The 278,831-nt window shown below is 43.2% G+C and overlaps 14 protein-coding genes and 1 long non-coding RNA gene across 45 annotated transcripts; 9 read left to right on the top strand and 6 right to left on the bottom strand.

Moving 5' to 3' along the window:
* Nucleotides 1–379: 379 nt before the first annotated feature.
* Nucleotides 380–57,773, bottom strand: SLC20A2 (solute carrier family 20 member 2). 7 transcript variants are annotated; one of them, XM_032109853.1, is made up of 12 exons: nt 54,917–55,307; nt 38,962–39,105; nt 32,624–33,174; nt 27,725–27,865; nt 26,429–26,514; nt 24,316–24,412; nt 22,199–22,315; nt 21,285–21,488; nt 19,266–19,854; nt 8,500–8,685; nt 7,692–7,776; nt 380–2,058 (listed from the first exon to the last, which is right to left on the bottom strand). In XM_032109853.1, the coding sequence occupies exons 3-12, from the start codon at nt 32,910–32,912 to the stop codon at nt 1,894–1,896; spliced, it is 1,959 nt and encodes a 652-aa protein (XP_031965744.1). In that variant the 5' UTR covers nt 32,913–33,174; nt 38,962–39,105; nt 54,917–55,307; the 3' UTR covers nt 380–1,893. The 7 variants fall into 7 exon arrangements, 6 of the variants coding, with proteins under 6 accessions (XP_031965744.1, XP_031965748.1, XP_031965749.1 ...); XM_032109854.1 differs by lacking the exon at nt 54,917–55,307 and adding an exon at nt 57,682–57,749 and having other exon boundaries at nt 383–2,058; XR_004240319.1 differs by lacking the exon at nt 54,917–55,307 and adding an exon at nt 7,107–7,191 and having other exon boundaries at nt 1,975–2,058.
* Nucleotides 46,105–60,929, bottom strand: SMIM19 (small integral membrane protein 19). Of its 2 annotated transcripts, none has more exons than XM_032109862.1 (3): nt 60,742–60,920; nt 60,518–60,642; nt 46,105–47,684 (listed from the first exon to the last, which is right to left on the bottom strand). In XM_032109862.1, the coding sequence occupies exons 1-3, from the start codon at nt 60,903–60,905 to the stop codon at nt 47,632–47,634; spliced, it is 342 nt and encodes a 113-aa protein (XP_031965753.1). In that variant the 5' UTR covers nt 60,906–60,920; the 3' UTR covers nt 46,105–47,631. The 2 variants fall into 2 exon arrangements, with proteins under 2 accessions (XP_031965753.1, XP_031965752.1); XM_032109861.1 differs by lacking the exon at nt 46,105–47,684 and adding an exon at nt 58,444–59,354 and having other exon boundaries at nt 60,742–60,929.
* On the top strand, nt 57,715–64,066 carry LOC116444447. Of its 3 annotated transcripts, none has more exons than XR_004240322.1 (4): nt 57,715–57,811; nt 60,032–60,166; nt 62,975–63,049; nt 63,186–64,066. It is a non-coding gene; the product is annotated as an uncharacterized LOC116444447 (long non-coding RNA). The 3 variants fall into 3 exon arrangements; XR_004240321.1 differs by lacking the exon at nt 57,715–57,811 and adding an exon at nt 62,557–62,639 and having other exon boundaries at nt 59,758–60,166; XR_004240320.1 differs by lacking the exon at nt 57,715–57,811 and having other exon boundaries at nt 59,758–60,166.
* A 3,032-nt stretch (nt 64,067–67,098) lies between these two features.
* On the bottom strand, nt 67,099–71,372 carry POMK (protein O-mannose kinase). The gene is made up of 2 exons (XM_032109860.1): nt 70,757–71,372; nt 67,099–70,245 (listed from the first exon to the last, which is right to left on the bottom strand). The coding sequence occupies exons 1-2, from the start codon at nt 71,042–71,044 to the stop codon at nt 69,472–69,474; spliced, it is 1,062 nt and encodes a 353-aa protein (XP_031965751.1). The 5' UTR covers nt 71,045–71,372; the 3' UTR covers nt 67,099–69,471.
* Nucleotides 71,373–71,521: 149 nt separating this feature from the next.
* Nucleotides 71,522–83,615, top strand: HGSNAT (heparan-alpha-glucosaminide N-acetyltransferase). The gene is made up of 17 exons (XM_032108591.1): nt 71,522–71,644; nt 71,924–72,063; nt 72,584–72,704; nt 73,654–73,723; nt 74,339–74,408; nt 75,447–75,553; nt 76,006–76,082; nt 76,710–76,740; nt 77,619–77,779; nt 78,093–78,202; nt 78,915–79,036; nt 79,452–79,578; nt 79,697–79,783; nt 80,916–80,993; nt 81,106–81,176; nt 81,315–81,427; nt 82,439–83,615. The coding sequence occupies exons 4-17, from the start codon at nt 73,680–73,682 to the stop codon at nt 82,618–82,620; spliced, it is 1,380 nt and encodes a 459-aa protein (XP_031964482.1). The 5' UTR covers nt 71,522–71,644; nt 71,924–72,063; nt 72,584–72,704; nt 73,654–73,679; the 3' UTR covers nt 82,621–83,615.
* Nucleotides 81,135–105,015, bottom strand: INTS10 (integrator complex subunit 10). Of its 6 annotated transcripts, none has more exons than XM_032108590.1 (18): nt 104,841–104,994; nt 103,849–103,916; nt 103,063–103,166; nt 101,954–102,093; nt 101,363–101,444; nt 100,914–101,054; nt 100,323–100,494; nt 99,699–99,868; nt 96,060–96,193; nt 95,146–95,302; nt 94,423–94,505; nt 93,401–93,553; nt 92,175–92,283; nt 91,729–91,808; nt 91,104–91,266; nt 89,968–90,061; nt 82,055–82,145; nt 81,135–81,511 (listed from the first exon to the last, which is right to left on the bottom strand). In XM_032108590.1, the coding sequence occupies exons 1-17, from the start codon at nt 104,967–104,969 to the stop codon at nt 82,058–82,060; spliced, it is 2,067 nt and encodes a 688-aa protein (XP_031964481.1). In that variant the 5' UTR covers nt 104,970–104,994; the 3' UTR covers nt 81,135–81,511; nt 82,055–82,057. The 6 variants fall into 6 exon arrangements, with proteins under 6 accessions (XP_031964481.1, XP_031964480.1, XP_031964478.1 ...); XM_032108586.1 differs by lacking the exons at nt 81,135–81,511; nt 82,055–82,145 and adding exons at nt 83,720–84,091; nt 85,993–86,070 and having other exon boundaries at nt 95,146–95,299; XM_032108584.1 differs by lacking the exons at nt 81,135–81,511; nt 82,055–82,145 and adding exons at nt 83,720–84,091; nt 85,993–86,070.
* A 5,923-nt stretch (nt 105,016–110,938) lies between these two features.
* On the top strand, nt 110,939–154,522 carry CSGALNACT1 (chondroitin sulfate N-acetylgalactosaminyltransferase 1). 4 transcript variants are annotated; one of them, XM_032109607.1, is made up of 11 exons: nt 110,939–111,116; nt 111,601–111,669; nt 136,342–136,598; nt 139,342–139,539; nt 139,676–140,263; nt 146,503–146,719; nt 147,912–148,013; nt 148,821–148,999; nt 149,344–149,438; nt 152,478–152,559; nt 152,911–154,522. In XM_032109607.1, the coding sequence occupies exons 4-11, from the start codon at nt 139,530–139,532 to the stop codon at nt 153,192–153,194; spliced, it is 1,557 nt and encodes a 518-aa protein (XP_031965498.1). In that variant the 5' UTR covers nt 110,939–111,116; nt 111,601–111,669; nt 136,342–136,598; nt 139,342–139,529; the 3' UTR covers nt 153,195–154,522. The 4 variants fall into 4 exon arrangements, with proteins under 4 accessions (XP_031965498.1, XP_031965495.1, XP_031965497.1 ...); XM_032109604.1 differs by having other exon boundaries at nt 110,940–111,116; nt 139,342–140,263; XM_032109606.1 differs by lacking the exon at nt 111,601–111,669 and having other exon boundaries at nt 110,940–111,116; nt 139,342–140,263.
* SH2D4A (SH2 domain containing 4A) lies at nt 152,858–168,700 on the bottom strand. The gene is made up of 10 exons (XM_032109608.1): nt 166,749–168,700; nt 165,804–165,963; nt 165,131–165,293; nt 163,072–163,137; nt 162,524–162,659; nt 161,091–161,307; nt 160,568–160,698; nt 159,939–160,159; nt 155,281–158,410; nt 152,858–153,158 (listed from the first exon to the last, which is right to left on the bottom strand). The coding sequence occupies exons 1-9, from the start codon at nt 166,921–166,923 to the stop codon at nt 158,318–158,320; spliced, it is 1,362 nt and encodes a 453-aa protein (XP_031965499.1). The 5' UTR covers nt 166,924–168,700; the 3' UTR covers nt 152,858–153,158; nt 155,281–158,317.
* An 8,473-nt stretch (nt 168,701–177,173) lies between these two features.
* Nucleotides 177,174–178,382, top strand: AP5S1 (adaptor related protein complex 5 subunit sigma 1). Its single transcript, XM_032109748.1, has 2 exons — nt 177,174–177,370; nt 177,816–178,382. The coding sequence occupies exons 1-2, from the start codon at nt 177,213–177,215 to the stop codon at nt 178,240–178,242; spliced, it is 585 nt and encodes a 194-aa protein (XP_031965639.1). The 5' UTR covers nt 177,174–177,212; the 3' UTR covers nt 178,243–178,382.
* Nucleotides 178,383–178,472: 90 nt separating this feature from the next.
* On the top strand, nt 178,473–182,371 carry LOC116444380 (sulfotransferase 1 family member D1-like). 2 transcript variants are annotated; one of them, XM_032109741.1, is made up of 7 exons: nt 178,473–180,933; nt 181,008–181,133; nt 181,223–181,335; nt 181,433–181,559; nt 181,659–181,750; nt 181,831–182,011; nt 182,134–182,371. In XM_032109741.1, the coding sequence occupies exons 1-7, from the start codon at nt 180,537–180,539 to the stop codon at nt 182,244–182,246; spliced, it is 1,149 nt and encodes a 382-aa protein (XP_031965632.1). In that variant the 5' UTR covers nt 178,473–180,536; the 3' UTR covers nt 182,247–182,371. The 2 variants fall into 2 exon arrangements, with proteins under 2 accessions (XP_031965632.1, XP_031965633.1); XM_032109742.1 differs by having other exon boundaries at nt 181,238–181,335.
* Nucleotides 182,372–183,386: 1,015 nt separating this feature from the next.
* LOC116444382 (sulfotransferase family cytosolic 1B member 1-like) lies at nt 183,387–186,255 on the top strand. Of its 4 annotated transcripts, XM_032109744.1 has the most exons (9): nt 183,391–183,542; nt 183,845–183,924; nt 184,623–184,771; nt 184,954–185,082; nt 185,194–185,291; nt 185,398–185,524; nt 185,602–185,696; nt 185,772–185,952; nt 186,025–186,255. In XM_032109744.1, the coding sequence occupies exons 3-9, from the start codon at nt 184,624–184,626 to the stop codon at nt 186,135–186,137; spliced, it is 891 nt and encodes a 296-aa protein (XP_031965635.1). In that variant the 5' UTR covers nt 183,391–183,542; nt 183,845–183,924; nt 184,623; the 3' UTR covers nt 186,138–186,255. The 4 variants fall into 4 exon arrangements, with proteins under 4 accessions (XP_031965638.1, XP_031965636.1, XP_031965635.1 ...); XM_032109745.1 differs by lacking the exon at nt 183,845–183,924 and having other exon boundaries at nt 183,390–183,542; nt 184,620–184,771; XM_032109743.1 differs by lacking the exon at nt 183,845–183,924.
* Nucleotides 186,256–186,363: 108 nt separating this feature from the next.
* LOC116444379 (sulfotransferase family cytosolic 1B member 1-like) lies at nt 186,364–189,015 on the top strand. Of its 3 annotated transcripts, none has more exons than XM_032109738.1 (8): nt 186,364–186,771; nt 187,279–187,430; nt 187,657–187,785; nt 187,874–187,971; nt 188,153–188,279; nt 188,357–188,451; nt 188,527–188,707; nt 188,780–189,015. In XM_032109738.1, the coding sequence occupies exons 1-8, from the start codon at nt 186,494–186,496 to the stop codon at nt 188,890–188,892; spliced, it is 1,173 nt and encodes a 390-aa protein (XP_031965629.1). In that variant the 5' UTR covers nt 186,364–186,493; the 3' UTR covers nt 188,893–189,015. The 3 variants fall into 3 exon arrangements, with proteins under 3 accessions (XP_031965629.1, XP_031965630.1, XP_031965631.1); XM_032109739.1 differs by having other exon boundaries at nt 187,282–187,430; XM_032109740.1 differs by lacking the exon at nt 187,874–187,971 and having other exon boundaries at nt 187,657–187,793.
* Nucleotides 189,016–196,167: 7,152 nt separating this feature from the next.
* Nucleotides 196,168–206,357, top strand: LOC116444543 (UDP-glucuronosyltransferase 2C1-like). 2 transcript variants are annotated; one of them, XM_032110051.1, is made up of 6 exons: nt 196,168–196,906; nt 200,875–201,023; nt 202,273–202,404; nt 202,818–202,905; nt 203,543–203,762; nt 204,991–206,357. In XM_032110051.1, exons 1-6 carry the CDS (start codon nt 196,192–196,194, stop codon nt 205,265–205,267), a joined length of 1,581 nt encoding a protein of 526 aa, XP_031965942.1. In that variant the 5' UTR covers nt 196,168–196,191; the 3' UTR covers nt 205,268–206,357. The 2 variants fall into 2 exon arrangements, with proteins under 2 accessions (XP_031965942.1, XP_031965941.1); XM_032110050.1 differs by lacking the exon at nt 196,168–196,906 and adding an exon at nt 198,625–199,385.
* A 1,639-nt stretch (nt 206,358–207,996) lies between these two features.
* On the bottom strand, nt 207,997–228,889 carry YTHDC1 (YTH domain containing 1). 7 transcript variants are annotated; one of them, XM_032108910.1, is made up of 19 exons: nt 228,779–228,861; nt 227,165–227,224; nt 224,832–224,933; nt 223,896–224,224; nt 223,409–223,763; nt 222,057–222,146; nt 221,493–221,546; nt 220,790–220,884; nt 218,821–218,929; nt 218,604–218,721; nt 217,645–217,729; nt 215,583–215,749; nt 213,023–213,105; nt 211,553–211,589; nt 211,421–211,460; nt 211,254–211,316; nt 209,671–209,805; nt 208,831–209,038; nt 207,997–208,418 (listed from the first exon to the last, which is right to left on the bottom strand). In XM_032108910.1, the coding sequence occupies exons 1-19, from the start codon at nt 228,804–228,806 to the stop codon at nt 208,369–208,371; spliced, it is 2,208 nt and encodes a 735-aa protein (XP_031964801.1). In that variant the 5' UTR covers nt 228,807–228,861; the 3' UTR covers nt 207,997–208,368. The 7 variants fall into 7 exon arrangements, with proteins under 7 accessions (XP_031964801.1, XP_031964804.1, XP_031964803.1 ...); XM_032108913.1 differs by lacking the exon at nt 227,165–227,224 and having other exon boundaries at nt 228,779–228,889; XM_032108912.1 differs by lacking the exon at nt 221,493–221,546 and having other exon boundaries at nt 228,779–228,860.
* Nucleotides 228,890–255,215: 26,326 nt separating this feature from the next.
* On the top strand, nt 255,216–274,185 carry TMPRSS11E (transmembrane serine protease 11E). Its single transcript, XM_032110179.1, has 10 exons — nt 255,216–255,318; nt 263,260–263,383; nt 264,584–264,699; nt 265,121–265,188; nt 266,707–266,870; nt 267,857–267,895; nt 268,957–269,137; nt 269,364–269,629; nt 270,514–270,656; nt 271,103–274,185. Exons 2-10 carry the CDS (start codon nt 263,272–263,274, stop codon nt 271,262–271,264), a joined length of 1,251 nt encoding a protein of 416 aa, XP_031966070.1. The 5' UTR covers nt 255,216–255,318; nt 263,260–263,271; the 3' UTR covers nt 271,265–274,185.
* Nucleotides 274,186–278,831: the final 4,646 nt, after the last annotated feature.

Below are 278,831 nucleotides of genomic sequence, written 5' to 3' on the forward strand. Positions count from 1 at the left end.
TTCAGAGGGCTTGGAAACTGAGCATCACGGTGCCACAGCAATAGGGATGCTTCCAGAGCCCCAAAGAAGGGCCAGAGTGAGTGAGGCAGTTGGAGGCAGCGAGTGCCCAGGGAATGCATCCGAAGCAGCCCACAAGCTCCCAAAGCTCGACGGAGAGACGCCTGTGAGCCAAGCCCGGGTAGAGCGAGGGCTGGGCACTGGGCTGCCAGGACTGCAGGAAGAAAAGGGAGGTTTTGTCAGTGCCACACAGAGCGTGGTTTGATCCCGTTGACCAGAGCAGACAAAGGACAAAAGGCGGCAGATGCCAGGGAGTAGGCTTTAACTGCCTGGGGAGCCTTCCCATTACAGCTGAGTAACACTCCAAAAACGCAAGAGGCAGTTATAGGGGCTGTTTATCTTTTTATTATAAATGTGGTATGAATGACCAATGGAAGAATCACAATGGAGTACCAAGAACATTTTATCAAAATTTTAGCAGCATTTAAACAGTAATAGATTCCCAACCTCCTTTGGGCACCCCTTGCCCTTTGCCTCCCACCCACAAAACAGTAACCTTCACTCAAATGTGCTTTCCAAAAGCGTGCAGGGGATGTAGCTAGCCATTTTCCCCTGAGCTGCCATGAAAAAAATCTCATCCCAAATGCTGGTTACCATACAACCTCCATCCATCCACACAGGGCCAGGCTCCTGTCCCCTCCTCGCTGTAGGCAGCACAGCAGGAGGCTGGCTGGCCATGGCGTGGGATGGGACTTGCCAGGGGGAGGCAGCACCTGCTCACATCCTCCCCTGCATGGATCAGCACTCCCATGGGCACCCATTACATCCAAGCAGAAATGCAGGGCTGAGCCCTCTCCCGCCCACTGCTGCCCTTCGCTTCTGTACGCGGGGGTGCCGTGCGCTCCACGGCCCCGCTCCTGTACCTGAGAGTGGGTGCTTGTGTCTGGATGGAGAGAAGGAGGGGAGGCTGACGGTCCGTCCTCCCGCAGGAATCGAGAGCAGGGCAACCAGGAGCTGAGACTTGAAGGGGAAAGGTAGAAGGTGAGCAGTGAGATACTCAAGTATCAACCCACAAAATGAAGTCAGTTTACTATCAGCTAATGTGGAGAGCCATGGGCTGCCTACTAAGTCACAAGAACTAATTTTTTGTGTGCGCTTTTTTTTTTTAAGTTACATTAAGACATGAACAGTACTATCCCAGCCTCACAGGCCAGAGCTTGGTGAAAACAACGTTGAGTTAGAGGTGGGGGAACACAACACACATGGAGACAACAACATAATATCGGCAAGCTATTCCCCTGCTTCTTTGGTACTTCCTAAACTTTCTTATCCAAAATATATAAGGGAAATGCACCATTTAAAAGTTACTGTTCATAAGTATTTACACAGCCATAACCATCACGCTATGATACACAAAAATCAATATGATATGAACAAAGTTATTTTATGAAAAGCACTTCTGCACATTTTATTTTGTTCCAGTATCTTAATAGCTTTAAAAAATTCATGTGTTACGCAGTCCTGTACCTCGCTTCTTCTTATATCAAATGGACAAGAAACATTTCCTAATCCATACTCTTCCTCAAAAGATTAAAAAATAGCCACCAAAATGATACACTATGTACAAATTTTACTAAATATTAAGTTCTAGGCAATTATTTTCACCCCACTGATAATATAACTTAGGTATTGTTACCTACTATATGCATATATATTTCTTTAATATATAAGAAATGGCACCACATCACCATGTCACCAATATGACACATTGTTATGTACAGTAGATAAGAAGTTAGGTATGGAAGATGGATCCTCTCTGACTGCTTCTTTCACGGGAACGCTTCTCCCATCGGTAGTAGCTTGGCCATTTCCCCTTTTCCCAGCAGAGGAGGCTCCTCAAATGTAAGGCAGGATCCCATACATCAGCAGTGCCATCACCCCGGCGCTGAACAAGCCGGCCACTGGCACAGTCACAAACCACGCCAGGAAGATGTTGCGGAAGAGGCGCCAGTCGACGGCTTTCTTGGAGCGGATCCAGCCGACGGCCACCACGGAGCCAACCTTGGGAGCGTGGGGAAGAGAGAGGAAGACAAGGTGTGAGGGGTAAGTCTGAGCACCTGTAACATGCCCACGGCCACACCAATGCCAGTCAGCTGATACCAAGCGATGCTCTGAGATAAAGAAGTCCCTGAGGATGACAATGGCTCTGTTCTGGTGCAGTGGCAGGAGGGTGACACTTCCAAGGTACTTAAACCTTTGTTTGTCAATGATCTCCTGTTTTTCATGGATCTTAGGGTCAGCCAAAGGCAAATAAGTATGTTGGTGGGTTTTTCCCTGCCCTGCTAACTTGTACATGAGCCTTCAGTGCAGCTGAGGCAGCCCTCCACCTGACTCAGTCCATAGAGAAGAGAAAGAGAGCAAGTGTCCACTGACTCTGGCCAGATTGCAGTCTAAATCAGGAAAACACCAGGAAAGTTGTTTTTAAGGCTCTGCTGAAGAGCACTGCATAGAGCAGGTCAGGATATGCACTATGGTTCCTGTCCCACCTGCCTATCTCCTTGCTGGTTTGGGATGCCCTGCCTGTTCACCGAGCAGCTGCTGATGCTCTCTGTGCAGCTCACAGCCTGGCATATGGCGCTGACTCAAAACACCATATCCATATTCCAGTACTGCGGGCTACAGACGGGATGGCAGGGGCAAGGTAAAAGCAGCTGAGCCCACCCTGTGGCAGCCATGGTGGCTTGGCAGGGGGCAGACAGACAGTGCAGGCTTAGACCCAGTACATCAAATGCATCAGTCTGAGCCCTGTGGGGGAAACTAGCCCTTCTGGACCAGCTAGCCAAGCAAAGCATCCAGAGCTAAAATCCTCTCTTGCAGACAAATACATCATCCTAATACTATGGGGCACACAAACTGCACAGACACCAAGAGCATGGTGGGGAATGGATAAAACACCAAGATATCCTTCAAAGACAGTGCTACCAGGGCAGCTGGGTAGGTCAGTGGTTTTGTAGATGAAACACACTGTGTCATGGGCAAAGCTGCAATCTTTTCTTCTTTCAAAGGTATTTTTAGTTCATAAGGTATAAACCCAGCACATCAGTTTTTAAGAAAAAAAACTGGACTGAGAGAAACATTTTCAATGAAAAATGATACAAAAACTTCAGAAACACTGCATTTTCTTTCTGCCCTGGAAGTGCTTTCCATGCTGTTAGCAAAAACAGTGTAAGTCTATTCAAAGTGCACGGTAAAGCAGCAAGAAATGTGGAAGGAATATCCTGTTTTGAAGGTAAGGAAACTCCAAGACACAGCTGGGCATGTGCTCCCTGAAGTGCCATCCCTGCCTCCCTGCTTATTTTCTTAATGGGAGTATCAGTCCCTGCCTATAGATCAAAAGATGGGCTGCTCCCCTTGTACAGAGCCAGGAAAATGATAAATGTCAGGAGCACAGGGAATGAGGGAAAGATAACATGGGGATATCAAATCTGCATCTTTTGCTAGCACCTATTTAGCTTCTAACTACTGCTTAATGGTTTTTTTTGGAGAAGAGTTACTTGTGGAAGACCCTGTAACTCTCGGGTGCCTGTGACAGAACAAGGGAAAACTAAACTTGATATTCTATGACCAATAAGGCCTCTGTCGAAAGCTTGATCCAATAAGGAAATCTGTTAGATAATATTTCGTCTGAATACTTCTGGAGTGCACAATATGCTGTTCTGCATTTAGGAGGTGTAAGTGTATTTAGGAGGTGGAGGTGTATTTCAGTGAAGAGGAACCCCACACTTGTGACTACATCAAAGCCTTGACATGAGGAAACAGCATTTGGGCTTTCAGCAGCTCAGCTGTTAGGCTCAGCTTTATATTTTGTGTGTCCTTAGCATCCGTCTGTCATGCTTGCAACAAGAAGCATTACTTATTGAGCAAGCCTGCATTCTACGAATGCTAATCTCCAAGTCCTTCCTGAAGTTTAAATGGTATCAGCAATGATGGCATTGGCAATCTGTTTTAAAGATAATTAAAGTTTAGTTTATTAATAGTGATTTTTGATGGACTAGAGGTTAGGAGAGTAGCTAATCCTTGGGTGTAGGCACACTACACCTTCTGTAGAATTTCAGATGATATCTACTTTGAGATTCGATTGAAACCAGTGCAGTTTGCCTTCAGTATGCTTTAACTTAAAGCATTACAGAAATGCTTTTGGGTCTCTTGTTCCTGTGCAATGGTGTATAATAAGAACACACAGAACATGATAATTCAATCATAGCCACAGAGAATATTTTTCAAAACCGCAAAATCATAATGGCAAAACAGAGCTGACAGAATGACCTCAGCAAAGTCACTTTTGCAGAGGCAAAGCATTTAACTGCTGCACTCTAATTTTATCTGTACGTGAAGACACTCCATTACAACTGAGAAATGTTCATTTCTAAATCTCCAACCTGAGAACAAATAACAGGTACTCTAAGACTCAATATGATCATTCGCCCACCTGGGCAGCAGAAAGGGAAGGTATGCATTCACACCACACTGGCTTTTCAGTGCTAAATCCCAAGGGAGGTTGAACTGGTGCAGCCAGAGCAATGTGGCTACTGCATTCAGACCCACAAATTCCTTTGGAGGCTCAAAAGATTAGATCTTTGTTCCAAGCCCACTTGGCTTGGAGGCTTTCAAGGGACTTTCCTCTCCCCTTGGACCTGTGGCAAAGATGAAAGTGCAGTTCAGGCTCTCAGCAGGCACTGAGCATGAAAAAGCTGCTTGGCCATAGATGTGGGACAGGCACATCGGGCAGTGACTACCTCATGTAGACTAAAGGCTCTGATTTAGGACCAAAGGCACGTCCTGATCTGAGAGGGCTTGACGAACCTTCCCCAGAAGCTAATACTTTTCTTCCTGCTACCGACCTCCAGTTCGCCACCACATCTGCTACAAGATCTGAAAACTGCTGCTCGGAGCTTTCCTTCACACCTGGTCTCCATTTTTCATTACAGTCTACTGTTTCACCTCAAAAAGGTTTCCCTGCACCTCAGCTGTTTGATGCTGCTCTTTATTTGCCATCAGTTTATCCAGCTGCTGCACATTCAGTTGACTGACACCCCTTCAGAAGGGCTCCCACTCAAGCAAATGCTATTTCACAGTGGAGCAAATATTGAGGAAAAGAATAATTCCCAATACCTGATGCTGGTGGCTCACTTCAAACCTTTTTTCTTTTGGGTTTCTAAGGCAAAATAATTTTTCTGCTGATTTTTAAGAAGGCATTTTGACTCAGTGGCTGACATCACTTTCAGCGAGGCATTTTCACATGGAGCAAATGATACTTAACAATTCTTTTATTCCTTCCCCGGGCCCTCAAAGAAAACAAGGAATACAGGAATACATCCATTAGAAGTGTTTGCTTTATCCTGTGTTGCTCACTTAGAATCTTTCAACTCAGGATCTCATTTTGCTGAAACACCGAGTCAGTTATAATAACATGACATCCCTGGAACAGTCTAATCCTATTGCAAAGTGGATCTTCCCATTAAGAATGATCCACCTAATGAGATACAGCAAGCTACATACAGGGAGCAGACACAGGCTAACCACATTAGCTGCTTTTATGGAAGTATTTTTCAAAAAGAACTATTTTGCTCTGCAGTTAGAAAAGACCAAGCTTTTAGCTGCATTGAGTGAATGAATACCCCTCTCATTAACTTATGGCTTCCAAGACATTTTCTTTCTAAATTCAGTCTATTTGTTTGGACCAAAGTGTGTTTTCTCTTTTACAACAGTTGGCTAGAAGTGTTTCAGGCATGCAACTGGGATAATCAAAGCTGTATTATTCTCCCTGGCAAATTCTTCATCATGCATTTGATACTAGTCAGCTTAAAAAGAGGTGATTTCAGGCTAGCATTTTTAGAAGTGGATAACATTGTTATTATTTTTCCCCTCCCTGCTTGATTCAGAGGAACCAGAGTTCTGTCAATGCCAGGAAATCTGAACAGCCTTTCAGAGCTGCTCAGTCTTGGCTGCTTCTCAAAGAGCACCAGGGTAGAAGAAATAAATGATTTTGCAGTAGAGGAAGGCTTTCTGAAGAAATGGTTTTCACTAGAAAAAGGCCAATTGAACCAACTTTGGGCATTTTGCAGGATGTGTGGCTTTCATTGACTCTTTTACTGGAAAGCAGGTCAATGTCACAGGCAAGGCTGCCAGGCTTCTTGCCAGCCCGCCTGCCATGCCATGGAGCAGTTATCCCCAGAAACCTTCCTGCCCCAGCCCCAGCCTGAGGCTCCAAGGTCTCCAGGGTGCAGTAGTGAATCCTACAAGGTCTTTTCTTAGGGCTTGGTCTTGGTGGCATGCAATGAGGCAGAGGGACTGCCATTCTGGGGTCTCTGGTTTTGGAGGGGCTTCTCCACATCCTGCTAGAGGGTGAAAAAAACAAACAGCTCTGCACATCCAGGAGCTTGGGATCCATGGAGAAACAAAAGGAAAGAAAGGGGATATTTGACTTGAGAATTTCCCAGGGAACAAAACTCCAAATTCCCATTATGTTCTTCCAGCAGTGTGTCCACATGCTCCCTGATGTCTACAAGCTATATAAATGTCTTCATGACACAATTAAATTCTGCTCATTACCCAGCCTGTACCTATACTCCAAAGTGGTCTTTTTTTAAAAAAAAACCAAGAAAGCAAACTACCTAGTTGAAAGGACTAATTACAAGGGCCAGATTCTGTATTATAATGCACAAAAGTGAGGACAAGTTGGTTTAAAAGAAGAGAGACATTAAAATATTAGCTTAATGATGTAGCAGTGTTTTTCATACGGGTGGCTTTGAAAGACATGTAACCAGGTTCACACAGACTACGAATCTACGTTATTTTAATATGTCTATATTAGTTCAGTACAACCATGTAGGGGTGAAAGACAGTCCAGACTTTTGTGCAATTAGTTATATAATGCTGACTTTGCTTGGCTGTACTGCCTTTAAAAGTGGGCCCCGTTATTTTGCGGTCACAGTCTGCAGGGCATGGCACAGTGAAGGCAATCTGCAACAGTCGGTATCTCCTGGATTTTGTTATGGTTTGTCCTAGTGGATGTGATTTACTGATAGGATCACTGCAAACTCCAATACCTTGCAATGGGTGGAGCTTATTGGAATACCCACATTTGAGGCTACAAGTACCGTTAGCGCACACATTACTTCAATGCAAAATCCACTGTGAAGAAATAAAAAAAAAAAAGACAGATGGAAAACCTGTAGTAAAAGAGTTATATGCAGGAAATCCCATGCCATGCACTTATCAAGAAAGTCAAGTATAAATGATGAATGGTGCGCAGCCTCTGAACAAGGGAGAAATGTTACCCGACCAGGTTCAAATGGCACCGTCAGAGGAAACCAGGCTGTTCCTTGCAATCATTTGCTTTAAAATTGAGGTCATGTTTTTGTGAGTGCTGTTTTTCTTCACCAACAGCTATGGAGTTTATGCTGTGGCCAGTTCCAGTGACTTGACTGTGACAATTCCAATGCATTTTTTGGAAGCCTGATTACTTTCCCGCGTTGCTGGCATGACCGAGATGCGCTAACACCCCCCTACCTAACCATCCTCTGTCAGCGGCTGTTTTCCCCTCACCGTGCCATTATCCCTGACTCGAGCAGCACAATTTTAAGATGAATAGTCCAGACTGCCTTGACTGCAGTCGCTGGGCAAAGGCATACCTTGCAGTGTGTAGTACTGACAGGAAGTCCAACATTGGAAGCTACCACAACTGTGAACGCCGAAGCCAACTCAATAGTGAATCCACTGCGGGAAGCATAAGAAAACACTTCACAATCACTCTTTGCATCAGCTCGGACTGATACCGTGCAGCGTGCCAAAGTCTTACCCGTTTCTTCTTTCGACTGTTTTATCTCCAACTGATTTTTGTCATGTGAGTAAGTTAAGAGAACAAGAAAGGGTTGAATAATGGGAACGGCACAGGCTAGTCATCTGCTGTACCCCGTCTGCATGGCTCATTGCGTCAGAGACCTTTTCTACTCTACGCTGCGGTGAATCGTGCCTAATTAGTAATTCGGTTAAGCACCAGCAGAGGTCGAGTATGCATTAAAGATGAAAATTACTGTAATAAATACATATGGGTTTAACAGTCTGAAGCACACTGGGAAAGCCACTGTAATCTTGCCATTTCCAAATGCACCTTCTACCATGCTAATTAGGTCAGCAGCAGAAGACTCTGCTGTCTGTTCACGCAGACCTCTATGCCTTAAACACATTCAGTATTACAGGGTTATCTTTTTTCCTTTCTCTCTTTCTTTTTCTTTCTTTTTCTCATGCTTTCTTTTTCTCCTTTTTCTCTTACTTCTTTCATTTTTTTAGAAAGACAGAGAAGTTGAAGCCAGGTTATCATTAAAATCAAAGCACAGCAAATCCAGCAAACTGCATTACAAAAAAAATACTGGAGCAGCAATTTCTCAGATTGCCTCACACACGGAGTTCACACAACCACAATGACACCTGTGGACCTACCTTGATGGTGTGATCGGAGTGAGGTCTTTACCCATAGTCTGGATAACTCTTCTTCCCCAGACCCAGAGACCCACACAGATCCCAACACCTCCATAAAACAGCAGCCAGATGGGAGTCGATGCTTCTTGCATTACGCCACCTTGCTCGTAGATTAGCCAGAGTGCGACGAGGGGACCGATGGCATTGCTGGAGAAACAGAAACGTGTCACCTGAGTTAAAAAAATGCAGATAGCATCCTTGAAAGGAGTCTGTTATTTTCTGTGTGATTTTTCTTCATCATGGGCACAGCACTACTCTGACTTGACCCTACAGGCAACACCCTTTCTCACTTGGAAAGAGCGCAGCACGCGACTCTTACCATACTGCTTTTTCGGTTGTCACTTCACCACTGATAACTAGAGCAAGTCCTGAAAGGAATTTCGCTTTTACAAATCGTTTACTGAAATGTCAGAGTTGGTAGTACCTCATTATGTCTGTTCTGTGACAAAAATCAGTATTTTCAGTACTGCACTGAAACTGTCTCAGAATTTACCTATTCAAGACCTGTGTATCTTTAAAATTCAAGTATCAAATTAGCTCTTTTTGTCAAAGAGGGAAAAATAATGAACAAACTTACCATTGCAGACAAGGAAATAGAAATATAATCTAGTTTGACAGCCTATAATGTTTGGGATAGGATCTGAGTGCAGCTGGGAAGGTGACTTAGTCATCTTCAAACTGTTGTAGAGTGAGCTGGACTGGGTCAGAGAGGACCCCTTGGTGACACAGAGCTGGCGTAAGCCCTTTTTGCTACCCTGCTGCTGCTATCTGAAAAAACATTGGAAGTCAGCAACACTGAAGTCCCCACTCTTAATGCAGGTCATCTGATATTAGTGACTGGAGTCAGACTTCTGACTCTGTTTATTCTAAAAAAGCATCAAGTTTCTTGACAGAAACTTCTAGCTAGAAGAAAAACTTGAAAGCTGGTATCCAGTTGCTTTAGAGGCTTAAATACTAAAAAGCAGATAAGAATGTCAACATCCCTTTTGTTTTCAGCTCTTTTACTAAACCAAGTAAGTGCTTGCCTTGCTGAGCAGCATTTATTCATCACCCAAAAAGCATACCCAGTGAAGCAGTGCCATATTTATGTCTAAATAATCATGAGAAGAGTAGAACAAACCTGACCAATGTCATTCAAAAAATCTGAAAACCATCAGGGAAGCCCCCCTCTTTGTAAACTGATAGGAAAGCAGGTCACAGCGAGCACCACAGGCAGGACTGACAGTCATGCTAGCCCTGGAGCCAAGACCTGCTAAATTTAGTTGCTGGTTCCACTCCAAAGCACACAGATGGAGTAAGGGCCAGTTTTAATGTCAAATGTTGTGCAAACCAGGCCACTGTATCTGCCAGTTATTCACTGAATCCCATCTTTACCAGATTTGAGGTGCCAGGGGCTGAGGGGTGATTGCCAAGAGACAAGGGTCGCCAGCAGTGCAAAGCTTGGCACATCTCAGCACCACAAGACCCTCCTGCTTTCATCTGGCCCTTGAGAAATCGAGCTCTGAACCCTGAGAAGCGATCCTGAAGCAAAGTAATAAAGAAAAACTTTTTTCTTGTAAACACACAGAGCAACATTCAAGCTGCGAGGGAAATGAAAATTTTTTAAAATGCTCTTTGATATAAAAATGAATTAATAATTCTTATGGATTTTGAGAAAGATACAGAACACAAATTAGTGAGCTAACATGAATAATAAAATCCAGTGGGTTTGAAGATGCTGGGTAGTGTCCAATGAAGAACTAAAGACTCTTTAAATAAAGAGTGATTGCCACTAGCTAAAACACTTTAAAATTCTGGTCTGATACTGTGCCCAAGTAAGAACTTGATTTGTTGAATTTTGGAAGGACAGTATGTGAAAAGTCCTTAGGGCCGAAATGCAAGAATCATTTTACTTCCATGGACAAAGAGATTCTTGATGGGAGCATTTCTAATATTCTGAAATTGATCTGAAACTTCTTTTCTGGTGTTTTCAGGTGTGGATTAAATTACTTGCACATTTAAATGTCTTCTTGGGCACAGAAAAAGAAAGGTAATTCAATGTATGAAGGTACACAAATTAACTGATGGATGCTGAAGGATGGATAAAGGCAAATAATACATTGATCACATGAATAAAGGGAAAACTGATCACCTCTTTTTACAGTGTTGTATGACATGGAAAAAACCTCCCTGTTGAAAATAACAGGCACATTTGGAGTGAGCTCAGGCACTGATTCCTGACTGTTCCAAAGAGATTATAGATACATATTTGTCAGTCCCAGCATAAATAAAAAGGCAGAAAAGGCTTCAAAAACTGCAGCAGCAAACTCTGGTCTTCCATATCAAAATCCAGTTTTAATTATTTGCAAATGCTACACCTCTGTGAATCAGCTTAATCCTTGAATAAAAGGTTCTTATTTGTGGCAACGGAAGACAAGGCAAAACTCTGCTGACTGATGCTCAGCCTCAGAGAATCTGAGTGCCTGATTCTGTCCAACAGACCAGAAGAGAGACCGCTGATGCCCACAGAGGCAGCACTTCTGATACCTTCTCTGTAAGAACAGAAAGCAGAAGAGCACTGGATCCATACAGGCTTCGAAAGGCAAAAAGGTAACTACCCTTATTTTCCTTTGTGAATATCTACATACAGGTTATCTATACCAGAGGGACATTTCTCCTCTCCCCGCAAATCATGTTCAATGTGACTTAAATATTCAGCTCGTAGGGACAGTGGCAGCTCCCAGCCTGAGTATCTCCAAGTGGCTACATACAGCAACAACGTCTTGAATCTAGCACCATCACAGCTCTCCAAGGGGCTCCTTCAGCTTCTAGATTTGTTCAGGAGGTGCAGTCCAAGGGGCTTGTGGTGTCAATGCTCCCTATGCCAATGGAAAACAGCTCTAGAAGAAGCCACTAGGCCTGTCCCACCACGAAACTGCCAAAAGCTCACAGCAAATGGGTCTGACACAGGCACTGCAAAGACTACAACCTTGATTCTGCACAGAGGTAGAGGACAACTGCTCCCAACAGAACAGTAAGAGAGGGTAAGAGAGAAACAACACACAAAAAAGCCCCCACCAACAAAAAAGGCATCGTTACATAAGAGAGTTTGCTTAACAGATGTCTCCTACAGCTGAGTGACTAACCAGATGAACCACAAGGATGCTGGCTAGACTGGGTTGTGGCTTTCACAGTATTTCCCACTGGTTCTAGCTCATTTGATTCAAGACATGACTATCAGGAAAGCAGGCCTCCAATCTTCCATGCATTTGGCTAAGACTCATTTCACAAGTCTATTTTCAAGAAGTTATTTTCTCTTACTCTCCCACACAGGTTTCTACTTACCTTAACTAACTCTGCTTTGTGCTGGAGCTCCAAGTCTTATTCGTGGTAGTTCAGAGAAGAAAAAAGCCTGATACGGTCACACAGGCTCTGAACCCCCATCCACATCTATCTATATGTAAAACTGTCCTCAGGTTCCTATGAAACTGAAGTGCTTTAGAGGATTTGTTGCATTATTTAGCTATTGGGTTTAAAAGACAACATAAGATGCTCCTGTCACGGTATTACTTTAATTTTGCACACTTAATACACACTTTTCCACTGAGCATGAGGAGGTGGCCAATACAAGTCAATTTTAGGATGAATTTATGAAATGTTATGGCATAAGAAGCCCATCTCCTGAGTCTGCCTGCTGCAAAGTGTATTCTCCACATCCAGTACTTTCCCCCACCTCTGCCAGCCCAATTACTCACAGGGCAGAGGACTTTGCAGCCGGGGCGCTGCGCAGGGGCTGTTTGCCTTCCCTGGAGGTGCAGTGCAGGATTTAATGCCACCCACAGCAATATTTGCACTGCCAGATGTGCTTCATGGTGGCTCAGTGAAGGGCTGCTCTGTGTTTCTGAAGCGCTGCCTGACCCTCATGATGATGTCGCTCTCGACTAATGTGAATTGGCACGGCTTCTCTTTTTCTGCTCACTTGTGCCAGCTTAGAATCTGTCACACGCCATTTATAAAACTGTTGTGAAAGATAGCATTTGACAGTGAATCTGAACTATAAATAGAGCTGGCTTCTCCTCTCCCCTGTGAGACAGATAGTATTACCAACAAAAATAACCACCCCACATTCAGCTATCATGAGACAGGCTTAGAAATGACAGTTTCCCATGCAGACACACACACACACAAGCAGAAATTTGTAGGTACGTTTGGGTCACAAGTCCAAGACCGTCTCTGGAGGAATGAGGACTAACACTTTTTTTTAGTAAAAAATAAGGGGCTTTTTCCAGTAATTCAGCCATCAGCTGAATGCTCTATCGCCAAACCCTGTCAAACTTGTCGTAACATTTTATGAAGTAGCAACATTGCTATTTCCTCGCTGTTGTTTGAGGGGAGTAGTGACTTGCTCAAAAAGAAAATCTAACTGTATTTGAAAGCTACACATTGAATACGATTTGTGAATAACGTATAGACTCCTTGGTGACCATGCTTAGATTCTCTGCTGCCTGAAAAAGGGGATTGCTTTTTAGCCACTTTTTCTAATTGAGTGAAAGAACCTAGAGGTGTACTTTATCACCAATTAAAGCTGAATGACGAGCAAAAGAGCCATCTGAGAAATCTGTATTAGGCGTCCAATATTACAATTATAAAATGTCCAGCCATTTGACTATCTCCCAAACCAGGATTTCACAAAAAAACCTTCCACTGGGAAAATCAGTGGAATGATATTTCTGAATAGGCTGCAGTTACGCCCTGAGACATCACCCAGCTGAGTAAGAGTGAAAGAAAGACACTCCTGTATGAATCAACAGGAAAAAAACATGTCCTGATCTCCAGGGATGTCAGATTATCAGGAGAGTTTTATCCTAGTTCAAATAACTGGACAGCCTTGAAATAGTGCATCTACCATAGCACAATAAAAGTGTGTCAGAGCTGTGCCCTGTGAAGTGCAAGCTTTGGGTGCATTAGTGAGTCAGGGTGGACATGCTTTTATTCCTGCAGCTCATCTTTGTGTCTTGTGAATACTGGCCCTGAAACCCCACCTCCCTGGATCCTGGAGGGTTGGGTCCATCCTCCCCCATGCCCACCAGCATCAGCTTTTCCCCTGGCAAGCCCAGACATGGGCCCTGATCACAGAGGGATTGGGAGGGATTCCCATGCCCACTGGAGACCCCGTTTCTTGCTGCTCTTCTCTGACTTGTCTGCATGGCACAACAAAAATGCCATGCACCTGCACAATTAAGGACACAAGTGAAGATTCATAGCTACTTGGGACACAGGCTGTACTTACAGGATGGACTATTATTAAAAAGGGAAGAAATCACACATCAGGCTTCCCTCACTAATCGTAACACACAGATTAGTCTCCTAAATATTCTAAGTGATCTTGAGTGCAGCTCTCAGGGAGGAAATAGGAAATACCTGTTCTGTAATCCAGCCTTACTACAGCTCCTTTAGACTCCTTATTTAGCCAAGAGGCTGAATCCCACTAAGCTCTCCATGTGCAGTAAGATACTGGCAATGTTCTGGCCCTTCCCTCCTTTAATCCCATTGCATTTACTTTATTAAGAGGGGAAAAAGGTGAATCTTACTGCTGTTTCTGTGCTCTGATCTAAAACTCCAGTGAAATCTGTATGAAGGTGAGAGGAGAAGGCTCTTCTCCATGTATTTTGGGCAAGCACACATTTCCTAGTTTCTCTAACTGCTTTGCTTAAAAATGAATTCCCTATCTGGTAGCAGTCAGCTTCTCTAAAACCACTGAAAGAATGTGTAGGAATAGATAAAAAATATTAAATGTTTTACTATAGTTCTGAAATTGTTTTAAATCCTGTTGTCAGTAATGTAGCCTATATAGTTTAGATAATGAAAGGCATTCTTTCTCAAACTATAAATCTATATGGCATTACCTGCAGACTCTAACTCCAATGACCCCTTTTTCCTAATATCTAAGCATGAATACGCAAGGGGAGTCCTGAAGTCCTCCACAGGAAATTTAATTAGAGCAGATACATTCAAATAATTTATGCAGCAGGAACTCAGGAAAACTGAGATCCCTGTGAAATGTCTGCAGGCAGGTTTCTCCTCCCTACAGCCTGTACCAGCCAAACCCCAGCACTGCTTGCCCCTTGGCATGCACAGACTGGGGTGGTGGCACGGTCTGTGGTCACCCTGCCCAGCTGGAGCATCACGCCTCCTGCCACTGTCACGGTACTAAATCAACCTTCCTCCGTGGCCTGAATCCATGGGCCCAGGTAGCTGCCTGCTCACACAAGCCAGGGCACGCAGCTCATTCTGACACCCCCAGGGTTTCTCCTGTGACAGCAGGAGTGATGGCCTGATGCAGAGGAGGAGGGTAGTAAGGGACATTTATAGAAGGAATCTGTATGAGAAATGACTAAACACATGCACAGACAGGTGTGTAGGAGTACAAGGCTCAGGCTTTCCTCACAGCAAAAGCAGCGTATCTTAATCAGCAAAACTCACACTGACCTACAGCATCACTCTGTGGGTCATCCTGCTTTGCTTGCAAGAATTCAAGGAATAACAAGCTCCAGAGATTGCTTGAGTAAATAAAAGCATCTTCCCATTTGCTAGGATAGGACTTTGGGGCCAACACACTGTTTGCTCATAGCTTTCTCATTCCCAGCCCAGTAGCAAAGCAGCTGTGGACACTGCTGTGCTGGGCACCAGAGAAAACACGACTCCCTGCTTCTTTTAACACACAGCTCCCCCAGCTAGGATCCTTGCTGATGTCAGCCTGAACATGAGCCCTGATGGCTATAAACATCAGCTCCTACAGCAAAGATGGCTGATTTCATTAGGATGCCAAAAAGCATCATCTCAGAAGAAACTGGGGTCTAACTACCCCATGAGTTAGTTATGAACTAGTTCTGCAGTCAAGGGCAAAATACTGGTTTAACTCTTCCAGGTCCATGGGTAAATCCTGGACAGTGAAACAAGAGAGATCTCCATATGATCTTTTGTCCGTTAAAGTGCTGTCCAAACCATATGGGGCACTTCTGATCCATGAAGTTTTTCTGAGCTGCATCACAGTTCAGTCTGTACTGTATGCCCCATGCTTAAGTATGCTCTCAAACAGATCAATCATTTTCCTTGCAATCACCTGCAGTTTTTAAGTTTCATATTAGCTTTTTGGGGTTAGCAGTCTTTTCTAGCCATGTCCAAAACAGCCTGCCCAACTGCCTTTGTTTTTGAGAACTAGTTAATTCAGACTTTAAAACACAGCATAAACCCTAGAGCTTCAACAACTCTTCTGCTATTTGTTGTTATACAGGTAGGCTGCTGTGGCTGCAGCACTGAGCTCCAGATCACAAGTCCTGCTGAACCAGCCTGTATCTACAGAAAAATAAGCTCAGTCCAACTCAACCATAGGTGCATATAATCCCTGCTGGACAACAAAGCCCAGCCTCCCGGGCTCTCTGGAAAGCTGGCTCTGAACAAGCATTTAGAAGCTGGCAGTTCTCCTTGTGTCACGCTCCTGGCCCAGGTCTTTTTTCCATCCTGCCCTTTTTATTCTCCCGTTGCCCTTGCAATGACCTGACGCACTCCCTTTGTGCTCGGCTGCTGAGCCAGTGGGACCTGCTCACTTGGCGCCGCTAATTAAGTTCAACAACAACATTTTTTTCAGCAGTTCTGTCCCAACACATTCAGTTGGGATTTTAAATACTTTAGATTTCATTCAGTCCATGTGCATGGTGGTGTCACAAGGCTCTCGGCCTGGCTCAGCTGGTCCCAGCCCTGGAAGGGCTCCAGCACCCTTGACTCAGTGCACATAAGCTTGGCAGCAGGGGCAGGAGGGGATGGTCCGAACAAAACAGTCACCCAAATAAGGAGCTACCATCACTCCCTGTTTCTTTCAAAACACAGCTAGGATCCTTGCTGATGTCAGCCTGAACATGAGCCCTGATGGCTGCAAACATCAGCTCCTACAGCAAAGATGGCTGATTTCATTAAGATGCTAAAAAGTTTAATCTCAGAAGAAACTGGGGTCTAACTACCCCATGAGTTAGTTATGAACTAGTTCTGCAGTCAAGGGCAAAATACTGATTTAACTCTTCCGGGTCCATGGGTAAATCCTGGACAGTGAAACAAGAGAGATCTCCATATGATCTTTTGTCCGTTAAAGTGCTGTCCAAACCATATGGGGCACTTCTGATCCATGAAGTTTTTCTGAGCTGCATCACAGTTAAGTCTGTACTGCATGCCCCGTGCTTAAATATGCTCTAAAACAGATCAATCATTACTTTGCAATCACCTGCAGCTTTTAAGTTTCATACTGGCTTTTTATTTTTGTCTCTTTGCTCCTATTATCTGCCCCCTTCCCTTCAAGAAATACCAACAAACAGCCTGATGGAAAATAAATAGAAAGCATGGCACAAAAGTAAGTTCCAGGATAGGGAAAGAAAATGTTGGAGTAAAGTCCAAAGCAAAAGATGTGGACAATGCAGGTGCTATCCTAAATATATGAGTGAGGAGCTTAAAACCAAATGCAGGGGAAAGCAGGATTTTAACGACAAGATTCAAGGCTGAGGAAAAAAATTAGAGAAACAGCTTGACGGCAGCACCTAAAATGAGCAGAAGGAAAGTGTATGAAGGAGGGAGATGAAAAGATAGCAGGCATCAGTGGAAGAGGGACTGCCAGGGCTTACTTTCTTACAGAAATGTGAACAGAAAGCTGTGCTACTCACTAGGTTCTACTGCATAATTTTTTGAACAACGCACTGCCTTTAGAGCTCTGCAGATCTTCATGCAACATGTGGCGGAGCCAAGACATCTTTTGCTCCACTAGATGAAGACTGGCTAAACATCTCTGCTATATGATCCTCAGGATAAATATCTGCATTCCCAGAGAATTTTATCTACCAAATCTTTTAGGCATACGAAGGCGTCTTTAATTTTATTGTTTAGCTGGAACTCAGTACAATTGCAAGGATGGGTTCCTATCCAATCCCTCACACATGACCATCTTCCTGCTTTTGTACCAGCCTTGACAAAATGAAGCTGACGTGTTCTTTAGTTTTGCAATTATATAAATTCAGCTTAAGAAGAGATTTTGGAATAAACAGCATTTAATAAAAACACACTTCCTGGCAAATTTGATAGGATCACCAATGGAAGTAGGGATCTGAAAAACACTGAAAACACATGAATTTTCAGGAAAGAAAATTGTCACTGTAACAAGCCAGTCCAAATGTAAAATTCTAAGGGAATTAGGCTGTAAGATGCAACAGTACATACAGCACAGAGTCTAAACTTTGTATTTCATCCTGGCCAGCTTCTGTTGACACCAAATCTGATTTCTGAACTAAATGCATCCATACAGACCACTTCTAACAAAAGTGACTACCCCTTCCTCCTACATAACATGCAAGTGATGCTTGTATAAACACATGAATCCTTGAGGACTGTGTATAAGCATCACCTGCAGGGAATAAAGGACCTGGGGCACCTACTGAGGTAGGCTGTGAACTTTCTGCAATGGTATTTCCCAGGGTACATTACAAGAAATATCAGCAGTCTTTGTTCTGATCTCTATGTTCCCTTCAGCACTCGCTGCTGGCCAGTTGCAGAGCTTGGACATTGGACCCCCATGGGTCTTTGCTCTTGGCCAGCATGCTCAGAGCAGAGGTCTTTAACAACAGAGACCATCTGAGAGGAAAGAAAGCTGCACCGTTGCCCTCTGATCCAGAGGATGAGGGGACTCTGGACTCCTTCCCAGAGCCAGATCCCTGCGGATACTAAGGAAGTACAAAAGGCTCTTCAGAAAGCCCTGTTCTGAATTCCCAGGATGCTGGATGGATGGGGAATGAAGAACCATGTTTTTAAGTGTTTTCATGATAAGTTATGAGTTAAATTGCGTGGCTGACAAGAGCGAGGAGCAATAAGTGTTCTCCTTGAAGAGTGGGCCAGAGTTTGCCCAGAAGCCTAAGGAGGGCAATGAAAATTATGAATGCTGTAAAGTCCTGCTGAAAACACTGAAACCGACACCCTCGGGGCATGGCTAACACAGCAAGGGTCCAGCAGGAAGGGGACTCAGTACAGCCCCAGCCACAACCCAAATAAGGACAGCTGCTTCAACAAGCCACTTGAGAGAATTTCTCAGGGGACCTTACCATGATACCGGAAAAAGCGTCTATTAAATACCAAATGGATCACTCCAGGTCTAGGGAAGAGGCAGTCCAGTCAAATCCTAAAGAAAAAATACACAGTGTTCCCAGAGACACAGCAAACCCACCCACATTGCTCTTCAGCCACATGCCACCGAGACAGTGAGGTGCTGTGTGACAAGAGATGAAATTCATCTAATGGCAAAAAATAGTCTAAAACCGCTCATCTTTTGAAGGCTTCTGATTTTGCAGTTAAAATAGGCTGCAAATTCTGCAGGGCTGGGACAGTCCTGTTTGCTTTTACAGTGTTTTGAATGTTGGGGGGAGTCTCAATGCCTCCAAGATTGCCTAAATTAAAAATTAAACCTACATTAAACTAATTACTTAACAATTATTTAGCAGTGAATAAAGAAGATTTTACTCCTGAGAAGAAAAGAAACCATAGACTGAGCTGTGCAACTCCTGGAAAGCACCAGGGATATTGATGCCACATGCTTTGTAAAACACTGATGATCATTTACCTGCAGAAATGAACGTGCTTTCCAAACAGCCAAGCTGGCAAACCTGGCTCCATGTACTTAAACTGTAAAACTGCTGGTTTGTGAGATCTCATCTTCTTACCTGACATCATTGCCTCCATGGGCAAAGGATCCAAAGCAGGCTGTTAAGATCTGGAGGAAGTGGAAAAGTAGATGGACCTGAGAGGTGTCTTTCTCTTCCTTATCCTCTTCCACAGGCTCAACGGGGGGCCGGTTGGGATCTGCGAGTTCAGAGGCCAACTTCATTTCCACCCCACCTTCCTCCGCCTCAATCTCTGCCTCAGCCACTGCGTTGCAATAGCTGGAGTAGCTGTCGTAGCGGACTCGCTTCTTGGAGTAGGAAACGGTGTCTCCCACTAACTTCTCACTGTCTTCTGGAGTAGAAGTATCCGCTGCCTTAAAGGAGGAATGCACGGGCATGCCACAAATAGCAGCAGTGTAGCAAGTGTAGCTGTTGTTGCGCCGTAGCAGTTTGTAGTTGTTTTCTGCGGTGGGCCTCTCATCGTTGGCCCTGTCCAGGTGGATTTTGTGGAGCAAGTCTTTGTATAAACCTGAGTCCTTGTGCACAGTGTGATACACGTGGCCATCGCTCCTCACGTGGCCATCGAAGTTGAAGGTGCCATTGGAAACAGGTGATTTCACTGAGGTGTGTGTCACTGAAAATGCCCTTCCTAGAAAGCAGAGATTTAGAGATTTTATTTACATGAAATGCAATACAAAAGGCCCCTTCCTCCAACACAAGACAATAATGTGGCCACCATCTGAGAATACAGGACAAAGAAGATCAATTTGCACTACATGCAGTGAATAAGCGGAGATTCAATTCACTGCAAAATAAAGTCTCTCATCTTCTGTGCAAAAAGAGCTTTGTTCCAGTGTTGAGTCTCCCCAGACATGCTCTATGACCTGCAGCAAGTCACTTGGGATCAGCTATTCAAATGTGATACTTTATGGTTAAATCCTCAGGTTTTTTGAAAAAATAAATTTCCATAAAATTCCTTTCTTGTAAAGCAAGCTCTACTTTTTCTGAGGTTTTTACTACATTGAATAGGAATAATTAGGATTTCTGAAATGTGGTTTACTGCAATTTCATACTGGGACTTATATGTTTAAGAGACATTTCATTCATATTCATTTGTTTAGGAGACATTTACACAGCCTTTAAAAATCATTAAAAAAAAACAAAGCAAAAAAGTTCATGTTCTGCAGAAGTATTTCCTTAGCTATTGCAACATTTTCTATATACTAGTTGTATGAACATGATGATGATTATTCCCACTGTATACATTTAATGTCAGCATACACTGTAGGACACATTTCAAAATGTACCACAAGTAATATTTCTGAACTTTTTCATTTCCTGACTTCCCGGACTTTCACTGTTCAACATTCAGAATTGGGTTTAGCTATTTTTAAACTGGAAGCACACACTCTAAGGGCTCCACGTCATGACTTATTTGATTTTGTAAGAATCAGTTGAATATATTAGGCATTTATTAACCAAATTGCAGGACTTTGTAGATGTTAGCAAAGTGATATCAAAGTCAGCAGGCCGCTAAGTGGAGGGGGTGATCCTACCACGTGGCAGAACAGGAAGAGTTTTATGCACACAAGTCTACTTCTTACAAATATATGTTCAGAAAACAATGTGTGAGATTTTTCTAGTGGACACGCTCCAAATGGTCGTACATTTGTCAATTAAAGTCCAAATCTTTTCATCTCCTGCTGTAGTATGCTAATCGTCTTTATGTTGAATTTAACCTTCATACATCAGCAATCTGTGTGCTCTGTATTTTTCCACTGCTTGAAAGGATGGAAACACCATTAAGAAAAAATACAAAGTAAAGCAACACAAAAAGGCAAGCAATTTTTTTTCAGCTGTTTCTAAAACTGAAATACAGCCAAACAAAATGTAATTGATTTTACGTCCTCTCCAGAAAATGTCACTTGTAAATGAGCATCTTTTCAAACAAGCACTGAAAAAGGATTAGAGATGGAAATTCCAAACCCTAATTTACTATTTACAGCAGAGACCTACTTGCAGTTAAGAAACCTCATTGAAACAGGCAGAAAAACCGTCTAAGTTGTCTTAGTTCCTTACCATATGGTACACGTGGATGGTTTCCATTTGCAATAGTATCTGATGCCCCAGCAGCTTCTGTTACTGAGCCAGTAAGGGGAATCGTGCTTTCATCAGATGCTTTGGCACCAGGAAGCTCTTTAAAGACTGGTGTTTCTTCGTCTTGAATTTTATCAAGACTTTCATCTGATATCCTTGACAGTGCAGCATCTTTCTTTAACCGGCCTAAGGAAATAACAGTACTGTAATGTTAAACCCAACCTATAGCACTTGCTACTTAAGTTTCCACTGTTTGCATCAACAGCATAGTTTAACATGGCTACAATAACCAAGATTCATTTCATACACACACTACTTATTTCTAACACTTATCTTTACTAAGTTAATGTATGAAAATTCCACATCTTTGGTTCTCCCTATAAAATTCACCCAAGTAGGTAACTGAAGTAAAACACTGAGCTGTTCATCTATTAATGAAACCTGAAACTCTTCTCTGCATTTTAAACAATGCATTTGTTGAGAGTAGCAAAGCAAACAAGCAAAAGACTGTAAAGCTAAAAGCTGTGATCAGCCCAACTTTCTGTAAAGTTACAACGGTCACTTAAAACAACGGTCACTTAAAGATGATCATTCTGACAGGCATTTTCTCTTTAACTTTTTCTTAATAAAATATAAACCAGATTATATTCCAGGTTTTATTTTCCTGTTTCTGCTAGACTCCAAAAGTGAGCACTGCAATGGCTTGCCTAACAAGGTCTTGAATTTCTACCACTGCAGATTTTTAGAGAAAATTACACAACTACATGAGGAATAATTTAGGAACATCCTGCCTAGGGGTGGGGACTGGACTAGGTGACCTTTCAAGGCACTTCCACCTCTGAAATGTAATTTTCCATGATTTTATATCACTCACATATGATCAAATAACTACTTACTTTCTATTTTTCTCTTCATCCAGGGACACACAAAAATCCAGACTAAGACAGCAAATACTAAGGACACGCCAACCGATATTAGAGCAATGGCCCACATTGGCAGTATCAGTCCCAGTACTGTAAAGACAAAGAAATAAAACCCAAGCTAGCCATAAATTAACATGACTTAATTATTCCAAGCAGTGGAAGAGCAGTCTGTTGCAGAAAAGCCAGTGTTCACAATATATTCAAAACCAACATGAAGGAGCTGATGACTTTTAACATATTATCAGTTACTGCAGCTTTTAAAGGTATAGTTGACATGGAAACATTTGCAGGTTTAGTCTTCCAGTTTCCTGTTACCTCACTGTGACCTTATTTCCAAAAGAGCCAAGGGTAAAACGCCCACATCAGGGCTGCTAAAACAAGCTTGCAGTGCTTTCATACATGAATGCATGTTGAACCACGCTGCCCATTAGGGTAAGTGTTTACCTGACCTTTGCTCTGGTCCATAAAGCCTGATGCTTAGCTTACTCTAAGCCCTTACATGCTTACGATATTAGCTTAATGCAGCACTCCTAAGCTGAGGCTTCGTCCTGCAACGCACAGCGACGTCAACAACTCGTGTTTCTGTAATGACTCCCCCAGCAGAGATCCTTGCACTTGTTCAATGAAACAGTCCGACTCTTGATGAAGAAAAAGCGTGGACTCCGATCTTTCAAACCCATATATACACTGCCTATCTTGAAACCCACATGATTAATTCATCCTTGTGAGTAAAATGTCGCCAGAACAGAGGCCTTGGAAAGTAAATATGTATTTTCCCAGTACCAAAAATGGAGTCCCACCTTTTTATTCACACACTTTAGAGACTGCTAAGCTGAAACAGAAGGGACATTAAGATTCTTATTTCATTTATTTTGCTTAATGACTCACTGTGTGTGCCTGACCTACTTCTGCAGTACAACTAATGAGGAAATGTGAGTTATACAGATGATTTACTGTGAAATATCTTGGATACACAGCCAATTAGACTTAAGAGGAATAGTTATGTTACCTTCAAATTGGGAATGCCTCAAGTTTTTTATTCATTCCAGTAATGCTATGCTATGGAGTAGGGTCTACCAACTGCATTTATCTAGTACAGCTAGTGTGTCGTATTTTAGAGGAATATTTCCATGCAAAAAAAAAGGTCGCTTTCTAAGCCTGCTTTCTTAATTCATGTTCAGGAGCCTATCTTTGATTGCCTGTTCATTCACCACTCTTGGACAATAGTCTAACCTAAAGATAACATTGAATGACCAGAGTCTTCAACAAAGTAGTTGAGATCACTGAACATCTTTGTTCTGAACCCTTTTGCTACAAGTGTGTGTTTAAATGCACACCACTTCAGTAAACTACAAAAATATAAATGCAAATACATAAACATAAAATGTGAGAATATAAATATACAAATATAAATACAAGAATATATAAATTCAAATAATATAAAAATTAAAATATAAATACACATATGAATAAACACAAACATGTGTAAAAGCACATAAAATATACAAATACACAAAAATATAAATAAAGTCTTTCAACTTCATTTCCTTCTACTGAGTTGCAATCAAAACACTAAGGAAAGAAGATGCATTCAATGAAGAAACAGGCTTGGGGTTTCTTATCACTAAAGTGAAATAAAGAAACAAATTTAAATAACAGTCTTGGAGCCAGCCCTGCCAGAACAGTGACTCTGCTGATGTCAGTGGAGTGACAGCATTACACTGAGTGCAAACAGCACCTGCTCCCCCACCCTGCTCTGAACCTTCACTCCTTGATGCACAAACCTAGAATACCTTCGAGAGCTCAACATGTGCTCAGATTTACAAAGCCAAAGCCTCATCTCAGTAATTTCCATTCCTCTAAAGAGGGATTTCTTTTGTAGCTATGCTCTTCCCCACTAACCAGAGCGATCAGGAGCATGTCACAAAAACACACATACAAATAGAAGCATGTGGGGAGGTGAACGATTTACTCTTGCCCTCGTTAACTCCTAAGGCAGGAGATAACCCTGTGGTGTCTGGATGACGCTGGCAGAGTATCCTTATACATTTTGGGACCCCTCCCTCCCGTGCCTCCCCCAGCTCACTCACCTGGTGCCCCAGTGTACATGATGGAAAACACGTTAATAGCTATGGTAGCAGCATAAAACACTGGGAGTGCGCGGAGACCATTGGGCACAGGGTCTTCCTGCACAGAAACCATGAAAAAAAGGAAATGTTAGCTGCATTTTGCACCAGATTAATGCCAGCATGAACCTCCATGTGGAAAACACATGCACCCAAGTCAGTGCCAGGCAGGTGAAGCTTTTGGATGTCAAGGAAAGGATGGCAACCTGCCTGGTTACACCCAAATCCACAATGCTGGTCCTGGCAAGTACCAGCATTCTGGAGAACCTTGACACTGTTAATGGGAACCAGGGACATGTTTTACTTTCCGGTCAGCTGCAGCCATGCTGAGTGACCTGGGAGCAGGTTTCTTTCTGCAAGTGTGTTCTTATTTATTTTGTGTCCAAGATGAGGAGTCCCTTTCACTTAGCACAACTGAAGGATGCCAAGCAGGAGTGGGCATTGATGTTTTGGACCAGTGCTACAAGCAGCAGTGCAATGCATCCATCTCAAAACCATATTCCTAAGCTCTTCATTTCGACCGAGACAGACTGGCACTTCCTACCAGCTAACAGAAATCCCTGAAATCCCAAGTGTCTGGCTGTATTAAACAGGTAACAGACATAAAGTGAGCAGACAATGTTTAGCATGGCACCGTGTCTGCTGCCCACTGTGCTCCCATGCTCTCGGCACTCACAAGGAAAGACTCAGCTGACGGCGCAGCGGAAACGCACCGTGTGAGCCATGGACAAAGCCTTTGTGAGGCACTGCTTTGGCCTTTTGAGGGGCTCCACGAGTTTGCAAAGAGCCTGGCAAAGCTGAGGGCTGGCTAATTTGGTTTTATTTCTTGCTGCCATGAGCTATAAAAGGGAACTGAGAAAAGGCTGTGGCTGCCCTGTGCTATGCCCTGGTCCCAAAGTGTGATGCAGATGGGCTGTATTTGCAGGGCCAGCTGCTATTCACAGCCACCCCCAACAAGGGCATGGAGCCCTATAACAGGCCACAGACTCACAAGCTAGAAAGCTGCTCTTTTTTATGCATGCACACAAGTCACTACCTGCTTATGCCAGAAGCTCTGCAGATCTTACTACTTAGTGAATGGCACAGACAGCAGTTGAGAGGCAATTTCCTTAACTTGAACTTTTTCTGCCTCTTGAATGCTTAAATATGTGGCTTTAATACCAGAGTTCACATGATTTTGATGACTTATTTCTTGAGTTGCTAGGCTTTGAATACAATAGTGGAACCTTTCCTCATCTTTTATGCAACTTGAATTATTTTTTATGCAAAGCTGAATCTCATCAAATCTATCATCTGTTTTTATCACTGACATTTATTTAGAGCAGAAATAAAGAACGATGAAGCTGAGGTTACAGGTGGTGCTATTTATAGCAGAAGAATTAATCCCTCGTCTATTTAGGTTCCCTGTATAACTGCTAATATAGTGTCCCTTATTTTAGGTCACTGTCATGCACTGCACTTCCCCATTTTAGCAAGCTGAATCGTGTGAGAGAGATGGAAAAGGCAGATAAAAGCGTTGAAGTTTCCAGTTCATGCTGGGTGGCAGGCAAGTCATCTTTTGCACTGGAGATATGTGGACTGATGTTACCTCAGGTCACTAAAACCCACTGATTCAGGTTTCTTGAGAATCTACAAAATAGGCAGATGCCCATCTTCTAATGCCTGATGCGCTAGAAAACCAAGGCTTAAAACTTCACAACTTTAAAATACCGATTAGAGTATCTTCAAGGGAGGACTGTTCTGTTTAAATTACAATCAGAACAGCTATTGTGAGGCTAAGTCAATGCCAGCAAACTTGTACTAACATAGAAGCAGCCTCAATGTACCATCCTCTGACCAAACAGCATATACAATAATAATTATCACATAGCACCTTCTAAGCCTCAAATACTAGATTACTGTGAGCTTTCAAAACTGCTAAGAGCAAGTAGAACTCAAAAGGCTATTAAAAAAATGACAGGTCTCCTGTCCAAAAAGAAGTCACAAATTTTCAGCTCTGGAAATGCCAGCACTCAAATGGGAGGCTAAAACACAACCCTCATACTAAGCACTCATTTTAATAGTGAGATTTCTTTACCTTGTTTAAAATGAAGAATCTGATCAGCACAAAGAGGATTCCAGACATCAAGCCAGATAACAGTGGGGAAATGAACCAAGAGGCAACTGTGTTGAAGAAAGAATGAAACTTGAAATAAACAGTATTCTTGCATAATAGTTAAGTACATTGTTAATGAGCAACAAATTTAAAACAGTTCTTGTACAACTGGAATAAGTGTTCTGCATGTTTACTTCCAACTGGTGCAACTCAGTGTCCACCGACACTCATTAAAGTCAAAGTAGTGCTAGATACCATTAGAAACATCAGCCAAAGCATTTCCTGCTAATTTTGCAAGTTTAGCAGTCAAATTCATCAGAAAAATTTCTCGTAGTTTGAATCAGAATAGACCAAGAAAGCACTGTAATTTCCTAATCACCATGACCACAAATGTTGCAAGCAAGTGGAAAGCAACTGCATCTAGCAGGATGTTACTGCTCCCAGGGTAACAGTCTCAAGTTCCAAAGTGCCAGAGAAGCATCAACTGTAATGTATAATGTGTGTACATTTTTTGCAGGCCAGCACTGCAAGTGTCCAGGACTGATTTAACTGAAGTAGGTGGCAAAGCTCCCACTGATTTCAATAAAACCGGATTAGGGCAGCACTCTGGAAATCTCATCCAGAGTGATTTATTGTTTGCAGCATGGTTAACATTGATTCGGCTGTCACTGAAAACTCTCTTTTACTATTGACAGAATTAAAAAAAATACATGTATTGCTAAAATTCAAATATATTACCATTGCTTCAGCATAAAATCCTTTTAATAGAGACTTTAGGCTGCCCCTCAAGTTCCAAAGGCTTCCAAAACAATAACAAAACACTCCATCACATCCCTGCTTGGATGTACTGATCTTGGCAACGGGAGGCTGTGAGTTAAACGTGCTGTATGCCCTGAAGGTGGTGGGTGGAGAAACATGACTGTGGGCATTCACATGACAGCGTTCACATTGTTGAGAGCAAGAAAAGGGTAGTATGAGCCGCCACAAAAAGAATTAGAAGAGGAGGAATGTCACCTTGAAGCATGTCTCTTGAGGGACAACGTGCCCCCAGCTTACCACTGGGGAAGTAAAACTTTTGCCTTACCCCTTTCTCCACTGGAGACACCCTGCAGCCCTTAATGAACATGGCACCAGTGCATTTTCTGAATGACACGACTGGGGTGGAAAATAAATTAATGAGGGAGTGCTATCAGCACAAAGCAGATTTCTGGGAATGTTTTTTGCAGGCAGCACATGCTATTTCACATACCCTCACACATAAAAGGAGACAGCACTTACCAATCTTGACAAGCTGCATCCACTGGACACCCTGCGTGCCAATTGCCACCAGAGAAAATCCAATCGTAGCACCTACAATGCAATGGGTCCCTGATATTGGGAGTTTCAAGAACGATGCAATTAGCTGCCAAACAGCAGAACCTAGAAACAAATGAACCATATGCTATAAACAACAACAACAATAATGTAATACAGAAAATTCTTTGCCACGTGCCCACATTCTTTTACAAGTGCTGCCTACACTCCACATGCATAAGAGAGATCTTCTAAAGAGAGTTTTGTTCCTGTTCTGTCTCTAAAAGCAGATACTAAGACAGTTTAATAGCAGCCTTGAATGCTACGTCTTACTTATGACTGTTTATGACTAACATCTCCCTACAATTCACAACAGTTCTGCTTTCAGTATTTACAGCCTGTCTGATTAAGTACACAAACTGCTCCCAGTGTACATCAAGCTTAGAAAACCTCATTCTTGATAGCTGACCCTGGAAGCCTCCAAGTGATCAGTATGAGGAGGTATTCACCATTTCACTAGCGAACTACCCATGCTCCTAAACTTGGATACTACCAGAGGAAGGTTCAAATTGTGGGGCAGAGAGATTTTATGCCTCATCTCAGTCATTCACAGCCATTCAGTCCGCTATAGAAAAAATGGACTGAGGAGGGAATAAGGCCTCTCTCACTGCCGTCATTTGCAGCTCATTGTACTGGAGAAATTTAAGACTGCAGAAAAGGGTGATCTTAGTCATGGAGAAGCTAAAGACACCCCTGGCAGAAGGAAATATGTTAGGAAGTTCTCCTAACAAACTAAGAGATGGTGGTTAATGTATGTATGTAATGTAATAAAGTAAATGCAAAAAAATCTGGTGTCCCAACAAGACATCCAGGAAGGATGCTGGCTAAGAGTGCAGGGAAAAAAAAGTACCCCAAGCACCACTTTCAGAAGTTAGATCAGACACAGTTGGCCACCAAGCTCTCAAGCACGTGCCTCCATGCGCCAACTCATTTTCACTTTGCAAAGGCACGCGTTCCCTGCTCCTCTTGCAGTGGCACTAACCTCAGGACACCAAAATACTTTTGAGTGTAACATAAGCTTCCTGTGGACCCCACCTAATATTAGAGAATTCTTACAAAGATCTCTTCTTCATCATAATCCTTCATGGCCTTAAGACTAAATTTTCATGTATTAAGAGTCACCAATGGCAGCAATCAGACCGCCATGAGAGATCCTGAATCTTCTGGCCTGCGCTAACTCTCTTAACAGATCTGCAGCAGATATGGGTGATAAAGCAAGGTCACTGAACATACGCTGGCAGATTACTCAAAGTTTTAACCTCCATCCTCAATTCCAACATGAGAAGATGGCTTGAAGGTCTTGAAACAGAGCCATCTGCAAACGGTGATGTGCTGGTATCATATGTGGCTATATCTGGCAGTCAACCAGTTTGTAAAACCGATCTCTCCTCGTGTACTATCCCAAAACAACTGTTACTTCTCTTGCTAGTGGAAATTCTAGATCAATCAAGGAACACCTGCTCTTTAATTTTCTGGCTTCTTTTCTGCTGGACTAAAATAAAAATAAAAACACTTTGAAACCTTTGACATGAACTTAGAGGCCAGCAAGTGGAAGTGAGGAGAAGGAGAAATCAGATGGTTACATCTGAAAGAAGCCAAATAGAAAGATAGGCCAACCATAGATATGTAATTACAAAATACTCAGTATAAAAACCAGGGAAAATGCAACCAAGCCACAGCTGCACTGCAAATGTCTCGTGAGGACTGGGGTTTTTTGTCGGGGGAAATAGAGGGAGTATGGAACTATTTCTTGTTTATTTAACTTCATAGAATCACAGAATGGTTTGTGTTGGAAGGGACCTTAAAACATCATCTTATTCCAAACTCTGTGCCATGGGCAAGGATACCTTCCACTAGACCAGGCTGCTCAATTGAAAACAAACAGGAGAGAAAGAAAAAGGTGGTGGAGGACCAATGGGTGGTCTGAGAAGGACAATGCATAATGTAAAGAAGTTTAAGGAACAGAAGAAAATACAAAGGACACCAGAGAAAGATGTTTCTCTGGGACTTCCAGTGCTTTAACTACCTACATCAAAGATTTAAATCCTCTTTAACATAAAATCTATGTTTTAAATTTTATAAGTCTATGTTTTCTAAATTTTTACCTTTGCAAAACTACCCAAGGAAGCAGGAGGCTCACTAGGCCGGTCACAGAGTCCCAAATTCAGACTCTTCATGCCTGCTGACACCGTGGCCCACACCTTTTCCTCTCAGCTAATATCCCCTAAAGACAGAGGGCTGGCTGCAGACTGCCCTGACCAGGAGTTGCCTGCACCAGCTTTTGGCCAGGGTGCGTTTCATGCTCCCCTGCTGCTGAGGGCACTGCATCCATTGCCCTGAGGCTCCGGTGCTCTGTGCCAGCCGTGAGCCCCCATCAAACACCATGTCACCTGCAGCACTAGATTAGTACTTGGCTCTGCTAATCCTGCCTGGGATGTCCTCTCTGTTGGTGGCATCTCCTCACTCATGTCAGCTGCTGACTTCAGCTTGCACCAGAACCTCTAGAACAACACACGAGCAAGTCCTGACAATAACCTGACAATTGGTTAATGCTGGGCAAGTATTACAATCTACCCCCAAGGGCAGTAGTCCCTAACTTCTCATCTGCCTAATAGACAACATTTTATTTTGCTACAAATTACTACAAAATGCTACATTTTAAAATTTTAATCCCATTACTTCCTGCTTCCTTTTCTCTTAGGACAGGAGGTCAACCTGAAAATTACATCTGCTGTTTGCTGCAAACATCAAAGGGTCTTCCATCAACATCTGGAAAGAGGATACAGTGACTTTTGGTCTCTCCCAGACTGTTGACTCATTTAAGCCTCATTGAAATTCAGAAGCTAAATCCATTTGCAAAAACATGATCGTGAGGCATGAGAGAACAGGGCGGGGGAAAATGCAGAGCAAGAACAGAAAGAGGAAAAGCAAACACCCAGGAAAACTCAAAGAAAACACAGAAAAAATATCATACATCTTGAGAAAAGCTGGAGATGGATTTGAGGGAAAAAAATTTGAAATCTGCATTTTGTAACTTGTGATTAATTCTGAGACTTAAAATCTGGAAATTCTTCCAAATGCCCCTACTGGAGGAAGGGAATGCAACTGGTCATGAAGTTCACACAGGCTTATGTAAATAAGCATGCAAATAAGTTGTTTTCTTTGAGCTTCTGGCCAGTTGCCTCTGCAGGAGGTATCTGAGACTTAAAACTTTGCCCTGCCAGGATCAGGATAACAGAAATAGATACAGAAAAGAAAACGGACCCTTCCTTCAATGGGAATCATGGTATCAAGAATACACAGGTCACTTAACATTTCAGACGGTGTGAACTGCTCGCAGCTCATGCCCACGGGAAAAGACAGAGCTATCTCAGCAAGCACAAGGATAAAAGATGCAAGTGGAATGGTGCTAAAAAGTCACTGTACACCTTGAGGGAAAGACCAGAAACCTGCAGCTGACATTGCAAGGTATCAGGAAAGACTGATGGGGGGGGAGGGGGCCAAGAGCACTTGAGGTGGTTTAAGGTGGGACCATCTGTGGAAGTGGCTGCGGTCCCAGCAGTGATTTCTTGCTAACCAACCCCTCTTCCCCTTGGGCAAGGAAAGGTGGCCAACCTTCAGGAGGCTCAGGAGCAGCCAAAGAAGCAAGGCAACTACCTCCACACTCTCAGGCACACAAAGCCACCTCTGACAACTCCAGAAACTGTCACTCAATGTCCATTTTGATCCATTAAAAAATTATAAAAAAAATAATTTAAAAAAGAAAGCTAAAATTTCCCCTTTCCCAAAGGAAAACAGGAAAATAACCACATGTAGTAGATCTCTGCACAGACTCGCCTACCTCATGTGCAGGTCTTGCATAAAAAAAAAAAGTGTGAGGAGGTTAGAAGGGATAGGTGGAAATAACATTTAGGTCAGGTTTAAGTAGGTTTAAGGAAGAAAACCTTCACGTGGAACACCCCTTTGAAGCAGAGGATGCTGCAGTGCTTGTATAAACCACGCCAGCCTGTCACGGGATATCACCAACCTGCCAGACTGAGGTGGGAGGGCTGGCCCCTTGCCGGGGCTGCCTCTCCTACAGATAAAGGGTTTCCTCCCTGCTGCCTCCTGCCCTTTAAAAGCAGGTTTGCTCCTTGAGGGAGCTCTCTAAAAGCTCATAAAGCCTCTTGCATATAAACAAAGAGTAAATACCGTGGCTTAATGTTACTTACCTCAGAATATGCTTTTGTTCTGAACAGAGATTTAGTTAACTACAAACACAAGCACAGGGGCAGACTAAGGTACGCTGACCTGCTGTCGTTTTGGTCAGAAAAATTAAAAAGACCTTAAATGCGTGATTATCTTTACTGCTCCCTTAGTTCTGCCGTGGACAAGGGTGAAGTGTAGGCAACCAGTTTACACAAATGTTTTTGGATTTTCTGTAACCCTTTAAAAAAGGATTCCTTCTCATACATATTCATTGCAAACTGCTGATTCTGTACGATCTTCTGTACAGACACAAATGCTATGCTTTTATATTTGCCATTTACCATCACAAAAATCTCCAAAATAATTTCTTTCAGTATCTTATACATATACAGGATCCATTCTGTTAAACATTTCTTTTCATCTATTAGTTAAATGGCTGAACCATTGAAAAATGTAAATTACTAGAAGCATTTTAAAAAACCATAGGAGACTTAAAAAGGAATACAGGCCCCTGCATTCACACAAAAACAAGATGTGCAGGTCCAGAAGATGGGAAGACTTAATTAACAATGTTCACAATGAGCAGGGTGACAGACACACAACGAACGTTACTTGGAATAGGAAATTGTTACTTACCAACCATTGCACTCACTTCTCCTGCCATCAGCAGTGAAACAGTGCTGTTGTACAGGTTAACATCAATAATACCTTTCCGAATTGTTTCTCCCACTTTTGCTCCCAGTAATACTGAGCCAGTGGTTTCAAAAACTGAAGCCAAAATGCAAGCCTGGCGTAAAGTAACAACACCAGAGCCCACAGCCGTTCCGAAAGAATTTGCAACATCATTTGCACCAACGGAAAAAGCTAAAATAAAAGCTATGATAAAACCCACAATGACCATCCACAGGTACTCATCCATTGCCATCTTTCCCCAAACCGTAGATTAGCTTCCCCTTTGCAAATAGTTAATAGTCAAGGCTGGAGGGCACCGCAACGGATTTGGAAAGCAGATTTCTTGTAAACAATGAGTTCTCTCTGGAAAGTGCTGGGTAGTGTTAGAATGTGAAGAAACTGCTAACTGCTGATTTTCAAACTACTATAAATACTGTTCATTTGGCTGCCTTCGGTCAGCAGTGAAACACATTCCATATTTTGCTTCCAAACCGGTATGACTGCGATGTTCTGTCCTGCAACAGAGAAAACAAAACAAAACAAAACAAAACAAAAAAAGAAAAAAGAAAAAGAAAATTAAAAAAATAAAAGGGGGGGAATACTCAGCAGAGCTCATAACAATGCGTGTTTTCAGAAGTAAACAGATGATTTAAACCTACTAATGGGGTCCTACCTCAGCATGTGACTGCTCTAATCATAAAGCAATTCAGAAAAGATTCAAATTAGGTCACCTCCAAAGCAATATGTTTCTTGCAATATCACTGACCAAGAAAATATTTTAGGCAATTTAGAAGAATGTAGAAAGTTTGGGAGTTTTGTTTCTGCTGAATTTACCAAGCAGAGCAATAAGCCCTCCTTCTAGCAGGAGGATTCCTCTTGGCTTTTTGCACCTAGTGAATATAAAACATAGAGAGTACATGGACCATACCATACAGCCTGATGCCCAGCTGATAAATAACACCTAGCTCCACTGATCTCAGCAGAGCTCTCAACATTTTATCAGCTGCAGCCATGGATATGCTCTTTTGAAAAATCATTTTTTATATATGTCCGTCTAGAAAACACCACTGAAAATACTCTGAAGAACATTAATATTCATCTTTTGCTGTTATCACATCCCATGCAGTAAGAATACAATTTCTTTGCAGCTTTTCAGTCACTGAAACAGCACAATAATTAAAATATTTCCATGTATCCCTACTGATTTAGAGAAGCTTATGAAAAAGGTGCAATGAAAACATTGAACTCTCTGTTTTTTCCTATAGTTACCAATTACTAACAGTTATTGTATTCAAACTATTGTCACAGATACCTTTGAGTATTTATTTTGACAGTTTAAGTTTTATGACTGCCTTTTGAATTACATCTTTCTTAGTCCGATAAAAGAGTAAGCTCTTTCAAAGCAAAAAATGGACAGAGAGAAAGGGAGTAGAAAGGGAGTTTAAAAAATAAAACCTTCATCATCCAAAACACTGTTAAACAGAGTGATAAGGCCCACAGTGATATGAAGATGGTCAAAATGCAGAAGCAAATTTTCCCAAACCACATGCCTCCTCCAAGGGCTAATTATCTTCTGTTACCGGCCACCACAAAGGTGTCCTGTGGCAAGGAGTTAAACGAACATTTAGCAGCAAACATGTATGAGCCAACTCCGCCTGTTTTAAGAAGCACTTCTTGAGAGCAGGGGATGTCAGATTAAAGCTCTGAGCCCTCCTGCTCACTCTTTCCCCACAGTCACTTCAATTTCATACAACATTCCCACATGCACAGTTTCAAGATCGTGCTTAATTTCTTTCAATGACTCAAATGCAATACAGGTCCTGTGGTAGCAAGGAGGAAGAGTCTCTAAAACCCCTGAAATAATAGTAAAATTAAAAATTAAAAGAGATTTTGCATATTCCTGAGGTGCTGGATCCTTGAGAACAACCAAGAGGAAAATAACACATCTATCCGTAAGTGTTTCCTAGAAAACTCTTAAATTGATGTCAAAGATTGTTACTTTCTCTACATACACATATTCAGCATAAAAGATGCCCCTCTTTTTTTCTGCAGGCTCCAAACTGGCTGAACAACTGTTGCTCCAGTCTTTTCCAGACATAGAGCAGATATCAATCCTTGAATGCCTTACACTCTAAAATAACATTTCAGAAGGTCTTAACGGCTAAAAACATTTGTGTAAGGATTTTTATACTATGAGATAACATGAGAAAACGAAGCACCAAATCATGTTTTCTGTTTGAAGACTTGTTGCTTTTTTATAATTCATGAGCACTCAGCCCACTGAGTGGAAAAGGACTTGACAGAAACAGAAAAGGCTAATGATATTTGGAAGAAACAATTATGGTTAGCACTTGTTTGCCTGTGAATGAATACAAAACCCCACTAAAAGCATTTGCTAAAAAATTTCTATTATGCATATCAGATTTTTGCTAGGAGATGAAATGTTGGACTAGGGTCCTTCCTTGATTCTGGAGATTAATGATTAAATTCTTCATCCTGCATGGATTTCCACAGCACCTTTGCCAAGTTAGCCTCACTGCCCCAGTTTCTTCTCCTGAAAATGAGCAAAGCTGACTGAGGTCCATGCATGCACCCACAATTCTGTGATTATATGAGACCCATTTCTTTGGACCAGCAAGATGAAAGCGCACCCTTATTCCCAACAAAGATCTGTCTTTTCTCCACTTATCAACCAACCTACCAATTTATTGTGGCGACCCAATTCCTGGGATAAGAAAGAGCAGGGGGATTGTGACATTCCCCCACTGCAACAGAATTCATGGGACAATGTTTGCCAAATCTGGCTCCTCCAGCCACAGCGAGTTCCTGCAGTTTCCAAAATAAACCACTAAGTCACAAGGTTGCCTTTATTAGCTTCCCTGGGAGAGGGTGGGGAGAAGTCCTCCAGATGGTCCCAAAGAAATCAAGACTTCAAGTGTGAGTATGTGTGCTCCTAAACGGCCTCATGAAGGCCAAAGAGTCTCCAAAAGACTGTCAGCAGGGCTTTTGGCAAGCGGCTCAGAGAGGCAGCTACATAAACTCCCTCCCTGTGAAATAGGATATATGGCCTCCGGAGAAAGGATGTCTCAAGCAAGAAGTCACCCCTCCTGTCATTTTATGCAAGGTGATGGTTCAAAATAGAGCTTCCTCCAAAACTCAAGAGGCTCAACTTGATGTCCAGTGTGTTGGCACAAGCAGCAGCACAGCAGTGGCCAAGCTGTGCCTTTAAGAAGATGTAAATCAAAAGGAAAAGAGGAATAAACACGTTTAAAAATTAACATGTAGGCTGCCTTTGAATGGCTAGGTGTTACTACTTTCAACCTTAAAAAAGGGTAAGAGATTTTAAATGCTTAAAAAAAGAAAAGAAAGAAAAAGCACATCTCTGCTGAGAAAGTTTTCAGAAATGCAAAATATCCTGCAAAGCAGGCCAGTGACTAAATACAGACTAAATCTTGTAGCACGCTTCTTTCTAGAGCCCAAAATACATCTGGTATGCTCAGACACGCTGAGCTATGCCCCTCATCACCTAATCTAACCCAAGAGCCTGTGGTATTTCATGTTGCCACTGGGATGAAAAAGAAACTGGAAAAAACACCATGCAGTAGGGAATGGCAGGTGATCTGCTCTGTGTGTGACACCTGGAAGTCACCAGCCTGTGTCTCTCCTGTTCTCGTATTTCATCAACGTGCCTCTATGCAACCCAAATGCAATTCCACCTGACCTGCTGGATGCTGGGAGAGCCTCCCATCCATCTCTGGGACTGAGACCACCTCTGCAGTCAGGTGTGCTATGCTACCACAGCAGACTCTGGGTGGAAAAGTACATTTTCCTATTTAGGCTTTGGATAACTCTTCCTGAACCAGCCCAGCCTGTTCTGCCATGCTGCAAACTCACACTTGGGCATCAGCAGGGCAGAGGAACTGTTTAGGACCAGGGAGCTGCAGGACCTGAAGCTGGAGCGTGCATCTCTGATGGCTATGAGAGTGGAGAGAAATGACATTTCAAGCTGCAAGAAGCTAATTCTGCATTAAGGCAAGTTTTTTAGCTAATAGAGTTTTCTTATGATCCATAACCAGTGTATCATACTTAGGAGGTCCGAGTTGAAGCCTTTTAAGCAGACTTAGAAACTTGCACCTCAGCAAGAAAAATTTGATTTTTGGAAATGCTAAGCATGTCCCTCTGCCTCACTGGCAGATGATCCAGACACCCCCCTCGGACTGTATTTTGTTGTTAGCAAAACAGCCTGTTACAACTCTGTCAACACAGAGTGCTATTTCTTCCCTCAGGGAGAGACAAGAACAAAACCTAGGTAAAAAAGCACCTTGATTCATGCACAATGACAAGTGAATCATCAGGAAAAAGTTAGGATCTCGTGGTAATCATGAGATCATTTTAGGACATTTACTAAGACAGCTCTCCTGGAAATTATTCACAGTACATTACTAAGCCTAGACAAGTTTTAGTGAAAAAAATAATACTAAATTTGAAAATCAAAGATCTCAGGGTTTGAGGATTTTTGGTTTTGCTAAACAAATTTCTGCTAAAGAGAACAGAGAAGTATCTAACAGCAGGAACGAATGGATACATAAAAGCTCAGGACTAAGTTCAAATTGTAGAGAAGCAATCAGAGTGCATTACCCACCAGCAATAAAGGAACAAACAGAGACGCCGTAAATGTTCTTTAATCTTCTCTTCACTGAAAATTAGGGAAGAACCTACAGCACTTGTGAAACACTGAAAGGTATGCATCTCATACCATCTATAAATCATGCTGTATGCAGCTCTGCTACTCTCAGAAGTTGCCCCATGCTGCAGCTGAAAATTTCCTTCTATTCTGGATGGGACCGAGATTCTGCGACGTCTCAGTTTTAACCGATTTGTTGTTGCCCAAGTATGAACAAAAATCAAAGGACAGCAGCTAGTGTAGCATGTCCCAAAATAATTTTTATGACTACTCCGCTTTGCATTATGGCAGGGCAGACAAGAGAGGACAATTTCTTTTCCTCTGCTGTGTTGAAAACAGTAGACGTTTCATGATTGACAGTGGCACTGAATTTGTACTGACAGGCAGGTTCACTTCTAGTTACCAGTGGCTGAAAAGTCTGTCTAAAATGCTTACCAGACAGCAGCTTCTAGGAGGTTAGTCCATACCCTCTCTATTTCTGTATGTTGCTTTTTATATAAAACTGATCTGTCAGGCTTCCCACCTATGTATAAACTCAGGCCAGATCTGGCATTCCAGTCTATGGGTACTAAACACAGCACTGCATAGAAACCAAGCCTGATTTATAACCAGAGCTACTAACATCATTCATATCAATAGTCCTTATCATTTCCAGTTCATGCTCAGGCCACAAGGCTCACAAATTATTTACTTTAAATTACTAACACTACATTCATGATATGAAAGGTGGTATTGAATCAAGTGGTTCAAGACTGAGAACATCCCTATATGGCTCTAAATTACATGCACAGGACTTGTCACAAGGCCAAACATTATGCAAGTTTAATGCTCCAGTACACAAAAAACACTCCCAACTTACTATTAAAAAAATCAATTACCACATCAGCAGAAGCAAGTTTTGTATCAATCAGTTCCTATTTTAACACATTTACAATGTGTTTAAGCATATTTCAATACTACTACTTGATATGGAAACAAGACTGAAGTTGATAGCTTTCCAAGGATTCCCATCCAGTTTAACATTGCAGAGAGGGACTGTCACTGTCAGCTCCCAAAACTTCCAGAGGATGCTTCCTTTTCTTAGTCCCCATCAACCTTTTGTTCCCACCACTGAAAGGTCAAAAATGCATATAAAATATCTAGCATGAGATTTTGTGGCTGAAAACATTCACTAAAAACACAGACAGCAGTCACTTTCAGCAATTCTACAAACAAGTAAGAAAGGTAAAGTATCAACAAGTCCTCATGCATTTGCTGATAAATATCTTTTTCTCTAACTAAAGGACAATTTGATCCTTCAGCTACTGAACAAAGTCTTTCTAACAGGCAAGGAGTTTTTATGACTCAATACTACAGATTTTCAAGATCCATTCAGAGAAAACAAGTGCTCATGGTTACAGAAAACATGTTTTATAAAAAAAAATCCATGCAGAGAAGTCTTTAAAACTCACCCAGTATTTAAAAGTTGTTTCAAGAGAAAAAGGAACTAAGTTCTTCTAGCAACCTTCCCTCCTGATTGTAAATACAGGTTGAAGTCTAAAATAGACATCCTATCATTCAGCACAGTCACATCTGAACATGCAAACTTTCAGAGGGTAGAAAGAGGGCTATAACTTACACCAGGCAGTCCGGAGATAAAATTCACTCTGGCACAGGAGAGCACACAAGACAACACCGAGAAGCATCAATGCGAGTCCAGATTCTTATTCAGAAGGTGAAAATCTGCCTCCTCTTAAGCAAAGAATTCTGCTGGGGGTGGGCACTGATAAAACACAACACTGCGTCACGACTGCACCAGAGAGACAAACCAATCCAATGAAGCTCGCATTAAAAGCAACAAAACGTTCCCTTCCCTCCCCCCCACCCCCAGGCACAGGCATAGACAAGAAAGGAAATCTCATTTTTGACTGTCAGCTGGGCATTTTGGTGAGATCAGGTAATCTCTGAGGAGTCCCAGATCTTCTATTTGCAAGCACACTTAAATGCACTTTTAATTCAAGTGCATGTGATAGTAGGGCATGTACATCCAATCTGGGAATGATGTTGCATGCTTGATACTTTATCCACGTCAGTAGAGGTCCCACAGGCTACACAGACTGCAGAAAGTTAAAGATGTGCACAAGTTTTGACTGGATTGATGCCTAAGCAAACAACTTCACTTTCAACAGTTCAGCCTAAATTACCCAATCCAGATTCCTTCAACCGCTTTCCTTTAAGTGGGAAACATTTTTGCACATAAGTCAAGGGAAAACTAATGTTCGCCTAAAAGTACCTGGCTTACCTTTATATAAAATATGTGCTTTAAGACTATATAATGCAATTAAGCTATCATATTCAGCAAAAAGGAATTAAAATCAAAACTGCATTGTCACAGTTAAAAATATGACAGACAAAAAATTATTTGGACACATTTATGGTTTATAAATAAATGATGCTTTAAATTTATCTGCTAGGTTTTACTCCATTCTGAGTCACTAAAAGGCGTGTAATGATATTCCAACTTAATAAAATTAAATCTGTAAAATTTCTGCATCCTGAACATTTGAGAAAAATCAAATCAATTTAGATTTGTAAACACAGACTAGGAAACATAATCCTTTCCTCATCTATTTTTTCAAGTTTGAATAAAGGATATTTCCTAACAAGAAGTCAAAAGTTTTTTGAATTGGTTAAATTCAACTGCACATCTACTGGGATAATTTGGTAAAACTGAAAAGTGTTTTACATTTCTTAAGAAAACTCACATGGATTAGCAAGCCTACATCACCTTCTAAAACGCATTAGGGCAAAACTCCAGCTAGAAATCTGCAATGAAGAAATTACATTAAAATCCTCCCACAAAAATAAAATAATTATAACTATTGGGCCATGATTATTCTTAAGAAATGTTGATTCTTTATTTAAGGTCGATACTCAACTACTACTAAGTCTGCAATATAGCTGCTTCCTTTATGAAAAGCTACATCTCTTAAGTCTGGTTGTGATGTCTTTCCTTTTGCTTCTGTAATAGCTGGCAAACACGCTTCCAATTTTTAGAAAACTGAGAGGCTAATACTTTCACAATGGTTTTCCCTCATGGACAAAAGCAACGTATTTTAACTAGTACATCAATCTTTTCCTGCAGATTATATATCTTAAAACCTTTTTTTTTTTTTAACAAGTAGCATCAATCAACTCAAGTGAGAGCAATCGTAATTGTAAACATTAAGTCAGCCTGTATTTCTAGATCTGGATTCCAAAGTTTTAAGAAAGTGAATAAACAAGCACAGACCTTCTTGGAACACTTGTTTAACTTTATAAAGTTCAAAAAAAAAAAAAAAAACCAACCAAAAAAAAAATTGCAAAATATTATTTCATGTTCTGTTTATAGCTGATGTCTGCCTCCAACCCGAAGGGTCCAAGTAAGCATTAAATCCATCCTAGTTCTCCTTAAAGGACCAATCCCCAAGCCTAGAGTAACCACCACCAGTGTGCAGATGCAGGTAAAAACACTGTCGAGGGGACATGTCCTTGGAGAGGTATTTACTTCAATTTCAAACCCCAGAAGCTGCCAGCCTGACCTGTGGGAATCATCTCAGGCCCAGGAGAGCTACAAACTGGAACCATTTGAGCCCTGCTTCCCACGAGCCAGCCTGGCCACAACGGTGGTTTCTTGCTGACCTAAGCTTCAGAGCTTGGTCTACACGCAAAGCAAAGGATATAATAAACAGCACAGAGAAAAGGAAATATCTTCAAAGTTTTTGTTCTGCTAAATCAGCATTGTGGACTTCAGGCATGGGAAAATTCAAGCCAAGATAGGTTGACCATTAAAAAGAGTTGTAATTTGGGACCCCACTAAAGAAGCAAGCAAAGGAAAATTTGTAAGACCACAGAATAAATTGCGAGGATCGGTTTTTGGAAATGGCAGCATCAGTTTGGTTCCCATCAAATCAAATATTTGTAGAAATGATAAATTACAATCTCTATCAGATATCATAATTTGGTTTTAATTGTAATTTATTCTGGTAAATCCACAACTGATAGATCCTTGTTTGATTCAACAAACTCATGCTAGGCAGATTCATATCCAGGCTTAAATAATATAATAGGACAAGCCAATTTAAATATTTAATTTTAATCCCCCTTTGTTTTCCATTTCTGCATCAGCTATTTTCTGAAAGATGCCCAGATTCTCATTTCCCAGTGACCACTATAACAAAGTTAATTTTGCAACTTAGTGTAACTTCTATATCGAATGTAACTGGCCTTTTTTGCCATTCAGGTTGGAAGGCTGCGTATGTAAGTGATTATTCATATTTTAAAACACATACATTTTGAGTAGAAAATAATGGGGGATGACTATAATTTTCTAACATAAAAACCTGTAAGAATTGGAACCTGAATACCAGTAAAATGCATTTAGTCAGGAACAGAAATACAATAAAAACATCCAAAAGCTGCAGGATGTTGCTCCAGTTACACTGTGCCAACTTAAATAAGGTTACTGACCAGCCACAGGAGCTTCTGGGCTCTCACATACCTGCTGGTACTCTAAAATTGGGAGCCATAAGCACCTGGAACTGGGGACCCCGACCCTGCCTGGGAACCCTTATTTCCCCTCAATCTATAAACAAATAAAATAAAATTAATGAGGAGGAATGAAAATGGGTGGCAAATGGCTGCCCATAGTATCTCAAAGAAATCTAGCTCCTGTAATAACCTCTTCTTTCTGGTATTGAAGGCACCCATGACCATCTCCACAATGGGGGCCTTGAAGCAGGACACCACATGCCAACCATTACCTGGAAATCAGCCCTGAGGTCCTTGAGACTAACAGATTTAACACTGCTCTACCAAACACAGCATCTCTTCTTGGTGCTCTGGTAATTCTATTACACCCAATGAATACCAACAAAACTCTGAGCATCTGCTCTGCAGAGAGCTGCAAACACAGTTCAAGTTAAAAAAAAAGCCAATAAAAGCACATCTGCTTTTGCATATTGGATAGCAAGCTCCAAAACATTCTGTTGTCTATCAGGATAATCTCCAAAAGAGATACGTCTGTGTTTCACTGCAAGAAAAACCATCTCAGCAACCCTCTGGGAAGTTTAATGTGGTAGACATAAAAATTAAGAAGTCATTTAGCATTCAGGGATGGAGCAACTCCTCTGCTCTAAGGAATCAAACCCCTTGGATGGGCTTTCTTGATGGCTCTGAACTCTGTCACCCTGTCATCCAAACTTTTTTTTTTCCTGCGGGTTCTCAAAGAGGACATCCCACCCCAGTTGGGGGACTTCCACTCCCAGTGGTCGAGGTGAATTAGCTGTGCTTGCACAGGCACGCATGGAGAGCTGCCATGTTACAGCATGTGACTCTGCTTGAGATCACACTTGTCTATGGAGTGAGCGAGCCCTGGGAAATGAAAGGGAGGAACCCACAAGTGGAATTGCTGGAGGCCAAGGCTGGCGCAGAGGATGACACAGGCTCTGGGTGCTGTGTGGCCTGGGAGAGCCATGCTGACTCCAAGCCCTGCCACAGCACAAGCCCATGTCAAGCCAGGAGAAGTTCAAAGGCAGCAACACAATTCTGAAGGAGCAAGGCTTTGGCCAGCGCTGATTCAAGCACTGCCCCAGTTACTGCTGGGAACTGGACTTGGATTGCCTGTGACTGCAGTCGATTGACTGGAGACTGAGCGTGCTTATGCCCATAGTAAGACCAAGGAAAAGGGCGAACTGCTGTTCTGAGCCACTCTGAGCTTAATCTTCCCCTCCCCAGACCCACATCCAAAAAAACCCAATCAGCATGGGCACAGTATTATAAAAGCCTTGGCTACTGCTGACAACTCAAGGAGCTAACCTGACATCCTAACAGACCTGTACTGACTTTACACAGAACATAAAAACTGCCCATGAAACACTCCTGTGGCAATCCAAAAATATGCATTTTGAAAATTCAGAGGCTTATGCAAAGATGCCCTTGGTGAGAAGCCAGAGTGTGGTTGCCAAAAGTCAACAATGCAAATTTTTCAGATAAAGGAAACCTGACACGTCCAGCCCCAGATTGCCTGCCATTTCCATTTCAGTTTGGGTTTCAGAGAACAACCACTGTGGAGCCTTCTGTTTGAGCCAGAAGAGATGGCTGGAGCTCCCTTGAGTCCAGCAACCCCCTGTCCAACAGAGCTGGAGTGAGTGAGTAGCTATCAACATGCCAAACCACACTGGCTGGCTCTCATCGACAACCTCCAAAATCCGTGTGGCCCACAGGACAGACCAAGCACTGCTGAAATGAGCTAGCTGAATGTCAAAAGAAGGGAAGGACCAGGGGTATAACCAGAGGAGGGATGACACCCACAGAGGTGTCAGCCAGAGTTACGGGGGTAAATGGAAGTAGATGACACCAATACACTGTGGCAATGGAAATTTTGCTGCTTTTTTTTCCCTATGAGCATTGCAGCAATAGAGATATAAAGGGGGAAACAGCAATGAAAGCGGTGACCTTGGCTTCATTTCACAGGAATAGGAGCCAAATATTACACCAGGAGGCTGGTGACCATGCAAAGCATGGCTTCTGCCAATTAATAGGCCTGTTTCCCCCTCAAAGTCCAAAAGCTGATCTCTGTTCTTCTGAGTCCACATAATAGTCCACATCTGTGTCCTGTAGCCTTTGCTGATAGAGACATGAGGAGAATGATGGCGAAGCAAATACCTTGAGTTCCACCCACCAGGCAGCATTAACGTCCTGGTTGCTTCACCGTAGGTTGACAGTGCTACTGAAGCAAAGAAGTGGCCAACAGATTTGTCATGGTAGGCTAGGGATTATACCACTGTCAATGCAACATGCCAAAGAGTGTCCCACAGCTGGGTTCCTGGCTTAGCAAACACCTCCAAGAGGACTTACTAAGGATGTGTGGTCATGTGAAGCAGGTAGAGAAAAGTTAGGCTTTATCTCTCATGGAGAGCCAGGGAGCAAACCCAGTGGTCCAGTGCCAATGTCCAGGTGGAGCACAATGAGTCTTCCTACAGGTTCGGGCAAGATAATGGGACACATGGACTGACAAGTGTATTCATCTTCAGAAAGAGCTTGAACAACTAGGATTTCCCTGCTTGACAGAGGCTGTAGGGAAGAGCAAGTTATTAGGCAGCAGAATACATTTGAGTACGTGGCACCAGCAAACAGGCACAGGCTACTGTGCCTCATCCTCAGGAAAAGGTGCTCCCAGCAGAGGCACGACGAGGACAGTGATGCGTTACAGCAGCCCGACAGCTGCCCAGAGGAGAAAAGACAGAATGAATGCTGCTGAGAGGGGCAGGAATAGCAAAAGGGATTCCATAAGGAACCCTCCCCTCTTCCCTGCCTTCTGGTGTGAGAATCAGAACTAGTCATGCCAGGATCCTGCTATGCCCACCATGGCTCAAGGTGAGACTTCTCTAGCCTATGCACTTCCCTCACAGAAAATGACCAACCCAACAAGGGGAATGGCACAGCACTGACACAGACCTCTCCACGCCACACAGGCACTGTGAGAAGAGCCACACCACTCCAAGGAAGGGTCCAAATTCCGGAATTAGCTGAAAAAATCAAGCAGAAAAGGAGAAAATAACCCCCCCCCCAAAAAAAAATTTATGGCAGCCATGCATGACAACCACACCATGTCAAGAGTCCTCTAAAATATGGAAGAACATGCAGAGCACATTTCTTGCAAGACCCAGAAGGGACCACGGTCTACCTCCGTCATACTGATAAGGAAAATTTACTCACTGTTATCGATAAAACAAATGAGCAAGTAGATAATCATATAAATAAAGAACACTGAATACTCAGGCAAAAAGAATATAAAATATTTTTTCCCTTAAGGAAGTAACCAAGGAATCTAAAATTAATTTTAAAATGGTTGTTTCTTGTCACCAAGACTTTCAGAAGTCATACAAATCATTTCCATCTCTTCTACACATAAATTAAAAAGAGGAAAATTAACTATGCCATTTCTTTAACTATCAATCAGTTTCTCCGCTTTGAATTAAGCAGATGTTTAATTAAATCAAATGAATAAAATTATGTGAGGAGAACAGTTGCTCTGAAACAGTGGAATACATTACTCTCAAAATGGGCTTAATATTTCAATCAACACTGTCTCCAACCCTTTAACCAGATGTCTTTCACAATTTGATTTTTTCTTTAAAACTTCAGCAGACATGAAGATATCTTAATCACTTAAATTAATACAAGTAACTGAATAGATCACAATAAATTTGGGCTATATTACAAGTTTGTTTATTTCAAATCCAAAGCACTATGGTTTTAAAAGAAAAATAATCCTTTATAGTTTTAAAAAATTCTCGATCAAGCAAAAAGTATTTTACATTCTCTAAAGTAATCCAGAACCTGGACCATATTGTTAACTGATGTACTTTCAATCTGGGATATGCTGGTGCACAAATCTAATGTGAAATTCAGGGGTGCAGAAGACCATTCTCTATCTACTTTAAAACTGTCATCAATTACTAAAAGATCTATTTAAAATTTGAAAAAAATTACAAACTGATCCACCAGCTATTCTCATCCTGGGATTCTATTTTGACTGAGATTCTCTAAGGTTTATTCAGAAAACAGAGTAATTGCACAAACTCGGATGCACAGCTTTCCATCAAGAAAGTCTTCCACAAGAGCATGCAGAAACCCACACTGTGTCCCTCATGGGCAAACACCACGAGAGGAGTAATGCTGGGAGAAACTCTAGGTGAACACAGAGGTACAGGTAACACGAAGAAAACAAATGTGCAGATTTACTTGTTCCAGTCAACAACAGTAGCTAAAGTTTATTGATTTCAGTTTTCAGCAGCTAAAATCCATTGAAAACATTCTTATATGATACAGACAATACTATCCCATATTCAGATTTCTATCAAAGTAATAAAATAAGCTAGGCTTTTCTCACAGTCATTGCAATTTACTTATCAATTAGTACAATAAAACCTATTTTAAAATGTAAATATTATAAAGTGCAAATAGTTTTTGTATCCCATTTAGCAGTTCGATTATATGGAAATATCTAAGTAAATATCTAAGTAAAGAGACTGAAAAAATATAACTGTTAGCTACAAAAATAGCTAGACACATTCTCAGCCACTGTCTCTCAACTGTTCTCTTTATATCCACTGTAAAACTATTTCCAACACACTAATCACATCTATTCGGAAGAAACTAAAATTATATGATTTCAAACTATTTTCATTAGAAAAACAGTCCTTTAACAACTGCTTTTACTCTCCCATCTAATTATATACTCTTAAAGGCCAAATATTCAGTCAGTATACAAAAATAACCATAGCCTTTTATTAAGGATAAGACACCAGATAGGAGTTCATAAGAAAAATAAAGATGCTCTTTGCCTGCCTCTACCAGCAACACTTTTCAATATAGGAAAATATATTTACTTTTTAAATTTTAAATACATATACGTCAAAGTCTTAAAAAATTTGTATCAGAGACTTACTACAATTAGGTCTGTTCACAGCATCATTAAGTTGTTGGACTGCATGGCTAGTATTTCCTTGGAGATACTTCACGGGACAGCCAAGATGTTAAAAAGCTACCTCTCCAAAAGCTCCTCTCCTAACTCAATAGTAAGTAATCTGCACTTATAACTCCACAGCCCTGACAGAAATCTTATCCCATCTAGAACATTTTTCTGACCAGCAGTCAGATAAAAAAGATAAAATTGATTAATATTTGATTCTGACGTCTGTCTAAGGACACCATAAGAACAATACATTATAAGGTTACTCAAATTAGAGGGCTAGCTCTATTTTTTTTCTTTTACCTATGTACCTGTCATACTTTCTATTCAAAGGCTGTTTATTAAATATAAGCAAAACCCCTAGCTTCCTATTTTGTAATGGTGTGAGCTTCTCCGTATTCAATGTATGTTTCAACAAAAAAAACCCCAAATTGATTTCAAGTACAAAGCAGCAGCTATCTCATCCACAAATAAAAGCTACAGTGATGTTCTGCTCTTCCTAAAACAAGCTTGAAGCCATGATTATATTAAAGACACAGATGTGAGGGGATTTTTCAACTTCCAAACAGACATGCAAACAAAGTATTACAGTTCAGGGGTGCAGGTAAATGAATAAGCAAGAAAACTACGTGACGTTTGTGCAGCGTCCTCTCAAATCCTGCAATCCCTTCTAGAAAGTCTGGGTCTACATCTCCCTCTTCTTTACTCATGTTCTTCTCGCATGGCTTGGTCTCAGAAACTTTCCATGCCTGTAACGGAAACTTGAGCCAACTTCTTAAATGTATGATTTCTTCATCTCCACTCATCATCCACTTCTGTTTCTGAGAAGCTCCTCATCATGACACCTGTATCTCAAGAAGCAAAACAGGAAACATCACAGGGATGAAGCAATGAAAGATGAATAATAATATGCCTCTGTGTCTTTAATAAAATCCCAACTTTCATTCAAGTTCCTTTTAGGAAATCAGAGTTCCTTTCACAAGTGCAAAGCTTACAAACCTAGTTTGGCAAAACATCGCGTGCCAAAAATGGGGTAACCAATGGAATCTCCCAATCTGCACCTCTGATCCTGACACAATGAGCAGGAGAAATCCTGTACCAGCTAGCCTTACATACTGTGGAAAATATTATTGGGTGCCAAGCTTGCAGAACTAGCCTGCGGCAGCCAGCTCAACTAAAAGAAACTGCTGACCCATCTGCTGACTTACCCGCTACTGCAAACAATGCCAGTTATCTTTACCCAGAACTCATTTGTCCAAGCAGAGCTCTAGCCCACAAGTGAGCTGAAAAACAAAGATGTAAGTAAGCCTCTCCTCTACTTTTCCCATTGCTCCCTAATCTACACAACTTCCACAGCACACAGTTTGTGTGTTTAAACACTTCTCAGGTACAAAAGAAGACAAAGCTTTCTCTGCATTACAGCAGCTTAACTACAAGGTGACAAAGGCCTAAGGTATTTTCAACCTGTCATAAAATCTGGCACTGGGGTGGAGGGCACACACCTCTCTGTTTCTGCCATCCAAAACCTGGGACCAAGCTGGCCCAAAGCCAACAGCAGCACGGTTTAGAGTCTAACAACAAAACAGCAAAGGGATGACTCATCTGCAAAATGGAGACACAGCCATCTTGTGTCCAAAGATGCGGCCTAAACCATTTGCCTGCCTTACAATTTTGCCTGAATGCTGAATGAGGGGGTACTGAAGAATTATTTCTGCAGCCTCCCCAGCCATGAAGCCTTCGGGGTAGATAAGCAGGCACCAAAACCATTCTGCCAGCCAGCTCTCAGTGAAACAGAAGCATGAAAGCAATTTTATCTCTCCCTTTTAGGGTTAAGGCCATCTTTAAATAAACATTAGCATCAAAACCACTTTGTACCAGAAGCAGAGCAGACCCTACATCTTATCAGTTACCACCTAAACTTCTCAGAATTCCATATCCCATCTAAAATCATTCCTTCTTCTGCAGAAACACTTGACAGCAGCATGGTCCATACGCATGAATCAGAAAGACAGCGTAGCCCTTCACCAACTCCCTGTGAAACAGGGAGTCATTTTGGCTTTCTTACAGCAGAAATGAGGGACAGCTGTAGGGACAGAGTCCCACCAGAGCAAAGTCTTAGCTTTGGTTCTTGCACATCACAGTCAAGAAAATAACTAAGCCTTAGACAGTCAAAGCAAGAAACCCTCTGAGAGTGCTCTGGGTATTACAGAAACAACAACTTTTAAATAACTGGAGAGAAATGTATTTGTTGTGCTGGGATTACAGGTCAAAGAAAAATACATATTCCCTCAATTCTGAACTCTTGATTAAGTCCTTACCTTCAAAAGTGCTTAGAAGGCAAACAATCCTGAAAGCTTGAGCCTCAGTGATCATGCCTGCTACTGAGACATGCTACTGCCTAGTCAGGAAAGGTAATTATCACAGATTTCAAGAGTTTACAAGCTTTAAAAAGCACTAAAGCTGAGGCAGCCACAAATGTCCACCTGTCAGGACATTCAAAACGTGTCCATATACCATCCAATTATTTTATACCACAGTGAGTCTTAATCTTTTATCATTATGATCACTGTATACAAGAAACAGAAACTATGATTTTACTGTTTTGTAGTCATCATAACTCCATATTCTCTCTGTGCAGCAGAAAGTAACTAAGGACAAGTAATTCAATCTATTATTGACATCCTCACTCATTATTCAGACGTCTACAGTCAGGATATGCACCATAGAGACCATAAGACATCCAGGCCGCTCACTGTTGCATGCAGAAAGAGAACTGCAGGAAAAGATTAATAATTGTCAAAAAGATCTGATGCTGGCTGCCACCTGAAACAACCGAGGAATTTTCAGTTTTCTTTTGAAGAGACAATTTACTGGCAGGCTGGTACTTCTAACTTTGATCTTGCTTCCTTCCAACACCAGCAGAAGCTCAGTAACAGAAGTTCTGAAGCTTTGTAGCTCGGTAACAAAACACAGAAACCTCCCAGAATGTTAACTCAATTACAGTATTTTGGCAAGGAAGCCTTCCCCTTATACCCTGGGGAAAATCTTAAGAGATTAAACAGTGCATGTTTTAAAAGCACACATGCCTCAATTATGTGGTGTAACTCTTCATGCACCTAACTGATTTGAGAGAAAAAATATTCTACAGCAACTTGCTTGCAAGACTGAAATTGTTCCTTGTTTCCCAAGGAAACAATGGTTATATAACCACGCCGATTGTCCCATGCACAGAATGTAAACCACAAGGCCAATTTCAACCTAATCTCATGCAGAAGCATGGAGATTTCACAGGTGCTCAATTCCTACAGCAGACTTGCAAAATAAGTAACCAAGGCAGCCCCCTGAGCAACACATCTGGTTCACAAACATCAGGGCAACAGCATGTTTTGATTAAGTACACCCAAGAACTACAAGGAAGTGAGAAGCTGCTCAGGCACTGTGCTGCTGGGAGAATCAGGGATGCTAACAGTACTGCTGTGTAATGGAAAGAGAGAAAGAAGGAAAGATGTGTAAGGTACCACAGTGCCACCAAAACCAAGAAAGCTGCAGGGAAGTCTTATCTTCACTAGTTCAAATGCTCACAGAGCTACCTTTGAACCTATGGAGCAATACGGCAATGCCTTATGAGCCCATCACATCTTCCATCTGTGTGGGCTGCTGCTGACATGTCAGCAGGCAATTCCCAGGATTCATTAAAGGCACTTGGACAACAGCTCTCCTGTTTCACCAATGAGAATCTGGAAAAGCAGACATACACTGCAGCTCAGGTGGCCTCAGAAAACCCTAAAAAAAATATGTGCTTCTCAAACCCTTTCAACAAGATCCTACCCAGGCAGGGTAAGCTAAGCATTGCCACAACAAGTCAGATTGCTGGTCCATTTGTTTGAAAATCTTGCCTCCTGTGATCAGGACCAGATGCTTCAGAAGGTGGAACAGCTCAGGTAGTGAACAATGATGTAATTCACCCAAAAGGGAAATTCCTTCCTGACCTCATCAATTAGCATGAAGGTTTATGTGCTTAATTTATTTTTAATCCTATTTACTGCAACTCTGGACATTGTTGTTATATATATATAAATGCCCAAGTCTGCTTGGAATCCGACTAAACTTCTGCCCTCGGTAATATCGTGCCGTGTATTTATGCCTAATTTCAAATGTACTGATTTTCAATGTCATTTAAATATCCCTTTGTTCTTGCACTATGGGAACTGGCATAGCCCCTAACCACCTCTGTTCCCCTTCCAAGAGCTCCAGCCTGCCTTGCACTATAAATTTCCATGCCACACTACGCCCTATGACAGAGCAGGAGCATAATCTGAGGATCTTTAAGGCAACAACTGAGCAACTCCTATCAGGTATCTAGCAACATTTCTTTAAGCTACGTTTCTGGGATCTGCAGGAAACTTGGCAGTTCCACCACGATTTCAGCAGGCCCTACCCTTTCTAGATCTTGCAAGCTCACTTTTATGATGTTTTCCACTCCAGGCCTGCCACCCTTATAAGTAAGATGTTTTGCTCTATGTTGTGCCCTTCAAATCCCCCCTTCAAGATTCTGATAAATTTACTTAGAACAGACAACAAGCATAACTATGCTGGGCTTTTTAAGGGCTGCACAGGAACCTGTCTGAGCAAAGAACTGCCCTCTCATCTCCATGCCTGAATAAAGAACAGGGTCCCAACCATGCAACGCCAATCCCATTTTGCTCTTGGCTGATGTTCTTGTGGGGTGCAGGTTCCCCTGTGCAATAACTTTAGGCTGTGTTGCTACTTTTGTTCCTTATGGATGAGCTCATGATATATTCATCATTATTATGCCAAGTACTTATTAAAGCTCCAGTGCTCTCTGCTGTTTCTGCTCATACAAGATGTGCAACATGCATCGAGGTATAAAGCCACACCTTCATTCAATAGAAGTTTGGTGGGGAAAAAAAAAGTTATATACACAAGCAGCAGACAAGAAAGGGAGATTCTTAAAACACACTTGAAGTTCTGGATCCTCTTGTCTCCCCAAAACACAGTACTGCTTTCAGTCATTACGTGGGCTGCATTTTCTTCTCCAAGCCTTTGAAGCTAAAACTTTGTTCTTAGTCTGTAAGTCTTCAGGAGAGAAAGAGAGAAAGGCTGGTATCTCATGGGAAGATGGCCCCCCAAGGAGATGCCAGCGTTGCTACAGCATCTGTGAGAAATACCACACAGTCATCACTGTTTTACCACAAACGTTGTTATTATGGGTTTGGAACTGGTGAGTTATGGCAAGAGAATACTTCTTTGCCTCAACCAGAATGAAAATTACACCATTTCATCCCTCTTTGGAACAACCTTCAGGCAAGCAAGAGGTTGAGAGATAAAGCCTGTTCCAGCTTATGGTCCAGAAACAAATGGTGTTCTTTAATGGTCAAAATAGCACTAACAGAACTGGTAACAGGCACCACTTTGTCAACAGCTACCTCATTAAAATAATCCAAACACATGCAACTTTTTTCTCTATTTGAGTATCAGAGACTGATTAGTCAATAAAGTGACAGGTCTCATATGGCAGTAAAATTGTCCTTCAGCATATTTCTCAAGGACCTCTCCATGCTTTTTAATAGTTATAGCAATTTTAGAAACTCTGTTTCAGAGCAAGGATCTTGACACTTTCTTTCTAGGAGGTCATAAATGCTTTCCTGTTCTTCTGTCTCACATGTGAAAAGACAACATACTGAGCTGGGTACCTTGTACAACGCTCTTAGGCAATGCTCAAAGAGTGGTCCAAGCCACAAGGTTCAGAGCACTGCCATACCAGCATCACCAGGACCTCTGATCAGCCATCGAGTGGTTTTGCCTTTGGCATTTCAGAATGTGCTGAGGTTGAAAGGGAAGACAGTAATGATACAGAACAATTCTCCCATCAGCAGTGGCAAAAGTAATCTCAGAGGCACAGAGTGCAATGCTTTCACCACTTTGGGGTCATTACTGACTGTGAAGTCAAAAAGAAGTGATATTTTCTGTTTGTCACACACAGAAAACAGACTTCGGGTACAGAAACTTTTTTAACAGACTAACTAAGGTATTTTTGGTTGCTAGAATTCTCAATCTGCTGTGATAAATTAGCTTTAAATAAATGTACAATACAAGCAGTACATACTTTGCCTAAGAAAAAAACCCACTGGCCACTTACAGATCATGTGAACTCAGTTATTTAGCTGAGCTAAAAACATCAATTATTCTGAGCCTTATCTGACTGTAGATTTGGCATCTGTTTAACAACAGCACTGCCACATATCAAAACGCATGACAACCCCAATGCTCTTTACCTAAAGCAAGGAAAAATTCCTGCAAACAATGGTTGCTGCCATTTAACAACACAGTCATGAAGAAAAGAGGTAAGAATGAAAAAAACTGCACCTCTGTCTCTATCCTTCCAACCTTTCCCTGCAAAAGAAAAGCAAGTCTTCCTCTTCTGTCAGCCCACCCTTCCTTCCACATTACAGTGTACAAAAGGGTTGCCTTTGACTATCACTCCCTGATGTCCAACAACCAAAGCTATGGAAGACGGTATTTTTACTTTTTTCCCCCCTGCAAGGTTTGCATCAATCAGTAAAAGTTCTGCTCTGTTCTTTCAGCCAGTGTCACAGAACCTGGCTCTGTACTGCTTATCACCATGATCCAAGCAACAGCAAAATAGTTGTTCAAGCATACCTAGTACTCGGTGCTGGGTAAAGTTCACAGCAGCTGTTTGAGTCCCAGAAAGACATCTGAGAGAAGCGCCATAAATAACGACATCACATGGAGTCTCCCATTGCACAACCCACATACATCTTTCCTGCTCAGGAATTTACACCTCACACCCTATGCTGTCAGTCAAGAGCATATTACAAACCATGTTTCCAAGATGATCCAGAGGATATTCTGGAAAGTAATACAGCCCTCCTGTTGGCTGAGTCTTTTCAAAATACCTGTTCTACTCCATTAAGAAAAAGACAAATGTTGCTATTATCCTATCAAAACCATGGTATTTCTCAGGAGCAAGCTGTAGATCCACGTGTGCATTTTATACATCATGGATGTCCAAAATCAGTTCCAGTAAGTCTGACAGCCTGGCAGAAACTGAAGGGGACTAGTCCTTTGCAGACTCAGGATCTAAGTTCTCCTTCAGATATGCAAATGTAAAGTATTTTCTCAGACTACAGTTTTAGTAAACCCCAAATTTTGAACAGCCTTTTTTTCAAGATTAATTCATTTTACTGCTAGATTAACAATTAAACAAAATTCTCTTAAAACACCTCATTCCTAGGCATCTGCAAGGAAAGAAACACTTTTCAAAGCAGTGCCTAGCTATAATTGAGAAAGAAAGAAGATATATAGCTATTTCATAACAAATGAGATTTTTTTCCTGGAGTTTTGCCACAAATTGCCTTCGAGGGCTTGGTTCAGAAATTCCAAAGTGAGTTTATTGTTTTTCTTATTGAGAACTAATTCCTTTTTAGCAATTCTGTTAATCTTGGAGTTTGAAGTTATTTTTATTTAAAGTAACGCCCAGAGTTTTAGATATTCCATAAAAAGATCAGGAATTATTTTTATTAAAGTAACACCCAAAGCTTAGACATTCCTTGCAAAAATAAGGCAAAGCACCTTCATTCTTAAAAGGTTCTTAGTCTTTTCAAATCAAACACAGATTTCACAGAGAAAACTGAGCACTTAGAAGTTTTTATCAGCCATTTTTTATCAGAGAGTTGAGGAAAAAGTAATTAAGGCAGGATTTTTCTGCCTAAAAAATCATGAGCCTTTTGCTCCTAACAGAACACGTGTCTTTTTTTTCCCTCTCTTCTTGCCCTCTGTTATGGAAGAAGTAGTACCGATTCCCACTCCCTGATGTCAGATTCCTCATGAGACATTTGTGCTGGCTTTTGGGCTGTTTCTGCCAGTAGTTAGTATCTCAGGTCATCCTCCAGATCCCTCAGCCAGCAGGGAGTCCCATCGACCAGGCAATGCCAGTTTCCTATGGAGCTTGTTAGACTACAAAAACTTGGATCACAGCCCTTAACTCTTATGCCACAACAGATGCAGGCAGGGCTTGCAAAGCGAAGGCTCTTACCTCCATTCTCGAGGGCCAGAGGCACTGAAACCTTCTGCTCTTCAGTGGCAGCTCTGTCTCAAGGACAAGATCGAGCGCTACCTTTTTGTTTGAGTGACTACGTTAATAAACAAACCCAGGCTCCTCACCATGACTCAAACACAGTTTAAAGTGTTTGGAGGGAAAGGGAACGCCTTTTGATCACTACTTTTGATCTGGAGCATAAGCAACCATGACTGAAGACTCGACTTTGTCAGCAAGCCTCCTCCAAGCTGGTGCTCTTTAGGCATAACAGGCCAAAGACATCATGGAATTTAATAACACGTTTTTCTAACAAGGTGCTGCTTCCCTGTTGAAGAAGGCACGGCAATGTCAATTTTCCATCTCTTTAATGCAGAAATTAGGGCTGGGGCAAAATCTTTTCAATTCCTCCAAAAGAGATGTGAAATTGCAACATCCCCACCTTTCTCCCTGCAGCGTGTATAATTTCAGCTTGCTCAATAGCAGCAGCACTCCTGAGTTCAGGAGGACTTTAAAAGGACGCGATTAAGCTCACGGAAGTAAGCTACAGAATAAACTGCCCAGGCAACAGGGAAACATTCCAGAGCCCTGTGCTGTCACCAGGCTTTTGGCCAATGCTGCTTAATCATATATGCGACATAAATTACAGAAAGATGCATCACTGGTTAGAATATTCTCAATTAATACTTTTGCATTGTGCTGAAGAAGCTTCCCTACAAACTGTCCTCAGACAAAAGCACTGGGATCTTCTCCCCATTTTCTATGCTTCCACCTGGCATCAGCAGTACAAGTGGTACAGCAAAGGCTTCCTCTGTGGGTCCTCTCAGTGGATCAGGCAGTTTTGGAAAGGAAATTTGAAGAGCAAGTTTAGGACCCACTTGAGCATCACTCTGCTGAGATTCCTAACTCCTATGGCTGACTATAAGGCATCATGGCAGCTGCTGCAGGATATGTTCCTCATGGGCTCGGCCGGCACACATACCAGTTCATACTATCCGGGCATGTAACCACGGGACCTGAAACTCAAATGCTTGTGGCATACAGAGGAGGATATTTTCACTACAAGGCCCTCAGAATTTACGACGTCTCCTTTAAACACAGACATACTCATAGCTTAAATATTTAAGGACCCCTCTTGAGCCTTGTCACAGAATTTTATATAAGCTCTATCCAAAAACCTTGATCTTCTGTGCAGCGCTGAGTAAAAAACCTAGCCAGCCACATTTTGGGTTACGAGCAGAGAGATGACTTTTCCACCACTTAACAGAAGATTATAGTTTTCACATAAGATTATAGAGTCATGGTTGTAACGCCATCTGAAGACTGCATTTACAAAGATCTGACATTCAGCAGCTCACATGGAGACAACAGAGTGGTCAGATTCTCAGAAACACCGGAGTTATAATTAAGAGCAACTAGTTAATGATTTTCTGCAGTATCTTACAGATGTAAAGTTTTAACTGCTTAGAAAGCCTTCCCTCACATGCTTCATGTGATCAGGCACCACTAAATCTACACATCATAATAGCTTTTAAAACAGTATTGGGTAAGCTAGATAGAGTTCCCCCTGTACAGCATTCTCAAAAATAAACGCAACTGAAGATAACTTTGGCCCAATTTTTGTTAGGTCATAAACTTTCCCAATCTGAGACATCTGAAATTCTGCATGAACAAAGTTCCATGAGAGTTTGAGAATCTGCTCCCATGCATGCCTGTAAGCCTGACTACTAAAAACGAATGCAAAAAAAAATACTGTCTCTCTATCCTATCTGTCTTTGCTTTTTAGGCACTGATTTTTTTCCTACATGCAGAATCATGAATTAACAGGTAAAAATCAGCAGAGACATTTGAGGTAAAATTTCAAAAGCTGACTACACTTTCCATCCCAACACATACTTGTACTGTACAGCTGCAGAACAGGGCATAGTTTCACTGGGACAGAACTTCAGTCGCTGCACTTGCCAGGAAAACAAACCACGAGCTGCCCTTTGCTATGGCTCAAGCAGTGTTTCTTCGAACACACCTAGCACACGCAAAAGGTACAGACCCCGGAAAACCTTTTGCTTTTTGGTACTTCTCCTTACAAGCTTTTTGTTCTGGACAAGGTAAGTTTGTGAGATGCTCGTGCCACTGCCTCGGGTCCATGAATACAAACGAAGCCGCACGCTGATCCAGATTTCTAAGCCCTTCACGGTGCTTTCAGCAGAGCTGAGAAGCAAACGGTGAAATTATTATCTGCAGCCCGAAAGACGGCTGTGCTGGCTGAGCGGCACGGCGCGGGGTTCACTCTGCCATGCTGCTCCATGAAGCGAGCGGAGCCGCACCGGGCGGCTGCGGCGGGCACCGGCGCCGGCAGAGATGCGCCATTGGAAAGGCTCCGTTCCTTGCCCGCCCGGGTGGGCAGGGCCGGTGGGAAGGAGGGAGGGCTCAGCTGTGCGGACAGCCACGAGCCCCCGTGCCGGGACATCGCTGCGGAGCCGGCGGCGCGAACCAGGGCTCGGGACAACGCGGGGAGCGCTCCCGCTAAGGATGGAGCGGAGAGCCCGCCCGGCCCGGCGGCGGCACGCAAGCCCGCCCGCGGGGATGGAGCCGGACCCGGACACCCCCTTCCCGCCCCTGACCGTGCCTTCTCCTCGGGCAGGCCCCTTCCCGCCTCGCCCCGGCCCCCGGCGAGGCGCCCCCCTCCCCTCCCCCTCGGCGCGGACGGGGCGCGGGACGGGGCGCAGGGGGGGCGGCGGGGCGAGGGCGGCGTGGGCCCCACTCACCGCCCGGCGGGCGCTCCGGCCTCCGAGCAGCAGCGGCGGCGGCGGCGGCAGCAGAGGCGGCAGCAGAGAGGCGGCTAGCAGAGGCGGGAGCAGGAGCCGGCGCGTCCCGGAGACGGAAGCGCGGGAGGAAGTGAGGTCGCGCGGAGGGGAAGCGCCGCCGTTTCCGGGGGGTGGAGGGGGATGCGGACCGGGGGTTTCCTCCGCGCCCGGGGAGCTCTGCTGGACGTGAATCTCCGCACCTCGTAAACCCCGCCGAGTGACGGGGACGTGTTGCGGAGCCGGGTCATCACACGGGTACAGTACCGTGGGAAGGACATGGCACCGGCAGCCCCGGGGCTCCGCGCCCTCCCCGCTCCCCGTGGCCGCCAGCCCTCGGCCCCGCGGAGTGACCCTGCTGTTCTCCGCGGTCACACGCGAGGAAGCTGTCACAGGGGCCACCCTTCACCCGAAGGAGCCTTTCTATGGGGCAAACCCACCGAGCTTTCTGCCACTGTCAGTTCTGCCCAATTCACGTTTTACAGTCCCTACAGACACTGAAGTACAGATCATTTCAATATAGTAAAATTTGGTGCTTAAAGCAGTTTCTTCATATCCAAATGGAGCCGCAGTGCTGCTCACCACTGCCTCCAAGACTTAATGTATTTCAGCGCAGAGTAAGTGAAAACCTCTGGACACACAGCTCCCCAGTGCTGTGCTGGTGTTCATCACTTGGCCAGCTCAAGTTGTGTAACCTTAGGAACTACAGCATGATACGTCTTCAAGTAGTTTTCATGATTAGATCCTTTTATTAAGAAGTAACTTCTGCAGAATCCTTTAAATTAACTGATTTTGAGATCTACCTAAAAAGAAAAAGTAACTGTAGTGTGAAGCCTCTTCTGGATAAGCTGTGACCTGCTTATACAGATTTTTATAGACAGACCCCATTCTTTACAGCAATTTGACTAAATTAAGCTAACCACCTTTGCTATTAACATTATAGTAGTGGCTTTAAGTGTTTTCTAGACGTGTAGTTCACTGTGTCATTCTCAAAGTTTCTCCAGGAAATGTTCACAGTACTGCATACACAACCCCCAAATAAAACAGAGAGCAGAATTTTTTTGCACTACCACCAGCGACACTGCGGGCTCTCAGAGCTGTTCACCAGGCACTAAGGCCACAGTGCCCTTCATTCACACTTATTGACTGTAATCAGCAAATTCAACCAACTCATGATCCAGGAATGCAAGGGTTTCCAGGCAGATAGGTACTGCCTTGCTTTCTCTAGGGTGCTGTTGCCAGAGAAGGTAGGAGCTGATTTCCAAGGTGCTAGCAGAGAGAGAAATAATTTCAGACATTGGTAAGACTGCATTTCCTATCCTCAGGTTCCTCTGAGCAGGTCTGCCCTGTGTTGGAGACTTTCATGCTGAATGTTCCAGTAGGCACTCACTTTACCTCACAAGGGCTCAGAGAAAAGCTACTAAGAACACAGTTTTAGGGACAGTCCCCTTCCTTTCCCCCTCGCCTTCAGCTATGTATCAATTAAAAAGCATTGAAAATAGCTCCACATTGACTCTTAAAATCAGCACTGGATATACATCCTGAGTTCCTACAGAACTGTGGGCTTCATTCCACTGAGAGCTGTACGCTTTCAGTCTGTTTTGGTGGCTGCTGCTGCTGCTGTTCATACTTCCTTGCTGAAAAAAGAAACACCAATCAACACCAATTACACAATTTATTATATATATTATTATTACTATTATTATTATTATTTATTACATACATGTATATATATGTATACATATATGTTTGTATATACTTGTATAACTATGACAACAATCAAGAAGCAGACTTGATGTCAGAGAACATAATTCCAGCCACAGCCACACAAGGGGAAGTTTCAGTCACCATGTGGAACTTCACCTTTAGCATGTGGCCTTGTAAATGCTGAACAGTAGTCATAGCAAAATGTCAGTAAATCCATGACAGAGAACTATAATTCCGTTCAGGTCCTTTTATTAAAATAAAAATAAATAAAATTAAAGGCTATGGCTTCAGAAGTTCTATTACAGATGACCTGAACGACTCAATAGTCACAAGGCTGATGTCCGCATTTCTCATCTCAATATACAAGCCACAAGCTAACAATGACATTGACTTCAGAATTAATCTGGCTAGCAAGGTAAAGCGAGATCAAAGACTTGTGCAGTGATACCAACACCATGAGCAAATGCCAGCAGGCATTCTACTGTAGGAAGAACATCCAATTTTGTTCTACAGACTGCAATGGCCGGTGTAAGACTCTCTACATCGGGTCTTTGCATTTAAAGGTGGTTTCAGATCACTAAGGTTTTTTTTGCTGTATTTCCTCTAGGCATGCATGTATGGCAGATGTGAAGCAAGGTCATGTGTTTCTCTGAATTGGACTACTGGAGTATGAGGGGCATGGGGCTCTTTCCTGCCTCCATCCTGACCTTCACCATTAAGACGGGAGCAGCAACACTTGTTGGTAAAGTTCTCATTTTATTTTCAATTTATGTGGTTGCATTACTCATGATTCCACAGTCCTCTCAACCTTTTACAAATCCTCCCACGTTTGACAACATCCAGGCCTTTCCAGCTCTTTCAAAGTGTAACATGGGATTCGTTTTGACATTTGCTTTAAGATAATTGCACAGCTGCTCCCTCGCTCCGTACTTCCTCACGCAACAGTCCTGCGGCCCTGGCTGCTGCAGAACCCCTGCTCAACGTGCCACACGACCGGGGGCGTTCCCATTGCACAAGGCCCGAGGCCACCGCTTTAGGAACGGCCCCCAGCAGCCCGCAGGCCCGGGGGAGTCCCCTCCTCCCTCTGACTTACCGATGGAGTACATCTCCAGCTGCTGCCGCAGGCGGATCTTCTTCATGCTGTCGTAGAAGTTGGGCTCGGGCGGCGTCTCGGCGGCCGGGGGCAGGGTGAAGATGCGCATAATCCTCCTCTTGTTCCTGCGGGGAGGGAGCGCGGCGGTGAGAGGTGTCGCCCCTCCACGTGGTGCCCCCGCGGGAGTCCCCGCCCCGCCCCGCCGCGCCAGGGCCTCCTCTCACCGCCGCGCGTAGACGAGGAGGGCGAGGCTGGCCAGCACCACCAGCAGGTACACGTTGGTGGCCTCGTTCCACGCCTCGTGCACCGAATAGTCGATGGCACCGCCGTCGCCCAGCGCCGCCGAGGCGCCGCCGCCGCCGCCCGCTCCGGCCCCCGCCGCCGCCATGGGGAGCGCGGCCGGCAGGGGCGGCCCCACGCGGGCCCGGAAGTGACGCCATGCCGGTGTCGGGCGCCATCGCGGGGGGGCCCCGCGGGGCGCGGAGGGCGGTAATGGAGGTGATAATGAAGTGTGCCGGAGCTTTAGTGCCGCTGCTTGCCAAAATGTGTACAGTAAATAATTGGTTAGTCGGCGGGCCTGATGTGTGGGGCACCGCCGAGCACCTGGGCTTGTGCAACTCTGAAAGAAATCACAGAATCAATGAGGTTGGAAAAGAGCTCTGAGACCATCGAGTCCAACCTGTGGCCGAGCACCACCGTGTCAACCAGACCATGGCACCAAGTGCCGCATCCCGTCTTCCCTTAAGCACCTCCAGGGACGGTGGCTCCACCACCTCCCTGGGCAGCCCATTCCAATGTCTGATTACCCTGTCTGTGAAGAAATTCCTCCTAACGTGCAAGCTAAACCTCCCCTGGTGCATCTAAAGACCACGTCCTCTTGTCCTGTCATGGGTTACCTGGAAGAAGAGACCAACCCCCACCTGCCTACACCCTACTTTCAGGGAGATGTAGGGAGAATAATCAAGGTCTCTTTCAGGTGTATAATTACTGGCTTGTTGCACACTGGGTAACAAATCGAATTTTTCTGGACTGTCTGTGAGGCCTTGGTGCACCTTCCCACACTTTCATTTCCCCTCCAGCTACCAGACCCTTGGGGAGAGGACACGCAGAGGGGAGCACTTCTCTCCCAGGGGAAGGGGCACCAGGGATATAAAAAGTCTTTTGGTTTTGCAGGGCCAGCGTCCAAGGGGAAAGGCACAGATGGGTGTGGGGCCAGGAGAAGTGTGAATTCAGCAGCTCTAGGAGCCTGGCAGGCATGGAGTCATCTGGCTGGGCTGGTGCTCATGCAGCAGCAGTGGAATCATGTGGAATGTAGTTCTATGGTGTGTGGTGTCGAAAGAATAAGAGGTTCAGATTGTCATGAGCTCTCGCTTTTCACACAGGAATTGAATGTGACAGTTAAAATTTGTCAAAATAGAAAGAGTGCTTTCCGAAAGAGTTTGCCTTTTTTTGTTTGTTTGTGCCAAAATGGGAGTTGCTGGATATTCAGATGCTGGAATAACATAGCTTAATCAATGGTCCATATGCTCCTGATACCAAAAAGCACAAAGCAAGTGTTTCAGCTCAGAACCTTGAAAAGTTTCCTGAACTGCTTAATGAGATGCAGGTAAACTCAGTTGCTCTAACACTCACACACCAACTTTTTTTCCCTACTGCCTGATGTGGAATGTTTGAGCTACATGGGAGGTTAGGTGTGCTTTTCGCTAGGACCTTCTGCTTCTTTCTATCCACCTCTGCTCCTGATACTTCCTTTTACCATAGCTTCCTTCAGACACTAGAACTGCTACAATTTCGACATCAGGGATATGGTCCATGTCCCTCTGCTTAGCGTGTATGTGGGGTATGTGCTTGTGTTACAGTTATCTGTCCTCACCCTTTATAAGAAAATAAAGGGGGAAAACCCAAGTATTTTTAGGGCATGATTTACCTAACCTATGTCAAACATTCAGAATCACACCTCCTGTGCCCAGGAAATGCTCTGATCCCTTACTGAGTGGAAGGAGTCCAGACACCTCATTTGGATGGCACTTACTTTGCAGATGTCTAATCAGCCTGGGGAAGTTCTGTCCTTTGGGGAGCTGTGTTCTCACTGCAAGATGTTCCAAGTCTTCCTCTTTCCATGGTATGGAATAGATTCACTTTAAGAGGCCTTAGACCAGGACATAAAAGAATATGAGTGAAAATGACAATATAAAAAATAAAAACCTGAGGCAATGTTGTCATGAGAAAAGTGTCCCACATGGTGTGGGAAAGGAGGATAGAACAGCAATTAGACATAATTCTAGGTCATTAAATTGGGATGGCACCCTTGCACAGAACTGTGGAAACCACTAAGAGAGATAAAAAAAAATTCACTTATGCAACACGACAAAAGACAGTTGATTAAGCATGGTTTCACAGGGATTTTAAGCAGTTTCTTGTGAAGTTGAGGCTTTTTTGTTTGCTTTGCTTTTTTAGTATGTTGAACCTTCCTGCTAACAAGCCTGACAAGAAAGCATTACACATCTTTGAAGAAAAGTGGAAAGAACAAACGTGCGTAACTTCAGTAACTTCTTTATATTGCATTACTATCTCTAGACCTCAGCTGAGATCAGGCTTCCTTGTTTGAGGAGGAGAGAAGCTGTATGTAAGCTGTAACTAAAGGCACTTTTTTGTATTAACCCTGCAGCCTGCTCTGGACAACCCAGGAAAGGACTGGAATGCCCCAGGATGCTGCACACAGCTTCCCATACGGAGGAAACCAAGGCCTGCATCCACAAAGCATGACCTCAGGTCCTGGGATTTTCTCTGCAGCCTCCAGCACACAGAAGCAGACTGCCTCACTCAGCATTGCCCAGTTCATTTGATTTAATGAAATGCTTGATTTAAGACTTTGATAATCCACCCACCCCCAACCTACAAGACAGGCAGAGATAGATTTTCTTCTTCCATATACCCCTCTGGATTTAGTAAATGTGAATCAATGGGTAGGACAGGGTTAGATTGAGGAGCATAACATCTGATGCTGCCCTGAGTGTGACAGCCTTGCAAACCTGAGGAAAAGGGGTGATCTTCCCCTTATTGGCCTGTAGAAATAGGAGTTCTGGGAGTGCAGGCCTTCTGCATGACTTCCTTGAGGAATCTGGCTCAAACAGCAAAGTTGGTTGACTCTTAGCCCTGTAGGTTGGCTTGTCTGGTACACTGTTACTTCCTTTTATAGCTTGGGCTTTTGTTTCAGTCTTAGGTTCCTAAAGCACGTTCAGAAGTGGGAATGCAAGCTGCTCTTGAATTCAGTCAGAGCATAGTCAGGCCTTGCAGTTGCAATTATGTGAATGAGAAATTGTGTTACCTGTCCATATAGATTATGTAGCATATTTATTTGTGGCTTGGATGAGGTGGGATGTGATAACCAATACTTGTGTGTGCTGTTCATGCATGAAGACAGAAGTTGTTTTATATTTTCTTATACTAAAGCTGCATGTAGGGAAAGGACTGTCATTTTGTGCTGTGCCTTTATGGCATCTGACCTACAGGATCCTGGCCTATGACCAAAGCATGTAGGCACCAAACTAGTAACATGTAATAATAATATATGGCACTGGCATAAGCTAAACATAGTTAATGGAGACCCAGGCTTAGTGGCTGGATTTTCAACATTACAGGCAAATAAACTGAGGGGTTTCTGTTTGAGTTAGACACAACACCCCACTCCCGCTCCATCCCAAGAACAAGCTCTTAGGGAGAAAAACACATAAAAATCCCAACTTTTACGGAGACTTCGTTCATTCCACAAAGAAATCTAGGGTGTATTTGATAAAATTACCCCCTTTGGTCTCATAGATTTATCAAGAGAATTGCTGAAAAGTGTCTTCCTCTACAGGGAAAGAATTCACTTTCCAAAAGTCATGCATCCAGCAACTATTAGAAATTTGACTGAGAGCTACTGAATATTATCAGTTTTGAAAATCCAGCTACTGTATATCCAAAATGTGAATGCTGGAACAGTAAGCTTGGTCTTTTGAAAATTATGGCCAAAGAATTTGTGTGTATGTGTCTATATATAAATATATAATTTTTAATGGATTTTTGAGTTACCCAGAGCTAAACAGAAGCAAAAATTGCTGAGACATAAATATCACTGTAATGTAAATATATTCACCATTTAATCCTGATAAATACTGGATTATAGACTTCTGAACAGAGACTGACAATTATTGAAAATCATGTGGTCATCTCAAGTATACAGTGCCTCAATTAAAATAAAACCACAAAATCCTTTTTCTTTTTTAAAAGTACCATCTAGGATATAATTTATTTGGTTGGACTCTACAAATATACACATTATATCATGCTAGAAGAACTTGAGAACCACTTTTTTCTTGTTCCCAGGGTCTCTTGACTGTTGGTAAGACATTACAGTCATAATGATAGAATCGGTTTACAGTTGCATATTCTGCCAAATAGCTCACAAATTATATTTGGCAAACAACACTGCCTCTGTTTCACAAAGATAATGATCTGATGTTTTGTTTATGTGGCACCAAAGGAAAATATTATTTTAGAGCTTGTGACAGAATTTCAAAATGTTTGTGTGGTATGCTAAACTTCTGATACATTTAAAAGTTACCACTTTATTAAATACAGAGTAACGTAGATTTTTCAAACTATCCTTCAAAAAAGAAAAAAAAGATCAAACAAATGTTCAATTAAATACATCGTGTCCATTTCATTTTCTCTGCGATTACCCAGACCTACATAACAGCTGGTGCAGATATTCCTATGCTACTTTTTGCGTTTGATGGTGTCAAACATACAGATGAGTTGCCATATAGGCTGCTCACCCGTACAGGATTTAGTGTTGTAGGAATGCTTTTAGGATGTAATCTGAAATCCATAGCGCTAAGCGGGAAATGCTCCATCAGACTTGACCCCCCCCAGAAGCGTGCAGCAGCAGTTTGTTAAGGAAAACAGCATAACCTTGGCAGTGCTATTCTTTGGATGGCTCCGAGGAGAAAATGAAAGGAGCAGTGGGTTGGAACTGAATCTGGGATTCTGCTCTGAGACAGGCGGTTTCCATTCTCTAACCTGTGGTACAAACCTACCTGGTAAGAGCTAAATGTTAGTGGGAAATTGTTTTGGCAACAGCATTTGGCCAAGGATAGAGGGTACCGTACCAGCACTGGGCCCTGACCCAGCTGACACCCGCCGCCAGACTATCAGCAGGCTCAGCGAGCATGCCCGAGGTCTCCTGGTCTCCTCTGCTGCTAGCACAGCAGTGTCCCAGGAGAGTTCAGTCTGGGAATCAGGTGCTATTTCTTGAGTCTGGGAGACAGTTTCTGCTTTGATTCTTTGTCTAGCTGCTGGATGGGTGGGGGTGGGTGAAATATGCTGTGGGACTGCTGCAGGGATGGCAGAGGAGGCATTGCCCAAAAGGGAAGGGTAAGGTGGTTACACTGACCTCAGCAAAAGGGTTGTCGTGTCCCTTCGGAAGCAGCCAGACCCAGGGCCTTCATCTTGATGATGACAGCAAACAAAATGGAATGACTGGGATCATATCTGCCTCAGCACTGAGTACCTGGGGTGGTTTGGGGAACCTCCTCTGAAGTTTTCTGAAGGAGATAAGCACTAGTAGCTGTCCTTCTCCTTGTGTGACCTGCATCTTTGTGCAGTATCTTTGACTGGACTTTTGGGATGGAAGAACAGTAATACAATAAGAAACATGGCAGTGACCATCCCCAGGGAAGCATCTTTTGTGGGAAAGGACAGGGAATGTGGGACACTTGATCCGACCTTGAGATAAGAACAAGCAGCTGTTGTTGAGGTTAGGCAGAGCTGTGGCAGTGGTCTAGAGCTGGCTGGGGAGTGGGCGAGCAGAGAGGGACTTGCAGGCTCCCAGCTGTGAACAGGCCTCTTCCTGCCCTTCGTCTTTTGATGTTTTCCACTAGACTTACAAGAGCTGCTTGTACTGAGGCAGCAAAGTCCCTGGATGTTTATCAAAGGCAGTGATTGGTGGTAAAGACTGAAATTCCCAGAAAAGAGAATTGGAAGGAGGGGAGAATACTGCATGGAGGACTGTCCTGCCTCTTTTTCCCCTCTCTGTGATGCCTTAGCTCTTCCCTCTAAGGGAAAAGAAGCTGGAAATGTGGGAAGGACTGGATTCATGTGATCATGAGAATGCAGATGGGAGTTAGCAGGGAAGAACAAAAAGATATATAGGGTACAAACATCTGATTTTACTGAAAGATTGGAAGGAGGTGACACACAAACTTGGTTTTGGTGTCACCAGATTGAGATAGAAATGGACAGTAAAGTACACAAACACCATGGGCAAGTTAAAGGGGAAGTGGCATGTGTGGTTAACAAGTCAGCCCCTATATCTACCTGTCTTGTTCCTTCAGACTCACTAATACAAACAACGAGATCCTTAAGGGGTTTACAGAAGTTTGCTAGGAAAACACTCGCTGCAAGGCCAGATTTCGGCTATGTTTGGGCTTAAGAGGCAGGTGCTAATAACTAATGCTAAACTGACCTTCGTGCTGCCATCTAGTGTTTCCTCATAGACAGAAACAACATCCCAAAAAAGAAACTGCAGCTCCATGATGCTGTATTCAGAACAAATCTGATTTATTCCTGTTGAAATACAACGCTGGACAACACACAAGCTGAAGGAGAGAGAATGGGAAAGAGACAAGGAGAACCCACTGCTCAGGGTGAATGTTTAGGAAGACACCTTTTCTTAAAAAAATTTATAACTATTTCATCCAGGAACAGAGAGAGTCATCTCAATGGCAAGATAATTATTCAAAACCAGAATTTTTCATTTTTTCCACTCTGTGAAATTAATATGGCTGTTTGCAAGGTGCAACAGTACACAACAGAGCAAGAATCCCAGCAGACCAGCACAAGATGTTTGTCAGGTTCTTCTTGTCTGTCCTTGCTACACTCATAAAAAATCCCTTATGTGATCGTTATTCACAGCCATCAGATGCTGATTTTCCTTTCATGATGGTTAACAAAAGGTAACAAATTATTGTGGGGGGAACACGCAAAAGATTTGATTCTTGGCCCTTTAAAGCCTTATCCCTGGCTTCAAGGAGCTGTAACAGGAGACTTTCTCAACTGTTGCACATCCTGTACTCATGCTGGAACTGTAGAACTCTAACCCTAATAATAACAAGTCAAGAGTTCATGGGCTGGATGAACATTTACATTTACAAACATTTACAACAGAGCATTCTTTTTCTCCAGGCTTCTTTTAGGTGTTTCAAGTCAAAGTCCAAAACAAAGCTGAAGCATCCAAAATCACTGGTCTCTTTTGGAGACCCTGATTTCTGAGATTGTCTCCTGAAAATCTGGGCAGGAAAGCTGCAAGGAAGGACTGGACAAGTGAAAAATGGCAAAAGTAATCTAATTTAAGAAAACAGACTGCCCAGAGGGAAAGGAAAGCCATAATTAGCAGCTTTTAAAGGGCTCCTGGTGCCATTGTATGATATCAGGTATGAATTTACTAATTTGCAGGAAAGTTTTCCCATTTGTAATAAAATTCTAATACCAGGATTTGAACATTATATATATGAATTGACTGCATGATCTCAGTGCAGTCATAACATGGCTTGTTTAGGTGAAGAGGAATTGCAGCACAGAAAAGAACAGAACCAAACTCTTCAGCAAAAAGGGCGGTGTACTCTGCTTAGAAATCACCTCTAAAGTCAAAACATGGAAGCTGTCTCTTAGGCCTTTCAAAGATTTAGTCCACAGCACAGAAAGTCCTCAGGTGGACAATGGTGGAGTCCATGTTTTTCATTCATATTATTCCCGTTTTTTCACCAAGAGAACAACTACATCCCAGTCCCACCAAACTGAGCCTACTGCTGGATTAAGGCATCATTATTCTTCCTCTCCAGCTGTTGGTACCAGGCTGCTACACCCATGTAGGTACCACAAGCTTTTTCCTAACACACCGAACAAGGCTATTTTTTAGCAGCCTTCCTTTATGCTTACTGGACTTTGAATTCAGACCCAATAGAGTTGTATGCTCTGAATACAGGAGTTTTCTTTTCCAAGGCTTGTGTTTAATGCTCATTGCTGTGGAAGTCACATTCTCTTTCAGTTCCTTGTTCTTTCCGTTGAGTCATGATGGCACCGAGCAAGGATAAGCGAATGAAAAAAAAAGACACACTTCAGCCCTCTTCCAAAGTGTTCAGCATTTCTGTGGATTACAGAAGAGCAAGAGACTCACATTCTACAGCTTCTCTCTAAAGAGCCAATCTAAGAATACCACGGGACAAAGGCTGGAAAACCAAGAACCTGTGTCTGTAAGCTGACTCTTCAGGATCTGCAGCATCTTCTTGCTTCCAAAAGTGGCCACCCACTTGCTGGTATGGGATACAGAGCAACAGCTGCATGGCTCCAAAAACAACCTATGCCCCATCCAGCAGGGAGAAACTGCCACTGGGGCTCAGCAAAATCTGAAGTGAACTGGGGTGCTACTTTCTGAGTGACCACTGCTTTTACTCCATGGGAAAGTAGATGAGGGCTTTGTGGATACAACACAGGCCAAAGCCACAGGAATCAGCACAAAGCTTGTGGGGGGGAGGGGGGGGGGGTCTGTGCTCTCCAGTCCTCTGCCAACAAGTTAAGGTAAACCAATATTTTTTAGCTGTTTTTCTGTCATTTTTAAGATCTTTTTTGCGTAAATGTTGCAAAAGAAAATCTATCATTTCTTAAGGAACAAATTTCCCCTGCACCCACACAACTTCATTTCTCTCCCTCCTCCTCTTCCAATGGTAGATTAAACATGCCAATGGAAAGCTTGCACAGCTCTCAGATTGGGGGAATTTTTTTTTTTTTAATCAAGATGTACAAGTTCAGTTGTTCTTTTCTTCTCAGTTTTGGGGACAGACATTTTACCCTTCAGGCACGCTACACAAATAGGAAGGACATCATCTTCAGAAAGTTGTTTGCCTCATGATTCACTATAACATTTCTCTAGTACCTGGCATGGCTGCCTCCCGAATAAGCAGAGTTAAAACTTTCCTGTAGGTGTCTAAGACCTCTTGGGCAGAGGGCCGTTCTGCCGGGTCCTTCTTCTTACACGCTGCATGGACGTCAAACAAATGCAGGCGTACAATGTCACTTCCTTCAACATGGCCCAAGAAAAAATTTGAGACATCTGGGATTTTCCAGATGTCTGTTTTCTCATCATAGGGAGGCATGAGGTCATCTTCGAATGGCACATTTTCTCCATAGGGCCAACGCTGCTCAGGAGCTACAAACTCACCCCGGAGCTCCCGGTGACCACACTTCACCAGCCTGCCAGCACTCCTGTTCACAAGAGGCAAAGCATCCAAATCATTCACCAGAATGTGAAAGTCACTTGTTAGGAGATACTGGGAGAGAACCTTATCCAGGTCATTTGAGTCACACATCACTAAGGTACCCAGAGGGCTGCTGTGCAGGTACCGAATGATGCTCACGTAGTCTATAGCAAGCATCAGCCTGCGATGCCAGGTGTTCATGCCCTTGTATTTGGGAATGTGGAGAGTTTCATTCAGGCCTCTCAGTGAGCCAAGAGGATGGTACTCGGTGAGGATTGTGAACTGCTGCTCACAGTAGCCAAGCAGCCGGACAACATACTTGCTCTGAAGGGCTTTCAGCATCTTCAGTCCATGGAGAAAGTCCTCCTTCAGCTCTGAGTTGGTGAGCTGTGAAAGGACCACTTTCTTTTCCTTCCACTCAGAAAGGAAGACCTGAGAACACACAAGAGACACGTAAGACACATGGAGAGCCTTCTTCTATGAACTGCTACCAGCTCCTGCTGACCTCTTCCTGTGACTGGTTAGTCACAACTGCAAATTACAGTCACCAGGCACAGTCAGCTTTAGGTAGAGCCATGTACCTGTCACAGCAAGCCCTTTCTGATGTCATAATTACATCATGGTTTCCTAAGTTTTCTTTGGAATGAACAATGCAGATGAATTAAGTTATTTTATATCACCCAAACAGCCAGTCTTACTCTGCCATGACTGTACCAATCTGTGATTTTGCTTGTGTAGCTGGATGTCATTTGGTGTCAGAGAGGTGGCCCGAGTCATGCTCTTGTGCTTGTTGTGTTCATCTTATCAGTAGCCATATGATCCTGGATGCCTACAGTAATTACCTGCTGAGAGGATAATCGTAACAGCAGTGCTGGCATTAATTAGCCAGCAAACTGTTAAAGCTCTTTATCCAGAGGAGAGAAGAAAGGAAATCCAAACTCACCTTTTTCACAGCACCTTCACCAACACACTTGAGTTTCCTGACTTCCCTATTTATGGCCTCGCAGGAAAGCCACGGGGAACAATTCTTCACCGCTCCGAATTTGAAATGCCCAAAAGGGCAGAGGCCGGGGTCCGTTTCGACACGTCCCAGAGAGTTGTAAAACTTGTTGAGGTACAGGTAGAGAAGGGCATTAAGGAGCAGGACGGCCGCAAGCAGTAACGCCAGCGAGATGGATGGCACCTCTCTGGGAAGAAACTCCCTCCTAACGAAATGCGGTTTCTTTTCCATGGCCGTGCCTTCCGCATCCTCCGTGAAAGACGGAGGCTAAGCAGGACCCTCTTCCCAGCCCTAGGATGAACGCCTGTACGGCTTTTTCAGTGCCGGCCGCCCAGCCGTCCCGCAAGCACCGCGGTCCGGAGCCTGCAGCCTACGACGAGAGGCCACGCGCGGCGGCGGGACGTGTTAAAGGCGGCTGCAAGCTCGACGCTCGCCGCGCTGCCCATCCTCCCGGCTTTCCGCGCAGGCGGGCCCGAGCGGCAGGCTGCCCGGGCAGGGACGCTTGACCCCGGAAAAACACCGGGAAGAGCGGCCGCGCGGGGCGGTGGCGGCGGCGGCGGTGGCGGGCCCCGCCCCGGGGCGGAGCGCGGCGCGATGGCGGCGGCCGCGCTGGCGCTGGTGGCCGCGGCGGCGGCCGCGCTGGGCGCGCTGGTGATGGCGCCCGCCTCTCGCAGCCCGACGGGCAGGGCGCTGCCCGGCCCCCCGCGGCGGGCGTCGGTGCCGGCGGAGTGGCGGCGGCCGGGGCGGATGGACCAGGCGCTGCTGCTCGTCCGCAACGAGCTGCCCGCCCCGGGCCTGAACCTCGCCGCCCGCTCCGGCTCCTGCCACCAGGTGAGGGGCTGTGCCGGGCGAAGGGGTCCCTTCCCCGGCCTCCGCTTCTGATAGCCCGGCCCGCGGCGGGGCTGCTCGGCTTCTCCGGCGTCTCCCCGTGCCCTTGGTCAGGTCGCTGCGCTTCGGTTTTACCTTCGAGCAGCACGCAGGGAAACTCCCCGCAGCAGGAGCTGCTCCAGCCTCGTGGCATCTTCCCTTGTCTTTGCCACCACGCAAGGTAGAACCCCCTTTCACTCTCCTTTGGCACTAATGAGCTCCCTTCACCCTCTTCTTCCACAGTGCTTGTATCAGTTCCTGGCGTTTGTCCCACCAAGCAACGAGAGGCTCAGAAACCAGGCACGGCGTCGGTGATGGTTGTATACGCAGCATCCACTCACCTTGCTGCTCAACAGCTCTGTGGGTGACACAGATCTCTGCAAGTACGTGGCCCAGCCCCAGGGAATACATGGATAACTCTATCCTATATTTGTGTTGGCTTGGTTTGTTGGTTTGTTTTTTTCCTTTGGAGCCATGTGCCTCTTTATTGCCTGCTCATCGCCTCCTTTTCCCCAGCTGTTTTTAGACCAAGAGCTCAGTCTTCACCCCACCTACTGTAACAGTGATGTACTTTGGAATTGTGCTGAAAGGATCTAGGTGCAAGCAGGCGCCGAAACGGTGTTCACCAAGGCAGCATGTACAAGCACCTGATTTCTCTTGCAGGGAGTCTCTAGTTCAAGAAGACAAATGACGGCAGTGCATGTGTGGTAAAGAATTGGTGTTGGGCTAGGGGAGGGTAATGCTTGGAAAAGGCCAGTTCTGTGCTAGATCACAGTGTTGGTCCAAGTTTTTGGCTTGCCTTTCCTAAAGCATTTCAGGCTTACAGTCCGCCCTACGTGCTCTCGTGGTACCCACATGTACTGGTGTTGTCTCATCAAGTTTTGTTTCCTTTATCATTTGCAGGGTTCAGTATCATTTTGGAGAGTTGGCAATTATTCCCTGTGGTAAAGACCCTAAGTACAAGCACCCAAACTGTTTCTTGTGACCCTAATCATCAATGAAGGCCCTATCAACAGCTACCTCCGTATGTAGTGCTGTTTTTCCCTTTCGTTCTACAACTTGCATGTCTCCCAGGAGAACCAGTTTCCTAAGAGCCTTGTGCAGCCTTCTCATGCTATGGTGAAGAGATGTCATGGGCTTGCTCCTCTTCTTTCTCAACATCTTGCTTCCATATGTTTTATACACCCGTCTTGAGGCCCTGACTGGGATCAGGCCTCTTCACATGATATGACTGTCTGCCCACAACCTTTTTTGCAGCAGGGATTAGTACAGAAAAATCAGTGGGTATGTGTCTGGAGGGAGAAACTAGTTCCTGTTTCTCTGCATGTTTATGTATATCCACAGAATCCTCCCTCTTCTTCCCTCTATCTTACTTCTCTCACAAAATGGGAAACAATTCACACAGTGTTTGGATTTTTTTGTTGTTGTTGCACTTTTTTAATTTTTAAACCTGAACATTTTTTTTTCTTTTTTTGTTCATCTCTTTTCCAGGACTGTTTCAAACTCTTGTCTCTGTCTCTTCCATTCCTTTTCCTTTACATTACACTATTCTTCAGTCCTTTCCAGTTTCCTAACTGTAAAGACAATTTCTCCATGCTTGCTAACTTGGTGTATTGCCCTTTCGGGCCATCTTCTTCATGTTGAGGCTGTTTTTAAACCTCTAGTTTCTTCTTCAGAACGTATTGCAGCACATCAACTCTTTTCTTACTAGCGTCTTGTGATGCAGTGCAGTCTTATTTTGCTTTTTTTATGCTGAGATGTGGAGTCACTGAGCTGCACTTTGAAACTAGCCTGCCTTTGTGCTGGGTAGTTTGGGGGTTTTGTTTTCCTCTGGGGATGTATACTGCATGGAGAAGGTGATGTGATAGTCAGTTGGGCTTTGTGTCATGTTTGTGTCACGCTTGGCCAAGCCCAGGTCACTCAGTGGTTTTGCTAGACCATTTATAGAGTTGTGTTCTTCTCTTTTCATGTAGCTATTCTCTTTGCTTTCCTGGTTTACATGGGGATCCTTGCTATCCTGATTGCTGGGCGCCTTCTAATGAAGTAAGTGAACAGTACTTACTCCTTGCACGTGCCAGTTTAAAACCACGTATCACAGTGTGGTAATGCTTTGGAGTCCCACTTGTAGCCCTGCTTGCAGATCAGATTCTGCTATCAGGTGCCATGTGCAAGTTGCGGCACATGTGGCAAAAAATGCAGAGTGATGTGATTTCACTTGAGGGATATCTTGCAGCCTTGTTACTTTGTGCACAGAGCAGCTGATGTTCACTGTAAGCTCTCACATGCGCTGCCACACCCTCGTGTCCCTTGTTCCTTGTTTAGCTCTGGATCAGTAATCCAAGGCAGTGGGACCAAAGTGCGTGTAACAAATGCAACTTTCTACCCTGTGTACTGAATGGTGTGGGTCATTCTTGCCTGTAAGCAACTTGAGAATAAAACCCCCAAACATGAGCTTGTGTCAGTGTATTTACACAGCTGGACTTAACTGAGATCCTAGGTACCGACTGAATCTCAGTATTACCTATGTGAGCTGTAAAAATAGAAATAGGAACTGTCCAAACTTCTGATTTATGCTGGTAAATAGTTTTAATTAAGGTGAAATTAATTATAAAGTACTTTTGACTTTGTTTTGTGTTTTTAAACTGTACTCATTTTCAGAATTGATCCAGTCAGAAACTGGGTTTACAAGAAACTGAATCCCAGAGCAACTGATCGTATGATTAATTCCGTGAGTGACCACAGTATCTTCAGTTTGCATTCTGTAGTCTTTTCATCTCTGGGAAACACACACTATCTGGACATCTGGGGACTTGTTTATTACTAATCATCTTCCCCTTGTGTGTCATCTTTCCCTGAGCCAATCTTGTGTTGATGTCAGATAGGCAATTTTATGTCAATGGAGAGTGCTAGACTGGGTTTCCATGCAAGTGTAGTGGATTCCCTGTAGAGCTCTTGCAAGTCTTGAACATACACCTTTGTGTTCTCTTTAGTTCCCTTGAAGCAAATGTGTTGGTGAAAATACTGTCCCCTTCTGACATAGTCAGTGTAAGGGAAATCACAGCCTTCATGTCTGCTTCCAGCACAGCAGGAATTTCTCTGGCACTCCTAGATCTGACATTTCTGTGTGATCCTCATTTTGTACTAGAATGTAGATAGTTCATCACAGTCTGGGCTTCATATCTAGTCTAGAATCAAAAGACTTGGAAGCAGAGCTCTACAGCAACTCTTGCAGTTCATCTCTATCACTGGGATATAGTGATGTCTCCTTCTGTATGCTGTTACTGGGTCTGATCAGAGCGGTTTAGGGAACTCAGTTGCAAAGAAACCACTCCTGTGTTTAAAATGATTCATTTTTCACTGGTTGAGCTCTCGAAACAGTCTCTCTGTGGTGTCAGACAAGTGCTGGTGGGTTGGGGCGGGTCCTATTTGAGAGCTGGCAACTGCATCTGCTCAGCTCTGTTGTAAAGCAGTACTCAGAGTGTTGGCAAGCCTCTGGCTGATTTGGAGGGGACCCAGCTCTGATGAGTCTCAAGCACAAGCTCATTTCACTGCATTGTTGTTTCTACCTGGTCAAAGGTAGAGTCTGGAGCATCTGCAAACATTATTGCAACGTGGTGAAGCAGGAAGAGGTTAGAAGTAGACCAAATGAAGACAGGGAGAATAAAGACAGTGTGTCTGTGAAAGTTTGCAGTTTACTATCCTTTGTTCCCTAGTCAGCTGATGCAGCTGCTGACTTGCTCTTCATGTGTCTGGTTTGTTCCCAAAGGAGCTCGGATCCCCGAACACAACAGACTCCATTAACTGTGATCCTAGCCCACATCCGTGGAGCTCAGCCTCTCGGCGGCGGCTGCATTCCCTTGACACGTTCCGGGGGAGTGTGAGCATAAGAGCTTGCCTCAAAGCAGTTCTTCCAAGGGGAATGAGATTTTTCCAGTGGTGGTTTGACAGTGCATGGCAATATATAGCAGATGGACAGTTCAAGGTGGTCTGTTTTGCTTGGAAGTTAATCAAGATTTTAATTCTCGGATTTTCCAAAACACTTTGTAAGAAATATTGAAGTTGTGGCAGAGGGTGGAACAGAACGACGTGTTCAGTGTGAAAATGCTATGCAAAGGAGCTTGCTTTGGTTCACCACCACCCATGATTTTTGAAACACGGCCTCCTGATTGGTAAAGTTGGAAACCTTGGAAATCTTGCTTTAAAAATAAAATAAATTGGATCTCAGAGTTAGAAATGCATTAGTGGGAGTAGTAATCCTTAACTTTTTGTTCATATATAGGCATTTCATTGACATGCGATACTTTATGGTTTTGTTGTCTTTTTAGGCTCTCTCTTGTAATTATGGTGTTTGTTAACTATGGAGGAGGAAAATACTGGTTCTTCAAACATGAGAGTTGGAATGGTAAAGTACAATTGAGACACTTACTCTGGGTTTTAACTGCAGCAGTGTCTAGAAATGGTTGGTGTTGCAGCTGCTGCAGTGAGCTGTTGCTCAGCCAAAGGCTGGGATGCTGTGCTGGTTTTGCTTCAGCAGGGAATCTGCCGTGTAGGTTAATGGGCCAAAGCAGTGTATGGTCCTCCTCATCACACAGCGACAGGGTGCTTTCACATCACAGTCTGTGTGTAACCTTTTCATTTGTGATACAGGTTCATATCTTTAACTTTTCTGTGTTGTTTAATGACCACAGTCAAGGTGATGTTGCTCAGTGCTGTAAAAACATAGTGCCTTGATTGGTAGCTGATGCAGATGAAGTCAAGCATTGTAATGCCCTAGTGGAGAATAGCAAGGATCCCATCCCTGAAATCTTTCCCAAAGCACAGCATCAGTTCTGACCCTATTCTTGAAGAGTGGTAAATGCAGCGAGGCAAGATGATTAACTCTTTGTAAGTTTTGTTTATAACATGTTTTAGACTTCGGGACATGAATAATTGCTAGCAGCCTGCAATTCCTCTAGAAAATCAACAGTAATATTGTTAAATTTAAGGATGGTTCAAGGTAAATAATGTCCTCCTGTGTATTTCTCTGTAGGATTAACAGTGGCAGATCTGGTGTTTCCATGGTAAGTTTTCCTGAGGAATAGTTTTTGTATCAACCGATTCTTTATATTAAGGGTTGCAAGGGGAACATTTGTGTGCACTTTGCTTCCATGTGGAAATGTATTTGGAGGGATGAATTTGTGATAAACAGTTAATAGGAATCCGCCCCTACAAATAACAACATAATCCTTATGAATCAGTAGAAGAGCTAAGTGGTTTTGGTGCCCGACATCCTACTTCTTCTCACACACAAGGCCCAGGGCTACCCTGCCAGGAAGTGCAGTATCCCTGAGAAGCTCAATGCCATGCTGCTGTATTAAAAGCTGCCAATCTGGCAAGATTTGAAGCTGGGCTGGTGTATATCCATAGGTAAAATAGCCAAGTAAATTTTGGATTAAGCTAATATTCCTATAACCAGAGAACGGCTTTATGGGGAAGCAATTATCCCATCTGTCCCTAACATGCTTCTCTATGCCAGCTGTGGTTTCTCTTGGAGGAGGGAGCTGGACTTAAGACTGTGAACCTAATCTAGATGGGAGCAGTGGGTCAGTTCTGAATTTGAATCATAGATTTGAAGCTCATGTTTTACTTCTCTGAAGATGCTAATTTAATTTTGGCTAATGGAATTTTTTGGTAGCATATGAATTCCTGGAAACGGAGCAGGCTGCAATTCCAACCCTACCTCAACTGACCACTGAAAAAGATAGAAGTGTCCCATAGCACAAGCTCAGTAGCCTGGGAATTCCTAGCAATCAGAGGAAATAAAATCGCCCAGTTTCACCCAGTGCATCCATTTCTGTTGGGCCAACGCAGGCTGCTCTGTCAGCTTTAGTGTTTGCTGTTACACAGACGTGTTACGAGGCATCTGTCAGCTCCATTTCCCATCTGCTCTGTTCTCCAGGTTTGTGTTCATCATGGGGACATCAATAGCATTGGCACTGGGCTCCATGCTGAGGTGGGGAAGTTCCAAGTGGAAGGTGCTTAGAAAAATCCTCTGGAGGACTTTTGTGCTAATCCTGCTGGGGATCATAGTTGTGAATCCCAATTACTGCCTTGGACCTTGTGAGTGGAACTTGCTCTCTCATTTCTGTAACTTGTTCCTGCCTCCTTGGCTGGGATGTTGCAAAAACTGTGTCAACAGTTAGATTGTATCTTGTGGAGTGCAGTTCTGCACTGATGCAATTCTCTCTGTAAGACTCTTGCGCCAACCACTGTTGATTGTCTTAGTGACTTTCCCAGGATTATGATGTACAGAAAATTGGGATAGCAGAGTGGAGGTGCAGTAGATCTCAGCTCTCTCTGGAGAAGGGTCACTTTTGTATTTACAACAGAGCCTGTGGCTGCTCCTCTTTCACATTGCTTGCATGTCTTCCAGTGTCCTGGGATAATCTGCGTATTCCAGGGGTGCTCCAGAGGCTGGGATTCACATACCTGGTGGTTGCTGCTCTTGAACTCCTATTTACAAGGGCTGATAGTGGGACCTGGGTGAGTTACATGGGGAGATGTAACTGATCTGAACTGATACTAGAGCAGGGGTTTGGAGACTTTGCTTTTGTGGGGGCACAAAGAACACATGAGAAATTATGAGAAAAATGTAACATCTTACTTGACGTGTAGTGCAGTGTGACCTGGCAGAAATGTTGGAGTATGTGCACCCTTCAGTGTCCCAGTCTGCATTTTGTCACATGTAGCTTTATCATATTTAAGGATTTCACCAATCCATTCAGATAGTGCTCAGAAAGAGGCATTCCAAGACACGATGACTTTTCCACTGCCAAGGAAGCCCAGGGACAGGCATCTCTATGCTGAATCCTGTAGTCTGCATTTTGTCCAGTTAATTTTGGCAAGGTTTTTTCACAGCAGGGGAAAGTAATACTGCTTTTTAGCCTTTCTAGAGTCTGTTTTCCCAAAAGGCTTTTGTTCTACTCATGAATCAAAATTCCTTTTGACATTTTCCAAGTTAAAAAACATTAAGGGCTTTTGTTTTGGTTTGTTTCTCCCCCCCCTGCCCCAAGTAACTAAGTGTCTGGAACTTGCTTGTGAAAATGAAAGGTCTATTGGTAGAACCCAGTTTGGTAATGACAACATCTCCCTCCTGTATCTGGGGATACAAGACTGCCTGCCAGGAAGTACAGGTTGTCCCCAAGGGCATGGTTTTTACTTGCCAGCTAACACCCCCTCCCTCCATCTCATGCAGGAAGGACGATTTCCTGCTCTGCAGGATATTCTCCCCTACTGGCCACAGTGGCTTTTCATTCTGGTGTTAGAAGCAATTTGGCTCTGCCTGACCTTCTTGTTACCAGTGCCAGATTGTCCCAGGTAAGACCATGCACTCGGACAACTTTCTGTGGGGTATCAGGTTTTTTCTCTTCTAGTGAGCAGAAGGTACATTTTATTAGCCATAGGGAAAGAATGAAGGGAAGAGCTTTTATGCCAGCAGGGTTAAAGGAAGCATCCATCATGTGAAAAAACTTTCTTTATTTTGGTACTAAAGTACCAGATGTTATACAGCTGATGTCATTCTTCCTTTCTACTTAAAGAAGAGGATTAAAATCTCCCTGAGGTGTGTGTACAGCTATATATGATCAATGCCATGATCATATGCAATGCCATCAATGTGTGCCTCTAGCCCAGGAAAACATCAAGCATTTCGTGTACTGAGTCAGTGGGCCAGCTGCTGTGCAGCTGTAGTGTACCAACACTTTGTGCTACAACCTCTTTGCCTCTGTCCTAGGGGCTATATTGGTCCTGGGGGCATTGGGGACTTTGGAAAGTATCCCAACTGCACTGGAGGAGCAGCTGGTTACATTGACCGTTTGCTTCTTGGAGAAAAGCATATGTATCAGCATCCCTCTTCAGGTGTAAGTAGTTTTTGGTTTGCAGTATGTCAGGAGGGGCTTGGGACTGATACGTGCAGGGGGTTTAAGAGAAAGGAGTTTGGTTGCTTGGGTGCCCTGTAACAACTGTTTTCTCTCTAAGGTGACTTACCAAACAACGATGCCATATGATCCAGAAGGGATCCTGGGGACCATAAATAGCATTGTTATGGCATTTTTGGGACTGCAGGTACCTCTTTTTCTTTCTGCCTGCATTCTATAATGGGAAGATTTGAAGGAAACCTGGAAGTGGGGAGGCAACTGGGTGTCTTTACTTAAGCCTGAGACTGGTTCTAACAAAACCTTTTTCAGTGCAATGCTTTCACGATGACTTAGCCTGAGGTGAGTGACAGAGAAGTGGAACCTAACATGGCAGTAGCTTGCATTAGATACACCTAGACTTCTCAGTTTTTGTAAGGGATGGACACAAGAAGCTTGCAAAATAGCCACCTGAAATCTTCGTTTTAAGGCTGGGCTTATGCTGGGAGTAGGCTGGCTCTATATGCTGGAAAATAAGGCTGAGACACAGACTTCACAGCTTCATTGTAAGGGTATTAAAGGTTGCAGCTGTACTTGTTCCCCCTTGCTGACTTTCTGCTTGATGGGAGTGATAGCCATCTTGCATCGATGTGTGCTTACCTTCCCTGACAAAAGAGATGCAGGGGTTCACATTGGTGTTACCAACACCAGAAGCTCACAGCTCACCACTGTTTAAAATATGGCACTTTTTGATGCACTGCTGGCTTTTCTGACTGTGCAGCAGCTGTGAACCAAACTGGAACTTGTGTGCTGGGAAAGGAATGTTACCACATACAGCATTGGGTAAAAATTGATTTGGAATATCTGTGGGGCAGAGCTTGGAACAGAAGTCTGACCCTGAGGAGTGAGTTATCAGGACACATTTCTTAGTGGTGTATGAAAAGGAGCATGTGCTCTGGGCAGGTCAGGGTATGATGAGGTGCTGTGGAGAAGCTTTTGGGGCTGGCTCTGGTGTTGTTCCTTCATGCAATCCTTGCTGAGAGAGATGGAGCTCAAGTTACGTTGTGTTGACCTAATAAAGTTGCTTATCCCCTTCCTCAGTGTTAATACACTAAGAAAGGGAGAAAAGGTGCACCTCTATGGCTGATTGGGTTGCATTTACGTATTTTCCCCTTGTGTGTCCATTCTTTACAAAGAGTCCTCGTTCTGAACCTTTCAGCCACTTGGCTGATAGAAATCCCATTCATGGATTAGCACAGTTCGCTGGTGGCAAACATATCTGGCTCTTGAAATGTACTTACATTAATGGGCATTAATTATTCTTTTTGCATTCTTTTTATAAGGCAGGAAGAATTACCTTGTTCTACAAAGACCAGCACAAACAAATTATGAGTCGGTTCATCATATGGGGCATAGTAATGGTAAGTCTGATGGTTGTGTAGCTCTTTAAAAGGCATGGATTTTAATGCAATGCATAGTAATTCTGAAACATGTTGCAGTTATTATATAAACTTTACCAACTTTCTATTTCAGGGAATTATTTCTGCTATCTTGACAAAATGTTCTAAAGAAGAAGGGTTTATTCCAATAAACAAGAACTTATGGTAAGCAAAGAGATGGAATATTTAGTATGATTTTGTTAAAGTACTATTTTAGTTCAGAGGATGTTCTACCTTTTGTACATTGAGATCTGTATCACGTAGTTCTCTAAATATTACTCTTTCTGCTGAAAATGTTTGTAGGTCAATATCGTATGTGACAACCACAAGTTGCTTTGCCTTCACCCTCTTATTGCTGATATATTACCTTGTGGATGTCAAGAAATGGTGGTCAGGTGCTCCATTTTTATACCCAGGTCAGTAAAATCACATCAGGAGACATATTCCTTCTAATTCTTTCTGCACTGATATTATCCTTTTGTTTTCTGCACTTCTCTTGTCTGTAAAAGAGCAGGGATTTAGTCTGAGGTAACCTGAAAGATTCCAGAATGATTAAGTTGAGGGGAACATTTGCATAGAACTGGGACACTTGAGGCCAGATATTTAGGAGAGAGGAACAATCAATTCCTTAAATGAGGGCTGAAAGCTGCTATTGCCCAATGACTGTTCTCAGTTTGGTCTCAAGTCAAGGTCCCAGTGAACAGCTGCCTAGTACCAAGCAAAATACCACAACTGTTCGAAGTTGGTTTGGAAGGGACTGCTGAGACTTGTGTAACCTAATGGGAAACTCAAAGGGCTGTCAACAGAGTAATACCACTTCTGAAGATGTGGAAAATGAAATCCCCTGGGCAGCTGTGTAGGTTGTGTCTCTGTGATTTTAGATAAGCGTGTTTCCCAAAGTATCCCACTGTGGTTTTAACCACACTGGGCACACAACAAACATGAGTAGAGAATACAAAGCCACAGCAGAGGGGACCTTTCAGCAGCTTTGGTCTCTGGTGTCTGGACAGGAAAATACGCAGGGTGACAGCAGGGTATCATACCTCCTACCAGAAACCCCAGAGCTTTGAAGGACAGTCAGCGTTTGTTTGTAAAGGCAGCAGATCTGACCAGCTTGGTTGGCACTCGTCCACCCTGAAAACAGTAACTGTTACTATTCTCCTCATTAATATAATTGCAGCATACTGATATGGTTGTATTTCCAATTTAGCACAGAGGTTATTTGTATTTCTTTTCAATAAATGTTTTAGGGGAGAGAACCCCTCAGACTGTATTTGTAAACAGTGCATGGCATCTTTGGAGCAAATGACATTAGCTGCTGTTGTCTTGGTGCCTCTCTTTTATAAGCCTGGCACACATCTGTCTGCTTGCTCTGAAGCAAGCCCATACCTCCTTTTTCAGATGGTATGACCTGTGCTTCCTTTCAGGAATGAATTCAATCCTGGTCTACACTGGACACCAAGTGTTTGCAAACTACTTCCCTTTTAAGTGGAAGATGCAAGACAGTCAATCCCACGCAGAGCATCTGACTCAAAACCTCATTGCAACAACTCTTTGGGTCGTAATATCATATATACTTTACAGGAGAAGGATATTCTGGAAAATCTGATAGAGGTGGTCAAGGTGTAGCAGGCTTAGATTCTGATGAGGCAAGTGGATTAGCCTGAAATATGGTGGATTAGCCTGAAATATTGCGACTCAGGCTGTATTACTAAAAAGGGATACTAGTTCAAGTTTACAGTGCCATGGAAGTTGTCATCAAGACTTTTATGTGACTTAAGGGACAGTATTTTACTATTTAGCAAAAACTTACTAGTCTACTACAGTTGCTCTCTGTTTTCTAAGTATTTTACTGATCTCCCTCCTTCATATAGAGAAGCTGAACATACCATAACAGTTGGGCAGTCTAAGACACCCTGTTGGTGTTCATGAAAGGAACTGCAAGGGATGGGGTGGTGACTGCAAGGGGTTGCCAGAATGGGCCAGTAGTAACAGTCCCTGCATGTGACACAGAACCCCCTAACTCAGGTGGTCTGGGGTTTGTATATATCCTTGGCACCTCTTGCATGCCTGTGCCCCTCTGGCACACATTTAACTTGGCCAGTGACTGACTATCTGGGAAAGCTAAGGGGCACTTCTGTGTCACAGCCTGGTGGTGCTCTCAGCTGATCATGCTTCATTATATTCTTACCATTTGGTCTTCGACCAAACCCTTAGGGTTTTGGATCCTGCTGAAGCCCAAAATCTCTTCTATTGGCTTATTAATCAGCAGGCTGCTCCTACAGGTACAGCAGCCCATCTGTGCATGTTCCGGGCCTTTGTGTAACACACCTCTTGCATGGACAAGGTCCAAGTTTCATGTGCTACACTCTAGGAGTGCAGAAAGGCCATTTCCTATTGACTTTATAATCACTTGGGTATCACCAAATTTAAATCAAAACAATCCTCTTTCTACGTGAATTTATTTAAGGGCCCTAATCTGAAAACCAGCAATACAGGTAGAATTCGCTGAAAAGGAAGAGCTAACAGACCAATTCAATAGTTTTTGGAAATTCACTCATGCTGTGATTTCCAAACTAGTGCTAATAAAAAACCTGAAATACCTTGCTATGTTCTCTGTGTATGTATAAAGATGGAAAAAACTACAACACACACTTTAGTATAATGCTATGGGAAAAATCCCAAAATAAGTAGGATATTACAAAGACTTCTTAAACAAAGTTTTATTTATAAAGTTTGATCACATAAGAAAACCAAGCAGTGAACAAACACTGAGTAGTGTTTGTTTATTGCAGAACCTGTAACTTACAGGGAACTTTTTGACCCTCTGAACAAGAGATTTCCCACTGCTCTGCTGCTTATTCATACAAAGAAGAGCTTTCCCCTCTCTCCATAAAAGCCATTGCATCAGGATGCAGTCCATTCAAGCAAGAGTCTGCAGCAGCAGTATTTTCTCATTAATGCAGAACCTATGCAAGACCACCATGAGATTTTCCCCACAGCGCGAGACCTGGCGCTCCATGGCCAGGCGGAAGTCTTCCTTCACTCCTTTAGTTATACCCCGGGTAACTGTGTGGTGCCTTAAGCCATGAAGGAAAAAGAGACAGACAAAATCAAATCATGGTTATCTAGTGAACTCCAGTCATTTAAAAGGTACTGCATGTCACTTACTATATATTTACAGCCCACAGCTGAGTTTATATAATGAGAGTAAAAGCCTGTGCTATGCTATTTTTAAAAAATCATGTGTTCAGTAGCTTACAAGTCTTTCAACAGTTAGAAGCTGCATAAAAGTCTATGTTCTCACTGCTTTGACTATGACTGCTGAAGGGGGAAATAATATCACTCTTTTGGATAACAAGGAAATCTATTCTCTTAACCCAGCAAGTACAGAGTTCTCCTTGCTTGGGGAAAGAATTTTTTTTTTCCTCTCTACCTTTGCTGCCCAGGCCACTTCTTCCCTGTAATCATTTCTATAAATGGCTGGGGTTGAAAGAAGAGTGAAAAGATGAACTTGCATTCTCTGGAGCACAGATGCCACCATAAAGAGCAGAGGGCATCTTCTACCAGTATCAAAGTGCAGGAAGGAGCTTTATAATCCTGTGGGCACTGATAACGCTGTGACTAATGAAAGGCACAGTGAACCCTTCACAAAACCCAGATCAAGCCAGGCTGTGAGTCTGCATCAGTAGAAGCCAACTCTTATGAAGATACTAGACACGAGGTAAGGGGTTACATTTATTCTGAGCACAAGTGCAGGACTTATTTTCAAACAGAACAAAGGTCCAGCTGAGCAAGCTAAAGCTGGGGAAACTTACAGGATATTGCCCTGTTAAAGGCCGTTTTTGTGAACAGTTCTTTGTCCTCATGCTGGCCTCGACACCTACATCTTTTCTTTAAAACAATGTTCTGCAGCACCAAAGCACTTTACTTGCACTGGTCCAGAACTGGCTAAGTAAGATCAAGATTTTGTAACATCTACCTGCAAGCCCTACTTGGGAAGGGGAGAAAAAGATATGCCCTGAAATGAGAGCCTTAACACTACTGAAGGAACCAGCATGAATTCATTTAGAGAGAAAAGCATAATGCTAATGCTGAGACAAGTCCTGAGTCATGGGTAAGAAGGGAAGAGCTGGCCCGAACCCAGCAAGCTCACTGAAAGACAGAAAGAAATTAAAAAATAAAGGGTGAGGGCATCTGTGCCAATCCAGAGATGCTGGAAACAAGAAAGGGAAACATCTCAGAATTACCCTCACCAACAATACCACCCAACTTTCATGTAAATAAAGAAGTCTGGCATTTGAGAAGAGACTTCTCTGCCAAAACAGTAGAGACCTTTGCAACACATGGAAAAGGCAAAGAGGAGACTAGCCCTGGAGCCTCCTGGGCAATTCCTGGGTGAACTAAGTGAAGCAAACCTGCACTGAAAACCCTCCAGCATATTCAGAGGTTATGGGCTAAGTCCTGTTACCAGTCTTTATTGTCTTAAACATTGCTGGCAGCCAAGTGCTATGGTCAGTTACAGCCTAATGGAGAATATGCAACCTACAGCTACTGAGCGAGCCAACAGCACTTTGGAAGATGTGTCTTATATTATGACTGGAAAACACAAAACAGAATTCAGAACAACCTAAATGAAGAAAAGTTGCTACAAATGGATCCAGGAACCAGGATCTTGAAAATAAAGGGTTATGCTCTTGCTAATATATGACTGAACATCAGTAAAACTTTGGAGGATTTCTAAGTTATTGTTTAAATTCAATAGCAATTACTAAATTGAAAGGACACGGATACTGGCAACTTATGGGAAAAAGAAAAATAAATGTTATAATAGAACAACATGGTTTGCCAGGCAATGTAGGCACAAATGAAGAAATTAAAAAAAAGATAAATATTGAGTAACAAATTGCTGAAAACCATGGGCAGTAAAACATGTTGACAAAACACAGCACACTATGAGCGGGGTTTTTCCACTTGGTACCTGTCAGCAGTCTGTATGCTGGGCTGTAGCACAGGTATGAATTCCTGCTGCAGTAACCCCATGGGAGGGCTAGAAGTCCTTTAAGAAACAGCAAATAGCAGCATTCAAACACCCACACACCAACTCCACCTCTGGTGCAAAACAACTCTCCAAAAAAAAGGAGTAACAAAAACCTAGGGTGAGCTCATACAGCAGTATGACCACCGAGCAGCCAAAGGGGTGCAGGACTCTTAACAGCATCAAACATGCACATATCCCCAGATTTCATTGCAAGGCTGTTCTACACTTGTGGTCTAACTATTACACATATTTTTGGACAGTTACACCAAGAGAAAGGACAGCATCAAGTGCAAAACCAATACACAGTTGTAATACGATGAACTGTCACAGCTCTTCCAAGGAAGCACATTAGTCAGAAAAGATTTAATCAGAGGAGCACTGCAGATATCACAGCTTCCCTCCAGAGCTGGCAAGAGCATGTCAGCAAACTGGGAGAGCCCACAGCTTGGAGTTAAGGGGTTTGCTGCTGAGCCCAAGCCGAGTGCATGCACAGCGGGTATCGGCCAGGTTGAGTACATGGCGGTGTTCGTTAAAGGTTGCCCAAGTATCTTTTCATTAGCCCACAGATGGCCTTTTCCACCTTTACAAATCCTAACTGCATACAAAAACAGCTGTTAGAGCATGGCACAATGCCAGAGCACAACTGCCCACTCAGAGCAACCTCCTATTTATGACCAGGGCCACATGAACTAACCACCAAAAGCTGTCTCAGGTGAAAAACACTTTGTCTTCTCCGGGAAGTTAAATTCTTATCTCTGTGTGCTATCTAGAATAAGTTAATAACCTAACAGGTCCAGCCTGGAGCAACACCACACCTAAGAAGAAGAGAAAGGAGAAATTTGATATATAGGAGACAGGTCTAGTTTCTTAATCTAAGTCTCTTATAATGTCACTTAAGTCTTATTAGGCACCCAAGTAGTGAGTGCACCACTGACCCCCAGAAATGCTACGAAGGGAGCAGAGAAGCAAAATTCACACTTAGATTCCTGAAGTACTCAGTTAGGTGCCTACCTTCAGATGTCACAGGTGGGCATTTGGGTTAGTATCTAGAGTTTTTTAATAGATATGGATGGAGAGCTATGCTTATAAGAGTCAAATAAAGATGGGACATTTAACACTCTAATACAGCTACAATAATCTGAAATAAAATAGCCACAAAAATTACTCAATTAAATGAGATAATTTTTCAAGAGTTCTTGGCATGAGTAAGTCCAGTAGTTGCAAAAATGGACACGGGAAACGGAAAATACACAGGACCAGCAGGATGGTTTTGGCCCCAGAGTGGCAGATGTTTGCAAAAGGGATTCTGTGCAATTGTGTCTTCACTACTGTTTGCAAGATCTGCAGTTAGAACTAAGCATACCCATGTGCACAGAGTAAAAATTACACTTTCAAGATACCTTGTTTCACTTCAAACCAACCTTCTCTGTCCCCAGAGAATGTGATAGGAATATGACTAAAAGGAAGGGCACAGCTTTCAGATCAAGTTTACGCAATTTGGTAGGCTACGATTAGATTAACTAGAGTAAGATTTATCAAAAAGAGGAGCAAGATATTAAGTAGCAATTTCCTGCATATTGCTCTTTTCCTCTTTAGCCTCACCAGCTAACACTGCCCCTACTGACATGTATATAAGATAAACTGTGAAACTTGGCTTGTCCAGAAGGGAGTTCAAAGGCACTTAGTGGTGCTGGATTCAAAGCTCATTGAACAAATCTTGTTAACACCACAAACAGAATGAGTTGGCTGTACCACCAGTTAAAACCAAAACCATGGACCTTCTCATTCCCACAGTGGATGCAAGCAAAGGGAAAGGTTACAAACTGTATATATATTTTGCAGAACCCAACTATAAGTCTGCAGACTACCAAGGTCTTACTTCATCTTTTGAAAAATCACACTACAGTTTGCTTTACTGAGTTCAGAAAAATGAGTGTAATTTCCTGTGAAGTATAAGGTACTTAGAAAAAAGTACTGGAAGAAGAATGTGGAATTCACTTGGGGAGAAAATGCCCTGTAAGTCATCAAACAAAAAGCAGTCCTTATAAAAGACATATAATATCTGAAATACATTTCCCATCCATTAAGATGCAGGACTGCTACACTTATGGTAACGAAAGATCAGACAAAGGAACAACTGCTTTATCTTTGGCCTGTTGTGGCAAACTCTGAGTCTTTCTGAGCATGAATGAACAGCATCTGAGCTGCGTCTGCTAATTCATGGGAGGATGGTGCAGCAGCTCATCCAACCAGAACTGGTGATAGCTCTGAAAGATGTAAGCAGTCTGCAGATACTGAGCCTACCAACCATTGTCCCAGGAAACAGGGCTACACTTGCACACGCTATCAAAAACCCCAGCTGGGGGAGACTGTGAGCTAACCAGGTCAACACTGTTGGGGTGACACCATCCCTGGGCCTCACAGCCAGTCCAGCTAAAAAAATATCCGTGGTACCAGGGGAGTAGACATCATCTCTGATCAGTGGCCTACGCCCTGAACTATCCCTTCCATCAGCTCTCTGATGAAGTGCTTCCAGCCCTCCACAGCCACATAAAAGACACTGTACACAGCTTTTCCAGCTGGACAGAATATTTGACTGTTTTGGCTCAATAAGCACAAGGAAATGGACCTGTCTTCTACAAGCCCTTCCATCATTCAGGAAACATCACTGATCAAAAGGAGGTCAAAGAGAGATTCTGTCCTGCTACAAACACTTCTTGCTACCTCCGTGCTGACTGGGGGGGTCAGAACAGAAAGTAACCGCTGCCACACCAATCAAACGGAGCCAAGAGAAACAGCGCTGAACTGTTGCAATGAAATGGAGACAGCAGGTAAGAAGTTACCAGATGGAGTCTTCAGTGCTAAGCCCTCTTGCTGGCAAAGCTTATTACTTAACACCATATGTGGTGCAGCATGCCCTGAAGCTTGTTTTCATACAGCTGGTTACAAGCAGTGAGATATGGCAAGGGTAAGAGTTTGAAAATCTAGAGCTCAAAAGAGAAAATTCTCCATCACATAATTAAGCATTTGAATTTCTACTTTTCCTTTAATTACACCTAGTATCTCATTTTTGTGTTGGTTACCTTGAAATTTGGAAAATCTATTTACTATTTAAAATTTGGATCCCCTTGTCTGATGTTAGGCTCCCATTTCGAAAACTTCAGCCCATTTCTAGTTAGTGAATAGCCAGAATACACTGACCTAAAGTGGAATTTCAACAAGCTTTAAGCAGTCCCCCTCTTAGGAAGGAAAATATTACAGGTTCTCATAAACAAAGAGGATATTTCAAAATATTCTGCCACTAAAACCCTGCAGCAGATAGTTTACTTGTTCAAGACTGAACAAGTAAAAACACCTAGAAAATTAATCCAAATTATTAATTTACTTCAGGATCTCGTAATAAGCTAAGCAGAATAAGATGACCTGCTAGTTCTAACAGAAGGGTTACTGGAGTGTAGCTGGAGTGCAGTTTAACTTATATTTTATACCAAAGTTTTTCATCATTCAGTGGTCTTTCATAATTTTGTTTTTCTGCTCAACATTACTCTTCAGCAAAATTAGTCCAAACACCTTGCACACATGCCTAATTATTTGAAGAATTCCTCCAAAGTGCAAGGGTCTGTTTGAAAGAGCACAACTGTAATCACTTTAATATCAATCACTCTAAAGCGAATGCCACACTCAGAAATAAAGTCCTGTAAAAGCAGGATTTTAAAACTGAAGAACCCCCAAAAAGAACACACAGATCAGCAGGAGAGTCAGAAAAAGAAACTCACGGCCTTGTTTGAACTCCTTAAATTTAAGCTCAAAGACACGACAAACTATCCAGAAGATAACATGAAAGCAAAGACAACCAGAACATACTCCCTTTTTTTTTTTGGCCAAAGAAAACAGTAAATGCTTTTTTATCCTTACTTGATCAACATTGCTTGATTTGGCAGCAGTTCCAGATGAATTTTCCCTCCTTCCTGTGTTCTTAAATAAGCAAATTCCTCCAACATATCAATATCTGAAGAAAACGTTAAAGATTTGAGTAGGGAAACAATGATAGAGAACATTCTTTCTTAGCCTCACATCTGAAGCCACATTGCTGAAAGGAGAGTCAAACTGAAAAGCTATTGAAGTACCTCATTATTAAAAGTGATAGAGAAGATCACAGCATGTATTCCTAATCCTCCACAAACAGATGAGAAATGGCTTTTTAAAGTGAAGAACACATCCGTTAGTTTCTTTTCTTTGTTTCTTCATATGTAGACAGAGGTAAAGAAAATTGACCTCGAAATTCCATGGGTTTCACTTCCTTCTCCTGCACTGCAGGTTATGAAAGCAGTGCAAACTGATGCTGGACCTGAAGCAAGTGCCACCACGGTAGCACACATCACACTTTTTGTTTTCTCTTTTGATCCCTTACTTAGCTGCTTGTTGGGGTTTTTTTCCTTTCCTTTAACACCAGAGCTTATTTAGTTGCCTCGGACAGGAGTTAGACCCCCTTGCTTCCTGAGGCCCATGGCTGCATGTAAATTTAGGTTAAACATTAAACTGTCCATTTGTGTGTATGCTGATCAAAATTGATGTCAGGTATCTGAATAGATAAATCAGACATGCTTTGCATGGACTTTGACATAGCTCATTATCTTACTCAACCCAAACATGTTACCCACAGAAAGCATTTCACAAACAAGAGCCAAAATCATTCAACCCTGAAGCACAGGTAGGTAGTGCTTTGTCTTTTTTGTTACCAGCCTTGTATATAATGCCCTGTACTTCTTAATGAAGAGATTTCTGTCACTTGCATAAGCAGCCTGAGCTGCTGCTGTTGTTCTGAATGGAAGTGCAATGGCAGTGTACTTAAGGGTAGTCTCTAGTGCCAGGGCAGGTGACAGGAGGCATACTTACAGTCCATTGTGTATTGCAGCCTACTACAAGAGGCTTTCATGGTATGAAAATAAATACAGAATATGATTCAGGGAAAGAGCTGCTGTTGAAACTAACAGCTTTTTCAACACTACAGCACAGGATGTGAAAGACATTCTTGTTCAGAGAAAGGATACTTGTGACATAGTTGAAAAAATTCTCATACTGGAAGTTTCCTTGCTGGCAGATTTTGTTGATGGCTTTCAGGAACAAGTTCTCACCCCTTGGCCACTCATGCTGAAGCAGAACAACTACGTGGCCCAGCGCCATATCATCTCTGCTGTCTGTGAAAGCTCTGAGCTTCAGGGAAAAGAATTACATTCAGACAATCAGGAAATACATGTTGCTTTCAAAAACATACAGGATTCATCTCACCTACATCTGTGCAAACACAGACATTCTTTAGAAGTATGTATTAAAGCAGAATGAAATACGCTTCTAAAGTAGGTTGGAAATTTCCAGCTAAAATACCAAATCCTCTCCACTGACCTGTAAGAGAAGTCTGAATAGAGACAAATATTTTGACATCTGTTCTATCTTCTCTGCTCAAAACTAAAACAAAAAGAGGAAAAAAAAGAGAAAACAAACCCTCTTCCATCAAGACTCCACTCTCCTCTCCAAAAAAAGACCCTCCACCAACCATTTAGGTAAGAAGGACTGAGGCACAGCCCTTCAGTCACAGCACTGGGATACAGCCATGCAGCTTCAGGATACACAAACTAGGCCTTAAAGACAAGAAAGTTCCAATTGATCCTATCTTACCTTGAAACAAGCTAACAACAGATGAAGGCAGTAAGGCATGATAGCTCTACTGGTACATGGCCAAAGCTTCAAATCAGACCCTGCAACAGAACAGTTCTTTAAGGGTCTCACGACAGGTAAGTTGAAAGAAATTGAAATGGAGCAAAACAAATCCAAAATTGTCACATCTCAGGTAGGGAGGAAAGCTTTGAATGTAAATTATGAATGACCCAAAACGGGAAGTTAAACATTAAAATTTTTTTCTTCATTTCTCTTTTCCTGTGATAGGACTTTGCCACCAATATACTTTAATAGGTACCAGCAAGAAAACCGCAATACAAAACCAAGAGGGAATAAAAAACTTCCTCCCTTTTTGTAATACAAAATGAGAATAATTACATACTCAACCAGAACACATGAACTAAAATTCAGCTGACACTGAGTTTAGGGTAATAGCAACGCCATACCTTTCCTGAATTTAGACTTGACTTTAGGTTGCTCCTCTTGTACTTTACCTCCTTCTTGTATTGGAAGTAAAATACAGCACATGAGGTCAAGCACTTTTTCGCATGTTTGCTATAAAAAGAAGGGACATGATAATGCTATATTTAAATTAAAGTTCTTAAAAATTCAGGTATGTTAATAATGATTAAAAATTTCAGACATTACAAAAGAAAAAAAACAATCACAAAACTCTCTGCTAGAACTTGAGTTGACTTAATACCCAGTATAGTCTGGCTAAGCAAAAAGTCTTTAGCTGTCACTAAACAATCTCTGAGAGCCTACATACATCATTTTAATTGAGAAAAAATATGTATTGGCATTCTTCATTTCAAGAGGGTAAGATCAATATAACTGCAATCAAAAATTATTTTGTCTGGAAGGATTAAGTTTTCAAACGAATTCTTAGAATAGTTTTGTAAAATTTGTTCTGTTCATGGTAAAAATAGAAAGGAAGATGGCAATCTGACAGCATGAAGGAAAGTCAATGAATTTTTAATGCTGTTTCCTAGTAAGAGGTCTGTGGGGATATATGATCCCATTTCCAGTGAAAAAGTACTGTAGTGGAAGGGACAAAAGCACTTGTCCAGTAGTACTAGCATGACGTTAGATCCTAAGAGACAGAGCCCTTATTGTCAGTGCTGACACTGACTGACCTCAGACCACCACGCACTCCTGCAATATGAGAAACACAAAACATGTATTGCAAAAGTAAAGCAAATTCAGCAGTCAGGCCAAACAGTATTGTTCTGGTGTCTTTTATACTGTCAGTTAATAACTAACTCTCTTCTAAGATGATCACAGAAGTTTACTTTTTCTTTCCCCTGCGACACGAAGCCTGTACCTAAAAGAATTTCCCCTCAATTTAAAGAACTCATTCTGTAAAGTTAAGGAATTCAAATTAAGGTTACATTTACAGACAACCCAAACACTTGTAGCCATGAAAAATCATAATGCCCAAATCTTAACTATCAAGCAGACTATACATATATATATAAAGAGTTGCTAACGACAGTCAGTTAATGTGGCAGGAAGTACAATTCTCCCTTTGAAGCACGGATTTTTCAGTAGACTCTGGCTTATGTTCAATATCCTGCTGAAAGCAGACTAACAGGAAAATTCTAAGGCAAAAGGGAAATGGGAACCACAGGGTCAGCTGATGAAGGCCCAGTGTCCGGAATGCTGTACGTACCCGATATTCTCCGAGGGCAAAGTGGCACGATGCTAACTGGATTAGTGCTCTCTGATTTTCTAAAGATCCTTGTCCTGTAATTTGCTGGGGAGAATGAGAGCCCTGAAGAGCTGCCAAATGATGTAGGCTGCTAATTGCTTTTTTGTACTGCCCCTTTGAAAAAGAATATAAAAAAACACTGTTAGGGTCTTTTCTATACAATAGGTAGAGAGATAGAAAAAAAATTCTCTTACAGGAACCTTTCAAAACAGAGTGTGTCCAAGTAACAAGCCTTCAAAACTTTAATCTAGACTAATACTCTCCAGTGATGGGTTGTGTAAAAGACTGTGGAACAATCACTTGCAAGGCAGTCAGATGACAAACAGATCACAAAATTCTGCTTTAAAAAGTCGGTTTACAAAATCATATTTGTAACTGAATCAAATAATTATATTCTTGAGTTAATCGTTACTTTATCTAGACTAATAAAGTTTGAAATATCTCTTGTTCAGGCACAAGTAGAGGCAAAAATAAAAGACCCCCAAAGGAAAAATAAGGAACAAGCTTTCTTCTGTAGATGGTATTGAAGTGAGCACAGTCAGCCTAATTTTTGTGGAGAAGAACAGGTGTTAATTGAGACATGTTAAAACCTTTTTCTGTTTGAAAATTCTTTTCTCTGATTGTGTTCCAGTATAATGCACTGACAGACTAATAAAATGCACTTATCTTCCATAACACAATGTATATATCCACTGGTCAAAATGCCAACATAGATGTCTTTTCCATATGCCAAAACTAGCTGGACTCAAACAACAGCTATTGGGACAGGTATATCCAAACAGGGTACCTAGCTTGTGGTGCAAATGGTGTAGTTCCATCCCCAAAGGAGTCATACTTAAAGGCATAAAATCAGTAGACACTATAAGCAGTCAAACTGGCTAATCAGAATTACTATTTACTAGAAGGAAGTAAATTGCTGTTTACTAGAAGAAAGAGCAACACAATGGTGGTGTTTTTCCTAGTTTATACTGTATTTTTTTTACCTGGTAGATGATCATGTCTGTAAGAAAGATCCTTAACCAAAGCCAGGTCTCTGTCTTCCATGACAAACAAATTCTGGTGAACTCTGTGTTAAGCGGTTACAGAAGAAAAAGTAAAAGAGAATATGAAACATTTCACAGCTTTGGGTTAAAAATCAGTAATATATACAAAAAAGCTGAATTTAAAAATGGAAAAAATGGCACCAAAACAGTAAGAGTATGAAGTCCTTCACATATAGAATACTCTCTTCCTATACACTCATTTTTTGAGTACACTTCTCTTCACAGTGTCCAACAAACCTAAAAGCAGCTAGGTGGTACTGTTTGCCTGCTTTTTAGAAGAGGAATTTTTTTCAAGATTATCACACCAGATATCAGAAAGGGAGACACAGAAAAACACATGTTCTTAATCATGAACTAAAGCAGCCATTAGCAGTACATCCTCACTGAGCACTTTCAGCCCTACTGCTGGCCAACTGCTCCAAGAGAAGTGGGGGTGAATAAGCAAAGATGCATCAAGAATAAAATGCAATACAGGAACAAAATATTCAGAAACACAACAACTGATAAAGCTTCTTACTGGAACTTATATCAAAAATACTCAGGACCCAAAGCAATTTCGATTTTAAGGATTCATAATGGCACAAATTCCATTTTAACAATAAAGAAATTATTTCTATGCAGAGTAATGAAATCGAAATGTAATTCTAAATGCAGTTACCTTACCTTTGTCAAGTGATTCCAGAGAATACAGCAGCTCCCAGCTCTCTCTTGCCAGTTTGAAACTCTCTAATACTTCAATGGAGTTTGCAAGATCAGCCTTGTTTACTGTAATGTGGCGACTTCTTGCCTTCCCAGAAGGATCCTCATCATCTGAGCTCTGCTTAGAAGTCAGTATAGAACAAAAAGATTAACTTCTTAATTTACACTTATTTCAAAGGACCCTAAAGCCACAGATGTTCCACTGAACACAAGACAATTATGTATGGAAGCGCCAAGGTCCTAGTTTAAGTGCCTGCAAGTGATTTTTCACTTGTTTTAAGATTAGTCCAATCTGGTTTGCTACCAAGAACTCAGTGGCACAGTGTGATGAGTAGTATCCCAACCAAATTTATTCTGTTAAACGTGGAGTACCACCACTGAGCTTCAGCCAGATTACCTGATTACTTCACCTGTTACATGCACACTTTACATTTTAGCACTCAGTTTAAGTCTACAGTGGCACAAGGCAAAAGCAATCCTTGTATGTGTGCTTCTACCAGCAGAGAAGTTCTATAAAACAGTGGTTCTCTACCCTTAAAGCAATAGATATATTGACAGTTCCAAGCATGAAAAGTCAATTACTTTGGAAGTTTACCTGTAGAACATCTGACTGCTGTCGCTACCTTTTTAAGAGCCTCTGCTGAACTCCTTCAAGTTAACGCATTCACAGCAGTACTTATGTGTCTACATCAATTGCTGTAAAAATTGTTTTATTCTTGCTGGCTTTAGAAAAACATTGTTTGAAAACTGTGGTCATAGACAGCTAGTTCAGGGTAGCTCTAAAAATATGTCTTTTACATCTATGTCAAAACCACTGTTGTCTAAATTCCAGTAGCAATGCCATTCTTGTTATGAGTTAAAAAGCCTAGAAAAGTTACCATTGTTTTTTCTCTTCCTTCAGCAAGTTTCCTCTTTTTGTGGATATGCTTGTTACGATCAATATCTGTATCACCATAGATGTTGGGTACATCCTCAAGAAGAACCAGTGGAGTTTGGTTTGGAGCATTTGGACCTGGATTTAAAGATAAATTAATTCACAATTGCTCTAAACTGATATGAAAGGTCTTATGCCTACAGCATGCTGGGTTTTTTTTCATTCACAAGTAATGACTATAATGCTAGAGAAAACAATCTAAAATTAAGTCACTTAAATTGCTTAAACTGTGCTGGTAAAGCTATGATTTCCTCAAAGCAGACATACAATAAAAGTTAGAGTGCATTTATCAGACATCACCAGAGTTTGATTGAGAGCTTCAGAATATTTTTGAATCCTTTCTTCTGGAGCAGTCACAAGACATACTCAGGCAGCAGGTGCTCTGTGATCAAGCATTATGTGCTTTTATATAAGTACAATTATTCAACAGATGAACGGCACAAATGGCTCTGAAGTTCACAGCCACAAATATGGCAAAGCACAGCAATGTTCTCAGAATGTTTCTCACGAGAAACCAAAGCAATATGCTGACAGGCACTGACCCCACAAAGAAGTATGTGTATTTTATTACAGGATTTCCTTAGCAGGATCACTCAGTGTCAGCTTTGCCCCCACTGACTTCAGTAAACAGAATTAAACCCTTTAGTTGACTGCCAGAGCTCATCTTCACTCCCCAAAGATAGAAAAGCCTCATTTTGAAACCCAGAAAATAATTTCTACTTCCACTGGTGTCACAGAACATCCAGTGGGATCTGGTACCTGTCATTTTAGACCCCAGTGCTTAAGTCTCATTAGACATAAAATAGGAACAATACTTCTTCATCTCAAACAACACTGATACGTGATTGCTACTGAAACAGCCTTCCTTCCAAAAATACTTTCTCCTTTTGCACAATCAAGTTGCATATAGATGTGCAAAGCTCAAAGAGAAATACAAAGGAAAGAGGAATTCTTTAATCTGTTTTCTGTTTCCGAAATCTCTGCCAGGTAAGCCAGTAGTGCCAACATGTATTTTCAGTTTGTGCATTTCTTCTATTTGCTGAAAGATATGAAGCTAAGGCCTCATTCGTAACTGCAAAGAACTAATTTGAGAGTTTAGTAGAAGGACAATTCATTTCATCTCTTGACATAAAATAACTTCTATTAAGCTTTTCCCCTCTACTGAAAAGTGATGTGTAAGGAGTCCACTACAATAGAAGCTCCTTTTAGGAGAAACAGCCAACCTGCTCTGCTTAACAAATATAGGTCAATAAATACCACCACTGAAATGTCACCTATGCACAGGCTACAACACATCAGAATCACCTCTCCTGTACCATCATGTATTCCACTGTGCTGGAATCTAACCTGTGTGAACTGAAAATAGAGCCAAGACATAATGCAGAAGATTCGTATCTGTTTCTCATGGATGCGAAGTACCACAACAGGGATGCTGGAAGAGTTTCACCACTAGAATCTCAAGAGCTGCCTAGTTCTAACACCTGAGAAGAAAAAAATGGATTTTTCTTTTACTCATACTGATTTAAATTAATGACAGCTAAGTGCCTTGCTTTCCAAACAAGTGTTCCCTTCCCAGCATCAGAAGTGCACTGTAGTCTTTACTCAAAGCCTCCGGTCCTGAAACAAAAGAAAATCCATTCTCACTCTTGACTGGGGCTGCAGACCTTCTCTTACAGTACTGAAAGTTACACAGCCATACAAAAAGCAGCACTGTGTTTTTCTGTCTGAGCTCTAGAACCTAAGCTTACAGAGTTTTTAACTGTTTTCTAGCACAGAGTGTTATAAATAAACGCCCAAAAGCATCAGCCCAAATAGCAACTCCTGCCAAGCCTGCAGGCAGCCCCAAAGTCATGAGAGGTGTGAACTGCCTCATTCATTTCTCAAGCCTCCAGCAAAGCAGATACAAATTATGTTAAGAAAAATGCATTGAAAAGTTCTCCCTAAAGAGGTTCCTTGCAAATCCACGAACATGAGAAGAGAGTCACAGACCTGATCCTCATAGATTAAGGAGGAGACAGCTCTATGACTATGCTTCTAAAACGTGTAGGATTCTACATTTCTACAGTAAGCGCTCCAAGGAGATGGAGGAAAAATTCTAATGATAGAAAAGATATGAAAGGCACTGAATACCACTAGACTTCAATGCTAAAGCAGAAATGAATAAAAGGTGTCTTGGAAATACTTTCCTGGTATCAGAAAATGACAGAAGGTACCATAAAAGCTGCACCAAAGGAACTGCACTCTGTGACCTCAGTATACATTCTTTTTCTGGTGGTTCACTCAGAAAACGTGAGCTTTGAAATACTCAACTGTACAATTTAGAAAGCAACATTTTCACTAGTTCTTTACTTCCTTTCTTCTTTAACTTGGAATCGAGCAGCTAAAACTACATGCACACCTGAAGTATCCCCTGCCCCACCATAACTCTTCCTTCCTCTGGACAGGACAAAAAACTCGACTCATTAGTTAATTACTTCCTGTATTTGTTAAAGTGACTCTATGTTCTTTGCATACAAGTTGCCATGTCTTTTGTCCTCTGAGCTTAGCTATCTACTGACATTGTTCAGCTGATCACCCAACATTCTGTACAGTTAAAACCCATCATTTATATTGACTACTTCCTTACTCAAATGATCGTTTGCTCCAAGCAGAAAAATGTGCTGAAACTTATGATCACAACACAAAATTATAATTTTAACATGAATCAATAACTGTAGTGTTAATAAGCACTAATTACCAATGGTGACAATTGTCATTGTTGCAAGGAATTTTGTATCGCATTATTAAGCGTTGAAAATTCCTCTTTGTGATGCTGTTTATTTCAGTAAGTTCTAAACAAAATGGAGCTTCAAAAAAACTTTCCTCAGCTTCTGGCCCACTCCTGAAAAGCCCAGTCAAACCCAAAAGAAGCAATCCAAGGTGCTCCAAGCAATCTGGTATGTCCCATATGCAGATGTGAGTGGGTAGGAAAATGCACGGGTAACGCACGTGTGTTAAACATTCAATTTACAAATTAATTACAAATTAGAAGTAATGTGCAAAACACACCTCAAAGATTATGCTTAAATAATATAAAGAAAGCCAAGTTGAAAGCTTCTGAATTTCAGGGTATCTTTTCCTATTCAGTTTTTATGTACTTAATTACAAATTTGTCGTGTTCCCAGTGCAAAAATATCTTCACTTATTTTCCTTTGATTGAAGGAAAACAGGAAAACGTCAGTTTCAAAGAAATATAATCAGAGGAGAAAATGAAACAAACATGATGCTCATGGAAGAGTAGGAATCAACCCTAGGGATGTTTCTCGTAACATCTGGTCTGTTACTTTCCTCTTTGTTAGACAATCACCTGGTGCTGGCCAAGGTTGAAACCACAATGCTAAGTTAGACTGATCTTTGGTCTGATCCACTACACAGTTGTTATGAACCACTGTTGGTAAGATTAATGGCTTGAGAGAATTGTAACAAGTTATAATGTTGACTTGTAAGATGACAGTTTCAAATGACTAATGAGAAAAGATCTTTCAGACATTAACAATGAAATCACAAAGAACTGATTACAGATGTTGAAACATTAGAAACTAACCTTGAAAGAGTGATGGCTGGATGTTGCTGACATACTGAAAAGCATTTTTAAAGAAGACCAACATCGTGGAATACACTACTTGATTCTTATATTTAATGTGGGCTTCACTATCGAAGTTGCTGATGTATCTGCAGAGATCTTTCATTCGATGCAAAATATCACCAAAACTTCTGAGGGGAAGAGAGACAAAAAGAATTCAAGGTGTTGCACGAACTTCACAACTAAAGGAAAGAATGCATAGTGAATATAAAAATCTCAATGTTTCTGCTGAGGATATCCCCCAGCCACAAGTCAATGGAGGCTGGGAACACATGCTAGTGAAATTTCACAAAACATTTACCATGTTTCTCTTTACTGAGGCACTTAGGGAAGCATACCCCACAGCACTATAGTGCTTATGCGTGACTTTCATCACCAAAAATTGATTTTAGAGACTAATTTGAAAGTGCTCTCTAGAGCCACATTTTTGTTTTACATTGTACAGTCTTGAAACAAAAGCTGCTGTGAACTTACACAAAATATTCTTGTGTTAAAATTGTTCTTCAATGAGAATTGTTCTTATTAAGAATTGAAAAGCCAAATTTTCCTTGAGGGGAAATACCCAGAAAAGTACCCCTTTCTTACCTTCTTCCCTTATCCATTTGCCACTCACACCTCATTCCCACCACAGACAGTATTTTAAATAGCCTCTCCCAAGGATCTGTAATCTGGGATGATTTCTCTGTGAGACCATCTATTACATATTTCTGAGAGCTGCGCTTGCTTGGAGACATAATATCAGAGGAATCTTGTGAACCTAGGAAAACCAGCACATTTCTCTCCTCATAAAGAAATCAAACAAACTGATTAATTTTCAAGAAGACGACAAGTAAAAATTACATTGGAGCTTTCAGGGCAACTGTTCTTTACACAGAAGGCTAACAGGGCACAGCAGGCATTTCTGTCTCTTTGTACAAGAGAGCTGATAGGCTGGATAAGGACATCTTGGACATTTTGTCCCACCTCTCAGTACATATACTGAGGCATCACAAGCATCAGGACTAAGTTGTTGAAGCACCACGAGGTATTTTGGAATCAAAGAACTAAGAAACATTAAACACTACTATTAATCCTTGTCTACAGGATACATTACATAAAAATAATGCATTTTTCATTTATGGACATCAGTGATACTAAGATACATTCTAAGTTCTAACTTTGTAAAAATATTCTTACCTTGATACTGACTTTCTGTCTGCGTAGATCTAGTTACGTAGTTAATATAAAATTCTGCTGCTTTATTCAGGTATTTATATAACAAGCTGGCAGGAAGTCGTACATCAGGGTTGTTAATTATCAGAGGAAGAACATCACAAACTAAAATAGAAAACAAACCAAAAAATCCTTTAGGTTTGTGGGGTGTTTTGTTCTGTTTGTCCTAGGTAAGGTTTCTCAATCAGCAGTGGAAGCCTTCATCTCTGGCTGACCATACACCACAAAGAACCTCACATGAATGGCTCTAATACCAATTTGTACCATATGCTCAGCCTGGACTAACATGGCCTGAGCCCCTTCTGACTAAAGCAGTTTTCTAATCATAGTGTCATGAAAGAAGTTCACTGACCTCAGAACCTCGCCACACTAAAAAGTTGCATAGTAAAACAAGAACATTAATATTTTCTTACCAAATAATTTTCTAAAGCAATTCACTGGAGATTCTTGGTCTTCAATACTTTCAGCATCTAATAACGTTTCTCCAAGGCCTACCTGTGTGAGCAGAGGTGAAAATCAAACACTAGACCAGTGGTTTTAGAAACTTTTTGAACTGCAATTCAATGAGGTTGAACAGTAATTCAGGGGATGGATGAGTGGCAATTCACTCTATGGCAACAGCATGTGCAAGTCTCCAAATTTTGAAACTATCCATACTAAATAGCAGGTGAAAAGCAATGCCAGAAGATAGCAAAACAAGACCAAGAAAAAACTGTGCAGGAAACTGTATCAGTAAAGACATGCACAAACAGGTGAAAGTGATATATGACTGATATTCTTTCATTTACAAGACAAAGGATTGTTTTATTTGCTTCCATTTGTTTTCTGCCTAATTCCTTCCTGGTGGTAAGTTCAAGATACAGCAGTCTGAACTATTAGCCACAATTAAACATGAATAAAAAGACCCACCCTCTCACTAGTCAAAGGAAAGCACATTTCAGCAAAATCTCAAAAAACTGGGTGCCAATATCCTGAATAGTTACTATGAGCTTCTCTTCTCTTACCCCATGTTGCACCACAGTCTCTGGGAAACGCCGCAGAAGTAGAAGGAGCATTTCTGCCCTTTCTAATGTGTTAAAGCACTGCTCTGTTGCCTTCAGGAGCATTTCACACTGGACCCGACCAGGAAGGGTCTCAAATAATCCTTAAAAAACAGAAAATATTTGACTTGTTGTGTCTGAATTATAAAGATGACTGACAAAACATAAATGCTGAATGAAAAGGGATTCCCTTATGCTTTTTTCTGCTTTTAATACACATACCTGAAAAAAAAAGTGTGTTTCTTTCAGAGAAGACCAAAAAAATATTTATCTGTGTTTATCTGGGTGCAAGGAACTTGCATGGACAAGTAAGACTGCTAGTAAGTGGAATACTCAAAATCCTAATATTTAAGTATTTGACATTTCAGGATGCCTTTTCAAAATTGTTCATTTATTTTTTTACTTACCTTCTACTTCTACAATTAATATTTTCATTATTAAAATGTAGGGTTTTTTTCAGTTTAAACATCCAGTGAGACAGTAAAAAGAAACTCACATATTCTCCCTGTATGTTTTATGTATTCACTCTGAAAAATAAACACACCCCAATGAAAAATCAAATGCTTTCTTAACTGGAATATCCTTAGAGCTTCTGAAGCACGTGTTGAAACAGCAGATTATAGTCTGTCAGGTGTAAATCCTGCTTGTAAAACTGCCTGTGGTTGCCAGCAGTGAATGACAAGTCCTTCTGGACACCATTCATTTTTATATCCCTCCCTACATAAATAAGAATTCACCTCATTTCAACAATCATTCACTGTTCTCTGCAATATGTGGGACGATGATTTTTAAGCCCCATTCCACCTATTCCCTATTCACTTGCTCTTCTATGTGCTTCCTGTTCTGGCAGAGTAAATCCACCCATATCAGAGACAAAGCAATGGGAATCAGCTTGTCATGTCCCTTTGTTTTTCCTAATTCTAACACACCAGATAAAGTCTCTAAGGCTGAATTGAGGAAAAAAACCAAACCCTGCAGTCCACAGGCAAAGTTAGACAAACTGACATTTACTTGCCAACTAGATAAATAATCAGAGTGCTTATCTTTAGGTTCCTTCAGGATAGAATCCTTACCTCTTAAAAACTGTGTCTGCTTGTCCTGGGAGTCATTCCTTAATGCGGATGTAATAACGCTGATCTCCCTCCATACAGCAGGTTGGTCTGGAAAATTCACAAACCTGTAATAAAGTTTGAGGCAAAGAATGTACAGTGATCTCAAAATCTGTCTCAAAGACAAAACCTTCCCATAAAAGTATGTGTTTGGGAAAAACAGAAAACCTTCCTTTTAATTAATTAGACCTTTTGTGCTTAGTTTATCCACATGGATTTTCAAAAACACTCAGTTTATATTTTTGGAAATCCCAACATTTCTTTGTCCAGAGAAGGGCAGTGCAGCTAGTGAAGGGTCTGGAGCACAAGTCCTATGAGGAGTGGCTGAGGGAGCTGGGGGTGTTCAGCCTGGAGAAAAGGAGGCTCAGGGGTGACCTTATCACTCCCTACAGCTCCCTGAAAGTAGGGTGTAGGCAGGTGGGGGTTGGTCTCTTCTTCCAGGTAACCCATGACAGGACAAGAGGACGTGGTCTTTAGATGCACCAGGGGAGGTTTAGCTTGCACGTTAGGAGGAATTTCTTCACAGACAGGGTAATCAGACATTGGAATGGGCTGCCCAGGGAGGTGGTGGAGTCACCGTCCCTGGAGGTGTTTAAGGAAAGACGGGATGCGGCACTTGGTGCCATGGTCTGGTTGACACGGTGGTGTTTAGTCGTAGGCTGGACTCAATCATCTCAGAGGTCTTTCCCAAACTTATTCTGTGAAAGGAGCACCTGGGATAAAGGTAGAGTTCCAGCTCTGGTTACTTACATGTCGTAGAGCAGCCTGCCTGCAGATGCTGTCCTTTCAGCATTCCTCTCAATAGTGTACATCTCATACTGCAGGATGCAAGAACAGAATATCAGCTTTCCCAAATACATTTATCAATCACATTAGTCCTTCCACTCTTAAAAACTGCCCTCAATTTGCCACAGCAATCTGCGTAACAGAAAATTAAAGGACTGCAACATTTACTGGAGAAATTAGAAGGTGCATTTAGACTATCTAATCATACATTAATTTAGGCATAAAATTCTGCATCATAATATACTTAATATTAACATCGTTAACACAATTCCATATGATAATATACTTAACATTATTAATACTAACAACCTTCCAGTATCTGAAGGAGGCTGACAGAGAAGTCAGAGAGGGACTCTTCACCAGGAAATGACAGGACAAGTAGAAATGGGTACAAACTGAAAGAAGGGAACTTTAGATTGTATATTATTAAGACATTATCTAGTGTGAGAGCGGTGAGACACTGGAACAGGTTGCCCGGAGAAGCTGTGGATGCCCCATCCCTGGACGTGTTCAAGGCCAGGTTGGAGGAGCTTGGAGCAACCTGGTCTAGTGGGAGGTGGCCCTGCCCATGGCACGGGGGTTCGACTGGATGACCTTTAAGGTCCCTTCCAACCCTTAACATTCCATGGTTCTGTGAACACACTGGCTTAACTTTTACGCGAACTGACAGCTTGGAATTCGAAGAGTTCTTTGACCACGGTTTGTTCCCAGTCAAATGCAATGCAAAGCCCCCAAGCTGCTCCAAAAGCCACAAGCAGGAGAGGAACTTTAAAGAGCACTAGCAGGGAGTTCCGGTTTGGTTTATAACCGCTAACTCCCCGCGGCCCCCAGCGGCCCCGCCCCTCCCGCCCCCATTGGCCAAGCCGCCTGTCAATCAAACAGGCCAGCAGCGAGGCCGCGCGGGGGAGGGGCGCGGGGCACCGGTACCGAGCGTGTGCGACAGCGGCGGCGCTCACTTGTATGTTGAAGTCGGCGGGGTAGAGGCTCCGCGCCGTGATGAGCCAGGCCTTGGCCGCCCACAGGTCCCCCGGCACCAGCTCCCGGGCCCGCTTCACCAGGAACTCACAGTCCCCCTGCGCCGACATCTTGGACCTGGCTCCGCCTCGGCCGCCGGGCGGCGCGCATGCGCTGCGGCGCGCCTTGAGCCCAGCTCGGCCGCACTTCCGCTCCACCGTGGCACGGCGTGCCGCCGAGGAGCGCGCGGGGTCGCCGCCATCTTGGAAGCGGGCAGGCAGGCGCCCGGTGCGCTGGGCCGGACCGAGGGAGATGAGTGATGTGAGCGGCAGGAGAGCACTGCCTTGCTAAAGCTGGTGGTGCTGCAAGTCGAAGCCCATTCTAAAAGTCCAAAGCACTGCTGCCTGGGCTAGTACTTCTCAAAAGTTCTTACAGTTCACTAACAAAGTCAATACTGGGAAATGCCGAGGCAAAGCAGGACCTTTCAGATGTGCACCTACCTTTCAGCAGCTTGGAACTGAGTCTTGCTTCTTACCATAAGTTTTTAGTGTTTGGCCTCTTGATTGCAAACGTAACCCTTTATGTTACTTAGTAGAAATTCTCTGTTTCTTTCGTTGTCACTTTCTTGTTTGCTCCTTTCAAGTAGGCTATTCCTTTCTGATGTTGCAACAGGCCTTACATACTTTGCACTTGAGGACTTCCACTGATCAAATCCATAAATCTACACATCTAAGATTTAGTGCAATAATCCCTTCAGCAAATAATTCGAATATACTTGAAGCCTCTGTTACAGATAAAAGACAAGGTCCTTGTTTTCCTGCTGAGGTGACTGTGGTGTATTTTTGCCTTGTTCTTTCTCAGTTAAGGCACAAGACCCACCTATCCACTCATTCTGCTGCAGGTGAAAACCTCTTCTTGCAGTGCTAGCCTGCCACAGATTTTCAGCTGTAAAGTCCCTGTGAGGATTGGGAATTTGGCTTCTCAAATCCTCTTCTCTATACTGTTATCAATTGCCCCTCTTTCCATGCTCTTTTGGTGGGAGTCTGACTTGATTTCGCTCTGTGGCCACAATGTTGGCTGTGCTTGGGGGGGAGTCGCTATGCGAACATCAGCAGATTTCAGCAAGAGATGTGCTTGCAAAGGGGGCTGAGTCCAGGCTAACTTTGAATTGAGTCCTGTTTTGACTTCCTGCGGGTGCACTAACAAATACTAATTAGGGATCCTTGACAAATGATGTCAGTAACACCTATTGCTCAAGTGCCTTAGGGTATGCGGCTGACCCAGTCTGTCAGTAGGCAGAGGTGCACACTGGCTGCTGTGGGGCCCTGTTCATTGCCCTTTTTCTCAGGGCTCTCACCATACACTAGAGTCAGTTGTACTTAGAGGAAGCACAAAGTACATGATTGCTTTGCCATTCAGGGAGGTGACAAAGCCACAGCAGAAAGTCAGCTGTCCCTCATAAAATAGGTGCCTCCTCTTCTTCTCCTGCTCTTGCTATCAAACTACAAACTGCTGTAGGATGGCACAGGTCTTTAAAAATAGCTTCACAGCCCAGCAATCCCCTATAAGTGCAGCAATGTTCATCACTGGCTGGTATGTAGGTCTACCCAGAGCTCTTGCCTATGCACCTGTGCATATGTATACAGCCAAATTGGATTGAAAAATAATAATAATTTAACAGTTTTGCATAGTGGGGCTGAATATGGTAATAAAGTAGAGTTTGGAAACTGCCCAGCAAGAGCTGATGGGCTGGTTGGGGTTCCCCATATGCCAGGATGTTGCAGGAGTGAAATGGATGGCAGGGGATTACCAAAAGTTACTTTTGAAAATTAATGGATGTGTGAGGAGTCCCCTGAAAAAATGCTGGTGCAGAATCACCCCTAAAACATCAGCTAGGCAGAGAGATGGCATTTTTTTAACCTCTTTCACAAGGTGTCCTGAAAACAAGATGTTGCTGTATTTAATCCACTAGGCAAAGGGGAATACTTCCAGTAAATTAGAAACACCCTTTTATCTTTTTTTTTTTCTTGTGTGTGTGCCTTTGTGTTCTCTGGACACTGTTTTTTGGGGTTTGGGGTGTGTTTTTTTAAATTTCTTTTAAAGCTGTAAATAATCTGGGTTTCTTTCAAAAGAAGAACTGCTGCTGAGATTTGTTGAATCCTTGCTTCTGCATTCCTAGTGCTTCATGTGTTTGCCAGTTCACTCAGCCCTTCCAGGCAAGGAGGAGTTGAGAGTCCAGTTTTGCATGATACAAACACCGTAACTTGACAGAAGAGGTCTGAAGGAGACAGAGACAAAAGTAGTTGAGGCTTGGAAGAATTTAGACCTAAGAAGGGACTTATATTAAGGCTGCCCAACCCCTGGACTTAGGAAGTAAAACTGTTTGCTTTGTGATCCTCTCATAGATACAAGACAGGCAGCAGGATCAGACTTGCAGGGGATTGGGGCAAATGATTCCACTGAGCAAGCAGGAAACACAACCAATGTTTCATTTGTAGATGGGAGGAAGAGGAATACTGTGGTTCTTCAGAATATGGGCACTGTGTCTGCAACAGGTGACATAGGACTAGTATTTGAAGGTGCTTGGAACATAAACTACAGTTTTTAGCCAGGCTGACTGTTTAGAGCCATTGCTGTACTAAACATGAACTACTGGTGTCCCAATGGCACTGCATGCTCATCTCCCATTCCAGGAGCCAAGCATGTAGGTGGTGGTGGGGTTGGGCTACGCCTGTCAGGGTCTGAAGCTTCCTCTCCACTTAAAGTGGCATTCCTGAGTTCTTGCCCAGATTGTTCTGTTTTGATTTCCACAGTGCAGGACATGCTGAATCTCAATGTTTTATCTAGACAATTGGAAGTGCACACAGCCTCCTTCCTGCAGGAATACAGGACTCTGCTGAAATGCCTACATGAGCCTTGTTTTTCAGGAAGAGGCTTTGTGACATTCTATAGCAGGAAAGAGGCAGCATTAACTAAAGGCAGTTGAGTCATCCCACCTTGTGAAGGATGATTTTTCCTTGGGAAGATCATCCCATTTCTTGAGGAAGGCCTGTAACAGAGATAATGCTTGCCGTTCATTCAGGCAGTGTAGCTGATGCAGCACAAGGACAGATACATGATGTGTGCAAAGGCCATATTGTAGACCTTGGTGATAGTGCTTCAGATTCCTTCTGCACCACAAAAGCAAGGCTCCATGAGCCAAGAGAGTGCTTGGAAGGCATTAAGTTAGCACTTGGCAGCGGCAAAGGGCTTTGAATGTCATTCTCCACCTTCTACATTTCTGGATCAATATAATCCTAGCAGATAGCATCCGTTCTGTGTTGGCTTTCCTGGCTCGGTGCCATAGGCTGTTGTCTTTTACACAGGAGTGGTGTATTAACAACAAGCCCTAGGCACATAGGTCAGGTTTTAGGTGCTGGATAAAGTGGTCTATGATGTGGAGGTGCAAAGGTTGGGATAACTTCTGTGCTAAATGGTGTGGGCTTGAATTGATAGCCACTCCTTAGGCCTGGGGAGCAGGAGTTGATGTCTGGCATGGGCAACAAGGAAGCTAAAGCTTTGTATAATACTGAAAAGACTAGAAAACCTTCTTAATATCTTCTGAGTGAGGCCTTGGAGAAGACAGTCTGTGTTGAGCTAGCAGTGTAGTGGAGTCTACACAAAAACTAGGGATCATGCAAAAGGCTTTGTTATTTTGTAGATTTTTTTTTGTCAATCTGTGTCCTTTGCTTTGTGTGGAGGAATTTCTACAGCTGAGATGAACTGTCTGGGTTTTCAGTCACGAGAATTCTCAGTGTCTTCTTTGTCCTTTGCAGCTGAAAGACACTAAATTGAGATTGGATGACTGTGTGATAGATAAGAAGGGAAAAACAAAAGGAGATTGGGAATGCAAGAGTGAAACAGCAAGGGACATGTGGGAACCAGTATAGCCCTCTCCATAAAGTGATATCTGTTAATGACCTCATAGGTGGTAATATCAGTACGAATGCTTATGGTTTATGTTTCAGCAGATCTGGTAGCTTCTCCCAGAATGACAGAATGGAGATCTTTGACTCTGAAACTGTCTTTAATCTTGACAGGTAAATCCAAATTATGGCTTCAAAACACTGGAGTTGGCCACAGTCCACTTAATTTCTGTAATAGCCTAAGGCAGCTTTTAATAATTGACCTCATTTTCACAGAATCAAAATAGTTTAGGTTGAAAGGGACATCAGGACATCATCTGGTCCAGCCACCTGCTCAACATGCAAATAAATGTAGTTTTATGATACTAAGATAAACAAAAAATCCATTTCAGGAAAAGAGCAAATATTACCAGTTTCCTTCAGCCTGCAGTTTGACAGTGATGAGTGGTGGGGAGTCTGGATTTATAGGGGGAAACATTTAGGTAATCTTATGAGCAGGTATTATTATTATTATTATATGTGTTAAAATACCTGCCAAGCTTTTAGATCTGGGAAACTGAACCAGATTGTAATTATCTTCCACACAGCACAGACAGAATTATTAATCACTCTACTCTCATATGGCCAAAGCTACGCCCATATGACTCCAGTGACACTGCAGCTGGGGCTTTGGACACAGTGAGCTGTCTGGTGTTGTGAGAACACAATAAAGCAACACACTGCTTGGTGCACAAATAGGACCTTGCACTAAATTTACAGGGTTAAAAGCTTAGAAAATGCTGTATTTCACTTCTGAGTTGAAGGTACTTTTTGCAGAAACTCAGTCTGTCATTTATGGAAACCCTTTTTAGGAGAGAAATTCATTTTGACCTGGAAGACTTTCAAGAGAAGCTGTTAAAGAAGTAATTTTCCATATAGAAGTTCACTAAGTAGAGACAGAACACAAATAGAGAGAATTTAACTCCTGCATATACTTCCTTTCCTTCTGCTGCCTTCCCACATATTCAGGCTGATAATGTCCCTGTGGCAACTCTGAAAGATGTATAAATAGAAGAGAAATTCTAAATTAACCAGCTGCATGTGTTTGTCCCTGCTTTTAATTCTGCAGTCACGTTGAAAAGTGCTTTCCACAGTTAGTATTTTCCCTTTTCTATTCCTGCCTCTTACCAATGCTGTTCTTCCTTGCAAGTTCTTTCTGTGCACATGTTGCAGGCATTCATCGCCTTGTCATTTGGAGAGGCACTCATCTCTAAAAATGTTGCTGTCTGCAACCTCTTTTTGGGAAAGCCATCGTGGGTTCCCTTTGTAGGCAGTGAAGCCCAGAAGGCAGTTCAGCAGACCAGATGCAGGTTGGAGTAGGTTGAACTGTGCTCTGAATGCCTTTGCTTAGGTCTCCATGGCTTGTAAAAGGGATGCAGGGCAGTGTCCTCACCTGCAGGGATCTGTGTGGCAGTTTCCTGTATGTGGTGATGAATGTGGCTTTACTAATGTTTAACCAGGTTGCTCGGTGTCCTTACTCCATTCACTGTATGTACACTGGTTCAGCCTCTAAAGACGTCTTCAGTGATGGAGCCATCATTCTCAGGAGGGATGGTTCACTCATCCCGTGTAGCTGCAGTCTCTGGTGGCTCTCCGAGCTCTCTGTACAAAGCTAGGCAACAGCGTGTGACTACTGATTTCCTTTAATCAGAGAGCACTGCTGGGGCTACAACATCCCAATGGAATTGCATTAGAGGTTTCCTCTCTAAGTACTGTGCCTTTCAGGGTTGCTTTCCAACAGCACACTGAATGGTCTAAGTGGGGAAGGGAGTTTTAGCAAGCAGTCAGTCATCAATAGCATCCTGCTCTTAAGCTGAGGTAATGACGGCTAGTTTGAGTGTGCCTGCGTTTTCCCCAAGTGCGTGCAGGTCTGCTCCCTGAATGCAGGTATGTATATATGTGCAATTGCCCTCATCATGTGCAGCCAAGGCAGGAGAACAGCATGTTTATAGAAACTGTCCTTAAGAGCAATTGCCTCTTGAAGGAGCAGAGCCCATATAAGAGGAGTGGGACTGTCTCCAGCCAACCCTGGGAGACGATGCTGAGAGCATATTGAAAAGCTGTCTTCAGCAAAAGCTTGCCAGTTTAACAACTCTGTTCACTGTTCCTATTGCACAGTGGGCTCTTTGACGCAACAGAAAGAGCTGACTTTTTTTTTTTTTTTTTGCTTCCTCTTAAATCCGCCTGGCCAATTTAAAGCTTGTGGATATTTCTTCCCCCTCGGGGAAAGCTTATGTGAGGATTTTCTTTTTTAACAGTTCATTCCGTGAAACTGGTTTTTTTCTTGTTTGCTGTTAGAAAATGTTGGAGCTGAACATAAGGCTTTCATTACAGGTCAGTGACTGAACTCTTGACCAAAGCATTTAACATTTGAGTGTCGCTTTAGCAAGCACTGTAGTTTGGGAGGAAAAAGCAAGTTTATAAGGTTGTATCGTGTGAGTCCATGTGTGCCTACTACTGGAACAGGAATCTTTTTAGGTCTTCAGTGTCTGAGTCCTGTGTGGATGAATTTACAATCTTCCTTTTGTAGACAAATGTACTGCATTAATATTTTAGTGAGAATTGAGGTGATATCACAGTTAAGTCTATATTATCTAATTCCTGAATGTTTTTACTCCCTTAAAATGCAATAAACCACACTGTGAATTTCAAATATAAAGTTCTTGTCTTTTTGTTTTGCAAGGATTGTCTTTTTGAGTTTTAATTTTTAATTTCTTTTTTGCGTCTCTTCTGCACACTTTTCTGGGAAGCGTGTTATTCCTGGGAACATGCTCTCTGCAGGGAAGATAGTTATTTGCTATTTTGTATTTCTTCTTAGATTGCTATCAAGGGAACTAAGAAAGCATGTAGGCATATTGTTAATGTCTCTCTTCAAGCTGTATTTGAGGTAAGGCAATTTTTTATCCTTACCTCAGAAATTAGAATATAAAGTAGATGCAGTATTTATTTTCTTTATAGTTACTAAGATTATCCTGTTGCTATTTGTTTTTCTTATTGATAAAATGTGTTTATACTTTTCACAAAGCTGTTCCTTGTCTTTGTGACACTTAAAATCCTGTGGTTTTATTTCAACAATATCTACTACATATCTGCATGTTCCTATTAGCTTGTGTACTCTAGATCAATGAAAGACCATTTTTGTAATTGCTTGGGTTTTCTCCTCTATGCTTATCACATTGTGTGGGAATGAGTGGATTTCTTGCCCTGGGTGGGCAATTCTTATGCAAACTTGTAAAACTGAGTTTCAAATTGTTTCCACTGTGAATCACTTTCCTTGTAAGAGGATGACTTTTATGGTAATATTTAACTTGAGTAGAATTGTTTTCAAACATATACAATGTATTTTTAATGTATTCTTTTTTTAACAGCAGTCCAAATAAAATAGACAAATATTTATTCATATCAAGCTGTTTACTTCCTTGTCTACTTAATGTTGCCTCTTACAGGAAGTATATAGCTTTAAAAGGTTGAATCATTATTTATGACTTTCAGAATAGCTGAAAGGTGTCACTGCAACATTGCCCAATGCAACTGCATTGAAAATGGGTTTGTGTGGGAAACCACTGCTGGTGAGTTAGGATTAGTGCATGGGGAATTAGAAAATACTATTTCTTGTTCATATTTCTTTTCAGGCAATTTAAGAGCTTTCCATTCGAGGGAGGTTAATTTTTATTTTACCCTTTTCTGTATCAAGGTTACAGTTTTTATAATTCAGTATTTTTGCATATGCTTTCCATATTTTTCTCATTATTTAAAGCAATGCATCTGAATATTTGGGGCATCTCTTACAAGGGGAGTCTGCATGTTTTAAGGCAGACATGTTATACTGCAGGTCCAGAAACACTTTTGATTTAGCAAAATGTTTTAAACCTATCTTGTTTGGCTCCTCACATCTCTGAAGCCGTTTACTGTTTGAATTCCAGTGTTAGCTCCATTCAGGAGAAGTGTCCTTTAACAGTTTGTCGAGAGGTTTTTCCCTTGGAATGGGGTAGGGAATGATGGAGGGTAGAGTTACAGAGTTACAGTAAACTATTTTTAATTTTATAGAGCAAAAATATTTACTACTATAAATATACAATACTCAAATGAATAAATTAATTCAAAGCTGTTTTAAAACCCATTGAGGCTTAAATTTCTTTAATCAACATTACACCAAATATTATTTTCTGTCATCTTATTTTCTGGAGTTATAAATCCATATCCTGTCACAGTGCAAATACACACTTTATATTTGTAACCTGTTTTCTACTATCAAAAAAATCCTCCCTTATTCCCTATTGTTAAAGTTTTCTCAAGTTGAATGTTCCTTAAAAAACTCAAAAGTAAGAAGTATAGTAAACTAATGCAGTCTTTATAGAACGTATTTTCTGAACCTTTTTCTGAAAAAATTAGATATGATCTCTGATCCACCATCACTAGTAGAGTGTGTATTGGGCTGCCTTCCTTCCCTTCTGATCTCTGGTTTGTGAGGTAGCTTTTGTGAGGTAGTACTGCTTTTCAAAGATAATCTTACCAGAATCCCACCATGATGTGATGACATTTCTATGGACATTACTTTGCCAGAAAACATGAGTGGGGAAGGAGGATAAGTGATGTTGGTGCCTTGGTGTGTTCTTTGGGATCCTTGGAGTTGATGCAATATCTTACTGGATTCCATCCTTCTCACTTCCCAACAGTTATTGGAAGGTGTTTGTTTTTCCTGATGTTTGTGGTGTCAGCTTTCTACCTAATCAATGCAGCAGAGATCATGGCTTGCTATATTTCTCCTTGCATGCCCTGAACTGGGTTCCTGTTGCCTGGTTAAATGGGTGCTTGTTTTATTACCCTTGTGACCTGGTCTGGGTCTTGCTGTGGCCTTCGCAAGGAAAGGCTAGTTAGTCTAAACTATGCACAAGTCAAGACAGGTTAAGAGGAAATGCACTATGAGCTTTTGTTTGTAATAGTTAAAATCAGCAATGCACTTAGAAACACTTATGCAAGATACGGACAAAAAACATAAGGCAAAAATGCTGAATCTATTTATACCTAGCTTCTCTTTTCTTTTACCCTGTCCTACTGACTTGATCCTCTTCTGACAAAATTTTCTTGTTTGCATGTAGCTTACCTTTCAGGTCACATGTACTGGAAAAAGTCTGCTCACAAGCCTCCATCAGTTAGTTACCCTATGGTGAGAGAAAGCTCTGTCACACCACGTCTCTGGCCACACCAGCATACCTCAGGTCATTTTCTGATTCTAGGAGAAACTAATTCTTTATTCAGTTGCACTACAAAAGTTTTCAGACAATGCAGTGTTAATCTTTCATTCCCAAATTATTTCATTTGTGTCTATCCAGATAAGATGTCATTATTGTTCTTAATTATTTCCTTGTTAGAGACTGACAGATATCCTTATTAGTGTATATGTTACCTTGTTATACTTGACTGGTTAGTCAAAACAGGAGTAAATGTCTTCACCTCCCTTTGGGACTTAGTTTTCAGAAAAAATGTCTTCATGGTGAGCTGTATTCTCTACCAAAGAGTAAATTAACATATTCAATGTTGTGCAGTGCTCTGGCTTTCTTCTGACACGGAGGCAGAAAGTTGATTGTCAGAAGATAGCAGAGAGCTGTGTGTTACTGTTTAAGGATGAGCCCACTGAAGCAGGTGACTTCTTTTTTTTTTTTTAAGGCACAAAGATAGCTCCTCAGTTTTAGAGTAGTTACAGTTCTGGATTCTGTTTTCAGGTTCATCATCAACAAGTTTATGTGTTTTAGGCTAAACTGTACTGTGCTAACTGTTCCATGCCAAACACCATTAAAGCCAATGGGAATGTTCTTAAGAGTACATTAGCGTTGAACACTGTTTAAAGATCATCTAGTTCCAATCCCCCTGCCATAGGCAGGGACACCTTCCACTAGATCAGCTTGCATTGCCTTGATAACAGAGAAACGTAACTCAGTCACTTGGACATGGGCATCATCCTCCTAGAGTAACAGAACAGTGATAGAAACTCTTCTGAAGTTAAATCTTCGGAAATTTTTTTCCCTTTTTCTTCTCCATTGTGTTTCTGACAGTTGTTTGGCAATTTACTGGCAAGAGGACATGGAACAATATGCACTCCAGCAACCTTGGAACAGTGTGCAGATACCCCTGGGAATTGTTTCTACTGGAGATGGTTGTGGCAGCAAGAGGTTTCTGGCTTGCTACTTCTTAAAAGAATTGGCTTTTTGTAGCTGAGGCTATAAATAGTTGACAGTTCTTAAATTGAAAAATCCCCTCTTCCTTTCCAGGATAAGAAACTGGATCAAGATTTTCAAAGCCAAAAGTCTGCAGCCCAATATATCTATTAATCATCTGCTTATAATGTTGCTCAGATTTTGAGGCAATTCTCTTACTGTTCCTGTTTTGTGTATGGTAAAAAGACTCACAAGGAATCTTGCCAGTGGGCCAGTTGCAGGACCAGAAGCTGGACTTAAATGTCCTGCGTTTAAGCTCAGAGTTTTGCCAACTAGGTTATATTTTATTGTATAGCCATATTTAGAAATTAGAATCACTTCGTTTTCAAACCAGTTGAGCCATCTGTAACTCCACCTGGTTTACTAAGTGATCGTTTCTTTTGAAAGTTGGATTAATAAAGAATTATGGGCCAAAATGTTCAAACCACAGGAGTAATTGAATATCCAAAGGCCTCCCAAGCACACGCACTAAGGCAGACAGCTTCAGAGTTTCATGTTACTCAGACCAGTACCGACGGTCACTAGTTTGTGTTGTACTCACACATCTCTTGCTGGGATGTGAATGGTGAAATGTAAGGAGATGCTATGTCACGTGTGCTGCCATTTCTGCTACCAAGGTGGTACTTCAGCTACATCTGGGAGGGCTTACAAGGCAGAACATTTTAGTCTTACAAGTGGAATTTTAGTCCTTGTATAATTTTGAGGGGTTTTTTAGCATTTTCCCCTATGAATTGATTTCATAGAAGATAGTTACGAAAGTGCTGGCCATGATTATAACAGAGTTAGATAGAGCTACATGTGCCGGGGATCAATGATAATCACTCAGTGAACCAAGCAGCTTCCAGTTTTGAAGGGTGCATTGTGTTAATTTTTATTTTTTAACTTTTGTAGCCTGTCACCCAACCCCTGATAGGACAGTTAGACTTCAGCTTGCCCAGACCACAGTATGTCTATATTTGGGTTTTTTGCATTCATGTATCCTACAACTGATATTTTCATTAACATTTAGAGTGACCACATAGGTATCGACTTCCTTCGCAGAGGGAAACTTCGAGTTGTTTTGATTTTGAAAGGAGCTTTACATCAAATAGTCTTTCCCATGTGTACTTTTAATGTGGAGCCAGTATTTTAGAAAAGCATTCCTTTTCAGTTATAATAGTCTGAAAATAGAGGTAACAGATTTGAAACACCCTTTGTACAGGAAATTTTGTATTATTTTATTTGCAAGAAGGTGGAGCCTCTTGGTTTCAGGGAAGAGATTTTAAATAAACTTTGGGAAAACTTGTAAAAAGCTATTAGCAAAATATACAGTGGTGTGTATTGTGAATCATGGTTACCTGCACTATTTTTTTCTCATCAGACTGTTATTAAGTAAAAAAATTATCTGAGGGGAATATGTAACACATCATAATGTTACCTCTAATCCTAGCAAATTTGAACAGAAATATTTTAGATTAATGAGCTTACTGTGAAAGTAGTGGTTATTAGCTTAGAAACTGATAATGGAGATTTGTTTGATCCACAGGGATAGAAAACATGTCACTGACTTTTCAATTTGCGGGATAGTGTAAGGTGATTCCATGAGATAAAAGTCAGTGGTGGAGTTTTCTCATGCTTAACTAAACCGTGTATATAAATCTATGAATTAATAAGCTATTCCAAAAATATACCGGCTTTCTCTGAAAATTGTTCGGGAAATGAAAAGCACTTACGTAATGTTAAAGGAATGAAAGGAAAATTTCTTAGCATTAGAGAAAGGAAAATAAAGCTTCACTCTAAAATCCTTAGGAACTAACTACACTAAGAAACTAGATCTTTGCAAACATAAGGTACATGCAAAACTGTTTTGAGAGCACATCTCAGAACCTCTTAAAAGTATTGTCATGAACTAGTAGCTGTAGTTTTCAGATGGGGACAAAAAGAGTTTAGAATTCTACGTGCATGGATGTTTGTATTTGTCCAGTGTGACTTAGACTTCATTTTTCTCCCTTGCTATTGGATCTGCCTTTTGCTATGACAGCCAGGTAAAAGAAGCTGAAGAAATTTGCTGTAACATACCTTGTTTGCCAGCAATTCCAGGGAGTGGCAGGAGAGACAGAGCTATGTGGGACACCTGGAAGTGCCCTGTACTCCAGCTGCTGGGAGTATGTGGGAAGCAGATCACTTCAATTTCACCAAAGCACCTCTTACACTGCAGTGCTGGTTCTTCCTGGTTAGCACAGGTGGTCAAGTGAGCCACGTCCAAGGAAAATGTAAGCTTTTTTTCGAGATTTTACAGACATATGTGACAGAATTTTTCCAGTAAGTTCAGGGCTGTAATTTTCTTACCTTCTTTGCAGTTCTTTGCTTGAGTTGGTGAAAACAGACTCATTTGGTGGTAAAGCTTTTTGGTTTTTCTGGGGTACTTGTCCATTTCTCATACTCTGATTAGAATCTTTTGGGCTATTAACTACTACTAAGGTCCAAGCTTCAGAGCCCAAATCAAAAAACTTGTCTGGCAACTACTTAGTAATCTTGTTAACTTATTAAACATCAAGAGCAAAAGAGACACAAAGGTGTAGATTAGAGTTATGAATTAGGATTTAAAATAAAATCTCCGTTTTACCTCTTTCCTAGGAGAAAGGAGCCTGTAAAATGCATTTGAAAAGGCTTTGCATCTCTGTTGGAACCTATGGCAGCTATTGTTGGGGCCAGTATCTCTGACCGAGAAAGCTGTGACCGGTCCAGAGAGATGGTCCCGAGAGAGGCCCATTCCCAGGGCCCGGTGTCTTCCCTCAGCTGCTGGCTAGGAGGGCCCGTGCCAAGGCTGTCAGCTCTTTGGTGATTGTCAGTTTGTGATTTCAGCTCAGCTCTGCAGGGCAGCCTCCAAGACAGACCAGGGAGAGAGATGAGAGGCCCGTGTAGCTGTTCCACATGAAGTAGCTTTATTAGTCTGCACTCCGGCGAAAGGGAGGCCATGGACAGGCATCTCTCTGCCCTCGCAGGGGCAGGGGGCTAGCTTTATAGGGATACAGGGAGTGGGTATTCGAGGGTAAGGGCCAATGGGTTACAAAGGATCTGCACAGGGTCTCCCAGAGGATTCTGGGTCTGTCTTCTTCTCGCCATAACTGAAAGTGGCTGCCTTTCCAGGGGAGTTCTGCTGGGAGGTTAAGCACTCTCCTTATCTCAGCAGACATCTCCAGGGTGGGGGCTGGGTATAACCCACAGGAACCCTCTGGCATTTTACTGAAGTAATCTTTATTTGTTTTCTAACCTCTATCACTGATATAAACAATTTTTCACTTATTGAACATTACACTATAATTTCACTTTCATGCAACTCCAGCATGCCCTTTAATGTGGGTCACATATTCTTTGTCCTGCTCTGTATTGGTCTAGGATTTCCAATTATTTCCATATTCATGGCGCTCAGTCACTACACAGCCAATCGAAACAGGCAGGCTGCTCAATGTCTTTTCCACTCCAGGAGTAATTTAATCAGGGAGTGACTGCATTATTTTTTCAGAGAGCTGAGCTCTGCATGCCAGGTGATCTGCAGCGGAGAACAGGATCATTATTAAAAGGCTTAGACGTTCCATGCCATTTGTGCTTCTGCGACTTGTAGTGCAGCTAACGGTACCGTCCTGATGTTTTTTCTAATATGCATGATTCAAATGTAGTCCGTTAGAGGAGGTAGAAAAGAGGATGGATGTATCAGGGGACTGTACTTATGATGTGTGAGATTGAGTTTCAGAGATGTTGCGTCCTGTGAGATCCTTCATCACTGCCGTGTTTGTTTTACAGAAGTGCTGGTACTCACAGAGCAGATTAAGTGTATTTCTTTAGTTTCCCTCTGAAGTTCCATCCTAGAGTTAAAGAATCTTAAACGGAAGTTTGATATTGGTACATTCCCACATAAATATTTCAACTTTCATAAAACAACAAAGGAGAGATTTGGCTGTGAGGGAAAAGTCATCAGGGAGTCCTTGCATCTGTTATAAACTTCATCTGGGCTGATTGATGTGCTCAGATAACCAGAGAGACTAAGTAAGCCTTGGCTGTCAAAGGTACCTTAGATCCATGAGAATTTTCTTCCACTGGGAAGAGCTAAATGGATATCCCTTGCTATCAAAGGGAGTCCAAGGGAAGGGTAAGCTCTTTTCCAGAGTTACCAAGGAAAGAGAGGTGTGGGTGAGGCAGATCACAGAGTGGTGTCATAAATAGCTGTGGTGTGCCAATTTCTTGCTGCTGAGGACTATTATTTAGATGAACAACAGGTAGAGGTGACAACTACCTTTCTCTTTGGAGTCTCTGGGCTGGATTACAAGCTTGTGGGTGTGATTTCATGCTGGTAGAACGGTACAGGTAAGGTGAGCATCGCCTTGGGAGTGCCACAGCAAAACTGTCCTGAGGTCCCCTTCCGTGGTATTCTATGATTATATGATTGCTCAGCAAGACTTTTCTGCTGCTTCTTTTAGTTGTGTTTAGTTGTGTTTTCATTTTTATAGTGTCTTTCTAAAAAATAGAAATTTTTTAAAAAGTCTACGAGTTCAAAAAATTAGAGTCAAATTGTGTCCACAGTTCCTCTTGGCTGACTATGCACCATCATTAAGGTGATTGGTGATAAAATCATCTGACTCTTAAAGAAGTCTGTCTAACAGATGCTTGAACCTTTACAATGGCATGTTAAAAGCTTTCATGTTGGTCTAGACTTCTTTAGTTTATTGTTTCCTCACTGCAACTGCCATGGGCATCTCCAGTCTGGCACATTTCCCCCTCCTATTTGAAGCAAATAGACTTTTTCCAATTAATATCCATGATAACATGCCCATGGCGAGGGGAAAACCCCCACCTTCTAGAGGATTCTGATATTTCACATTGAGATTTTTGGAGAAGTGGTATTCAGCATATTAATAATGATTCTAACTCTTACACTGCTAGGGCTGAATCTGGATTGTCCAGTTCCAGATGCATTTAAGTTCAGTATCTTGTTAAGCTTCCTTGACAGAGTTTGCATGACAGTGAAGAGAAAAAGCCACAGCAAGTAATTTCATCCTAAGTACATATCCACTTCTGTTTATTTTCACCATCTTATCTAAATGCATAATAGAGTGAGCATCATCATTATTGTCTTTGCTGCAGCTGGAAATATCAAGAAGACAAGGAAATGACTCGCACGGGATCATCTTACCTTCAGGAAGGAGACTTGGCTTACTATGCTGCTGTTCAGTCCTGTAACATAATGACATATATATCTATCATCTAGGAATTGATCAGGACTATCTTCCAGACCAGTTTCCAGACTCTTTTGCCTTTGGAAAGATATTGTAACCTACACATGGTGACCTAGAAAGTGCAGTAGTGTTTTGGAAAGGTTTGGAAAGGTGTTTGCTGCATGCTGGTCATCTCAATGCACCGAGAGAGCTTTTGCTCTTCCTTAGTGTCCTTTTGTTTTTACTTCCATGAGCTTTTTCAAGAGAGGACTTATTTCCCTATGTGAAGGCTGTAGTGTACTTTTGCCTGCTGAATGATACAGCTTCTGAGCTGTTGCTCCTCAGCTTACAATACACACTTCCTACCAAACTTTTGATCTTTCTCATCAAACTGATGTGTATGGTCAGTAGTAGTTCAAGGCAAACATTTCAGATCTCTCAGGACTGAAACAACGAAGCATTGGAGTGTGTTTTTGATGTGAAGTGGGAAAAGCAGGCATAACTATTCACAAACCTTTACTGGGACTTTTTGTGTTGCATAGGGCATTTTCCATTCAGCTATGCCTATTTTCTGGCTAAATCTTTATTTGCTTTCCTTGGATGTCGCATCTTTTTCTTAATTTGGATTTTTTTTTTTTTTTAATCGTATTTCATCTTGCTGGTGATCCAGATTAAAATGAAGCATTCACTTGCATTCCTCAAGATTGTTTCAAGGTAGAGGAGAAGAATTTCTAAATTGCATTGTTGTTTTTCAGGTCAGAAAGCAGCTATAAGATGAAAACTTACCAGTAGAGAAGGTTTGTTGCAATTCACAGTGCAAAAAACAGCTGCTGTCTCTGTGTTGTGATACCTGTGTCAAAATTAAGGCCCAAGTCTGCATTTGATTCCACATAAGCTCCAGGTATAATGGGATTTTTGCCAGTCTCCCAAGCTAAAATTGACATGGAGCTGCCTTTGTTTTCACAAGTTCCCAAAATAACTGTTTTAAAATTAATCCAGAGGAGGCTGAGGTGGTACAGGAGGTAACACATAAATGAAAAGCTTCTGTGTTGCCCAGTGTATAATTCATCAAGCCTAGGATACCAAACTGGGCTGCAGTATCGCCACTGTGATATATTGACACTATTGTCAATACTGCACTTTTGTGTTCTCATCTATTGACTAATCCTATTTAATGCCCAAAAATGTCTATTTATACTGAAATCTGGTAGGTCCCAGTAATTGAATTTTGACTCCTGCTGAGACAAGACAGTGAGTGTATGTTGTTACTGTGTTTCTGCCTTTTTTTGCTTCATACTTTGCATCTTCATACCTGTCTCCAGAACACAGTCTCTTATGCTGAATATCTGCTTTGGTCCAGGTTTTCGCCAAGCGGACAGCCTCCCTCTTAGCCTGGCCTAAATTGTGATGTACTTACCACAATAATTTTCATCTTTCCTCAGGAATTTCAGCACGTGCAGTCCTGGCAGCCTGTACTTCATGTCTCTTTCCAGGGTTCATTTGACTTCTCCAATTTTTTCCTCTGTCTTGATTTTTGATTACTTTGATACGGTTTACATAACTGTATTGTGATGCTAACTGCATTATCTCTGAGTAATCCAAGACATGCAGACTGACATTTGATTTTCAGTGGAATAGTAACTGGGAAAGAGGTCTGGTTTGTCTCCACAAATATTATATCCAGATGCAACATATATTGTCATACGTTACCACCGTAATTTCTGCAAGGAGAGGCTGGAAGGCTTCTGAAAGATGGAAAATAATAATCAATTTCTATGAAGTGATGTTGGGGTACTTGGCAAAGCAGTGCAGGTATGTGCCAGGGACTTGAACTTCCACATGGTGGAAGGAAACAGTGAGGCTGACAGACATCAAGGAGGTAACACTGACAACCTATAAGGAACTGGGAAGTTCCTCTTCAGTTCCTGGAGAGGAATCTGGGTTCAAGCTTTTTAGGGATGTTTATGGTTTTCTGTCCCAGGAGCTCAGTTAGGGGTCCAGAGTGCTAAGCTGAGGTGTGCTTTTGGTCAGAGAGCAAGCGCAAATTTATGCCAGAAATTTCCTCAGAAAATGATTCTTCCATATGGCTTGTGGGAGATACCTAAGCTATGTTTTGACCTCATATTTTCAGGCTCTGTTGCTGCTCACCATGGCAATGGGAACATAAGAGGGGAACTGCTGATACCTTTGATTCAACTGCATCACAGGACGGGTGATTTAGGGCGTATGAAATGCAGAGCTATGGGCCTGGGGAGGGAGGCAGACAGTCAATAGTGTGTGGGGAGGCAGAAAGACAGATAGCAACACCTGCCTAGGGTCAGAGAGAAGGACTAAGCTTTCTAAGATAAAGATATGTGGGGATGTGTCTTTTCTGACACTGGTTTGGTTTTTTTTTTCCTGCCCTGGTGTATTAAGTTCCAGTAAAAAAATAAAATATGTTCTCTTTTGATGTAGTTTGGCTGAGTCACTACATTTCGTAACAGTCAGATGTGCCCAGAAAGTTGTAGCTGGATTCAGGCCCATTGGGACTTGCTCAGATAAATATACTTGGTAGAAAGAGGAGTGTTAAGAGCTTTCTAACCTAGCCTACCTTTGGGAAGAACAAAAGCTGAAAGTCCCTTGCTGGTAGAGGCTGCGCAGGGAAAATAAGAGAGTAAATTGAGTAAGGCTCCCGGTGCACTCATCACTCCTTCCTGAGAAGAGGTGTGGTTCTCATCCAGGCCCTGTTGAGCTCTCTTAGGCTCTCCTGATGTTCTCTGCAGATATGTATGTCTTGAATGTGTGGGGAGTTTTGCTGTTTTGTTGGGGTTTTTTATCCCAAACACATTTCAGAATCCAAGCCAGCTACTACAGCTGCTTCCCTTCTGCAAAACTGCTTCAAACCATGTTGAGGTTTTGCGGCTCTTTGTAGCTGAAAATCTACTCACAGCCAATTTCCTCATATTACAAGGTTATTTTAGCAACATAGTGATTCTAAGTGGTTCCACAAATGGCCTCATCTTTTGTCTTCATTTATTTACTCCTCACTTCTTTCTTCCAAACATGCTTTTCCATCATTTAGCAAAGGAAAGTGGGTCCTGTGCTCTGACAAGGGATTATCAATGCTGATGGAGGACACTGGAGGAATGCTTGAGGACAGCACAACCTACAATTTAACTCAGTCCTTTCTGATTCCTAGGATGAAGGTTTCAGGTTTAAGTACCATGGTTTTTGTTTTCACAACTGTATGGCTTCTTTGCATGCATGTGGTCTGACATTAGGCATCAGCAATCAGAGCCTGCAAACAGCTTGATGCATTAGGAAATCTAGACTGTGCTCTTGTTTACTTTGAGTATAAATGTCATCTTGGCAAGTGATCTCCTGTCTTGCATACACAAAGTTTGTAAGTTGATTGCTGAGCTTAAATGGCATAGGCTGGGTAATGAATTTTAAAGTTTGTGTTTCTGTTCTTTAGTGACCCTGTGCACATGAGATGAAGGTGCAAAGCACCTCTGAAGCTCCTTTCAGATGTTCAAGTACAGTGTATGTGCTGAGCTAATCAGAGGGATTTGACATTTTGATATTGAATAGATGAACTAAGGACTAAAAAAATTATTATTGTAATTTTCAGTGAAATCAGGGCATGGACCAGTCTAAGTAATGGCTCTGGTTCAGATGGTCTACTTGCAATGCTCATTAATAGCAGTTACTACTACTGTACTGATGTTTTGGATGGACATCAGTACTGATTGACAATACTGTTTTATGCCTTGAAAAGAACATCCTTTTGTTTTTCTTTAAATGAAACCAAAACTTACACAATAAATCATTATAACATTGGTAATAATTTTGCTTTTCCATTTAGGTGATGCATAGATAGTCTTTACATTTTTTTTCTTCCAAGTAATTTGGGAAATAAGGCAAACACAAAGTGTCCTGATTCCCAATCATGATGGCATTCCAGAATAAAAGAGAAAAGTTATTGAGAACATGCCCGCTTATACAGGGAAAAGTAGCAAAAGGCTACTAAATGTATCCAGCTATAAAGCTCTAAAAATAATTTTCATGTTGTGTCTGCACCTTTGAAATCTACCAAGGAGGCATAAAATCAGACATGTGAAAAGGTTTGCTTTCCACCACTACAGCTGACTTGTTTTTACTAGGAAATTACAATTTGTAAATTCTTCCTCATTTGATTTCTCAGTAGTTACTGCAGTCAACTGTGTGACTGCCTCATGTTATCTGACAGTATTAATGAACTGTAGTGTCAGTGTTCCTGATGTTATGTTTCTTTGAATACAGAGTATTTTGTCTACAGCACAGGTAAGTGTGCCTTGATGATTTTCACTTACAATAGAATTAGTACTACACATTACAAATATTCCTCTTCTAGTATCATGTCATTGTTATCTTAACTCCTTGTGGAACTTTCCTTTTTTCAAAGGAAAAAAAATTCAGTGACCATCCCAGTAATACCCTTTTTGTGAGATTACTTTTTTTTTTTTTTGGTTACATGTTTCCATATCTCTCTAACAAAACACAAAGTTGAGCTCTACTTTCACAGTGAACCATCTCCTTTTAGCAAGCCCTTTGTTTCAAGTAGTCTGACTGTGCACTGTTTTAGTTGTGTGAGAAACCTCATCTAGATACCTCATTGCTATCCTGGTGAAAAAAGCAGTGTGTCCTTTAGAAAGCCTTCTCGGTGTTCCCAGGGATGGATGCAGTGTTTCCAGCTGAGATTGATCAGGTGTTTATTACACCAAGAAATGGGCATGCTGGGGTCTTCAAAATCATGCACTTTTGGTGTACAAAGTATTTAAACTGTACAACTAGGCTGTCTTCTGCAGGTGTGGTAGAAGCATTTTCTCATCATGTTGTGATTTTTTAGAGTCAGCTTTGCAGACTGAAGTGGATCAAGCCTGAGAACTGACCTGTCTACTGAGTATAGGCTGCATTTTGCAGTGTTGTGCCAAAGTGTGTATTTGAGCTGAGGGATGGCTGTGTTTTGCCCGTGCTTTGGAGCATGAGCAGTTGAACTTTATTTCTTTGCAGACCATAAAATGTGCTGCTAACAAGTGCTCTACTGCATGAGCCTCTAGTGCAGTGTGTACTCAGAGAACGACACTTAGATTGAACTACTCTGGAAAAGGAGGCTGCCTAAAAGCAAGTCTTCCAACCCATTACAGCTAGTTGTCTTTACTTTTGCCCCCTTTGGCTGGACACCAGGGACCCACATCTAGAGGGACTTCCACGTGCAGTTCAGCATCTGAGGAAGCCACTTCTCAGCTGCTCCTCTTGTCTCTCTTCAGGCTGGGAATCCTTTTCTGCCTGTGCTGGTGGATATAGCAGGCTCATCCTATAACTGTAGCCTGGGGGGTTTGTGTGTAGCTGTACTCCTTAAACTGCAGTTTTCTGCACATAAAGGAGCATGTGATTGGAGGGAGTGAATTTCACAGGGCATCTCCTCCAGAAGTTGAGAAGAGCCTCCACCCAGCAAATGGTGCACACATCAAAATAGTCATCCTGAGGGTGTGCCTTTCTTAAAAGAAGGAAATGAAAAATGATGCTGTGAGATCACGACCAAGGTATTTGCCCCACATTTGCTCCTCAAATTCCTCCTAGCTGCTCCTGTGTGACAGACTCATGTGAAATTCCAGATCTGCCAACAAATGAGGAACCTCACTGTGTAGCTGCAATGTGTGCACAGTATTTAGTTTTAGGCTCCTGATTTTAAAGGCTGAATGAGATTACAGAGTTCTAATTTCAAGGTATTTGCCATTTTCTTAACCTTTTTTCTCTGGGCTGGAGTCATAGTTTGTACCATATTTAAAGTTTCCGGGCTGATTGCCAGCACTAATGTGTCATTTCAGTAGGCCAACAAAGCTGGTTCTGCCAGGGCCTCTGAAGTGGCCTGCACATCTGTTAGGGAGAAAGACGAAGCTATGGGCCGCTATCTGGTATTTGATGCCTTGCTGTCACAACAGATTCACTGGGGGCCCAACTGAACCTGACTTCCACTGTGCAAAGTGTTGAACAGCAAGGAACACAATTGTTCTGGAAAGGTTTGCTGTGGGGAGATAGAAAATGGGTAGAAAAAACACATAAAGAGTGTTCAAGGAGTGCTAGGAAACTGTAACTTTCATATGGAACTGACCTCAATGCCTGGGAGCCTGGACATTCTGAAGGGAATGCAGCAAGAGCCCACGTAGAGCAGTTGGCTCCAACATCACTGATAATGATGGCAATACGTGCCTCTGGAAGTTGGGATTAAATCGCTTTATTTCTTTAACCTTCTGTTTGAAATAGATTCTTGCCATCTTTTTTCTTTTATCCACAGATTACTTTTATATCGACATGCCACATTTTGATGTTCTAAGAGCTTCTCAAAGGATTGCTATTTTTAGACTTGTAATAATGGCTGTGTGCATGACTCCTCAGCTGGCAAGCAGCTTGTTAACTCAGACTGGTGCCTTGTTCTTGCATCTTTTTATATTTCGAGTCAACTGTACATTTTGAGGTAGAATATCTGAAATGAAGCAGAAGTAGGTGTATAAAACCAAAGGGGAGGCCGAGAAAATCTGATTTTCGTTATATTCTTTCCATTTTGTGCTGAGTGCATCTTGGGTGTGTTGGACTTGCTGGAGATACACTGAACTATTGCACTGTACAGGTTGCCTTGACATTTTGTAATCCTGTAAAAGTGATTGAAGTTAGAAATAAAATTAATAAACAGTAGGACACTGGATTAGTCTTACAGGGGGCAAATCAGTGTGTAAAAGCTATCAGGAGGGTTCCCACTCCCTGGCATGTTACCTCAGTTGAGTTGGGATTTTCTGCAGTAATGAACACACTGTAATTATGTATAATAATTTAGTTAGGATTGTGTGATGATGGCTCTTCAGAAATAAACATGTGGACGAGGTGGTCTGGGGGAGCAACTGCCCCAGCCACTCATAGGCAACTGACAGACTAGGTGGTTAAGTCAGCCAGGTAAATTCCCTGGGCTCCCAGCAGGAATGTGAGTAGATGGAGTCCAGCAGATAATTCAGTAGGTAAGTGCAGGAGCCTGACCTTAGGTAATGTGCAAAGATCTCTCAGCATGCATGTCTCTTACAGTAAACAAGGGAGAGTTCTGCTTATGATTGTTTATAAGATAATAATGTTCTTTGTACTTTCCAGTAATTTTCATATAATACACCTTTCTTTGTCTTTTTTGACTGCAACTTAATAGAATCTGGTGAAGTACTAATCAGGAAGAATAGCTACTGGAAATGGTTGCCCTCTTTCAGAAGCAGCTAAAAGCAATACCTAAGCATGTAGTAGCGTATGGCTTCTCTGACAAGGAGATGGAAAAAGACCAATTTTGAAGCAATGGAAGTCAAAATCATGGTAAAAATCCAGAGGAGTAATGAAGAAAAGTAACATTTCCCAAATAGGAGAATTGTTTCTTGTGCATGTGTGCTACAAAATACAAACTTATGCTTAGAGAATCGACTGATCATCAAAATCACAAACACTAAAAATGTTTCTCTGCTATACAAGACCTTTTTTCACCTTCCAAAGCATTTGGTATCCTCTAAGAGATTCAACGTAAATCATTACATAGATGGCTGATGTCATCTGCTCTATCAGGTAGCTTTTCTTATCTATATTTTCCTTTAAGAACATAGGGATTTCCCTCAGCTTCTCCAGTTTCACTGAGTTTTTGTCATGCTTTCAATGCAAAGTCAATCCAAGATTGTTGTCAAAGGTACATGCCAGAGGAGAGAATTAAATCACCAAAATCCTCTGTGCATGCATTAACCTAGTATTTAAAAATTCTCCCTCTATGTGAGTTTTGTTTAAACCAGGTATGATTCGCTTTTTATCACATGGTCCACATCCACATGCTGACACCATTTTGCTCATAGCTCATTCTTTCCTGTAGGAATTTTTGGCTGCTGTTTTCCAACTGACATGTTCCACCAACAGTTACTTTCCTTCCTCTTTTAGACAAAAAGTTGTTAAATTCTCTTGACATTTGTCCTTAAGATGCCAGTCCTGGAAAACTCTGCCTGTTAGTTTGACTGCAGTTAGGAAAAGGATATGCTTTCACATCCATAGGAGAACGATTTTTCTTTTAGCAACTAATATTTGTAGTGATATTTCACTGCTGTTTCTAGTAGCCCTTGTTGAACCTTTGTTCCATGATAATAGAACAACACAAGGAAAGAAAGTAGTGGAGATGTAAGGAGTTAAACTGAGTTAAGCTGCCATAAGTTGTTGCTGAAAATGGTATGATTTTAATATTCTACAGAAAACAGTGTTAAAAGGAGGGAAAGGGAGAAAACTGTAAAGGCACAGCAGCAATTTATTCTTTTTGTTTCATTAGCTTACACAGCTGTGCCAGCACACATCCTAGCCAATCTTTGTTAAAATAAAAATAATGCTGTCATTTGCAGACGGGTTTCCATGTGGAGAGAAACAAAGACTCAGTAGCATGAAGCTTCATCTTATAAGGATATTTCTTTTCTTCAAGTATTCTGGTAGGCTAAGAGATTACACTTTTTTTCCTATTCCTCTTTTCTGAAAAACATTGCACCTAAGGAACAAGGATAAGCAGAAAACTGTTTTCTTAAAAAAAAAAAATAACTATCCTTAAAAAAAAAAAATTGTGTTTTCGTCAACTTTGATACAAAGTTACATCAAACCAAGTCAGATACTTTTGTGGTACAATGAGGAAAAATGTTAGCGTAAGATCGTATTTGTGTGCGCTATTTCATAACTTCACATGAAATGTTTTTGCTTCTGATTGAAGCCTGAAGTTCTTTCAAGGGATAGGCTCTTTGGAACCTTTCAGGAAATGCTGACCTGACTGCAGGGTGAACTTCTCCTGTTTAACAAAAGGGAGAAAAAAGGATAGCTTTTGCTGGTAAGGGAAATGGGCTTTACTTACGTCATCAATCAGCTCAGTGTTAGAGAACCAGGATGCCTCTTGTGTGAACTGTTAACATTTAACGTGTTTCTAGCTGAATGACTGGGTTTTAAGAGCTATTGACAATATGCAATAACTGCAATTAAAAAAACTACACTTCTAATCCCAGATACCAATAGAGTCAATGAGGGAACTGAAATTTCTTAAGGACCAATGAGAAATTTTGTTTATGGCTGTAATTTGGTATATTAGAGAGCTGTAAAAAAGAATATCAGACTGCTTGTTTGAATTGAGGTATCTTATAAAGAAATTGAAAGATTTATTCAATTTTCAATATGATTTGAGGATCAGAGATAAAAACTTAACCAAAGTAACTGTGAGCAGATGTCTCAACACTTGAAAATGTGGCTTGGTTTACTTAACTAAAGGATATAGAAATGTGATGCCATTTTTCATAAAATTAAAAGACTATTTTTTTCTTATAGCCATTTGACCAAAAGCAGTTTTCTGTGGACCTGTGTGCATTCTGACACCTTCAAAGATACAAAACCTGACAGGAAGTGGAAATTTGAAGCACTATGATTTGTTAAGTTAAAATGAAGTAGGCATTCTCAGCCTATTGAAATATTTTATTTAAAAATAAATCTATATCAGTGATAAAATATCATAAAAAGATAAAAATCTTCATTCTGTTGAAATCAATTGACCTGAATGAAAGTTTGTAGATAGGCGTGTTTTGCAAGATAGTTCTTTAATTCTTGGCTGTCCTCAGTTTTGGGGGTTTTATTCTTTCCTTTTTGTAAGAAGAATTTCATGGTCAAGTGGATAGAAGACTGTATAATATTAAATATAAAAAGTCTTCCTTTCTTTTCATCTCTGCCTAGACCTTTTCTGCAGAGACTCTGCTGTGATTTATCTTTTCAAGTTCCCAGAGAAAAGAATTGGCTAATTTAATGATGAAGGTGAAGTCAGTGAGATCCAAGTATTATGTGAGCCCCAAATAAAAAAATGAAAAATATATTTGGAAACTTTTTCTAGAAACAGAAAAACTGTTTTACTGAAACAACTGAAAGAGCTTGGGCTTTTCAAACAATTGCTAAGAGATTGTTTCCTGGTATATCAAGGAAATGCTGGGTCTTTGACCAAAACCACGTATCAAAACAGTGGTGATAAACTAAATGAGACCTTGTGGCATGTTGTTTCCGAGTAAGCACTAACCTGGAGGAGGAAGGAAATGGGGGCTGAATCAGGGGCGTGGCCTCTTCCTGTCGATCAGTACAGACCAGACTGACAGAGAAAAGCAGATCAGTGGAGCTTGGTGGTTGGTATGTGAGCTATGAGAGCTGTTAATGCTGCATGTATTGGTGTTCTATGCAGAGCTTGGGTAGCTTGTCTAATAATGAACCAGGTTGCAGTTGCTTTCTGGCTTCCTAATTATGAGTTTGTAGTCTGAAGCTTGATTTTCTTCTGTAATGTAAACCACAGATGAAAAGTAATCTTGGTCAGCAAAATTAGTCCCTATCCTGCTATTTCTTGCTCAGCCTAGATAACCTACCTAATTCTTAACACCTTGACTACCAAAATGTTTTTTTCTGTTGTCCCCTTTGCTCTTAATTATTTTATTTGAAGCCCTGTATTGATGCCACACTACCCAGAAAATTTCATTTTGAGTACAAGGAGATCAAAATCTAGGGCTCTGCATTACTGTAAGTATATAACATTAGACTTGTGGGAGCAAGATGTCTCTTCTCAGTTCCCACATGCTGGACTCAGGAAGGAGGAAACCTCTCCCACTTCCAACTCTACAGGAGTTAATGAAGTTCAAGTCCACATCTAGTTTGGTACAGAGCATTCGGGCTGTACCAGGGATTTCTGGCAAGGAGAGGAAGACATAATCTCCAGGTCAGGCTGGATTGTTCAAACATCTTAAAACTCTATTGCTACTTTACAGGGACTTTGATAGGATAGATACCTTCAGTCACAGTTACTGTATTATATCACCTCACAGCTTTTCTCAAAGGAGGGGGCTTTCATTGCACTGTGCACTTGTAGCTGAAGGGCTGGACTGGTAGCTAAACATATAAGAGGTTTTAAGCCATGATTAAAGAAGTCCTAGTTAAATACTGGAAAACAGACAAACTACTTTCCACCTGCAGCTCAGCCTAGCTAGGCTTTCCTGTTTCTGAACACAACTTAGTCATCTGTGTTTGTGCATTTTTATCAGTGGATAATTTACTCTCTTGCTTAATTAGACAGGTGCTAAACCTTCCATGTTTCATGACCTACATCACTGGTGTGCATACACTGGGCTTCAGATTTCACTGAAAGTCTGGCTGTGGTACTGTGGGACGTACATCTGGCAGAATCCTCGGGGTTCCTGGCATAAAGTGACATTAGTGTTTACTTTGTACAAGAAAAAGTTTTAAGTAACAGTCATGAAGAGATGGGTCTAAACCAACAAGCATTCACAGAGCATCCCCACATAGGTGTAGATCCCCTCAATGTTGCAGGCCTTGCTGCTGCTACTTGAGTTTCTTTCATAAAGCTGCGGTCATCTTTGTTCTTAAAAGGAATGACTGTTCATTCCTGTGGTGGCAGTCAGTTTTCTTTTGCTTGTGTAAACCACTGAGAGTGCATGTGTAAACATTTCAAAGTGAAATAATAGCATTTTTCCCAGGTCCGGGGTAACGGATAAGCAAAATTCATCCCATTATTTATTTTAATCAGGAAACACGAAAGGATTTTGTGTTTTATCCCTCTTATTACGCTGATTCTGAGATATTTCAGAAGCTGGTATAGATTGGTGTTATGTTAAAGCTGAGTTAGTCTTTCTGGAAGCTCTCTACATGCAGAGAAATTGATGAATTAGATCTTAAAATGAAGTAAATTAGAGTAGTATCATTCTGCTGTTCCCTGGCTGTAGCTTGTCCTTGTTTTGTTAGCTAATTTCCTGCAAAAAGACACTGTGTCCAGCATGCTGCTGTATTAAATGTTGTATAGGGCTCTTGCAGCATCATGTGGTTAGAGAAAAATGCTCCTCTTTTATATATCTACAAAACTGAGATGGTTCTCACCTAATTGAAATTAAAGTGACGGTCATGTTCAGAAGATGCTAGTCTTCCAGCTAAGTTGGACATCTGAGCTGTCCAGCCCTACCATTAATTTTTAGTTCTGGAAACGATGATGGTTTGCTAATTTTCTCCTAAAAGACCAGACTGAATTCCAGCTCAACTCAAATGCGTATTTTTTGTCTCCATTTTAGCAAAGTTCTAAATATTTTTGGAGCAACTGAGTTCCTAAAACTCCAGGCCATGAGAAATGGACCTTTAGAGAAAAGCCTTGTCACTTCTTTCTTGCAGTAACATGGAGATGGTCTTTGTGAGTCACAGCATCTCTGCAGCAGCACTGCATGTTTGTCATCTCTTCTCTGCATTTTCTCTTTGGAGCCTGACAAGGCATGGATCTGTCATGTCCTTATTGGAGGAGAGACAGAGTGGTGGAAACTCACAGGGAAGTCCTGTGAAGGCTTTTGGAAGTGCCGTATAGAACGCCCAGCTAATAACTGTACTGAGGATGTGTGGGTTACACACCTATAGATCAGTGTGTTTAGCAGAGAAGGGTGGTATATTTTGGTTGTAACGTGGAAATCTGAGTATCTCATACAAAAAATAGCATTCCTACTACAGACCTCTGCAATGGCTGGTTATTTATCTGCAGAAAACTGCCAAGTCTTACACAGATAACATTGTTCGGGGGCAGAGAAAGCAGTTTTAGGAGTGTTGTTGCAGTAACTTGAAGTAATGGGGTTTTTATCAGAAAAAATGATGTTATTGGTGTGTGGAGATAATTTTAGCTGTTACATTGGTTATTTTCAGATGTAGTTAGAACTTAATTACTGTTTAAGCTCTGTGGTTTTTTAACTTTAAAACTAGTTTGATTAACAGTGGAGAAAGGAAAGCAATGGCACGTCCGCTCTTGTATGTGTATACATGTTGATAAGCCCACACACAGAATGAGTATGCACTGGGAGGACAAAGGCACCTCAATACTCCCTTTGAGTGCTTTATTTAAAACAGAAATAATGATACTGTAGAAGAAATAATTATTACTGGCTGTCTACTGTAATAGTAATAACAGCTACTGTAAAAGTTGAAACAACTCTGGCATGTTTACTGCATATGACAGCAGAAGGCTTTCAGAGTAATCTTGATTTCTGTTCTGGACTGTGTTTGGGAAAGTTGCCTTCATGAGCACTGAGACCACATGTAAGTGGATGGTCTAACACAAGAACACACTGACCTCAGAACTCAGCTGAAGTGGCATGGCAGATAAAGTTACTGCTTTACCTTGATAAGAGGAGCCAAATTAAATTAGCAGAAATGGGGTCCAGATATTAACAAAGGCAAAAGTTAGGACTTCTGCTTTGGTTTTGTAGCTTTCAGAGTGACAAGTCTATAGCAGTACCTTGAATGTAAACTGCTTCTTGAATGAAGCAGCTACTTCTCAGTTCCCTTACAAGAGGAAAATACAGTATTTCCAGGACTGTTAAAGTTTTGAGGGTTTCTTGTTTTGAAGTCAGCTTCTAACAGTTGTAACCTATTTGCAAGATGATCAGACTGTAAATGTTATTTACAAAGGGGAACAGTGTAACTGTCTTTCTGTGGGCAGGGTAAATATTTAGACTTTCTGAGAGAACACGTGACAGTGTAAGTAAGATTTTCTGTTGACGATTACTCTGGAATCAAAGATTAGGAAATGAAGAGTTTTACAGTAAGTTGTCTACTGTCTTCAAGTATTAGCATTTAACATTTTCATTTGGGATACTATTTCTTACTAATCCTTTATTTGGATTGAAGATTAAAAACCAGATGTTAGGACTTTGAGTTGTTTGTTTGGGATGTGTGAGTGTCAACCCAAGAGGGAGTAGTGGAATTTTTAACAGGGGACAATACATGAAGGTTAAGAAGGTGCACCCAGTCAGTTTATCAGAGATGTTTTTTTCTTTATTCAGCCTTTTGTTTAATTCAACCCTGGGCAGATGAACTGGGCTGAGAAGTAGTTGAGAAATCATGATCTGGCCATAAGGAGAAATATAATTAATTTTTGCATAAAGTGCATAAATTGTTGTGTGAGACTAAATTTTAATCCCTGTGATGTCCTATTCTGCTGCGTGTCTTGGATTTCTGTTGAGAAGCTAAGGGGGGAAAAGTCTTGTTCCTAACATTTAAAGCAGACTAATATGTCTGCAGTGCTATGCACACTCCTTGTAATTAAGAAGTTCAAGGCAAATTACAAGTGGCTGCAGAATGTCTTTGTCTATTTTTGTAAGGCACTTAAAGTCTGGGTGAAACATCTGTTTCCTCCTCCCCACAGCTCATTTCAGAGATTAATATGACTCTAGTGAAATCTCACTGTGACATGTGCTGCTATTCAATGAAGATGTTCCAAACACCTACGCAAAACCTAATTGCAGCTTCTGCCACTTACTGCCTCTATTGAGGAAAAAAAAAAAGAAAAGAAAAGGAATTTCAAAGTTTTGTGAGCTAAAATGGGAGTTGCCAGTCTGAGTTACACCTACAATAAGAAGCTGTGGCAGAAAGTACTTAAAAACATGGAATTATTTGGCATTGCTCATGCCACATGTGCTGAGAGATCACTGCCTCTGCAAATATCACTGTGCTTTTGCTATTTGTTTCTGTCCTCAACATAAGGAGTGCAGAAATTGTGGAGCTCAGAAGGGAGATATATATCCAGAGATACTTTGGTTTAAGTCCCTTTCTCCTGCACAAATTCTCAGTGTGGTTTTTGAGAGACAAAATTTCAGACTTGGAATACATTGCAATTTCTGTGCAGAGATGAATTTCCTATATCTCTACAGTCCAATAAAAATTCATATGTTGGTGAGAAACGGTGATGGGTGCATACCATCTGACATTTCAAACCAACCAACTTTCTGGTTTTTGCCACTCCCTGTGATTGGGTGCAGCACCCTCCACTGTGAAGAAATGTTTACAGAGTGCTTAGAGTGATGACAGAATCTGTTTCTGTGTTTAGTTCATTTTTTGGGCCCAGGCTCCTTGAAAGCAAGTGAAAAGCACCTCTGTGAGCTGGGCTGACCTCTGGCTAGGCTAACAGGTTGAGCTGAGGTTGAAGATGTTTTCACAAATGAAGGTTATTTTAGAATTAATGTCCTTTTCCTCAGCCACCAGACTAATCACTGCATATTTGTTACAGCTTCGCTTTGCAAAGAGACTAATACTACTTGATGCAGCTGGCTGTGAAATACAGAGGTGTTTTTGTCAGTTCCTGGAAAAAAACCTGACACTTCAGTTTGTCTTCTCTTCATCTCAGTTGGTGTGAAACTGTATTGATCTGGTGAAATCAGAATGGTTGTTAGGAGGAGTTACCATCCCTGGCTTTCTGGTACTTGTCTGTGCAGCTGAGATGCCTCAGCTGTGACCACCTTTGGTGTTGATTTAAAGTAATCTGCTTTTTTTGGCACTGACCTGAATTGGGACTGCTTTCACAAGCATGCCCATGAGATAGTAGTACAGTAACAGCTGTATATTTAAATGTCAGTCACTGTAAGGCAATGCCACTGAAGCTACCAGTACAATTTAATATGACAGATCCAGAGGGCAAGCAATGAAAGCTTCTTGTCAGGATGCCTCCAGTCATGATGGTAAAATCCCTGTGAAGAAGGTTAAAGTCCCCATGGTCTCAATTCCTTACTATGAAAATGCTGTTTCAAAGGACAAAGTAGCTCTGTTAATTTACTGTCCTAAAGTCTTTATAAAGATGTATCTTTGATGGCGGAGATTTCAAACCAGAAAACTATATAGAAAAGAAATAGTACCCTGAAGATAGACATACTATGTTTTAGTGAAGATAGCTATCTATATAGACACATATTCTAAGGTCAACATTTGAAGAGCTCTTTGCCCAAAACTCAAATCTGTTGCTGCTTATTGAAATGAAACAGTGTGTTTATCTAAGCCATTGAGATGTAATTTCAGTTTATACCATGTTAGCACAACTAATCCTTTCACTGATGTTCAGCTTCTGCCAATTCAGTCAATGGACTAATTGTGTGAAGGGAAGCATACAAGCACAGCAGTGTTTTATGTACTACATCTCACCACTTCCTGACCCTGTCTCCCTGCACACTACCTTCTTGCAGTCTTCTAGCCAGATCTGTTGTACAGTTAGAAATGCCCAGATTAATTTTCCCTGCTTTGACAAGCTCCTTTACATTGCAGGAGGCCAACTTTTTTAGTGCATCCATAGGAAGCGTCTCCACTACAGCCTTTCACCACACGAGAGACAGACTGAAGATGTAGGCAGCTGACAAATGTGAAAGCAATGAAGAGGTGTTCTGAGGTTGACAGCGCTTTTCATAGTACACGCATTTTCTGGAAAGGGCATAAGAAGGGAGATAAACAGGCGATGATTTTGGCAAGCTGAGCAGAAGCTGTAGCAGACCAAGATGTTCCAAAGAGAAGATCACATCAAAAAGGTAAGAGCACCAACTTCATCCTGTCCTTTTCTCATGCTGCTTAAATATTTTCTTGAAAATCAGCAATTCTTCCTTCAAAAATGCTGACATTTTCTGGAGAATCCTATAAATGCTATAAAAGTAATTTAGCATTACTTTGAAAAAAATACAGTACTATTTTTATGACTCATTCTAGCCCCCTCAATTCCTGCTTAGAGTAGGGTTTTTTCCCAGAAGCTCTGCAAACTGATAAAATAATAATAACAGTCCAAACATCAGAAATATCTCTGCATAACTTCTGCATATGGAGTAATAGTAAATCAAGACAGAGGGTGGAAAGCCACAGAGCAGTTTATAAAAGGTCCTACATAAGACTTTGACTCAAGACTAGAAATAACTGAAAATAACTCTGAAAGTCTTATTCTTAGTTAAACTGTTTTTACTTAAGGGTGTGACAGCAAGGATGCATGCCTAAAAGGACTGTGACTCTGTCAAGAGTGTCATAATGTCATGTATGCATCCAAGGGAAGAGAATCAAGGGATTAATTTGATTGTGTTTGTGTCTAACAATGTGTAATCTAGGATGTTACTCAGCCTTGCCCTAAGTGTACAGTCAGCTGAGTAAATGATGAGGTTCCTTGCACCAGCATGGGTTTGGGCCAAATCCAAGGGATTTTGAAAATCCCTCTGGTAATGTTCTCAGCACAATTGTTTTAATGTAGCTTATAGCTAGGTCAATATTCAATTTCAATCATCTAATTTTTTTTTTGCTCTTCTATATATACTTGAAGAAGTTTTATTAAAAATTATAATGTTCCCAGTTCCACCTTCTCTGTGGTCTACAGTCCTAGGCAGACTGGAAAGTACAGTAGTACTATACATTTTTGCACAGCTTTTCATAGTGTTACGAGAAACAGAAGAGGGTCTTGAGATGTTAAAATACTGTGCAGTGATGGCAGCCTTCAAAATTGCAACAAAGCTTCTGCTGATTTTGAGTAAAATTGGTCTGAGTGTTCATCAAAAATGTCCTCTTCCTGGTTATTTGGTTTTCATGGGAGCATCTGGTAGGATATGTCAAACAATGATAGTTGCAGTAACTGGTCTTGATAACAGTTTTTAGTTTTCTGGTTATCAAATTTCTGCTCCAGGTCAGGCTTCTTACATTCAAATGGACCATATTCATCACCTGGTGTTTTGGAAAAACATGCCTGGAAACTAAGATATATGTGGTAGCTGTGGGACTGAGTGCCGTCCTTTCAAAACTTGAGTGAGCACTCCAAGATTTGAGAACTCTTGAAGGCCCATGTTGGGATTTTAGGAGTTCTCTCTTTTTTTTTTTTTTTCCCCTCTTAAGGAATTTTTCCCCATTGTGTTGCTAGGAAACAATAATGACTGGATACTTAAGACAGAGAAAAGACCTGGCCACACCTCGGGGGAGGGGTCCAGCTGGCTACTTTCTTTTACATGGGGTTTTCTCGTGTAGGGCAGAGATGCCGCGAGATTTGGACTGGGGAAAAGGGGTTGGGTGGAGCCCCTACAACTCTTGTGCTCTCGCCTTTGTAAGGGGAGAGAAGCTGTGGGTGCTGCGGGGAGAATTCATCACCACGGTGGGGTTCTGTCTTCCACTGCCTTCCTTCTACTGTGAGTGGAGCTTGCTCGCTGGAACGGCCGTTGCACTGGGACCCTATTTAACACCCTACCTCACTAAAAGAGGGGCTTCTTTTTCAACATCTGCTCGGGTGCCTCAGGGGAAAACCCTGGGATCCTGAGCCCGCCTTTCCCTACCCTGCTGGGAGCCGGGCCGCGGCTGCTCTGCCCTCGCCGTTCCTTTGCCACTGCTCTGAGCCTTCGCTAGCCTGCAGCTCCGCACCCCCTGCCTGCCCAGACGTCCGGGGGTTCCGCTACAGCTCTGGAGTTCGATACATCTCGTCTACCACCTGGCATTTTTTGCTCATCCCTGCTGTTCCAGTTTGCTGCTCCCGAGGGTCCTGCTGGGACACCAGGATCGGCTGCCCAGGGGTTTGTGAAGCTCCTTTGTCCCATCCCTTCCCGGGATCCCAGAGCACCAGTGCCGCGTGCTCCCCGAGCTCGCTCCGGAGCGCCCCCTGCAGCCGCGGGGGAACCATCGCACCTGCCCTGCTCACCGGGAGCCGCCAGCGCCCCTGCCGGCTGCGAGCGGAACTGCACCCGAGGGGAAAGGGCCCGACAGCCGAGAAGGCTGGCACTGGGTTTGTGATTGTTTGCTGTTGCTGCCGTAGTTATTGCTGTTTGTTTGACTGGTTATATATATTATAGTAAAGAACTGTTATTCCTATTTCCCATATCTTTGCCTAAAAGCCCTTGATTTCAAATTATAATAACTCGGAGTGAAGGGGGTTGCATCTGCCATTCCAAGGGAGGCTTCTGCCTTCCTTAGCAGACACCTGTCTTTCAAACCAAGACAGCCCATCATTGCTTGGATGAACTGAGCACCTTAGCATCTGACCACTAGACACTTCTTAGTAATTCTGAAGTGTGGCAGTCTTTGAGGTCTGGACTAGTTTTTCATTGGCAATGGGCCAAGTCATGTTATTACAACTAAATGGATGCATACCGGATTTTCTGCATAAGGATCTTGGCATCTTTTGGGTCTTAGCCCAAGCACTTCACAGCTTTGAGATCTGCTAGAGCAGCTAAGAAACAAGGTAAATTCTCAGAACACTCTAAATGGTCTGAACTGGATGACCAAATTCTAACTTGGCTGTCTTTGTCATTTATCTTTCAGGTCCTCAGGCTCCATCAGCCACCATCTGATCGCATTGCAGCAACATAGATGTTGCCATGAGGATCAGGAGGTGTCCTGTCTGCTTCACAGCTTGTCTTTTGGTCCTGCTGGGTGCACACCAGAGAGAGCTCCATATAGAGGCAGAGCACACATTTCAAGAGAGCTGACAAACCAGTTCCTGCACATACATGCATCTGTGTAAGAGTACTCCAAGACCAGAGGCCTCTGTGGCACTGCATGGATATAAGAACTGTTGCATGTGTGAGGTTAGACTCTGCTTTTTGAGATATGATGCTTAGACGAGGATTTATTCTGTTTCTTCCCCGACTTGTAGGCCTGCTGGTGGTGGCCTGTTGCTCAATGTCTATTGTTTATATGTTGGCTTGCACACCCAAGGGTGACAACCAGCAGCTTGCCTTGCCCAGGGTGCACAGTCCGACTGCGAAGGAGGGATATGAAGCCAGTCTGCAAGAGCGAGAAGAGCAACACCACAATTACATCATCAGCTTGAAGAAACAAATTGCCCAGTTGAAGGCTGAGCTCCAGGGCAGGACCGAGCAGCTTAAGAACATGCAGAACCAGTACCCAGACTCGTTGGACATTCAGCTTGACCACAGTAAGCTGGAGAAGGCCCAGGCCAACCTGTTGGCTTTCCTCCGTTCCCAAGTAGACAAAGCAGAGGTGCACAGCGGTGTTAAGCTGTCCACAGAGTACGCGGCAGTGCCCTTTGAGAGCTTCACCCTCCAGAAGGTGTACCAGCTGGAGACAGGGCTGACACGGCACCCAGAGGAGAAACCTGTAAGGAAGGACAAGCGAGACGAGTTGACAGAGGTGATCGAGTTAGCAGTCGGGAGCTTGAACAAGCCAGATGGGGTCAGTAAAGCAAAACCCCATGTATACACAGCCTCCGACTTCGTTGAAGGTTCGTATGCAGAGAGCAGGCTAGAAGGTCCACACGGTGCTGGGGCGGAATTCTGGTGTGAATGAGTTGCTGAGGGAGATGGGAGCTGTGTCAGAGCACAGATGTCTGCGATGGTGATAGTGCTGTGACCTAGCGATGCTGTCTCGGGCACAATTGCAAAATGGCAGTTTTCCTGGGGAATAGGACTTAGTGACAACAAAGCCTGCCAGTCTCCTGCAGTGACACCAATGTGCGCTCACAGCTCTCTAGTCATGCGCTTGCCTCAGAACTGACTAAGCAAGGAATGACTGACCAGGCTGCAATCCCAGATCTGTTTCCAGTGTTAACATTGACAACTGCAGTTCAAATCCATGCTGCCATTCTCCTCCTTCCTGTTTGTTGTTCAGTTTATCTTTTCAAAATATGTTTCCACAGTTTATTATAGGTGTATGACTGTTTGGCACCAGCTCTTCCATGTGAGAGGGTGAGGAGATAGGAGATTTTTCTTGCCACACTTTACTTAATATCCATTAAGCTGTGAGCCTGCCTTTATGCACAATCAAGGGTCTTTGACTGGATACCAGTGCTGTGCTTGGGGAACAAGTGCAGAAAGGTGTGGGGAAGAGATGCATGCTAGTGCTGGTTCTGTGCAGGTTCTTCATGCACATTATAATGGTCTTGCTGGCTTTCACATACCATGGTGAAATACTCCAGAGGGAGGAAGCCCTTCATGTGACTTGGAGCTCAAGAAACTGGAGCCCTGTGTGCAGCTCAGTCTGACCTCAAGAAACCTTCCTTGTGTCCTCCCCCTGTGGGGCAGGTCCTTGCTTCTGTAGGTGCAAGGAAATAAATTCTCATTCTCATTCATCAGCACAGACTGATTTGTTTGCAAATGCAGGGATCCATGTATTGGGGCTGGAAACAAAGAGACTTCGCAGAAAATTTTCCTGCCAAATTCTTTTGGAGGTTTCTGTCACTTCTTGTCATTCTCTTTTTCCCCATCTTTCATTCTCCCAAGAATGGCAAAGACTGCCAGTGAAAGGACAAATCCATTGCTCTGTGTAACTTCAGTATGTGTAGGGAGAACTGAGTTTTCTCTTTCAGTTCTGCATTTCAAGTATAGTTTGGACTCTGAACTGCTTTTGGAAACAGTGCTCTGCAGGTGCCACTGCCTACACAACAAGTTAGTAATAAGCTGGATTCTATGTCAGCTTCTGGCAACTTAGTGTAATCAGCAACACAGCAACCATGAGTGCATTTACCCAGCCACCAAGCCAGCTATTTTCATTTTCTAGAACTGCCATGGGCAGCTGGAGATTTCTGGGAGACGTGGCCCAGATCTGCACTGAAAGTAATACCACTTAACCCTCTTAAGTGTTTTCCAGCTGCTTTAGCAATAACAGCACACAAAAACTGTGTGCCTCTCTTATGTTAAATGTGAGGCTACCACCCTCATCTTAAGGTTGATCAGATGGAGAGATGTGCTGAAATGAAAATCAGGTAATCAGGGTCAGAGACAGGATTTAAAATCTGAGCTGCTGCTGTCAGTATGTGGGATTTGTGTCCTTGTTTTTCCTCTATTCAGCAATGCCTTTGACACCAGCTTTTCTCAAGAGTGTTGCTGATCCTGAGTCTTGCTAGAACATAGAGTTGCGCACAATAATCTTGTTTTCTTTGACCTCCTGGGTGGATTTTTCTTTTCTTGTGGATCACATCTGGTACCTGCTATCACTTTTTCAGTACTAGTTCACTGCTAGCATATGCCAATAGGCAGGGTGATGGTGTGTGGCAATAAACTCAGTTGGGGTCTGTTTCTCTTCCTTTTTTTTTTATTTTGTGCATTTATTCTTGTCTTTGCAGAGGGAAAATGTTTCTTTAAACACTTCTTGCATTTAAGGAGAAATATTTTGTCTCCGTGGCTGGGATATCTTGAAATTAGTGTTGCATCTCTTCAGTTTCTAGACAGAAGGACTTGTGCGTGGGAATTAGACTATGACCCTAGTACCCTACATCTGAGTTAAACTCCTTCTCAGCAGATTTGCTGTTACATGAAATGTGGATAGGATTCTCAGTTCTCCTTCCAGAGTAATAGCTGACACGTAGTGGAACTTTCCATTCCACCCCCCCCCCCCCCGACCCCCCCCCTTTAGTCAAAACCAAGAGAGCCACACCTTCTCCCTGGAGCTCGAGATGTATCCATCTGGCTGCTGCTCTGCTTAGCTTCTCTCTTGAGAGAGGCACTTGGGCTGTTCAGCTGCTGTAATGCTCCCCTCTCCCCCTTACTCCTCCCACTTATGTAACAAGTTCACTAGCTTTCTGCCAAGGGGAGTCAGTAAGAAACAGCATGGAAAAAAATCAGAAATTTTTGTGTATTATAAGCAGGCAAAGGACTGCTCTGTTTCCAGTAGAAAGCCAGTTGCTCAGAAAGCAGGATAACAGGTCTGGTCATTAATTTATGTAAATAGCAGCCAAATAGATCTGGGAGTCATTCATTTTCTCACAGATAGAGATAATAATTTGGAGACTCTTGACAAGCCTGAGTAGTGTGTTCCATAAGTGAACGGAATCACTGCCTGGACATATTCCTTCCTAATATGAACAGTTCCAGAAAACCCCTGGATTGCTTAAAAAATGCCCTGCCATAACACCTTCAAATATGTTGGATCATAAGTTTTCCTACTTGAAGTATGTGGCTGTCTAGTGACTGGAATTTTAATCAAGGTCTCAGAGGCAAATGAAAAAGGAGTAGCTTTGCTTTCTCAAATGGGAAGCTACTGGTGGTGGGCTATCTGATGGAGTTTTGCTGTGGAAGCTTATTGCAAAGAAGGAAAGATTCTTTTCATCAAAGGATAAGATGCTGTATTTTACTGCATGTTGAGTGGGAAGACCATTGTAATACTGAGTTAAAATGGGGACAGTGAATCCTGATAAATCCTCATAGTGGCTCCTACATCATCTAACAGAAGGGAACTAATGAGCATGAGTCCAGGGAGCGTTTCTAGTGACAGTGGAAGACTTGAAGCCTGTAGTCTGTGAACTGAGGCTAAAATTGTCATCCACTCAACAGCATTTTGTTAAGAATGCATGGCTGTTTGCTAGTTACACATTTTATGTAGATCCATATACATGACATTTGTTTGCCTGCCCTGCTGAATAGACATCAGGTATTTTCCATCTCTGTAGAGAGTCCTGGGAATTGCTGCTCTGAAGACTGGAGACTTACTGCTCTTTACTCAATTCTTGAGCCCATGCCATTTTTGCTTCTCGCTTGTTCTTTACCTTTATTTTAGCGCCATTCTGTCTGCTGACACAGAGCTCCTGTTTACTTTTTTTACATTGGGTTTCCAAAGGCTTTGACTTTTCTCCCTGCCTCTGAAAGGAATGGTGCATATTCTGAACTATATCTGCTGTAATGGAAGCAATAGATGATCAATAACCTTCTTTTATCTATCTCTAGCCTTTCCAAGGCTTTCATTTCAGGAGCAATCTTTTATGGAAAAGGTTTTTTTGTTTACTCTTTTGAGACTACTTTTTTCCTCTCCTCATAGTTTTATCTTGGAATTGAGGCTGTTTGACACATCTTCCTGAATCACGTAGGAAGTCCTGGTGGCACCAAGTAGAGCCTTTGGAAATGGAAAAAATTTGTAAAAGGCAGGATGTTCCGCTGGGTGAGTCGCCAGAGTGACTCAGGACATTCAGACTCATTTCCAAGGCTCACTGCCTGCCCTTGGGAAAGTCACTTTGTTCCCTGCTTCTAAAAAGAAGATACTTAAAAAAGGAAAGAAGATGCTTAAAAATGGAAAATAAATAGTTTAAATATGCATGAAGAATAGCCATATTTAATTAGAGGCATTAAAGTTGCATACAGTTATCTTCAGTATAAAACGCTAGGATTATGAGTTCTTGGATTACCATGTTGCACAAAGAAACCTTGCCTTCACCTAAGCTACTTGTTTTCAGACATAGTAGCAGTACTGAACAAGAACAAAACTACAGACTCAGAAGCAGCCTCTGTGTATATAGCCCTAGGAGGGACCCCAGTCAGGTCACAACTTGCATTCTTCTTTTAAGGTACTTCTTATTTGGCAAGGTTTCCTTTATTGTGTAGTACATCTCTCCAGGGAAGTAGTATTTGTGGGGTCATTGTTTCTTGGCTGGGGTAGGTAGAAGAGAATATAAAAGCAAAGACTGAGATGTTGTGTGGTAGGTACTATTAAATTTGTTAATTTAATTTAGATCTTTGTTATTCTTAAAAATGACAGTACACTATGTCAAACATGTGAAACAGTCCTATCAGTTTCTCTCTAAAGAAAATGCAGATCAGATTTAATTTAGAGGTTTTTTTAGCTGAATGTCAAAAAGGTTTGCCTTAACCTTTTCAAACACAAACTTCCTTAGTAAAACCTGTGTTCAAAAACTGCCTGAGCAAATGAGTGCACCCAACAATGCACTTGGATCATTAGCAGGCTTTCTGTAAGAATAAATGGGTGAACAGAATTCAAAGTCCCAGATTTGTATTCTCTGGCCACCAGGAGGATGAAACCAAGGGAGTATTAGGTCACTATTTAGATGATCTCCAGTTCAGAAACAGATGTAGTTGATGGTCTGCAGCTTGGGCAGACTCTATGAAAAAAGCTAGGAGGAGTCAAAGGCACAACTTTGAAAGATTAGCACTACAAGAATGATTGAGCTGCTATCTCCCTAGATTCATTTGCTATGCTAGGAGGAGGATTGGAGCATTTGTTGAATCAGCTTATATTAAAAATAAAACAAGAAATGAGTAACAGCTCAGTAAATCTGCATATATTATTAACCAACTGAAGTGTTCATTAAGAATAAAACACTTAGAGAATGATAGTGAAGATAAGACAGTCCACAGAACTCGATCCAGATAAAATCACACCTCATTAGTCTTTTGATTATACCAATGTAAGAGCTGAAATACAAGATGAAGATATTATGTCACTTTGCTCTTTGAAGCAAACTTTGACCCAGACCTTCATGAGAAATAGAGAGAGAGCTGACAGTCTATGGGTCAGATGCCCAGCAATGTTACACATCAGGGAACAACCAAGATTTAAAAAAAAAAAAAGAAGCCTTATTTTGGTCTTGTTTTTCATAACCAGAAGAAGATATGCTTCCTAGCCAGATGGAAGGAAAAAAAAAAAGAAAAAAAGATAAGAAAAGAAAAAAGAAAAACAAGTCAAGAGGAGGAGTTTTTTTCCAGGCATTTGTGCTTGTCTCTTTAACTTCTGCAAGAGATGGAAGGCATTGCAATTATACTCTTGTACTGATTAAGTTGTTAAGATGTTTTCAGTGGCTTAGTGAGTAGTGAGCATTAGCATTAATTTTTCTTTCTTAAACCTAATGGATCTGCCAGTGAAAAAGCTTTATTTCAGTATACACTGTAGGAACTGAAGTATCATTTAGAGTGAGGAAAATCTACAGCCTTTTTGTGAACTTGATTTAAGATATTATAGTATTTCCGTGGGGCACTATCAAGGCTTTTATAGTTCATGCTGGCCCTCAGCATGAACCAGACCAATTTCACCCATCAAGTATGTTAAAAGTTCCTTCCATATAGGAAATAAATACATGCTTGTATGAATTAAGTATCCTGGTCTAGCCTCTGACAAACTGTAGTGTCATCCTTGCAGACCATTACTTGACCAGGAGTGGGCATTCACAAAGAGAAATAGCAGTCTCTTGAGAGTTGAGTAACAGGAGAGTTTTGTCCTGACTGGCAGTGGGTGAAGTCAATGGCTTCTGGGGCCTGGTTGCATAGTTTTATTAGGGGACTTTCCAGAGAACCTCCTAGTGCTCATCAGGAAATTGCTTTTCTGGGAGATGGCCTAATCTCTCCTGTTGCAGAGAGGCAGACTGCCTTTGCAGTCCTTCTGCATCCCATTACCATGCTTGTCTGCAGTGGGCAATTGGAGCTGTCTGGAAAATAAGGACAGTATGTCTGCTGGGTTATACTGAGTGTGTGCAGTTGGTAACCTTCAGGGGTTTGTAACTCAGCCAAGCCTTGGAATGTGCCTGCAAGAATACCAAACAGCTCCTGTAATCCAGGGCTGTGTCCCTGCCAGAGCGGTGGCCTCCTCCGAACGATGGTGGACTGTGTATTGGTTTAAAAGTAAATATATCATTGCCTCATTGCTGCATTTTCAGTTTAGGTGTAGCACATGAAGACTTTATCCTTTTTTTCCCCCAGGAGCCCAGCTTTAATCCAAAAATCTCTTCATTTTGTTTGCATGCAGGGATCTACCGCACAGAAAAAAATAAAGGCACATTGTATGAGCTGACTTTCAAAGGAGATGCAAAACATCAGTTCAAGAAGATTGTTTTATTCCGGCCATTTGGTCCTGTTATGAAAGTGAAAAATGAAAATGTCAATATGGCCGACACACTTATTAATGTCGTTGTGCCGTTGGCCAAGAGAGCCAGCAAATTTCGGCAATTCATGCAGAATTTCAGGTGGGTTTCCTTCAATGCTGCCTTTACTTTTTCTTACTTGTAAAGTAAGATGCACTTTTAGGAGTTATCAAGACCTCACTCACTGCTACTTTTACCTAACGGTTCGTTGTGCCACTAAGTGATTTTTGAGATTACTGAAAGGCATTTGGTTGCTTAATGCATTGTGATTAGCAGTAAAGGCAATTATATTGCAGTCATCAGGGTTTCTGATTTGTATGTACCTGACTTAAGAGTCTCATTCTGTTTGTTTGGCACATACAGTTGTGGCAACGTGAGAATTTCATGCAGTGGTTGCAAAGGAGCATTTCTGAGGAAAAGGGGAATCAGTGCTCCAAGACACTTTGCCAGGCTCCATTAGATAAAGTATTAACGCAACAAAAGGCAAGAAGGAAATGTATTTGAACTTTCAGCATAGTTACTCTTAAACTTTTATTTTTCAGCACAGAGATGATGTTCAGAGGGAGAAATTAATTGAGATGTAACTTTAAATAGCTGCCCAGAAAAGACCATGTTATCAACAGATACTGACTCTTACAATGGGATCTGTTTTGTCTAATTACAGCCATCTAAAAATAGGCTCCTTGTCTAAATTAGTCTTCTGATTAGTATTCTGATTATCTTGTTTTAGACTGGGAGAAATCGCCCTCTGGTCATGCTGATCTCTCTGCTGATTATAGATGAACTCTTGCTGACTAAACTTCGTGCAAGTGAGGCATGATTCTAGCGTTTGTTCAAATTGGTCTTACCCTTGGGCTACGTGTTTGATTTTTGGTTGATACTTAGGTTTTAGTAAATGCCAAAGATCTGAACTCTGGAACATCTGTTACAAAAACTCAAGATTATGAGGTAGGGTATTATAAAAATACCTCATAATTCTCATATTCTCCTAAGTGCTGAAGTTATTGCCTGCCTGATCATTCTTCCTGGGGCAGGATGGCCTCTTTTAATAGTGTCCTATTAATATAAGAAATGCTGCTTAGAGAGCTTGTACCTAATCTGGCTGAAAGATAGACTTCTGTCCCTTCTAAGAGAGACAATGAGCTGCTTTGTCAGGACAAGGATGTCTGTCAGTAAATCATGTCCCCAGGAATGCCTCTGAGGTTCACCCTACCCTGCCTTCCCCAGCTGCTGTAGGCTATATTGAAGGAAGCTAACTTCTGGGATAAGTCACAAATCTATCTCTGTTCTCCAGGGAAGTGGGCATTCAGCAGGATGGGAGAATTCACCTCACTGTAGTTTACTTTGGAAAGGAACAAATGAATGAAGTCAAATCGATACTTGAAAATACCTCTAAGTAAGTAACTGAACATCTGGTATGTGCTGTTCATACACAGTGATCCTATGTGAAGTGGAGACTTGGTAGCTCAAAACTCATAGTTGCGCCAAAAGGTTCCAAAGTGCATTGCAGAAAATAGCTCTCTTTTTGTGTCAAATAAAAATGGTGTTACGCATAGAGTCCCATATCTGCGGTTTTGTGAACTGCAGAGCAGATTTTAACTGAATTTACCTCAGTGCAACTGCTTTTTTCCTTTTTTCCTCCCCCTCCCCCCCCCCAGTGGTAACTCTTTAGTTCTTTGAAAGTGGCTTTAGCTGTTAGGACCGAAGGCTGACTTCCAAAGGCAGGTGGAGACAATTTCAGTAGAGCATAAAGGATCTGGATACTTTTGGCCAGTTCTATTCTGTTGAGTTTGGTTACATAGCTGTGTTTGTCAAGATCATGTGGCACTGCAGCCTTTTGCTTGTCTTCTCCGTGTAGGAAGAGGACCCTTGTATAGATACAGTAATGTGACCACAGGTAATTGAAATTTGCATACTGAAGATACTTTTGTTAATCTAAGAGTTGTTGGGATTTTTGTGAGACCTGCCCAAAGAAAGTCTGTGACAGGAATGGTAGTGTGTGAGTACTCATGTCAAGCTCTGAACATAGATAGACATAGTGGAAATCTCCTTAAGAGTCAAACAGGACATCTCTTCCCTCCAGCTGCTCTCAGAACTGTGATATTACAGATTTCTAGGTTAATTCTTTCATATGGGGTTCCCACCCCTGATTTATATTAAGAGCTGGATGGACAGAGGAAGTTGCTGAATATTTTCCTTCTAGGTCAGCCAACTTCAAGAACTTTACCTTCATCCAGTTGAATGAAGAATTTTCCAGGGGCAAAGGATTAGATGTTGGTGCTCGATTTTGGAAAGGAAACAATGTTGTTCTCTTTTTTTGCGATGTGGACATATACTTCACAGCCGAATTCTTGAACTCCTGTAGATTGAACACACAGCCAGGTACTGCTTCTCATGAAGTACATTATCTTTCAACGGGTTCTACCTGTTATGTAAAATTCCTCACCACAGTATGCTTGCCTTTGAATTGGTAATGAAGCTACTGCAAATCAGTTGTTAACAGTTCCTGCTCCCACTGTGAATAATCTCTTGCCTTCAGCACCTATGCTTTCTGGAACAGGATCTTTTTATTAATTATATCCTTGCATTAACATTCTTGTGGAAAGAACATAGGCTCAATGGAAAATTTGTGTGACTTTGTCTGGATTTGCTCAAGCCTGGATTGCATCTTGTAAGAGACAAGTGTGTTTTATACAGTAAAGAAAATAACCCATTGTCATTTCCAGGGAAGAAGGTATTTTATCCTGTTCTCTTCAGCCAGTATAATCCCAGTATAATTTATGGTGACCATGATTCCATCCCGTCTTTAGAACAGCAGCTGGTAAGTACATGCTTCTCTGAATGCCTGCTTTTATTTAACAAAGCATTTTTTAAAGGTACTTGTGCTCTTGGATAGCATTTCCCTATTCCTTGTGCGCAGTGACCACCGCACAGACAAAATTAACTACAACACTCACCTTACTGTGAGTTCTGCAGGTATGTTTCACTGGGAAGTGTCTTGGTGCCATTTATTTTAAACCTTTTTGAAGTTTTTACATGGAAACTAAAAATTTAAAACATTTTGGGTTCTCTGCTAGAAGATATTTCCTAGCTAGTGAACAATTCCTCCATGGTGTGCTATCTTGGAGTGACAGTCCTTGACTTGCTCTGATTTCTTCCTTGCACTGAATACTATTTCCATTTGAAAAACTGACATTTAGAAAAAGCAGACCTGTCCTCAGATCAGTCAGTGAAAAAAGAATTCCGGGGGCCATCACAGTTATTCCCCCACTTACTTGAACACCTTACAGTGGCCTTTCCCATCCCACAGCTCATGATTAAACTGCCTGTGAGCAGACAGTGTGTTTCTGAAGTGTCTCAGAGTCAAATCACAGGCTTGGAGCTGTCACTTTAATCTGGCACTGATACAACACAGCACAGCTGCATTGATTTCCATCTCACCTGCTTATTTTTGGTGTGAAAACAAAGCATTATTTTTAACAACATTGCCATAAGGCATATGATTAAGACATGTATGAGTTTTCTTGATGAGGAGGGAGCTGTTGTGAGGAAGAAAGAGCACACAGACGAGAGATTCACATGAATGTTAGTGACTGAGCCATTGCTTGGTACTGCTGCAGACACTGTTCTCCATTCCCTTGTGCTCTGGTGTTGCACTGTTGTTGAACTTAAAGGCCTGATAGAAGGGAGTCTTGCTTCTCTCCAGAGTCAGTGGGTCACAGTCCTCTGCCCACTAGTGCTGCTAAGTGGCTGAATTTTCAAATTGAAACGTAAGCCAGCTATGCAGCTTCATTCAGTTCCTCCGGGCCAGGTCCTAACCTGCCACATCTGCCTCTTTTACTGCCAGGCACTGCACTTACTAGGGCTCATCCTGTCCCAGGCTGGACACTGTCCCCAGAGCATGCCAGCTTCTATTATTGTTCTGGGTAGGTAGGAATTAGGGGTGGTCTGAGCCCAGGGACAGTCACCACTGAAAAAGATCCCTTGGGGTCTGAGTCCAGTCTTCTGTCATCACTACCCCCACCTTGTACAGTTCCTCTATAAAAATGAAGAATGAGAGTTTGAAAAGTCCATCCAAAATATTCTGAAGTATTTTTTTGTCTGCTGCTCTCTGTGTTATGAGACATAGCCAGAAAGCCTTTTACTGAAGAGTCTGGAAAATCCCTTCTACTGTTTTTTTCTCAGAACAAACTTGTTCTGATCATACCATGGGATTCACATAAGCTTTTCTCTCTCTGCTCAGAGCCTGTCAGGGATCCTCAAGGTTGTAAGCATTGTGCTTAGGGAATGAAATAGAGTTTAGCTCTCAAGCTAGCATAAATTCCACAAAGTACATTGTCAGGATTGTGAAAGTATTTATAGCTAATATTTGAATCATAAAATGTGATGCTTATGTCAGAAAAGCTTATTGAGTTAAAGAAGTACAGCCAATCACATTTTTATGTATATTTTTAGCCCACATTAGTTGCCAGGCATAAGGTCAGATCTCTGCCAATAAAACAAGACAGTGTTAGCTCTCCGTCCTGGAACTTGGGCTGCTGAGGAGAAAAAAAGAAGGCTTCAGAAATCTTTGATAGAATTTGATTTGTGCAGCAGCCACTTGCACTAATGGAAAATAATAATGCTAATACACGAGTAGCTTGCTGAGAAAGGGCATCATGATGGCGACTTCTTGTTACAGTGCAGACCTGACAGATACAATCTTGTTTCCTTTTAATTGGCTTCTGCAGTGACTTGGATTTTTCAAGGAAAGGAGAAATGAGAAGTGATATCTACAACAATGTGAGCAGTAAAATAAAAAACATTTGAAGAGACGAGTTATGAACAAAAAGGGGAGGCATGAACAAGAAATCAGGAGAGACAATTTTGGAAGAGCATTTCTTCATAAAGGAAATACTGGGATTTGTAAATCCAGAAATGGAAATTCTCTTTCCTCATCTTCTGAAATTCTGTCACAAGGGAAGTCAGGATTTTCCAAAGCAGCTGCTAAGGGATAGGTTTCTAACCAGGCATTCAGGAGTGTGAAGTACTGCTTACTTGCTCAGAGGATTTAAATGCTTGTCCCAGCCTCTTGAAGCTCTTGGATGTCTCACCAGGTTGGGTTAGGTCACTCATATGCATGAATTATGACCTTAAGAGATCTGTACTTGGATATCTGCTTTTCAAAATTATAGCCATGGTTTCTCAGTGCTCTGATTTTCTACCTGTAATACATAATGTTTTCATTGTCCATCTCAGGAAGGCAGACCATTCATTTTTACAAAGGCTTTTATGAGACATGTATCTATCACCTTACATATCTGGAGTTCAATTTTAGCTGGATGTAGCAGTTCTGTAATGGAAAATTATTCTTGTTACTCAAAATTAACGTAGTCAAAAGCTGTTGGTTGCGTGATCAGATTAGAACCGCTGTTTTCTTCCAGAGCTCTTGTGGTCCACAATGCAGATGCCACCATCTGCTCTGACAGCAGAGTCTGGCTTCCCTGGTTTACCAATATGTTTCTTACATCGGGTTTGAATTCCACAGAAACAAACAATTTTGGAGGATGCTTTGCCTGCAAAGAAGCAAACTCCAGAGGTGTGGTATTGTTCTACTTGGTCTACAACAGCAGGAGTGGAGCAAAACCTGATTGTTCTGGATCAGGGGCTTATCTATGATACCTAAGAACACAGCTGTTTGCGGGGGGAGGGGGGACAGATGTATGCAATGTATCTACAAAAACGAGTTCAGGACCGGCCATGAATTCACATGGGGAAGAATAAAAGGGCAGTTGCTCCTATTTCTGACCACATTCAGGTCAGAATGCTCATTCTGAAAGCATTTCTGCTTCCATGTAAACATTCCTTTCCCTCCATGCAGATTATTAAAAAAGAAACTGGATTTTGGAGAGACTTTGGTTTTGGGATGACTTGCCAGTACAGATCTGATTTTATCAACATAGGTAAGAAAAATACACTCCAATACACTTGCCTTTTTGCTAAAACGTAGACAATTATGATCAGCCTCCCTTTCCTTTGCCAATATGTCTATGTCACTAATTTGCAGCAGTGCTGTGGTTAGATGTTCAGGCTCTTCCTAGATGCCATAGAGGTTACCAGAATCTAAGTACTGCTTACAAACAAAATTACAAACATACAACTTTTGTTTGGTAGTGAAAGATTTGAAGATGAGCAGTTTGATGTTCACAGAAGGTGTGTGTGTTTTAAAGAGCTGACTGGAGCCAGAAAACAGCTATAGCGTCTAGTTTGCTAATATATATTTCTAGTTTTATTTCGAATTTTGTTTGTGACAGGTGGCTTTGACCTGGACATTAAAGGCTGGGGTGGTGAAGATGTGCATCTGTACCGCAAGTACCTTCACAGCAACCTCATGGTGATCCGAACGCCTGTCAGGGGTCTCTTCCATCTGTGGCACGAAAAGCAGTGTCTGGACGAGCTGACTCCAGAGCAGTACAAAATGTGCATGCAGTCCAAGGCCATGAATGAGGCTTCTCATGGCCAGCTTGGGATGCTTATTTTCAAGCAAGAGATTGAAACACACCTGCATAGACAGAAATTGAGCAGTAAGAAGACATGAATCCAGAAAGGGAGGTAAAAAGCCTCTGAATTGGACTGTAGGGTGTTTTGGAAAAGAGTTTTTAACCAGAACATTTGGAATGAGACTGAAAGAGGATGGAGATTCCAGCAGAATGGCAGCAATAGAAGAGGGGAAGTGTTTGTCCTCCCTACTTTTGTTTTTATTCTAATGGGACTTTTAAGTATTCCATTATCCTGACTGTTCAGCACTTGCTTCTGGGTAAGACATGAACACTTGATGAGATTCAAGGTCATGTCACAGAGACAATGAACATTATGTGGTATTATGTGGCCAGTGTGGTATTCACACTAACAAATGGATGTGCTTTTCCTTTGAAATGTTTGTAAGATGTGTACAGTTATTTAAAGGATTGATCTTTTGGTGGGCCAATAATTAGGAGTTATTTTCTACATCTAACTTGACATACCTAAAAAGGGCTATTTTTGAATAAGTACAGACTCCTGCTCTGAGAAGGACATCTGATTGTTAACGATGGTAAAGCTGGAGTGACCCAAAATACCTTTCCTTTAAGGGGCTGGGATGGGGAAACAGCAGCAGTGCAATAACACAGCATTCCCAGTTCATCCAGAGAAAGAGGTATCTCAGAAAATGCTTTCTAAACTTCAGAAAGAGAAAATCTTACTGATCAAGTGTGATGGTTGAAAAATGCTGGAAGATACTGTTTGTTCTCCTTTGTGGACAGTGAACAAAAAGCAGTGAGCCACATCTGTATCATGTAAATCAGATGGTGTATTTCTGCTTTAGAATGCTGTATGTATCTCAAGATTTATTTTTAACTGAAATTTGTTTGGCTTGGGAGTTCTTTTGCCATACTTCAGGTTTTCTACTTCTAGCCTTACTAGGAAATAGTACAGCCTTCCAATGGTTAGAAAATGCTCTGCAGATCTGTGGTCCTATGGATGGGAACTGGGTTCAGATACGTGATTTTTCTATACAACCTGGGCACTGGAAGGCAGAAGCTTTATCATGCTGAAGAAAAGAAAATACATATCAATTTGCAGTAGTGATTTAGCAGGAGGCTTTAAAGTCTGAATGCCAGATACCAACAGTGATGAGCATTTTCTGACTTCATACCAAAGTATTCCTTCTAAACCAAATACAGAGCCTTGGCCAGGGTATAGAAAGCTTTTTGTAATTAACAAAATAAATTTTTGTGATGGATTACTGGACCCTGCAAATTCTCTTATGATAATTATAGGTACTAATTGTAAAAATTAGTCATATTCTTAATAGGTTTTTTTGCAATTGCCTAAAACTGTTGAAAGTCTGAGTTACTGCTCTTATAAAGCATTTTCTTTTAATGCTGACTGCTATTTATCATTTTAATATATACTAGCCAACAAAAGCTGCATGGGCTTGGAAATCCCATTTGCTTACCTAAATGCCGTTGCTTGGAGCAGTCTCTTAGTTTTATAGATTCAGATTAATTCAAGGCAGTCTGAACCAGATTCTAGTTTGGTTTTTGGCTTGTAAAAGCTGGGGGAAGAAACATAGCACTGAACAATGAAAGGTAGCACTGAACTCTTTGTTGTGCTGCTGTGCAGTAGGAAGAGCGCTATGAACCTCTTTTGAAAGCACTCCATTGCAGGATCTGCAGACAGAGACCATGCTGCTGTAAGTACCTTTTCCTTGGACACATTCATATGTATTTGTCTTTTGTTGGTGCAAAGGATCTGCATTGCACTTGCCTTGCAAAGCATCAAGCGTCCGAAACATTGCAAAAGTACAAAAAGAACAGAAACTTTGTATACTTTAAAACCTCAACCCCAAAATACATCACTTACCATAGAAACTTCAGCAGTCACTCAAGTAGATCCTCCAAAGAACTTTTTTGTTCCCAGAGCACATAATAAATTATTTATAAAGGGCTTTGTATTGATAAGTAACTTTACAAATATTACACAATAGGAGGAGACAGGTATGGCTTGTTGAGTGCATATGAAAGTTTGGTAACTCAGCTGCTCCAAGGCAAAAGTTGTTCCTACAGTCCCACTTAAACATGAATTTGAAACTGGGTGTCGTATACTATGAAAGTTTCATAATCATAGCCTACCTCAAGCCTCACCTTAACTATTTCCATGATGGTTTTATTCAGTCTTCCCTGAGCTGCACTTGTAGAACAGGACTAGACCAGATGATGTCCAGAGGTCCCTTCAAACCTCTATTAGTCTCCAGTTCTAAGCACTGAGCAATTGTAAATTCAACACTTCATCACTTTGCAAGCACGTCATCCAGATCCTGTCAGAGTTTCACAACTTATGTTTTTAAATAATACCTTTGTGATTTTTGTGTATGTCCTTTTCCACAGAGATGCTGTTCTTCTTGCCAGGAATAATAATGTCTATGCAGTTTCCGTTCCTTGATTGCAAAAGCCAGTTTGGCAAGAGCTGAGGTGGTATCAGTGACGGAGACATCCAACCCACAGTCATTGGCCGCGTCGGTGATGTGCAGGGCAATCTAATCACAGCAGAGATTTGGCAGGGCTCTCTTAGAGGTGGGGACTGTACTGACAGAAGAGGTGAGAACAGCATGAGAAAGGGAAGCTGCTGTTATTTACGTTTCTGTGAGCCAAGTGGTGTTCTAACAGGGCTTCCAGCCCAGTTAGAAAAAGATGAAATCTAAAGAGAGCAGCCAACAGAACAACAGATTTTGTTATGAAGGTCTCTACCTTCCTTGTCCCCAAACCAGCCTGTGATCTTTCTCAGAATGACAACTGATTGGATCTTGGTTGAGGAGGAACTAGAGATGACCCTGTGCAGGTGGGGAGGCCATCCAGGGACTCCTTGCTTTACTTTTTGATGACTGCAGCATGCTCTGGCTAAAGGCATCAAGCAAAACAAATTGCCATGTTCCTCCAGGATTCATGATCTCTCCAGCAAGCAATTTTCAAATTGATTACTCTTGTCATCCTTGCATGTGAAGCAGGAAGGACTCTACAGAGAAACTCCCAAAGACATCTCATCACCCTTGATTTCAACCGCTGCAAGACATCCTTGCTCCACAGACTTTCAGGGTAACGGGATTTTGGAGCAATAGAAGAGCCATCTTGAGGGCATCTGTTCTAGCAAGGTAGTTGCCTTTGCAGTCAGTGCAGTAATGTAAATGTGTAGGTACATAACTTCATATTTCTTGCCTCACAGCAGAAAAGTGGGTCTTTGAAAAACCGAGGCATGACTCAAACATGTGGGATAGATGTGAACATGGATAGTGGTTTTCCCTAGGCTGTACTGAGACAATAATTGCAAATAAGTAGTTTACTATAAAGGCAGTGAATCCACTGGTCCACTTGTCAGCAAGTCAAACCCTGAGGAGTTTTACTAAAGATCTTGGAGCTAAAATTGTTGATGTCTTGCTATGTCCATGCCAGATCAGACTGCATCTTATTTTGCAAGTTAACATCCTGCCTCTCAAAATGCCTTTTTAGAGGATACTTTTTCCTCTGTCTTTACCAACCCGTAGGTCTGCAAAACACTTCACAATTTGTCTTCAGAAGGATATCAGCTATGGCACATTCTTTACATGAAAACAGATGCTTTTCTGAAGGACCTTTCATTTTGACCATATTTTTAAAAGAAACAGTTCATAAAGAGCAAAGCAGGGATGTTTCCCCTGCTACAAATAATCTAACACCCTTTCTCATGATTGATGCAGATTGTATTGAAATTATCTCATTGATACATGTGATATATTGCTCAAGAAGCTCATTAAGTCATTTGCAGTAGCAGAGTGTTGTTACTTTCAGAATCTCAGTTTACATTAAGGCTTTATTTCTAGCAAGTGACACCTGCTGTAAGTGGAGTGCCATTATCCCCTCTTTACTGGAACGGAAACCACCTGTCAGCATAGTTGAAAATTTTAAAACCAGATTATCACAATTTCTTTAAATCTCTATTCTGCAAAACCCAGATTAATGTAAGACTGAAAGTTTTGACTGCTTCTTCAAGTTAAGCAGAGTAACCCTGATCTAACAGAAAAAAGGGAACAGGTAAAAACAGGTAAAGAACTGAAACAAGATCGACTCTTGTTCACTATTTGAGGATTGTGTCTCTAAAAAATGTTTGCAGATTCACACCACAACCCTCAGCTGCAGAGTTTGTCATGTGCAACAAATAAGGGAACCTGGATGAGGACTAATTTTTTATGTGATTCTGGCCAACCTCTCCCATTTAAAGAGCATTGTAACAGATAGGAAGAGAGAACATCATGTTGAAAAAGCAAGTTCTATGATGAAGTTTACACCAGATGCATCTTAGTAACTGGGACACAACTTGCAATAAATACCTCTATTTTGGAAAATAGCATTCTTTACTGGCAAAAACTCTTCTGTAAACTGTATTAATACTGATATAGGTGTTCCTTCTTACATTTTTAGGCTCTGTACATGTGGTAGTCATTCAGACAAATGCTTCTGTCCCTTCTCCTTTCCTTTTCAAAAGGATAATCTCAACACAGAAAGGCCTGTGTGGGAGTTAATACAGGTTAAAAGAGGGAGGATCTATATTCAGAGGCTAGAGGAGTTTAAAAAATGCACACTTCATGGAAATCTCTTGCCACAGAGAGCACCTTTCACTGAAAGGTACTCAAGGTTTGCTTGGATCTTTGAAGGCTTGAACATCCTTCATTCCAAGGACACAGCGTTTTATAGAATTACGCTTCACATTATGCTAATTACATATCAAGATCGATTCACTTCTCCAAGTTATTTTGTGCCTTCAGGAAGGTATAATCTCATTCAACTGTAGGTACTAATCTATTTCCAGATGGCACACAACCTTGCATTCAAGAACAACAGGCAGCTTGAATACAGAAGTCCCCAAAGAAACCTACAAAAACCCACTGAAAATCCATGGCAGTATCTCCCTGTTCAACTGATTACTTCGTCAATTCATTCACTTCATCTTGAGCGATGTATCCAGGTGCTTTGCAGCTTGCTGGGCTGATGCATCCTGTAGCTCACAACATTACTTCCTACTGCTTTGTTGTGAAGGATATAAAATAGAGGCACTTATGGTTTCAGGTAAGTATCAGGAGCTCTGGTTCCAAGTTCGGTTCCAAGTTCTTTGTGAATACAAGCCTGGGGCTGCCCAGTGAGATGGGGAGGTTCACACAAAGAGAGAGATGTAATCTGGCTCTTGGTCCTCTTGGCCACATGGGTAAAGCAACAGCTCCTTCCCCAAGGAAGTGATTGGTTCATCCTGTTGATATAGGATATAATCAAACAGCAGCTTTCAAACAGACCCTGCCTGTTAACAACCTCACAAGGTGGACAGCAGTCTCCCTGCCTCTGTTATGGTGTGGATGTATTCACACCACTGTGTGTGAACAGCTTAGTTCCCTGGAGAACTCGGGGAAGGGCCCAAATGGCTGCCCTCTGTCTTCATAACACATCTGTGCTCGGTGCCATAACTCAGTGACACAGGTCCGGCAGTTCTAGGAAAGAGCTGTGCTCATCTCTGAGGAAACTACAGCTTCTCTGACATGGAGTGGTGCCCTGCCCAGAAAGTGCTGGAGCCAGGACTGTGCAGCATGCAGGTAAAGCAGGACCAGGGATTGTGGACTGTGCTTCTGGCTGTGTTTGTGGGAAGGACAAGGGTGGATTCTGGAGACAGCACACACCCTCTGCTCAGGCACATCCTGTTCTAACCAGGGAATTCCCTGATAGTACAGTCTCTGCTTCCAATCTTGTTCTCCATCCTAGCAACAGATGCATGGTGGGGACTTGCCTTCTTTCATGGTCATCTAGTGGATGATAAGCAGAACCCAGTGGGGCACTTTGGCAGAGTGGGTTCAGCTGCCCACACATGCTGTAGTGGAGGGGGTCTGCAGGATTCTTTGCAGACTGTGGGCATGGCTCTATCTTTGATGTAGCCATGCAGAGCCAGGCTTTAAATCCTCCAGCTCTGGTACAAATAGCTGTATAACTCCTGCTTTTAATACTTTCAGCCTGAACTGTGAAAATCATGCAAGAAGCAAGTTCAGTCAGCCCAGGTAGAGTTCTGTAGAGCAAATGAGCATAGCTATTGTTCTCATGTCCAGTTTTGTTTAGCCATGTCTGTATTAAGCTAGGTACTTATTTAAAAGAAACAGGGATTTTAAATGAACCTATGAGAAAAACTATTGTCCTGTCCCTGGACAGACCTTACAGTATACGAATGAACAATCCATCTGGCTCTCCTTGAAGCCCATGTAACTGCAGTCAGTGCTGGTAAACACCACTGTTACTGTTGCAAGAGCCTGCCAACCTTGCTCCTTCCCTTCTATTTTTTACCTTTGCTCAGTACCACCCCTTGCCTGCTTTGAGATTATAAAGATACCTTGCTTTCTTTCACGTTGACGCTGGATGTAAGCAGGATTTTGTGTTCACCCAACTTGCCAGTACCCCTTAACCATGGAGAGAATACAAAAGAAAGGAGTTTGCATGAGTACGCTGTCACGTCTCATCAACATTTCTACTAAGTAGCTTGTAAGTAACTTGGGCCCTGTGTGCAAGGTGTTCTGTGAGCTTGAGTGTGAGTGAGTCAGATCTAAGATGTCTGAGATGTATTAGGTCGTCTGGGCTATACCAGTTAGGCTGACATACCCTTCTGGAGCAGCACACAAGATACCCAGCAGCAGTTCAAACGGGTCTAGTTACCTACTTCAAAACAACTGAATGGATTCTTTCTTATTTTGAAGTGCCCTGAGGCAATTAAACGGTTAAAGAATGCATTACTAGATGTTCACCTTGTGGTAGTCTACAAGGTCAGCCAGTGTTGAATGTTGCAGCTGGTCCACTCCAAGGAAGCTGTAGGAATCACTGGAGGCATCAATGAGGAAATGTTTACATCCTTCCACAGACCGATAGGAGAGCACGTAGCCTTGGATTTTCTCACTGACCCGGATCAGAAAACTCCCTGGTACTGTTTTATTCAGAAGCTCTTCCGCTTTCTTAGATGTCAGGATACCTGTTAAAAACCAAAACAGAAAACTGAAGGGAGAAAAGCATTTGTGCAGGACTGGGCAGAACAGTTGTCACAAGAAATCTGCTCTAAAACGAGTCCGTGGCACTTCCATCCCTTTCACTGTTTTCTTGCCTAGTAGCCCAGGAAAAAGAGTGCTGTCATTGCTAGTAACAGGCCATGGCCACATGCCAACTGCTTGTTGTTAACTGTTCCACACTTGGCCAACGATGAATGACAAACACAGAGGCTCAAAAGGACTGTTGCTGTGTTAGAGAGAGAATGGTATTGCAGTTATTGTATGTTGATTCCAGTATAGGAGCTTTACTCCCAAGCCCAGCCTGTGTTAGCAGCCACGTTAGCAGAAAAAACTCCTTAAACAGTTGGGTTGCAGTGGAAATGCCCAGGACTCACCATGGAACCAAGGTGCTATTGTGTCTGTGGTTTTCAGATAGCCAGCTCGGAGAGGGAATTGCTCCTCTCTGAACCACTTGATGATGCTTTCTTCGGTAGAATTGGAGATTGTCCTCTGGACTCCCTCTTTCCTGTTAGAAAAGACCTGTGGTTTGTGCATCAGGTTCAAACAACAGGTTTTGAGTCCCTGTGCAGGACTTACGTTTTGCTTAGGATTTTAAGAGCAGTCCTAAACAGGCAGCTTATACCAGTTCAGCTGTGTGGAATAGGGTTTTCAGTGGACATCTGGCATCATAGGGGCTCTATGTGCTCCAGGCTTTGGACATGCTACTAACTAAACCTCCAGGAATGAACACCTGAAAGCCTCATCACACCCTACGCTAGAATATAACCTGTATTTTTCCCTGCTGGGTGTTTCTTCCACACAAGGGGGAGAGCTAACCATTCCCTTCTCAACCATCCCATGCTAGAGCAAAAGAATTTCATCCCTTCTCCTTTCCACAGTGCACAGGAGCTTCCTTACCTAATTGCTCTCCCATTTGCCATTGCAGGAGGTGGAAGTTTAGGCTTGGGGGGGAGAGGTGGATATTGAAGTGGTCGCCTATCTCCTGCTGTGGCACCCTTGGAAATATCTGCCCGCTTCCCTCTGTGGATGCCCTGCAGTGAAAGCCTCCTGTAGTCATCTCTGGCTTGCTGTGCAAGGGAGCGTCTCTTCTCATCTGCTGCCTTGGATTTCCGCACTGGAACAAAAAAGGAGTCCTACAGGAGCGAAGAAGCAGCAAGTTTAAAACTTGCTACCCTTTGGCCATCTTCATGCTTGATGAAATGGAAGAATAACCCATTTCACAAGCTGAAAAATTCACTCAGTTGTGAGGCCATTTGCCACGAGTCTCCCACGTGTTAAGTAGCATAGTTTTAATTCCTTTAAGAGATTAAAAACCAGGTTTTTTCCTCAGACAAGATTAAAAATCTGTGTGTTTTTTCTTGGTACCAGGTCCCTTTGTACTTAGAGACCTACTGGTTTTGTTTCAGATGCTGACTCCTGGTTCAGACATGGATTTCTGTAGTGCCTTTCATGTAAGCTGGTGGGGGAGGCAGGGCTTATGGAGTTAAGGCTGTTGAAATGACCCCAAATCAATCATTTGAAGGATTTGAAAGTGCTAATCCATTTCAGAGGGTGGGAAGCAGTCTTGCTGAAACTCTTATGGGAAGTGGAGAACTTGACTGTGGTTTCGTTTGGGTTTTTTTCCTATAAAACTGCCTTGATTGTCTAGGTCCATCTCACCCTGGAATCTGCAGGAGTAACCAGCTCTCCAGTCAGCATTTTTTTTATCAGTCAGAAAAATAAAACCCCTAGACTCAAGTGGAAGCAACTGGTGGTACACCATTGCCATCTACTGAGCAGCAGGGAAGGAACTGGGAAAAAAAGTGCATCAGGTTCTCCTTCAGGAAGCATTTGGCAGCACCGATGGATGCTACTGCAATTCTCATACTGTTTGCCATTTTCCTTTCTATCATTGGGATTCATTACATGAGACAGTGCAGCAGGGCTTTACTTAGGTGGGACCATGCCTGAATGACAGGGAAGCCCTTTTTGATTAGTCCCTGTTACCCATTATCCTTGTCCTTGACAGCAATGGTTACTGCAAAGTCCAACAAAAGGCCAGCCTCTAGTTTAAAATTAATTGTACTGGCTATACTCATGTGGTTCCTATTTGTTGCTTGTTTTAACATAGTATCAGTTGGAAAAGTTTTCCATTCCCCTGCCCAACTCTAGTCTCAGTGCTGTGTGGACTCAGAAACATTTCTGGTAATACAGTGCTGTATTTCTTGGCAGTACTCTCCACTCTCTGACCTATTATTTAGTTCTAGTATGGCAGGAGAAGCGTTGAGATGACCCCACAGAGCTCTAGGATTTCTCAAGCCTTATAGGAAAAGGTCATTTTAAGGTCTTACAGAATTCCTGCCATTCAGGCTCATTCTCATCCGATTTCTGCAGCGTTCTCTGGCTCTCTGTGCTGCAGCGGCTCTGTGGTATTGGCTCCTGGGGGGCTGTGATCTCTTCTGAATTTCTCCTCTGTGCTTCCTTCATCTATGAAAGAAACAGTATATTCAGCTGTCTCGCAGGCAAGTTTTAGCCCTGCTTTTTAGCTAGCCTTGAAATTCTGGGAACTCCATTCTTTACAGTTGAATCCCTCCAATTTCAACAACATACAGAACCTTCGTCTTTACTGCAGGTGACAACTGAGGCAGGAAGGGAAAACAGTCCACCAAAAATCATCAGGAGTATCTCCCTGTGCTACTCCCCAATCTGCCAGCCTGGCCTGCTTTGTATCACCTCCAAATCATCACACCATACATGAGAAGCATGGCAATACTGGATAAAACTGGTCCAAAAGGTGAAAACATTCCTGGCTCCCGTGAGGCTCTGAAGCTGACTGGGACTCTAGGATAAAGCCTTGACCCCACTCAATGTGTTAGGAACATGATAGGTTGCCACTTACCTGTTGGAAGTTATGCTTCCTCACATGGCAATCTGCCAGCATCTGGTGAATATTTCTGGTTCCCCTCTGAGCAGAGCAAAAGAGTGGTAAGAAATAAATATGACATTAGGACAATTGCTCTTTTTTTGGTGCAATAGGTGTTTAATGCAAAAGCAGTCACGTGACATTTGTTAACAAATTTTGCCAGCCTGTTCGGACAAACATTGGGGGGATTTTCACATCATATTAGGCCAAAAATGCCTCAGGAGGAGAACTCAGGGGTGTCAGGATTGCCAAAAGCATGCGTAGATTTGCTAAGCAATGCTCACAAGTGCCCCTTTCTTTCCTTCCTCTAAAGCAATCCCTTGCAGAACCTGCCTGTGCATGTTTGCAGCTGTGGCTGTGTTGCTGCAAACTCCTACTTGACAAACTGACCCAACTGCTGGAATATTTCGTGTTCTCTCTCCCCTGCAAACCAGCTCAGCTGCCCTGCCAGCAGTCCCTAGCTGAGAGCTGCCTTGGCAGATGAACTGTTAGGTTTGGCTTTGAGTAAACACCCACCCACCTCCTCAGCAGACCCCAACTGCCTCCCACAGATGAGTTAACTGTGAGTGTATGCTTACCAAGGACACACTTCCTTTTAGCTCCATCACCTACTTGGCTAATATTTAATATGAACATGGCTTTACAATTTCCCTCTCCTCAGTAGGAAACTAGGAACTTCAAATGCGTGTGAAGCAGGACTTTTTTCTTAGATCAGCCCTATTCCCTGCAGCACGATACCTGGATCTTTCAGGTTAAATGAGAACTAGATCTCAGAGGAAACATTTTCATGCAGGAGGTGGGAACAAGCCCCTCTCCAAGCCTAGAAAATACAACAGGAGACTTCAGTCTGGAGCCCTCCTTCTAATAGCAAAAGCCCCAGAAACCTGGGAAAATTTACTAATAATATAATGACAGAAAAGAAAAGAAAATATACAACCCCCATCTATTTCCATGTGTAAGACTTTGAAAGGGGGGTAGATTTTTGGTGGTGGCTTGTTTGGCTTTTTGTTTTGTTTTGGGGTTTTTTGTCAGCTTTGACTAATAAGTTCCTTTGAAAAACAATCTCCCACATAGTTGCTCAACTTCAGCAAACAGTACAGAGAAAAAACTCATGTGACTCAGAGGCTTTTGATAAAGGAGACAGTCACTCCAAATTCCCTTCACTATTTTGGTAGCAGCAGGAGAGCATTTTGCCAAAACCCAAACCTTCTGTTATCATACTTTTTACACCGAAGTACGGAGTGGCTGTACGATAAAAGAATATACTCTCATACAAGTTCATTCAAGGCTGAATGAAAACTGCTGCATGAGATTGGATTTCTCCCATTAAATTGGCAGGGTGTTCTGTTCCTTCTGTTCAACTATGGTTGCATGGGTAGTTAATTTAACTCCTCTTTTTTTCCTTTCTCTGCAAATGGCTTTTTGTAGGCAGCTAAAAAGCACAAATGTATTTATTACTGGGAAAAAATATTTCTGTAATGAAACTCCACAGGAAAGCAGACACTGTATTACTGCATTTGGAGTTGTCCCGTGCTGTCAAGATCATAAGCTGTTTTCTGTTTTAGAAAACAAAAAACCCCAAGAACCACCTAAAATATGCATATTAGATGATGCCAGTAAAATTATCTTCATTTGGTCTTTTATAAAAGTAAATTATTTGTCTGAGGGCTGTGGCCTTGCATGTACAGATCCTGGATAGCCTCCCTGGTCTTGCCCCAATAACCATCCAAACCAGCCACAGCGCAGAAGGGAAAGTACTTCACCCCTTGTTTTACCCACAGAGAATGGAAGCAAAGGAATTCAGAGTAATTTATCCATTGGCGCAGAGAGATCTATCCCAGCTGAGAATAGCACATGGACCTCCCGAGTCTTAAGGATGTAATAATATGGCTTCTTCTCTGACTATAGAAGAAAAGCCTTAGCAGATAGACAGCTTTTTCCCTTCAGATTTGTATTTGCAGCAGCCAGGATTTGCTGCACTTCGTAGACCTCAAAAACGTATGTTTCTTATAGTTATGGGAAAATGGAAAACTACCTTTGTGAGTTCCTGACTTTTTCCTGTTGTATCAATATCAGTTGTTTTTCTCCCATGTTCCTCCTTTTTCTCCGCAGTGTTTTTTTTATTCCCATGAAGATCTGTCTCAGCCAGAAGTCCTGGTTGTGGGTGTAGAGACCATGTTGCAGAAGAGTCAGTCTCTCTGAAATGCAAGCGAGAGAGGACTTAGGAGCGAGTTACTTTCTGCTGTCTGAGCATCTTGTGAGGAGGCTACACGTGAGCAGAGCAGAGCTGCAATGAAGCCACATGTGCATAGGCAGTTATATCTCCAGATCAGGCAGGTGAATAATTAAATTAATGACTTGTGGTGAGTAACTGTTGTCCGGCTGTACGTGGGCACCTGCTGGTGAATCAGCCCGATCCAAGCCCATCACCTGCTGCAGTAACAGCATCAGCATTTCCTGTGGTCTGCAGAGGGTCCCATGCAGGAACCATGTCATGGGAGCCTCAGTGAGCCAGGGCAAGTCTCAGGCTGCAGCTGGTCTCTGCCTGCATTGTGTGTCCTCTCCAGCCTTTGCCTCTGCCTTTTGCCAGCAAGGCCAGTGTGACAGCAGTAACCAGCCCCTAAAGAGAAGACTCCAGCTTGTGTGTCCCTAGAAAAGCCTTCTCCTCCATATCTGCCCAGTGACTCCTTCAGCTGAAGGGTGCTTACCTGCCCTCCCGGCCTTTCTCTCTCACTAAGCGCTTTGCTCTTTGTGCCTGGATCTCTTCACAGATGGCTTCATAGGATTTATCTGAAGGATGCTCACCCATCACCCAGACCCACACATCATTGTCGGCACCGAGTTTCCATGTCACTGACTTCCTGTTGGCTGGAAAAGAAGGAGCTCTTTGGCAAATGCTGTTTACTGGGTAGCTCTTTGCAGGGCCTGTGTTGCACCTGCTGTGCCCTACCAACTGCTGTTCATGACACAGCCCCCCCAAAAGCAACTGTAGATGAGGAAAGCTCAACTGGGATGCAGCCCACGCTTCCCAGTTTTTTCATACTACTTGAGCCAGGTCAGTGAAGGAGGCATTTCTGAGTCTGGGAGCAAAGGAGAAGACTCACCACTGTTTCTTTTCTTGCTTTAATTCCTGACCACTGTCCTCCCCAAACTATATGAGGGTGAGCTACCTGCAAATAGTGCACGTGGGGGAGACCTGGGAGAAGAGTGCTATCTTCCTAGCAGCTGGCATGCTGTGTAATCCTGGCAAGGGAACTTCAGGTCTAAACTCTAAGTGGGAACTCCCTATCAGATCTGGTGCCTCAGGACAGATATTCAAATCCATGGTTATGTTAAAGACAGATTCAGAGGCACCATTTAGTGGGAAACTTAATGAGATGCATCTCCTGGGGGCAAATAAGCCCTGTCTTCCCAGTGAGGGGAGTTGAGCAATTTGGTCAAGGACAGAATGTCTAGGCCAGGGAGTAAAAACCATTGTGTGCCTGGCCAAACTACCCCATTGCAGGTGGATTTAGTTGTTTTGGAAATAAGCCTATGTCACGTCCCTTGGAGAAGAAATTGCTCTAAGGGTACATTACTTCCTATTTCTAGGAAGCAGTTGACTAAGCCATTTATGTGCCAGAAGGTGAAGCAGCCAGGAGGCAGAGACTTACCTTTTCTTACCAGCGGCTTCTTTGCTGAAATCTTTTCTGCAGCAGCTTCTCTTTCCTCCCACCGTCTGATCTGTTCCTGCCTCATCTTGAAGAAGAGGATCTGCTTCTGCTCCTCGCTGAGTTCTGCCAGTAGCTCCGGATCGATGTACATGTCTGATAGTATCTGTTTCAGCATGGCTGCAGGTTTCACTTACGTACTTTCGTGGCAATGATCTTCAGGGATCAGATCCTCTTTCTGGCTCCGACAAGAAAGAGTGCCCGCTCGTCTGAGACTGAAGTAGGAATGCAGGCGTGCCAGAGCAATTATACTTCTGTCTCTCTCTTTTTTTTTTTTTTTTTTTTTTTTTTTTAGCTCAGACTTCCTGCACAGACCAAAAAAAGTAAGTAGTTTAAAACCTGCTGTTAAGATTCCTTGGAATAAGAGGTGAGCTCAGCTCTCATGCAGCCCCTGCCTGCTCTGCAGGGAGAGCTGGCCAGAAGGGGCAAGGCCTGGAGTGGGGAGGTTGTGTTGATACTCTGCTAAACCCAGCTGATAGTATATCAAAGAGAGAGAGCACTGCCTGTTAGTCATCAGAGGTGCGGCTTGGCTGTGCCCAAGCGAACATTCCTGCTGGGCAGGGAATCAATGAACCCATGACTAGATGGCTCCTCCTCCTTCTAAACAGGAAAGCTTTGATGATCAAAAGCCCGGCCAGCCTCATTTTACCGAAGAAAGATAGGGAGGACTTTCATCTCTGCTTCTGATGGGAGTGCGAATTTTGGGGAGCTCCTGTCCATCAAAGTCAGCCTCCCAGCAAGTCAAGGGAGCACAAGGAGTGCAGCTGGTTTGAAGAAAGGCAATTTGGATAGTCAGTGTCTGAGACAGGTCCTGCTCTGACACATCTTGCTGATGCACCCTGCCCACGTGGTGAGCCTGGCATGGGACATCCTTGTCTGACAGGATGAAGCCGATGGGGAGAAGGGGCACCCCTGTTCCTGCCCAGGATACTGCCTTGTGTCCAATTCACACTGGCGAGGTACTAACACCCACACCGCCTTGCTTTGTGCTCATGGATTTACATTTACAACGGGGATTTCACTGAAAAATTGGAAGCTCTCCTGTCACTTGGGAAGGTGGCAAATAAGAAAGTAGAAATGTGGACTAAAGACCTTGAAACCAACTATTTTCCTTATCTTATCTGGATAAACTCATGGAGAGCAGGACATTAGTTGGCAGTGCTTTCGGTGACACGGGGAGGCTGACAGCCATATATTAAGTGCAACAGCAGAGAAGGGTGGCTGACTGGCCAGAGGTGGTAGGGACTTTCTGGACAAACTCTTGGGAAATACTGCCATCAGACTACAAGGAAAATTAAAGCAATGGGATTGCTCATGTCCTTCTGCCCAAATCCTTGGGAGTCTAAGGAACAAGCATGCTAGAACATAGCATAGTAAGTGGGAGGCAGAGGGTTATTGAGACAGTAATGTGGAAGTATAAAGGGCAGAGACACGGCAGAATGGCCTGTGCCAGCATGAAGTGGGACTATATATTAAATCAAGTTGATGGGGTCAAGTCAATTAGCCATCTTACAGGAGAGGGACTGGACTTCTAGGAACCCAAACACTGGAAAAAAAGTGCTGGGAGCACCTGCAGCTTCACAGTATGACTGCTGGGCTTCTGACAAATAAAATAACAAAGAAGGAGGTAGTAGAATAGCCAGCAAGTGCAATACTGAAGCTTTCCAAGGAGCACACACAGAGCACACAATTATTTAGATGAAATGGGACAGCACAATAGCAGCCTTCATAAAGTCAGACTGTCAGAACAGTATCTGCTGCGTTGGTCCACTTTCCTCTGTCTTGCACCTGTGCTGGGAGCAAGCAGTCTGTCTCAAGCATCCCACTGCTTCTGATTATGGCTTGCCTTAAAATTGCCGGAGACCGAGCTGGCTGGAGCCCCACTGCAGTGAAGTCCCGATGTACTTTCAGCAGGGAGCGCTTGAAAGGAGCTTGGAGCAGGGGGAGGAGCTGTAGGCAGGGAGAGAAGTTGCTCCTCAAGGACCCCAAGACAACAACAGAGCAGATCATGGTCCCAGAAATGCATTGTCTGCAGCAGAGGCCAGGAGCAGGAGCAAGAGTCCTGGAGAGGGTGCAGTGATCAGGAGATGGTGTTAAGCCTTCTCATTTCTATTTTGTTTCTCTGATTACTTAATAGTTTCCCTATTAAAAATGTTAACTTCATTCTAGAAGGAAACATGAAGCTGCTGTTCTAAATCTGTATGGATTTTGTTTAAACAAACTACTTTCTTGATTTAAAAAGAAGTTTTTTGGCGGGGTGCTCTGACTTGGGCAATGCTTTTTGAGTACCCCCCTGATGGCAGAGTTTCTTCAGCTCAGCAGCCAAAGGGTCTTGAGCTGCCCTTTAGCCATGGAGGTGGCAGCTATAGAGAGGGAAGAGCTTCCTGGGACATGACACATGAGAATCCATCAGCAGAATGCACGCAGCAGCATGTCCATGCTGCTCTGTCTTCTCAGGAGTAGGAATGGCCTTGCTATGGCATTTACTTAGGAGGACATCATGTACTCTGCCATATGCCGTGGTGGCAAACTGGTCCCTCTCTCCATGCCTGGGGATGCAGTGTGTTGGCAAGATTGAAGGGTGCTCAGCAAACAAGTTTCACAGCACTGATGCAGTTTTGCAGAGTTGGATCTCCTTGTAACATTGGTTGTAAGAGGACATTTATAATGCTCTATCCCAAAGGTATCCTTTAAAGCACCAGCTATTTTAACACTGAGAAATGACATAAGCATCTCGAGAGGTTTGCAATATTTCTGTTTTAGCAGTTACTTCATTAAAGATCTAGGAGCTGGATATCCTTGTAATCAGTCATATACTGTTCCCAAAGTTTGAATCAAAGCCATGTTACTGACACCTGGCTGGAAGGGGTTTTGCAGATGCTGCTCCAGCTGTAAGTAGTATATTTACAGCTCAAACTTAGTGAAGCCAAAGACTGCAGTAATGGCAGAGGGACCTCCAAGCAGGTAATTTGAAGGAAAACTCTGGTAGAGGTCCTGTTAAACTTTCTACTGTTGCATTTTTTTTTTCATGGGAGTGGTAGGTGGGAGCTGGTTTTGTGGAGGAATAGAGATGGAAGTAACCAAAAATAGCAAAAACTAAGTGGAGGGAGGTGGGAAGCCAAACCAGGTCTTTGGGACTCTGGCATTGATGTATAAGATAGTCAACCTGAAAGCCATTCGGGTAAACAAAATTCAAAAGCTAAATGATCCTTCAAAATGCAAGGTCACACAGCATTTAAATCTCCTACTGGAGAGCAGCCTCTTCTCTGTGTTCCTGTAAATCATCTACCATTAACAGGGAAAACAATCCTATGAATACACATGAAAGTGCCATAGCTTTGAGAAGAGCTGGCACAAGCTCCTGCTCACGTGTGCAGTGACACTTTGGACATGACAGGCTCCCAAGACACTCCCACCTGGACATACTAGTCCTGGTCCTCACCATCAGTGCTGCCAGCAGAGGGAAAGTTTCTCCAAGAAAACAATAGACAGACACAGAAAATCATAGATATGTTTTTCACCAAGAAATCAAACAGGAGGGTGTAAAATGAAACAGTGGACAAGTTAAACAGTGGGTCTTGTGCTCATTTTCAGGGAGGCAGCTTGTTCAACCTGCTGCACACATCTCCACTGTAAATGTGACAGTAACTGTAAACTAAAAATAAGCCAAGAAACCCAAAGGTGAGGAGAAAAGAGAACATGAGAAAGGCTGCTTCAGGGTACTGGCTGATGACCTAAGAGGATTTCTATTGTCATAAAGTAGTTTTCCCCATAAAAGGCAGATAAGACCACATCGTTCAGTAAATGGTGGAACTGTATTATTTTGAGTCAAGAGCTTGTCCTTGGAGCTGATTATTTGTAAGAAGTGGCTTCAGAGACACCACTGGGAATTCTTTTCCCTGATCAAGAGGCTGGGCTGTGAGAATGCAACTGAATTTCCTCTCACTTGCCAAACTAAGCCCAGCAGCACTAGGAAGCTCAGGTTTTTCTGGATTTCTGCAGTTCCAGCCACTCCAATGCCATCAGCTCTCTGCCAGATTTTATGAAGGCATTTCTGATTTTTTTCATAAGTGAAGCAAAGCAGAATTGCAAAACCCACCTGAAATCAGTGCAGCCAGCTCCCCAGCCTTGCTCTGAGTACACAGGCCTTCATGGGTTAACTGTTGCACATTGGTCCATAACATGCACTTGTGTCAGAAAACATTTATGTTAGCAGCTGCACCGGCAAGGTTAGTACCAAAATATCCTTCTGTGCTTTGGGGTTTGGCTGTTCATTTGTTTGTTTTATTCTTGTTTGTTTGGGGCTTTTTTTAATCCTCATCCGTTCTAAATAGAGGAGTGATTCATTCCTTTGTTTAATTTTGCTTCAGCCTACTGGGTTTTTTTTTATTTCAGACGGAAGGAAAACTTCTAGTTTGGGTATAACAGAAGGAAAACACAACCGCACAGGCATAGCCCCCAGAAGACAGAACCAGACCTTGTACCTTAGAATCATAGAATGGCTTGGGTTGGAAGGCACCTCAAAGATCATCTAGTTCCAACTCCTCTGCCATGGACAGGGCCACTAGACCAGGGTGCTCAAAGCACCACCCAGCTTGGTCTTGAACACTTCCAGGGATGTTCCAGTGCCTCAATACCTTCACAGGCAAGAATTTCTTCCTGATGTGCGGGGAGCTTTGGTGGGTCGGACGGTCGGGACGGACGGAGACGAGAGATCTCTGAAGTCAGATCTTGGAACATGCGGTTTATTGCAAAGGGCGTGGGTACAGGGGCACTGCTTAGAGCTGCCAGCTGCAGCTCGGGGCAGGCCCAGGAGAGCAAGAGAGTAAGCGGGTAAGTAAAGAGAGAGAGAGAGAGGAATGAGAGTGAAGAAGAAGCAGTGAGAGAGAGTGTAGTAAGAGTGTGAGTAAGAGAGTAAGAGTGTCTGAAGTCCTGGTTACAATACAATAAATCATCTTCTGTACTGAATATTCTAATTGTCACTAACCAATCTAATACAAGATACAAATCCTATAGCATTTACATACAGCCTGTAAGAGTTCTTATATTACCATAGAGTGTTACACCTTAACTTCTAAAAACTACTCTTTGGACCCCTTCTGCTGAGCTAGTAGGGTCTGCTCTGACCCTTGGACCTGCCTGCAAGCAGAGGGTATTGTTCAATCAAAAGGGGATTACCTTCAGTCGGCCATACCATTGTTTTCCAGTTGTTCAGTAACTAGGACTTGGTAATTCAAAGGTGGCTTTCATTTCGATGTCGCTTATAGTTTTCATATTCCCAAAATCTTTTGTCAGGCAATCATATTTATAAGGCTTTCCTGTTTCATCTTCCCCAACACTGATGCATAATCTATACCTGCATTCTGTCAGTTTGAAGCCATTCCCCCTTGCCCTATCACTCCATGCCCTTGTCCAAAGCCCCTCTTCAGCTGTCTTGTAGGCCCTTTATGGACTGGATTCTGCATAAGGCTGGCATATAATGCTTGAAAGAACAAAACCAATGAAGTCACCACAACATAAACTACCTTGAAATTACCTATATCTGAACTGACTTTCCCTATAGGTCCCTGATATTGCTGGAGGGGGCAGCAGTTATCTTATAGCAGGTATGAATGGGTGGCAATGGCAAGAAAGGAAAATAATTTGATACAGCAGCAGCCACTGAACACAGTCTGAGGCCACCAGACTCTGCTTTCAAGGAAAATGTATCTTCCCTGCTAGAACAATGTGCAAACACTTCTTGGATCATCTTCCTATATCAAAATTACTGAGGGGATTAACAGTGTGGTAAAAAGGGTGAGAGCTTCTTTAGGTTAACACACAGAATCAGATACTCAACCAAATTCAGTCACTGTAAAAACGGGGATTTTTCTAACCATGACACATAATTTGATTTACAGTTCTGCGCAGAAAGAGGTGCTGGGAGGTAAACCCCAGAGCCAGCACCCCAAGGTGCAAAAAAGCAAGCCTACTTACAGAGTTACAATCTTGGGCTATTAAATCTTACTTAAGTCACTGCTTGGCTTAAGTTGTTACTGGCTCATCCTTTCTTTACTTCAAATTAAAGCCATTGTGTCCCAAGAAATCATAGCACATGCTTGGTGAGTGGTGGCCTTTTTGTAGGCGGGAGTGCCTGAGCTGGGGTCTGGTTTTTACTATCATAAGGAGCAAAAGTTCATCACTAGGGCAAGTTCTCACTACAGAACCAGTAAAAACTGGGGATTTTTTTAGTTCATCATTACACATCCTGGATAAGAAGGGTGTTATCTTTCTTTGTTTTCCCCCCTTCAAGAACTTAGGCCATCAATTTTCTGTCTTCCCCATTCCTGTGGTTATTGCTTCCATTGCTTAAACACTTTGTTCTTTACGTTGTTTGAAACTTCACTCCCGTTATCCATCAAGGTGGTGAGAGGAAAGCTCATGTCTTTACAAACAATTTGATGGGTGAAGGTATGGATGTTAAGATCTTTGAAATGGGTTTTCATGTCTCTACTAACTTTGGGCACCAGGTTTGTTGCAGAGCCCAGACAGTTTGGCTCCTGAAACAGACAAGTGGGTCTGCATAAGCCCGAGTTTCTGAACTTTGGGGTAAAATAGTAGGTTCAAAGGGGGATATGTGGGAGGCAGTTCAGGCAGGCTGTACCTTCCTGGTACTTCAGCCAATGGGGAAAGGAAGAGGGCAACATGCGGCCGGGAGTTTGGGATAAAAGGAGGCTGCGCCCTCCAAAACCTCAAGAGAGGAAACCCTGTGGGCGTGTGCCCCAGTGGACTTTCTTCCTTCATTCGAATAAAGTTGCAGGACTCCTCTGTCTCCTCTTTGGACATAAACCTCTGGCGTTTGTGGATTTTCCTGACAGTGAGCACCAGTATGGAGGCACCTGTGGGGAATCCTACTGGAGGCTGAGGGTCCACTTGCATTGCTCCAAGAAGCTTAGTCCATCTTTAGACAACATACAATTATGTTCGTTCATATTTAAGTTATGATAGTGATTGATTTGTGTCCCTGTCAAAAGCCAGGATCACTTGAACAGGCACAAGATGTAATGAGCCAGAGCAGAAATGAACAGACAAACCAAACATGGAAACAAACTGGAGCTGCAAATAAATTGGAGCCGAAATGAAGCTGGGGAAGGTGAAACCAAACTGGAGTCTAAAAGATGCTGGAGGCCAGAACAAACTGGACCCATCTATGAGCTGAATCCGAGACAAACTGGGGACAGAAACAAACCACCTGAAGCTGCAAATGAGGTGGAGCAGACACTAGACAGGAGCCTTCCCCGAGGAGGAGACGCAAACAAACTGGAGTCACAAAGGAACTGAAGCCGCTAACTCCCCTCAGCATCTCTGGGCGGACTGAGCCGGGTGGGTGCTGGCAGGACCGTGCTGAGGGCAGGCAGCAGCAGCATCGCCCTCGGTGCGGGCATGCCGGCCTCTTCCTAAGGGATCCACACCTGGCGCGGGTCGCTCGGGCACGAGTGGTTCCGGGCGTGGCCGGTTCGAGCTATTCTCCCGGGTTACAGCAGAGCCAGCGCGGGGCCGAAGAGCTCGTCCTGCCGGCAGTGGCTCTGGAAAAGAGCTGGGAAGAAGAAACCGGGCGAGGCCCGGTGGCAGGAAGGGTCCCCGGGGGATGACCCTCAGCTGCTGCCCCGGGACGAGACCCCCGGGACGGGACCCCCGGGAAGGGACCCCCGGGAAGGCCCCCTCAGGCTCCCGCGACCCCGGGCGGCGGCGCCCCCTGGCGGCCGTGGCGGGGCCTGTGAGGAGCGGCGGCGCCGCCGCGCACCTGCCCCGCACAGGGCGCCGCCTGGCGGACGCGGCGCGGCACCGCAGCCCCGGGAGCGGCACCGGGACCCCCCGCCCGCGCCCGTCGCGCTCCCGCCACCGCCCTGGCCCAGGCCCCTGCTGATAATAAGGCTCCTCCTGGCTGTCTCCTGCCAGTGGCCTGAGCGGGAGCGTGGGGGGTCCTGAGGAAGGGATGGCTCTGAGCAATGGGGTGCTGGGAGGCTCTGAGCGGTGGTGTACGGAGTGCCGGACAAGGCTGAGGAAGCCTGTGAGCAATGAGGGACTCTGGAGCATGGTAAGGGACGGGCTTCATGCAATGAAGGGGGTGTGTGTGTGTGTGTGTGTGTGTGTGTGTGTGTGTAGGTGCTGAGACTGCAGCAGCGGTGTCCCTGAACAAGGCAGAGGCTCAAGGCAGGACACAGCAGCCAGGTCAAGGGCAGCTATAAGCCATGGGGAAGGCAGGGGGACACCCTGGCACCCGCCAGAAAGGAGGACCTCGAGCAAACAGGAGAACAGGAGTCTCAGCTCTGGGAAGGTGCAGGGGGGAGCATCCCAAGAGGGTCCTACAGTGGAACACAACATGGCAGGGGGCTGCAGCTCTCAGGTCTGGAAATCAGCTCAAGGTGCAGCTCGGACTATGAGCAGCAAGGCTGCATGAGGCTAAGGCTGGCTATCCCCTCCTGGGGGACAGCACCAGAGGGACAACTTCTGAAGGGACACTGTTAGGAAAATTAATCCACGATGTCAGAGGTTTATGTCCAAAAAGGAGACAGAGGAGTCCTATAACTTTATTCAAATAAAGGAAGAGGCCATGGGCATTTGCCATCGGATCTCTCAGATTGTTGGGGGATGAACCCCCTTTTTATCCTAAGTTCCCAGCTGCATCACCTTCTTCCTTTTCCCCATTGGCTGAGGTACTTGGAAGGTACAGACTTCCCAAATCGCCTATTCTATGTCCCCCTCTAATATGCACCCCCCTTTTGTTATAGAAAAGAATGAAAAAAATAAAGCTATTCATAATTCCATTATGTCTTTGTTCTTTTTCTCTAGGTTCAGGAATTTAACACAGCCTTGGCAGAGCAACAGTCCATGTTGATTAGTAACATTTTCTAGAACTAATAGTTTCTTCTGTTATTTCCCTATCTTTAAGTTCCTAGCCCTATCTACAAACAGATTCACACAGTCTGTTTGTAAAGACACATTCATCTTACTCCTTTCAGACACCATGCCTGGGATGGACACCATAGCTGGAATATGGACACTGTAGTTTGAATATGGACACCATAGCTGGGATACATGCCCTGAACACAGCAGAAAGACCCTCACACCCTCACCTTCAACCCATGAATAACCAGCCACAGCTATAAAGAATTTGTCAAAAACCAGCTTTGTCACTGAAACCACTTGAGGCAGAAAACATATTTTCCATGGCTGAAAAGGTCTCATGGAAGAATCTCGTGTCTCCACCCAGCCATGTCGCTCTCCATGCTCCCTCTGGCCATGGGCCCCTCCATGTCCCCTGTGCCAGCCACACACTCCTCAATATGCCCCACACAAGAAATGCACCTTTCCATGCTGGCCCCGGCCATGCCCCCCTGAGCCACCTCAAGCCACATTTACCCCCATGTCCTCTCCCAGCCGTGTCCACCGCATGCCCAGGACACACACTCCCTCCTGCATTAAGATCCCAAAACTGTGCTGTGCTTCCACTTTGAGCCACAGACCCCGTGCTGCATTCCCAGTATACAAGTACCAGATTGGCCACATCAAGGGTCCCCTTCCGTCTTATTTAAAGTAGTTTGTCCTGCTCTAAGCCAGCTGTGCTTTGCGTTGGGGACAGGAGGGGCCTCCGAGCGCTGGCTCGGAAGGAGCGGCCCTCGGTGGGCGGTGGGAGGGGCGGGAGCGCCCGAACGTGCGGACGGCGGGTCACGATTGGCCAAGACTAGGAGCTAGGGGTTGGGCACCGTGAGCTGCGGAGGATGGGAAGTGCTTTTTACACACTCCGTTAGCTCCGTCGGGAGAGGGAACCATCCCGGCTCCTGACTCGTAAATGCACCACAAGGCAACGGCGGCTGCCGAGGGTGTGGGGGTAGCGGTTGGCAGGGCCGAGGGCTGGGGCGGCGGGAGCTTCCCTGGGGGGCTGAGAGCTCACTGAGGGGCAGGGCGGCTGTGGCGCGGACAAGCACTGGCCCAGTGAGAGCTGTCCCTGCGCGGGGGCTGGCAGCAGCGAGACCCCGCGGGAGCAGGGGCTGACCTGGACCCCAGGCGACGGCACGGTGGGGGCTCAGAGCTCTGCTCCGCTCCCGGTGCCGGGGCAGCATGGCCGCACCCACGGAAGTACCCCGGGGAGGGGAACAGGGAGCACGGATGGCTGCCGAGGGATCGCCAGGGGTCGTTTAGGCGGGACAGCCTTGGCCGAGCCCCCGCGGCCTTTCCCCGCCCACCGGCCTTTCCCCGCCAATCAGCTCTCGCTGCCCCCTAGTCTTGGCCAATCGTGACCCGCCGTCTGCACGCTCGGGCGCCCACGCCCCCCCCTCCGCCCACCGAGGGCCGCTCCTTCCGAGCCAGCGCCGCCGCTTCCGGCGCGCCGGGGCCGGGGCCGGGGCCGGGGCCGGGGCCGGGGCCATGGTCCAGGCGTTCGTGCTGCTGGCGCCGGGCGGGCCCGCCGGCCACGGCCCCTGCCGCGTGCTGTACGCGCGCACCTTCGGGACCCCCCCGGAGACCGCCCTCGGGGGTCCCTGGCAGCGCCTTCGCCGCAAGGAGCAGCTGCTCGTCGTGGCCAGGTACCCGGGAAATCGCCCTCTGCAGGAATCCCCTTCCTGCGGATGCTGGGCTCGGTGGGAGCCTCCCATCTCCTGAACCTCCTGGTGCCCTCCATCTCCTGAACCCCCTGGATTTGTGACACCGCATCCCTCTCCTTGAGAGCCGTGATACACCCTTTTTTTGATGGGAGGACTCCTGGGCTTTGCTGGACCCCCAGGGCTGGGACACTTATTCCTGAGAGGAGCCTGGGCCCGGTGGGACCCTCAGAACTGTGGCAGCCCCCTTTTCGGGGGACATGGCTCAGCGAGAGCCACAGGACCATGCCCCCCATTCATGAGATCCGCCCTTGCTGGGGATGCTGGACTCGGCAGGACTTCCGGGACCCTGTTCCCCCAACAGAGGGGTCACTCTGTCCCTGTATGAGGCGGGGGTCCTTTACATGAGGGTCCCTCTTTTCTCTTCCAGGCAAGTGGCCTCGCATTGCCAACTGCTTCAGTCATCCTTGGGGCGCCCATCCTCCCCACAGCTCCCCCAGCTACCTGATGAGCCAGTGTCACTCCAGGATGCTCCAGGGGGTCTTTTCCAGATGCCCCCTGGAGACCCGTTCCCTGAGCGGGTGACAGTAGTCTGGTTATCAGTGCTGGCCCTCGCCTTTGCCTTGGTTTGTGAACCCCAAGAGAATCTGTCATTGGCTGAGATCACTCTGCGGCGCCTGGCTCCCCGCCTGCTCCTCTCCCTGCGCCTCCTCGGCCCCGGCGCTGACGTCGTGCTCCGTCCTGATGCTGCTGATGGCCTCCTGGATCGTCTCCTGCCCCATGGGCAGATGCTTTTTCTCAACGAACGTTTCCTCCAGGCAGTGGACCGGGAGCTGGGCATCAAAGCATCCCGCTGAGCTACAGATGATATTCCCGCCCAACATCCCCAGATATGTTTTGGGGATGAGAGACAAGGGAGGGATCTGACATGGTCACCAAGCCCTAGTGGGATGGATGAGAAAAGTAGTTCTGGAATAAAAAGCAACGAGCCAACTAAGAGCCGGGTTTTAATCCATTTATACGCTGACAGTGTCATGGGAGAGCTAATAGCTATCCCCATAAATCCATCTGGAGCTGGGACAGTTCCATGTTCCTGTGCTGTTTTCCTGCACCGCGTTCTGCACCACTCTGCATGCACGTGACAGGGAGCGGAGGCTCCACGTGGCTGTGAATGGACGCTAAAAGAGGGACCCCGGATTGTGGTTACCCCAGTTGGGCACTGTGGGGCAGGCAGGGGGCCTCTGGCAGGGAGACATGGCTCTGGGATGGGATCTTGCCATGGGACACGGGGTGTGCATCTGGCCCCAGGGCATCAGGGTGTCTGTGTGGGGGATTAAATAAACAGGCAGCAGGGCAGGATGTAGCCGTGTGCCTGGCACAGCAGGGTGGTTGTCCCCAGATGGTGCTGCTTGGGGCCAGGGGACCCATGTGATGCCCTGGGAGGTGGCAGGAGCTGGCACCCACCTCCTGAGCTCTGCAGGGTGCAGTGGGGAGCAGGGTCCTACCCTAGCAGTTTGTGGGTGCTGGGAAATCCAGGGAGCCAGGACCTGGCGTGCATGGCTCTCGCACCAGTGTGCCAGGAACAGGCTGGGCACTGCCAGGCCCTGGAGAGGGGCAGTCACAGGGCCAGACCCCAAAGTGCTTCCCCTTGTAACTGCACCAGTAAAGCTGGAGCACCTGAGAAGGGGTGCTGGGCACTGGGCTTCAGCCACGATGGGTCTCTGGCTGTGATGGGGCATCTCACTGGAGATGTGGGGGTGATGGAGCCCAGTGTGGCATCCCATAGGGAGCACTGAATCTCAGCAGGCAAGGTACCGTCTTCACCTTCCTGTGCGATAGCAGCTGTCATATACTGCACCCACAGCTGGGCTTGAATACAACCAAGAGGCAAAGAGACATTATCTTGGAGTGTTTCAATGGTGTTAGCAATTAATTTTTGATGAGAATCAACTCGAATCCGAATGTATGGGCCATTATTGTGTATGCGCTCATAGGATTCCAGTTGCTGGATTTTAGTATCACCTGGTTTATGGACAGAATTCCCTTGCAAATCAGTCACCTGAATTGGACAAAATGGTGTAGTTTTTTGTGGTGTGATTTACTCTCTACTCTGAGGTGTAGTAGATGCAGGGGGAGTTTAAGGAGATAAAGAATCATCTTTTCCCTGATTATCTGTTGTGGGGATCACCCTGTATGTTTCCATCCCGTGTAAGTCTGCTAGACTTTTCCTGGAATTTTGATCTCTCAGTCACCATATATGGTACCTTTTTAGTAGCAGTTTGCTGACCCTGACCATCATCTGTGTTTCAGCTTTAATTAGGGATCATAATGTTATTTCCTCATCATCAGCTGAAAATGCAAATGTTACATGTAATTTTTTGTCAGAGTAACAGACCCGTTTACTGTCTTCCAACTCCCTCATTGGATACAATTTCTGCAAATGGTCCAGATGCTAAATCCTGCACTGGTGCCTCCTTTCCCAGAGACCCCACTGACCTGGCCTGGGCCAGGCACCACTTGGCTTCTGCTTCTCCTTCTCCTTGATCTCCTCCTGGAGCAAGAGCAGCACCTGCTCCATCATGGTGAGTTCCTGTATTGCACAACCTGCTGGACCACATCATCCAGGATGGAGAAGATCAGCTTATTCAGCCCTTTCCTAAAAGAGGCATCAAAGGAGCACCCAGGAAGGCAGGAGGGAGGCACACCCTGCTTGCAGCACCCTCAGCCAGGTCCCAGCCAGTCTGGTCCCCAGCCAGGACAAGCAGGGACACTGCAGGGCAACACAGTGCTCATGGAGCAGTGGGGGGAGAGAGGCAGAGCCCACTCCAAAACCGTCCCAGGCCCCAGCTGCTGGCACTTTTAACCTCCTTCACATCCTCTGTGCTCCGTAGCCAAGCCAGCTCTCGTTAACCATTACAGCCTGGGCACGGCAGGAGGGTGGAGGTGCCAGGGCTCCTGGGCACCAGGGCACACAGAATCCTGAGAGGTACAGCTGCACCAGCGATGGGCCTGGGTGGCAGAGCTGTCCCTGCAGCTCCACAACCCCATGGCACTCATTAAAGGGGCTGTAGCTGGGGGAGAAGTGCAGACAGGTGGGAGGAGAGGTGATGCTGGGCTCCATTCCTGACCCATCATGGCTTGGGCTTAGTGCATGGCCAGCATTCACGTTATCAGGGTGGAATCCTGCCAGGGATCAGGGCATGCCCCTGTGGCACTGGCAGTACCTCTGCCACATGTGATCCGGGCTGGACTTTGCCTGATGGGGCACTGCCCTGGGCACAGTCCTGCTACAGGATCCAGTGCTGCCCCAGGCACAGTCTTGGTACAGGAGCCTGCCAGTCCCGAGGTTGTGGAGGCTGCCAGCAGGGAAAACAGCCAGTGCTGTGTGGACCCACTGTTAGCCATGGAGCAGAAAGATGTAATCAGGCAGGAGCTGGGAAGCCTCCATGGCATCCCCCTCTTCAAGAGCTTCATCGAGGGCTGGCCACAGGTGAAGGCTTTCCAAGCCCGTCCAGACGACCTGCTCATCTCCACCTACCCCAAATCTGGTGAGTGGTCCTGGAGAAGGGTGCAGGGGGGATGGGGTGACACCAGCCTTTGCAACGCTGTCCCTGTGCTGCAGGCACAACATGGCTGAGTGAGATCATGGACATGATCTACCACGATGGTGATGTGGAGAAGTGCCGACGGGATGCCATCTACAACCGCGTGCCCTTCCTGGAAATGAAGGTCTCCAAAGGGCCGAGTGGTGAGCTTCCCCAGCCCAGCTGCCTGGCTTGGGTGGAGAGGAAACAGAGCCAGGGTGGGGGTGAGAGTGCTGGGGCTCACACCTTTCAGTCCCCTGTGCCACAGGTGTTGAGCAGCTGGAGAATACCCCATCCCCACGGCTAGTAAAGACCCATCTCCCGGTTCAGCTCCTCCCGACCTCCTTCTGGGAGAAGGACTGCAAGGTAACATGGCAGGTGCCCCCTGTTTCTCTCCCCGTCTGGGTTGGTGGGGAGGAAGCATCACTCTGTACCTCCCAAACACATCCTCGGCTCTCTCCAGATTATCTACATGGCCCGCAACCCCAAGGATGTTGTCATCTCCTACTACTACTTCCACCACATGGCCAAGATACACCCTGACCCTGGCACAAAGGCTGAGTTCTTGGAGAACTTCATGGCTGGCAAAGGTTGGGGCTGAGCCACAAGATGCCCACCCTGAAATGCCGGTGGGAAGGACATCCCCCGCTACCCCAGTTTTCAGTTAATCCCTTGACCATATCCCACAGTGGCCTACGGGTCCTGGTACGACCACGTGCGCGGATGGTGGGAGAAGAAGCAGGAGAAGATGCTCTACCTTTTCTATGAGGACATGAAGAAGGTGAGAGTGAGATGGAGGGGAAGGAGCCCTGGTTGCCCCCCAGCTTTTTTGGCAGTCTCCTCATGTCAACCACCCTGCAGGATCCACGACGGGAGGTGCAGAAGATCTTGCACTTCCTGGGCAAGGAGCTGGCGGAAGGAACAGTGGAGAGAATCCTGCACCACACCTCCTTCCAGGAGATGAAGAAGAACCCTGCTGCCAACTATGAAACCATGCTCCCCACCATGATGGATCACAGTGTCTCCCCGTTCCTCCGAAAAGGTGGGGTTTGGCCGGTGGTGGAGGATGTGGGAGGGATGTCCCTGGATTGTATTTCAGCCCCCATCTGTGGGTGCAAATATTTCATGTGTGAGGATTTACCCCACTTATTTTCTCACCCCCAGGGATCTCAGGAGACTGGAAGAACCACTTCACTGTGGCCCAGAATGAGCGCTTCAACCAGCACTACCAGGAGCATATGGCAGGCTCTGACCTCCACTTCCAGATGGAGGTGTGAGGGGCTCATCCCGCTTCCCAGGAGGACTGTGCTTCTTCTTGCTCTCCCAGTGGGGAGGGTGGATCCAGATGGAGATTCTTGCACTAATTCACTTTTCTCTGTGCAATAAATTGTGATAAATGGAGGTTGAGCCATTGCCTGCAGGGAAAGTGAAGGGGGGGGGGGGGGCTGAACCCCCTGAATTCTAGGCAGTGTCTGGGAACACCTTCATGGTCCTCAGGACAGAGGGTGGGCACACAGTGGATTTTTAGCTGGTGATGTTCAGGTATCACCAGGAGTGGGCACCCAAGAACCACCACTGGCCCCTGTCCACTTGGGCTGCACCAGCGAATTCAGCGCTGCCACAGCCCTTGCGTGCACAGGAGCTTTCATGCTTCTGGCTTGTGGCAAGTTTCTTGACAGAGCGGGCGGTGGTGAGGCTCTCTTTGGCCCAGCTGGAGCTTGGCAGCCCATGGTCTGTGGAACAAAGGTGAAGGGAGGCAGCTCCCTGCTGGCATATGGCCAGGTTCAGCAACATCACTGTCCTTGCTGGATAGGGAGCACACCCTGCAGCCTCCAACCTGGCTGCTCCGTGCCCTTGCTCTGGGATGGCTGGAGCAAACCAGCCCCTGTCCCACTAGGCACAAGGGTGTGCTTTGGAACCCCAAGTTCCCCATTTTGCCCCATTTCTGGCCGGTTCTCAAGTTTCCAAGATTGCAGCTTTTTGGCAAGACAGCCTCATGGGGTTGTTCTGTCTCCAAAGAGATGCAACTCAGATCCGACAGCTAAAGAGCAGCAGTGCTATGAGGGGACCTGTTGCACAGGAATAAATCCTTTCCACACATTTATTTAAATGCCACTGGAGATGTCTTCCACTGGAAGATGTGCTTCCCCAGCTCCTGGTTTTGCCTGCCCTGTTTGCACACACAACCAATTTTGCTGGCATATAAACAGCAAAACACCTGAACACCTGCCATGGCATGTCCCATCTCACCGAGAACTTGGCCCTGGGGCCAAATCAGGGATGTTTCTCTCAAGGCTGCCAACAGCTGAGCTGCTGGCCCTGCCCAGCTGCCATCTCTCCTGCCCTTACCACTCCCTCCCGGCTCGGAGATCTCCTGTGGGAAGCAGCTGGGAATGAGAAGCATTTCACCACCAGCGGGACCTTTAAACACTTTTCCCAGAAGCACTTGTGCTTTGCAACCTCGCAAACTTTGGACCCGTATTTGAGTGGAGTAGGGGTGCCACCAAAGCCTGAACCCCACATCCCGCCCGGAAGCCCCACATTGGTGTGAGAAGCTGGGGACATCCACGCAGGTGACTCTTGGATAAGTACAGGATGATGTTCAATCCCCCGGGATGTGGGTTGGGATTTCCTCCCTGTGTTTACCTCTGCGGGTGGAGGGGTAAGCTGTGATTTCCACTCCCGCTACCCGTGTGCGTCCCGGCGGGTGCTGAGCACGGACAGCTCATCACAGGCATCTGGGGACCGTCCCCATCCCCGCTTGCCCGTCCCCTGCACTCCTCCCACCGCAGCACCGGGACCAGGTCGCTCCAGGCTCCTGTCCCAGCGGTGTCCTGCACCCTCCCACCGCCCCGCGCCTCCATCTTCCACGCAGGGGAAGGCAATTAACAAATCCCACCCCGTAAGCGGCGGGCGAAGCTTTGCCTCCTCCCTCCCAGAGTACCCGGAAAAAAGGCAAGTAACCGGGGGAGGGGCTTTGGCCACGGTCGTTTCGGGGTGCCCTGGCCTTCGTAAGCGGAGGGCCTGCCGGGGTGGGGGGGGGCGGAAGTGAGGGGTACAGGGACTCCGTGTCCCCACAAGCCCCCGGGAGATGGAGCGAGACACCAAGCCTCTCTCCAAAAATCACAGCATGGGGATTTTGCAGCTGGCATGTCCAGCGTTTCTATCCTGGCTGGTGGGTGGAAAGGTTTCCTGGAGAGAGTCGTGAGTCCTGCTCCCCCTTCATGTCTCTGCCAAACTCTCACTCAAGCCCCCTGAAAGCAAGGCTTCCCCGGGCTGCCGTACAACGGAGAGATGGGGAGCAAAAAGCAAAGAGAAAGCAGCCTAAAACTCCAGCCAGGAATGCCCGAAGAGCTTTTACTCTCAAGAACAGTGCTGCCAGCTTGGTATGGGCAGCTGCCCACTGCCTGTCTGACCTGAGCCCCCCAGAGCTGACCATGGCCCTCCACACTCCCTGCACCACCACCTGGGCCCCATAATCCCCACAGAAGACAGGTGCCACCTCCCATGGTGCCAGCAAGCAGGGCATGGTTTCCTTCCTATGGCTAGGATGGCTGGGTTCAGCAGGGATTTTGGGGCCCCCAGGGAAGGAGGTGGCCCTGTGATGCTCCTCACTGCCAGCCAGCCCTGCCACATGTCCCTGTTCCTAGCAGGATGGCTGATACGGACACCTACCTGCGGCAGCCCTGGCGCACCGTGTATGGCATCCCCATGGTCCATGCCTTTGCCCTCAACTGGGAGCGGATTGACACCTTCCAGACCCGCCCTGAGGACATCGTGGTGGTCACCTTCCCCAAATCTGGTGAGCATCCCCAGGCACCAGAGAGGGACTAGGCTCAGGAAGAGAGGTAGCAACTTTCATATGCCTGGGCTGGGACCAGGGACATGCCAAAAGTCAACACTGGTAAATGGTGACCATCTGGTGCCTGACATGGGGCTCCAGTGGGAATGGCATCAGCTGGGCACCCAACATCTCCCCGCCAGGCACCACCTGGGTCAGTGAGATCGTGGACATGGTCCTGAAAGGCGGTGACCCAGAAAAATGCAAGCAGGATGACATTGTGAACCGGGTGCCCATGATGGAGTTTGCTGCCCCTGGGAAGTTGCCAGCAGGTAGTGGGGTGGCAGAGGGAGGTGGGTGGCAGTGGGTGGTGGATGGGGACAGGTTTGGTTTTGTATGGGAGGGCACTACAGTGGGATCACTCCTGAGGGAAATCCTTACAGGCACAGAGCAGCTGGAGTCCATGCCATCCCCTCGTGTCATCAAGACTCACATCCCAGCTCACATCTTGCCCAAATCCTTCTGGGAAAACCGCTGCAAGGTAACAGGCTGGAGTGAAAACACTTGGAGGAATCCAGCAGACATAAGGTGGCTGCCTGCCCTGTTAGGACCTTGCAAGTCCCCACATGCCAACAAGCTTTCTGCAGATGATCTATGTGGCGCGCAACGCCAAGGACGTGGCTGTCTCCTACTACCACTTTGATTTGATGAACAAGTTCCACCCACACCCTGGCACATGGGCCCAGTACCTGGAGGAGTTCATGGCCGGCAGAGGTGAGACAAGGCACCCCTGGGTGCATGCAGGGGATCCTGCAGGGGACTGCCACCCACTGGCTGCTCTCCCCATGCAGTGGCATATGGTTCCTGGTACAACCACGTCAAGGGCTACTGGGAACGCAGGAAGGATCACCCCATTCTCTACCTCTTCTACGAGGACTTGAAGGAGGTGATGGGGCGGGGTGGATGGTGGTGTGGGGTCTGGGGGTGGCAGGAGGGGTGAGCGTTGGCGTGTGTCCCACAGGACCTCCGCCGGGAGATTGCCAAGGTGGCCCAGTTCCTGGGGCGGGAGCTGCCGGAGGCGGCGCTGGACACCATCACCCGACACACGTCCTTCGAGGCCATGCGGGACAACCCTGCCACCAACTACAGCAAGGTGCCCTCCGACCTCATGGACCACGGCGTGTCCCCCTTCATGCGCAAAGGTGAGCGGCTCCGGGGGGCCTCTGGCGCACCGTCCCCCCGGCCCCTGCTGAGCCCGTCTCACCCGGCCACAGGCACCACGGGAGACTGGAAGAACCACTTCACCGTGGCCCAGAACGAGCGCTTTGACCAGGACTATGCGCAGAAGATGTCAGGCAGCGACCTGTGCTTCCGCACTCAGATCTGAGGAGACACCGCCGGACGCCCCCCAAATCCTCCCTGTGCTGTGATGGCACTGCTGCCGTGCCAGAGGCTCCTTCCTGTCCTCTGGGACTGCTGGAGAGAAATAAAATGTGCTCCCTAACCCTGCCATGGGTGCTCACTGCCCTGAGCCTGTGCTGATCCCAACCCAGCTGTCCCCCCGGGGCTGCTGTCCTCTTCCTGGGTTGCGGACAAGCAGGTGTCACCCCTCAGCCACTCTGGTGGGAGAATTGCCAGCAGCAGCTCATGGGATCACAGAGGGTTTTTGCAAAACTGCGTGTGGGGGAGGTGTTGGGTGGGTGTGGGCAGTGAGAGGTGTCCTCCCCATCCTCGCACAGCGGGATGCAGCCTGGGACATGTGGGGGAGAGCAGGACTGGTGGGGCTGGAGACGTCCACTGTGGCCCTGCCTGCAGGTCGGTGGCTGCCGGTTTGTCCCTGCACTCGCTCCTCCCTCCCGGCAGCTGCTGGGCTGGCAAACATTATTGCCCTCGGCGCCCTGCCTGTTTCCTTCTCCTTCCCGTATAACCGCTGCAAGGCCGCGAGTCTCCCTGTCCTCTGCTGTCCTCCTGGTGTCACCATCCCGGTGTTACTGTGCCCAGCACAGAGCAGCAGGTCTTAGGTGAGATGGGTGTCCTGGGGTGCACTGTGGGTGTTCTGCCTATGCTCAGCTGCACAGAGCTGCATGCTGTGGGGTCTAGGGTGGTGGTTTTGGGGTACTTTGGGTTTGGGTGCAGTCAGCACCCCTAATCCTTCCCCTTACCTTGGGTCTGCTGCAAAACCCCAGGCACCCAGTTCCCTGCTCCCCTGGGGTGCTGAGGCAAGGGGAGAGGTGCTAGTCTAGCCTATTCCAGTCCTCTGGGTCTGCGTGATACTGGCACACTGTGGGCACCCCTGCCCTTGCCAGGGCTCTGGTTGTGCTCCTGTCCCCACAGTTGGGACCTGTGTCCCCAGCAGTGGGTACAGCAGTGGCCATGGTGACCTCTGGTCTGTGCTCTGGTGCTATCACTGCCGCTCCCTGAGCAGGCACGGTGCCAGGTGACCGGGTTGCCCTGGCTGGTGGCTGCCCTGAGAGACTGGGGAGGGCCTCCCCTCATCAGCCAGCCCTGCCATGTGTCCTTGTCCCCAGCAGGATGGCTGATCCAGATCCCTATCTGCGTCAGCCTTGGCTCACAGTGCATGGCATCCCCATGGTCAATGCCTTTGCCCACAACTGGGAACGGGTCGATACCTTCCAGAGCCGTCCCGAGGACATCGTGGTGGTCACCTTCCCCAAATCTGGTGAGCATCCCCAAGGCAACAAGATGTGCTGGTACTGGGTGGGCAAGTGTGTTGTCCAGCTGAAACCCACTGCCTGGGGGCATGCAGCACATTTGGGGGCTGTCAGGACAGAGTTTTGTGGGATTTCCCTTTTCCCCCATGGCATCTGGTCAAGGTCTGAGGGATTGCCAGTGCTGAGACACCCGATGCTGCCCTGGCTGCTCCCCTTGATGAGTTCTTTCCCCAGGCACCACCTGGGTCAGTGAGATTGTGGACATGATCCTGCAAGGTGGAGATCCTGAGAAGTGCAAGCGGGACATTATCAGCAAGAGAGTGCCCATGCTGGAGTTCTCTGCCCCCGGGAAGATGGCAGCAGGTAGTGAGGTGAGGGGGCACCCCACAGAGGCTGAGTCCCAAGGGTCTTTGCCAAGGGCCCACTGAGGAAGTGCTTTGGGATCCCCCAGGAACGGACCTGCTGGCCACCATGCCCTCACCCCGCGTGGTGAAGTCCCACCTGCCAGCACATATCCTGCCTAAATCCTTCTGGGGAAACCGCTGCAAGGTAATCCCGAACCCTGGTCCCTTCCCTGAGGGGTATTGCAACTCCCCTGTTTCCCTGAGACAGGAATCGCAACTGCTTCCTCCAGCATCCTAAGTGGTCATGGGAGTTCTAGGAGCTGGAGCATCCTCCCTATCCTGGGGGTCCTGGGGATGCCCCTCATACCTCCATGGCTCATCTGCAGATGATCTATGTGGCGCGCAACGCCAAGGACGTGGCTGTCTCCTACTACCACTTTGATTTGATGAACAAGTTGCAGCTGCACCCTGGCACATGGGCCCAGTACCTGGAGGAGTTCATGGCCGGCAGAGGTGGAACAGGGCACCCCTGGGTGTGTGCAGGGGACCCTGCAGGGGACTGCCACCCACTGGCTGCTCTCCCCATGCAGTGGCATATGGTTCCTGGTACAACCACGTCAAGGGCTACTGGGAACGCAGGAAGGATCACCCCATTCTCTACCTCTTCTACGAGGACTTGAAGGAGGTGATGGGGCGGGGTGGATGGTGGTGTGGGGTCTGGGGGTGGCAGGAGGGGTGAGCGTTGGCGTGTGTCCCACAGGACCTCCGCCGGGAGATTGCCAAGGTGGCCCAGTTCCTGGGGCGGGAGCTGCCGGAGGCGGCGCTGGACACCATCACCCGACACACGTCCTTCGAGGCCATGCGGGACAACCCTGCCACCAACTACAGCAAGGTGCCCTCCGACCTCATGGACCACGGCGTGTCCCCCTTCATGCGCAAAGGTGAGCGGCTCCGGGGGGCCTCTGGCGCACCGTCCCCCCGGCCCCTGCTGAGCCCGTCTCACCCGGCCACAGGCACCACGGGAGACTGGAAGAACCACTTCACCGTGGCCCAGAACGAGCGCTTTGACCAGGACTATGCGCAGAAGATGTCAGGCAGCGACCTGTGCTTCCGCACTCAGATCTGAGGAGACACCGCCGGACGCCCCCCAAATCCTCCCTGTGCTGTGATGGCACTGCTGCCGTGCCAGAGGCTCCTTCCTGTCCTCTGGGACTGCTGGAGAGAAATAAAATGTGCTCCCTAACCCTGCCATGGGTGCTCACTGCCCTGAGCTTGTGCTGATCCCAACCCAGCTGTCCCCCTGGGGCTGCTGTCCTCTTCCTGGGTTGCGGACAAGCAGGTGTCACCCCTCAGCCACTCTGGTGGGAGAATTGCCAGCAGCAGCTCATGGGATCACAGAGGGTTTTTGCAAAACTGCGTGTGAGGGAGGTGTTGGGTGGGTGTGGGCAGTGAGAGGTGTCCTCCCCATCCTCGCACAGCGGGATGCAGCCTGGGACATGTGGGGGAGAGCAGGACTGGTGGGGCTGGAGACGTCCACTGTGGCCCTGCCTGCAGGTCGGTGGCTGCCGGTTTGTCCCTGCACTCGCTCCTCCCTCCCGGCAGCTGCTGGGCTGGCAAACATTATTGCCCTCGGCGCCCTGCCTCTGCCCATATAAACTGCTTCCGTCACCCTCCCATTGTCACCGTCTCGGTGACATTGACCCCTCCTGGTGTCACCATCCCGGTGTTACTGTGCCCAGCACAGTGCAGCCGGTCTTAGGTGAGATGGGTGTCCTGGGGTGCAGTGTGGGTGTTCTGCCTATGCTCAGCTGCACAGAGCTGCGTGTTGCGGGGTCTAGGGTGGTGGTTTTGGGGTACTTTGAGTTTGGGTGCAGTCAGCACCCCTAATCCTTCCCCTGACCTGAGGTCTGGCCCAGTTCCGTGCTTCCCTGGGGTGCTGAGGCAAGGGGAGAGGTGCTTGGTCTGGGTGATGCTGGCACACTGTGGACACCCCTGCCCTTGCCAGGGCTCTGGTTGTGCTCCTGTCCCCACAGTTGTGACCCCTGTCCCCAGCAATGGGTGGAGCAATGGTTGTGGTGACCCCTGGTCTGTGCTCTGGTGCTATCACTGCTGCTCCCAGGCAGCCACGGTGCCACGTGACCAGGCTGCCCTGGCCATAGTAGCCTGCCAGGTCTTTGCGCAACTACTTCCTGCCCCAGCAGCAAACTCTCCCACTAATACAAATCATTGGCAAGCTTACTGGGAAAGTCACAGGGAAAGGCTTGCCTTGGGAGCACGAACAGCAAACATGAATGAAAAGGTGGAATGGAGAGAGCAACTCCTCCTTTCTGTGCTGGTGAGCCATTAGATAAGTCCCATCATGTCTATACCCTTAGGATATGCAGATTTGCCCATCACCATAGCACATAGCTTTCCCTGGGAGGTTGGACAGATGCTGGCAAGACAGGAGTGTGTCACATCTGCAGGGAGCTTGGGCAGGTCTGCTGCTGCTCCTCACTGTGATGCCATGATGATTTTTTGCCTTTTATATACCTTTTATATAATTTTATGTATCCTCAGTGTTCTTAGCATGCATACATATAATTCCTTAAGTCCGATAACTTAGCATAATCCTAGTATTCATCCTAGAGGCCTCGCAGTTGGAGGCTGGAAAGCCCTACGCTATCCTGAGAAACCAAGGTCCTCTCAAAAACACATCCTATAAACTAAAATTAAGCCCATCCAGGACGGAATTCCTCGAAATGGGGGAATATCACGCTATTCATTTAAACCTCTCATTGAGAAATCTTTGTTAGATATGCTAATTTACAAGGTCTATAAAATGGGATACGTGATCTGTCGTGTGTGTGCATTTTGGCACATTCCACCTTGGAGAAGTAGTGCACCATAAGAATCCTTATTAAATACCGAGGTAAAAACCCTTTTTTCCTTAACTGTGTCTGGCTCTTAATTTTTAAAACCAGAAAAAGTCATCAACTGTAGAGCTGACAAGGACAGGGTGCAGCACCTACTCTCCATCAACAATGCAGATTCCTAGCAGGGACACCAAGCTTGACCTGAACCTTCTCTAATTTCTTTATTGTTTTGGCTTTGCAGAGTGGAAATGGCTCCAGTGCCAGCCACCCTGGTGTCTGTTATTTGCATGCCAAGGTGCCCCTGCAGCATTTCAGCAGCAGTGAAGAGAGTTGATAAAATCTTAAACTGAACTAAAAAATCCAAATGCAGTGCTATAAACCTAGCCCCTGGTGTTTTCATCCTGCAGTAACAGTGCAGAAGTATAAAGACACAATTTATTCAAGAAAGATGACTGTGGTGAGGCTATTTCATCTCACTAACTTTTGCTGGAGTTTCCCTGTACCCTGGGGATTACAAGCCTTTTACTGAGCACATGCACACGTGACTTTGCAGAATTGCTCAATCCTGTCACTTCTGCGTGTACTCAGGGATGAGCCAACTTTGACATTTTCCCAATATAGTAACCTCCCTTCCCCTTCCCAACCCGCCCCCCCCCCCAAAAAAAAAAAAAAGATAGTCAAGACTTTGAAGTCTGCTTTCAGACCAGAAGCTGCTTCACTGCATTAAGTGAAAGGGAAAGCACAGAGTCATTTGGGGCTTCTTCAGGGCAAAAGCTTCCCTTTTCCATCCTGGCCCCGAGTTTTTGAGGTGCTGGCTGGCATCAAGGTTTTCTAGAAATCGAAGTTCCATGCACACCACAACTCCCAGCCAGCCAGCACAATGGTGAAGAGACCAGTGTGTGGAAAACATTAGTTTGCCTTGCCTAACTTTTGAACGAGGGCCTTAGCCTTGGGAACCCTGTTGTTTTTTAACAAGTCTGGAGGTTGCATCACTGTCGGCAGCACTTCTATTAGTAATGTTAGATGTGTGAAATACAGGCACTTAACACCATCAACTTTCTTCTGCCCCACTTCTCTCTCATTTGCTGGATTTTGTCCTCTAATCCTCTCAAAATGCTTGTCTTCTCTGATCTGAGTGATCTGAGCATCATCTTTAGAGCTGGCCATGGAAACAAGACAAATTTAACTGTTTGGCTCCCCTAGCAATAAGTCTCATTTGCTATGGAGGAATTCAATACTAAAAGGTTGGAAACAAAAACCAAATTCTCATCTAAGTTTTTATCCAGGGAAGCGGTCACAGCACCAAGCCTGACAGAGTTCAAGAAGCATTTGGACAATGCTCTCAGGCACATGGTGTGATCCTTGGGGCTGTCCTGTGCAGGGCTAGTAGTTGGACCTCAATGATCCTGGTGGGTCCCTTCCAACTCAGGACATTCTATGATTCTATGATCTTCTCTAGCCCACATCAACATGGCCTTTCAATAGTTGTTGGAAAAACTTTAAATTTCATATGGGACTTTACAAAATAAGCTAAATTGGCCTGAAAAAAAATCTCACTCAGGATACCAAGGTCTGGTAGTGTGGAGAGACTAGTGAAATTCCTGGCCATAAGGCCAAATTACTGTTGAAATATGCTGGCATAATAGTCCTGGATTCTGAGGATTTAGAAAAAGCCCTGTTGAATATTATGGACAATACTTAAAAATCATTGAGATGCACCTTTAGATTCCTATATTTTCAGGTTATTAAACACTTGTCTAGATCTCCAGAATCAAGGGCCACAGAGCCAACACAGGTAACATACCAGCTTTTGGAAACTCACATAGACAGCAACAACTTTTGAAAACCTCTGCAAACAAACCACAAGATTCACTCTTTGTTCCTGTTGACAGTTTATAAACAAATCTACTACCTAACAAATAATTTTGTTTTGCTACTTGGGACCCTAAAGGGAGTAAAAATGTCTTTTTAGCAGTCAGACACCGTATTTCTTATCTTTAGGATGCAAAGTCCTCCTGAGAACCTAGCTTTGTAATAACATTATAATATAACCTGGCAAGGGAAAGACTATCTCAAATATTAAATTCCCAGAGCCTAACAAAGCAGTGAATAAACACAGAATACATGCCTTGTTGCCATCATCCTGTATTTTATTACTTCCTCCTTTTGAAAAGTCCAGTTCAGAGGGTAACTTACTTAAGCTCCTTCTGCCTGATAACCAATCCCTCTGGAGCAGCCCAGGCACAGAGGAGCAGAGCAGCAAGGAAAAGCAGCAAACTGGTACAGCAAATTGCACCTTGCAACTCAGAGCACGACGTTTATGTACCTTGGAAGACTCTGCTAGGTAAGAGTTTTTTGCTGCATGGCATTTGTTCCCCAAATTGTGTTGGATCGAGTGTATCATTATATGCGTGGGTTTTAGTTGTCATTTTGGCTGCAGGTGGTTAAAGAGCTGCTTCCAGGCATGGTGTTTATATTCAAGGGACAACTTTCCAAGTGACAGCCATCTCAGAAGATGTAGGTTTTGCTCTTTAGCACCGTTAGGGCCCAGAAGAGGCCCAGGCCCATGTTTACACACCCAAACTGAGCCCACAACATGACCAGGTTGGTGGTGATGTGACGCAGGCAGTAGCAATGGACTCCCTGCGTTAAAAATTGTCTGGGAGCAGTTGCAAGCTACCAGTCACCTATGAGAACAAATTGCATGTTATTATTTGCATTATCATCAACCAAAGGATTTGACTTCTCTCAGCACAGAAAATACCTCATTCCTTGGCCTGCTTCTCGCATCACTAGTTCATGGCAAAAATGCAAGGGATTTGTTTTAGTCACAGGGGACTGGCTCCTTTGACAGCAGTGAGGATTTCTGTCATCCTCCTAGCAAAGGAAAGGAGCTCCCTCATGGGGAAACCAACAGGGTAGAAGGCAGAAAGGGAAAAGTGACTCACCAAACTTTTTTTCTTCTTTTCAGAGCTCAGACCAAACACGGTTTATAAAGGCACTACCTGTGCAACAGCAAACTCTCACTTCTGCTAAGAGCACTAGTAAAGAGCCATCAAACACAACACAAAGGTGCAGCACTCCCAACTGGAAGGGAAAATTCCCAGACTATCTAACCCTTGACTCTGCCATGGCCATGAAAACAACTGGCTCAAAGAAATACCTCCAGCTGCTCCTTTTTCAGGTTGCTCTTCTAGAGCCTGTCTTCTGTGGGAAGATACTGGTTTGGCCAACAGAAGGCAGCCACTGGCTGAACATGAATGTAATTTTAGAGGAGCTCATCCGCCGCGGGCACAGCTTTACTGTCCTGACATCCAACGCTTCCCTCTTCATTGAACCCAAGCCTAACGCCATGAAGAAGTTTGAGATCTATAATGTGCCCTTTGAGAAAGATGTCCCTGAGAGCCTGATTAATGGAATAGTGAATCTATGGCTCAACAACAGGCCAACCACCTTGACCTTCTGGCAGTTTTACAAGGAGATGGCAAGACTCTTTACAGGCTGGCAGGAGATGAATAAGATCATGTGTGATGCAGTGCTGACCAACCAAGAGCTGCTGGCTCGTCTGCAGGGGTCTGGCTTTGACCTGGTACTGTCAGACCCGGCCACCCCCTGTGGGGAACTCGTGGCTCTCAAGTTGGGCATTCCCTTTGTCTACTCACTACGTTTCTCCCCAGCCTTTGGTCTGGAAAGGCACTGTGGCAAGATCCCAACGCCACCATCCTACACACCTGCAGCTCTGTCTGAGCTCACTGACCGCATGTCCTTTGGGGAGAGAGTAAAAAACTTTCTGTCTTACTATGTGCAAGACTATACTTTCCACAGCTTCTGGGGACAGTGGGATATCTACCACAGCAAGATCTTAGGTAAGTCTCCTGATATGTCACTTCTTGTTATACAGAGTCCATCCTTATGGCCTGCAGAGCTAGGAACCCACCAGGGTCGCAAAGTCAAGGGAGAGGTCAGCAAGAGGTTTGTCATTGTGTTTGTCATTATGTCCCTAAAAAGGCATGAGCCACCATCAGTCAGGGTGTTCTGCTTCTATGCCATTGCACTGGGACAGGATCAGGGTCATCCCAATTGATGGATTTGACTTTTGTTATAATTAATTTTAGTGTGGAGTTTCATACGACTTCCACACCATACAGGGCACTCAGCAAGGGTGACTGTTTGCACAGAAAGCAGCCAAGAACAGAGACATTTCCCTCATCCAAAGGACCATAACAAGGAGGGGAGACCTGGTGAATTACAAGCAAGTCTTGCCACCCTCAGTAGCAATACTTAAATGCACTGTGGCTTTATAATAGAGACTTCACTTATGTCACTGGTCATATAAAACCAATTCTCTCTGCACAAAACAAGTTTTATTTAGAACATACCCTCCCACCCACAAGCAAACAGTGAAAACAACAAGTCCTTCCCTGCAGGCTTTTCTTCTGTGTGATTCTTTTGAGTGATTATGCAGAAAAATATGTTTATTAATCACACGTCATTTCTACTACCCTCACATTAAGCTCTTCAAAAAGACCTTTTGCAAATCTCTCAGGGTTCAATTGCCTGCAAATACCTGCATGCTGCAAGACTCCACAAGTACACCAAGCTGGTGACGTGTACAGTAGATAAGGTATCTCAGCTTGGTATCTTCTCACAGTCCAGCTGTTTCCAACACCTGCATTTTTGTCCCAGAAAGCATGCTCTAGGCAGCATGGAAACCATGCCAAAAGCCTTGGACAACAACATTAGGAAATCATTGTGTAACAGCACTGGGCAGAAATACTGTAATAATGATTTTTAGCACAGAAAAGAGAACTTACACTATTTCCTAATGGCACATCAGGAGAGACCATATAAATAAAACTGTTTAATGGATTTTCTGGTTCAATTTATAGTGCATAATTGGCACTTAGTGGCAGGCAGGAAGCCTGCACTATCCCCTCCTGATCTCCCATGGTGCATGCTCTGGAAGAGACAAGTTCACATGAGGACAGTCTTACTCTGATACTGGAGTCATTTGCTGTGTAGTTTCATCCACTTCGAGATGCAACTCTTTGGCTGCAGACCCGGATCATCACTTTACGTCTGTTCTAAAGGGATACTCAGTGGCTCTATAAAAGGAAAAGGGTGCCCATACAGTCAGTGAACATCTTTGCTGGCTACCCAGCTGTGTTTCAAAGAGCCAGAAGAATAAAAAGCCAGCTCTCCTACCAAACAAGTAACACAGAGGCTGTAGTTAGACAGGCAGGGGGGACGGGATTACCAACAGGGTACAATCCCCGCTGGACTGCGCCTCCCGGGGCTGGCGGCTCTCCCTGCTGCTCCGGAGGAATCACATCTTCCAGCTTCAAGAAGCTGTTTACCACCAGAGGGTGCCAGCTGGTGCCAGTCACCTTTTTTGTCCCCTAGGAAAACGTGATATGAAACATGCTATCATGCAGTAGACGGTTTCACACCGCCTGCGTTTGGCTCCCTACCCTCGTGATCAAGGCAGTGTCACGCAGGCTCAGCCCACTTCGGGAGCCTCCCTGCTTCCGCTGAAGGGAGGCCGCGGGCATTGCCACACAGGGCAGGCTATGGCAGGGAAGGAGGTGGCAGCGCTGTGGCTGCTGGCCGTGTTGGGCTGGGGGTCCGGGGGGAAGGTGTTGGTCTGGCCGGCTGACAACAGCCACTGGCTGAACATGGAGCACATACTACAGGAGCTTGTGGTCCGGGGCCACGAGGTGACCGTGCTGCTGCCTTCATGCTTCCTCATCCTCAATCCCACACAGCCCTCACCCTTCCAGTTTGAGGTGATTGAGGTGCCGATCACCAAGAAGGAGATGACTGACTTAATGGATGAAATTTTATATTTTTTTTTTTATGAGGAGAGAGAGCTACCTGTCTGGAAAGGTGCTTACAAGATAGCTCAAAAGATATACCAGATGAAGAACATAACCAAAATCATTTGTGATGGAGTTGTGAAGAATGAGGCCCTGATGGAAAGACTGAGGGCATCCGCCTTCGATGTCCTTTTGGCAGACCCACTGTCACCCAGTGGGGAGCTGGTTGCTGAGAAGCTGGGTATCCCCTTTGTGTATACCTTCCGGTTCTCCATGGGCAACACAGTGGAACGGCTCTGTGGAACACTCCCAGCACCTCCTTCCTATGTACCAACCACCCTAACCAGCCTGACAGATAGGATGACCTTCTGGGAAAGACTAAAAAACCTCCTCAGCTATGCTCTGCAGGATTTCATATTTCATTACATTATCTGGGGAAGCTGGGATCAATACTACAGTGAAGTTTTAGGTAAGGCTGCTCTCTTTCCAGAAATTACATCTGCTGTACACACAAGAGTAAATACCCAGACATGAGAGATTAAGGCACAAATCAGGAGCAAGACAGCCCCAAATTCACTCTCCTTCCTTCAAAATTCCTGCATCAAGTCAAACAATCCAGGCAAGTACAAACATTGCCTGTTAATCCTCACCTGCTACACTGGTACAGCTGTACAGGTACTTCCAGGATTTGTGAAACAGTGCTAAAGCACTTGAAACAGAGCTCATTAGTCATATTCATAGATGAATCATGACAAACACTAAGAACAGTAAAATACTATATACCCACCAAACACTAGCACTTTTTCTCCCTTAGCATACTTCTTGCTTCCTACCTTGTCTCAAAATGAGAGATTAATATCCTCCTCTGGACCTTTAAAAGTCAGGGGGGATCAGAGGAGCCCCAATTCACAGTGATAAAAGGCCCTTCACAGAGACATGGTTCTTTGCTTTCCTGAAAGTGTCTAAAACCTATTAGATGATGGTTGTATTTATTTGTGAGTGGTTTTAAAATTTTTTAAAATAATAGTTGTATAACTATTTTCCCATTTTTGCTCTAGGCAATTATAGTAATGCTTGAAAGGAAACAGGCCAAACATATATGCATTGCTGCTAGGGAGATAAAATGGATATTTCAATATGAGACTTTAAAGTGTTTTTATTTATATTTCACTAGTAAGTTGTAATTCTGCTGAGAGAGCTAAGTTGTTAAGGTATCCTACCTTAAGAGTACCTAGCTGTGTGTTTGTGTTGCTTATCATGTTATGATGACAGAGACTAGAAAATCTTGAGCTGGCTGAAGCATGGTTTGGTGTCTGCTATGTAACCTTCAGAGCTATTTGGATCTTGTGGTGTCTTTTTTTATTGTGAACTGTGGAGTTTAGCATTTAAGGCTCCATGTGCAATATCTGTTTTGTTAGCTTGCTTGGGCTGCATGATGGATTTGTGCTGAAAACAGTGTTGATAACACAGGGATGTTTTAATTACTGCTTAGCAGTGCTTACAGTGTCAAGGCCTTTTGTGCCTCTCACCCCACCCCACCAGTGAGGGGGCGGGGGATGCACAAAAAGTTGGGAGGGGATACAGCTTGGACAGCTGACCCCAGTTCACCCAAGGGATACCCCAGCCCATGATGATTTTGTGCTCAACAAAATAAAAGATATAGGGGTGAAGTTTGTCAGGGCTGCTGTTTCTCAGGGGCTCACTGGGCATTGGTTGGCTGGTAGTGAGCATCTGTTCTTTTTGCACCATTTGCTTTTCTTGCTCTTTTTCTTTCCTTTTTTGTTTCCTTAAGTTGTCTCAGTCTCAATCCATGAGTTTTCTAACTTTTGCCCTTCCTTTTCTCCTCCTACCGTGGGAGATTTAGAGGCTCTGTGGTGCCTAGCTGCCTATCAAGATTAAACCACAGCACAGAGGAAAGACTTCTGGTCTTCACATGCTGCAAAATGCACTTTGTGGTGAGCAGATAGGAGCTGCTGTAATTCTGAGATAAGCTGTGGCTCTGCAGGACACTCCAGAATGGGATTTGCTGCTTGCCCAGTCCTCCCATGAGTGTTGTTTTGTGTTACAACATTCCCTCTTGCCACATTTACCAATCTTGTCATGTTTACCAGTCCAATCACCAAACAGATGCCACTTTTAATTGGTTGGCTCTACAGTGTTTGCACAGTGAAGCAGTGAATTGCTTCCAGTTCGGTCAGACCAGACTTGTACGTGGAACGCTGAGATGTTGGGGCCAAAGTTCCCCTGGCTACTCTGCGCCTATGCATGCTGCTGCAGCACTGGTTTTTGTGGGAGGGTGGTGGTCTGGCCCACGGATGCCAGTCACTGGATCAACGTGAAAGTGCTTCTGCAAGAGCTCGTTCTCCGGGGCCATGAAGTGACTGTGCTGGTGCCCTCAAGCAATCTGCTCATCAACTACCACGACACCTCCTCCCCTTTCACGTTTGAAGTCTTGCAAGTCCCCTTTAGCCAGGAGACCCTGGATGCCTCCATGGAGGACTTCCTCAATTTCTGGATGAATGAAGCCTCTAATCTCTTCCCCTGGGAGATCATGTGGTCGATGAAAGAGCAACTGGAGGTCTTTACCAATATGTCAAAGCAGACCTGTGACACCGTGGTGATGAACTCTCGCCTGATAGCAAAGCTGCAGCAGGCCAAGTTTGATGTTCTGATCGCTGACCCCCTGTCTGTAGGCGGGGAGCTCGTAGCAGAAATCCTAGAGATCCCTTTTGTCTACAGCTTCCGCTTCTCTGATGGCAATGTGGTAGAGCGGCTGTGTGGTGGGCTCCCATCCCCACCTTCCTATGTGCCCGCTAGCACAATGGGGCTGACACATCAGATGTCCTTTATGGAAAGACTACGGAACTTCCTCTTTTACTTTTGCACGGATTTATTTTTCTTGAAATTTTGGCGAGATGAATGGGATGGGTACTACAGTAATGTCTTAGGTAAGGCAGCTGTTGAGTGGTTTCTTTTCTTGCATAGGTTGTGCCTTTTGAATGCTCTGGAACCTCAATGCTGTTGTCTCAAAATACGCTTTCTCAAAGGCCAGCAGAGGTGGCAATCCTGAAGTATCTTGCAACTGTACATAACGCAGGATGTGGAGTGTGAGTTCAGATTCTCAAACAATGAATGGTGTCACCTTTCCCTTTCATCCACCATTCAGAGTTTGAAATAGTCTCCTTAAACTACAACATACCTGAAAATTTTGTTCCGACATGGCACAACTCAGGCATGACTCAAAGTCTATTAAAGAGACCTTTTAGTTCAATGGACTTTGAATTTTGTCCACGGTATCTAAGTTTAGGCAGATAACGAGTGAACAGCAAACACAAGGGCATCTCTTCTGTTGTTGTCCAATCTCTTCCTGCATTTGCAAAGAACGTGTCTGTGCTCTGAAAACTAGTACTTCTTCCCTGGGTTGGTTTTTTTAATACCATATAAAGACTTAATTACACCTTTATATCACTCTACTTGTAATGCAGACTTAATTTTCAAATCAGCAACCTTGTAACTGACTCATTTCTCTTTAATTTAAAGAAAAATTTACTGGTGTAGATTATTATACTTACCAAGTAGTATATGATGCCCTACAGATCATTTTTATCATGCTGCTTATTTAGCTTGATTCCTGCTTGCATTAGGCTGGAATTTGTCAGTACTTCTAACCCTTTTACTCCCCAGTTTCACTTTGTGGAGAAAATACTGCAAAGACAACTTGCAACGTTTACCTAAGAATATATATTTTTCCAAATGGGAAGCTATAAAACATCAGATTACTATTAGATTTTTTTTCAGATGGATTTCTAGAAACATTGGATTTTGAATAAAATGACATTAAAACTTTCTATGAAGTTCGCCAATTTTTCCCAGTATGTGTCAGAAGCAGCTGACCCAGTCTTCAAGAAAACTAGGGATGTCTGTACCTGTCTTTTATTGTTGTCAGAGCAGCCACTAAATGAGTCACCATTTGAAAAATGCAACAGAACTTTGTTTAAACTCTCCCTCTCCCTGACAGGTGATCATCACTTTGTGATTCATTTATTATTTATTTGGAACTAAATTTTGTGTGATTGTTCTCTTCCCCAAAGTGTGTTTTTATTACAAGCACAGGTAATGAAGTCTTTCAGCACTACAAGAATTGCACTTCTATATTAGACATTAAATGCTTCTTGATTGTAGTGCTCTAAACCAATTCTGAAGGTTCAAAATCCTTTTAAAGATTGTATTACCTTGCTCATGGGCACTTGCTAAAGCTGAACATGGGGCAGGGCACGGAATAGGTCCGGATTTGTGGATGTTTTCATTTCATGCATGGTTTGATAAACTACACTGATTGGGAGTGCCAAAAGACAAAGGTAAGGCTCCTGTTTCACAATCTAGAGCAAACAAGGTCACTCCCATGCATGTTGTAAACCTCTTGCACCTTGTCCACAGGAAGGCCCACAACCCTGTGTGAGACGATGGGGAAAGCAGAGATATGGTTAATCAGAACATACTGGGATTTTGAATTTCCACGCCCTTTCCTGCCCAACTTTGAGTTTGTGGGAGGACTTCATTGCCAGCCTGCAAAACCATTACCAAAGGTATCCTAACTTTGTTCTGCCATTGGCCGCTTTGTTACAAAGACTGTTTCTTTCCCTGATCAACCACGCAAACCATGTCCTGAGAAAGCTCATTCATAAGAAGATGCTCTGGTGCTGCTGGGGAGCATGGAACTATTTAGCATCCTGTGCAAACTGAGGGCTGAGTTTGCAGCCTGCTGTCTTAAAAGACGATAGCTGATGTCAGCATGGGGTAATACAGTGTCTGTTTTAGGAAAGATAGGTGCTACCTCAGGGCACTTAAGTGTAAGATTTAATTCCAAAATACAGACTTGGCAGCCCATGATAACATTGAAAAACCTGATGCCAAAAGGCATGGTGGCAAGACAAATTCTTTAGGTAAAATGGGTCAAAACTTGCAGAAATAGATGAGTGATAAACACTTTTTCTATTGTACCTTAGTTTAAGACACCTTAAAGGGAGTAAACCACTGAGCATCTCCAGCCTATACTCTGCTGTGAATCGCAGTATTCAGGTGGAATTTGAAACTCCCAAATACGGAAGATGACAACATGACAAGCTCTGGTGTAGATTATCATTCCTGTAGGAGCCTTGGAAGATATAGGCCATCTTCAGTGCAAATTGTCTCCTAAAAGAAACCTTCCAACTCTCTTCCCACTCCCCTGTAGCAGGGGTTGAACTTGGGGAAAATGGATAACCATTCTCTTTTGCATGTTACTGCTCCAGTTCACGTAACACTAATAAAAGGAACAGGAAAACCTATTGCTCTAATCTGTAGAAAATCTTTTGAGTAATGTGGTGTGTTGTAAGAAATGAGAACTGTCTGACTAACAAAGTGACAGTACCAACTCAGTGAATGTGTCATCAGGACGCTGAAACACCCTCTCAGTTTTCAGCAGAGCTATGTAATGCAAAGTACTCGTTCCAGGAAAATCCAGAATCATGACCATCCTATGGAGGGTATCACAGGGTATGTACGGCCTGTTCCTGATAGTGCCAGGATTCATTCCTGCTGCTTGAAATGTATCATGAAACTTGCTTTCAAAAAGACAAAGCATCTGTCACCTGTCTCAACTTGTCCTGCTCCTCCTTAGGGAGAAATTGACTGTTTTCCACAGGGCCAGGTCTGTCTTTGTCATGCCCTTCTGTCAGGAGGTGCTCACACCACCATTTCCTTAATAAGTTGAAAAGGTTATGCTCTCTATTCATACAGAAATCAGTGTAATCTGCATTGTGTAATTACCCCTGGTATGTTTTCTGCCTCTCCTAGGAAATGGAAGAATTTGTTCAGAGCTCAGGCGAACATGGTGTCATCGTATTTACTCTTGGGTCGATGGTCTACAACCTAAGTGATGAAAAAAGTGCTGTGATTGCCAAAGCCCTCAGCCAGCTTCCACAAAAGGTGAATTTCTTTTCAAGCCTAAAACAAGTTGCCTTGTTTTTTTCACTCCCATTGCTCTCAGTGAGCCTTTTATGTTTGGAGTGGCCTGTTCTTCACCTGCATCCCTGCTGGATGTGATACAGCCAGGAAGCTGGGCTCTCTCTCAGGACAGACTGCTGAGTTACTTCTGGTGTTTCACCTCCTCTGAACCAAATCACGTGGAGGTGCATCTACAGGCCAAAATACAAAAATCACTCCATGCATTTTTAATAATTAGCACATAATAACCAATCAAAGAGCTCAACTGGAGCCAAAGATATTTGAATTACTGGGAAAAGGTTATGTGGGTTTGCGATAAAGCCCTAAATTACACGTAATAATACAGAAAGGCACATCACATGCACCATGTTTATCTTATTCTTCCTTTGTTCAAGGTCCTCTGGAGGTACAAAGGGAAAAAACCAGAAACTCTGGGCTCCAACACCAGGATTTATGATTGGATACCACAAAATGATCTGCTTGGTGAGACTGATTCTATTTGGGATGGATTACACCCTTGGAAAAACGGTTTCCTTTGTTTTTCCACTAGAATGGTTAATTCAGGCAACAGAACCATGTAACGCTTGTGGGTAACTTCCTTTCACAGCTTAAGCTGCAGAGCTTTGCTCTTGGGAGCCTTAGCTTCCTAAAAGGCTCTGACTTACAGAGCTTGGTGGCAGTTGTGTGGAAGGGCTCAAAAGCACCAATAGGCAGGAGTAAAGAGATAAAGTAGAGATGTACTCTGTAAAGAGTAGAGATGTATTCTGGAGCTGGATTTGGCCTCTGCAGCTCATCTCCAGGGCTCATTCTTTAAAATGCTTGACCTAAGCAAGGATGAAGCAGCGGCTGTTCTGAACCTGATACCGTGTGAAAACTAGCACTGCACAAGAGCAGAAGGGCTGCAGTAACTCTGGGGTAGTCTGGAGGGACGTGCTGATTCACATCTGTTAAAATAAGTATGACTGTGTGAAAGTTAAGCATGCAAGGTCTGCTGCTGATCCAGAGGTTAGGGCTGTTCCCTTCTCTAGCAGTGCACTGGCCCCTCTATGCAGTGCTCACATCCCAGTGAATGCAGTCTGCCAGAGCTGCTGTAACATGCACCTCTCCTTCCCTGTTCCAGGACATCCCTTGACAAAGGCCTTTATCACACATGGTGGGACCAATGGGATCTATGAAGCCATCTACCATGGGATCCCAATGGTTGGGATTCCCATGTTTGCTGACCAGCACGACAACATTGCTCACATGGTAGCAAAAGGGGCTGCAGTTCAGGTGGATTTCAACACAATGAAGACGGAGGACCTGGTTCATGCACTGAACACAGTCATTCACAATTCCACGTGAGTTTTGTTCTTGCCTTACAGTAGGTTGAGGTTATTAAAATCCTGGGCTGCTGATATCAGAAATTCTGCTGGCTCTTCTGGGAGTGGAAAATGCAGAGTAGCTGAAGTTTGGGTTTCAGATGAAAACTATCTTTCATTTCTGAGAATCAGCATTTCTCAAAAAGGAGACATCAGTAATTTGATTTTCCTTATACTACATTTTTATGACTGCTTTGAGAAAAACAGTTCTTGGAAAGCTCAGAGGAGCATTTGAGACAGTTCTCTGCTAATGTAAATCCTCTGGGGGCTCTGAATGACAATTCTAGTTTTATTAGGTCTTCTCTGCCTGTAGTCAAAACAGTTCTTTCTCCTACCCTGACTTAGCAATATCCTTAGGTTACCATACCTATCAGTCAGGACTTATAGGATAAGGAAGCCTGGCTGGGATCCCTTGCTAAGGATAAGGTCACTGAAGAAGGGATTGGAAAAAATGCAGAAGTCCTCAGTCTTTGGCAGCAACTCCTGTTAAGTGTGAAGGACTTTCAAGTAAGAACTTGCAAATTCCTGAGACAAATGGACCAGCACTCGTGGAGGTATCTAGTATCTGAGGGAGTCAGCCATGGTGGAGGTGATCTATAACAACCTTGGATGGCAGCTGGTACATGTGGCCTCCCCAGCCTTCCCCTTAGTCTTACTACTGAGCATGACCCCATATGGTCTGGGATCTCCTTGTGTCAGCTGGGATCAGCTTTCCTTGCTGTGTCCCATCCCAACTCCTTGTGCACCCTCAGCCTCCTTGCTGGTGGGGTGGTGTGAGAGCCAGAAAGGCCTTGCCTTCGTATAAGCTCAGCAGTAAGGGAAACATCCCTATTGTCTCAACACTGTTTCCAGCACAGATCCAAAACATAGCTACTAATGAAGAAAGTTAACTCTATCCTAGCCCAAATCAGCACACTATTATATTGGAACAGAAAATGCTGCACATGTTTCCATGTTGCCTTTTTTAAAGAAGTATCTGCAAAATTGTTGAATAACTTTTCTTTGGAAAATACTGGCTTTCTCTATGACTATTCTTAACCTAATTTTATGCATACAGGAATAAATTGGACCCGTTTCAAATATATTTAAATAAGACTGATGAAAGTAAAAGCAAGGCTGTCTACCTCCAAGAGGACTGCCAGGTGCTGAATGGTTTGTTTCAGGAATAAGTGAGAAATCTCTTTGGTTTCTTCTTTTTTCTCCCCAGCTATAAGGAAAATGCTCTGAAGTTATCCAAGATACAGCATGACCAGCCCGTTAAGCCTCTGGACAGAGCTGTCTTCTGGATTGAATTTGTCATGCGTCACAAAGGAGCAAAGCACTTGAGACCAGCTGCTCACCATCTCACCTGGTACCAGTACCACTCCCTGGATGTTCTGGCATTCTTGTTCACCTGTACGGCCATTGTTGTCTTCATTCTTTTCAAGTGCTGCCTATGTTGCTGTAGAAGATGTGGCAGGATTGCAAAGAGGAAGAAAGAATAGACATCTTGTTCCCATCAGCAGTTTTCTTCTCCTTGGCTAACTCAGCAACGCATTTATGCACATTCTTTGGTGAACAAATTTATTAGGATATGCTTTAAGCTGGGCATAGCATGAATGCACCACAACAAAGCTGTTGTGGGGCAGAGCTGCTTGCTTAGCCAGTAAATTCCTTCTGGTCTAAATAAAATTGAGTTATAGTTGCTTTATCTCTTGGGACCATTTTAGCTGATCACACATGGTCCGTGCCATGGTAATCGCTGCTCTAAGTTTTTAAATATCTCAAATATTCTGGTATATTTCATAAATTCAGCCCTGCCCTGTGTGGTACTGTGGGTCTGGAGCTAGGCTCCTTATCCTTAACTCTGTCCTCTCCTCTAGTGTCATACAGGCTTGATCACTGATTCACAACCAAAATGCTTCCTCTCCTGTCAGAACAGCTCTCTCCAGACTGGACAGTGAAGCCGAGACCATGGGCTCCTAAAAAGCACCCATCTGAAGGGCCATGATCATGAAAATCACGAGCTGCAAGTGGCAAAGGCACTGACTACTTGGGGGCTGAGGGCAGACTAGAATCCTAAGACCATAAAAAAAATTACTTTTCTGGGAACCATTTATCTTTTCCATTAAGTCTGGAATTCCTGCTGCATGGGCCATCCTTCTAACTGCAACACTGCAGGGGTGTGAAAACCACCTCTGTCAGGAACTTGCCCATTCTAACCCCAAACGCCTCTGAGCCATGCTAACTGATAAATGCAGGAAAACCTCTAGAGGGAACTTGCAAAGAAGTAACATTCGATGTGGGAACAGTGCAATAGCCACTTGCTTTGCTTGAAAAGTTGGAGAAAATAGTGCTGCACTTGGGTCAGGTAAGAGTGGCAGTAAATGTAGTACTTCTTCAGGTGTTAAAGATGCCTGTAAAATGCTGCTAGTCCAGGCCTCCTGTTCTAGGTAAGGTTATTTCACTGCTGTGCCAGCTTACTCAAGAAAGAACCTGCTCATATTTTAACTGATATTTTTAAATACTCTGGAATTGTTTTCAAACAGAACATGATTATTTGTTTACATAATAAAATTCCTTATGCCACATCAACTTTTTTTATTAGCATTGTCATGTTTCAACGTCTGCTTAAACCTCTTCATAGTACATCATGTACAAAAGCTCAGTTGAACCGTTTCCATACTGAAGAGGGGTTACAAGAAGACTACTGCATCTCATGGCAATTTCTGGTATACTGTTCCTGTTGTCATGATGGGACCATAACCAGGAATATGCACAGTGAATAGAAAGTGAATAGAAAGGGGAACTGCATGACACTAAGGCCCCAGATCAGAAAGGGGTTGCTCTGTTCAGAGATCCAGGTGGGTCCCTAGACACAGCTGCACCAAACTTGATCACTACGAGCCCCTGTAACCCAGTTGCTGACATACCAGTTTGGATGGCAGAAGGCCAGCAAGCCTCCCAGCATGCTGCACAGGCACTGGTCAGACAGGGCTGACAAAGGACACTGGAAACAGGATAGTTGGGAAAAGTTGAACAAAGTGTTGCAGTGTTACAGTCCCTGTAAGGAGGTGCTTTGTTTCTGTAACCTACTCAGAAATTTGGCTTATCTAGTACTGAATTTAAAAAGAAAAAAAAAAAAAAAAAAACCAAAAACAAAAAAACAAAAAAAACCACAAACCCAAAAAAAAAAAAAAAAAAAAAAACCAAAAAAACCCCAAACAAAAAACCAAAACAAAACCAACGCCCCCTCTTCATTTTAGAGTCTGTATATAATGCAGAGAAAGATACCAAAGTATGAGGGATGGTCTATGATGCATTTCTCCAACTGGACGCAGAATGTACTCTAAATCTGACAGACTGATCTAATCCTACAGCTAGCAGGCAATACAATACCTCTCTGTGCACAATAAACTGTGTTGAGGAACCCAAACACATTCAGCCTGTTGTACTGCTTAAAGAATCCAAACATACTTGCACCCTGGAGGTCTAAGTTTTTGCTTAACACATGTAGATGTTTACTGCAATTGTAGGCTAAAATAAACAGAGCACAAATTATTGCCAGATCAAAAACCCACATTTCCACAACTGCCACACCGTGGCCAGTCCTATACTGCCTTTATAAAAGTAGCTGCAGCACCCAGCAGGGTGGAGCTGAAGATGCTTAATGCACATACTACAGTCTGGATTTGTTACATGAGAAGACACTGAAGGAAGTTTATGAAGAAGTCCACCATGGCAGTGCTACTCTTAGGAGGTTTGGAAAGTTGGAAATTGGTGGATAAACTGAAGAACTTTCACCACAAGTTTTACTTCCCCCCCCCCCACCTCCCCTCCCAGTTTTACCATTGGCATTTAGGTTAAAATATTTCCTATTTAAGTGATCATTACAAAGAAGACATGTGGAGAGTCTGATCTTGCAGGACTAACACATTCCTGAGACAAGTATGTTGTGGCTGAGGACAGCCTCTCAACAGCTTGAAGATCATATGGTTAAGTTGAACATGTAGGGCCTTAATAACTCTGATGAGCTGCAGGAGTTACTGACTACTTCACTATGGAAACAGAAATGCAATTACCTTTTAGATCAGCAGTCCTTTTCCTAAATTCAGGCTTCAGATCAATTTCACTTAGTACAAGAACATTGGAACTATTTCTGAACATAGATCTTTTCCTAGAACTGCCGGAATCTATTGAAGCTGGCAAGCTTAGAAAACCAAGAAACCCGACATGGAGTTTTAAACATTTCAATAGTTACCAATTTATTTTTATATAAAAAAAAAATGGTAGCAATGTAGAATACAGCAATATTTTCAGGTTCCACGCACGCAGGTTGTGAACATTCCAAGCAATGTGTACATTTTGGAAAGAGACTAGACAAGAGAATTGACCAAAATGTTACTGAACACTGGAAGATTTTTAAAAAAGGCTAAAAATTATCAATAGTGTCTTCTTAATATTGCTTTCCTTACTGAAGACAGAAAAAAAACCACTTGACTTCACAGATAAGGTTAAAAAATGGGAGGGGGGAAGAGAGAGGGGGGAAAAAAAAGGCTGCTACAACACTGCCATACAGTCAAAAAAAAAAAAAAGAAATCATACTTCAATATTTGCATACTTGATAGCAGCATTCTCCCATCGAACCATATGAAACTACGGGAAGAAAACATCAAAGCAAAAAAAAAAAAAAAAAAAAAAAAAAAAAAAAAAAAAAAGGCAGTTATCCATCAGTATTCAAAAACCTAGAATGAAGTCACTAAGTAGATGAACACTTATTGAGAATTAATCAATATCTACATTCTTAGCTGCTTCCAACTCTGTTCCAATAGAAACATGAAGTTGAGTGTCAGCTTTGTGTATTTTATTTTTGGCCTATTTGAGTTTTTCCAGTTCATAGTTCACTGCATGCTTGGAATAGAGAGGGTCATTATAAATCCTTCTACACAACGAACTTTAAGTAGACAGCTGAAAATAAAATGTACTACTTGTAAACACACAAAAAAATACAAGCTTTTTTTTGTTTCAAGTGAGCACTGGTTCCAGATAGATTATCTTCGGTATCTACCTCTTTCACCTCTGTCTCTGTCCCGGTCACAAATCCTCTCTCTCTCCCTTTCCCGATCACGGCCTCTGTCACGTTCTCTGTCTCTCCGATTATCTCGAGGCCGGTCACGCTCCCGCTCTCGGTCCCTCTCCCGGGGCCGGCTTCTCCGACCGCTGACAACGGCTTGTGTGCGGCGAAGGAAGTCGTCTACTCTCATGTCATAGTCGTGCTGTGATGAAAGGACAGCTCTGCTATTTTCTTTCCCAGATTAGAATTTCCTCCCTTATCTACAGGGCTGGCTGTAACTCTTCAGAAAGCCCAGTATTTAAAAAAAGAAACTCAACCAAACAAGTGTCCAGCATCCATGTGCAGAATCTGGTGTTCAAATGCCAGATACCAGCAAGAGACTTGAAAGCTAAGGAGCCTTCCAAGCCAGCTAACAGAAATTAATAATCTGCCTTGTTTTCTGATGTGCCTGTAAGAAGTTTTAAAACACAAAATTCTGATGATTAAGTAATTTGTTGTCCATGAGGACAAGCAAGGTTACAGGCATGTCCTTATTCAAACTGGGCTTCAGCATGAAAATGTTCAGAGGTGGACAGGGTGGAAGCTGATTTAAGCATACACCTCAGTTTAAGACTCAGAATTTTTCACTTTACCTCACCAGGGAGAGAAAGCCTTTTAAAATTTGCTGGAAGTGTCTAGTCAATCTAAACAACTGATCTTTCCAAGGAACTCTAATGCAGGTCATAAACATGCTGTTTATCACAGCCAACAAAGCTCAGGTTAGGCTACCCCTGGACCCCAGATTTCTACTCTGGCCTGCAGACTTGCATCCGCTTTGTCTGTGTGGACACTTACTACTCGTTTGTCTCTGTATCTCGCTTCATGTGGTACAGGATGATGTCCTGAGTATGGAGGGTGAGCTTGAGGTGGAGGTGCGTGGTGCTGATAGTAAGGGTGGTGTGGTGGTTGCTCCATACCTGGATACGGTGGCTACAAGAAAGTTACAGAAGTTTGTTGAAGCAAAGGAATGCGCGCAAGGAGTGCAACATTCAGATGGCAAACACAGCACCTAAATGTATCTGATCACAGCCTCCTAACTGAACAGCAGACTACTTTCCATTAGGCTAGAATGCTTTACTACCTCTGTACCATTGCTTGGAAAAGTTTGGTCAACACCCTCCCCAAAGCCCAACCTTCCTTCCTTCTGTATCTGCCTCAACATGACATTGTACATAAAACTTCTGCTCCTTAAATGCGGCTGTTTTGTTTTTAGGTTTTTTAAACCTTTGCATATAGAATGTGAATTCTGCCCAAATCATTGAGCTCTTACAGAAATGACTCATACTTGTTCCTTATGAATGTATTTCTATTTTAAATTAAAAACCTGACTTTGCAAGACAAATTATTTGACAAAATGCTAGCAGGTTTTTTGTTTGTTTTTTTTTTTAAACAGGACGTATTTTGGCTGATTTCTTCCATTTCTTCAATCAGCAAGGTCTTCCTCTGCCATGTTACCAAAGCATCTTTGCTTGCATTTTTGTCACAAAGAAAGTAAGTGGAAATGCTGGATTTTAGGACAACTACTTGGACAGCATACAAGAGGGGAGGGAAAAGAAAAAAAAGGAGTTTCTGGAGGCTTAACTGTGTTTGAAAAACAGTTTTCCTCCCCATCTAAAAACCTAGTTCACTTCCTTCATTTGTAAGGAGTTGTGTTTCAGCTGAGAAAAATGAGAGGCTACAGGAGCATCTCTACATCTGGCATTGCTTTTTGCTCATTGCCAGTACAAACAAGAGCCGAAAGACTCATTACAGTTATTACTAAATATAACCAAAATAACCTCACTATGACTGCTTCTCCAGACATGAAGGCAAAACCACAGCTTATACAAGTGAACTATCTACACAGCTGTAGATACATACACTTATGTATCTGCTTATCTGACTGGGAAAAAAAGTGCATCTCAGTGGAGGCTGTAATACAGGGAGACGTATTTTAATTAGGTTGTGCAGCACATTTTGCTACTTTCCTGCATGCTTCATTGCCATAGCCAAAAGCAAGCCACTGCACAATGCTAGAGCCTGGCGGCCCATTCCATGAGCCTCTTCAACAAGTCCACCTGTTTGATGCATTTGCTGTTCAAGAGCCAATTACTATATTTAGCAGAATACAGAATGTGATCACATCCTCCCATCTATGCTAAAGGAAGATTCTGCTGTTTCCTCAGAGCTTACTAAGAATGCCAGACTACTATTGAGAGTAAATTTCAAAATAGTTGCTATCAATATTTTTCCCCTAAAATTTTTACACTGTTACAGCGAAGATACATTTTAGGAAAAGTGAAGAGTTGAGTGCACACTGAATATGCCAGGCTCCTTTAGAGGGAAACAAAAAGAAGCTGTATTCTAAGGAGAAAAATTGAATTCAACAAGACACAAACCATTCCTTGCCATGGTGGTGGTGGTCCCATGTTGTGGAATTCCCTCACGTAATCATTGTAGGACTAAAATGAAAGACAGTAATATTAAAATTTGTGTTGAGTGTTCTTTGGAAGTGCAGAAAGCTGAATATAAAAGGTTCCTCAAAAATCTGCATGCAACAACTTACCCCATTTAAAAATACATCTCGTCGAACTCCTGAAAATCGTCTGTTGGGAATAAAAATTTGTAGAACTAAATCCAACTTATCCATGCAGACAAGTTACCAGGGCATAAAATGAATAACATGAACACACCTTACCTGTCTACTTCGGGATATCTGGGATCCTTTATATACCCTGTTCGAACATCAAGCAGTATTAATTCAATTTACCATCTCAAGTAAACAATCTTAAAAATTATATTCAATAGAAAGTGTCCTTTCATTTTGTGCCAGCTACAAAATTACATCTACTTGCCATTACCCTCACTTTTAAAATAACTCTTGAAAACTTACAGCTTCTTATAGACAATGAAGACAAGTAGTATAATGTAGTAAAAAAAAAGTGATGTAGATAAACCCATATGAATTTGTACACAGTACCAACAAATAAGCAAGAGGGAAACTGTGCATATAAAGACTTGAAATTCAGTCAAATGAATTAGGAATGCACATGAAGTTGAAGAGGACTGTCTCTGGGCAGTTAGCATGTGGCTGTTACTACTTCCTAACGGTGTATTCAGTAGAATGTGTTCATCTGGGCAACTCTTAAAACTGATTCATAATATGTTTTGGATACAATGCTAAGAGGAAATTAAACTAAAAAGTATCTGGGAAAGCCCTACAGGGAAAAGGATTCTCACAGCTTCAGTAAATCCCAAGAAGTAAACTTTAAAGAGATCAGTAAAATGGTGCAAAACACCAGGCATGCTTGCGGTAAAATAATGCTTCCGAGCTTCATTATTTTAAAAAATCTTGTTCTGTTTTTTAAACAATGGTCTTAGAAAGATGGAGAGCAGCAACAACACTTTTTGCATGAAAGAATGCAGGCTTTGCAGACAAGCTGGACAGATGAAGGCACGTTCTTAACAGATTTAGAAATCTACCACTGAAATAGCAGAATGCACTTTTCTAACAGAAGCGAAGCACAATTTGGTAGACTAAAAGTGACAACTTCTTAATAGCTGCTTTCTGAAGAGAAAAAAATAGCTGCACTACAACCAGTGCTGTTGCTGCACTACCATTGCAAACATTTCTGGAGAACAAATTTCCCTTCTCAAACTCATCTGTAGATCCTCTTGTAAAATGCAGTGCAACATCACCCTCCCTTACTCGTGTAAAGCTTGCAAAAAAAATTCTCTCGGAAAACATAACTGAACGTCTACCATCATCTCCACACAGAGGCTGCTAGTCAGGCAGTCTCAGCTGACTTTCCCAAGTGGAAATTTCTCAAACATTTTCATCTGATGATTAGCATCTTGACAAGTAGGTCAGATCTATTCTTGCGCCCACATTAACATAGCACTCGAAAGGATCATTCACAGCAATGTACACAATTCAAGGCTCTTAGAAAAAGCTCAGCCTAGGTTAAACTCAGCTCTCTCTCAAACCAGTGAAACAGCGTCACTGACTGCTGTGAGAGGTGGGTTAAAGCAGCAGGCAACAGTTGGAACAAGTCACATTTTTATATCCCAGTTATAGCAATATTTTACTTTTGAATTAATGAGGATATGCTAAAAGAGAAAACACTTGTGAATTGGTGCACACAAATCTTCATAGTAAGATATTAACCTGGTCTTTGGTGAAACTCAGGGGGATAGTCAATCCTTGGTTTCTTTCTGCTGTTATGAATATCATAATCTTCTGGTCGACGCCTACACAAATTAGATATCAAAGATTAAACAAGGTTGCTTGGAGCATTCGTTACAGCAGAATACCTCACAGGAATAGTCTGAGCTGCCCAGGATATCAATGTAATCATTCTCAATTCTATTTACTTCAAAATATTCTATAGCTTTAAATCTGAACTGAAAGGATTAGAAATAGCTCAATTACATACACTCTACTGTTACTTTCTGTCTACAGGAGTTTTGGTAGTTAAGGAAGGAACTCTACCCAACAGTACCTTCATACCAAATAAAAGGGAACAAATTTGTCTAAACCAAACTCAAACTTAGGCATTAACATTACGCTTTCCACATTACATTTTGAAACAACCTATTGGACAACAAAAAATTTCACAGAACATTGCAGAGGGTGGCTCATTTGATAGCTATGGGGTAGAGAATTCTATAAAAGAGCTACTTCCATAACATTTATAAATAAAACTGCATGCTTTGTGAAATTGCAACTTTCACTGTGACTTTCCCAACTGGGTAGGCCAATGATACTATTTCTAATAATTTCTGTTCTAAGCAATTTACCAGCAATGCACTGGTGTGCTTTACAATGTAATAACGCTCAAGCTTCCTAATTAAAATAATTAGGGATCTTTTCTATAAAAACAGGTCTTTGACAGAAGAGATGTTAAGAACTCTGCTCTTCCTTATGAAGTAACATTCCAGTTGCTGTTATGCTCAATAAAGAGCTGATAACTGGCTGCTTATTTTGCTCCAAGGTACATAACCATTACTGGGAAACGCCAGTGCTAATGTAACAGTGTTTCTAAACACAAAGCAGCTACAAAACCATTCCCTTCCTGCCCCCCTCCCCCTCTCCAACAGCATAATTCCTTATAACAAGACATTAACACTTTCTTAAATTGCTTAATTACTGTGCAACTTGCTGGCTAAGTAACAAGCTTATACAGCTTTTAGTTTTATAAATAGTGACTTCTCCCCCCCCCCCCCTTCCCCAACTTCAGTCTTTAAAGCCCACCATACCCCATTACTAAGCTTTTTAAAATGGAAGCAGATTCTTTAGTATGAGCAAAAAGCCCAAAAACCAAAGCAGTTGCATCTACAGCAAATTCAGATCAAAGAAAATAAAAGCTGGTGTAAAGAATAAACATACCGCTTTCTTGTAGTTTTGAGAGTGCATTTACGACCGGTATAAAATATGATAGAAACAGTTCATATAGTAGTCCAACTACTGACTTTAAGCTGTAAGCCACATACATAAATGGAGGCCCTGGCAGGCTTGAGAAGGTGTGGTGGTGTTATATGTATAGTTTGCAGTCCATTGCAAAACCTTCACTTGTATATACTTTATTGCACTGGAAACCTCTTAGCTTAACTCCAAAAGCCATCTTGGTGTTCAGTCCTTTAAAGCCAAAAATAGGGGGGCGCTGCCAGGTTTCCTCCTACCTACTCGTTACAATGTCCTTTTTTTTTTTAAGCTCAAGGAAATGGGGACTCTTGTTGGGGCTCTGTACCTACCACAGGACATTTCCACAGAAAGGAAACTTAACCAAAGGTTTCAGCCCAAACCATACATCAGTCTGTATGCAAAGTGGCTACCACGGGGAAAAGGTGTTTGGCAGATGGGCTAATATCAGTTCTTTGCAAAGACTTCTCCAATTCTGTAACAAGTTATACCCCCTTTTTTTCTGGAAAATGATGTTAAGTTCATATAGCAGTGATCAATAACCATGTCGATCCTCTAAAAATACTTTAAGTCCACAGGTACTGCCAGCATCTGGAAAGGTTGTATATACAGACACAGCAACAGCCATTCTTTTTGGTTTGTTGCCGGGTCTCCAAGGGCCACTTGATCCCTTTTGGAAAGAACCTACTGTTTTCAGAAGCTCAGCAAGATGTGTGAATTCAGTGGTTACATGTTAGAGAATATTTGGCAATGGGGTTAACACATCACGGTGACACAATTTGAAACAGTCCCAATAATGCTCCTCTTGAATATCAAAATAACTTAAATATTTTATCCTCAAAATGAGGCGGCATCTTCTGCAAAATTCTAAGTGATCCTTATAAAAGTCCCATATTTGATAAGGCTTATCCAGAGACACACCTGAAAGAAAAGGCTTTTACAAGATATTAACACATTTTTGGCATATAAATATTTCCTCCTCTCCATCTAGCCTGCTCAAAATCAAGCCAAGCTTACCTACAGCTAGCATTACACGTTGCATTAGCTCAATAAATGATCTAGTCTAAACTAGAGACAGAACTTTAAGAGCTTTTTTCTGCAAAAGCAAAGATCCCCATTTTCCTCTTGAAAAATGACAGACCGGGGAACCATGTGAAATCCTCAATGAAGCCACAAACTTGTCCATGCAGCTTGATTTGAGGATTTTCTCTCTTCTTTATCGCAGGGAAAGCTTTGACGAATCACATTCCTCCATCACGTTATTCTGACACATGTGCCTATTATCAGTCCAAAGAACGTTTCTAACCTTCCCACGTCCCGAACGGGGTCTCGACGGGATGGGCGTCCTCTTGATCGGGGTTGTGAGTGCATTCTTCTCTTGTGCCTCATTTTATGAATGACTTGATACAAGTCAATACTTTCATCAGGAGGGAAGAGAAGACAAAGTTGGGTTCCACATTCCGGCTCAATTTCCTAGAATTAGTTAGAAGTTCAGTAGTGGTTTATAAACTGAAGAAACGAAACTCTCCCCAAATACACTGACACATACATTTAAGGAAAAAAAAAAAAAAAAGGACACTTTGAAGAGATGTCAGTATCACTACAGACAGCAAACTTCACTTACGTTACCTTTCACTCTTTAGGCACTACTTAGAATTTTCATAAAACAGTCCAACACTCTGGGTAACCATATCTTCCCATGAGACATACAGGCCACATCACTGTTTTGCTATAAAATCAGAGGACTGTTTTTCATCACAAAGAAAATGATCACCTATTACAGAAAGAAAAGTGACATTCGTAGGAAAAAAAAAATCCATCCCAGCTTCACATATAAAGCCATGGCCTGACAGAGCTGACTACTACCAATCAGTATGAGTTCTTCATTGTATGGTAGACAGGTCCATGAAAATACCAACCCAATGTCTGACCACAGTCAAAACAAGCAGTCTGTGTGTTCAGGATTCTTAGGAAAGGAACATGGAATAAGAAAGTCATTGTATCACACTGGAAGTTCATGTTCCACCCACACCTTAACTACTGGGTGCAGTTGTGCCCCTGCATCTCAAAAAATAAGGGGACAGTAGAAATGAAAAAGCTTCAAAGCAGGGCACCAAGGATAACTGACTAAGTGCAACAATTCCTACATGCAGTGACTGAGTAGGTCAGGTCTCTCCAGCCTACATTAAAAGAGAAATATGTGGGATATGGGGAACAAGATGGAGATAGTGGGAGCGTCGGACACCGCAAGTTGTCTAGAGGAGAAAGGGACAGAGAGAAACTTGCTGACTCCCTCTTCCAGTACAAGAACTTGGGCCATCAAATGAATCTAGCAGAAGCCAGGAGCAAAATAATCCCAAAAAGTGCTTCTTCAACCTGGTGACTACAGGCCTGCAGAACACTTTCCCAAATGATGTCGTAAAGGCAGAATTTCAGAGTACACATCCTCAGAAGAGAGATCCATCCAGAGTTGTGCAAATATAAGTGGATAAATGACAGCCACTTCAGGAAATAACCAGAGTTGAGAAGCAGGGAGAGCAAGCATCAGACAATGCTTGTCCAGAACATAACAGTACAGTAGTTTTATGAAAAAAGCTGAAACCCATGTCCAGATAGCAACTCTACTGTGGACAAAACATCAAAAAAAATATTTCCTTGACGATTTAATAGAAGCTAAGTTTAAAAAAAAAAAAAAGGATTTTAATTAAGTTCACACTAAACTAAAAACAAGACCAAGACTATTGTTTTTCTCCTGCTACACAACAAAGCAAAGATATCTGTGGGGCAAAACAATGCAGCACAGAGTTGACATTTTCCATACAGTATGGAGATTATACAACTCCCACCTTGTTTTAAGAAAGCAGAACCCATTATTTTACCCATGGCTTGCACACTTGATGACAGCAGCAACATACCTGCACTCTGGTATGTCTGACAAGACAAAGAGCCAGCCCCACTTAAAATTTGCTTAGCATATATTCTATAATGGGAGACTATGCCTTAAGCAATACAGTGTATATATATTAAAAAAAAAAAAAAAGCAATGCAGAGCACAACTGGAAACACCAGAACTTTTTCTTAAAAACTGATGCTATATGGTTTGCACACCATACAAAGCAAGGCACATTACATTTCAAATTCAAAATATCACAGTTCTGAAGCAAACACTGTTTATCACAAAGATGACAACAGAATTGGCACTGTATTTTTCCTTCTTCCACAACAGCATTAGAAAGAAGCAGAGTGCCTTTCCCACAGCGCTCTACTGCAAGTAACTGATCTAAAAACATTCCAAATCTCCTGCACATCCAAAGCTGGAAGCAAGCACTAGAGGATGTCAGTTAAAGAAAAAGTAAGAATTAACAAACCTGTCCATCGCGTCCAATCTTCACTGGCTTATGTTCGTTCCAAGGATTGGTCAGGTGAGCAGACTTTGTGAACGGCAGTTCCCGCCTAAATATACAAGTGGCACCATTTATAGTTTTGCCTCCAGTTTTTTTATTAAGAATTAAAAAAACACATACAGCAGGAGATTACATATAAAATAATCCTGTTATTCTTTGTACTGTTAGGTCTCTGAACATATTCTTATGTTCTACATATTGGTAACTGAAGATTTCACTTTGATTTATTCCAGTATTAACTAATATAGTCTGTACTATGACAGGTTCTCCTTTTAAAGAAATTTTTTTGTCTTTGTGCAATATCAAGATTGTGCTTGTTTATTATCTCACCATCTAAATACAATGATCAGTCTCTACATGATATGGTAGCTCTTGGCACCTACTGAAATAAATCCCTGAGCACTGACCTAACTGTGAAGCTAGAAATGCTTTGAGCTGGAGGTGGGAGTCAGTAGCTTCAAGAGGACCTTTCCAACACAGATTTTTCTCTAATTCAAAGTCTTGCTTTTCCTGTATTTAGTCTTTCTGGCAGTCCAAAGTACTTGCACAACCATGCAATGTGTTTCACAGGACTGCTGTAACTTTTTTTCTTTAACAGAGATTTAAAATCTTTTCTGTAAGAACATACTCAGTGAAATTAATGAACATACTGCTCACAACCAATATGTTCTACAATACTTGCACTATTTCATATGTTGTTTTAGAATGGTAGTATTTTCTTTGTTCAGTCAGATCGAGAGATTTGTCCTTACATGATTTTTTTTTTTGGTTTTTCATCCACAGCTGTCTATTCAAGTGAGCAGTGAGGATAGATCTCTGGCTGCATCAAGTTTCAGAAGGATGCTGTCAGCACTTGAGTAACATGCAGAAATAATATTATAATGCCTTGTTACTAACAGCAACATAAATGCACAATTATTTACCTGCAAATCCAGTCAATTTTAAAGACACCTCCCAACATTTTTGCATTCATTCCTGCAGGCAGCACCCAGTGTATAGGTGATCCTCCGTGATGGGACTCTGAAGACAATCTTGCAAACCCTAAAGGATTTTGTTTGAATTGTAACAAAGATACAACAGAAAAGCTATTGCACATAAAACTCACTTTCACTTACCTTGATAACAGCTCATTTCCCTTACCTTGGAATTTGCCACTCTCTCTTACAGAAAATATCAAAATAACACTCCTTGCTGATCTAAATGCAGCATTAAGCTTCTTTTCATTCACTGGAAGTGTTGACCATACTCCCTAAAACAGAAAAACACCCACCCCATCACCAAAATGTAAGAGTTCATCTCAAATGACTTAGCTAACAAATATATAATGTAGATGAGGAAAACAAGACCAAAATAGTGTACTGGAATAGAAGGTAATGGAAAGAAAAAGATATTGCTAAATTCATTTCCTTCAAGAAATATTTTAGCCTGCCTTGTGCTAAAACTTTTAAAACACTGGCTTTTCAATCTTTTTTTGAACACTGAAGATGCATTTAGACCATCTATAAGACTTCCATTGTAATTATAATGATGGACAGATACCTTAAATAGTAAGGGTGAAAGTTTTCATGCATGTTTGAAGTGACTTTGGGAATTCATCTATTGTATAAAACACAGAAATTATGAAAAACCAACAGAATATATACTGAAAGGTGGGCAGGTAGACTTCAGTATAGTATTGCAGATTTGTTGAGGACAGTTTGCAGACTTGAAAACTCTTTCAGTGAAATGCCAGCAACATGAAAGACACCAGACTAACACTTTAAATTGGCAAGACAACTTGAACCCCTTTGTTCAGCCTTTCACATCTCCACCTAGTAAGTAGGACCTTTTCCCTTTCACCAGCCATTATGTAGCCACACACAATAAAACCCAATCTGTTTTAAGGTACCAACTGAGCTGAGCTACAGAGTAACAGTTTATTGAGTTATTCCTCGGTTCATCTTCCGGGCAAACAAGCTTCAGACTCAGAATAGGATCTACAGTCTACCAAAGACAACGTTCCTTCCCTCACATTTATCTAGTGAAGGTATGTATTCATACCCTACTCTGAACTCAGATCAGTGTTTGTCTGATTTTGGTGATTCATTATAGTCACCAGAGAACTATTTGGGGTTTTTGCTAGCTTTCAGTCAGATTACACGGCTTTTGGCTGCTTGTAAAGCTCTGCTGTGAACCGGAACAACCTACCACATTGGCACCACAAAAGCGAGTTTCATGAAGTCCAACACCAAAGCACTGATACCCCTACACTGAAAGACTATGCATCCACTCCAAGAACTTCAGGAACAAGGATACCACTGTAGCTCCATACATGGATGAGGCACAAAAAAGGATATACTTCTTTACAGAGCTAAAGCAAACACCAGTCAGAATGGTGTTCACTGCACAGATCAGACCCAAAGCTTGAAGGAGGGGTGCAAACCAAACATACCCAGGACTTTGAGATTTGTTCAATAGTTTTAGTGCTATTTCCATCCTAATTTAGAAAATCTTCATTAAAAGAATCACCTACTCTGTGTATATTGTGCAACAGCAAATCAAATATTTTCTCTATAACCTGTTCCAAAGAACACATGCCAATACAAAACCACCAGAGTGGTGCAGTGGACACCTAATGCAATTCCTCAGCAGCTGAAGTCCAGTGCTCTGGAATCCCTCCCAAAGAACTCACTCACACCAGCACTGCCAGGCATACATTTCCACAGTAAGGCTTCAGATCCTGAATTGAATCACCTGACAAAAATTACTTGTATAGCATTAGAGGAAAGGCAAACAACCTTCTGAACCTTCTCAGAATACAGCAGCATGAACTGATGGAGGGGAGAAAATACCACCCCAGCATTCCTAATGGAGGTTGGCTTGGGATGTTATCTAACAGACCCTAAGGCCCCTTTTAACCCTATTCTTGCCAAGATAGATGACTGATGGTCTAGGAACTTTTCTAGGTTACAGTGGAAGCAGAAGAACCAAGGCACGTAGCTTTTGTTGCTGCATCTACCGAGATCCAAATTATAAAGAAAAGAGCGCCTCCAACTGCACACTCTTCCAAACGAAGATGGGTACGTTTGAAAACGGACAAAGTGATCAGTTTGAAGAAAACTGAACATACCTTTGCCTTAGCAAGTGATACATTTTCATGGTTATTACTCTTGATGAGAAAGAATCTTGCATCTTGGAGAATGTATTTAAGTTTACTTGTTTGGTCTGAAAAGAAAACAAAGTATCAAATAAGCCAAACTGTAAATACTTATCAAACACGTTGCTTTGAGTATAGATAGTTGTTTGCTTCCTTCAAAATACACAGTATCCCACCCAGTTCCTATCTATGTATTATCACAGTCAACCACCCAACTTGAAGACAAAGCTGCAGAGCGCAAAATGCCAGGGGAAACCAAACCAAAACTAAAATTTAGATATCCAGGTAAAGAAAAAAGTAAAATAAAATCAGCATGATTCAGTGATGTTCCGATATGTAGGACTTATTTCCTTGCTTAAGAATCTTTGCATAAATGATGGGTAACATTTGTAACAAGCACAAGTTGTTCAATAGAGAATGGTGAATGCTGTTCCTCTTTGCAGTTTTAAGCACTTCCTTTTTAAATCTGCTGCTTCTGCAAAGAGCAAAGTGACTGAACTTTTTGCATATTGCTCTCAACACATGCAAAAGTAGCTTAAGATTTAATTACCATGCTCAGAACAATGACGTGCTCAAATTGATTTATATCAGAACATCACTACTTACAGGTAATTTAATCAACAAAGACAATGGCTTGCTATGGGGCATGCATTAAAAATTCAAATTTAAATGATACCTTTTTGGACAGCACGAACGGAAGATGATAATTTCTCATGCTTCTTTTCTGAACCTGTGTTTAGCCAAAGTACATTTGTTCAGATTGAGCCTTAATAGAGATAATATACAATTTCTACAGCCTTGTCACATACAATTTTCATTCATGACAAATTATGCTTTCTGGCGCGCACCCACACACACAAAAAAATACTATTCAATGTGCACGAGTGTTTTGTTTTGGTTTTTTTTGGTTTTGGTTTTGGGTTGTTTGATTTGGGTTTGTTTTTTTAAAATGGTATTTGAACAATTTCCTACTCAGAAAACTAGTCACTGAATCATCATCTTCCAAGTTTAAAAAAAAAAAAAAAAAAGTGAAAATTCCACTTAAGCAACAGAATAGCATTAAAGTAACAAGAAAGCCTACTTCCCCCCAAAGGTATCCACACACAACATGCCAGAAGTCAATATCAAATTATACAAAGCTACATACCCCATAAATCTCTACAGCCAGTTACATTTATTTTAGATTACACATTAGGATTTGATGCAAGTCACAATGACAAGCAATGAAAGGGAAGAATACCTGCATATGATTCTGATGCAGAACTTCCACTTCTGTCAAAAACAATTGGAGAGATACCTCTAGCTCTCTTCCTCTCCTTCTTTTTCTCGTCTAAAAGAAACAATAAAAAATAAAAGCCATACCTTAAACACAGGAAAAGTTGAGATTAAAAAGTAACGAGACAGGAAAACACCATCAGTAAAAGTGAAGTTACCATTTGGCTTGCACGTTAAAATTGTGGTTGTTGCCACAAAACTATCATGCACAAAAGAAGCAAATGCTAGTTACTCAAGCTTTTCATTCACAAAAGGAAGATGAATGGGACAAATCCAGTACATCTGTGCAATGTTTAGAGACAGAATTTATTATTATTATATTTTTAGTAAGGGTGGGTTAGCACTTCTTTCCAGCCTTCACCCAAATGTGCAACATTGAGCACAAACTGTGTTGCAATAGTGATATGAGCTCATTTGCTCGGAGCTCAAAAAAATGGTAAGAGACAGGAAAACAAAACACTGTGCCACACAGGCAATTATTTCCACTCTTAAGAAAGTGTTATGTTATACCACAGAGCTTTTTAGAACAGTTATGACAGCTTCAACTCGTCTTTAGGTTACACCTTGCTGTCTCTAACTCCAAACAGCAGAGCTGAGCTAAAAAAGGCTGCATGTTAAGCAGGATGACCACCTATGGAGACTTCAGACAAGGAAGATACACAATAGGAATCTTAACAGGATTGCAAGCTGCTTTCCTAGAAAAAACAAACAACGAACAGCCAAACCCAAAAGTATTTACGTCATTAGCACTTCACATCAGTAAGTTAGGACTACTTATAATATACAATTACAAAGCAATTGTTTCTAGTTTCTGCTTAAAACATTTATTTCATTCTAAATTTGCCATAACATCTAATAATTTCAACTTAAGTTTAGATTTCCTATGCTGGACACAGCCACTATTTAAGATTCAATTATCCTTCCCCAGGAATACGGTTCTTTTACTACACTAGTCTGCCTGGTCACTTATCTAGATGGATACCAACCAGCTCAACACCAAATTAAAATGAATTGTGTGGAAAACTAAGCCACTAGATATCCAAGAAAATACTAATTTAGTGTTTCAAAGCACTGAACAGCAAGGCCAAAGCAGTCAAGAACACTATGAATCCTCAACACAGTAATCTGGATGTTCACAATTTTGCTTTACCACTTTCCAGTACATTTTTTCCTTGCCTATGGTATTTCATAATTAACATCTTCCTGACTTGTGCTACCACAGCTTACTTTTGACATGGTCAGGAAGTGGTTATTTTTAAAAGTAGCTGAACTTTCAGTGGCAAGGTATTTCAGACTAGCATGCAAGATGTTGCCTACCTGATGCATCTGAACCAGACCCAGATCTGACTGACCCATCTGTGAAAGAGGCAGATTCAGAATCAGAATCGCTGGCTTCACTCCGTGTGTCATAGTCATTTCCTTCCTTCTGATCCCTCTCATCCTGTTCGTACTCTTCTTCATCTTCCTCCCCATCTTCTTCCACCTCTTCATCCTCCTCCCCTTCATCATCTTCCTCTTCTTCCATTCCTTCCTCCTCATTCTCTGTGTTGCCTTGTTCAGAGGAACCACTACTGCCAGTCTCGTGATCTGAACAATATTCCTCAGAGTTCACCTCTTCTTTAGAAGAATGGCTAGATCTGCTTGGTCTTCTATCCACATCATGCCTGATTCTCTGATGTTTAAAGAAAAAGTGAATCAGCAGTCATATAACATTGTCAGGATGCACACACAGTCCTAAGAGAATGTGCCTTATAAAAGTCTCATAAAATTTCTTTATTTATAAGGCAGCAAGAATACTTAATACCTCTGAACCATCCGGTGTAGAAGACTTTGCCCTCCTGTCAATATCCCTCTTCCTCATGCAAGATTTTTCTGGTTGTCCTTTATAAGGTTCCCTGGAACTGCTTGACATTCGCATCTTCCGATCACCATCTGGGCGCTTGCTTCTCTCAGATCTCTGATACTCCTCAGTCTTGTATTCTGACACGGGCTTTCCTTTTGTACTCACTATTCTCTTGTTATTGCTAACTGATGAACTGGGAGGTTTTGGCATCATCTGCCTTGAGGAATGCACAGAAGGTTTTTGCCTCTTGCTTTCAGCATTTTCCATCCTGTCAGTTTTTCTTTTTGATCCTTAAATAGAAAGAAATATCAAGTTTAGTGTTATTTCCAGTATCAAAACAAAAACTGTACAGAGGCTCCTACTTTCTCTATTTTAGGTAATTACCCTGTTGCAGTCATAGGGAGCATCGTCCAGTTGTAGGCTTTGCAGCAACACTCAAAACTGCTTCTTAGGAACGGCTCATGTTCTAAAACACGTACTTTACTTCAAAAAAGGTACATGTTTCTTAGATTTTATACATGGAAATACTAAATTAAATGCTTATGGAATTGGCCTAAAGCCAAATCAACAACTGAGCTGGAACCAGACTTTGCAACCCCTTCGCTCCACTTCCATCTCACTTCATTGAGCCAAAAAGGACAGTAATTTTCTAACATTAAAGGAATTCAGAACAAGCCAGACTCAGCAACTGCTCTTGAGACAAAAGGAAACAGACTCGACTGTTTGCATGGAAGGGCAGGTGAAAAAGCATATGTCCATGAAATAAAGACTTTTAGAACTCATTCAGTCTTTGAATCAAGTTATAAAACCTACTACTTCAAAGACTTTAACTGTAGTAAGACAGACATTTTTTACCATTTATGTTCCTGGAGGACATCCACTACCAAAGTCACATACCCTTTTTCTCACTTTTGTCTTGCTCACTGTCAGGGTTATATAACTCATCATCCTGGTCAGGAGCATCAGTCAAAATGTCATCCAGAACATTCAGTTCACCATCTGAAAGTACACAAAAGAAGTCAAAACCAACCATAAGAAGTCTGGATATGTAAACGACAGAACTAGGATTTACAAACCCAAACATTTCCTTTAGGGCTACAGATCTGCAACAAAGCAAAAATTGATGTCTTCTTGATTTATTTCTACATTTTCAGTTGGAAGGATCAAGCAGAGCAAATAAAAGAACTATAGTATGTCACAAGATGCATTTAGACCTCTAAACAAGGTCCAAGTTGGCTCCTCATGTCACACAAGCTTTGCAGGAAAGATGACCTACAAATGAAAGCTGAACATAAAAGCTTGTATAAAATTCTAGAAAAAGGGTGACAGGAGATAGTCTGAGTCCCATTAGTAAAGAGGAAGGACCCGTGTCCCTGCAAAATTCTGAAACTTGCATGTTGAATTACCTCTCTTCCACTGTTTTTGTTGTCATTGCTGTGTTAGAATGGTGGGTTTTGTGGTTCACTTACAAATAGAAAAAACACAATGGGGAAAGCAGTACTTATTTGCTGCCTAATTAACTCTGAGCTGCTCTGAAAAAAACCCCCACAACTTGATCCAAAGGGCAAGTGTTAAAGAAAATTCATGCCAGAAGCAGTCAATGATCACACTTGGTCACAAAACTTTTAAAATCTGTCACTGTTTCTGGCTGTTTCACTTTGCTTAAAACCAACAGGGATATATGGTGATTCTAGTAGAAGAAGGATTCACCAGCTTTAAAGCAGTAGGTCTATATTCCAAGCACTTTAAAAAGTAATAGTGAACTAAGCATGCAAAAGGAAAACTAAAAAAGGTATTGATTTTGGAATCTCCTGTTTCTTCTCCAAAATTCTTAGTTCTTTCCATTTTGTGATTGATTGTATTTTCTGTGCTCAGGAAAAAGAAAGCAGAGCAAACTCCAAGGATTCAGCTGGTTGACAATATCCATAGTAGATGCAGGTAAGGACTCCTGTACTGCATGAAACTGGGGTAATGCAGCAAATTAAGTCCTCTTGAGTTTGGCAGCTCGTCTATCTCAAAATCTTGAGCTGAGCCACAAAAGAAGTTTTACAGTTTGATGTTAAAAAAACTCCAAACATAATCCACATTATAAAAAAAACCAACCCCAATTAGTATTGCAACTATCTTTCTACTATATACTACCAAATCTGAAGTCAGCATATGCACTAACTTTCCTGCTGGCACTTCTCCACATCTTTGGTGGTGGGGGAATGCAGAAGTGATCCCTGGACTTCTCAGCTGGTGTGTCTAATGCAAAGTAAATGGTGCAGAGAGAAGTGGATCAAACCGTTCCCTGGCAGTTTACAGTTAGCAGGCATTTAAATGCAACACGAACTTGCATCATAATTCTCTTGGGAATAGCCCTTTATGTTTGTAGACACCTATACATCCACAGCAAATATTCTTGCTGTTGTTGATAAATATATGAGAGTCAGATTCATGGCTGTGCAACTGCCAAACATGGGATGCATTTTCCTGGCTTGCATTCTGGTTGCCCACAGGAAACTTGGCAAGTCCGGAGCACAAGATTTTTTCACTGGACACTAACGAAAAAGAGGTGTACCGAGATTAGGAAATTGAACATATCACCCATCTCAAATCACACATATTGAACCTTAGATTTGTTTCCCTCTTGGTGAGACAACAGCATATTTGAGTAAACTACATTTAGCCTACCTACTGCAGTAGCATTCAAAGGTGCTAAACGACTCCTGTATCAGCTAATTCGGAAATAAACGAAAAGGAAAATTTAACAGGAAATGCAAGTCTGACACACACTCTCTCCTAAATCCCTTCCAGGTTAGATGGACCTCATTTGCAGCTGGAACCTTAAAAAAGGGTGCAAGAGACAGGAGCAGGATGAATTCCCCCATCCCCTTCTATATGCACATCTACCTGACTTGTTTAGAAACACATTTCCAGATTTATTCAGCAGCCTGCTTCCTGTCTCTCACTTGCATTGGATACACTGCTCGACTGATCGCACAAGACGATTCCTCTCACTGAACTGCTACTGTCAGTGTTCAACCTGAAGAGCTAAATAATCTCAGAGAGGTATCAGGAAAAACAAAAAAGCAGAAACAGAAAAATGGCAGAGGACAGGTATTTTATAGTCCATCACCACTGAAGAGGGAGGGACCAAATGAGTTCTTTCCATGACAGATACACCCCACAGGGTTCTCCTGCCACTTGTCTTTTGTAGGATCCTTCCACGAACAAATTTAACTCACCCAAAACAGCAGGAAGGTAGCCTGGGAGGCCATTTCCTCTGCTAGCCAGGAGCGTTAGATCTATTGGAAGGGTCCAAGCAAAAATCTGATTTGGTACACAAAAGAAATAAGACCCTGTGATTTCAAACTAAACAGGTCTGCAAGCCTTATTTCTGCTTTTTTAAGTGGTAAAATAGCATTTATCTTCCAATGGAAGCCTTCCAGTTCAGTTGCAAACAAACGTGCATCTACACCTGCTATTCAGTCAAAATAACCCCCCCTTTCACATGAGAAATAATTTAAAGCAAATTAAAGTAAAAATATAACCTGACAATTGGCAGTTATTAAAAAACACTAACAAAAAAAAAAAATTCAAGCCCAACTAGATAAATAATTATATGAATAGAAATTTATAGGTGGCAACAGCAAACATTTCAAATTCACTGCTCATCCACAGTGGCAAATCAGATCTGTTTCAACACAACCTGATCATATCCTAATCTACCAGTTTTACAATAATACCATTAAGGATCAAGCACCACCAATAATTTTATTTATCAGTTCTAACAAAACCTACTGGAAATTTTCCATGTCATATAGTTCCACAACAATAATTAGACAGCAAACTCTTACCACTCTGACAAAGTCATTTTGTGGACACATATCCTGCAAAAAGCTTTACACAAAGCATATTCTCTTCGCCATGAAGCATATTCTCCACAGAAATGGAGCTCCATGAAGCCATGAAGCATATTCTCCACAGAAATTCAAATGACAATATATAAATAAACCAAGCCACAATATCCCAGTGATACTTTACTCTTTTTGTAACTCTACAGTTCTCTGCACCAACCACCAAACGGCAATCTGCTCCACCTAACTTTGGTTTTGCTTCTTAAAGAGGCTATTTCGTGAGGATTGATTGATATAATCTCACAGATAATTTTCGGCTTCCGTGTATAGCGGCAGTCAGTTTTAGGAGCTGTGATTCTATTATTCGAGACTAATTATCCCAGATTATTATTCCAGAGTAATGACTCTGAAAACGTCCAATTTCTCTTAGTCAAATTTATTTATCCACAGTGCCCAGAAACCACCGCTGACCGCCGAAATAAGATTCCAACACCAGTTTCTGCTTACTAAAGTAACTACATCGCTCCACAGAAAATCCTGCAAAAAAACCCAAAACCAAAACGGCCTAGTGATGCAAGCAGAAATAAAAAGCCGCAATAAAAATAGCAAATACTTTCTGCGAAAAGACAAGCAGCAGTAACTCGCTGTCGATAATGTAAAACTTACGGCCCACGAACTTCTCCCTCTTCCCGCTGCTCGAGTCACCTTGCCCCGAGCCCGCTGCCGCCGGAACACCACAGTATGAGAAGCCCTATTACCTCCAGCTCCCCCGAAAAACACAGGGAGGGCTTCCGCAAAAAAATCATCCTGGAAGAGTCACTCCTGACCCCGCCGCCCCTCCGCTCTCCTGGAGGAGACGTCCGTCCCCCGGGATGAAGGCCCAGCACCAGCTTCCACGGTGGCCCCGGGGAGGGGGGAAAACTCGGGCGGGGGCCCAATCCCCGCCCGAGCCCTCCCCCTTCCCCGGAGCCCAACGCCTGCTCCCCCCCTACCCCCACGTACCCTTCTCCTCCCGGCTATCCGTCGCCATCCCGCCGCCGCGACGAGCGCCTAAGATGGAGGCTCCCTCTTCCTGCACGTAGCGCTTCCCTCTTCCCACAGGGCGCCGCTTTGTTTACGCTCCCCGCGTCAGAGCGCGCCGCGGGCGGGCGGGGGCGGCGCATGCGCCACCCGGGCGCTGAGGGCGCAGCCGCCATGTTCGTGCCTGGCGGGGCGCTGGGCTGCGTTTCGCTGGACGGGAAAAGAGGTGTAGGGAGAGGAGAAGGCTTCTGCCCGCTCGGGAGTGCGGGAAGCTCGTTTTTCTCGGCGTCCTCGTGCTGTTGTGACAGCTGCGTGTGATGTTGGAGCCCTTTCTGAGAGTCTTGGGTGGGACAAAGTAACAGTGCTTAGTTAACTCCTGGTGTTGGGCATTGCTGTTGTCTGGTTTTCTCTTGTCTTTTACCTTTTTTTCCCCTTCTCATTATTTTTTTCTTTCTCCTGGCAATCAGGCCAGTTCAGAGGAGGGTCACCAAGCTGATGAGAGGGCTGGAGCACCTCTCCTATGAGGGAAGGCTGAAAGAGTTGGGATTGTTCAGCCTAGAGAAGATTTTGGAGTGACCTAATTTTGGTCTTCCAGTACTTGGAGGGAGTCCAAGAAGAAAGATGGTGAGAGACTTCTTACTAGGACATGTAGAGCTAGGACAAGGGGGAATGGCTTCAAAATGAAAGAGAATAGGTTTAGACTATATATGAGGAAGAAATTTTTTACAGTGAGAGTGGTGAGGCACTGGCACAGGCTGCCCAGAGAAGCTATGTGTACCCCATCCCTGGAAGTGTTCAAGATCTGGTTCAATGGAGCCCTCAGCAACCTGGTCTAGTGGAAGGTGTCCCTGCCCATGGCAGCAGGATTGGAACTGGATGACCTTTAAAGTCACTTCCAGCCCAAACCATTCTGTGATTCTATGAAATATGAAACAAGCGTGCTTTATCCATCCAAATAATTTTTAAAATAAATTTTGGTTTAGAGTATCACCCTTTTCTACCATAATGTAGGTGGAAACTTTACCACCTCATCTTAGTTGCCCTTTCAGGCAGCTTATGAAGAAGCTTGGGCACTAAGTTGCATTTGGTAGGTTACCAGTACGTACAGGACAACCAGGGGATCAGGCCACAGCATGGGTTTAGGAAAGGCAGGTCCTTCTTGACTAATCTGATGTCCTTTTATAACCAGGTGACCTGCCCACTGGATGAGGGAAAGGCTGTGGATGTGTCTATATGGACTTCAGTAAAGCCTTTGGTGCTGTGTCTCACAGCGTTCTTCTGGAGAAGCTGGCAACCCATGGGGCACCCAAAAGAACAGGAGGCTCAGGGGAGAACTTGTTGTTTTCTACAACTACGTGAAAGAAAGTTATTGTGCAGTGCAGATTGGGCCCTTCTCCCAGGCAAGTAGCAGCAGGATGAGAGGAAATGGCCTCACGCTGTGCCAGGGAAGGTTCAGGTTGGATATTGGGAATAATTTTTTCACGGGAAGGTTAGTTAAGCATTGGAATGAGCTGCCCAGGGAGGTGGTACAGTCACCACCCCTGGAGGCACTCAAAAAATGACTGGACATGGCACTTACTGCTACAGTGTAGTTGACATGGTGGTAATTGGTCAATGGTTGGACTCGATGATCTTGGAGGTCTTTTCCAGCCTTAATGATTCCATGATTCTATGATTAGGGCTGTGTGTAATTTGCAATTACAAAGTAAGAGCTTGTTTTGTCCACTATGGTAGTTTATATGTTTGTATCCTATTAGCTGACATGCTACTGTTACAAATGCGCTATCTGCTTTATTTTTTTCTCCTTCTTTTTTTTCTTTAACTGGAGTAGAGGCATAGTGAGGTGACTAATGCTGTAGACTATGGCATAATTTTTGTTTTAAGGCTGCAGGTATTTGCTAGAGTAGCCTGATAGGTGCAGCCAGTCAACTAAATGCCTTGAATTCCCCCCTCCAAAACAATCCAGTTCCAGGAATCTTCACTCCTGATATTCAGTGTGTTTGCCTGTGCTCCCAGAGTGGACAGGTTGGTAAAAATGCCCGGTCAGCATAGCAGCTGTTGGCTAGCTTAAGGAAGCACTTTTCCTTTCCAGTGATGGGGGCTGGAGTGCAAAAGGCACTCTGTAGCACTGCTTGGTGTTGTCTATCTCACTTCAAAGCTGTGCAAGCAAAGTCTGAGCAGAGGATGAAAGCATGCCCTGAAGAACTGAAGTATTTCTGCAGAGAGAGATGATGAAAGATGGAATTATGTGATGAGGTGAAAATTGTGAGGTGATTGTGAAGTTTTACAGAACGAAATAAAGGTACATATTCTTCAGCTTTGTATTGGCTTCTTGATTTGATAAAAGGTGCTTACTGCTGCGGTGCTACAACCTGAAACTCATTAAACAATTATGCCATTTATTTGTTTTCTGGTGTGTTACTTTGTCAAATAGGCAGGACTTGACAGCAGTAGTTTTGCTGGCACTTAACTTCTTGATTCTGTGGCCAAAGACTGAAGCAATTCTTGTGTGTGTTCTGATCATATCGATCATCACTTGGGTAAGCTGCTTGTGGAGTGACCTTTCAGTGACTGGTATGCACACAAGTTTTTTTAGCATGTGTTACTTACAAGCACTACCTGCGTTTTCTGATTTTACTAGAAATTACTGTGTGGTATCAACTTTACTGCCTGTTACCTATGGAAAGAAGGTCTGTTTGCATGTGATGCACTAGATGGTGCCGTTAGCATGAGTTAAATGGAAGGGCACTCTGTGGAGCTGCTGCTCGTGTCAGTTTTTGTACTTCCTTTTGAATCTGCAGGTGCACCGAGAGAGCTTTGGAGAGCACTGTACTTTAAAGCCCATCATGGGCCTTTTGGTGGGTTTCATGCCTTTCACATGGGACAAAGTTCAAATATTGGTAGCATGAGTCCAGCACCTTTACTGTAGTATGTTGGTGGTGGTGGTGGGTATCTGCAAGTGAGCATAGCTACTGATGGTTTTTTCAAGGGTGTAATGGCTCCATATAGACTAAACCCTCTCCAAAGGTCCCTTAATATGTTTTGTTATTGATGGGCTCTTGTTCAAGAATTATAGGGTAAGAGGGACTCCTTAGTGCAGCAAGCAGCTGGTAGCTGTGGCTTCCTGCGTAGATTACAATATAGCAAATCGCTGTGGAAGGGAGGGGGGAAAATGGTGCTAAACTTGGTAGTGAGCTCCCTTTTAGATCTTGCTGTGTCAGAGATTTGATAGATACAGTTATTCAAAGGGACAGCTAATTACTTTGCTCAAACCTGTTTTAAAGGCATGTTGGAGAATTCCCTTGGTGTCTGCTTAACGCCTTTCAAAACCAGATCACTACAGCTGCTTGGAAGTTTTCCCTTTGAAATAGTCTTTATAACAATATTAGCTCATTTGTCCTTTTTGGTGCAAGTAACTGCTAATGGACATTCTCTGAAAACTGTCTATTAGGATGGGCCACTACTGAGAAATTACTAGGGTGGCTGAGAATATCTGTGTTCCACTTAAGAGACAAATTTGGGCTTGCTCTTATGTCCATGTCTTCAGCTGTCTATCAGGGGGCTGAGTGGGAATGGCTGCTGATTGTTTGAGATGTATTTTTGGAAACTATTTTTTGTAGGCCTGTTGCGGTCTGTGTAACTTGGAACTGTGGGGAACCAAGGTGAAGTGGGACTATCACTTTTGTAAAGTAGATTAGTTGTCTAAGATTAAAATGCAAAGTCCACTGCTTTGGAATTTGTGTTCCAGATCAGAGGATAAGACTTGTTACTGCTTCTGCTCTTATCAAAAGGCAGACTTTTGTGATGCAGGTTAGCAGGGAGCCATCCATGTAGCTGCAGCCGGGTATTTAAGCTACTGATACACCCATACATTTGCCTTGTATTACCATGTGTGTGATTCCCATAAAGCCTGATACCTTCCAGAATATATGAGCACTAATGCTTGTCATCTACCTACAACCCCAAAACAGTAAGTTGCAGGTTATAATAAAAACTTCCTCTGCTTTGCTCTAATTCACTTATGCCTAAAAGCCTTTCAAAAGCCACCCTCCTATGTCTGAAAGTCTTTTGGCTATGTCAGCCCAAGGAAAATGTTTACAATTTAAAAAAATGTGATTTTTCAAGAAAGCTTCAGAGAGTTCTGGCAAATGCTTGTTGGCATAGGTATTCATGATGTATTATTTGATTTAATTCCTGATTTGCACTTGAAGTAAGCTGCAGGAGGTGCTGGTGCAGAAGTATAACTTCTGTGTGCTTCTTGTTCCTGTGCCTTGGTGCACTGGCAGCTTCCTGTTTACAAGGTAACTGCTGTATTCTGGACTGAGTGTGTGTCAAGGTCACGTACTTCAGGCCAGGGAGTTTATTGGATCACGGAGTAACTGCTGTGTAAACAGGAAACTCCCAATAAGGATTACTCAAAAAATTATTTTTATTTAGTTAGTTAATAAGTTGGAGGGGGGAGGGGGAAAGGGAAACTTAAGTTCTTGGAAGCCAACAAGATTTTTCCCTGTCTCCCACAAGATATGGGTTTGGCTGCTTTTCCTATCATTTTTCCTATTTGTGTTTGTTACCTGTTTTTTTTCCCCTCAGGCTTCTTTCTTCTACCCCTCTCCCCTTAGATGAGGTGATTCTTATGCTGATAGTGTTAAGGGCAATATCTATTTGTTTTCATTGGGTTTCAAGGAGGGTGAGATTTTTATGAATAGATAAACAAAACCTGAGAAATGCTTTTGGAAGTGCATGTTGTGAGACAGATTGACTCTGAAGAGTTGAATAGTCACTTCAGTGACAAGCAAGTTCGGACAAAGCTGAGTTTGTTGAATGGTCCCATTGATTTTGGTTTTGTGGAGAGACCTGAAGAATCTGCATTTCATAATTATCTCTGCAATTTTCCCTTATTTTAGCACTTCTTCTTTAGAGACCAGATTATTTCTCTGTCCCTTGCCTTTTCAAATCCCCTGAAATAAGGTTAAATGATACAGCTGAGGTGGTCTGTGTTCCTGCTGCAGGATATGGTGACCTTCTCTTCTATCTCGCCTGTCCCTTGCTTTCAGCTGTGCTGCTCCCAATTCTTGTAGTCATCACTGGCCTGATTTAAATTGCTTATCTGAAATAAAAGTTTCATTTTTCTTTCATGGATGACTTTCCAGACCACGAGTTGAAGTAGCTTTTCAAGTGGCAGGATGAACACAGAGAAAAAGCAACTGTCCCCTTTTGGCAGCCATGAGTAGTGTTTAGATGTGCTCAGTCCAGCTGCAACCCTGTTCAGCTTTGTGGGTTTTCTAGGTCAGTCCCCTACTGAATCAGGAGGTGGCAGCATTTTGTGTTTGGTGCATATTTTGATTCCAGATCAATATGAACTATTTTCTTTTCTTTGCTGCAGGAAAGGGATCTACAGTGGTTACAGCTGGAGGAAAGGAAATGCAGGATCCCCTTGAGATCACTGTAATGAAAGTGCTGCTTGGCATAGCCAGACCTTGTGTGGAGGTGGCAGGATTTGTTCAGGTGATATTTCAAGTGGTAAATTTTTGCTCCTTGTGTGGTGTCTGTTTCCCTGGGAAACGAGAGGCTGCAAGGTTGCAATTAAGGTCATCCCTGAGATGTGTTTCTCAGGTCTGTTTTTGACATTTGCATTTGCTGAGTTCAGCTGGGCCTTTACAGAACTATGAGAGCCGCCTGACCATTACAGTAGCCACAAGATCCTAACCAGACACCAGAACTTAAGCATGTCCTTATGGTCCTTACTGAATCCTCTTGCAGTTACTCTTTACTGGCAGTGAGCTCTATACTTGGAGCTCATCTTACATGCTCTGCTGCACTGAAGGGGTGGGGTGTGTATTTGGTAATCTCTACTCACTCCCCTCTGCTGTGACTTACAGTTGCTGAAAGTACAGCTCTCTTCTTAGCTGTCACCTCACTGGAAGTGTATGAACAATTACTATGTGGTACAAACTGTCTAGCCAAATTAGACAGGGATTTAAAGAACAAGCTTGACAAGACTAGGTGTCTACGTGGTACTATAGTGGACCCTATCATTAGCTAGATAGCCCTACCTTAAGTTATCCTGAAATAGATGAATAGCACCTTGATGCAAACCAAGGAATTTTTTTGGTAACAAAAATAGTGTCCAGGGCTCTGCACAGAGTATTCACACCCAAGGGCAGCAGCAGCACAGTTTAAAGCTATACACAATGGACAGATAGCTTTCAATAACATCATGGAGAGAACACACATCAGGTTTCCCTGTCTTGTGCCAGTGTATTTTTCTCCATTCTGTCCTGAGGAAGAAAGGGTTTTACTTTTTGATAGTACAGACATTTAAGAAAGAATTGAAGAGAGGCAGTACCATGTGCTGTTTAGGTACCAGACTGTAAAGGTCACCTTTTCCAGCTCTCACTGTCGGAGGCAAGCACAGTGAGGCTTCAGTGTGCTGACAGTTCTGAACATCTTCTGCTGTGTTTCTGTCTGCAGAGGTAGCTGTTCAGGGTTGAAGGTCTGATTAAAGACTGAATGTAATCGTTGGGATAATGTTTCTGGGAAGTCATCTTTAGAGAAAGAAGGAAACTTGTATTTGGTGAGTTTGTAGGGGGTTTTCTGTTAATAAGTAGTTCTTTGGGAATCCTAAGCAAATTAAAACCCAGTTACCTCTATGTCTTTAGCAGAGTTTCTGGTGTCTAACAAGATGTGACCGTAAATCTTGTTCTCAATAGGGGCAGTAGCCTCTTTGCCTACTCTGCTCCCCAGACCTTCCTCCATTTCTTAAAATGTCAGAGCCAGTTGAGTTTGTCAGGAGACACTTCCTGCATTAATGGTCTGTCTTTGAGAAATCAGGTTCAGAGTAGCAGTTGCTCACAGATTTAGACTATTAGAAGCAATATCAAAGGGGAATTGAAGGGCAGGAAGCAGCTAAGAAAAAAAAAGGCAATCCATCTCATAATTGTAGAAATGCTTGTTTGGCACACATATCTGGTTTTGGGTAGAGTTTATGTATCCATCTCTTGACCCCAAAACCATGAAACTACATGAATGGGACCAAATGTTACGTTTGTTCCTTAAAAAAAAAAGGACAGTATGTAAATAGACATTAGCAATTGCATAAGGAGTTACTGTCTCATTCTGCATATATAAGCATGTGGATGGTTGAGACATATATTTTACACATCTTACTGTGGCAGGAAATTAATTTGCTCCCAATATTGTTCCCTCTTGCCTCTGCAACCTTTATGGTCAGACTCTTGGTTGTGACTAAATGTCTTGGTTCAAGTTGCAAAAGCCGTGCTGCTTTGCAAAGTGGTTTTACTGTGTTTGATTGCAGATGGCTGCAGCGTGCATCACTGTCAGGAGATAAGCTGGTAATAGCCATTTGTGTTTGTGATGGCTTTTGCTTCTGTGATGGCTATAGTTTTTTTATTATTTGTACTCATGAAACAGGTTGCCCTGTTCTTAACCTCTCAGTCAAGCACCAAAGGAGATGTTAAGGCTGTGACTATGTGTTGTCATTACAGTGCAGGTTTTGGCTTGTCTCTTGCTTTTGTACTCTCATTGTCTTCCAGATGAATCACTGCTGTTATCTGGTATCACACCCTATTTTTAAACCACAATGCTTTTCTGTTTCTGGGGCTGCTGGAATACTCATGCTTCGTATGATTGGAGTTTAGACTTGCTCATTCTGTGTCCTGTTTCAATTATCTTAAGTTTCGGATTTTTTTTCCATGTGAGTTTGATTGTTTATCAAATGGTTATCTGTGTTACCCTCACTGGATGCTTAGAATCGTAAGTCAGATAGCAAAACTATGTGGTTTCATAGATAAACAGGAGAGGTATAATAGAAGCTAGGGTTCAAAGGATATTGCTGGATCTTCTGATTCCTCTTCCAACTCACAAATGATCAGCTGAAGTTTAAGTGCTATTGACTGTTTATTTACAGAATCTTTAGAATATCTGCAACTGAAGCTTAGAAGAACAGGTTGGACAATTATTAAGAGCTCAGATACCATAAGAGTGGGTATTCTATTGCCTTTGAATTAGTAGGATTCATACTTTGGTGCTTTGCCTCACCATAAATGTTAAAGAAAGGAAAGTAAGTTACCAGGAAATATTTTGTCTGCAGTAGACAAGTGGTAAGAGGTGAAATGTTGGAAGGAAATTATTGGACTCTGAATCAGTGGTCAGAATCAGTATTGGCAAGGTTGCATGTGTTTGAAGCCTTGATATCATATAGTAAGTTTCAGTATAGCACTGAAAAAGTTGAAGCTCAAAGAATTGTACATATTTCTCAGGAAATTGTCCATGAATTGGATTCAAGAAATGTTTCTTATCTGAGATGGCAGTTCTCAGTACATACGTTCCTCCAAAATTTTAAATTATGCCCTAAGGGGCTTCTGCACATCTGGAGCCTTTAAGTCTCCTCCAGTTATTCATATGCCTCCCACACCTTCCCCCAAGAAACCCCCCACCATTTAAAATTAGGAGACAATGTGGATGACCCCTCTCCTCATACAGTGTGTGTTTGTGGTACAATGCTTTGGTTGGATAATGTATGTGAGCTAACTCTTAATGACTGAGTCCTGCTGCTGGAAGCTGAGGTGCCAATTGTGTGGCAAGGCTTCCTGTGGGGCTTGACAAGTCTTGATGAAACATGGTGATTGTCAGGGAGACAGCACATGTGCCAGAGGTAGCAGGAGGGGCCTCAGGCAACTCCTGTGCCTTCACAGGTTCACCTCAGAGAGAAGTTATTGTGGGAGCAGGTAATGAAATGCAATAGATTTGAGATGATGGCAATGGTTGTTCAGTCCAGAAAAGCTTACGAACTTAACTTGACCTTTCGGATGTTTTCTGGGAGCATCTACTCACCAAACGTCTCCATACAGCTCTGTGTCGATACATATGGAATGTGGTTTATCCTTTTCTTCTCAACCTTGGTTCTCTATCTGTTGTTATTGGACTAATCTGCCTCTCCAGCTCCTCACAGCTGTACTCTGAATTGTCATTTGTTCTGTCTCCTTTCTGCTCCTCCTCTGCCACCTGGCTTTCTCTGCAAGGCACCGACAAGTTCTGCTGCAAAGCAAGGCAACTGAGTACAGCTCACCTTCCCTGACCCAGGTGTAGAAATTCTTCCTTGCTGAGATGTTTTTTTCAGACACAGCTTGCTCGGCAATTATTCAGATGAGTCATAATACATGGGTCTAATTTAATCTGCGGGGTGGTTTTGAGTTTGTCAGCACCGTTGGCTCACTATGCTTGTTTCTGACATAGGATTTAATGTTTCATTTTGATCCTATTTGTGGGGTTTTGTACTTTGACTTTTGTATCTTTTTTTTTGCCCCCAGAAGTATGTTGCGTTTTTCTGAAAAGAGTTAACACAAGCCTGAGGATTTTCTGTTCCACATCTCCTAAAGTGAAAGCAGATGCAGAAATATGTAGTGTCACTGCACTGATTTTGTCTGCCTTATCTTTGTCCTGGTAGTTTAGAACCCGTTTAATCAGCTGGTGTCTGATATATTGAAAAAACCTACTTGTTTTTTTTTGTTTGTTTTCTGCTCTTGAAATCCCCAGCTATTACAATAAATTTTCAATTCACCTGTAGTTTTTTTTTCCAGAACCCTAAGTTGTCTAAATTTTCTTTAATCTGACCTGCATGACTCCTCATTCCTTGGTTTGTAAGGAGTAACTCCGTCTTTTGTGATTCTGAAGAGAGCTGACCCTGGTTAGCAAATAATGACCAGCTGATGGCTCAAGCCCATCCAGCAAGATGAGGGAGAGAATCAGAAGAGCAAAAGCAAGAAATACTCCTGGGTCAAGATGAAGACTCTTGGGTCAAGATGAAGACAGTTTAAATGAAGGACAGTGTGCATGTGTGGACATGAAGTGACACAAAGGCAGTAACTCGCCCCCTTCCACAAGCAGTGGGATGCCCAGCCAGTCTCTAAGCAACAATTACTTTGGAAAACATGACCCCCAGGGTTTTTTTGCCAAGCATGATGTTATGTGATGAGGAATATCCCTTTAATCAATTTGGCTCAGCTGTCCTGTCAGTGATCCCTCACAATCTTCTGCTTACCTTTTAGCTTACTTGCTGGCAGGGAGTAGAAAAGTAGAGTGGAAAACAGAGAAGGTCCTGTTGCTGTGCAAGAACTGTTCAGCAATAGCTGAAATATTGGTGTGTTATCAATACTATTTTGATCACAAATCCAAAACACAGTACCATATGGGCTGCTGCGAAGAGAATTCATCCCAACCAAAGTATACTCTCCTGTGGTAGTAGTCTCTGCAATGAGTTGAATAGTTTAATTGCCTCCTGTTTTATTTTATAACCTACTAACTGCTGCTCTGAAGTTCTTTTAAAATTTATATCATGTAGCAACATGTTAGTAATTCTTCCAAGTATTGAAGTAGAAATCATAATTACATGTGTATGATAGGTTAATTATCTTAATTATGGCTTCCTTGGGTATTATAGTTGCTTCAAACGTGGACATATTAGATAAGAACTTGACAATCCAAAGAGCAGCAAAAAAATTACTTTGCTTTGGGACCAAAAATCTTTGGTGGTTTGGGGATTTTTTTCCCTTCAAGGTCATTCTGACAGTGCTAGATTACTTCAGTTTTAAGGCTTCTATATTTAAAAAAAAAACCCCAAACTTAAACTGACTTCTTTTTCAGGCTGTTCCATAGGGTAAAATAATTTTTAAAAAATCAGTTTCTGAGTTACTTCAAATTAATCAATTCCATATATTCTTCTTGTCATGCCTGTAATTTTGAGATGTGGCCACACGATATTTTGTTCACCTTCAGTAACTATCTTCTAGTCTTAAGTCTGACAAGGTGGCTGTGACACTGAGGAGGCCAGGAACCTTCAGATTTGGTTCCTTATCATTGTTGTCTCCTGATCTTGGAAGGCTGTATGACAGCTGTCCCTCTTCAGAAAAGACATTCATAGATTTTGTGGACCCTTTAGTTCTTAGCTGCCCTTTTTCTGTGGGAAAGTGTGTGGGCCCTATTTTGTGGCACAGCCACCTTACAGTGCTTATGGGATTGCTAGTGAAAAGTACGGGTTTCCGTTCTTGTGTTACAAAAGCAGATCACATCACATCTGGGTGGTTTAATTTGGTTGGTCAATTAAAAACCCTTAAATGGATGAAGTTAGATTGTGTATGGAAATATGGGCAGTATCAAGACAATCCAAACAACATGAAGTCTGGCTTTCTCGAAAGAAAGACGGGGACACTACAAGGTCATGAAACCTAATGCCTAGGATGTAATCTCTGCTTGATTGGTAAGTGGCAAAAGGGATGCCAGAGCCCTGAGAGCCTGCACCTGTTGGGGGGATGCTATAGAGTTGGGGAGCAGGTGACCATGCCTCTTGTGATAGAAAGAGCAACTTCCTTGGGGGAGGGATTGTATAGTGTTTGCTGCAACCCAGAAACCCACCCGAGTGACCAGAATCAAACCTGCCAAAGAAGACAAGTCTCTTAGGAGAGACCTGCCTATACGTGTTTTGGATTTTTTTTAAATTTTGCTTAGGCACTTTGCTTTTCCTGCTTAAAACATTAATTCTAGTTTCTAGTAAAATTTGTCTTTTTAAGTTGAAAAGTCTTCTAAATTTCTGCAGAGCTTGCCACTCCAGGGATATCATGACAGATGCAGCTAGGGATGTCAACTTAGCAGGTGAGAGCTACTACAGATGGCTGTGTGCAGGCAGGTTGCTTGGCAGCCCCAGCTGGCCTGGGCTGCACAGGCACTGCCTTCTTGAGTACCTGCTGCCAAGGAACAGTGCCTTGTGATGGCTTTCCCATCTGCTATTGCATGGGAGAGTAGGACGTGGCTTTCTTCCGAGTAAGAAACTAGGCACTATTAGCAGATTAACAGTCTAGGGCTTTTTGCTGTTTTCTAGGATGAGAGGCTTTAGCCATTATGCAATACCTCCATGCCTGTCCTAGCTCCTACTGGCTGCCTGTTTGGATCCCCAGCACTGCTCACAGAGTCAAAGTCAGCATTTTTGCTGCTTTCTCAAGATACCTGCTGTTGCAGTGAGGCCAAGAAAGTAAATAGTAGAGGTGGATATAATCTGATGATCGGGTCATCTGCTGTGGGAGATACTGTAAGGATGTGCTTATTGCATGTTTTCTCTTTTGCTCCACAGCTTTGTAGCGTAGTCATCTAAGTGCAAGTTGGGTAGGACCAGAACTGCTGTACCTCACAGTGATACTGGTTTAATTAACGCGGTAGCTTATGTCTTAGTGGCCAGTGTCAGTTGTGCAGAAGGTTACGTCCTTGAGAGATCCTTGTTTTTATGACCCATTTGCTGATTGGTGTGATATGTGCTAAGTGAGGTCTTCTACAGTGTTGCCACAGCTGGAGACAAATTCCCTCCAGTTACAAGTAACAGTGATGTCAGCCCAGAACTGCCCTGTTATTTAAAGCTGGATAGTCAACTGCTTTATACTTTTCATAAATATTACACAGCTGTTTATCACATTCATATCTTGCAGCAAGGTAGTAATTGGATAATGTGTGAAAACTCACTGTAAATTCATTGCTTTTAATTTCACTGAACGCCTGTAGCATTTGCATTGTTTGATAATTTTACAAGTGCTGGAACTTCAACCTGGTTCTGCAGGTGGTTAAGTCATGTCTCCTCTCTAGTGTGATATCTCTAGCTGTGTCATGCTGTCTTAAGGAGTGAAAATTAGAGAGAGGTGCTTCCTTTTTTTGTTTGAGAAAGGCTGAGGCTTGTTCTGGCTAAAGGTGCTTAAAAATATTGCAGTGATATCAGAAAATGCAGTGATTAAAACTATCATACTCCATGGTCCCCTGCTGTTTTGGAGGCGCATTTGGTTGCTTCCCACCTTGCTAGGCAAACTTCTGAGCTTTTCAGGCCTTAGGTTTGTCATCTCATTCCCTCTTAATGCTTAGCTGAGAACATGACAGAAATTGTGTTGCCTGTCCAACTTCTGCTCTTGTGTTTATTGTTGTGTGCTGAGGGTCTGTTTGATTTGCCAGCTATCTTATGAGTGGGGAAGTAGCATCTTGAGAACCAGCTCAAGTTTTCGTGTTGTAGCTGCTGTCACAGGTTTGAGTCTTCAGGATGGGAAGCTTCTGTCCTCCCCTTCTTCCTGCTCCACTCTGTAGGAGCTATTTTTGAATGTTTAGTTGAATATTACCTGACCCTAGCAAATGGTAATAGAAGTATGAATAAAATCAAATTCTGTTCTGCTGAACACAGAAGATAAATGACTTCTAAAGAAAGATTCCAGAGTACAAACCTCCCCAGGCTGGTGTGAAGAATTTCCTTTTTGTTTTGAATGCATCTTCTGTCAGTACTCCTTTAACAGTCCAATAGTCTGTTGGTCCTAAGGACTTTCTACCTAACACGCTGAAAGAGGATTTATCAGCCAGTTTGTCTTGACCAAACTGTTCATTGAATCTTTCCCTGATCCTTTGTTATGTTGGCATTTTATGAACCAGAATTTGCTATTTTGCCATCTGCCTTTGGAGATATCACCAGCTATTTGAAGGGCATGTTAATAGACTCCCTTCCTCTTCTCTGTGTTGTCTCTTTTTTCCCCTTGTTTCTAAAGCCTTTTTGTCACAAGAGAATAAACTTGGTCCAGGCTTCCAGTATGGTGACCTGAAACAGCCTTCATATTTCTTATAGGTGTTTAATCCATTTAGTTGTCACGACCTGATGGGAGTCCCTAAGAATAGGTCCAACACGCCAACACTGCTGTCACTCAGAGGACCGGATGTGTGGCAGACATCCTGCAGGTAGCATTAAATTGGATGAACTGCATTCTGGAAGAAGTCTGACTAGCTAAACTCAGTATGGCAGTGATATGTGGACAGTGATACTGGGGCACATTAGTGGAGCACTAAGTAGATGTGTATAAAAACCAACGGCTTTAAAAGCCTTAGTTTATTGATAAGATGTATCTAAATATGAATTGCCTAGCTGTCTACACTCCAGACAGATCATCTCCCTGTTCCAGGTGTTCAGTAGTAGTACACAGGAGTCCTGGGAAGAGACTGGCAGCCAGAGCCACTTCCAGTCAGAGACCAATTCAGCTGTTGTGGCTAAATGATCTAGCAATAAGCACTGGTGTTTTCCCAGCTGGAGCCAAGTGGCTACTTGTTCATGGTGGATTTTCATCGTTTGGCTTCTCTTTCTTGAAAGAGAATGAAGAACTGAAGAGAAATAACCACCCTTTTAAATTAAATATGTATAGATATGATATATATCATGCCTTAGTAACATGCCATTGCAAGCAGCAAACTGATTCTGGTTTTCCTTTCCATATACGACTTGGTTGAAGTTTTAGGTGGTCAGAATCTAGGTCCTAATGAAGCATCTTTCATGTTTTGATATACCATTTCACTTTCAACAGACTTTTTCTTAACCCCTGCCTTAGATGTTTGTTCAGGCAGTAGCAGCTAGTCCTCTCCATCCCAGAAGTGCAATTGAATGTAGCTCATAATCAAGCTGTCATTTTAAAACCTGCAGTCTACAGACAAAAGTAGTGCAGTTGTCACCAGAAGTGGGGGTGAGGGGAAGGTCAAGGAAGACTCATTTTCAAGACAGAAAGATGGAGACCTTAATCTGAAATACAAAGCAGTGCAGCATATGCTATTCCAGTTGTGAATGATGGTTAGAACACAGCAGGCTGCTTTACTTAACAGTTAGGAATGTCTAATGAAGACCTAGTATCTTAAATGATACAAATGAGTCTTCACTCCTCACACAATTAAGTCTTCCATGTTATTGGCAAACATTACACTTGGAGTAGAATAACATGAGCTAAGATTTCTTCAAACTGATTATATTTAGATTTTTGTCTGGCCTTAGTGGAGTGTGTGGGAGAATTTTGCTTGTTAGGTTTTTATCTTGCATCTTGTGGCTAGTGACAGACTGCTTCTTGCTGTTGCAGCAGCAGCTCCACCTCTTTCCAACATCAGTTAGGAGAGGTTACATACAAATTAAGTAAACTAGTCCTGGGGCTATTTGTGAGGATGACCACAATGATGCAGGACATGAAGGGGAGGCAGAGAGGAAAAAAAGAATTCATGGTTAACAGGTTTCTTATGTTCTCTTCTGATATTCTTTTCTGATTTATTTTCTGTCGAGATAGGGAAAGGAGATAATAGTTAACTACAATGCTGTGAAGGTGCCACACCCCAGTGTTACAGGAAGGATGGTTAGGGACGCCAGAAAAAGGGATGACCTTTGGAATGCTTTTGTTCAACTTGGTACAGCTCAGCTGAGTCATGTTGACTGCATGGTTGTTTCTATCCCATCACAGCACAAAGCAACATTATATTAACTTAACATGTTGTTATAAATCAGAGGGAAGTAAGTTCAGGTTGCCCTGCAGTTGGCAGCTGACTAGTAGTACAGTTCAGCAAGTAATCGGTCATTAGTTAATGTGCAGTGACTTGGCTGATAGCAGGCATCTTTCCTCAGCCTCAGCTCCTTGCAGGACCACCTCACAAAACTTGTGCCTTGTGATCCTAACTGCCAGCATAGTGGGTTAAATATGTGGGTTAAATATGTGAAGACACAAGCTTGTGTCTTCAAACATAGGACTCTCAAAGATGTAGAACCTGCTGTTTCCTTCAAAAATCCTTAGAGATGTTTGTTTGGATAATTAGAAATGTCTACTTAGTTGCCTACCAGGTACAAGCTTTTGCTTTTGGTGCAAAATTAAGTCTGAATGACTTTAGCAGTGTCTCCCACAAGGCATTCTCTATGTGAGAATCCTGGATTATTTAAGCTATAAACAGCACTTTCTGACCTGGTCATATCTGAGAATTAACTTTCATCCATCAGTGCTGAACTTGCAGGGAGAATATTTGAAGTGTGTTGTACTGCCAGTGTAATGGAGATTTTTGGCCCTGGAAAGAACAGTGGTAAGAGCAGTGTCCCCTAGGGCTTGAGTCACTTGTCATCATATTGGCTTCTAACACTATCTGAGACACCTTGGGATATATGAAATGTCCTCCTGGGTCTGGCACACAGGGCTTTGTTGGACCCTCACCTTTCCTGAGCAGCACTTGGAGCTTGTGTGTGGTAGAGATGTCAGCAGAGGCAAGGAGCTGTTGGCTGTTGGCTCCCTTGGTCTTAAAGAAAGAGGCAGAAGAGCTAGTCCACCAGCCCCTGACTGCTAGGCTAAGGGGATGGGGAGCTGATGCTTGTAAATGTCAGCTACTAGTAGTTTTGCCCACAAGTGTGTCAGTGTTTGAAGTACAGCTTCTCCCTCCCTCTGCAGCTGGAGATGTTGGAAATTTGTTCTCTTTTCAAATGTATTAGCACTCATTCTGGTCTTGCTGGTGGCAGAAGCAACTTCAGTTAAAGATATCTTTGTAAAGGATAACAACTTTGAAAAGTTGTAATTTCCTTTTGAAGTCTTTTCTTCCATGACAGCCTAGATTTTGCTGACTCGTGGGAATGTCATGGATGGCTGAATATCTTGAATACATGCTCATAATCTCCAGCATAAGATTTAGGGTTGCCAAGTACTTTACAAGGGTTTGGCGTGGGGAATTTCTGGAGTATTTGAACTAAAATACTGTTTACAGTGGATGAGTACTAGTCTGTGCAAAGTCAACTGCCAAGCTCTTGTGGAGTCATCATCATTGCAAAGCATTTGTTTCATGGACTATGTCAGTGTGAGCAAGTATCACTGCCTTCCCAAATTAAAAATTGTGCAAACTTCTAGACTTTTGCATTCTGCTAGTTCTAACAGCTGTGTGGAATGAGCTTTGCATCAAGAACAGGGAGCATTTGCGTGGCTTCAAGTTGTAACAATATTGGCTGTCTTTACAGTGTGGAAGGGAAAAGATTTCCTGTTATTTATTAGCAGCTTAGCTAATATTAGCAACTAAGTCATACAGTCATGAAAGCCCTTGGCTAGAACTGTGTCTTGCAACACTTGTTTGTACAAAGCATTTTTTCTAGCAGTGGGCGCAAGACCAATTTTTAATGAATATTATGCACTGGCCCTGAGAAACCCTTTATGTTCACCATCAGACTCTGAGTGTAAAAACTGAGAGGGCTTCACAGATATTGCTATCGATCTGCTGATTTGGAGGCCATGTGCTGGCCTGAGCTCACCTTGCAGCGAAATTGCCTTGCTCTTTGTGCCATCCTACAGGGAAGCCACCCTTCTAGAGAGGCAGTTAATAGATGAAGGGTGAAAAGTCACCCTTTGTGCACGTTTTCCTCACCTGAGCAGCACCATAGTTAGTATGGCAAAGCTCAGAGCACTTCTCTCTGTGGCTTAGCAATGAAAATTGCTGGATGAGCTAAGACAGCCCATATATGGAGTGGTTTCTTCCTGCCTTGTGGTTTCAAGCTATCAGCTGTGTGGTTAAAGTTTACATGATTAGAAACCATGCAGTCAGTTTTCTTTAAATATCATGTATCCATTTCTGTTCCCTTCCAAATGATTCTTTTCCTCTGCTTCCTTCACTCAAGTCCAGAGAATGTGGGGAAAAAAGGAATAGTCAAGACAGCACTGACTACTTAAGAATGAGCTACCATTCAGGAGTGAGATGCTCTCCTCCATCTTGCTGACTTGTCCCTCTACAGGAATGGAATAGGAGCTGGCTTATCACTGCCCAAACTTCTCCCCTTGTAGTTGCTGTGTGCTGGAGCATGCTGGCCTGGCTCCCTGAACAGATGCTGCCTGGCAGTGTCTGCATAGCAGAGATGATAGGGTGAGATGGAGGCTTCTTTCACTTAAGTCCGAGAGCCTCATTTCTCCCTAAGTAAGGAAGCTACAGTCTATTTGTAGTATGCAGACACAGCCTGAGAAACACAGCTGTCATCAGCACTGTTTGATTACATGTCCCCACCCAAATGCTTGGTAAGCCCAGCTCCCTGCACCAGAATTCTCTTTTTTTTGCAACCCAAACCAGGGCCTGGCCCACCCAGTTTCAGCAGGCAGGAAGGGTAAAACATCCTGAGAACCCTGCCTGGCTGCAGGGAGACCACATGTGTGATCATGTGTGCTCAGCACAAAGATGTTGCTGTGTTTTTATTGCAGCCCTGTTACAGCTAAGCATTCCAGAGGTATGTCTCCTGCTTTAGTGTAAATATGTGCACTACTGGCACCAGGGTGGAGGCCGTCCTCTTATATATAAAAGAATGGGAAAAAAATCCTTAATAATGCTGTGTTCCAGCTAGTAAAAATCTTGAAGCAAAGACTCTTGGTGTTTGCAGTGGAAGGTTGCTGGTTGTAGAAAGATTGTCTCCCACCACTGTGTGCACTCACTTTGGTACTGAGTGTTACAGGGTACTCAAAGCATGGTCTGCACCTTTGTTTCTTGCAGATGATGAAGCTCCAGGCTTCCTAGAGAAGTAATCTGTGATTGCTGCTAGTCTTTGCTGCTGGGACACTTTGAGAACAGGAGGGAATTTGGATCAGTCTGCCAGAATAAACCCTCTCTGAGTACTGGAGCTGGAGGCACAAGCAGTTGTACACAGCCAGGGCAACACTGTTCTTGCTGGGGATGGTCTAGTGCATCTCTGCACAACACGGACTGGAGCAATGAAATGCAATGGGTCATGGGTTGTGTCCTTCATGTGTTGGTGGCTACTTGCATGGTGTCTTTGCTCCATGTTCCCTGAGTCTGGTACCTCTGTAGTGTGACTTCAATGTGGTAGGAAGGTTTCTGAGTCCATGAGACTGCAGGGTCCACTGGGCTAGTACTAAAGAGCTGTTCCTTTTTGCTGTCCAGGAGTTCTAACATTGGTATTTCTTTATTTGTTGCTATACCCTTTAATTTTCCTTGTTCCTTTCTGGATGCATGCGAATAACATAAATTTCTGAATTTTTTTCACCTCTGTTTAGCTGAGTTTAGTTCCTTGTCATTAGCCTCAGCCTACATAGGCAAGTGCTTCAAGGTTTAATTTCCAGTATTTTTGATTCTCATCTTACTGATGAGAATCTCACTAGTACTTTCCCTTTCCTGATTTAGAAACTAGAGCTGTGCTCAAGATCATATCCACTTCCATTTCCTTGAGTCTCCTTCTTCATGCAGACTAATGACAACCTGGAAATATTTTTTTCCTCTGATGGACAGATTGTTAATTTCATCCTTTACAATAGTAATAAGGTAATTAAATAGCTCTTCTTCTTAATACTAGCTTTGTAAAACAATTATGTTAAACAGAACACACAAATACCAAATTGCTTTGCTCTTTGGAGTCATCTTTCATCCCCTAGAAATGTATGTAAATCCAAAAACAAATTCTAAGGAGAGATACTTTTGCTTGATCTCTCTGTTCTTCTCCCCTTTTTTACTTTGCCTTTAAAAGGACTTGCAGCTTAGCCTCCAAGCATGTGTTACTGCCTGTACGTGAATAGTCCTCCCTGAAGTACTGGGAAGAAATCTTCAGCTAGTGGGTATTACCACAGCTCAGTACTGGGTAACCTGCTGACGGTGATTCGAGTAATCCGTAGACCTGCACCATCCTATCAGTTTCTATTCTTGCACCAAGGCAATTCATTGAAGCAGCAGGTGATTGTTCTTGCTTCTCTGTGTTTCAAGGACTGCCCAAGGAGAGGTTAAACACTATGGTGGTGGTATGGACTGTGGGCATGTCCATGTCTCAACAGCATTTACGGAAAAAAATGAGAGCTGTCCTGGCAAACATGATGGGGAGGAGTCACAAGGGTTGCTGAAGCAATTCTTGTGACACATTAGTAGAACAGGATCTTGTTAATGGATTAGTGTTTAAGGCAATTCTTCAGCATTCTGCAAGTCAGGGCAGTTCTGGATAATGTGCATTTCTCAATTAGGGAAGAGATTGACAAGGCAGCAGGAGGCTCCAAACAGAAAAATTTCTACACAGTAATTTAATAAGGAGGAGAGGTTTTTTAGGATTATCCTAAGTGAGAGACTGATTAAATGCCGCTTGACTCAGAGCCTTAGGTGAAACTATACGGTTTGCTCTTAAGGGCACAAAGGAAGAAAAACAAAATGGAAAAAAAAGTTAAGGTTCACAGCTATAAGAAATGACTTCTGTATCCACTGGCTTTGGATCTCTCTCCATCTGCTTGCAGTACATATGAGTTCAGTTAAGTTCATCCAGCAATAAAAAAGGACAGCTGAAGATTTAAGTTTGGTTGTGCTATAAGCTCTGCTGTAAGTAATACCCAGCTTGTACACAAGCTGTTTGGACTGGTTGCTGCTGAGCAGAATCCTGGCTATTCTGTAGCTCGTGCTGATACAGTTTCTAGCAAAGCAACCTACCCTGTTAGTGTTTTGTTAGGGACAAGTCAAAGCAGTGTTCTAAAACGAGGAAGTTATCAAATGCCTTTTCAAACGCTGAAACAGCGCTTAGGTTTGTTTGCTTATGGCTTGCCTACTGTATCCTTTATGCAAGGAATGAGAATGAAGTCATAGGATGTGGAATTATTTAGGTGACACTAAAGGTGACACTAAATGTATCAGAGCATTTGTGGATGAGACAGGATGGTGAGCCCTTTGTGGGGAAACTCCAAGTTCTGTGCAAGCCATGTAGGAAATTTCGGGGCTTAAGATAAAGCTGTGAACCTGCTCTGGGAATCAGTCACGTCTGCCCCTTCATGGATTTCCTTCTTTGTCTGTAACAACTGAGCCAGGGTTAAGTGACATATATGCCTTGCTACCATTGAGTGTTCCTGCTCAGACATCACTAATTTTTTTTTTTTTTTTTAAGTCTAGCTTTGTGTTACATTTCTTCCAGCTTCAGTTCCTGCCTGAGGGATACTTAGATTCTTGTGTTCAGAGGGACTTGACATCACCAAGATGATCTGGTTTGGACATACCAGGCAGACCAAGATTCAGGCTAGAGCAGATTCCCAAGTTGGATTGAAGACTTCAAGTTCCAAGCGTATTTTGACTTGAATTAAACAGACTATTAATAACATAAACTTAGCAACAAGTCCTCTGGCGGTGGTAATCAATCAGTCATGACTTGATGACAGTCTCAGCTACAGTGGTGTGACCAAGTGAAAAAACGAAATGTGGGTGAAGGTCCTTATGTATTGAAAACTTCTCTTGTTTCCTGAAGTTTCATAATGAAAGATATTCCCTCAATAAAATGAGAACAGAAAGGTTTAGTAGTTATTGTTTGTGTGGGCTTGATAAAGGATATTCCCTTTTGTGAAAGTACTCTCAAACTAAGGGACAAGCCAAATTGTAAAGTGTGTAGGGTGTATACACTTCTTTTTTCCTCATACAGAAGTTTGAGAATGCCTTTCCTGGATACTTTAAAATAACTATTTTAAAATATATTTTTGCTTAATATTTAAATATTGCTAATATGCTACTGTGCAACTAAGATACTTGTGTGCAACCACGAGGAAAAGCATAAGCTATGGACTTTGGACTTGAATTTGTAATGGCTAACAAGAGGCTTGTATTGCAAACTTTTTTGTAACATTAATTATACTGGTCTTACCTTTTCCATTCCAATTTTCCCATCCCGTAGGCAGCCTTTCTTTCTTTCTCTCTTTCTTTCCCAAACGTGGCTGTAGATTACAACTGTGACACAGTTGCAGTGCCCTGTGATGAGGACTGAACTCCCTTAAACTTGTGGCTGCAAAGGTGTGGTCAGTGTGTGTGCCTCAAGAGCTGTGGGTGTGTTGTCTTTTTCTTGAAGGAAAAGGAATTTGTCAGGCAGGAGCCTCCACAAGTGCAAATATTCTTTCAGGAGTTTTCTATTCTATTGTTAATTTAGAACTGTTATGAATAAAGGGGTTTTTATTTCCTTGGCAGGTGTCTTGGTAACTGGACAGCTTTGGAGGAGAAAAGATGAAAAACATGCTTGGCTCATGCATCACTGATGCATTAATGTCATCTCAGTGTCCCCATGTGAAAGAAAAAGTAACTTTCTGCCTTGACTTCAGGTAAGGGCCTGTTGTATACCATACCTCACCTGCCAAACTTCGGAAGGATCTAAGAAAATAACAGGGTATGTCTGAAATTAATTTCAAAAAAGACTGGCAAATTTTGGTTATGTGCAAGACATTAGGTGCTTTGCTTTAAGCTCTCTCAGATCAGAAACTCTATCCAGCTAAACTGGGGGGCCACAGCCCGTTTCTGGAGCCTGATGTGTCCTCAGGTGCAGACCATACAGAGAGGGCAATCTGTAGCCAGGAATGCCTCTTGCTGCAGAGCACGAGCCTGTCTGTACCTGGAGCCTAATGCACTCTCAGCTGCTGAGAACATAGTGCCTATAGCTTCTTGGCTGTCAGACTAAATGATCCTTGTAGCACCCTTCCAAGTGAACTACTCTGAGGAGAAGTGTGCCATGGTTCCTCAGCTGTCTAAGAGAAAAGACACCAATATGTTCTTCCTGTGGCTGCTGGTCAAGGTAGGCAGGTCAGACCACATTTTGCTCAGGATACAGGTGGGGAAAACATCTATTCCAAGCTGTCAGTTGCTCTATCAAAGGATTAATAGTACTTTGTTATTGTTATGAAGGAATGCCTGGCAGTTAAATGAACTAGATCCTTGTGGAGTAATCAATGGAGGACACCTAGAGAACATGAGATACAGCAGTGAGATTATGGTCCTTCCTGAGAGTGATTTTTAAACTTCCAGTGATTTTCCAGTCAGGAAATTCTTGGATCACAAAGCTGAATCATCATGTTTAAGAGTTCTATGTGGCATTTTCTTCCATAAAACTGATTGTTCCATTTGAATGTGCAAAATATTTGATGTTTTACCTACCTTGCAGGAAAGAGTCACGTACCTGACCTCTTTATTGTATGTCAGTATTTTCTTGTGCTTATTTTAAATCGGCCACTCTTGTTTGAAGTCCCCTAGTTATTGTATGAGAAGAAACAGTGAACAGTGGTTTCCTGTTCATTTTCACTACTCTACACAATACTCTCTAGACCCCCATCCCTTTCTCTATACCTTTGTGAGGTTGCACAATCCTGTCTATTTGAGCATCCCATACATAGAAGCTGCTTTGTTCCTTTGATCAGCTGTACTGCTTCTTTCAGGACCTTTTACTGTGCCTCTGTATAAGCTTTGAGATGGGCAAATGGACCAGAATTTAATGCAATATTCAGGATGCAGGCATAATGTGGATTAATGTTGGGATATAACTTTTTTTCCTTTTGCTTTTCTGTTCTCTTTACAAGTAGTTTCCAGCATTCCTTTTGTATTTTTTTGACTGCTTCTGAGTTGATATTTTCATAGGAGACTCAGTCTTATTTCTGAAAGGGATAATAACTCAACTCCTGACACCTAGGGGGTAGGGTCAGGACTGGGGGTTTTTTAATATGTGTTACTTTATACTTTTTAATTCCAAAGTTCATATGTTGTTTCATTACATAGTATCTCAATATTATGTTTCTGCTGCATGCTGTAGTTTTTCTCTGTATTGTGATAACTAGACAGTTATTGTATGGTTGTCACCTCAGTATTTCTTTTTTCTAGACCATTTATGAATATAGCAGAGATTCCTGTGAGATAGTGAGCTGGCTTCAGAAAAACCATTATCATTTATTTATTTTATTTACTTGTTCCAAATGCATTTGTTGTTTTTAGATACCATTATGTTTGGCTTTGGTCTTCCTCAAGGCTTTTTTTTTTCCTTTGCCAGGCAGGATGCATTTGCTCTGAGACTAACATGATGTCTTGAAATAGTCTCTGTGTCTCCAGAAAACATGTACTTTAAGATTTCTCTTTTAGTGGGTTTTTATAATTTTATATTATTGAAATTCAGCATGTCAGTAGTTGATCTGTTTTTGGGTGTCTGTAGAAATGCTGAATCTGATGCTGATATAATTAAGACAGAAAGATGATAAAGCAATTGTTTATATTGGTCAGGACTGAATCAAGAGTTGTTTCCAATTTTGTGGATTTCCTAGCTGCCTGCTCCTGAAACAGTTATTAAGAACATACAGTAATGCAGTATTATCTGTGTGATCAATGTAAAAGGTTTCATATTTTACTTCAGAGTAATTAAAATAATTGGAATGATAGTTCCTGGGATTTCCACATTCCATTGCCTTCCTGCCACCACGTTTCCTTTATACATGCAGTGTCCAAGTCCTCTTTTAGGGTAAGCACTCTGGGTCTGCCATCAACATCTTGGAGAATTCTGTGGAACATGGAAACCATTGTTTTGGCTTTCTGTCACTGTATCCTGTTCATATCAGACTTCTAAAACCTTTTTTTTTTTTTTACTATGTTACTTTTATGTAACTTCTATCACATTGTTTACTCGAAGCTGCAGTGTCACCATAGGATTCAGAACAGGATACATTGTTTCCTGTGTGCACTAGTCTGCTTTCTCCTACTTGTCAGTTTGAAGCTTCTGTATAGTCTTCCTGATGCGAAGTGCAGATCCTGTTTCCCTCTCATTTTAGGTAGAAATTTGGTCATCCTTTTCTGGGCTTAATCCACTCTAGAAGCTCGCCAGTCCCTGATGAACCTGAGCCTCACTTCCTTACTTCATTGCTTTAGCCATTCATTGAGATTTTGCTTCCTCACCAGCTGGATTCTGGGGGGAGGGGGGTCTTGATCTTTGGCATTTTATATTCAACCTCCAGAATCTTTCTTCTTTCTTTTATGTGGTACCCAGATGGGCTACAACCCCTGCTTCCTTCCCAGTTTTTTCCAACTCTTCCAGGCTTTTTTTGAAGTTTTGTGGTGTAGCACCAAAAGGCATGTAAGAAGACTGTCTCTGGAATCAGGAGCCAAACCTGTTTGCTACCTGGCAATGGAACCACTTGTGGCTATTGCCTGTCCCTATTTCTTATATGGGCTGTCTGGTGCAGGGAGTTATTGCCAGTAAAATAAGAAACTCAGACACTTTGTGCAGGGAGGGGACCATTGAGCAGGATTATTACACTCTTTATCAGTTTAGTACCTTCCTGCCATGAAATTAGGGCTGGAGGAGCTTTTCAGTGCCCTGAAAAATCATCCTTAGTTTAACCTCTTTCTTTAAGCAGCAATAGGTTTTTTGCCTGCAGGTGATACTATGCAGGAATTGCCATGAGGGCTCTGTGTTGTACATTCTTCCACCTACGGCACAATCAAGTCACAAGGCAGAGCTCTATATCTGAGGAACATGGGGTGCCTGGAATGAATGTCTTTGCATCACCTACGCACAGGTCAGGTAATCATGTGACACTTGATACTTTACCCTGGAAATTGTCACCCTCTAGCTAGGCTTCTGACTGCATTTCTCTTACACATCTGGACTGACTCAGGTGTTCCTATATGGGGTGGCAATGCAGCTTCCAGTTAAAGAATTGAGAAGCAATTACATTAAATGTGTCATTAACAACTGTATTCATCATGTTTTGTAATAAATTATGCTGAGACATTGACTGAATCCAAATTACGAGAAGCTGAGGCTTATATTTAGCTCACGCTTCATTCAAAAGAAGCTGGCATTCTCCAAAAGGCAGTCTTCCTGTTACTTGGCTATGGACTTGATGTAAGGTGGAAGGAAGTGCTCCAGCCATGCAAGGTGTATTTGCATCAGCGTGTTACTAACCTGGTGATCCCTGAGCTGTAGAGGAGTCAAACAGAGGTCATTCAGGTGGAGGAAAAGAGTCCCTAGAGGTTAGAAAGTTTATTGCAGCAAAGCGAAGAAAATATGTGCCACTCATGTATCTTGTTGGGAGGTCTGTCTTCTTTATTGTCTTTCTGAAACAAATCTGTATGTCAGACTATGTGGTCACATACATCTTCTAGTAAGTTTAGTGGTACTGAGAAAACTTAAAATTGAAGGTTGAGAAATGTTACTTTAGGTTAGAGTTTGTGCTTGTGCTGACTGATTGCCAGCTAACTTGCTGTCACTAGCACAACTTCTTATTTAGACAACCTGAAAATATTTACATCACAAATGTTTATGACATAGAAGAATTTTTCCAGGACAGAAGTGTGTGCGTAGCTAGGTGACCACAATTAAAATTATTGTCTAAGGAGTTAAAGAAGAATGGAAAAGTTGCATTTAGCTGTTGTTATGAGGGCAAGTTCTTGTCTGGCCAAGTGACGAATTTCAAGGAACTTCAAGGGAGTTAAGAGGCACATACAATTGATTCTACATCAGTTTGTCAACTCCATACCTGGCCTAGGACCAAACATTGTCTCTTGAACATGAAAACTTTTTGCATTGGTCCTTCCCACAATTTCTGATTTTGTCTTAATTATACCAAAGAAGGAAATAAACTCTGTGTCCTTGCAAAATTTTCATGGCTCTTCTGATTTGGGGTGTTGCAGGGTGTAGCTAATGCTCTGAAAAGATTTCAGGATTCCTGGATGAAAGGTGTGATGAAAGAAGTGTTTTGTTATTGTTTTAGGGGAGGAATCATGCTACTGGGTAAGCCTCTGTCACTGAGACTTGCTGGACTTGTTTGTTCTGACTTGCCTATGACTCCTTCCTTTCTTAATTCGGGAGATAAAGCCTCAAGTCTACACTGAGATGCTGCACAGTGTGTTGTGGTGTTCAGAACGGTGCATCTCCCAGAGAGAAGGTCTTCTTGCTGACCTCTCGGTGGTACCCAGAGGTGAGTGCCACAAGCTTCTGGCTTGTTCTGGTATTTTGGGCAGCATGGATACATCATGTGTAGATTTATTGGGCAGTTCGAGTTTTGACTGAGGGTGTGCGGAGAATGGCACTGGTTCTGAGCTTGCTTCTGATTTGCTTGCCTTTCATGCATCAGTACTCCTGATATTTCAGCCTTTCTCCTCACCCAAAATGCATTTATTTTCTGAGAATTCTCCAGCTCATCTACAGCACAGTATGGCAAATCAAGGTTGACCTATGTGGAGAGCAGGTGACAGTCATCTCACTCTGCCCAGACACTGACCTACCGTTTGTGCTAGCATGGTTAGAATGTGTTGCAGGCACAACTGCTGAACTAGAGGATGACTGGAGTACAGTTGGTAAAAGTAGCTTCTTGTGCTTTTGTTTATTTTCATGAACTTTGTATGCAGCCAGTGAAGTGTTAATCTGTGCAGAATCAGCTTGGAAACACACCAAATCTGGCACCTGACATTTTGCCCGCCCTGCATTGGAATGAAAACCAAACTGAAAACCCACAGAGACTGTAACTGCTTGTGTGGTGTCTTGCTTTTGGAGTAGATTTCAAAAGTCGAAGAAGGACTAAGGGAGGCAGGCAGAGCTATTTTTGAAGGCTGGAAAACAGAGACCTACTGTTAAAATCTGTGACTGCCAAACTAACAGAACAAGACACTTGTCTATGACCAACACAGCTGGAAGGGGAAATCTGAGAGGTAAAGACGATGTAAAAGTTACAGAAATTTATCCTAAACTGATTGCAATCAGTGGCCACGTACTTAATATTTTCTTTACACTGAGATGGTCTCTCAGTGTTCATGAAGATTGTAAGTCCTTATGTAGGGAGTAGTCCTTCTACTTCTGCTAAAGCTTGTTTCAGAACATGATTGTCTTTCTCAAGACGTTGGCTGTGGCAGCCAACCGTAGAAAGACATTTTAGTGATCAAGGACATCTCAGTCCCTGGCATTGCAGTTACATCCCACAGATTGTTGTAGGGGTACAGGAGGCTACCTCTATCCCAACGATTAAAGAGGTCACAACTTCCAAACAGTTATGTGCAAAATGGATGAGAGAGTAAGGAACAGCAAACCTTTTGTGCTGATTGCAGAGGTGATTGGATAACCGAGGAAGCCTGTATGAGCAGCATTTTGGCATCACAGATACAGTTGCTGGGAAGCTCTAAGTTAAGACATCCCAGACTCAATGCTGCCCTCAAATCTTGAAGGAAATGACAAGAGCTGTATTTGGAGCTGTTGTCTTTACCCAACTGAAGTGTGCTCTGGGGAAGCAGCAAGACATTGGTAAAATTGGATGGTTAAGGGGAGGAGCTCAATTAGTAAGTGGCAAATACATTACTGATACTTTATCTGACTGTAGAGGGGTGGCATGCAGCACCTACTGTTTTTGTGGGATGTTCAAGGGTGTGGGGAGATCAAGCTGATTCAGTATGACGCATAGAAGAACGCACACTTGGTTTCCCTCAGCAGATCCCTTCAGTGTTTGGAAGTCTTTCATTGTATCAGAATACTTTAGGAGATACCAAACATTGAGTAATTGAGGCTGGTAGGTAACTGACCTCATCCAAACAAGGGTCTGGCAGTACTTAGGCATGCACTAGCTTCTTCTGCTTCAGTTCTCAAAGTAGTTGAGGTTGTTGTCCCATTCTTTTAGAAATGTGTGTCCTGACTGTGCTACAAGAGCACACGAGAATGCTAGGTTGGGGTGGTTGTTTGTGGTAAAGGTGGGAGTGAAATTAGCATGTCTTGCATCGTGCCTCTGTGCTTTTTCTACAGTCTTCCTGGACTAAGTCAGATGTATCTCAGTTGCTGCCATTCCCAACCACCTTGCCAAGGTAGACAGCTTCAGGGACCTGGTCTGGATTTTTAAGTCACGCTCACCAGCCCAGCAGATTGGTCCGTTCAGTTGTCTTGTGGAAGGTCCTATTTCTAGGAAGAGTGATTGTAGGCATGTGCCTGAATCCATCAACTGGGAAAACTGGTCATGGCTGTAAATATGGAGAGACCCTCCTCAGCAGATGTGCCACCCAAACTCTGACACTGGCTCTTCTGAGAATAGTGGATGATCAGTTAGCAGGGGTAGAATAATAAAAAATGTAATAATAAATGCATTATAGGAAGACAGCAGCAGATCACATAGAAGAGGTTGCACGTTTTCTTCTATGTGGAGTATAGCAAAACACTTTCAGTAAAGAGCTGGTGCCAGAAAACATGGCTTAGATTAATCTAAAAGCAAATCTCGCTATGAGGGCTTAGCCTAAGAAGCCAAAAAATATCAAGCACCGATATGTAAAACAGAACAGGGTAGCTGTTCCCTGCTTATCCAGAAGCTCAGTGACTAGGACCTTGTGATAAAGTTACACTTTCTTTTCTTGTCTGAACAGATGCTTTCCGATCAGTTTGCTGGTATTGCTCTTGCTGAGGCTTCTGATAACATACAGTAACTCAACCAGAAGAGATGGATAATCTCAATATAGTGAATCAAATCCTGTCAGGCAGAGGTGGGAGCTGAACTTGCATCACTTGCATTATGAATGAATACAGTAACCTTTTAGGGAGTTTGGTACAGGATGAGAGAGGAAAACCAGCTTGGCACCTGTGTATTGTGCTTGTCTTTTGCTTTTGGGTAAATGTTCCAAATTCAAAGGTAAAAGAATTCATTTGGGGCTGATCAGAAGTCCAACCTGAAATCCTATGTGCTTTCTCGTTGGTTTCACAAGGAAGACCAGACAATTTTAGCTCTGTAAAATTTCAGTAGAACTCTTCTTCATAATGTGCCAATAACAATGTAGCTTTATTTTTTGCCGTGTTTCACTTATTAAAGTATAGTGTACTGAGGTTCAATTTAATATAACTTTAAACACAACTTTAGTGTATTTTAAATACTTAATTCTGTGAAAACATAGCTGTCTTCAAAATCATAAATTTGGCTTTTTTTTTTTTTCAGTACAGAATAACTTTTTAGTGACCACAGTCTTTGTCTCAGAGCCAAGGTGTGTAAACTAGGAGATTTAAGAGTTTGCTCTTCCTGATCCAAATTAGCTGTGATATGAACTGGAGAGATGCTGCTGTCTTCATGGATTATCTTGGGCCCCTTGGGAATGACGCATGTTTTAAATGAGAACATGGATTGCTGGAGGAGGTTTAATGTTCACTGATAATATTACCAAGATAAGCAGGTCTGTACTGAACTAAAGGATCTTGGGTTTGAAACTTCTCACTAATTCACTGCAAACTGAAAGCTGCCAGATATAGACCATGAGGAGGTAGTTTTCAGAGCAGAGAGGACTTGGCCTTCGAGGTCTCCCAGTGGAGCCTGGCTGCTGATCTCTTGTTAAGGTTTGTTCCTGCAGGATGTGAGTTCTCATTCATGCTAGAGGGTGAATGTGTTGGTGTTACCTGAATTCTCCTGTCAGCCCCACTAAGGGTTAATTTGCAGCTTACTGGAGTTTGGGCAGTAAAAAAAGTCAAAGCCTGTGATATAAGGAAACAAATGTGAGGCTATACAAAACACCAGACTCTAGAAGGCATCACACAGACACCTGTGGTATTGGGGATCTTCTGAGGAGAATACCTGTCTATTAAACAGTGTCTCTTTGCCACAAGAAGAAAGGAAGGATGCATCCATGGTTGAAGGCTTTCATTATCACTGCAGGGGATCAGTGTTCCTCTGGCCAGCGAGTGTTGCTGGGTGGAGCAGAATTTGCTTGGTTACTAGAGTGCAGAGAAGACCATGTCTAATTCCTAAACAGGGGGATCCACCTGCCACTAAACTATATAACTATGGAGCTGGATGTCCCAAGCTCAGGAATCCCTGTCAGGTTGTTATTCTGGTAGAGCACGACAGTCCTGCCCTCCGTGGCAAGATAGCAAAAAGGCTAGGGAAGGGAAGAGCTTGTTGGAGGTGTAATTTGTATCCATAATGAGTGCATTGAGTGGATGTAACCTGAACAAGAACTGTCTTTCACTAACCATCCTAGCCTCTGTCTCAGCGGAGCTAGGCATACCTAGTTGTGAGATAAAATAGAAAAAACCCCCCAAAAAACATGGGGGCTGCTGAGCTGGGTCCTGCACACAGACATTACAGCTGAAGGATACTGGTAACTGTACATTGTGGGAGTTGATGAGTCTTGGTGCTTCCACTGCAAAAGATTTTTTTATTTCCTATTCTATTACTTAGCAAGATGGAAGTCAAAAACATCCTGCTAAAGGGAGGAAACTGTTTTGGTTTTAATCTGTGTATCCTATATACAAATTAATTACCTGTACGTGGATGTTGGTTGACACCTCGAGGGTGTTGGTGGATGAGAAGCTCAATATGACCCAGCAACGTGTACTCACAGCCCAGAAAGCCAACCGTGGTTGCATGAAAAGAAGTGTGGCCAGTGGTTTGAGGGAGGTGATTCTACTCTGCTCTTGCAGGGTACTGGAGTACTCATTCAGCTCTGGATAAGCCCAACACAAGAAGGACACAGACCTTTTGGAGAAAGGCCAGAGAAGAGTCATGAAGATAGTCACAGGGCTGGAACAGCTCTCCTGTGAAGACAGACTGAGAGAATTGCAGCTGTTCAGCCTGGAGAAGAGGAGGCTCCCGGGGAGATACTAGGAAGAAATTCTTCACTGTGAAGGTGGTGAGGCACTTGAACAGGTTGCCCAGAAAAGTTGTGGATGCCAGATCACTTGCTGGAAGTGTTCATGGCCAAGTTGGGTGGGACTTTGAGCAACCTCATCTACTGCAAGGTGTCCCTGCCTATTGCAGGGGGGTTGGAACTAGATGATTTTTAAGAGTCCATTCCAGCCCAAACCATTCTATGATTCTATGATATGAATGCTTGAAATGTTTTTCTTAAAACAAATTTAAGTGAAATCAGCATTAGAAGTGGTGTAGGCTTTTATTCTTCATCTCCCATGTTTCCATTTCCCTCAGCACTACAGCACTTCGTAAGGCTTCTGTTTCCCTTTGCAAGTCTGTGTGACCGGTGGAGAACGAGCAATTCTGGAACATTGGAGGAGAAGGGGGTCTGTGCTGCCAGTGTTTGTTGCTGTAGCTGGTATTTGCACAAAAAGGAAATAGAGACAGATGGTTGGAAGGATAGTGCTGTCTCTGAGACCGTGAGTCTCACAGGCAAGGAGATGCTCAGTTTTTTTAATCTTAAGCTTTTGTAGCTTTGGCATAAGGCCATGTCTTGAGGAAATCTGTCTGGATACAGTTCACAAAATGCAGCAGTTATGATCCAAGAGTAAAGTTGCCTCAATATCTGCAGAGTGAGCCATATGCTGCCAGGGCTGTGCTGTATGTTCTCTGTGCCCAGAGCATGGTGCTCCAATCACCATTCAGGTAGAAGCCCACTGGAGTGGGTTCAGCTGCAGGACAGGGAACCAGTCTGATTGAGATGGACGGGAGGGGCTCAGGCTGGAAGCAAAAGCTCTCCAGTGAGGAGAGCAAAGTGAGATGCAAAAGCTGCCTTTTTCAAGCATGAGATGTGGCTAGCTAAGGAGGGGCAGAGGCATGTTGCCATAGTGGGCTGTTCTGATTAGCCAAGAGGCTTGCCCTCAAGGGTAATAATTGACTGCCCATGAGGTATGCTGTAATTCCCCGGGACTGGGAAAGGCTGTGAGATGGGTATGGGAGTGTTCCATGGAAGGCTGCAGCATATTGAAGAAACTGAGGCAGAACAGTTCCACTGGTTTTAGGTTTTTTTCTGAATCTCTTTTTCTGTTACACCCTCAGAGCTGATGGATAGGTATCCAGTGAAGGTCTAGATGGTGAGAAGTCAAGGCCTCAGTGGAGCCAGTTGAGTTCCAGTGGGTGTTATTTATGCGTTTATTGCAACTTGAAGTTTGCAAAGAAAGTAATCTTGGCTAGCCTGGGTTTTCAGACTCCTACCAACTGCCCTACAGCCTTAACATCAGGAAATGGAGCCAGTCTAGTGGGGGGAAACTTGGGCTGTTCATTGCCAGAGCAGAACTTTGCCCCAGTAAAGTAGGAACAACAGAAGGAGAAGTATTTGGTTTCTCCACAGCATGTGACTGAAGCAGAAAACTTGATCCTGCTCACCTCTCCTGTGTATTTTGGTAACACTAAGCTGCTGCTTGTGACTACCTGCAGTTGTGATGCTGTCTGAAGCTCCTCTGTTTTAACTTTTTCTTTCAGGTATGCCACCTGTTTGAATGGGCAAAAAATTTGCCTGCTTCCCTTCTTAAGTAATGGACTGAGATGCCTGATAGCATTCTCACTAGCCAAAACCAAGCTTTTATATGAGGAGATTAAACTTTAAGTTGTTCCAACTTCCGTGTCACTTGCTGAATACACCCTCGCCATCTGCAGACTTGTCAAGTCCTTCCTCTGTAGTGGAAGGGCTGATCTGTGGTTTGTTTTTTTTTTTCTTTTGTTTGTTTTGCTTTCCATTTCTTGCTTGTGGCTTTACTTGGTTTTCTTCCCATCAGAGCAGAGGGTATAACACCATCCCCCTCTTCCCACTCTGGGGAAGTCTCCCAAGACTTCACTGTCTTTTGCTGTCTTGGATTTGTGCACAAGACCCTCACCTTCACTGTTCATCTACCCACTCAACTCATTTCCTGAGACGGAGCCTCTGCTGGTAACCTGCTCTACTTTCACTGTGATTTCTTCTTTTCCACCTTGTAGTCGGAAAAACTGCAAAGACTCATTCTCTCTTCCTGCCTCCATCTTTTCAGATGTTGCTCTGAAATGACTGTGCCATAGGCCTGAAAAGGGGAAAACAGCATTTAGTATGTCTGGTTCACAGCAATACAAGCATGGATCAGTGGGTGTAAAGCAGCATGGTGAATAGCCAGCCAGTCCTCCTCCCCAGGGCTGGCTGCTGCCATTTGTCACTCCAAGATACCTGAGAGATTATCTCAGGTGTTTTTCTGATGCCTTGTACTAATGCAGACCATGTTGTGGAGACTCAGTATGTGGCATGACAATTACCACATAGTGTGTTGTGGATTTACTGGGGATCTTTAATAATTGTTCTTAAGGTTTTGCATCATCCTACAATAAAGCTACCAAGGGCATGCGCAAAGATGCACTTTTGCTAGTGTTCTGTCGCTTAATGCTGCACTGGAGGACATAAGTGGAGGAAAAAGTCTTCTGTGCCTTTGTCCATGTGTGAGTCAAGTTCTCAACCATTTTACAGGTCTGCTCTTGGCTTTCAGAAAGTTACTAAGTCTGAATCTTGTTGCCATGTCATGTTTACACACAAGTACCTCTTTCTCTATAAATTGTCTGGCAGGAGACAGGATGTGGTCTCTTTCAATGTATGCCTGGCTTTGGAGCAATAAGCCCCAGGCCCTGCAGGGACTCAATAAATGTTACTACTCATACCAACTAAAAATAACCAAAGCTGTGTATTATGTGGCATCTCTGGTTGCCTAGAGTATCCTTGGAGCAGAGGTTATTTCATCAGTCATGAATTATTACATTTATATTCAGTTTAAGTGCCTGTGTGGGCAGTCGGTTGCACCTGAAATCTGTGTAATATTTCTGGAAGTTAAATTGTCTCTACTAGCAATACCTACACAACTTTTTCTCAGGATGTATGTGAAGCAACAGAGACAAGTTAGAACACAGGAAAATCTGACTAAATATAAAGGAAAAGCTTTTGCCATGTGAATGGGCAGTGATTGGACCAGAGATCTTGAGAGACTGCGTTATCTTTCTCCTTGGAGGTACTAAAAACTTGACTGGACAAGACCTGGAGCAACCTGCTTTAGTGGGGCCTAGTTTAAACAGTCAGACCCTCAGAATCCAGAGGTCCTTCCCAACCTACCTCATTCTGTGGGGTTTTTCAGCTGAGCTAAGCTCTGCCAGATATGATTACACTCAGGATGTACTACTGTCTTTGTACTAGAGTTGAATTTCTCCATTTTGTTTTTTTCAATACAGGCAGTGATCCTGATGGACCGAGCAATAAGGCGTATGGAGCCATGGAAGATAGCCGTCATTGTTGTGTCGGTGATAGTAGGCTTAGCCCTCATCATTGGCTTGATTACATTTCTTTTGTGCCACGGTAAATGCCCCACTATTTTGTTGTCACAAGCCTTCAGGAGTCTGTTTCACTTGCTACTTTGGTCTTGCCTGATGATTTAGGCATGCAATTTGCCCCTGGAATAGAACTCACATAAGAACTTTCTAAATGCTATTTGAGATGTAAATTGGTCTGAATCCATAAGAATACTTGAAATGTGCTTTACTTGAAGCAGGGATTTCAGTTTTAACCCTCTTCTTGTTTTTTGCCCTGGTGTCTCCACTGGTATCCATGGCTGACCAAAGGATAGCAGTCTTCTGTATAAGCCAGAGGTGTATCTACTATTCAGGCTATGCATTGTAAGTTTAGCCTTGAGTGGCGTTTTTACAGAAACTCAGCCCGACCCCTCTAGCTGAGAATATTCCAGAAAGAGAGAGGGCAGAGGTTTAGGCTTTTCAGAGCCCGGGACTCAGTTCTGGTTGCCAAGGGCCCAGTTTCAGTAGCAGATCACAGAATCCTTAAAGTTGGAAAAGATCTTTAAGGTCACCAAGTCCAACCACAATGGCTTGTGACTTGAAGGCAATTAATTCCATTCCCAGTCACCTGCCTCATGAATGAAGTTGAGTCATTCCATTCCCAGTCTCTGAGGTACCAGTGTGAGTTTTTTTAAATGCTTTCCTGCTGGAATGGAATGAATCATGTTGCCATCTCAGCTTGCCAAAAGTTGATGAAGCTGTGGCTTGCACTAGGACACCGGAAGGAGCAGTGGCAGAGCTACAGCTCAGCTTTGCTTTTTGCCAGCTCTGTGTTACAGGGCCCCTCTCTGCCATTCACTCAAGAACCAGATCTTAACCCGACTGCTGAATGGATGCAAACAGCTCTGCCCCATGTGCCTCTCTCAGAGAGGCAGGGACATGCCAGCGTGCAGCTAGGGAGGAGTCAATGCGTCTGACCTCAGGCCAACAAGAAGAGGGACCCCAGGCAAATGTTGTAGTGGGTGTAATTTAGAGCTCCTTGGGATGGTCCTCAAAGAAGAAATGAGCCCCTAGAGGGTCCATGAAGCAACAGGATGGTCTGGAACCCCCTTTTCCCAAAGTGCTGCTAAAGCTGTAATTTCATAGCTGACAGGATTGCTGCCAGAGCCTGGGACCCTTGCTTGTGCCATGTTCTGTGAGATACCATGCATATTTGAATTGTACTAAAGATGATGAACTACCTTTCCTTTTTTTTTCTTGTCTCTAGATCAAGACAGATATTACAATGCATCTTTCTTAATCACCAATGTCGACTACAGTCCTCAGTACAAAAGGCAAACTACGGAGGAGTTCAGGAACCTAAGCGAAGATATTGAAACCATGGTAAACTAAAAGTTTCTCTGTTTACACTGGACCTGTGGTGAAGAGTTCTGCAATTGTGTGGTTGGAAATAGAGGTGATTGTGCCTCATTCCTACATGGCTGGCCTTACCTTTCACACCTTGCTCTTGTGGGTCAAAGATGCATAGCCGAGTGCACACAAGCAGATGGTAAGCACAGGTGCTGTCTGTTCCAGACACCTTGTGGTGGAACTGGCAACAACAGAGCAGAATGGACAGTGAAGTCAGACAACTCAGCTGTTTATTTTGGATCTGCATCCTCTGATGGAAATTTACTGGTAGCTTTGGTGTAGAGGTGGAGATCTGAAGGCATTTTCTTGTGTTTCAGAGGCTCATGAGACTGTTATATTGTGAAAGCATGTGCTTATTGCACTTGCATTTTAACACACTCTTTTCTTTTAACAGATATCTGAAATATTCAAGGGGTCCTTTCTAAGTAAAAGATACATCAGGTCCCATGTGGTCAGTCTAAGGTAAGTAATGTGAAGGCCAGGAATAAGCAGGGATGTGATAAATACCTTTTCTTCCTACCTGTTGGCCATATGGAGCGTTCCTGGCTGCTTATGCTTGGGTTACACCAGCAGGGTGACTAAGACTTGTCTGGTTGTTACCATCCTCCAGTGCTCACAACTGAGGGCTCACTTACCTTCAGAGGTCAGCAAGGAAGAGAAGTTTGGCCTTATACTTCTGCAGATTGATTACCTGTACACCAGTTGTTTGTGTAACAGTAACTGGATTATTGGGTGATCCTCATCTTCGCTGCTAGCTAACAGCTTGAGAGATGCAGAATAAGATCTTTTTCACACTTATTTCTTCCTGTGGAAGCTCAGGCTGGTGCTTACCCCTCTGCATGGTGTACAGTAGGAGATGACCATTCTCCTCCCTCTGTGAAAAGGTCTGAAGGAATAAATTATTCCACTGTGAGATACATAGATATAGAGGAGGGAACAAAGACATGGATATAGTAGAGGGTTCTATGTGAGAGATGAAAATCTTTCCTCTGCAGTAATTATGTATCACTCTTAGTGGTAAGAACAATTGCTTCCCTCTCCTCCATGTTACTTTATCTTGGAGTTGTGCTTCTATAAGGCTCAGTTCTGCTGTGGAATATTTTTCCCTAGATAGCAAAAAATGCCAGACTTCCCACGAATGTCCGTCACAACACTTCTGGGATTTTTTGCCTTTACTTGTCTCTAGATGGAATGAGTAATATGCTTCTACATCATTTTCTGGTGCTGCTTTCTTCCACAAGCCTTCCACAGTGTACATCAAGAAAAATTGCAGAGCTTGGGAGCTAGAGTCCAAGTGACTTCTTTACACCTTTTAGGCTGATCTCTTCCAAACTTGTTTTCACTACAGATACTTTGTACAACTAGGCACTGGAACATCTTAGCTGCATCTCTGCTCTCTTTCCCTCAAAGCTTCAGTTGGTTTTTTTTTAGACTGTTAGTTTAAAATATTGAGCCCAATATTTTATGGTGTGAGTAAGTGACCTCAAGCTATTGAGAATATTGTATCTAAACACGATGGATATAACTGGCCAAGAAATGGACAAGTGACCTAAATGGAAAGAAATGCCAAAAGACCTTTTTAACTTCTTTTGTAACTGGATCTTTTGAATGGCTGTTAGGAATGGCCTGCTGGATATCTGTTGAAGGGTTTTAGTTTGCTGTATTGCTCCCACTGACATTTGTGTCCTACTAATAAGGGCCTCTGTGGAGGCAAAAGAAAGTGATCCCTTCTTTGCTTCTCAGCTCTACTGCTTATAACAGTTCCCAGAAAATTCCCTCTGATCATTGTCATAGCAAGAAGCTTTTGCTGCCTGCTGACATGTCATCATCTTCCTTTACTAGAGCACAGCCATGCTATTTGTTCTAGACATCTGTGCAGACCAGACCTGTTCACTTATAAAGAAGGCAGGCAGTGCAAAGCAGAACCAGGAGCATTAGTGGGTGAAGAGAACGACACCATTTGTTTTTGTTGGTTTGTAGCCCAGATCCTGGTGGAGTGCTTGCATCTGTTGTTCTGGTATTTAAATTTCCCTCTGCTGACAGTGAAGCAACGACCTGGGGTCAAGTCAACCGTGTGTTACTCAGAAGACTGAAAGCAACCTCGACATACCTGAATGTTGACCAGTCTACTGTTAGACTCACAGGCAAGTGCCTTAGGTTTGTGTTTTCAGCTTGGAATTTGTTCCTCACACTTTGCTGTTCTTAGTGTAATGAATTTCACCTTAGTATGCAAATATGGGCTATTCTTGTTTTCTTTTTTTATCTCAAAATCGTCTGTTAGGCTGACAGCCTGGGAAGTTGAAAGATGGAGCATGGAAAGAACTAAAACATATTGGTACTGATTTATGAGTGTGAGCTCTTCTCTGTGCATCATAGGCTTTCCCTGTGTGACCTAGTTGTGTTGAATGAGATAGTCCCCCTCAATTCAACAAAAAAGGCCCAACTTTGTGACCATGGGTTCACAAACTGCTTTAAGGCGCACAGTAAATTGAATAAGAACCTTTATCACCAGGCACTGAAATGCAGAGTCCTCAAGCCATTAAAAAATGGAAGGCTGAGGTGGTTCCCTTCTCTACCCTCTGCCATTTCCTTTGATTATTTGACAGATTGCTGTAGCAAGTGTCCATAACAAGATCCTGAGGATCCCTGGGCAGTAATCCTCTTCCATGAATCTGTCATGGATTGCCATCAGACTCTGACAGAGGGGTTCTTGTAGGAAAGAAATTAGAAATGTTGCAGTTTACCTTCAGTCAATCCCAGCACTGAGGATTTGTGGAGACACTTTTGACCACCTCGCCACACTAAACCTGAACAAAGGCCTGTAGGCATTTGCTGGTGGCTGTGAACGTTGTACATGTAGATGTAACTTGGACTCACTTGCAGTCATCTGCTGCTTTTGTTAGCTCTGAGCTAAGGCAAGAAAGGTGCATCCTGTGGCCTTATACTTTCAGTGAGGAACAGAGGCTTAACCAAACTTCTCCAACAGAGCAAATTACTTCTTCTTGTAATGTCACTCCAGGCAGCAATGCAAGCCATTTAATTTGTGTTTTCCTGGGTACAGGGCAAGAGTCTGGGCTCGATCATGGAGTATATGAGATATACTTACTGTAGTCTTTGCTTTTCATTTCAGAGTTGAACAAGGAAAAGGGAGACAACCTTTTAAACAACTGTAAGTACAAATGCTTTTCTAGAAATGTCCAGATACATGGTGCTAGGGGTTCTATGGTTACAAAATCCTTATACTTCTGTGATACAAGTTGGAAACAGAATTTTTTTGTAGATACTAGAGCAGTAGACAGTGCATAAGCCAGGGAAGACTTCAGCTCATTTCCTTGCAGTCTTACTGGCTCTATATATTTGTAGAATCAAGCATTCTGGCTTGGTGGTGGGAAGCACTTGCTTTAATGTTGGTGGTTGGAAGTAGGGACATGTAGTGAGCTGTTGTTAGCAAATTTGCAGGACTGTGGTTTTGCTGTGGGCCATGATTCTTGCTGGAATCCTTCAAAAAACTTTCCCTCCTTCCCCCTCCTCCCTGAATAAAGATTTGGCAATAGATGTCTGTCAGATTTGAGCTAAACTTTAAGGAAAGGCCAGAGGGTGGCAGAGGGAGAAGAGCTGTCCACACTGAGAGTAAGGCAGTGGCACAGCCCTGGAGAGTGGCAGATTCTCATTCTTTCTCCTGTTGTGCTCCCCCTTGATGTCTTAAAGCTTCTCTGGCAACCGGGAGACAGTATAAGTACCCTCACAGGGCACTCCATCAGTCCCCTGCACAGTCTTGAAGACTTTGCATGTTAGCTTTCCATCTTCAAATGGCCTCTGAGAATTAACTGGTTTGAATCTAACTTTTTTCAGCTGGGTAATACCTGATTGTTGGCACAGTGGCTGTAAGTAAATTGTTGAGAAGAGGATACTATATTTTTGTTGCTAATCTGGAGGCGACCTGATGAAATCTCATTTTTTTCAGCGTCTCAGATACATAGCCTTCAGGTCCCATGGGAGTTCATATGGGCTTGTGTGTCTGAAAGCTGGCTTAATGAAAAAGTACTGAGTCTTCAACCAAACTTCTTTGTTTACCCTGCATCTATCCTGAGACACTTATGACCATGGCACTTGGTTTCCTTGCTTTAGGTGAGGGCTGTCTCTTGACAGAGACTCCTGCCCTGTTACGCCTCTGCCTGAAGCCACGAAGGCCTTCAATCAGCTAAAGCAGAGCTGTCTTCTCTTTGACAGGCTGCGGGATACGAAGACAGGCATTCTCCTTCACAGGAGTGGAGAGAATAACTGGTGGGCAGCGTGCACGGGAGGGAGAATGGCCATGGCAGGCCAGTATTCAGCTCGATGGGAGCCATCGCTGTGGTGCATCAATCATCAGTAACACCTGGCTGGTGACTGCAGCCCACTGCTTTAGAGGGTAAGTCATCAGCACCTCTCTGATCCTACAGGCCTTAGGACTCTTGGGTGCTCTGACCTTTTGTGACCCTCTAATATCTGTACCTGCTGAAAGATAATGAAGTTTGACTCTTCTCCTTCCCTTTGGCAAACCTGGTCACATTGCTTTTTGATGCTTAAAGAGAGAGCTAAGCTCCCTTAAGGATCTTGTTTTGTGTGGCTCTGGCATAACCTCAAATATCTTACAGAGTAAGAGATCCTCGGAGGTGGACTGCCAGCTTTGGAATTCTGCTGAGACCTCCAAAACAGAAAAAATTTGTCCGGAGAATTATTGTTCATGAAAGATACAGTGACTTTCTCCTTGATCATGAACATGATGTGGCTGTTGTGGAACTTGCCTCTGCTATTGAGTTCACAAGTGATGTGCACAGTGTCTGCCTTCCTGAAGCATCTCACATTTTCCCAGACAACACTTCCTGTTTTGTCACTGGCTGGGGAGCTTTGGAGAATGATGGTGGGTGTCTCTTGCCTCCGTGTGCCCTGTCACACATGTTCCTGGGATGACTGATGTTAGTTTTATGGGGTTTTTTTAATTTTAAATTCCTTCCACTTGGTGTTTAATAGGTGTGTGTCCTAATGAGATACGTTTAGACTTAGTTAGCTGGTTTTTTTTCTGGCTCAGCCAGTGGATTGGAAATGGGGGGAAGGTTAGTCTTACGGGATTTTTAAGAGCAGCTTTTCTTAGTTGCTGCACACACAGTGCTAGTTGAATACATTCTGTTCTCCAGTCCCTCTGCGTTTAGCTCTGACATGCGTTCTTTTGCTATTCAGATTTTTCATAGGTGCACCATGACAATTTTCATCAGTTATTCTCTCTTTGGTCATAAACCAGGCCTTGTCCAGTGATTTGAGAGAGCTTCTTTCAAATTAGTCCATGTCCTTGAGGTTAGAGATGATGGGACTATAAATCTGCTTGTAGATTTATCTGCTCAGAGAGCCACTGAACTGTACAGGTTATTTTCCATGGGAGATCCCTGGTATGGGTAGCGATTGTCCAAAGCTATGCTGCAGTTAACCAAATGGGTCTTTTCAATGATAGGAAGGACATACCATGTACCCTACAGTTGAATTCAACACTGAAATACGTACAAAAATCCATTTGTCCATTATGTCAAAGAGCATCTGGTGATGATGAAAGATAGATAGGAGCTATATTTGGGAATAAGTTAAGGACTTTGGTGGTGGGGGAACTTTCTTATTCCTGAGACATTGTCTGGGTAGCTCCCTTAACTGCCTGTGATGGCAGAAAAGCAGCAGGAAAATTTGCCTACTCCTAATCTTTGAGTTTTTTGTGTTGCCTACGCTGTCTGCAAATTCTAATGCCACTTCTCCTTCTAGGCTATAGTGTTAATCAGCTTCGACAAGCGGAAGTGAGGATTATAAGTACTGAGGTTTGTAATAGGAGACAAGTGTACGGTGGAGCGATAACACCTGGAATGTTGTGTGCTGGATACTTGGAGGGGCAGGTGGATGCTTGCCAGGTAAGTCTCTATATAGGCAGTAGTAAAAAGGAAATAGCTGGGGTGGAAGGTGATGTTTTCTAGAAATAAAATGTACTTTGGGCAATCTTAAGTTTGAGTTTCAGTATCTTGATAGATACAAATGAAGACCTTCATGGCTCATGGGCTGAAGTCTGCACTTCAGTTTGCATGTGGTTTATATACAATGCACAAGTGAGAGAATGCAGATGTGAGGGTGTGGACTGGGAGAGACTGGATTAGACATAGGCTGTGAGCTTCTGTCTTGTCAGTAAAATGTGTAGAACTTATTACATTATAATTATAGCTGAGTCTAGAGAATTATATGAATTATAGCTGAGGTCTAGAGAAAAATACCTGCCAGTTGAACAGAAGAACTTGAGAATTTGAGTTCATTAGTGAGGTGAACACTGCTTACTTTTTTTGTATGTTGCCATTTTTCTCCTTAGGGTGACTCTGGTGGGCCACTGGTGCATGCGAATTCCAGAGGAATCTGGTATCTTGTGGGAATAGTGAGCTGGGGAGATGAATGTGGCAAGCAAAATAAACCAGGAGTGTACACACGAGTTACTTACTATCGAAACTGGATCCACTCCAAAACGGGCATCTGAAACCTGGAGATAGTTAAGTTTTGTGGGCTGTGTACAGCTATTCCTCTGACACATCCTGCTCTGTGGTCACCCTCTAAGCAACTGCTGGCTTAGCTTGTGGTCATGTATAAAGTACCTGTAAGCTTGGAGCAGTCGAGGATTTGAAATTGCTTTGGCCTACAGCCAGACAGGAATGGACTTGATCCATGTGACAGTTGTTTGTTCAGGAAGTAGTCTGTGAGAGAGACAACTGCCTTTTGTCTATATGCAATATATTGACCCTTTTTTCTCCGTGGCCACATGTCTCGGTCCCAGCTTTTATACCCAAACAAAATGTTTGAGCCCAAACAATCATCTACCAGCATCCAAGACAAGCTATAACTGAAACCTGGCCCATCCATTTGCTGTGTGCTCACAAGGCCCTACCTATTGACAAGCTACAATCCAGCAAGGCTGCTGTACTTCTGAATTCTTGAGCTTTCTCCTGCATCATTCCAGGGAGTGTACTATAATGAAGAATGGAAGATGGCTTAGAGAAGTTCTGGTTCCTAACATCAGACTGTTACTTAAGTGAATAGAGAATTTTTCCTTGCCTGAAAAAGAAATTAAAGGAAAACACCAGCTTGCATCCCCCTTCTTTGAACAAGTGAAAGTATGCCCGCTCATTGCTTCATATAAACAGCCTCTACCACAGCATTTGCCATGGGAGTGATTGCTGGACTTAAGACCAAAAACCACTTTATGTTTATACCAGTCTGTTGTCATAGCACAATATTTGGCTGGATTAATTTCCATTTTTATCTTTCCAGAGTGTATTTTTCTGAATAAAAGTCCTTTGCCTTTTGTGCAGGATGGATGATTGTAACAATCTTAGTATGACCATCGTCAAAAAAAACTTCTCAAACTTCTTATTCTTGTGAATGCTGTTCTCAAGTCTTTATAATTTTATATGTGCATCTTTAGCTGTATCCTATTAAAAAAAAAAAAAGTTTTTGCATTATAGTGGAAATTCCCCTCTCCTTCAGAGCAGGGCAGAACTTCTGACAGACCCAGAAATCTTATGTAAAGATCTCTCTCTCCTCACAGAAAGTAAGAATTGCCTGTGTTGCATTGCCAGACTGTAGCGTACTCATTTGATCTCAACCACACAAACCTCATATTCTCTCTGACTTCATGTTTTCAGGAGCCCATGTTTCTGTCAGCCAGGTAGATATCCAATGCTTTCTACAACCCAGCAGAAGAACACGCCTATTCTTGATGAGGATGCTCTCCTTGGTGTGTCTGCAAGGTCTCCAACACCTCATGTGGATCCTGATCCTCACAACAGCAAGTGCTGTGGACTTAATTGCTGGATAATGAGCCACTCAACTGCTCTCTTCTCCCTCTGTGGTCAGAAGAGGAAGAACTCAGCAGAGGAGATACTGGCCACACTGCCAAGACTTGGAGCTGGTCCAGCATGGCAAGCAAGCAAGAATCTTATGCCAGGCTAGAAAAGGCAAACAGCAGGCTTTCAGCATGCTCTCAGTTAGAAGGGCTGGGGGGAATGGGCCCTTAGTGATCAGTCTTAGGATCAGTGTTGTTCAAGTTGAGCACCAGTCAGCTGGCGAAGTCAATGACAGTTCAGGGATCCCCTCTGGACTGTGCAGCTCGCTGCCAGTGCTGCCAGAGCAGCGATCCCTCCAGAGCAGTGATAACAGAAGTATTTTGATTACGTGTCCTGTGATCTGTTTGTCAGTACAGAGAACCATGCTTTTCTAGAGCCTCACTGGAGGTACTGGAATAGTTGGAAGCCCAGAGAAGGTCTGCAGTTGTGTATTCTATACTTGTGTACACCTGGCACTTAATTTTTTTTTTCCTCCAGGAACTTTTCTTGTGGAATGTTGTGAGCTTCAGAAACAAACTTGGTGGTTTAATTTCTACATAGGGAATAAACACGGTCAGACTGGTTCCATGGGTCTGAGCCTAACAAATTTCATTTCAGCCTCTTCAGCTGAAAATGTCTTTGGTGTATATTACTTGTTAGAGGAAGCTTAAAACTGATATATGACAAATATATATGAAATTTTTTTCTTGGTTGTAGCAAGTGTCTTACCAGGATGGTGAATATAATTTTATACTTTTCTTCATAAATATCATTACAAAATACGATGGATTTTCAGTTCTCAAAGCACTTTAGGCTTGGGTTTTCAAAGGGCATAATGGTTTCCCTATTCACTGGATTTCATTGTAACTTGCACAGTTCATATTTTTAGGGTTGCAAATACCAACTTTCTCACCGATTCCCCAAAACAGAGAAATAGATGTCCAAAAAATTTATTTTGAATCTGTGACCTTTCCAATTGTGCTTCTATATGGTACTAGATCAGAAAGCCATAAACATTTAGCTCTGTATCAAGGGTTGGAGTAAATCTCATTCTCCAAAGTGGCGCACACAAAGCTGAAAAATTCAACTTGTCATTTGCTTAAGGAATTGCCAGTTCTGAGGATCTCCTTGTAGAGATACAGTACCTGATCTACCTTATTGCTGAGTGTCAGCACAGTGCAGCCAGGAGGAGTGGGGTGAAGAGAACCTGGCATCTACATGGTGTATGTTTTGGAAGCCTTTATTTTAGACTACTTTGTAGAGTTTCTCCTTATAGCATCTGGAAATTTCTGTTCCAGCTTCTTCTGGAAGCAATGTAGTTTACATGCTCTGAGGCCTCTTGGTGCTGCAAAGCAGTACAAATGGTGACTATCAAGAGCATTTAAAAGAACAGACTTCATCCAAGGGAGTATTGGTATGCTTGGATGTGATGGGCCTGAATCCCTTACTTGTGGCAAAACTACACTGATGTCATCCTTGTCTTCACTCAAAGCAGAATGGGATGTATCTAAAGATACAATCATGCATGACACACAGGAATGTAATTTATATGTAAATTTAATAAAATCTGTTAAATTTACCTTCTGTTTAATGTATTTACTAATTTCCTGCATCAGAGTAAGCAACTGTAAGTTGGAGAGTCCTCTGTTTTAGAACGTTACCCTGATCCTATACCATGGATTTATGCGCTGGCTTTTATGTAGGCTTAATCATCTGGCTTTTTTTTGATTGTTAGAAGCTGTTAGATGAGCAAAATGTCATCCAGACTAGGATAGAATTTACCCACCTGACCAGCAGTTACCCAAATTTATGTGCAAGTAAACAGGTCCTGTGTCATCCACTAGAGGGTGAATCGTATTGTACAAGAGCCTTAAGCTCTTGGCAGCTGGTGGTGCTCTGCTTCAACTCAATAGAGAGGAGCTGGAGGATAAGGCACTGTCTTCCTGCTGCCTTGAAGAGGCAGAGATGCTACACAGTTTGCTTGCAAAATCTGGGAGGCTGCAGCTGCTCAGCTTTAAGCATGAGCATCTGCAGCACTGGGTGAGTTTCAGGCTTCTCCATGGGCAAGCTTGGCATCCTTCTCTCCCCTTTAAGTATGGGAAATGCAGTAGGCTATGGCTGTGAGAGCAAGGGCTGAGCAGGTTTTGTCTGCTTATCTGCAGCAACAAAGCCAGAGCTTTGTCCTGTGGACGAGTAGACTAGAAAGGCATATGGTCAGGTACTTTTTGGCATCATGGGTCAATTTTCTGAGCTTGTCAGCCTTCTTGCAAACAAGATAGCAGAGCAGCAGTAATTTTGAGAACTTGATAGGATAAGGATAGGGAGGTTTGCAGTGGCATGCTTTGGTCTCCCATTTTGACAATTCCTGATGATTCTTGTAGATCAAAGACACTGATCAGATTTCTTCTTGTCCCTTTCCTGTCATAATGGGAAACTTGGTACAAATTGTACAGTATTCTGAGCTGGAAGGGCACTACATGCTGGAGTTAATTGATCCCGGTCTATAATACCTCACAGCCAGCAGGATGAACTTGGAATTTGAGGTTATTTAAGAGGATAAAAAGGAGTGCAACAGCTTTATTGCAGTACTAGAGGACATGCCATGTTGGCTATAGATGGGAAGGTGGCCATTTGTTTGAAAGAAGAGTAGTCCTTTTGTCACATTTTACTGGGTCCAGTGCAAGAAAGGGAGTGTTAGAGACATACTTCTTAAAGGACATAATTTTATCAAATATTTTTTATGGCTTAGAAAACAGCTTTGTGCTGAGTTTCTGACAGAGGCTGTGTTTCGTATGTAACACTTAGAGCATTTACGAGCATTCAGTTACGTTGGTAACTGTGCCATGACCCAAAGATATGCTCAGCTGGTGTGGTTGTATTTGGCTATGTGGGTGGAATTTCTGTCAAAGGGTTTGAAGTGAAGAACTGAAGAGAAGAATAATTCTTGTGGTCTTTTGTATGCGTGGCCAAACAGCATCCTTCTATAAAACAGAGCTGTCAGTATTTCAGCCTGCTGAGTGTCTGATCTATTATTGCTGCAAAGAAAACTTTTCAAAACTCATCTGGTTAGAAGACTTCAGAAACAAATACAGCAAATGGCATTTAAAGTGCTTTATCTTAGGGTAAAGTTTTTCTAATTGAACCCTTTCTTAAATTGCACTTTCTTTGAAGAATATTTTGTTTGCCTTTCATTGTTCGTGGCTTTTTCTCAGGTTCAAAAAAACCTGTTTCAATTAAGAAAGAGAAAAAGCTTTGAGGAACTTGTCATCCAAAAAATGCAACTCTTTCTTTTATCTAAGCTTGCATAGGTCTGAGAAATACATAGCATATCTCCGATTCACTTGATTAGCTACTGAATTCCTTCCTCCCTGCAGTAAATGGGAGTTGTGCTTGCTATGTGATGTTTGTCCCCTCTGCAGCTGTGCTTTCCATTTTCCAGTTGTGCCACTGGGCTGTCCCTTACTTGAGGAAGGACTTGCCATCAGCCTGCCATCCAGAGCCTGTTTTAACCACAGATCGTTCTTTGCAAATCAGTACAAACAAACAGCAATTGTCACACATCTCTGACCTTCACCAGACTCTTTGGATCACCTGCAGCCTTTGGAGCTGTGACTCAGACAGTCTGGCACTGTTCTCCAGGCCAGCAGATGACCTGCATACCAAAGGGGGCTGTTGATGGCAACATTCCTTCCCCAGTGGACAGACCAGATGGAGGGACTGTGCTAGGAAATAATGTCTCCTGTACTAGAGCATGATCAAAATGTAAGAAAGAACTTTTTTACTGTGAGAGTACTTGGACTTTGAACTAGGTTGTTAGGAGAAGTTATGGAGTCTCCATCCTTGGAGATGCTCAAACCACAATGGGACATGATCCTTAGCACTCTCATCCAGCCGTGCTTGTTTTGAGCAGAGATTTTGGGCTAGACCATCTCCAGAGTTCCCTTTCTGCCTCAGCTGCTCTGTGATTCTGTTCTCTCCAAGTGCCTTAGCGGCTTCAGGGAAAGACACGTGGCCATGGCTAAGGGGTGGGTACAGTCTCAGGTGAGCTGACTGTCCCTCAGCTGTGTCTGTGACAGCTGAGTGCTCTGGTAGCCAGCCTAAAGAAGCCTGACACCAGGTCATTTTCACGCTTGACCCTTAGATGCCATAACAGTGCTCTTGTCCCAAACTTGCCTGGCACTGTTGCCTTTGAATAATCAATGGAAACAGCAGGGCACGGAAGGGAGAACAATCCATTCTGTGCCACCTAAGTAGAAAGCAAGTTACCTGAGAGAGAGCTAGAAAGAAGGTCTCACAGAGAGGCAGCCAACCAAGTGGGACCCTCATTAGATACTCTGTGTTTCTATCAGAGTGACTAATCTCCTGAACTGTGGCTGAAAATACAGCCAGAGTTAAAACAGCTGCAGGATGGAGGTCCTGGACATGATTTTCATTATATCTAATTTAGTCTATGAAGCCTTGAAGGCTAATGCAGTGTATGATAAATCGGGTGACCACTGACAAGAATGCCATGTAGGATCTTGCATGCTGCTGTAGAGTAAACTGGAACAGGTAATAGCTGAGGCAGAAAGCATCTCAAACTCTGTTTGGCTTCCACCAGGCAACTTAGGTGCTAACAAATAATATGAGATCAAATCCAAGCTACCTATTTTCTGGGGAGGTAGAGATGTAGGAAAAGCCTTCTTTTGTGTGTGCTGCCATCCGCAGAGCTCTGTCTAAGTGCTCCCAGTAAGTCCCTCTAGCACTTCAGATTCGTGAAACAATGCTGCTCTTCCTTTGTTCAATTGGAGCTGTGCGTGTTAAAGATTTATTTGTATTTTAAAGTGCTCTGTTTCTTTATAGGCCTAGTCTAAGTCATGTGAAGATCTCCTGTCTCTTTGGAGATGCTGTGTGCCTTAACAGGGAGAGGAGGATTCATGCACTGGATGTCGAGAGTTATTAGCCTGAGAGAAGAAAATGCAGGCTGGCCTGTTTCACTGCACCAAGCTGCAGCTCTGTCTGAGCAGCTGCAGAGGACAGGCACACGTGTGCCACCTTTTTGCCTCAAACGGGGCGACGGGCTATGAATTCTTTTCTAATGACTCTGGCACTGGGGGACTTCCGTTGTCGAAGGGCGTTGCTGGTATTCTGGGCTGGCCTCGCTGGCTGCAACTCAGACGGGTGTAGCAGTTTCTGTTACAAGGCCCTGGAAAGAGGGACTGTTTGGAAACCAGCCAGGACAGGATCTAGCATACTTCAGAGCTTGAGGCTGTAGCATCACAGGATCTCCATGTGTTCAGTATCTCAAAGCTGCATGGGCATGTAATAAAATCTTGCCCCAAGTGACTTTTCAAGGCTCAAAAGAAAGGTCCTGGCTTCTCTTCCAGCTCTCATATTGGCTCTGGAGAATAATTCTATCCTTTTAATGGATTTTCTGCTTTTGTTTTTCTACTTATCAGTTATTAACTGCCATCAGTTATTTAAAGCCATGGTCAGCATTTCATGTAGCAAAGGAAAGCATGAGATAATAAACTGGTGACCTTTTCTGGTCAAAAGAGTAAACTTGTGTAGCATGTCCACAGCTGAAAAGAAAAAGTATAATGAAATGCAGCTCATTTAGACCTTCTGCTGAATTTTGAAGGCCAAATGCAAGAAGTTTTTGTGTTTTTCAGGAGGGGGAGGCCTGAAGCCATAACTGAGCTATCCAGGTGTGCTGATGGAAAAAGGAATGGACTTGTCCAAGGGAAGGATTTCATCGCAGTGTGCCAGTTTGGTCTTATCAGATGCTCACAGATTTACAGAGTAATTTAGATTGGGAGGGATGTACAGAGGTCTTGTCAAACACCCTGCTCATAGCAGCTCTAATTAATTCAGGTTGTTTAACGTTCAGGCTGTTTAACAGAGCTTCTGTCAGTTCTGTTAAACATCACTGACAGGAACACTCAGTTTAAAAGTAATGACTGACCGCTGTCTTTGGTCTGAAATTCATGGCATGGCTTGAGTAACTGGTAGACAACTATGAAAAACATCTTTGATTTGTAAATTCCAAAGATGTTGCTACAGGACTGGCCAGCGGTCTTCTCTAAAGGTGCTCTTTGTCTCTAGAGCCCGTGAGCCTGTGTTAAGTATGCAAACACAAACCCAGGTAGTCTGTTATTACCATTCTTAGGCAAGCAGTGTGTCTGACTGGCTGGGCTGACTTTGCAGGGTTAAATGGAGAGAATGGTCATTACATCTTTTTACACT

Source organism: Corvus moneduloides, chromosome 5 (genome assembly GCF_009650955.1).
Source record: "Corvus moneduloides isolate bCorMon1 chromosome 5, bCorMon1.pri, whole genome shotgun sequence".
Lineage (NCBI taxonomy): Eukaryota > Metazoa > Chordata > Aves > Passeriformes > Corvidae > Corvus > Corvus moneduloides.

What these genes read in the sequence shown, in the direction of transcription:
- SLC20A2 (XM_032109857.1), bottom strand. Translation starts at nt 32,912, where the DNA reads ATGGCAATGGATGAGTACCTGTGGATGGTCATTGTGGGTTTTATCATA. An exon ending in GATTCTTCATTTTAAACAAG is followed by an intron (nt 24,413 to 26,428) that starts GTAAAGAAATCT and finishes GTTTCTGTGCAG; the next exon opens with GAAGACCCTGTGCCCAATGG. An exon ending in CATGGAGGCAATGATGTCAG is followed by an intron (nt 8,686 to 19,265) that starts GTAAGAAGATGA and finishes CTGTTTCTCCAG; the next exon opens with CAATGCCATCGGTCCCCTCG.
- SMIM19 (XM_032109861.1), bottom strand. Translation starts at nt 60,905, where the DNA reads ATGGCGGCGGCGGGGGCCGGAGCGGGCGGCGGCGGCGGCGCCTCGGCG. An exon ending in CTCCTCGTCTACGCGCGGCG is followed by an intron (nt 60,643 to 60,741) that starts GTGAGAGGAGGC and finishes CCCTCCCCGCAG; the next exon opens with GAACAAGAGGAGGATTATGC. An exon ending in GCTGGAGATGTACTCCATCG is followed by an intron (nt 59,355 to 60,517) that starts GTAAGTCAGAGG and finishes TTCTTTTTTCAG; the next exon opens with CAAGGAAGTATGAACAGCAG.
- POMK (XM_032109860.1), bottom strand. Translation starts at nt 71,044, where the DNA reads ATGGAAAAGAAACCGCATTTCGTTAGGAGGGAGTTTCTTCCCAGAGAG. An exon ending in GTGAAGGTGCTGTGAAAAAG is followed by an intron (nt 70,246 to 70,756) that starts GTGAGTTTGGAT and finishes GTGTGTTCTCAG; the next exon opens with GTCTTCCTTTCTGAGTGGAA.
- HGSNAT (XM_032108591.1), top strand. Translation starts at nt 73,680, where the DNA reads ATGGGGATCCTTGCTATCCTGATTGCTGGGCGCCTTCTAATGAA. An exon ending in GCAGATCTGGTGTTTCCATG is followed by an intron (nt 76,741 to 77,618) that starts GTAAGTTTTCCT and finishes TCTGTTCTCCAG; the next exon opens with GTTTGTGTTCATCATGGGGA. An exon ending in TGGCATTTTTGGGACTGCAG is followed by an intron (nt 79,784 to 80,915) that starts GTACCTCTTTTT and finishes TCTTTTTATAAG; the next exon opens with GCAGGAAGAATTACCTTGTT.
- INTS10 (XM_032108584.1), bottom strand. Translation starts at nt 104,969, where the DNA reads ATGTCGGCGCAGGGGGACTGTGAGTTCCTGGTGAAGCGGGCCCGGGAG. An exon ending in AAGGAAGAGAAAAAACAATG is followed by an intron (nt 95,303 to 96,059) that starts GTAACTTTTCTA and finishes CTGACTTCTAAG; the next exon opens with CAGAGCTCAGATGATGAGGA. An exon ending in AATCAAGCAATGTTGATCAA is followed by an intron (nt 86,071 to 89,967) that starts GTAAGGATAAAA and finishes TGTTTCTTAAAG; the next exon opens with GACTTCTAGCCCTCCCATGG.
- CSGALNACT1 (XM_032109604.1), top strand. Translation starts at nt 139,630, where the DNA reads ATGATGCTTAGACGAGGATTTATTCTGTTTCTTCCCCGACTTGTAGGC. An exon ending in AGCCTCCGACTTCGTTGAAG is followed by an intron (nt 140,264 to 146,502) that starts GTTCGTATGCAG and finishes GTTTGCATGCAG; the next exon opens with GGATCTACCGCACAGAAAAA. An exon ending in ATACTTGAAAATACCTCTAA is followed by an intron (nt 148,014 to 148,820) that starts GTAAGTAACTGA and finishes TTTTCCTTCTAG; the next exon opens with GTCAGCCAACTTCAAGAACT.
- SH2D4A (XM_032109608.1), bottom strand. Translation starts at nt 166,923, where the DNA reads ATGCTGAAACAGATACTATCAGACATGTACATCGATCCGGAGCTACTG. An exon ending in GAAGCCGCTGGTAAGAAAAG is followed by an intron (nt 165,964 to 166,748) that starts GTAAGTCTCTGC and finishes CTTCTTTTCCAG; the next exon opens with CCAACAGGAAGTCAGTGACA. An exon ending in GCCTGAATGGCAGGAATTCT is followed by an intron (nt 161,308 to 162,523) that starts GTAAGACCTTAA and finishes TTTTTGTTCCAG; the next exon opens with TGCGGAAATCCAAGGCAGCA.
- AP5S1 (XM_032109748.1), top strand. Translation starts at nt 177,213, where the DNA reads ATGGTCCAGGCGTTCGTGCTGCTGGCGCCGGGCGGGCCCGCCGGCCAC. An exon ending in CAGCTGCTCGTCGTGGCCAG is followed by an intron (nt 177,371 to 177,815) that starts GTACCCGGGAAA and finishes TTTCTCTTCCAG; the next exon opens with GCAAGTGGCCTCGCATTGCC.
- LOC116444380 (XM_032109741.1), top strand. Translation starts at nt 180,537, where the DNA reads ATGGCCAGCATTCACGTTATCAGGGTGGAATCCTGCCAGGGATCAGGG. An exon ending in CTCCACCTACCCCAAATCTG is followed by an intron (nt 180,934 to 181,007) that starts GTGAGTGGTCCT and finishes CCTGTGCTGCAG; the next exon opens with GCACAACATGGCTGAGTGAG. An exon ending in CTCCCCGTTCCTCCGAAAAG is followed by an intron (nt 182,012 to 182,133) that starts GTGGGGTTTGGC and finishes TCTCACCCCCAG; the next exon opens with GGATCTCAGGAGACTGGAAG.
- LOC116444382 (XM_032109745.1), top strand. Translation starts at nt 184,624, where the DNA reads ATGGCTGATACGGACACCTACCTGCGGCAGCCCTGGCGCACCGTGTAT. An exon ending in GGAGTTCATGGCCGGCAGAG is followed by an intron (nt 185,525 to 185,601) that starts GTGAGACAAGGC and finishes CTCCCCATGCAG; the next exon opens with TGGCATATGGTTCCTGGTAC. An exon ending in GTCCCCCTTCATGCGCAAAG is followed by an intron (nt 185,953 to 186,024) that starts GTGAGCGGCTCC and finishes ACCCGGCCACAG; the next exon opens with GCACCACGGGAGACTGGAAG.
- LOC116444379 (XM_032109738.1), top strand. Translation starts at nt 186,494, where the DNA reads ATGCAGCCTGGGACATGTGGGGGAGAGCAGGACTGGTGGGGCTGGAGA. An exon ending in CCCCGGGAAGATGGCAGCAG is followed by an intron (nt 187,786 to 187,873) that starts GTAGTGAGGTGA and finishes GGGATCCCCCAG; the next exon opens with GAACGGACCTGCTGGCCACC. An exon ending in TCTACGAGGACTTGAAGGAG is followed by an intron (nt 188,452 to 188,526) that starts GTGATGGGGCGG and finishes TGTGTCCCACAG; the next exon opens with GACCTCCGCCGGGAGATTGC.
- LOC116444543 (XM_032110050.1), top strand. Translation starts at nt 198,662, where the DNA reads ATGTTGGGGCCAAAGTTCCCCTGGCTACTCTGCGCCTATGCATGCTGC. An exon ending in CTGCAAAACCATTACCAAAG is followed by an intron (nt 201,024 to 202,272) that starts GTATCCTAACTT and finishes TGCCTCTCCTAG; the next exon opens with GAAATGGAAGAATTTGTTCA. An exon ending in ACCACAAAATGATCTGCTTG is followed by an intron (nt 202,906 to 203,542) that starts GTGAGACTGATT and finishes TCCCTGTTCCAG; the next exon opens with GACATCCCTTGACAAAGGCC.
- YTHDC1 (XM_032108910.1), bottom strand. Translation starts at nt 228,806, where the DNA reads ATGGCGACGGATAGCCGGGAGGAGAAGG. An exon ending in CGTTCGTGCTGTCCAAAAAG is followed by an intron (nt 220,885 to 221,492) that starts GTATCATTTAAA and finishes TTTTCTTTTCAG; the next exon opens with ACCAAACAAGTAAACTTAAA. An exon ending in TGAGTTTCACCAAAGACCAG is followed by an intron (nt 211,590 to 213,022) that starts GTTAATATCTTA and finishes ATGTTCGAACAG; the next exon opens with GGTATATAAAGGATCCCAGA.
- TMPRSS11E (XM_032110179.1), top strand. Translation starts at nt 263,272, where the DNA reads ATGGACCGAGCAATAAGGCGTATGGAGCCATGGAAGATAGCCGTCATT. An exon ending in GCGAAGATATTGAAACCATG is followed by an intron (nt 264,700 to 265,120) that starts GTAAACTAAAAG and finishes TTCTTTTAACAG; the next exon opens with ATATCTGAAATATTCAAGGG. An exon ending in GGGAGCTTTGGAGAATGATG is followed by an intron (nt 269,630 to 270,513) that starts GTGGGTGTCTCT and finishes TTCTCCTTCTAG; the next exon opens with GCTATAGTGTTAATCAGCTT.